The sequence below is a fragment of the Dendrobates tinctorius genome, unplaced genomic scaffold (assembly GCF_039654945.1).
Source record: "Dendrobates tinctorius isolate UK_male_01 unplaced genomic scaffold, ASM3965494v1 ptg000295l, whole genome shotgun sequence".
In the NCBI taxonomy this organism is placed as follows: Eukaryota; Metazoa; Chordata; class Amphibia; order Anura; family Dendrobatidae; genus Dendrobates; species Dendrobates tinctorius.
Genome location: NW_027361962.1, coordinates 1,563,380 through 1,800,838, shown reverse-complemented (window position 1 = coordinate 1,800,838; position 237,459 = coordinate 1,563,380). Strand labels below are relative to the sequence as shown.

The window sequence follows — 237,459 nt, the reverse complement described above, 5'->3', positions numbered from 1 at the left end:
ATCTTCACCATAGCGTATAGCATCAAGAACACAATCTGTCAAAGGACACATTCAGACATCTGTACAAATCGATCCAAGATCAGATGGCAATGCATGGACTGGCCAAGGTTCTCGTGATCTGAGCATAAGGCCGGCGTCACACTAGCGATGAATACGGACGAGAGCTATGTGATACAACATCGCATAGCACTCAGACCAGTATTCATCCATGGGGCAGCTCCTATCACCGTTTTTTTCCTCGGCCGTATTGTACGTGCGAGTGAAATTGGAGCACGCTGCGATTGTCACCGACACTCGGCGCACTCGCACCCATATATGTGTATGGGTGCGAGTGACAGCGCACATCACTCTGATATCATCCAAGTGCTGGGCGATATATGCCGACGCTGGCAATGGAGGAAAAGGAGAAATTAGTTTCTCTGCTTCCTCCGCAGCTGTGCTCCGATCCGCTCAAACACAAGGATGTCAGCACTATCACACGCACATACAAGAACAACACAGAATCCAGGACAAGGGTCATTAATGGCAATGGTAGGCCTGGCACACGGCCGGACTGGGACAAAAATGCAGCCCTGCCACACAAATCCCACCAGTCCACAAACTATAGCACTCATCAGCCCCGATCAGTGAATTTTTGCTATACTTTGTCGTCCCCTCATCACTCTCTTATAGGAGTTATTTGAAAAGCCACATGTGAATGGCACCACAGTGTGTATGATTGACCACAGCTCCATTTACATGGGCCCCTTCTCTTCAAAGCTACGTTTCCCAGGATCATGGGGGTCCCAGCGGTCAGATCCACAACAAACAGAAAGTCATCCCCTATCCCCACATAATGCTCCATACAGTATTATGTGCCCCATATATTACTTCATACAGTATAATGGGCACCAAATATTACTTCATACAGTATAATGGGCCCCATATATTACTTCATACAGTATAATGGGCCCCATATATTACTTCATACAGTATAATGGGCACCAAATATTACTTCATACAGTATAATGGGCCCCATATATTACTTCATACAGTATAATGGGCACCAAATATTACTTCATACAGTATAATGGGCCCCATATATTACTTCATACAGTATAATGGGCACCATATATTACATCATACAGTATAATGGGCACCATATATTACTTCATACAGTATAATGGATCCCGTATATTACTTCATACAGTATAATGGGCCACGTATATTACTTTATACAGTATAATGGGCGCCATATATTACTTCATACAGTATTATGGGCCCCATATATTACTTCATACAGTTTAATGGGCCCCAAATATTACTTCATACAGTATTATGGGCCCCATATATTACTGCATACAGTATAATGGAAACCACATATTACTTCATACAGTATAATGGGCACCATATATTACTTCATACAGTATAATGGGCCCCATATAGTTCTCCCCAAACCCCGCTACTCTGGTCTCCTCAGTGTATTCTGGTCCTCCACACTGCTTGGCACAGGGACATCATTAACTTTACCTATATAATTGTCCACTTGGACTGATAGTAATAATGATTTGCTTGTACCCTGTTGTCTGGGGCTGGCCCACTTTATGGGGGTGCTCAGGGCATATGATTATACACCAGCAAAGTATCAGAGGCTCAATGTGACCAGTGCCACCTAGTTTCCTACCCCTCTTATTCTACTTGTACTGTGGGCACATGACTGGTACAGAGGAAAAGAAAGAAAGAACAGAGAGAGAGAGAAAAGAAAACAGAGAGAGAATGAAAGAACAGAGAGAGAGAAAGAAAAAAAGAAAGGTTAGAGAGATTAAGAAACAGAGAGAGAAAGAAAGATTCTATAAAGATACTATAGCAGCCCCGCTTCCGCTGATAGGGAGAGGGTTAAATTAACCCTTCACGGTTGAGCCAGTGATGTCCAAATTATTCCACAGAGTGTTCCTAGCAACTCAAATGACCAAACGGAGACGTGTCTCTGTATGGGACGATACAAACTAATCGCTAACACGTTTATTGTGGTCACTTCTTTTATAACATTTTGTTTAATTATGCAAAGTTCTCAACTACCAATAGCATCATTTCACTTTATAAGCCAATAATATTGCAAGAAAACCGGAAACTGCATATATGTCCGTTTCCAAATAGCATATTCTTCAGAATTCTACACCCCCGGTTCCCTTATCTTGCACCTGATGGGAAGTCTAGTTTCATGACAGCCTGAACTTTTTCATCCTAATTACAAAAATTTATCTTACAGCAACAAAATTGGAGAAACGAAACCTTCAGAGAATGGAGAAAATGAAACTTCAGCTCTGATTTTAGTTTTAACCCTTCACACCACTGTAGTGCCCACTGAGCCTCCCGATGCAGGACATCCGCTCACATGGCAGGCATCCCCGAGTCCAAGGCGATCCTGCTGTCCGCGTTGTTGGAGGAGGACACGATGATGGATCTGAAGCATTCCCTGAAGTGCCTCCATGGTTCCATCACAATCTCCTCCCGAAATTACCTAATTTCCGGTCAGCTTCTAGCACGTCACTTCCGGGGGAACGTCACGTGCGAATTTTAAAGTGCTCCTCGGGGCTCCGCCATGTACTCCTGTGTCCGTGGGAAAAGTAAGCTCACAGCCGGGGCAGTGGGGCAAGCTCTCTCTCAAAATCGGGACTGTCCCGCTGGGAGGTATGAATGCTCCCCATCATACACCTTGTACACGTATGGCTCCACACACCATATACACACACTGTTCCGCTTTTAATGCCTCGTTCACACACGGCTCCGCTCTGTACACCTCGCGCACACACATGGCTCCACTCAAGACACACATGGCTACACTCCGTAAACCTTGTACACATGCGGCTCTGCTCCATACACCTTGTACACATGTGGCCACGCTCCGTAAACCTTGTACACACAAGGCTCCACTCCGTAAACCTTGGACACTTGCGGCTTTGCTCCACCTTGTACACATGCGGTTCCGCTCCGTACACCTTGCACACACGCGGCTCCACTCCATACACACCCGGCTTCGCTCCGTACACCTCGTACACACACGGCTCCGCTCCGTACACCTCATACACACAGCTCTGCTCCGTACACCTCATACACATGCGGCTTTGCTCCCTACAACTCGTACACGTGCGGCTCTGCTCCGTACACCTAGTACACGTGCGGCTCTGCTCCATACACCTCGTGCACATGCGGCTCTGCTCCGTACACCTCGTACACGTGTGGCTCTGCTCCGCACACCTCGTACATGTGCGGCTCTTCTCCGCTCACCTGCAGCTCTGCTCCATACACCTTGTACACGTGCGGCTCTGCTCCGTACACCTCGTACACGTGCGGCTCTGCTCCATACATGTGCAGCTCTGCTCCGTACCCATCTCTGCTCCGTACACCTCGTACACGAGCGGCTCCGCTCCATACACCTCGTACACATGTGGCTCCGCTCCGTACACCTTGCACATGCGCTGCTCCGCTCTGTACACCACGCACACGCGCTGCTCCGCTCCGTACACCTCGCACACGTGCGGCTCTGCTCCAAACACACACAGTTCCAATTCGTACACACACGACTCAGCTCCGTACACACACAGCTCTGCTCCGTACATGTCGCACACGCGCGGCTCCGCTCCGTGCACCTTGTACACACACGGCTCCGCTCCGAACACCTCGTACACACGCGGCTCCGCTCCTTACACCTCGTACACACACGGCTCCGCTCCTTACACCTCGCACACACAGAGCTCCGCTCCTTACACCTCGCACACACACAGCTCCGTACACCTCGTACACACACACAGCTCTGCCACATCCACCCTGTAAACTTCCTGCATCCAGCACAATGACAACCAGCACAGCAGAGTCCTGCATAAAACAAGGGCTAGGGCTGTGCGCACAGAACCTGTGATGAGGTCACAGAAGGGGAGGAGTCAGGGGTCACATGATCAGGAGGCCCTGACTCCTTCCCTCCTGTGACTTCATCAATTACAAGCCTCTTGCAGGACCGCAGCACCAGCGTGCAGAAGAGGCTAAATTGTAGGTGCTTTGGGTAGCGGAACGCTTAATGCTGCCCCCTGCTGCCTGCCGCTTGACAAGCTTGCTCAACTCGCCTCATTATAGCTGTGCCTCTGCATACAGTGCTGGAGGGGCCCCCTCTCTCCCGGGCCCCCGTTCAATGAACAGGCTGCACGGGCGGTAGGTCCGCCCCTGGTCGGGGGTCTGCACAGCGCCGAGCGTTATCTGTCAAGGGTCTGCACAGCGCCGAGCGCTATCTGTCAAGAGTCTGTACAGCACCGAGGGCTATCTGTCAAGGGTCTGTACAGCGCCGAGCGCCATCTGCCAGGGGTCTGCACAGCGCCGAGCGCTATCTGCCATGCGTCTGTACAGCGCTGAGCGCTGTCAGGGGTCTGCACAGCACTGAGCGCTATCTGTCAAGGGTCTATACAGCGCCGAGCGCTGTCAGGGCTCTGCACAGCACCGAGTGCTGTCAAGGGTCTGTACAGCGCCGAGCGCTGTCAGGGTTCTGCACAGCACTGAGCGCTATCTGTCAGGGGTCTGCACGGCGCCGAGTGCTCTCTGTCAGGGGTCTGCACGGCGCCGAGTGCTATCTGTCGGGGGTCTGCACGGCGCCAAGCGCTATCCGTCAGGAGTCTTTACAGCGTCGAGCGCTGTTGGGGGTCTGCACGGCGCCGAGCTTTATCTGTCGGGGGTCTGCACGGCGCCGAGCGCTGTCGGGGGTCTGCACAGCGCCGAGTGCTGTCAGGGGTCTGCATAGCGCCGAGCGCTATCTGTCATGGGTCTGCACAGCGCCGAGCACTATTTGTCGGAGGCCGATCCCACTAGGTGACCAATAAACCCAGGCAGATCCCTCCTTATTTCCTTGGATCCCTTCAGTTCTCTCGTCAGCAGCTCTGTATTTGCAGCTTCTGTTGCCCGAGGTGAGGAAGAGCAGAATCGTGATGACTCTAGTTAATGAGATCGCTGATAAGCTGCGGCGCTCCTGGGACATAGATTCTGGTCCATGAGGAAAATGGGCTTCTTGTATTTTACTCTGCACACAGGGGCATTCACAAGGGATGGGTCAGGAGTACATGAAGCCTGTAATGACCGGCAATTTTGTAGGTGCTCAGTACATTTATACATCGGACTCTCCCACCTCAGCATTTATATAGTGATTTGTTTTAACGGTTGCCAAAAACAATAAAAAAAAAAAAAAAAGCTGCCACAGGCTCTCCTGTTCTCACCAAAAATTATTCTCTCCACACACTTGGGTGGAGTGTAAGGTCCTGACGGAGAGTGCAGGGAAGTGTAAATCAAGCCGCCCTGGTTGTCCCATCTTTTGTTTTTGTGTGTATAATAAATATATATATATATATCTGTGAGGCGTCGAGTTTCCCCCACTGCACAGGGGGAATCTCAAGCCATGTCCTCTGTGGTCTCCCATTCCTCTCCAGCCGGAGGAGGCTGCTCAGCAGAGACGTCGGTCCCAGCGCCTTGCCCAGCCTAAAGCTAGGGTGGACCCCGGGCGGCGAACGCACCTTATACCATATCTTTTATTCGGTGCATTCCGCAAGCCCCTAACATATACCTGTAGGGTTAGTGGGGGGCGAGCTGGGGGGGGTGGTCCCTTTTCTTACCGCGCAGAGACGAGACAGAGACAAGATGGAGGCAGGTACTGGGTACAACAGGTCCAAGTTTATTTCTGCGCGCCGTCCGTCTGACGGCCCTCGCAACACATCACCATATCGCTCTCTCTCAGCCCTCCGCATCCAGAGCCGCTTCACGACACAGCACAGTACCCCTCTCATGGCCCTCTATATCCAGAGCCGCTTCACACACCGTGTTTCTCGCCGGGGACGTATATATACGTCCTGTCCTTTCTCCTTTCCTGACGTAGTTACAGCTTCCGACACTGTGGCTGCCCTAAGCCAAATCACCAACAGTCCGTTCACTGGTCAGACGTCGTACTCTACACGGTGTGCCTATTCCCTTTTAACTCGTCTCTGTTGCGGTGTACCTGTCAGGACCACCCCCCTGTTGTTCTCTCTCATCAGTCCCCCTGTTCTGGATTCACCTCACAGCGCACAGACTGTAGCAGTCCTCCTGTCACTGGAGCTCCCCCTGGGGACTGGAACCTTCTGGAAGCCTCCCTCAGTATTTATAGCTAACCCGGTTCCTTGAAACTGTCACTCCGCCCCCCATGACCAACGGTTTCTAAAGCCCTAAGCTGATGTCAAGTCCTTTGCTCACACTCCTACCTGCCATCTAATTGTCAACCCAAGGTACTGCACGTCCACTACACTTTCCTAGCTGTTTCCCCACTGTACTAACTGACATCTACCTACACTGTGCAAACCTTTCCTTCTTCACTCTGACTAGTCCGTCCGTCCGGTCACCTTCCCTACACTCTCCCTTCCTTTGTTCATTGTCATCCTCGACAATCGTCATTCCTGCCATCACCGTTCTGAAGCTACACCTACACTCTGTTGTCGGACCAGCTGTTGAGCCAAACCCACTATCTGCGGGGGCCGAACCATACTGGGAGCACTATGCTCTGAGCAGCCTACTGCTACTCACCAGCGCGCACGCCACATGACGTCTTTAAAATTGGGCTAGGTACACCCATATTCTCTCTATGGCGTGTACCTTCCCCTACTGTCACCTTCCACTATTCGGTACGCCATGATCGAGGTCTCTTACCTTCCAGATCATTACCAGCGCCCGCCTTCCTCCTTCAGGGGTGTCCATGGTGTTGGGGACCTGACCTAGGACGGCTGTCTTCCTCGCGTCTTCCAACTCATTTTCCTTTCTTTCAATAACATGTCATGGTCGGCGTCCCGGTCTCCCAGACCTCCTCAACTCTTAGATCCCTACCAGATCTCACACTTTCCTTTGGTCCCGCAGACCTTCCCTTACCCGGACCTGTTGCATTTTACTTTGGCATATTATACATTAAACAACTATATAATAGCACAAGTACCCATTTTTATATTTTTTTTTCATTTTCTTTTGCTTCTAAAACCAACATATAACAAAAAAAAAAAAACATTGTAAGTCTTCTTTCTCCCCCCTTCCTTGGACCTGAACACTCCTCCACTTCTCCGTATCCCCGTTCTGTCAAGTTTCAAATCAGCAAATAACATCCTGTAAGAGGAACATACTAAAAACAAACTCAGCACATCAAACATTTTTTTTTTTAAACTAGAACTGTTCTCCAGAACCTGCACTACAGTGCACCGAACTCTCGACAGTCTACTTCACTACGCAGTGGCTAGTAGTGAGGGACCCCACAGCCGTGGAGCCCCCAGGGATACTGAGGGTGTCCATTCAAGTCCTCTTCTTTTCCATGCCGGCCTCTCCTTGAGTGTGGAGCAGGTTCCACACTTCCTGCTCCCCGGCCTTCTTCTTCCTGATCACCTCCGCTACCCACACGGAGGGAATAGCACGGGCCCTGGAGTCCGGTGGGCGGGACTCCACTGAAAAAGACCGCAAGACAGAAACGGCCGAAGATTTCTGCGGCCCAGCCGCCGCTGGGGTCAGGTGGCAAATGGGGACAACCGGGTCCTTGGGGGCTGGAATCACAGGGCCCACTAAGTCGGCCGCAGCCGACCCCAGCACCGGCATAACCGCAGCCTCAGGACAGACCGCATCCACTGCTTCCAACGGAGCCGGAGTAACGGCCGATTTCAACGATGCAGCTGCTATTAGCAGGGAAAGCGCAGCAGCGTCTTCTTTGGGTGAGCTCTGCACTCGTGACTCCGGGCGGGGTAATTCGGGGACATGAGCGGGGGCCTCGCTCAGTTCTGCATACACCACAGGGCCCGATGTAACTAGACCTTCCGGTGCGCAGGGGGCCGCCTGCGGAGGCACTGGTGGTGCCGGGGGTACTCTCACCTTCCCCGGCACTGCGGCCTCCATCACATCAACACGCGGCTTCCCCCGCAGCCTCCGTCCCTCGCTCCACTGTCCTGCGGGCCTTTCCCCCAGACTCGGGGGCTCCGCTGAGAAGTCCTCTGCTGGTATTGGTGGTGGCCGCTCTCGCTGACTCTGCTCAGGCTCCGCTCCCCAGCTCAGCATCCCGCTACCTGCCCGTGGTCCTGAGGGCGACTTCTGGCACAGCTCCATCTCCCGCCGCCATTGCCACTCTAGGCGGCCGATGCCCCGACACCCGCAGCGTCTCATACCGTCCGTTGGGCAGCACTCGAATGGCATCAGACAGCCGCAGCCAAGTTTTTCTTCTGTGCCACTCCCTCTGTGAGGTGGGGTGTCGGCAGGCCTCTCCACCCACCTGTCAGGGTCCAATATATGGAAGCGTCGATCTCCAGGCACATACTGCTTCCTTTTGGGGTACGTTGGAGGGGGTCCCAGTCCATTCTGAACAACTGCAAACACCCGGACCTCTCCTCTGCGCTGAAGCAACACCGCCATACTGCACAGTACCTGGTACTGCCCCGGATCCTCTGCTGGCCACACATATCCGCCACAGCGCTCCCCATTTGTATTCCACAGGTAGGTAATTTGTAATCCACAGGTAATTGTAATCCAAACAGAGTAGTCCAAGTCCTTTTCCATTCTTTGAGGCAGGTCTGCCGCAGAAGATGATGTATTAGCGGCGGCGATCCTGCCGACTACGCCAAATGTAGGGTTAGTGGGGGGCGAGCTGGGGGGGGTGGTCCCTCTTCTTACCGCGCAGAGACGAGACAGAGACAAGATGGAGGCAGGTACTGGGTACAACAGTTCCAAGTTTATTTCTGCGCGCCGTCCGTCTGACGGCCCTCGCAACACATCGCCATATCGCTCTCTCTCGGTCCTCCGCATCCAGAGCCGCTTCACGACACAGCACAGTACCCCTCTCATGGCCCTCTATATCCAGAGCCGCTTCACACACCGTGTTTCTCGCTGGGGACGTATATATACGTCCTGTCCTTTCTCCTTTCCTGACGTAGTTACAGCTTCCGACACTGTGGCTGCCCTAAGCCAAATCACCAACAGTCCGTTCACTGGTCAGACGTCGTACTCTACACGGTGTGCCTATTCCCTTTTAACTCGTCTCTGTTGCGGTGTACCTGTCAGGACCACCCCCCTGTTGTTCTCTCTCCTCAGTCCCCCTGGTCTGGATTCACCTCACAGCGCACAGACTGTAGCAGTCCTCCTGTCACTGGAGCTCCCCCTGGGGACTGGAACCTTCTGGAAGCCTCCCTCAGTATTTATAGCTAACCCGGTTCCTTGAAACTGTCACTCCGCCCCCCATGACCAACGGTTTCTAAAGCCCTAAGCTGATGTCAAGTCCTTTGCTCACACTCCTCCCTGCCATCTAATGGTCAACCCAAGGTACTGCACATCCACTACACTTTCCTAGCTGTTTCCCCACTGTACTAACTGACACCTACCTACACTGTGCAAACCTTTCCTTCTTCACTCTGACTAGTCCATCCGTCCGGTCACCTTCCCTACATACCTACTTAAACTTTTTTCATTATTGATATTTATTGTATGTATTCTATATTACTGTATCTTGTATTTCTATTATTTTTCAACGTCTATGTATATGTGACGCTGACAAGCCGCGAGGTTGGGTAGCTAAGAGGTCTATGTTCAGATACCAAGAGGGCTCGTCATAAATGGGGCAAAGGCGTAGTCAGGTCAAAGTCCGAGATCAGAATTCTGGGAAGGTATCGGAAGGTAGCGGATCAAGACAAAAGAGCAAAGCAAACGATTGCTTAAAGGCAAGATCCCAGGAAGGACAACAATGATTAAATACAGGAACACAAGAGTACAGGGCAAGCGCACACCACTTGAGCTAATCTACAACTGCCACTATTTGGAGGCAGAGAGCCAGTTAAATAGCCAGGTAATGACTCAAATAGCAGACACATGGAGGAAGCCTCGGCATGTCCCAACCCTGACGGGAGGGCTGAACTTTCACTCAACACACTGACTGCTCAGCACATCCCAGCCTCCGATTCGACAACTGAGCTGTCCATCACCATTCTGACAGCTCAGCACGCTCGTCCTAGATTGGACTGCTGAACTGTTAGGGCCCCATCACACATAGCGATCTCGCTAGCGAGATCGCTGCTGAGTCACAAGTTTTGTGACGCAACAGTGATCTCACCAGCAAAATTGCTGTGTGTGACACTTACCAGCGACCAGTCCCCCTGCCGGTATCGCTGATCGCTCTTGGAAAGCCCTGGACATTTCTTTGATCGCTGGTCTCCCGCCTCTCACTCGCAGTGATGCGTGAGGGCCAGCGGGAGACCAGCTGGTAACTAAGGTAAACGCAGGGTTTCTAAGCACCGTGTGGTGCCCAAGAAACCCTCTGTGTACCTTAGTTACCAGCGCGCTGATGCAGGGAGCTGGTAACTAAGGTACACATCAGGTTTCTAAGTGACGCACGTCCCTTAGAAACCCGATGTGTACCTTAGTTACCAGCTCCCTGCATCAGCGTGCTGGTAACTAAAGTACACAGCGATGCCGCGCGCTCGGCGACGCTGGTGCTGATCGCTGGTGAAGCTGCCTGTGTGACAGCTCACCAGCGATCACATATTGACTCACCAGCAATCCTGATACGTTGATATCGTTGTCGGGATCGCTCGTGAGTCGCTATGTGTGACGGTACCCTTACTCTCTGCTTCCAAACACACTAATAGGTGGAATCGAGACAGTACGTTTCTCTCTTGGTATTTCCCCCCACCCACTTTTTCCTTTCTCCTTTACACTGTTACGTTTTGTCATATATATCGTTTTACATTTTTTTATTTGTCCTACACAACACTGCCATATTTCCTTATCCCTCCCCCTTTTTTCCCTTCCCATCTTTCTTCATTGACAATAACTCCCCTGCCCCCACTTTAGTTTCACTTTGAGCATAATATTATTGGCAATGTGCCACTTGACTCCCATGGAACACATAGTGCCTTGGGAAAGTATTTAGCCCCCTGGAACTTTTCAACCTTTTCCCACATATCATGCTTCAAACAAAGATACCAAATGTAAATTTTTGGTGAAGAATCAACAAGTGGGACACAATTGTGAAGTTGAAGAAACTTATTGGTTAGTTTAAATTTTTGTGGAAATTCAAAAACTGAGAAGTGGGGCGTGCAATATTATTCGGCCCCTTTACTTTCAGTGCAGCAAACTCGCTCCAGAAGTTCATTGTGGATCTCTGAATGATCCAATGTTGTCCTAAATGACTAATGATGAAAAATATAATCCACCTGTGTGTAATCAAGTCTCCGTGTAAATGCACCTGCTCTGTGATAGTCTCAGGGTTCTGTTTGATGCACAGAGAGCATCATGAAGACCAAGGAACACAACAGACAGGTCCGTGATACTGTTATGGAGAAGTTTAAAGCCGGATTTGGATACAGAATGATTTCCAAAACTTTAAACATCCAAAGGAGAACTGTGCAAGCGATCATATTGAAATGGAAGGAGTATCATACCACTGCAAATCTACCAAGACCCGGCCGTCCCTCTAAACTTTCATCTCAAACAAGGAGAAGACTGATCAGAGATGCAGCCAAGAGGCCCATGATCACTCTGGATGAACTGCAGAGATCTACAGCTGAGATGGGACAGTCTGTCCATAGGACAACAATCAGTCGTACACTGCACAAATCTGGCCTTTATGAAAGAGTGGCAAGAAGAAAGTCATTTCTCAAAGATATCCATAAAAAGTGTAGTTTAAAGTTTGCAACAAGCCACCTGGGAGACACAACAAACATGTGGAAGAAGGTCGCCTGTGGATCACGATTCCACCCGCAGCTGATGCGGGCACTTGTCAGCTGTATATATCAGCTGACATGTGCCCAGAAAGGTGCGGGCTCAGGCTGGAGCCCGCACCAAACCGGGGGAGTCTGACATCGGCGCACAATTACACCCGATGTCGGAAAGGGGTTCATTGCACATCAAAAGTAGGATGTTAGTAACTGCCAACAACACAATGAGAACTGAGGCAGACCAATAATAACCTTCCATGTGTTTTGAAACACAGGACCAGGGCCGTCATCAGGGCATTAATATCCTTACTGCTGTATGGGACCCGGAGAGGAAAAGCAAATTGTGGGGCCAGAACTGAGTGAGACACACTGGCAGCATGTCTCACTTACTTCAGGACCACCCTCTTTTGCTTCTGCTTACTAGGCCAGTTCATTATTCAACTGAACATGCATCCGAGGATGCATGTTCAATAAAATAAAATATAAAATGTATTGCCGTGCAGGAAGCCACCGGCTTCCTGCCCCGCAATAGTTACCGTTGCCAGCCAGAGGCTAACAGCTGACATCTGCGCCACATATGAAGGAGGACCACAGCCAGGTAAGGAGAACCTTTATGTTTGCTTTTTATTCCTAAAGGGCCCCAACACGGGGGACAGTGACAGATATATGAAGCCAGGATGGAGTACATATGGGGCCAGGATAGGGGACATTATAACTGTATGGGCTAACAAGAGGATATTATTACTATTGTGATTTATTTTATTTTTGAGGACACTGTTGGGAATGTGCTCTGGAAGTCATGCTCTAGATAACTGTTATTTTCTGCAGAGACAAGTCCTGGCTGCAAAAAGTGATGGTGGAATGCGCTGGATGAAGAAAAGCAAAGATGAAGAACTTCAACTAGAATCACTGATGAGTCAGTGTGTTATCTGTACACTGACAGTATACACTAAACTATGTACAGAGCGCCTGTGTATAACGGTACCCCTGACTCTCCTTAACTTGGGGGCACACATAATGGTAGTGAGGCCCAAGTCTCCGACCTGTCCCTGTCTCCTGTTCAGCCCTGAGCTAAACCCCCACCCCCCTCCCCAGGAGGTGAGACTGGGACAAAGTGTACCGCACCAAATAACACACAAGGGAAGATACAACAGACACCTAAGGGTAAAATAAACTAAAAAACAAAAAACTTAGCTTCTCTCTGCCGCTAATGCTCCGAGCAGCAGAGTAAGGCACAGAACAAGGGGATAGCTGGAGCTCCACTGCAGCACAGCCTGCTCCTGAGTCCAGCTTGGTTGGTCTCCAAATGAATAATATCACCAACAGTGAGTGCAGCACCTAATGACCCTTTATAGGAAGGAGGGAGTGGTCACACCCGCTGACTGACTAACATGTAGTAACATCAGCGGCCACCGGGGAGGAAAAACCCAGCAGCAGACTCACTAAACTTGTAGTAACACCAGCGGCCACTGGGGGGAAAAAACCCATATTAACCCCCGAGGACCAGAAAGGAAAAAGGTTTATATACGAGAGTCCAGACTCTGACACAGATTCAAAAATGGACGGTGACAGTACCCCTCCTTCAATGAGGGGCCTCTGGACCCTCAACAACGCACCTCTACAGAAAAGCACCTACGGTGAGGACGCCTAGGTCCACCAGAGTTCACCTCAGCGACCACCTGTCTCTCTGGTTCATGGGAAACGTGGGCTGATGGAGGTGGCAACGTATGCTCCGGAGGCGCCATGAATCTCTAGAGCGCCGACCTGGGGAATGAGTTGTGTATGGCCATTACTGGGGGCAACTCCAGCTGGTAAGTCCCCGGGCCGGGAATGGCCGACACCCGATACGGCCTGATCACCCGAGAACTCCAGACCCCTGCAGCACACTTCCACCGGATGTTTTTGGTGGACACCCATACGTACGCATTCACACACAGGTCCGGAACTGAATGTTTTTTGCCACGCACACGTTTGCCACAAGATGGTGAACTCTTCACAGAACCGACAACAGAGGCGTCACCCTGTGTCATCACACTCACACTCCCATAATGCTCAGAAGGAGTCACCACCCTCCTCTGACCCCTCCTCCCAAGAGGACTCCGACACCCAGGGTTAGCATGTGGTGAGGGTAGAGACTTGCCCCTACTCCCTGGCAGCACCTCTGGTGCCCCCACTGGAGTAGAAGGGGATCGTTGTAGAATGACGGCAGAGACAGTAGCCCCCAGGCAGCAGCCCTCACACGACTGACCCCAGCCGACTACTTCCCTAGACCGCCAATCTATTACAGGGTTGTGTTTTTCCAACCACGGGAGGCCTAAAACGATAGGTACTGGCATTCCCTCCAAGACGTAGCATGACAGGGACTTCTCATGAGGAGTCCCTATATGCAGATGTATGTTATCCACGACTTGGGTCAACCTTCCCTGGCTAAGTAGGACAGAGTCAATGGCCTGGACGCTTAGGGGCTTGGCTAACGTCCTACACCTCAGGCCATGGGTCCGGACAAAGTGAGCATCGACCAGACTGACCCCTGCTCCACTGTCCACAAGCACCGGTAGACCCTCAGTCTCCCCGCCAAGCACCACCTCCACAGGCAGGTTACACTGAGGGGAAGAAATGGAGGAAATATACACTCCCTGGTAGCCTCCCTCCACACGACCAGCGGGACACGGCTTCTTAGCTGGTACAGAAGATTTGGCGTGCATTGGGCAGACTCCGATGAAATGACCAGTCTGCCCACAGTAAAAACATGCCCCCCCACCACGGCAAACTGCAGGTAACACCGTTTGGGCTCCTCCCACCTGCATGGGTTTATTCGTCAGCACTGGTGTGTCCTCCATAGCAAGGACTACAGGGGGCACATTTGGTGTATGCCTCTCCCTGAGGGGTCTATCCACCCAGATGGCAAGTGACGTGGTGGCCTCCAACGACCCGGGGGCGGCGTACTGCACCAGAGTATCCTGCAACTTTGGGGACAGACCCTGCACAAAATGACTCCTAAGGGCAGGGTCATTCCACTGTGTGTCAGTGGCCCACTTCCTAAACGCTGAGCAGTACACCTCAGCAGGCCGGCCACCCTGCTTGATCTTACGGAGTCGAGTTTCCGCCAGGGAGAAGCCATCAGGATGTCCATACACCAGCGCCAATGCCGCAAAAAACTCGTCCACTGATCGTAAAGATGGTGAATCGACCGGCAGCGAGAAGGCCCAGGATTGGGGATCACCCTTAAGAACGGACATAATGATTCCCACCCGTTGTTCCTCACTCCCTGATGAACGAGGATGGAGCCTGAAGTATAACTTACAGGCCTCCTGAAAAACCAAAAACTTATCTCTCCCTCCAGAAAACCTGTCAGGGAGAGATATGTTGGGCTCTGGTTGAGCCTGCACCTGTACCAAGGCCCCAAACCCCACCAACTGCTGCAGCTGCTGCACCACCTCACCGTGCAGCACCCTAAGTTCATCAGTGAGGGACTGAAGCAGTGTGGCAAAGGTCAGCATTTGGGCCATGGCTCACCAGAAAAAAAAAAAGTGTAGGTTGGTGATAATGTCATGGGGCAGTTGCGAGGAAACAGGAGACGTGGAACCAGGGCCCCTGAACTGCCTCTCAGGCTAAAGGGGGTGCCCTGACTCTCTTTAACTTGGGGGTACACTTAATGGTAGTGAGGCCAAGTCACTGACCTGTCCCTGTCTCCTGTTCAGCCCTGAGCTAAACCCCCACCCCCCTCCCCAGGAGGTGAGACAGGGACAAAGTGTACCGCACCAAATAACACATAAGGGAAGATACGACAGACACCTAAGGGTAAAATAATCTAAAAAACAAAACTTAGCTTCTCTCTGCCGCTAATGCTCCGAGCAGCAGAGTAAGGCACCAGAACAAGGGGATAGCTGGAGCTCCACTGCAACACAGCCTGCTACTGAGACCAACTTGGTTGGTCTCCAAATTAATAATATCACCAACAGTGAGTGCTGCACCTGATGACCCTTTATAGGAAGAAGGGAGTGGTCACACCTGCTGACTAACGTGTAGTAACACCAGCGGCCACCGGGGGGGAAAACCCATATTAACCCCCCGATGACCAGAAAGGAAAAAGGTTTATATACAATAGTCCAGACTCTGACACAGATCCAAAAATTGATCGTGACACCTGGGCTCAGATTAAACCTTGGTTACAGACCAGCTTACCGTAGCACAAGGACTCCTGGCAGGACAGAGGCCCTGGATAGCCAGATCAAACCAATAACCTTTAACCCCTTTCTGACATCTGACGTACTATCCCGTCCAGGGAACCCGGGCCCCTATGACCGGGGACGGGATAGTATGTCATCGGAGGAGATCCTCCGCATACCAGGCATTCCAGTCCAGCAGTCTTGGACCCCACTCTCTGAGTGCTTGTCAGCTACCAGCATACACAGGGGCACTACCTCGCTCTCCACACTGCGGTTTCTCCGCTTGTCAGGCAATCTAGCCCAGCACCTCTCCCAAGTCCATGTAAGTGCTCCTTTATTTATCATTATTATACGTGGTTCAGCCCATATCTAGGCACTGAGACGCAGCACTGATTATACATGTCAGCATGCCTAGATCTATAGGTGCAAACACATAAAGAATTGCACTGGCAGCATATTTGCATGTCATTTGCACATTTATATCAATTTCAGCAGATCTGTACTACTCATATCATATCTTCAATACAGAGATTTCTATCCCAGGATCACCAGTTTGTTCCATCTAATATTTGCTCTGGTGTAATGTAACATATCCTATTATTTTCCCTATCTTATTTTTGAAGTCAGCGCAGTGAATTTATATCTTTTGATACATAAGTTTTATAAAATGCCCTAAAATAATGAAAACATGCTGCTAAACTTTTAACCCAACAAAATACACTGCTCAAAAAGATAAAGAGAACACTTAAACAGAATTTAACTCTAAATCAAACTTCTGTGAAATCAAACTGTCCACTTAGGAAGCAACACTGATTGACAATCAATTTCACATGCTGTTGTGCAAATGGAATAGACAACAGATGGAAATTATTGGCAATTATCAAGACACCCCCAATAAAGGAGTGGTTCTGCAGGTGGGGACCACAGACCACATCTCAGTACCAATGCTTTCTGGCTGATGTTTTGGTCACTTTTGAATGTTGATTGTGCTTTCACACTTGTGGTATCACGAGACGGACTCCACAACCCACACACGTGGCTCAGGTAGTGCAGCTCATTCAAGATGGCACATCAATGCGAGCTCTGGCAAGGTGGTTTGCTGTGTCTGTCAGCGTAGTGTCCAGAGGCTGGAGGCGCTACCAGGAGACAGGCCAGTGCACCAGGAGATGTGGAGGAGGCCGTAGGAGGGCAACAACAAAGCAGCAGGACCGCTACCTCTGCCTTTGTGCAAGGAGGAACAGGAGGAGCACTGCCAGAGACCTGCAAAATGACCACCAGCAGGCCACAAATGTGTATGTCTCTGCACAAACGATTAGAAACCGACTCCAAGAGGATGGTCTGAGGACCCTACGTCCACAGATGGGGGTTGTGCGCCCAACACCATGCAGGACGCTTGGCATTTGCCACAGAACACCAGGATTGGCAAATTCGCCACAGGCGCCCTGTTGTTGTGAATTTGCTTTCTGGTCTACCTCTGATTACTACTGAAGATAGTGGAGCTGGTCATAGTGAAAGAGGGGTTGTGAGTTCTCTTTCTGGGTTCCCTCTGGTGGTTACTGGAGGTAATGGAGCTGATCTGATTAACAGAGGCTTGCCACCTGATAATGAGGATGACGATTGGAGATCTGGGGTTTCTGTTGTGAGTTCATTTTCCCCTTCACCATTGAGGTCTGATGAACTCCCTCTTCTGGTGAAGGAAGGTGGTGAGGCTAATTACCAAGCACCTGAGCAGGATGATGATGACTGGGTGACTGGAATTGCTGACTGGATATAAGGCAGCCGACGCCCTTCTGCCTTGCTGGTGTTTTCTCAGAGGGATTCTAGGAGACCAGTCTGATTCCTGCTTCTCAAAAGCTAAGTTTTCTGCTCTGCTTTTTGCATTTGTGTTTTGGTTTTGTTTTGCCTTGTTTTTCTGGATTTCTGCCATCCCCTGCTGGGGTGAGCTGAATTCCTTTTTGCTCTGTCTTCAGAAAATACCTGAGTACTGATATAGTCTTTTTGAAGCCTAGCGTCTTCAGGGCTTTTTTCCCTATCAGTCTGTTTGCTCTTGTTTTGATAGGGTTTTTGGCGGATTGCAGACAGCAGCTTTTTTATCCTGTCCTATTTAGTTAGCTTGGGCCCCATCATTTGCTCAGCCTATCTTTCTATCTGTCTGAGTGTTTCTTCATCTTGCTTCACCGTCATTATATGTTGGGGTCTGCTCTGGGGCAGTTTAGACTTCCCTTTCTGTCTTTAGGCTATTTAGCTCTCCGGCTGTGATCGAGGGGTCTAGGGCACCGTAGGAACCCCCCACGGCTACTGCTAGTTGTTGTTGATAGGTTCAGGGGTCTGCAATCCGATAGCTGCCAACTTCTATGGTTTTCTGGAGTTAGCTAGTATTTCTGTTTTTGCCTCCTACGGTGACTCATTCATAACAGGTTTCAGACTGGATTTAAGACAGCCGACTCCCTCTATCCCTGCTGGTGATTTTTTCCTGCCTCCTGAGGTCTTAGTTTCCAGCTCAGTACCTGCATGCTCAGCTAAGTGTTCTTTTCCTATTCTGTTCAAATTTGATCTGGTTTTGTCTATTTCAGTTTTGTGTGGGTCAGGCAGCTGCGGCTGGGGCTGTGCTGAATCACCTTCCATATGTTACTGCTTGTGCCAGTTTGTTTTTGTTCATTATTAGATTGGCCTCTTTTTGCTCTGCTTTCAGAATATACCAGAGTGCTGATATAGTGGGCGAAGTCGTGCGACTTCAGTATTTTTTGCATCAGACGTGTTGGCTTTTTTTTGTGGGTTTTTTTGCGTGAGTGCAGACAGTGTCTTTCCTTTCCTGTCTAGTCAGTGTGGGCCCCATCATTTGCTCAGTCTATTTTCCTACCTGCATTTGTGTTTTCATCTTGTCTCACCGACAATATATGTTTGGGGGCTATCTATTCCTTTGGGGTCTGCTGTGGGGCACTTTAGATTTCCCCTTTCTTGCTTTAGGCTGTTAGCTCTCTGGCTGTGCCGAGGCATCCAGGATCATCGTAGGCACACTCCACGGCTACTGCTAGTTGTGTGGATAGGATCAGGGGTCTGCAATCCGCTTAGTTACCAACCTCTCTGGTTTTCTGTGGCTTTGCTTGGGCTTGCTCTCCTCCTCGGTGACCCAATCATAACACCCTGTGCTCTTCACAGATAAAAGCAGGTTCACACTGAGCACATGTGACAGACGTGACAGTCTGGAGACACCGTGGAGAGCGATCTGCTTCCTGCAAAATCCTTCAGCATGACCGGTTTGGCAGTGGGACAGTAATGGTGTGGGGTGGCATTTCTTTGGAGGGCCGCACAGCCCTCCATGTGCTCGCCAAAGGTAGCCTGACTGCCATTAGGTACCGAGATGAGATCCTCAGACCCCTTGTGAGACCATATGCTGGTGCGGTTGGCCCTGGGTTCCTCCTAATGCAGGACAATGTCAGACCTCATGTGGCTGCAGTGTGTCAGTAGTTCCTGCAAGATGAAGGCACTGAAGCTATGGACTGACCCGTCCATTCCCCAGACCTGAATCCGATTGAGCACATCTGGGACATCGTGTCTCGCTCCATCCACCATCATATTGCACCACAGACTGTCCAGGGAGTTGGCGGATGCTTTAGTCTAGGTCTGGGAGGAGATCCCTCAGGACACCATCCGCCGCCTCATCAGGAGCATGCCCAGGCATTGTACAGTAGGGAAGTCATACAGGCACGTGGAGGCCACACACAATACTGAGCATATTTTCCTTGTCATGAGGCATTTCCTCTGAAGTTGGATCAGTCTGTAATTTGATTTTCCACTTTGATTTTGAGTATCATTCCAAATCCAGACCTCCATGGGATATTCATTTTGATTTACATTGACAACTGTTATGTTTTATTGTTCTGAACACATTCCACTATGCAATGAATAAAAATGTGCAACTGGACTATCTCATTCAGAGATATCTAGGATGTGGTATTTTAGTGTTCCCTTTATTTTTGAGGAGTGTATAACATTTGACAACATTATAAAAAAGAAAGTAAATGTTACTTATTTAATTTTTGGGTAGCATAACTATTTGGTTTATGGGTGTAAACAAAGTTTGAATATCGCAAATTTTTCTTTTTTTATTAAAATGTTTACATTTTAATAAAAGAAAAATATATTGATTTCAATGTATACAATAACTAACATAAAATACAAAGTGTCAGGAACAAAAAAAAAAAACTCTCGGGTAACTGAGATAAGATGAAAAAATCCATTGTTATTACCACAAAAAAGACTTGAAAAATTGGGCTTGGTTGCTAAAAGGTTTAAATGGCTTAGACCCAATGTGACTTCTGATGTCTAACAACATGTGATTTCTTAGTAAAACATTTCCCACATTCAAAACATGAAAATGGCTTCTCTCCTGTGTGAATACGCTCATGTGTAATAAGATTAGATTTCCTATAAAAACGTTTTCCACATACTGAACATGAAAATTTCTTCTCTCCCGTGTGATATATCTCATGTGTAACAAGAGTTGATTTTTCTGTAAAACATTCCCCACATTCTGAACATGAATATGGCTTCTCTCCTGTGTGACGTCTCACATGTGCAACAAGACTTGATTTCTGAGAAAAACATTTCCCACATTCTGAACATGAGAATGGTTTCTCTCCTGTGTGATTTCTCTGATGTACAACAAGAGTTGATTTATCTGTAAAACATTTTCCACATTCCGAACATGAATATGGCTTCTCTCCTGTGTGATGTCTCTCGTGTGCAAGAAGATTTGTTTTCTGAGAAAAACATTTCCCACATTCTGAACATGAGAATGGCTTCTCTCCTGTGTGAATTTTCTTATGTGCAACAAGACTTGATTTGTTAGTAAAACATTTCCCACATTCTGAGCATGAATACGGCTTCTCTCCTGTGTGATTTCTCTGATGTACAATAAGAGTTGATTTTTCTGTAAAGCATTTCCCACATTCTGAACATGAGAATGGCTTCTCTCCTGTGTGAATTCTCTCATGCGCAACAAGACTTGATTTCTTAGTAAAACATTTCCCACATTCTGAGCACGAAATTGCCTTCTTTCTTGTGGACACGCTTTTATTTTCCACACTTTTCTTTCCCCTAACAGTCTGTGATGAATTAGGAGATAGTTCTTGGCTAGGAAGGGCTGAGGGTATATCTGAGATGTCGCCATGCTCTTCATATGTTTCTTGTTTGAAGCTATCATCTTCTGCTTTAATATACGAAGCTATCAGATGTCCTTCGGAGCTGCTATTATACTCATCTGCAGAGAATAAAAGTGATTTTCATTTTTGAACAAAACCTTAAAAATCATATTCGCATAAATACAAAAATGAGTTTAAGTAGTAAAAACTTTCATACATTTTCTAAGGTATGTAGTAACGCTTTATCATTAACTGACTAAAGTGTCATTTACATAACGTGATGATTGTACAAAGAATCAATTGTACCAATGATCCTTCCCGATCCATCAAACGTCAAAGAATAAAACATTTGTCAATGATCACATATTTCACTATAATATTATATAGCTGTCGGCAGCACATCCATTGTGTACATAGAAAGTGTTCTGCAATAATAAAACTGCACGAGAATAGAAGCAAACCATTGTTGCTCCATCACAATGAAAGCTAATAAGCCCCAATCAACTTCCTATATCATTAGCGATATTCTCCTTGCAGCCGCTCACTTTCCGTCTTGAGGGGAAATAGACGGTGGTAGCCGTCATCTCTCTCTGGGCAGTGACTGTTACAGCTCCCTGGACTGCCTCAAAGCGGCTACAGAGAAAATAAAACTTCATTTTCTACCAGTAGCCGCTCTTCCAGTAAAAAATCCTAACATGGTTGAAATACTATTTACCTGTATATTACTACATTTTTACATAGGCAGATAATGGCCTGTAACGAGCACGGATGGATCATATGGGAATATCTCTCTCTCCATAGAGAACAGATGAACGATTGGAAAATATTCCATAAACTGCATACCTCAGTGTGTGCTATGGAACTTTTTTCTATTGCTCAGTGACTACAAATAGCTAGCACCTCAACTTTCGTGTGACAGAGCCCAGGACAAACTCATATTGTACCACTCGTCTCATGGAAAATGCTCAGGAGTCAGTGCAAACAGATGGAGTACATCTCACATGCTGAAAGCTACATGCACAGCACAGAGCGGAGGAGCCGTATGGTCGTGCATTAGAAAGTCATGGCAATGGCGCAAATATAAGGCTGGATAAGCCCAGATATTATTCTGCTTTCTCTTATAATCTATTCCTGGCTTTAATTATGAGGCAATTATCTTAAAATGGGTATGTTAGAAGGTCTGGTGAATGAGGAGAATGTGACTCTCCTCTTATTTCGTGGTGACTCCTCATCAAGACGGTTACCTGTAAGATCTTCCTCTTTGCACCGCCACTCATCTCCCCGCACATCGCTTTCTCTTTTCTCCATTATGGATTATTCGTCAAACTTTTCCCTGTACTTCAAAACTGTGAAAATAATAATATATAATAAAGTCACAGACAGAAGGAAAACTCACACGGAATGTTCTAGATAAACGCTTTTACTACAAGCTCGTGTGGCCCGAGCCGCCAACTGATGCCGACATCACCACCTCCTATATCACCAGTGCCGCCCTCAGAGTCAGTATAGCGGTGCCTAGTGATAGAAGCCGGGGTCGCTGGAGCAGGGTCCAGTGATTTCCTTTATTATTTTGTCTTCACATTTCGGATGCCCTGACATTTTTATTTTCCATTATAGAAGAACTGTTTTGCTTGGAAATTTTGCATTTTTGGGGAAGATATTTTTAGTGGGATCGGTAGCAAATTTTCTTTTTATGGTGTTCACTTGTGATATAAATGTAATGTCTTTTATTTACATGCAGCTCAATATGGTCTAAACCAGTTTTTCCTAAATTCTAGTTCTCACGGCCCACACGGGTCATGTTTTCAGGATTTCCATAGTACTGCACAGGAGAGAGGATTCCTGATGCCTTGATGATACTTCCACCATCTGTGCAATACTAAGGAAATGCTGAAAACATGAGCCGTGTGGACTGGTGTTGGGGAAATACTGGTCTAAACTAAAGAGATAGGTAGATGAACATGTTCTCTCTGCCCGTACTACTCTCTTATATGCAAGGCCATTGTCATGACCGCACTCGCTGATGCTGGTTATCATAATGTGTGGATGTGACCTGGGGTATCCAATACAAGACCACCGAGTCTGTCTAATAGCATTACAACTCTATAAAACAGTGCAGTTATAGGCTCCAAGGGAGGCACAATGCAGATGGGCATGTATGAAGGAATGAAGAGGAGACGAAGAAGTATAGATAAATAAAAAGAAAAGTAATAGTCATAGGTGAATGATACTAGTAACAAGGAGCAAGTATATAGTGATGCCAGCTATAATCAGTTCTATTTAGACAAATATCTGCATAACTAATCATATGGTAAATACACTGCTCAAAAAAATAAAGGGAACACTTAAACAACAGAATATAACTCCAAGTAAACCAAACTTCTGTGAAATCAAACTGTCCACTTAGGAAGCAACGCTGTGTTAGGGCTGGTGTAACGCACCAAATTATAAAGTAGTAGTAGGTGCGTTCGCAGCCCAGGGTATACCGTGCAGAGGTGGTACGCTGCTGCTAGAAAATGGCGGAAGAATAGAGCGGCGTGAAAACAGTCACACGTGGGTTACGTCACCCAGTGTGAACAGGAGCGGACTCTGTTAATTCACAGAGCCGCACAACCGCTAAACGTGGATGCCGGAGCCTGTTTAGCTCACAGAGCCCGGCCAAGAGCTCACAGCAAGCGGCCACAGAACTCTACCCCCAAGGACACGGGGTTAGAGTCCCTCTAGGCCCACTGAGCGCACGGTGTCGCTGCCACGAACGCTGCTATAGACGCTGGCTACGGAGTGTGGAGCACGTGCACTGAGGTGTGCCGAGTCACTGATGATGGCTAATGCCTGACTCAGACTCTGACCTACCTACACCTAAGCCTGGGTGCTAGCAGGCTAGGCTGCACAACACATGCGTACCAAGGGTAGGGGTTTCAGAATGAGTCAGTCACAAGAGACATTCATACGTGCATTCATCACTCACTCCTTATAGTCCGAATATACAGTCTATCCTAGCGCATGGGCGAGCGGCCATGCAAACCTTTTATAGCCGCAAGCATCCAGGACCTTCCTGGCTTCTCGGATGGGCCAATCCGAACAGGAGCAGGACCTGAGCATGTGACCTTCGATCTCCAATGGGAGATCACTCCACGGGCATGCTCAGTGGCCCGACATGGGGACTTAGTCCCTGGAGAATCTTGCTGCTGAGCAGCATGTATTGCCATAGCTGTGCCAGAGGTGGCAGCAGCAAGCAAACCCACGGTGCTGGTCTGGGCAGAGCTCCGGGACCGACGAGTTTGCTGAGCAACCTCCTCTGCGGCTGCAGAGGAATGGGAGACCGTCGGAAGTAAGGCTCGGGATTCCCGCTGTGCAGCGACAGGAACCCAACGCCTAACACACTGACAATCAATCTCACATGCTGTTGTGCAAATGGAATAGACAACAGATGGAAATTATTGGCAATTATCCAGACACCCTTAATAAAGCAGTGGTTCTGCAGGTGAGGACCACATCTCCGTACCAATGCTTTCTGGCTGATGTTTTGGTCACTTTTGAATTTTGGTTGTGCTTTCACACTCATGGTAGCATGAGACGGACTCTACAACTCACATAAGTGGCTCAGGTAGTGCAGTTCATCCAGGATGGCACATCAATGCGAGCTGTGGCAAGGTTTGCGGTGTCTGTCAGCGTACTGTCCAAAGGCTGGTGGCGCTACCAGGAGACAGGCCAGTACACCAGGAGACGTGGAGGTGGCCGTAGGAGGGCAACAACCCAGCAGCAGGATCGCTACCTCTGCCTTTGTGCAAGGAGGCACAGGAGGACCACTGCCAAAGCCCTGCAAAATGACCTCCAGTAGGCCACAAATGTACATGTGCCTGCACAAACGGTTAGAAACTGACTCCATGAGGATGGTCTGAGGGCCAGAAGTCCAGATGGGGGTTGTGCTCACAGCCCAACACCGTGCAGGACGCTTGGCATTTTCCACAGAACACCAGGAATGGCCAATTTGCCACTGGCGCCCTCTGCTCTTCAAAGATGAAAGCAGGTTCACACTGAGCACATGTGACAGACGTGACAGAGTCTGGAGATGCCATGGAGAGCAATCTGCTGCCTGCAACATCCTTCAGCATTACCGGGTTGGCAGTGGGTCAGTAATAGTGTGGGGTGGCATTTCTTTGGAGGGCCGCACAGCCAGAGGTAGCCTGGCTGCCATTAGGTACCGAGATGAGATCCCCAGACCTTTTGTGAGACCATATGCTGGTGCGGTTGGCCCTGGGTTCCCAATGCAGGACAATGCCAGACCTCATGTGGCTGGAGTGTGTCAGCAGTTCCTGCAAGATGAAGGCATTGAAGCCAAGGACTGGCCCGCCCGTTCCCCAGACCTGAATCCGATTGAGCACATCTGGGACATCATGTCTCGCTCCATCCACCAACGTCACGTTGCACCACAGACTGTCCAGAAGTTGGCAGAAGCTTTAGTCCAGGTTTGGGAGGAGATCGCTCAGGAGACTGCTGCCTCATCAGGAGCATGCCCAGGTTGTAGGGAGGTCATACAGGCATGTTGAGGCATTTGCACTGAAGTTGGATCAGTCTGTAATTTGATTTTCCACTTTGATTTTGACTATCTTTCCAAGCCCAGACCTCAATGGGATATTAATTTTGATTTACATTGATCATTTTTATCTTTTCTTGTTCTCAACACATGTCACTGTGTAATGAATAAAGATTTGCAACTGCGATATTGCATTCAGTGATACCTACAATGTGGAAACTTAGTGTTCCCTTGATTTTTTTGAGCAGTGTAGTTGCAAATCAGATTATGATTGTCTATAAAATGATGGTGGTCTCACGTTGGAAGCTCTAGTGGATGGTGAGATATGGAGCCTGAAAGTCAAAGTTTTACAACATTGTTACCCTTTTGCTCATCACTTATATAAAAGGGTGACTGGAATCACACAGCAGAGAAAAGCACCCAAAATAAAATTTAATTTAAGCTATCTGCTCGGCCAACCTGACACGTGTTTCACACAACTTGATTCTTCAGGGGTTGGTATATACAATGAATGCATGTCCTTTTATACTGCTAAACAAATAGAATTAAAACTTACATCATAAAATTGCTCCATAAAAAAAGGGTCCAAGATGGTGCTGGATGCCAGGAGGTGGGTCTACTGATGGTCACGTGTACATCAGGTCAGCAGTCATGTGGTCACCAGTTGAATGACTAGTGAGAGGAAGGGGCGTGAATGAGGAGTCCGGTCACATGTGAAGTCGGGATGCAGGGTAATGCTGAAGACACTGCCAAGCGCATCACACCGGTACACAAAAAAGGTCTACAGTCTTAAATAATACCAGCAGAGGGCGCTATATTAGTAAAATAATGAACCAAAGCGCAAGCCAGACAAACAATGATAAACCCACAAAGGGTGATGAAAAGGAGTGGAAAAAAATTATTGAATGGATGAAAGAAAGGGAAATGTGAGCAAAAGCATAGTAAGGAAAAATAAAAAATAAAAAAAAAATAATAAAAAGAAAAGGGGTATTAAAAATGTATAGCTAAATAGGTAAAAAGAAGAATATAGGTAGGTCCAAATAAAGAGTGGCAAAACAATACAGAAAATACATATACAGCTCTTATGTAGTTCTGCATAAAAGGTGTGACTACATATACAATATACATACACACATACATAGAAGGAAAGTCACAAACAGACAAGCCCACGGAGATAATCAAGGGAAAGGAGGATAACCGCTACATTCAGTCAGTCTACGGGGTGTCGGGTGTTGAGTTTGACAATCCACATAAGTTTCTACCAAATTTAGCCCACAATATTTTGCCATAATTTCCATTGTAAAATAATATCTCCCTATTTTGTACCAAGACCCTAAATTATCCAGCATAGCTAATTATATGGATATACGTTTTGTGGCTAAAAGAGCACCAGCTATAGGCTCTGTATCTCTCAGCCTTTTTTTGGAAGGTACCAATCAATCTAGTGATACACGGCTTACATGTAAGTTTTTTTTGTTTGTCGTCCTTCAAGATGTTTCATGAGAACATGCGCATAAAAAGTACAAGCTTTTTTCCATATATCATGGGTCAGAGTTACAACATAAAAAGCTTCATGAACTGCAATCCTGCGGGAGTTGTCTGTGTGACTCCATGTATGACATGAAGGTAAGACACGATATCAGTAATGTGTTATCTGTAGTGTTGAGCGATACCGTCCGATACTTAAAAGTATCGGATCGGATGGTATCGGCCGATCTAAAAAAAATATCGGGTATCGCTGATTCCGATACCGGAAGTCCCATACAAGTCTATGGGACTTCCGGTATCGGAATAAGGAAAACCCTATTTTTGCCTTGTACAGCCTCTCTGGGGTCTGCACGGGCCTTTCGGGGGGCTGTGCCGGCCTGCCGGGGGGGGGGGTCTGTGCAGGCTCCGGTGGTCTGTGCCGGCCTGCCGGGGGGCTGTGCAGGCTCCGGGGGGCTGTGCCGGCCTGCGCCGGCCTGCCGGTGGTCTGTGCAGGCTCCGGTGGTCAGTGCAGGCATCGTCCGATGGGACTAAAAGTCCCATCGGGCGATGCCTGCTACCATGACAGTGATTGACACATTAGCCAATGATGGGACAGTAGTAGTCCCATCATCCGGCTAATGTGTTGAATGTAAAAAAAAAAAAAAAAAATTACATGCTACATACATACAACATACATTCTACATGCATGCTACATACATACTACATATATACTACATGCATGCAACATACATACAGTCATGGCCAAAAGTATTGACACCCCTGCAATTCTGTCAGATAATATTCAGTTTCTTCCTGAAAATGATTGCAAACACAAATTCTTTGGTATTATTATCTTCATTTAATTTGTCTTAAATGAAAAAACACAAAAGAGAATGAAGCAAAAAGCAAAACATTGATCATTTCACACAAAACTCCAAAAATGGGCCGGACAAAAGTATTGGCACCCTCAGCCTAATACTTGGTTGCACAACCTTTAGCCAAAATAACTGCGACCAACCGCTTCCGGTAACCATCAATGAGTTTCTTACAATGCTCTGCTGGAATTTTAGACCATTCTTCTTTGGCAAACTACTCCAGGTCCCTGATATTTGAAGGGTGCCTTCTCCAAACTGCCATTTTTAGATCTCTCCACAGGTGTTCTATGGGATTCAGGTCTGGACTCATTGCTGGCCACCTTAGAAGTCTCCAGTGCTTTCTCTCAAACCATTTTCTAGTGCTTTTTGAAGTGTGTTTTGGGTTATTGTCCTGCTGGAACACCCATGACCTCTGAGGGAGACTCAGCTTTCTCACACTGAGCCCTAAATTATGCTGCAAAATTTGTTGGTAGTCTCCTGTCTTCATAACGCCATGCACACGGTCAAGCAGTCCAGTGCCAGAGGCAGCAAAGCAACCCCAAAACATCAGGGAACCTCCACCATGTTTGACTGTAGGGACCGTGTACTTTTCTTTGAATGCCTCTTTTTTCTCCTGTAAACTCTATGTTGATGCTTTTGCCCTAAAAGCTTTACTTTTGTCTCATCTGACCAGAGAACATTCTTCCAAAATGTTTTAGGCTTTTTCAGGTAAGTTTTGGCAAACTCCAGCCTGGCTTTTTTATGTCTCGGGGTAAGAAGTGGAGTCTTCCTGGGTCTCCTACCATACAGTCCCTTTTAATTCAGATGCCGACGGATAGTACGGGTTGACACCGTTGTACCCTCGGACTGCAGGGCAGCTTGAACTTGTTTGGATGTTAGTGGAGGTTCTTTATCCAACATCCGCACAATCTTGCGTTGAAATCTCTTGTCAATTTTTCTTTTCCGGCCACATCTAGGGAGGTTAGCCACAGTGCCTTGGGCTTTAAACTTCTTGATGACACTGTGCACGGTAGACACAGGAACATTCAGGTCTTTGGAGATGGACTTGTAGCCTTGAGATTGCTCATGCTTCCTCACAATTTGGTTTCTCAAGTCCTCAGACAGTTCTTTGGTCTTCTTTCTTTTCTCCATGCTCAATGTGGTACACACAAGGACACAGGACAGAGGTTGAGTCAACTTTAATCCATGTCAACTGGCTGCAAGTGTGATTTAGTTATTGCCAACACCTGTTAGGTGCCACAGGTAAGTTATAGGTGCTGTTAATTACACAAATTAGAGAAGCATCACATGATTTTTCGAACAGTGCCAATACTTTTGTCCACCCTATTTTTTATGTTTGGTGTGGAATAATATCCAATTTGGCTTTAGGACAATTCTTTTTGTGTTTTTTCATTTAAGACAAATTAAATGAAGATAATAATAGCAAAGAATTTGTGTTTGCAATCATTTTCAGGAAGAAACTGAGTATTATCTGACAGAATTGCAGAGGTGTCAATACTTTTGGCCATGACTGTACAACATATATACAGTCATATGTAAAAGTTTGGGCAGCCCTATTAATGTTAACCTTTTTTCTTTATAACAATTTTGGTTTTTGCAACAGCTATTTCAGTTTCATATATCTAATAACTGATGGACTCAGTTATATTTCTGGATTCAAATGAGGTTTATTGTACTAACAGAAAATGTGCAATCTGCATTTAAACAAAATTTGACCGGTGCAAAAGTATGGGCACCCTTATCATTTTCTTGATTTGAACACTCCTAACTACTTTTTACTGACTTCCTGAAGCACTAAATTGGTTTTGTAACCTCATTGAGCTTTGAACTTCATAGCCAGGTGTATCAAACCATGAGAAAAGGTATTTAAAGTGGCCACTTGCAAGTAATTCTCCTATTTGATTCTCCCATGAAGAGTGGCATCATGGGCTCCTCAAAACAACTCTCAAATGATCTGAAAACAAAGATTATTCAACATAGCTTTTCAGGGGAAGGATACAAAAAGTTGTCTCAGAGATTTAACCTGTCAGTTTCCACTGTGAGGAACATAGTAAGGAAATGGAAGAACACAGGTACAGTTCTTGTTAAGCCCAGAAGTGGCAGGCCAAGAAAAATATCAGAAAGGCAGAGAAGAAGAATGGTGAGAACAGTCAAGGACAATCCACAGACCACCTCCAAAGACCTGCAGCATCATCTGGCTGCAGATGGTGTCACTGTGCATCGGTCAACAATACAGCGCACTTTGCACAAGGAGAAGCTGTATGGGAGAGTGATGCGAAAGAAGCAGTTTCTGCAAGCACGCCACAAACAGAGTCGCCTGAGGTATGCAAAAGCACATTTGCACAAGCCAGTTACATTTTGGAAGAAGGTCCTGTGGACTGATGAAACAAAGATTGAGTTGTTTGGTCATACAAAAAGGCGTTATGCATGCGCTGTATTGTTGACCGATGCACAGTGACACCATCTGCAGCAAGATGATGCTGCAGGTCTTTGGAGGTGGTCTGTGGATTGTCCTTGACTGTTCTCACCATTCTTCTTCTCTGCCTTTCGGATATTTTTCTTGGCCTGCCACTTCTGGGCTTAACAAGAACTGTACCTGTGTTCTTCCATTTCCTTACTATGTTCCTCACAGTGGAAACTGACAGGTTAAATCTCTGAGACAACTTTTTGTATCCTTCCCCTGAAAAGCTATGTTGAATAATCTTTGTTTTCAGATCATTTGAGAGTTGTTTTGAGGAGCCCATGATGCCACTCTTCATAGGACAATCAAATAGGAGAACTACTTGCAAGTGGCCACTTTAAATACCTTTTCTCATGATTTGATACACCTGGCTATGAAGTTCAAAGCTCAATGAGGTTACAAAACCAATTTAGTGCTTCAGGAAGTCAGTAAAAAGTAGTTAGGAGTGTTCAAATCAAGAAAATGATAAGGGTGCCCATACTTTTGCACCGGTCAAATTTTGTTTAAATGCAGATTGCACATTTTCTGTTAGCACAATAAACCTCATTTGAATCCAGAAATATAACTGAGTCCATCAGTTATTAGATATATGAAACTGAAATAGCTGTTGCAAAAACCAAAATTGTTATAAAGAAAAAAGGTTAACATTAATAGGGGTGCCCAAACTTTTACATATGACTGTACTACATGCATGCAACATGCATACAACATATATACTACATGCATGCAACATGCATACTACATGCATGCAACATGCATACTACATATATACTACATGTAACATACATACTACATATATACTACATGCAACATGCATACTACATACATGCTACATACATACTACATATATACTACATGCATGCAACATATATACTACATGCATGCAACATACATACTACATGCTACATACACACTACATGCTACATACATGCAACATACATACTACATACATGCTACATACATGCAACATACATACTACATACATACCACATGCATGCAACATGCATACTACATATATACTGCATATATACTACATGCATGCAACATACATATATAATACATACAATACATACAGTGGGGCAAAAAAGTATTTAGTCAGTCAGCAATAGTGCAAGTTCCACCACTTAAAAAGATGAGAGGCGTCTGTAATTTACATCATAGGTAGACCTCAACTATGGGAGACAAACTGAGAAAAAAAAATCCAGAAAATCACATTGTCTGTTGTTTTTTCATTTTATTTGCATATTATGGTGGAAAATAAGTATTTGGTCAGAAACAAAATTTCATCTCAATACTTTGTGATATATCCTTTGTTGGCAATGACAGAGGTCAAACGTTTTCTGTAAGGCTGTGTGCACACGCTGCGGATTTTGCTGCGGTTCCGCAGCGGTTTTGGCCGCTGCGGACCCGCAGCAGTTTCTGCTGCGGTGTACAGTACAATGATTCCCTATGGGAATCAAAAACCGCAGTGCAGACGGTGCGGAATTTTCCGCGCGGATTATCTGCGGTTTTCAATCCGCAGAAAGAATTGACATGTCAATTCTTTCTGCGGATTCTCCTGCGGTTTGCCATCTCCTCCATTGAGGAGATGAAAAACCGCAGGGCAAAACCGCAGAGCAATCCGCAGGTCTTTTGACCTGCGGATTGTACAAAATCCGCGCGGATGAATCCGCACCTTTTCCGCAGCGTGTGCACACAGCCTAAGTCTTCACAAGGTTGCCACACACTGTTGTTGGTATGTTGGCCCATTCCTCCATGCAGATCTCCTCTAGAGCAGTGATGTTTTTGGCTTTTCGCTTGGCAACACAGACTTTCAACTCCCTCCAAAGGTTTTCTATAGGGTTGAGATCTGGAGACTGGCTAGGCCACTCCAGGACCTTGAAATGCTTCTTACGAAGCCACTCCTTCGTTGCCCTGGCGGTGTGCTTTGGATCATTGTCATGTTGAAAGACCCAGCCACGTTTCATCTGCAATGCCCTTGCTGATGGAAGGAGGTTTGCACTCAAAATCTCACGATACATGGCCCCATTCATTCTTTCATGTACCCGGATCAGTCGTCCTGGCCCCTTTGCAGAGAAACAGCCCCAAAGCATGATGTTTCCACCACCATGCTTTACAGTAGGTATGGTGTTTGATGGATGCAACTCAGTATTCTTTTTCCTCCAAACACGACAAGTTGTGTTTCTACCAAACAGTTCCAGTTTGGTTTCATCAGACCATAGGACATTCTCCCAAAACTCCTCTGGATCATCCAAATGCTCTCTAGCAAACTTCAGACGGGCCCGGACATGTACAGGCTTAAGCAGTGGGACACGTCTGGCACTGCAGGATCTGAGTCCATGGTGGCGTAGTGTGTTACTTATGGTAGGCCTTGTTACATTGGTCCCAGCTCTCTGCAGTTCATTCACTAGGTCCCCCAGCGTGGTTCTGGGATTTTTGCTCACCGTTCTTGTGATCATTCTGACCCCACGGGGTGGGATTTTGCGTGGAGCACCAGATCGAGGGAGATTATCAGTGGTCTTGTATGTCTTCCATTTTCTAATTATTGCTCCCACAGTTGATTTCTTCACTCCAAGCTGGTTGGCTATTGCAGATTCAGTCTTCCCAGCCTGGTGCAGGGCTACAATTTTGTTTCTGGTGTCCTTTGACAGCTCTTTGGTCTTCACCATAGTGGAGTTTGGAGTCAGACTGTTTGAGGGTGTGCACAGGTGTCTTTTTATACTGATAACAAGTTTAAACAGGTGCCATTACTACAGGTAATGAGTGGAGGAAAGAGGAGACTCTTAAAGAAGAAGTTACAGGTCTGTGAGAGCCAGAAATCTTGTTTGCTTGTTTCTGACCAAATACTTATTTTCCACCATAATATGCAAATAAAATGAAAAAACAACAGACAATGTGATTTTCTGGATTTTTTTTTCTCAGTTTGTCTCCCATAGTTGAGGTCTACCTATGATGTAAATTACAGACGCCTCTCATCTTTTTAAGTGGTGGAACTTGCACTATTGCTGACTGACTAAATACTTTTTTGCCCCACTGTACATATAGACATACAGTACATATAACATAGAGTACATACTCACCGTCACTTGTCACTTTGATCCCCGAAGCCATTGTCACCTGAGGGATAAATATCAAAATAAAAAAACACCAATATACTTACCCCAATCCGCAGAAGTCCACGAGGGTCCCACGTCCATCTTGCGTGGAGAACAGCAGCATCAGCTGATGCTACCGTTCTCTACCAGCTCCAGGAATACAATGACGGAAGGTAGGTATCCTTCCGCACTGTATTCCTCCACCACTGTAAAAAAAAAAAAGTCCCTAGTCTCACTTTATGCCATTGCTGCGTGGGAATTTCCCACGCAGCAATGGCATAAAGTGAGACTAGGGACTCTTTTTTTTTTAAAGTGGTGGAGGAATACAGTGCGGAAGGATACCTACCTTCCGTCATTGTATTCCTGGAGCTGGTAGAGAACGGTAGCATCAGCTGATGCTGCTGTTCTCCACGCAAGATGGACGTGGGACCCTCGTGGACTTCTGCGGATTGGGGTAAGTATATTGGTGTTTTTTTATTTTGATATTTATCCCTCAGGTGACAATGGCTTCGGGGATCAAAGTGACAAGTGACGGTGAGTATGTACTCTATGTTATATGTACTGTATGTCTATATGTATGTATTGTATGTAGTATATATGTATGTTGCATGCATGTAGTATATATGCAGTATGCATGTTGCATGCATGTGGTATGTATGTAGTATATATGTAGTATATATGTAGTATATATGTAGTATGCATGTAGCATGTAATTTTTTATTTTTTTTTACATTCAACACTTTACCTGGATGATGGGACTACTACTGTCCCATCATTGGCTAATGTGTCAATCACTGTCATGGTAGCAGGCATCGCCCGATGGGACTTGTAGTCCCATCGGACGATGCCTGCACAGACCACCGGAGCCTGCACAGACCACCGGCAGGCCGGCACAGACCACCGGAGCCTGCACAGACCACCGGCAGGTCGGCACAGCCCCCCGGCAGGCTGGCACAGACCACTGGAGCCTGCACAGCCCCCCGGCAGGCCGGCACAGACCCCCGGACAGTCGGCACAGCCCCCCCCGAAGGCCCGAACTGACGGCGCATCATAATGCGCACAGACAGCGCATCATGATGACGTCATTTCGGCAGCCAATCAGAGCCACAAAAGTGGCTCATTGCATTTTGGACTTCCGATTCCGGTATCCGATACGAAAAAAGTATCGGTACTCGGTATCGGAATTCCGATACGGCAAATATCGGCTGATACCCGATACTTGTGGTATCGGAAAGCTCAACACTAGTTATCTGTGATTACAGGGTGCGGATTCTGTGTTTATCCTCAGGGGCGGCAGAATCTGGCGGTTTCCCCCATCGGCTGCTGACCAGACGGCGTCTTCTACCTACACTGTGTAATGATGGTATTCTCAGTAACACTTCTACCATGATGGCGGTTTTGTAGCTGAAGCGCACAGGTTTCTTCTCATGATGGAGACACCGACATTTTTAAAAAATGCAGAAATAAATATGAAGTTTTAACTCCACAACTTGTGTCACCTCTGGAGGAGGATTCACTCCCTGCTGATTGTTGGTGAGAGGACGCTCCTGGCTCTTATTGGGCCAATTAATACAGACAATGTAGATATCACCTGCAGTCCCATGTAACACCAGAGACACTGATTATACACAGCAACAGGATAAAACCTGAGTGCAAAGAGACGGTAAACATGTTGGAAAAAACTGCTGCTCACATAATTCTGCATCGTGCGATCAAAAACCATTAATGTAATAGATGTGATATCACAGAGCACAATCCCACCGACATTCAGAGATTTACCTCCTGTCTCTCTCTCTAAGGCCTCTTTCAGACATCCGGTGTCAGGGGTCCGGCGGCCTGCGGCGAATAGCCGGGCCGCCGGATCCGGCCTGCAGTGGTGACACCGGATGTACATGCGGCCCCTGATGCGGCTTGGAGGACATTTAAAGGAGCCGCAGCACCGGGGGTCGAGAGAGCCAGCCAGAGAGAGATCGGGAGGCGAGAGAGCAGCCAGAGAGACAGCGGGGGACAAGAGAGCAGCCGAAGAGACAGTGGGGGACGAGAGAGCAGCCGAAGAGAGAGAGCGGGGGACGAGAGAGCAGCCAGAGAGACAGCGGGGGACGAGAGAGCAGCCAGAGAGACAGAGGGGGACGAGAGAGCCAGCCAAAGAAAGGTATGGAGCGTATGGAGAGAGAGAGAGAGAGAGAGATGCGCGCCGGGCACTTGTGCCCGGGCATGCGCAGTTGAAAAAGCCGGTCCGGCGCTGCAAAAAAACGTTGCAGCCAACGTTTTTTGCAGACGCCGGACGGCGCATGTTTGCCGTATCCGGCAAAACCCGGAGGCGCCGCATGTCCATCCGGCATGATGCGGCGATCATTATATTCTATGTGAAAAAACCGGATCCAATTCCGGATCCGGTTTACACAAATTTCGCCGCATCATGCCGGATTTAAAAAAACGGATGTGTGAAAGTAGCCTTACCTCATCTCTCTCGTCTTCCGTCTCTCTTGTTCCTTCTTCCTGGCTGCCTCTGGCCCCGCCCCTCCTTGTAGCCCCGCCCCTACCATGTGACCGCCGCAGGCTGATATCTGTGAGGCTGTAGAGGGGAGGGAGCAGCTGTGAGGGTCCTGTCTCCACTGCTGACTGCAGGCTGTGGGGATTCCTGCTACACTGCGTCACGACTGCAGCACCGAGCGCCATCTGTCAGGTGTCTGCACAGCGCCGAGCGCTATCTGTCAGGGGTCTGCACAGTGCCGAGCGCTATCTGTCAGGTGTCTGCACAGCGCCGAGCGCTATCTGTCAGGGGGTCTGCACAGCACCGAGCGCTATCTGTCAGGGGGTCTGCACAGCACCGAGCGCTATCTGTCAGGGGGTCTGCACAGCACCGAGCGCTATCTGTCAGAGGTCTGCACGGCGCCGAGCGCTATCTGTCAGGGGTCTGCACAGCGCCGAGCGCTATCTGTCAGGTGTCTGCACAGCGCCGAGCGCTATCTGTCAGTGGGTCTGCACAGCGCCGAGCGCTATCTGTCAGAGGTCTGCACGGCGCCGAGCGCTATCTGTCAGGGGGTCTGCACAGCGCCGAGCGCTATCTGTCAGGTGTCTGCACAGCGCCGAGCGCTATCTGTCAGGTGGTCTGCACAGCGCCGAGCGCTATCTGTCAGAGGGTCTGCACAGCGCCGAGCGCTATCTGTCAGGGGGTCTGCACAGCGCCGAGCGCTATCTGTCAGAGGTCTGCACGGCGCCGAGCGCTATCTGTCAGAGGTCTGCACGGCGCCGAGCGCTATCTGTCAGGGGTCTGCACGGCGCCGAGCGCTATCTGTCAGGGGGTCTGCACGGCGCCGAGCGCTATCTGTCAGGGGGTCTGCACAGCGCCGAGCGCTATCTGTCAGGGGGTCTGCACAGCGCCGAGCGCTATCTGTCAGGGGGTCTGCACAGCGCCGAGCGCTATCTGTCAGGTGTCTGCACAGCGCCGAGCGCTATCTGTCAGGTGTCTGCACAGCGCCGAGCGCTATCTGTCAGAGGGTCTGCACAGCGCCGAGCGCTATCTGTCAGGGGGTCTGCACAGCGCCGAGCGCTATCTGTCAGGTGTCTGCACAGCGCCGAGCGCTATCTGTCAGGGGGTCTGCACGGCGCCGAGCGCTATCTGTCAGGGGGTCTGCACAGCGCCGAGCGCTATCTGTCAGGGGGTCTGCACGGCGCCGAGCGCTATCTGTCAGGGGGTCTGTACAGCACCAAGCGCTATCTGTCGGGGGTCTGCACGGCACCAAGCGCTATATGTCGGGTCTACACAGCGCCGAGCGCTATCTGTCGGGGGTCTGCATGGCGCTGTGTGCCATCTGTCAGGGGTCTGTACAGCACCGAGCGCCATCTGTCGGGGGTCTGCACGGCACCGTCCCACTAGGTGACCAATAACCCCAGGCAGATCCTTCCTTATTACCTTGGATCAGTTCTCTCTTGTCAACAGCTCCATATTTGCAGCTTCTGTTGCCTGAGGTGAGAGAGAGCAGAATTGTGATGACTGTAGTCGTTGAGAGATTGCTGATAAGCTGCGGCGCTCCTGGGACATAGATGCCGGTCCATGAGGAAAATGGGCTTCTAGTATTTTACTCTGCACACAGGGGCATTCACAAGGGATGGGTCAGGAGTAGATGAATCCTGTAACAACCGGCAATTTTGTAGGTGCTCAGTACATTTAGGCTAAGTGCACACGTTACGGAATTCCATTCCGCGGGAAAACCGCATTTTAAATTCCTGCTATTTTCCCGCGGAAAAGCTAGCGATTGGCAAGCATAATTAGCTTGCAGAATGCTAGCGTTTTCCAAGCAATCTGTAGCATCGCTTGGAGAACTGATTGACACGTTGGTCACACTCGTCAAACATAACGGTGGGGCAGGATCTGGGGCCTTCGCACCACGCAGGCGCGGTAGCCTTATGTCAGTTCCTGGGCAGCGTGCACTGTGCATGCCCGAGAGCTGTTGGCACAGCGCAGGCGCCGGCATGTAACAGCAACACAGGAGGAGGCTGCGCACAGATGCAAGAGGGGTAAGATGGATGGCTGGGAGGCGGCTGATTTAGGGGGAGACACCAGACCTCTGAGACTCAATAAAGGTATGGGAGCAATTTATAAAAGTCAATATTTCAGTGTTACTAGGGATCAGAAACATAAGAGTCACATTCACAGAATGCAGCCTGAGTGCTGCCGAAGGTGGCTCTTTTACTTAAAAACGCCCTGGGGGGGTGATAAGTTCCCTTTAATTTATTTCAGTTCTTCAATACAAAAAGTGAAACCCATATTATATAGAATAAGGAAATGGTTGCACTCAATTGCATCAAGGCATATGAAGTATGTGAAATACGAATAGCATAATGGCTTTTGTAATCTAGAAATAACATATGAGATACTTAGCACAAAATTTGGCCAAAAGATGTGAGCCCATTCACCAACGACAAGGTGATCTCATTGAACGGTCCCTATTCTAACTGCCTAGTGTGAACTAACCTCTGGCTAATAACATGGTAAAGCCTGTATTTATAGGAATATAGGAACCAAAATGTGATTGGATGTAATTAAAATCACAGCTTGATGAAGGGCGGAGTGCTCAATCAGAAAGCTAACATAGAAATGACAGAAAAAACTGACGGCACATCTAGAACTAGTCTGAATAGGTGTATACCAAAAAACAGCTTAACCTGTCATTCATATTATATAGAGTCATTACAGAGTGATCTATTTCAAGTGTTTATTTCTGTTAATGTTGATGATTATGGCTTACAGCCAATGAAAACCCAAAAGTTATTATCTCAGTAAAATAGAATAAATAACAAAAAACACCCACAAAGGCTTCCAAATCATTTAAAAAGGTCCCTTAGTCTGTTTCAGTAGCTCCACAATCATGGGGAAGACTGCTGACTTGTCAGATGTCCAGAAGGAAGTCATTGACACACTCCACAAGGAGGGTAAGCCACAAAAGGTCATTGCTAAATAGGCTGGCTGTTCAGAGAGTGCTGTATCCAAGCATATTAATGGAAAGTTGAGTGGAAGGAAAAAGTGTGGTAGAAAAAGGTGCACAAGCAACCGGGATAACTGCAGCCTTGAAAGGATTGTTAAGAAAAGTCCATTCAAAAATATGGGGGAGATTCACAATGAGTGGACTGCTGCTGGAGTCATTGCTTCACACCACACACAGAAGTATCCAGGACATGGGCTACAAGTGTCGCATTCCTTGTGTCAGCCACTCATGACCAATGGACAACGCCAGAAGCGTCTTACCTGGGCCAAGGAGAAAAAGAACGGGACTGTTGCTCAGTGGTCCAAGGTGTTGTTTTCAGATTAATGTAAATGTTGCATTTCATTTGGAAATCAAGGTCCCAGAGTCTGGAGGAAGAGTGGAGAGGCCACAATCCAAGCTGCAGGAGGTCTAGTGTGAAGTTTCCGCAATCAGTGATGGTTTGGGCGCCATGTCATCTGCTGGTGTAGGTCAACTGTGTTTTATCAAGACGAAAGTCAGTGCAGCCGTGTACCAGGACATTTGAGAGCACTTCATGCTTCTCCAGCAGGACTTGGCACCTGTCTACAATGCCAAAAGTACCAATACCTGGTTTACAAACAACAGTATCACTGTGCTTAATTGGCCAGAAAACTCGCCTGACCTTAACCCAATAGAGAATCTATGGGGTATTGTCAATAGGAAGATGAGAGACACCAGACCCAACAATGCAGACGAGCTGAAAGTGGCTATCAAAGCAACCTGGGCTTCCATATCACCTCAGCAGTGCCACAGGCTGATCGCCTCCATGCCACGCCGCATTGATGCAGTAATTGATGCAAAAGGAGCCCCGGCCAAGTACTGAGTGCATTTACTGAACATACATTTCAGTAGGCCAACATTTCAGATTTTAAAATAATTTTTCAAGCTGGTGTTATAAAGTATTCTAATTTACTGAGATAACGACATTTGGGTTTTCATTGGCTGTAAGCCATAATCATCAACATTAAACCCTTTACCCCCAATGGTGGTTTGCACGTTCATGACTGGGCCAATTTTTACAATTCTGACCACTGTCCCTTTATGAGGTAATAACTCTGGAACGCTTCCATGGATCCCGGTGATTCTGACATTGTTTTCTCGTTACATATTATACTTCATGTTAGTGGTAAAATTTCATTCATATAAGTTGCATTTATTTGTGAAAAAAATGAAAATTTGGCAAAAATTTTGAAAACTTCGCAATTTTTCAACTTGGAATTTTTATGCCCTTAAATCACAGAGATTTTGCACACAAAAAACGTAAAAAAAAAATAACATTTCCTGCATGTTTACTTTACATCAGCACAATTTGGGAACCAAAATTAAAAGTTCACCAGCGACTTCTCATTTTTTACAACACCATTTTTTTAGGGACCACATCACATTTGAAAAAGTTACTTTGGGGTCTATATGATAGAAAATACCCAAAAGTGACACCATACTAAAAACTGCACCCCTCAAGGTGCTCAAAACCACATTCAAGAAGTTTATTAACCCTTCAGGTGCTTCACAGGAATTTTTTGAATGTTTAAAATGAACAATTAACTTTTTTTTCACAAAAAAATTACTTCAGGACCAATTTCTTTTTATTTTGCCAAGGGTAACAGGAGAAATTGGACTGCAAAAGTTATTGTGCAATTTGTCCTGAGTACGCTGATACCTGATATGAGGGGGGGAACCACTGTTTCGGCGCATGGCAGAGCTCTGAAGGGAAGGAGCGCCATTTGACTTTTTCAACGCAAAATTGGCTGGAATTCAGATCGGACACCATGTCACGTTTGGAGAGCCCCTGATGTGCCTAAACAGTGGAAACCCCCCACAAATGACACCATTTTGGAAACTAGACCCCCTAAGGAACTTATCTAGATGTGTGGTGAGAACTTTGAACCCCCAAGGGCTTCACAGAAGTTTATCACGTACAGCCGTAAAATTAAAAAATCATATTTTGTCCACAAACATGATCTTTTCACCCCCAATTTTTATTTTCCCAAGGGTAACAGGACCCCAAAAGTTATTGTGCAATTTGTCTGAGTACGCTGATACCCCACGTGTCCACAGCCGATAGAGTAACCACAGACAACAGGTCTCTGGGATAACAGCTGCTTTCCTTCAGCAGAACAGAGAGAAATAACATGGAGTAATGGTAACAGTTCACGTGGGGAATCCACGGCCAATACATTTCAGGATTGGATTTGGGTCGCCCCCGTCCCAGGGCTGTGGGGTACTCGGTACCGGGCCGGTGTCAGGGGGATGTGTCACAGCAGCGGTGACCCGGTCCGTGGCCCTGGGCGCCCAATATCAATGGCGGTGGTATAGTTAAAGGTAGAATAGTTTGTGACGCCACCCGTGGTGTTTGGCAAGTATGGTGTTAGGCCACCGCTGCATGCAGATCCGCTGGGACTGATGGTGTGGTGCAGCAGAGATGGTAAAGCTCCCCACAGGCGGAGCTGTAGTCCCAGGGCAGTGTAGGTGCAATGGATGAGGAGAGGCGCAGGATGGGGTAGATGTTGCTACCCAGGTGTAGCGGTGCGGGAATAACTGGAGGACACAGGGTGTGCGGTTCCAAGGCTTTACTCGCTGTTTGCAGTTCACACACACGCCTGCCTCCGTACTGTGTTCTTCAAGTCAGGGCTCCAGCCAACATCCAGGACAGGTAGGGATCTCCCTTCCACACTCCGCCAATATGTTCCTTCACTGAACGACTCCTCAATGCACCTTAAGGTGCGAAGCACTCCAGTACTTAGTTACCCTGGAATGCCTCTCTCTAGGTGTTCCTAGTCTTTACTTGTATGACAGACAGCTGTAGCCTGCTTCGGGGACTCCTCACTACGTCCCGGCTCTCTACTCGATTGCTGTTGTGCCCCAAGTCTATGATGGGAGTAAGGCGTGAGCGGCTCCCTACTCCTCCGGTGTCTGTTGCCGGACCTAAAGTTCCAATCAACCTCGGGGACCGGGCCCCGGCCTTTGCGCTCTGGACTGGAAGGGTTCTCTCTCTTTCTCAACCTGCTTCCCACCATCCTCTTCTCCTTCGTTCCGATCTCTTCTATCTCTCTTATGGAATCTGTAGTCTCCAGTCTACGTCTCTCTCTCTCTTCTCTGAGAAGCTCGTTCCACTAAGACCAGTCCTCAGCCTCTCCTGGCTGACTGTCTTCCTTCGCCTTGAGCTCCTCTCAGGCTGACCTGCTGTCAGCCTGCTCTCTCTCTGGTCTCTCCCAGACTAACCTGAAATCCTACACTTTCCCACTCTTTTATAGCTAACTCCACCCGCCTCCCCAGCACCTCTTGTGTTACGAAGCCAGGGACCACCAAAGGCACTCTATGACCGTTCCAGCCTAAAGCATGGATGGGTCCCTGCTGAACTATCTTGTGTGTGGGGTGCAGGTGTGGAATGTGGTCAGGAGTTCCCACCTTACCTGGATGGTGGGGCACTACACCTTAGGAGAAGGTGCAGTACCTCTGTGGCGACTGAAGCCTCAGGGGCGCCACAGATTCTGACACAGAATTGAGGTTCTGGAGCTTTAAGAACCTGTATTAGTTAGAATCAGTACTTGCAGGCAGGCTTGGTCTGACCTGGTGGGGTACTGGGAATTCCCCCGGTGGGCCCTCCCCTTGGCTGTGGGAAGGAGCCAGCCAGAGGGGGAGAAGTAAAATAAAAAAAAAGGGTGCGGGCCCTTTAAAAAAGCAGGGGCGCGCGCACGCAGAGTTCATTACCTGAACCGCTGCGGCGCACGTCCCGATTGATAGTGGCATGTGTGTGCCCAGCGTACGACGTCAGTTTCATGCGTCGGGCACACACATCCACAGCTGGCCTCTGCTATGTCGGCGGCCATTTTGCAGTGAGTGCGCCGGCCGCTGACCTGCAGAGGAGGAGGGCAGGTAAGAGTGAAAGATTTTTTTTTTCTTCTCTCGGGAGGGGAGGGCCTGGAAGGATGCCCATAACGGGGGGGGGGCTGGAAGGATGCCCATAACGGGGGGGCCCTGGAAGGATGCACATAACGGGGGGGGCGTGGATGGATGCACATAACGGGGGGGGGCCTGGATGGATGCACATAACGGGGGGCCTAGATGGATGCCCATACAGGGGATGGGGGGCCTGGATGGGTGCCCATAAAGGGGGGGGGCCTGGATGGATGCCCATACAGAGGATGTGGGGCTGGATGGATGCCCATACAGGGGGGGGCCTGGATGGATGCCCATACTGGGGATGGGGGCTGGATGTATGCCCATACAGAAAATGGGGGGCTGGATGGATGCCCATACAGGGGGGGCCTGGATGGATGCCCATACTGGGGATGGGGGGGCTGGATGGATGCACATACAGGGGATGGGGGGGGGCCTGGATGGATGCCCATACAGGGGGGGGCCTGGATGGATGCCCATACAGGGGGGGGCCTGGATGGATGCCCATACAGGGGGGGGCCTGGATGGATGCCCATACAGGGGATGGGGGGCTGGATGGATGCCCATACAGGGGATGGGGGGCTGGATGGATGCCCATACAGGGGATGGGGGGCTGGATGGATGCCCATACAGGGGATGGGGGGCTGGATGGATGCCCATACAGGGGATGGGGGGCTGGATGGATGCACATACAGGGGGGCCTGGATGGATGCCCATACAGGGAAGGGGGGGCCTGGATGGATGCCCATACAGGGGAATGGGGGACTGGATGGATGCCCATACAGGGGGGGCCTGGATGGATGCCCATACAGGGGATGGGGGGCTGGATAGATGCACATACAGGGGAGGGGGGGCCTGGATGGATGCCCATACAGGGGAATGGGGGGCTGGATGGATGCCCATACAGGGGGGGCCTGGATGGATGCCCATGCAGGGGATGGGGGGCCTGGATGGATGCCCATGCAGGGGAGGGGGGTCTGGATGGATGCCCATGCAGGGGATGGGGGGCCTGGATGGATGCCCATGCAGGGGAGGGGGGTCTGGATGGATGCCCATACAGGGGAGGGGGGGTCTGGATGGATGCCCATGCAGGGGAGGGGGGTCTGGATGGATGCACATACAGGGGAGGGGGTCTGGATGGGTGCACATACAGGGGAGGGGGGCCTGGATGCAGGCACATACAGGGGAGGGGGGAGCCCTGGATGGATACAGAGGGGCCAGAATGGATGATTGTACGGGGGGGCCAGGATGGATACACGTACGGGAGGGAGGTAGGATGGATACACATGGGGGCCGGGGGTAGGAAAAGGGGCCAGGATGGATATACACAGGGGGGAGGGGCAGGACAAGGGGCCTGTATGGATACCCATTCGGGGGGGGCAGGATGGATACATGTGGGGGCCCAGATCGATACATATGGGGGGCCAGGATAGATACAGTACAGACCAAAAGTTTGGACACACCTCATTCAAAGAGTTTTCTTTATTTTCATGACTTTGAAAATTGTAGATTCACTCTGAAGGCATCAAAACTATGAATTAACACATGGAATTATATAATTAACAAAAAAGTGTGAAACAACTGAAAATACTGTATGTCTTATATTCTAGGTTCTTCAAAGTAGACACCTTTTGCTTTGATTACTGCTCTGCACACTCTTGGCATTCTCTTGATGAGCTTCAAGAGGTTGTAACCAGAAATGGTCTTCCAACAGTCTTGAAGGAGTTCCCAGAGATGCTTAGCACTTGTTGGCCCTTTTGCCTTCACTCTGTGGTCCAGCTCACCCCAAACCATCTTGATTGGGTTCAGGTCTGGTGACTGTGGAGGCCAGGTCATCTGGCATAGCACCCCATCACTCTCCTTCTTGGTCAAATAGCACTTACACAGCCTGGAGGTGTGTTTGGGGTCATTGTCCTGTTGAAAAATAAGTGATGGTCAAACTAAACGCAAACCGGATGGAATAGCATGCCACTGCAAGATGCTGTGGTAGCCATGCTGGTTCAGTATGCCTTCAATTTTGAATAAATCCCCAACAGTGTCACCAGAGAATGAATGGAGCTGCGGTCAGATATCCCACCTGCCGCTCCATTTTAAAATGGGGATAAGTTCTATCAACAATAAAACTTTTTCATTCTTCCGTTCGGTGCAGTTTCTAATGGTTCAACCTAAGTGATCACCTATCCTGTGGAGCCCATGGATCGGTGATAACTTGTTCTAACCAAAGAACCCCATTAATGTAAACTACTGTAATTATACATCCCATTTGTAGTGGCGCACAGTAGATGTACAGGAGTCGCCTGTGTTTTACAGCTGATGCTCCACTATAATGGGGATAGCGACTGACAGATATTTGTATATAGTTGTAGGGTGGGCCCTTGGGAGTCCATTCCCCTGGTGGGCCCCAGACACCCCAGTCCGACTCTGCTTGCAGGTAATTATAAGAAGCTCAAAGTTCCTTGGTGGCATATAGGCAGAAGTGGGAATATATGGCAATATTTACAGACCTGTAATCCCGTTTTCATTTTCTCACCTGGTCACAGTACGTGCAGAAATATACTTGAAGTAAAAAAACGAATAATTTGCGGTGAGGCGGGGGACCCTCAATTTCCTCAACATGCGGAGCAATAGGTTCTTCTGTACACATTTAGTGCGACCTAATGCTGAAGAAACACGCCCATGCCTTTAATCGGACAGCAGGGATCCAGGGTTTGAAAAATGTTAAAAGTCTTCAGCCATCTTGGCTGTAGAAGTCAGAGGAAGATCCAAGGCATTAGGCCTGGCTGTAAGTCTTGAGATGAAGAGAAGGATGAACCTCAAGGCTTGGAGCCTGGACGGGGTCAAGAGACCCCTCACATGAGGTCTGCTCTGGGTCACATCTTGAACCAGACTCCAGGGAACTTTCCAGATCTCTGTCTTGTCTCCACAGAGACCGGAGGTAGCTCCTCCCATTGAACCTTGGTGACAGGGTCACTGATCAATAGAATAACTCTAAATTCTTGTGTCAGACTTCACATTGTGAGAATAATATAAATCATGAATATATGAGATTAGTGAGTAATGGATTCATTTAAACCATATAACAGTAAAAGGATAACTTAGGGGTGAGTTGAGGTGTACAAAAGCTACTCACGGTCCAGGGTTACTTAAAGGGACATACTCAGTCTGGACCGGGTCACTACACTATCTGGCGGGTCTGCACAGCGCCGAGCGCTATCTGTCGGAGGTCAGCGCTATTTCTTGGGGATCTGCCCAGCGCCAAGCGCTGTCAGGGGTCCGCCTTCTTATTGAGGAATTGGTTTTATTTTAAACCCTACGTTGAGACTATGGGGGGGGGTTAAGGTGTTGGGTTTTTTCCTTGTTATTTTTGCAACGCTATCTCCTCCTCTGGAATCAAAATTGCTGGATGAATCATCAACAATCTGAAATACACAGACGATACAACATTGATAGCAACAATATACATCATATAAAGCAGGGGTCCCAACCTGTAGCTCGGGAGCCACATGTGACTCATGGTCCCATGAATTGTGGCTCGCGGCTGCCTGCCAGCTTGGTGCATTAGGTCCAGGTCTAGCAAACAGGTATGAAGAGAACATCTCAAAATGGTGAATTTTGTGAGAAGCCCTGCACAGAAGTGCAGATCTGGATGCACATTTACTGGTCTTAGGGGTTTAGAGATGTTTTAGGTATGGTACACTGGAGGATGGTACTACCTGTTAGAGGAGGTGCTCAAAGCTGGATGTGACAGCGTGTTGGGAGTCTTTGATGGGAGAATATTGAATGGGGGTATTGTGGGAACCTTTGGATCTCAGTGTACTGCTTCAGAGTAATTTCTATGGAAAAGCTTTTGTGGCGCGAATGAGGGTCCAGTCACCACAGAGATGCTACACCTCACCCAGAGGTGTGGTATCCCACAACCAGGTAAGGTGGAGACACCCGACCACATTCCATCCCACATCCCACACAACATAGTAGTGTAGCAGAGCACCCTTTGTGGTCCCTGCTTGGAACACGAAGAGTGCTGGGAGGTGGGCGTAGCTTAGTTTGAGAGCGGGAGGATAGGAAGTAAGGTTAACATTCCCTCAGAGGGAGGGAAGGAGAAGGACGTGTCTGGAGCAGCTCTTGAGATTAGAGGCTGCTGGACGGATTGGATTATAAGAAAGCTCCCATAAAGGAAAGGTGGTTCTTCTGAGACACGGCTGGAGCATACTCCCCATGGGTCTCTTGTCCATGCTGACTGTCGTCAGGTGGAGGAAGAAACTGGTCGCAAAGGGTCACGGCCCCTAGCCTAGTGAGCGTACTTCAGGGCGCTACTAGCAAGCCGATAGCTGTGGTTACTTTATGGACCATAGCCCCTACCACAGTTATTCCGATTGGAAAGGCAGCTACATAGGATCACAGAAACGGAAGGGCGTTGTCTGACAGGATTCGCAGCTTCTGGCCTGGAACGATATTTGTGAAGTGCTGGAAAAGAAGGAAAGTGGAAAGCAGTATATTGTGTGGAGACGGCCAAGAGAGGTACATACTGACAGGGAGTGCTGGAAGGGTGTACTTCATCTTAGCTGGAAGTTGTCTGGACCCCTCACCTGGAGAACGCAGCATTGAAGCAGGCATCTGTGCATACCAGAATTGTAAGTAAAGTCCTTGGAACTACATGCCTCTGTGTCATCTACCTTCTCTCTGCGCCTCTCACTCACCACTTCTAAATCCTCCACTCCACACTGCCTCACCAACTACAGACTCCTCTCAACTGCCCTGGGACTACAGTTCTGCCTGTGGAGAGCTTCACCAACTCTGCTGCATCATAACATCTGTCCCAGAGAGCAACACTGCAGCGCTGGTCACCACTGACCAGAAACCACAGGTGGCGTCACAAATTCATACAAACTCCTCATCTAATTACACCCATTTTACATGACCGCCTGGGGCCACGGACCGGGTCACCGCCACTGTGACACATCCCTTTAAGACGACCAGCCCGGTACCGAGTATCCCACGGCCCCTGGGGCGCGTCACTTTGGTTATCATTATTCCTATAATGGGGGCTTTGGTTGACACTACTTTGAAGGGGGTGGGAGCTGAATGTGGCTCGTGACCCTCTCTCTAAGCGAATGTGGCTCTCATGATCAGGAAGGTCGGGGACTACTGATATAAAGAGATGTACACGAAGAACCTAATATCCCCCCCCCAAAAAAAAAAATTACATTTTTCAATCATCATAATACAAAAAAAATAGTGTTCAATAAAAGACAGGCATAAAAAGTGGGAAACCACAAGGGGGGTGGAAGAAGGCTATACACCGAAACATACGTTGGGTTTTGCTTTGGCTCCACGTCTCATAATGCGTAAAAACATGCCCTATACTATGTATGAATGCTCAGCTGATGAGTTTCACATGATGTTTTTTTTATCTTATGCCATGCTACATTATAAGGCTATGCCTGTTGCTTTAATTATTAGCCAATTATAGAAGGATTTCCTCTTTGTGGGGTCTCTATATATACTTCATAGTTGAGTTAATTATCTTAGCTAACTTTATCTGCATTTTTTTGCTTGTGTCTCTCATCTGTGTGACTGTGGCGCCACCTTGTGGTTTCCCAGTTTTTAAATTTGTCTTTTATTGAACACTGTTTTTTGTATTATGATGATTAAAAATATGTAATGTTGGAATATTTGGCTCTTAATGTACATCTTTGTATATGGTCTATATTTCCATATGTACTGAACTCATTATTTTGTCCATTTGGGTCTGGCACTCTGGGTTATATTATACAGTCATATGTTAAAGTTTGGGCACCCCTATTAATATTAACCTTTTTTCTTTATAACAATTTTGGTTTTTGCAACAGCTATTTCAGTTTCATATATCTAATAACTGATGGACTTAGTTATATTTCTGGATTCAAATGAGGTTTATTGTACTAACAGAAAATGTGCAGTCTGCATTTTAACAAAATTTGACATATGACTGTATACTAGCTGAAGAGCCCGGCGCTGCACGGGCATAGTATCTAACTGTGGTTAGTTATAGCAAATTATAATTATCCTCCATCCCATAGTCCCATGCCCATATACCCATCATACATATCCACGATCCCATAGTCGAGTGCCCATATACCCATCACACATCCTCCATCCCATAGTCCCATGCGCATATACCCATCATAGATATTCTCCATCCCATAGTCCCATGCCCATATACCCATCACACATCCTCCATCCCATAGTCCCATGCCCATATACTCATCATACATCCTCCATCCCATAGTCCCATGCCCATATACCCATCACACATCCTCCATCCCATAGTCCCATGTCCATATACCCATCACACATCCTTCATCCCATAGTCCCATGCCCATATACCCATCACACATCCTTCATCTCATAGTCCCATGCCCATATACCCATCATACATATCCTCCATCCCATAGTCCCATGCCCATATACCCATCACACATCCTTCATCTCATAGTCCCGTGCCCATATACCCATCATACATATCCTCCATCCCATAGTCCAGTGCTCATATACCCATTATGACATCATCATCACCATGGCAACCATTATGACATAACCGTCACCATTGCAACCTATGATGAATCAGCGTCGCCATGGCAACCATTGTGACATCATAATGAGGGGCCGGGCTTGACACGCACACACTTTTCCCCCATTATGAAGAAAGGGGCAAAACTGGTGAATTGGAATGCGCGGGGTTAAAATTTCACCTCACAACATAGCCTATGACGCTCTCGGGGTCCAGACGTGTGACTGTGCCAAATTTTGTGGCTGTAGCTGCGACGGTGCGGATGTCTATCTCGGACACACACACACATACACACACACACACATACACACACTTGAGCTTTCTATATTAGATGTATGATTGTGCTGTGCTTGTGGACATATCTGCTGATTGATGGCAACAAGAGTAGATGGAATGAAAGGCTTATTATATTGTCCAGATGGAAAGCTCTAACACGGGACTGCTACTCCACTAGTGATGAGTAGTGTTGAGCTTTCCGATACCGAGTACCGATACTTTTTTCGTATCAGGTACCGGAATCGGAAGTCCAAAATGCAATGAGCCACTTTTGTGGCTCTGATTGGCTGCCGAAATGACGTCATCATGACGCGCTGTCTGTGCGCATCATGATGCTCCGTCAGTTTGGGCCTTTGGGGGGGGCTGTGCAGGCTCCGGTGGTCTGTGCCGGCCTGCCGGGGGTCTGTGCCGGCCTGCCGGTGGTCTGTGCAGGCTCCGGGGGTCTGTGCCGGCCTGCCGGGGGGGCTGTGCCGGCCTGCCGGTGGTCTGTGCAGGCTCCGGGGGGCTGTGCCGGCCTGCCGGTGGTCTGTGCAGGCTCCGGTGGTCTGTGCCGGCCTGCCGGGGGGCTGTGCAGGCTCCGGGGGGCTGTGCTGGCCTGCCGGTGGTCTGTGCAGGCTCCGGGGGTCTGTGCAGGCATCGTCCGATGGGACTACAAGTCCCATCGGGCGATGCCTGCTACCATGACAGTGATTGACACATTAGCCAATGATGGGACAGTAGTAGTCCCATCATCCGGCTAATGTGTTGAATGTGAAAAAGAAAAAAAAATTTTTTACATGCTACATACATGCTACCTACAGGCTACATACATACAACATGCATACTACATATATACTACATGTAACATACTACATGCAACATACATACTACATACATGCTACATACATACACACTACATGCTACATATATGCAACATACATACTACATACATACTACATATATACCACATGCATGCAACATGCATACTACATATATACTGCATATATACTACATGCATGCAACATACATATATACTACATACAATACATACATATAGACATACAGTACATATAACATAGAGTACATACTCACCGTCACTTGTCACTTTGATCCCCGAAGCCATTGTCCCCTTGAGGAATAAATATCAAAATAAAAAAACACCAATATACTTACCCCGATCCGCAGAAGTCCACGAGGGTCCCACGTCCATCTTGCGTGGAGAACAGCAGCATCAGCTGATGCTACCGTTCTCTACCAGCTCCAGGAATACAATGACGGAAGGTAGGTATCCTTCCGCACTGTATTCCTCCACCACTGTAAAAAAAAAAAAGTCCCTAGTCTCACTTTATGCCATTGCTGCGTGGGAAATGGACGTGGGACCCTCGTGGACTTCTGCGGATCGGGGTAAGTATATTGGTGTTTTTTTATTTTGATATTTATTCCTCAAGGGGACAATGGCTTCGGGGATCAAAGTGACAAGTGACGGTGAGTATGTACTCTGTTATATGTACTGTATGTCTATATGTATGTATTGTATGTAGTATATATGTATGTTGCATGCATGTAGTATATATGTAGTATGCATGTTGCATGCATGTGGTATATATGTAGTATGTATGTAGCATGTATGTAGTATGTAGTATGTATGTTGCATGTATGTAGTGTGTATGTATGTAGTATGTATGTTGCATGTAGTGTGTATGTAGCATGTAGTATATATGTAGTATGTATGTTACATGTAGTATATATAGTATATATGTAGTATGCATGTAGTATATATGTAGTATGCATGTTGCATGCATGTAGTATATATGTTGTATGTATGTTGCATGCATGTAGTATATATGTATTATGTATGTAGTATGTATGTAGCATGTATGTAGTATGTATGTAGCATGTAGTATATATGTAGTATGTATGTTACATGTAGTATATATGTAGTATGCATGTTGCATGCATGTAGTATATATGTTGTATGTATGTTTCATGCATGTAGTTTATATGTATTATGTATGTAGTATGTATGTAGCATGTATGTAGTATGTATGTTGCATGTATGTAGCATGTAGTATATATGTAGTATGTATGTTACATGCAGTATATATAGTATATATGTAGTATGCATGTTGCATGCATGTAGTATATATGTTGTATGAATGTTGCATGCATGTAGTGTATATGTATTATGTATGTAGTATGTATGTTGCATGTATGTAGTATGTATGTTGCATGTATGTAGCATGTAGTATATATGTAGTATGTATGTTACATGCAGTATATATAGTATATATGTAGTATGCATGTTGCATGCATGTAGTATATATGTTGTATGAATGTGGCATGCATGTAGTGTATATGTATTATGTATGTAGTATGTATGTTGCATGTATGTAGTATGTATGTTGCATGTATGTAGCATGTAGTATATATGTAGTATGTATGTTACATGCAGTATATATAGTATATATGTAGTATGCATGTTGCATGCATGTAGTATATATGTTGTATGAATGTTGCATGCATGTAGTATATATGTATTATGTATGTAGTATGTATGTTGCATGTATGTAGCATGTAGTATATATGTAAGTATGTTACATGTAGTATATATGTAGTATGCATGTTGCATGCATGTAGTATATATGTTGTATGTATGTTGCATGCATGTAGTATATATATTATGTATGTAGTATGTAGCATGTATGTAGTATATATGTAGTATGTATGTTACATGTAGTATATATAGTATATATGTAGTATGCATGTTGCATGCATGTAGTATATATGTTGTATGTATGTTGCATGTAGTATATATATTATGTATGTAGCATGTATGTAGCATGTAGTATATATGTAGTATGTATGTTACATGTAGTATATGTAGTATGCATGTTGTATATATGTTGTATGTATGTTGCATGCATGTAGTATATATGTATTATGTATGTAGTATGTAGCATGTATGTAGCATGCATGTAGTATATATGTAGTATGTATGTTACATGTAGTATGCATGTTGTATGTATGTAGCATGTAATTTTTTATTTTTTTTTACATTCAACACATTAGCCGGATAATGGGACTACTACTGTCCCATCATTGGCTAATGTGTCAATCACTGTCATGGTAGCAGGCATCGCCCGATGGGACTTGTAGTCCCATCGGACGATGCCTGCACAGACCCCCGGAGCCTGCACAGACCACCGGCAGGCCGGCACAGCCCCCCGGCAGGCCTGCACAGACCACCGGAGCCTGCACAGACCACCGGCAGGCCTGCACAGACCACCGGAGCCTGCACAGACCCCCCGGCAGGCTGGCACAGCCCCCCGAAAGGCCCGTACAGACCCCAGAGAGGCTGTACAAGGCAAAAATAGGGTTTTTCTTATTCCGATACGGAAGTCCCATAGTCTTGAATGGGACTTCCGGTATCGGAATCGGCGATACCCGATATTTTTTTTAGATCGGCCGATACCATCCGATACGATACTTTTAAGTATCGGACGGTATCGCTCAACACTAGTGATGAGTGAACGTGCTTGGATAACTTGTTATCGGAGTATGCTCAGATGTTATCCGAGTCCCTGCAGCTGCGTGTTTTGTGACTGTTAGACAGTTCCTGTATGTGTTACAGCTGTCTAACAGCTGCAAAACATGGAGCCATAGGGACTCAAACATATTATCCGAGCATGACAGGATACTCGGAAAACACCTGAGGATGCTTGGATAACACTTTATCCGCTCACGTTCACTCATCACTATACTCAACACAAAGAACGTACAAAGATATTGACTACTGCCCGGTGTGACCGGGACACATTTCAGATGGACGGTGACGAACTGGAAGCTGTAAAAGACTACAACCTGCTCGGATCAATGATCACTCAAGATGTAGTAACGTCACCAGAAGTCACTAGGAGAATAACTATGGGCAAAGCAACAATGAAGTCACTGGGGGAATGGCTATGTATCTGAGGAGAGAGGACGCGTCCTGAGAGAGCTCCTCTAATCCTGTGATCATCCTGCACAAAAGACCCCCTTTACCAAGATATATTTCCAGCTTCAGGACCCTCTGGACTCTGGGAAGTGTTTGGGCTCCTGCAGGAGAGTGCTGTGAAGCTCCAGTGAGCTGGAAGCTGAGGAAACCCGGGTGGACGATGGGGCCTGTGTGAGGCGGCCATCTTCTAAGGCACGCGCTCTGACAGGAGGAGACGCAGCTCCAGCCCTCATCCCTGCAGCACTGCCCACTAGAGTCACTGATGAGTCAGTGTGTTACCTGTACACTGACACTATACACTAAACTACGTACAGTGCTCCTGGGAATAATGGCACGTATGGTAATATTAGTATTGTGGGGCTTTTGTTATTATCTGTATTGTAGTAATCAGTCACTATGTGGCGGTAATATGTGGTCTGGTCATGATGTGGCGAATTCAGGGCTGTGGAGTCGGAGTTGGAGTCAGTATAAAATGGACCGACTCCGACTCCTAAAATCTAATAAATAAAGCTCAATGTGGGTGTGTGTATGTCCGGGATAGGCATCCGCACCGTCACAGCTACAGCCACAAAATTTGGCACAGTCACATGTCTGGACCCCAAGAGCGTCATAGGCTATGTTGTGAGGTGAAATTTTAGCCCCGCGCGTTCCAATTCACCAAACAATTTTGCCCCTATCTACATAATGGAGAAAAAGTGTGTGTATCAAGCCCCGCCCCTCATTATGATGTCATAATGGTTGCCATGGCGATGCTAATGTCATAATAGGTTGCAATGGCGAAGATGCTGTCACAATGGTTGCCATGGTGACGATGTCTTAATAGGTTGCAATGGTGACGGTTATGTCATAACGGTTGCCATGGTGATAATGATGCCATAATGGGTATATGGGCACGGGACTATGGGATGGAGGATGTGTGATGGGTGTATGGGCACTGGACTATGAGATGAAGGATGTGTGATGGGTATATGGGCACTCGACAATGGGATTGCGAATATGTATGATGGGTATATGGGCACTTGATTGTGGGATGGTGGATATGTATGATGGGTATATGGGCATGGGACTATGGGATGGAGGATATGTATGATGGGCATATGGGCACTTGATTGTGGGATGGTGGATATGTATGATGGGTATATGGGCATGGGACTATGGGATGGAGGATATGTATGATGGGTATATGGGCACTTGATTGTGGGATGGTGGATATGTATGATGGGTATATGGGCACTTGATTGTGGGATGGTGGATATGTATGATGGGTATATGGGCATGGGACTATGGGATGGAGGATATGTATGATGGGTATATGGGCACTTGATTGTGGGATGGTGGATATGTATGATGGGTATATGGGCATGGGACTATGGGATGGAGGATATGTATGATGGGTATATGGGCACTTGACTGTGGGATGGAGGAAATATATGATGGGTATATGGGTACGGGCCTATGGGATGGTGGATATGTATGATGGGTATATGGGCATGGGACTATGGGATGGAGAATATGTATGATGGATATATGGGCACTTGATTGTGGGATGGTGGATATGTATGATGGGTATATGGGCATGGGACTATGGGATGGAGGATAATTATAATTTTCTATAACTAACCACAGTTAGTTACTATGCCCGGGCAGCGCCGGGCTCTTCAGCTAGTATAAAATAAATTGGGTACAAGTTCAATGCAGTTTGTGGGGAAATTTTTTTTCATAAGAACTTGGGAAAGTTATGAAATGTCCTATAAATGTCTGTCCTATTTCTGATCTAAGGTCTAGACTTTTAGCTGAGATGAACCTGAGCTGCAGTTTATATTCATGATAAGTAGTGAAGCTCCTCCTCTACAGATTAGGGGAAAAAATAACAAACACGCAGGGAAGGAAAGCTTGCATTCATCTCAGAACTTCTGGAGTGAACAGGAAACCAGGATTCAGGTAAGTACTTCTTAAAGCATATCTAAACTTTCAATAAACTGTGCATAAATCAGTAGTCCAGTATATGTTGTCTCTATATGCTTGATGATTTAGTTTGTTTTTGCTCCTCGCTCATGTTTGGAGAAATTAGCTGCTCTGATGATTTACCGTATTTTGCGGATTATAAGACTCTCTGGATTATAAGACACACCCCAAATTTTGAGGCGAAAAATAGAAAAAAACATTTTTTAATAAAATGGTGGTGCTTATAATCCGTGCATCTAATTGCTTACCTGGAGTGGTGGCTGCGGTAAAGCAAATTCTCAGGGTCACTGCTGGAGGAGGCAAGAGTGGAGCGTTACTGCAGGCTGGGATGAGGGGGTGTTCGGTGCTGTGGGCATTCAGTGCTGCGGGGGCTCTGCTTACATTTTTGTGAAAGGCCCTTGCCCCCGCAGTTGCATGGTTTCCTATGCTGTGGACTCCGGGAAAATGGCTGCCGGGGGCGATGCATGCGCAGATGAAAATCTCAGCACCAAGACCTCGGGAGATGAGATCTCAGCACTGAAAGTGTAAAAGTAATTTTTTAAAAAATCCTAAATTAAAAAAAAACATTCCCTAATAGTCTTTTTTCTGTAAATAAAAAAAACTATAAAAGTACACATATATAGTATCACTGCATCCGTAACGACCCACCCTATAAAATTGTCCCACTAGTTAACCCCTTTAGGAAACCCCTTAAAAGAAAACAAAGCAAAAAACAATGCTTTATCATCATACCGCCGATCAAAAAGTGCAATAATGCGCGATCAAAAAGACGAATATAAATAAACATGGTACCGTTGAAAACGTCATCTTGTCCCGCAAAAAACGCGCCACCTTACAGCATCATCAGCAAAAAAATGAAAAAGTTATAGCTCGTAGAATAAAGCAATGCAAAAATAATTATTTTTTATATAAAATTGTTTTTATTGTATAAAAGCGCCAAAACATATAAAAATGACATAAATGAGGTATCGCAGTAATCGTACTGACCCAAAGAATAAAACCCCTTTATCAATTTTACCACATGCAGAACGGTGTAAACTCCCCCCAAACGAAATTCATGAAATGCTGATTTTTGTTCATTCTGCATCCCAAACATCGGAATAAAAAGTTATCAAAAAATGTCACTTGCCCGAAAATGATACCAATAAAAATGTCAACTCTTCCCGCAAAAAATAAGACCGCACATGACTCTTTGGGTCAAAATATGGAAAAATTATAGCTCAAAATGTGGTGATGCAAAAACTATTTTTACAATAAAAAGTGTCTTTTAGCGTGCGACAGGTGCCAAACATAAAAACCGCCATAAATAGAAAATCAAACCCCCCGTTATCACCCCCTTAGATAGGGAAAAATAATAAATTAAAAAAAAATCTATTTATTTCCATTTTCCCATTAGGGTTAGGTCTAGGATTAGGGTTAGGGCTGAGATTAGGGTTAGGGGTGTGTTGGGGAGTTTCCACTGTTTGGGCACATCAGGTGCTCTCCAAATGCAACATGGAGTCTGATCTGATTTTCTGCCAATTCTGAGGTGAAAAAGTCAATTGGTGCTCCTTCCCTTCCAAGCTCTGCCATGTGCCCAAACAGTGGTTTACCCCCACATATGGGGTATCAGCTTACTCAGGACAAATTTTACAACTTTAGGGGTCCAATTTCTCCTGTTGCCCTTGGGAAAATAAAAAAATTGGGGACTAAAAGATCATGTTTGTGGAAAAAATATGATTTTCTCATTTTCACGCCTGAGCGTTATAAACTTCTGTGAAGCACTTGGGGGTTCAAAGTGCTCACCACACATCTAGATAAGTTCCTTGGGGGGTCTAGTTTCCACTGCTCAGGCACATCAGGGGCTCTCTAAACGCGATATGGCGCCCGATGTCAATTCCAGCCATTTTTGTGTCAAACGGCGCGCCTTCCGAGCTCTGCCATGCGCCCAAACAGTGGTTTACCCTCACATATAGGGTATCAGCGTACTCATGACAAATTGAACAATAACTTTTGGGGTCCTGTTACCCTTGTAAAAATAAAAATTGGGGGTGAAAAAATCATTTTTGTGGAAAAAAAATGATTTTTTAATTGCACGGCTGTACATTATAAACTTCTGTGAAGCCCTTTGTGGTTCAAAGTTCTCACCAAATATCTAGATAAGGTCCTTGGGGGGTCTAGTTTCCAAAATGGGGTCACTTGTGGGGGGTTTCCACTCTTTAGACACATCAGGGGCTCCAAATGTGACACGGCGTCCGATCTCAATTCCAGCCAATTTTGTGTTGAAAAAGTCAAACGGCACTCTTTCCCTTCTGAGCTCTGCAATGCGTCAAAACAGTGGTACCCCCACCTATCAGGTATCAGCGTACTCAAGACAAATTGCACAATAACTTTTGTAGTCCAATTTCTCCTATTACCCTTGGTAAAATAAAAAAAATTGGACCTGAATTAATTATTTTGTGAAAAAAAGTTAAATGTTCATTTTTTTTTTAAACATTCAAAAAATTTCTGTGAAGCATCTGAAAGGTTAATAAACTTCTTGAATGTGGCTTTGAGTACCTTCAGGGGTGCAGTTTTTAGAATGGTTTCACTTTTGGGTATTTTCTATCATATAGACCCCTCAAAGTGACTTCAAATGTGATGTGATCCCTAAAAAAATGGTGTTATTAAAATGAGAAATCGCTGGTCAACTTTTAACCCTTATAACTTCCTAACAAAAAAAAATTTGGTTCCAAAATTGTGCTGATGTAAAGTAAACATGTGGGAACTGTTAATTATTAAGTTTTTTGTGTGCCACATCTCTGTGATTTAAGGGCATAAAATTCAAAGTTGGAAAATTGCAAAATTTTCGCAAAATTTCCATTTTTTTCACAAATAAACGCAAGTTATATGAATGAAATTTTACCACTAACATGAAGTACAAGATGTCATGAGAAAACAATGTCAAAATTACCGGGATCCATGGAAGCGTTCCAGAGTTATGATGTCATAAAGGGACAGTGGTCAGAATTGTAAAAATTGGCCCGGTCATTAACGTGCAAACCACCCTTGGGGGTAAAGGGGTTAAACATGAGCTATGTATGAGGGAGTCGGAGTCGTGAAGTCAGAGTCGAAGCTGGAGTCAGAGCCATGGAAATTGAGGAGTCGGAGTTGTGGCTTACCGACTCCACAGCCCTGGTGGCGACATTTATCTCCTGTGTGGTATCATTCAGTCACTATATGGTCTTAATATGTGATTTTGTCATGGTGTGACGGTATTTGTCTCTTGTATATGGTAGTTTTGTTCATTTTAAAATATGTATGTGACACATTTCCTTAAATAAAAATATACCCAAAAAGAGTATTGGATATTTTAAGAAATTTTTAGTAGGTTAGAGTAAAAGTAGGGCTCTGGCAAAAGAGTCTCCTTGTGGTGGCAGCTTAAAAAAATCTTTTGGCCAAAACAAAGGCTGATGGCCATGTACACTCACTGGCCACTTTATTAGGTACACCTGTCCAACTGTGTGTTAAGACTTAATTTCTAATCAGCCAATCACATGGTGGCAACTCAGTGCATTTAGGCATGTAGACATGGTCAAGACAATCTCCTGCAGTTCAAACCGAGCATCAGTATGGGGAAGAAAGGTGATTTGAGTGCCTTTGAACGTGGCATGATTGTTGGTGCCAGAAGGGCTGGTCTGAGAATTTCAGAAACTGCTGATCTACTGGGATTTTCACGCACAACCATCTCTAGGGTTTACAGAGAATGGTCCCAAAAAGAAAAAAAAAACAAGGAGCAGCAGTTCTGTGGCCGGAAATGCCATGTTGATGCCAGAGGTCAGAGGAGAATGGGCAGACTGGTTCGAGCTGATAGAAAGGCAACAGTGACTCAAATTGCCACCCGTTACAACCAAGGTAGGCAGAAGAGCATCTCTGAACGCACAGTGCGTCGAACTTTGAGGCAGATGGGCTACAGCAGCAGAAGACCACACTGGGTACCACTCCTCTCAGCTAAGAACAGGAAACTGAGGCTACAATTTGCACAAGCTCATCGAAATTGGACAGTAGAAGATTGGAAAAACGTTGCCTGGTCTGATGAGTCTCGATTTCTGCTGCGACATTCGGATGGTAGGGTCAGAATTTGGCGTAAACAACATGAAAGCATGGATCCATCCTGCCTTGTATCAACGGTTCAGGCTGGTGGTGGTGGTGTCATGGTGTGGGGAATTTTTTCTGGGCACTCTTTGGGCCCCTTGGTACCAATTGAGCATCGTTGCAACGCCACAGCCTACCTGAGTATTGTTGCTGACCATGTCCATCCCTTTATGACCACAATGTACCCAACATCTGATGGCTACTTTCAGCAGGATAATGCGCCATGTCATAAAGCTCGAATCATCTCAGATTGGTTTCTTGAACATGACAATGAGTTTACTGTACTCAAATGGCCTCCTCAGTCACCAGATCTCAATCCAATAGAGCATCTTTGGGATGTGGTGGAACGGGAGATTCGCATCAGGGATGTGCAGCCGACAAATCTGCGCCGTGTGATGCCATCATGTCAATATGGTCCAAAATCTCTGAGGAATGCTTCCAGCACCTTGTTGAATCTCTGCCACGAAGAATTGAGGCAGTTCTGAAGGCAAAAGGGGGTCCAACCCCTTACTAGCATGGTGTACCTAATAAAGTGGCCAGTGAGTGTATATGATATGGTGTTCTAAAGAAACTGTTAATGAGTGATTGGTGAGGACGTGGTGCAGAAGTGGGTTTTCGAAGAATGGGCAATGGGACTGCCGAGGAGGAGCTAGAGTGAAACCTGGGTGGAATCTCAAGGTGCCGAAAAATGTTGCCTTTATGGGCCCCTGAAATTTCTGGTGGCTGTCCTGCACAGTGCTGTTCTTTCCCCGGTCATCCTGGGCTCAGATTAAACCTTGGTTACAGGCCAGCTAGCTGTAGCACAAGGGCTCCTGGCAAGACAGAGGTCCTGGATTGCTGGACGATCAAACCAATAAACTTTAATATATGGGTAAATGGGCACAGCATTGGGTGCTTATACATTACATACAAGGGAGCTTACGGATGTCTATTCTGAATCATTAGATCTCTAGCTCTTAAATAAAGGGCTGGACACTATGAAACTAAGGAAATAAATAAAAATAAAATATGCAGTCTGGCAGATTCCATCCCCTGCCATTACCAATGCTGGGTTCATCATCAGACCACCTGATAGAGAAGCGTGGATCATCACTCTTGTAGTGCCAATGTTAATGACACAGAGAGTTTGGAGTGCCAAAAATGGCCTAAACCAACACAGTCAGCGTTCGTTCCATATACGTATATAGGAAGAAAATCATTAACTGATTTGTTATATCAGCAGCTGGCTCCTAACACAGAACCTTGGTAAAAATTGGTAAGAACCCTTCCCCACAAGATAGACTCCCGGTCTGCAGTATGTCATGTTATAGGATGAACTCAATAGATAGATGTCTCCCTTAAACTATAACTACAAAAGAGTCCTGATTCTAGCACTTAAAGGCCAAGTCTGAAAACTTCCGACTAGATAGAATATGGACAGTAGGTTAATTGAGACTCCTGTTCCGAAACAAAAGAAATACTAGGCCAATCCGAGCATAGCTGCTCCTCTGGCTAAACCAAGTTGCAAATGAAGCTGGGACTGAGTTCTGAGACACAACGACTCTCTAACCGGAGTCGAGGCTAGAAACACAAAGTGTGAAGTGCAGGGCCGGCAATACGAGGTACGATGCCCGAGGTCAAAGGCATTAAGCCAGAGGCACGAAGTCAGAAGCACAAAGGCATGAAACTACAAGGCATGAGGGGTGCAGAGGTGCTATGAGACACAGGAGCTAAGAGGCACCATGTGATGCTGAGGCACCCATGAGGCCCAGAGGTCCTGTGATCCACAATGAGACCCTGAGACGCTATGAGGCCCAGAAGCGCTATAAAACAGAGAGGCACTATGAGTTCCAGAGGCACTATCAAGCAAAGACTAGGGTCACGCTTGTGAGACTAGACTCACTTACATTTAAGAGAGCAATCTATCTGAATTCGGGATAAACCTCCACTGTGAGTGGTACATTTCAATTTTCCGATTAGCCCCACCTGAAGGAGCCAATTTAATGAGCTGCAGCTGGAGGGCAGTCATCAGAGATAATGTGCTGTATTAACCCCAGGTGTCCTCCTATGGATGGAACAGTAATGCTGCATTATTGCAGATGTGCACAGGCTGGCTGTTGGTGGAGGGACCTCTACCAAGAGAGGTGTTGGCCTCAAACTGCTTGTCAATAGAAGAGAAGGCCGAAACCAACCAATTCTCCTGAGTCTATCCTTTGACAATAAACAGGATAACATATTTTCAATCTAGGACCAACCTCTCATGTGATATTCCCTTGTCGGGACAACAAAAATACTGGAAGGTGGAGGGGAGTGGGGCCCTTTAACCTGTTCCATCAGAGGTCAAGGAAGGACAACCTCTTGGTGTGCTGTCCAAAGAGATGTACTAGAAAATAAGTTTTGTAAATTGCTCAGAAATAATGAAAACTGCTATACTTTTAACCCTTCTGACAAAATAAAAGGACATTTGAAGAATTATGGTGACATTATAAAACAGAAGGTAAATGTTATTTATTAAATTTTTGGGTATTATAACTATTTGGTTTAAGGGTGTAAACGTTTGATCATTTCAAATTTTTCATATTTTTTGCATTTTTTTTAATTTTAATAAATAAAAACAAAATATATTGATTTAAATTTATTACTAAATTAGAATATAAAGTATCAAGAACTAGAAAAACCTCTCAGGCAACTGAGATAAGTTTAAAAATTCCATCGTTATTACCACAATAAAGATTTGAAAAATTGGGCTTGGTTACTAAAAGATTAAAATGGCTTAGTCCCAGTGTGACTTCTCTTCTGATGTATAACAACATTGTGTTTGTTAGTAAAACATTTCTCACATTCGAAACATGAAAATGGCTTCTCTCCTGTGTGAATTTGCTCATGTCTAGTAAGATGACATTTCTTATAAAAACGTTTTCCACATACTGAACATGAAAATTTCCTCTCTCTTGTGTGACAAAACTCATGTGTAACAAGAATTGATTTATCTGCAAAACATTTCCCACATTCTAAACATGAAAATGGCTTGTCTTCTGTGTGATGTCTCTCATGTGCAACAAGACTTGATTTGTTGGAAAAACATTTCCCACATTCTGAACATGAAAATGGCTTCTCTCCGGTGTGAATTATCTGATGTTTAATAAGATGAGGTTTCTGTGAAAAATGTTTGTGACATTCTGAACATGAATACGGCTTCTCTCCTGTGTGATTTCTCTGATGTACAACAAGTTGTGATTTGCCGGCAAAACATTTTCCACATTCTGAACATGAAAATGGCTTCTCTCCTGTGTGATGTCTCTCATGGTCAAGAAGATTTGATTTCTGAGAAAAACATTTTCCACATTCTGAACATGAAAACGGCTTTTCTCCTGTGTGAATTCTCTGATGTACAACAAGTTGTGATTTGTCAGAAAAATATTTTCCACATTCTGAACATGAATATGGCTTCTCTCCTGTGTGATGTCTCTCATGTCTAACAAGAAGAAATTTATGAGAAAAACATGTACCACATTCTGAACATGAAAATGGCTTCTCTCCTGTGTGATGTCTCTCATGTATAACAAGAATTGATTTTTGAGAAAAACATTTACCACATTCTGAACATGAATACGGCTTCTCTCCTGTGTGAATTCTCTCATGTGCAACAAGATGTGATTTATCTGCAAAACATTTTCCACATTCTGAACATGAAAATGGCTTCTCTCCAGTGTGAATTCTCTCATGGTCAAGAAGATTTGATTTATGAGAAAAACATTTACCACATTCTGAACATGAATACGGCTTCTCTCCTGTGTGAATTCTTTCATGTGCTACAAGACTTGATTTCCTAGTAAAACATTTGCCACATTCTGAACATGAAAATGGCTTCTCTCCTGTGTGATGTCTCTCATGTCTAACAAGATGAAATTTATGAGAAAAACATGTACCACATTCTGAACATGAAAATGGCTTCTCTCCTGTGTGATGTCTCTCATGTCTAACAAGAAGTGATTTATGAGAAAAACATTTCCCACATTCTGAACATGAAAATGCCTTCTCTCCTGTGTGAATTTTCTCATGTGCAACAAGTTGTGATTTATCTGCAAAACATTTCCCACATTCTGAACATGAAAATGGCATCACTCCTGTGTGAATTTTCTCATGTCTAATAAGATGAGGTTTCCGAGAAAAACATTTCCCACATTCTGAACATGAAAATGGCTTTTCTCCTGTGTGAATTCTCTGATGTGGAAAAAGTTGTGATTTGTTAGCAAAACATTTTCCACATTCTGAACATGAAAATGGTTTTTCTCCTGTGTGAATTATCTGATGTGCAACAAGTTGTGATTTGTTAGCAAAACATTTCCCACATTCTGAACATGAAAATGGCTTCTCTCCTGTGTGAATTCTCTGATGTGGAAAAAGTTGTGATTTGTTAGCAAAACATTTTCCACATTCTGAACATGAAAATGGCTTTTCTCCTGTGTGAATTATCTGATGTGCAACAAGTTGTGATTTGTTAGCAAAACATTTTCCACATTCTGAACATGAAAATGGCTTTTCTCCTGTGTGAATTCTCTCGTGTGCAACAAGTTGTGATTTTCTAGCAAAACATTTCCCACATTCTGAACATGAAAATGGCTTCTCTCCTGTGTGAATTCTCTCGTGTGCAACAAGTTGTGATTTGCTAGCAAAACATTTGCCACATTCTGAACATGAAATTGGCTTCTTTCTTGTGGACGCGCTTTTATTTTCCACACTTTTATTTTGCCTAACAGTCTGTGATGAATTAGGAGATAATTCTTTGCTAGGAAGGGCTGAGGGTATATCTGAGATGTCGCCATGCTCTTCATATGTTTCTTGTTTGAAGCTATCGTCTTCTACTTTAATATACGAAGATATCAGATGTCCTTCGAAGCTGCTATTATACTCATCTGCAGAGAATAAAAGTGATTTGATGTTTGAACAAAACCTTAAAAATCATATTTATCTAAATACAAAAATTAAAAAAAAATGTTAAAACTTTCGTACATTTTCTAAGGTATGTAGTAAGGCTTTATCATTAAGTGACTGAAGTGTCATTTACATGATGTGAGGATTGCACAAAGAATCAATTGTACTAATTTTCCTTCCTGATCATTGCCGAGTGCAAAGATCAAACGTCAAAGAATAAACCATTTGTCAATGATCGCCTATTTCATTATATTATATAGTTGTCAGCAGCACATCCATTGTGTACATAGAAAATGTTCTACAATAAAAATGCATGAGAACGGAAACAAACCATCATTGCTGCATCACAATGAAAGCTAATAAGCCCCAATCAACTTCCTATATCATTATTATTATTATAGCGCTATTTATTCCATGGTGCTTTACATGTGAAAAGGGGTATACACAATAAAAAACAAGTAAAATAAACTGACAAGCCATGACTGGTACAGGAGGAGAGAGGACCCTGCCCGCGAGCGCTCACAACCTACAAGGGAATCCATTATGTTCTCCTTGCAGCCGCTCGCTTTCCGTCTTCAGGGAATGTAGACGGTTGTAGCCGTCATCTCTCTCCCTTTACTGCTTCAATGACTGGAAGAAAGCGGCAACAGAGAAAATATAACTTCATATTCTCCCAGTAGCCGCTCTTCCAATAAAAAAAACGAACATGATTTAAATACTATTTACCTGCAGATTACCAATATACACTCACTGGCCACTTTATTAGGTACACCTGTCCAACTGTGTGTTAAGACTTAATTTCTAATCAGCCAATCACATGGCGGCAACTCAGTGCATTTAGGCATGTAGACATGGTCAAGACAATCTCCTGCAGTTCAAACCGAGCATCAGTATGGGGAAGAAAGGTGATTTGAGTGCCTTTGAACGTGGCATGATTGTTGGTGCCAGAAGGGCTGGTCTGAGTATTTCAGAAACTGCTGATCTACTGGGATTTTCACGCACAACCATCTCTAGGGTTTACAGAGAATGGTCCCAAAAAGAAAAAAAATCCAGTGAGCGGCAGTTCTGTGGCCGGAAATGCCTTGTTGATGCCAGAGGTCAGAGGAGAATGGGCAGACTGGTTCGAGCTGATAGAAAGGCAACAGTGACTCAAATTGCCACCCGTTACAACCAAGGTAGGCAGAAGAGCATCTCTGAACGCACAGTGCGTCGAACTTTGAGGCAGATGGGCTACAGCAGCAGAAGACCACACTGGGTACCACTCCTCTCAGCTAAGAACAGGAAACTGAGGCTACAATTTGCACAAGCTCATCGAAATTGGACAGTAGAAGATTGGAAAAACGTTGCCTGGTCTGATGAGTCTCGATTTCTGCTGCGACATTCGGATGGTAGGGTCAGAATTTGGCGTAAACAACATGAAAGCATGGATCCATCCTGCCTTGTATCAACGGTTCAGGCTGGTGGTGGTGGTGTCATGGTGTGGGGAATTTTTTCTGGGCACTCTTTGGGCCCCTTGGTACCAATTGAGCATCATTGCAACGCCACAGCCTACCTGAGTATTGTTGCTGACCATGTCCATCCCTTTATGACCACAATGTACCCAACATCTGATGGCTACTTTCAGCAGGATAATGCGCCATGTCATAAAGCTCGAATCATCTCAGATTGATTTCTTGAACATGACAATGAGTTCACTGTACTCAAATGGCCTCCTCAGTCACCAGATCTCAATCCAATAGAGCATCTTTGGGATGTGGTGGAACGGGAGATTCGCATCAGGGATGTGCAGCCGACAAATCTGCGCCAACTGTGTGATGCCATCATGTCAATATGGTCCAAAATCTCTGAGGAATGCTTCCAGCACCTTGTTGAATCTCTGTCACGAAGAATTGAGGCAGTTCTGAAGGCAAAAGGGGGTCCAACCCCTTACTAGCATGGTGTACCTAATAAAGTGGCCAGTGAGTGTATGTTTACAAAGGCAGATAATGGCCTGTAACAAGCACTTATGGATCATGTGGGAGCATTTTTCTTTTCTGTCTCTATAATGAACAGATGAACACCTGGTCGATCTTTCAACTCTACAGAGAATTCGAGAGAGACATCAGACAGTAGACTCAGGTATAATTGTGTTTCTATACTAACATCACTAATTACTTGTCTGTGGCCTGGACTGTTCTTGAATAATGAAAAATATTCCATATATTGCATACCTCGGTGTGTGACGTGAAACTTTTTTATATTGCTCAGTAACTACCTCAAGTTGATCACTAGCACCCCAATTTTCATGTGACAGAGCCCAGGACACGCTCATCCTGTACCACTCATCTCAGGGGAAATGCTCAGGAGTCAGTGCTATCAGGCGGAGTACATCTCACATGCTCCATGACAGCTACGTGCACAGCGTAGAGGAGCCGTATGGTCGTGCATTAGGAAGTCATGGCAATGGCACAAATATAAGGCTGGATAAGCCAAGGCATTATTTTGCTTTCTCTTATAATCTACTCATGACTGTACACACGTGGTCAAAATTGTTGGTACCCCTCGTTTAATGACAGAAAAACCCACAATGGTCACAGAAATAGCTAGAATCTGACAAAAGTAACAATAAATAAAAAATCTATGAAAATGAACAGTTAGACATTGCTTTTCAACCATGCTTCCAATGAATTTAAAAAAAAAAAATAACACTCATGAAATAGGCCTGGACAGAAATGATGGTACCCCTGAAAATAATGTGACAAAAGGATCATGTTAAATCACGGTGTGTCTACTAATTAGCATTACAGGTGTCTACACTCTTGGAATCAGTGAGTGGCCTGTATAGAGGCTACAGATACTCACTGTGCTGTTTGGTGACAAGGTGTGTATCACACTCAACATGGACCAGAGAAAGCGAAGGAAAGAGTTGTCTCAGGAGATTGGAAAGAAAATTATAGACAAACATGTTAAAGGTAAAAGTTATAAGACTATCTCCAAGCAGCTTGATGTCCTGTGACTACAGTTGCACATATTATTCAGAAATATAAGATCTATGGGACTGTAGCCAACCTCCCTGGACGTGGCGCAGGAGGAAAATTGATGGCAAATCAAATAGACGGATAATACGATTGTAACAAAAGAGCCCAGAAAAACTTCTAAACAGATTAACTGTGAACTTCAAGTTCAGGGAACATCAGTGTCAGATCGCACCATCCGTCGTTGTATGAGCCAAAGTGGACTTCATGGGAGACTACCAAGGAGGACAGCATTGTTGAAAAAAATAGAATTAGTCTTACCGGTAATTCGGTTTCTAGGAACCTTCCACGACAGCAGTATCTACCCGCCCTAATAGGGGACAGGAAATGTACAAGAGGTTAAATAACCCTCCCCTTCCTTTTACCTCCAGTGTTTTTTCTGTACACGCTAGCATGTATAGTTACCACCAAGGTGCAGGAATCACCCGGTAGGACATCAGGTAGGGAGGGAAATTAGTGCTGTCGTGTAAGGTTCCTAGAAACCGAATTACCGGTAAGACTAATTCTATTTTCTCTAGTCACCTTCCACGACAGCAGTATCGGAGAAATACCAACAATTAATTTCTTAGGGAGGGACAACAGCCTGCAGAACACGTCTGCCAAACGTTAAATCCCTGTTGAAATTTAGTCTATAGTGCCTGGTGAATGTGTGGACAGACGACCAGGTGGTGGCTCTGCATATCTGCTCTGTAGATGCGTCCCCTCTTCCTGCCCACGAAGTTGCTACGGAACGGGTAGAGTGTGCTTTTAATGATGTAGGAGGGGAAACGTTCTGCGACGAGTAGGCGAGGCTGATCGCTTGCTTGATCCAATTGGCGATTGTATTTTTTGCCGCCTTTTTGCCTCTATTTCGGCCTGAAATCTGAACGAATAGGTTCTGATCAATTCTCCAACTTTCCGTCTGCTGTAGGTAGAAGAGGACTACTCTGTGTACATCGAGGGTATGGAACCCTTCTTCTTTCGCATTGGAGGGATTTGGACAGAAGGAGGGTAATACGATGTCCTGGCTCCTATGAAAGTTCGAGGCTACCTTCGGCATAAAGGAGCGGTCTAATCTTAGGATGATGCTATCTTCCATGATGGTTAAGTATGGCTCCTGTATCAAAAGGGCCTGTAGCTCTCCTGTGCGTCTTGCAGTAGTGATTGCCACCAGGAACACTGATTTTAGTGTCAAGTGTTATAATAATTGTAATAAAGTCCTTTCTTTTATGTGCGTGTATATGTATATATATATGTATGTATCTATATACATGTGTATGTGTGTGAGTATATATATATATATATATATATATATACACACACACACAGTATATACATGATTGTATGTATTCCATTATTATGCTTAGACTGAAACTCTTTTCAGCTGATGTAATACATGGGTGTAATGCATAGGTTGCAAACCTTATCTAATGTACAAAAATAAAAGTCATACCTTTACTTCTCTGGTAACGTAGATAAGGATTACTAACAGCTAAGAATAATGTAGGAACTATTTTACAAACGAAGTATGTTTCAACACCCTCCTCTTTTATTATTTAACTCTAAGAATATGTATTGAGGCAGACAGAGGACGGCCCACATCTAGTGTGGCTGTCATTCTCTCTCTCCATGCCGGCATGACCAAATAAAGAAACATCTTACTTATTCAGGTCTGGACGATTTCTAATTGGAACATAAAAATCCCTGACATTTTGCGCATTGGCCAGGAATCCAACACCTTTCCCTCACTGGTGAGTACTGTAAATCGTGCACGGGGGAGTCTGGAACTCCTTAAGTAAGTCCTCCGCCTTGACATTAGGCGTCAACAGGGGCATTATCAGTTATCCCGGACTGAGGGAAAGTGACGGATTTCGTATAGTCTAAGGATCTCTGGGAATCGTCTGTATCTGAATACAGGTAAGAACATTTTATAATTTTCATTATATTCGGTAACCTTGTTAATCCAGTATGAATGTTATTCTTAGAATTGAATGGGAACTGTGATTGTGGACTTTTCCAATTGGGGTTTGTGAGAGGCTCCTGTAAGTTGGAAGTTGTTTACATGCAATTGGGGTTGTAAAACTCCTGTAAGTTGCTAAGCTCCATAGGAATGGGGTTTGTTAGTTCTTGTAAGATATTCTGTAGAATGGGTACAAAGCCAGTGTGAGAAGGCTACTGTGGAATAAAAAACTCCGTGTGCACGTTAAATTGATCTAGATGGGAGACTCGAGGGAGATTCTTGTCGGATTACGGAATCCGCTGGATTAACCTAAAATAGAACCCAGTATAAGATGAATTTTTGCTGGTATTCTGTCTTGTCTTCTGTACTTTGTTGAATGTTGTTTTCTGTTAAGTGTGCTGTTTTGTCTGTCTTTTAAAATTACATAGAACTAAAACGCCATAAATATACAGTATGTTTTATGTTACACATGAGACTCCTTGAATGTTATCTTGAGTGAATGTATGAGGATTTAAATATAAAATCCTGAATGTAAATAAGGGGAGTCCAGTAGGCGTGGTTAGCAGTCATCTGTGGACTGGAGACAAATCATAGGTTATTATAGTGGTATAAATCACCTAGGTACATGTCACCTGATCCCCAAAGAGAATATTCTATGTTGATATGTTATATGTTTTTCTTTTAATAACACAGAGTGACTGAACCCTCCTCGTTTCACTGAGAGTCTGCGCCTGTGGTGCTCTGAATACCTGATATTAAGAACGGGAACGTCTCTGTATATAAAGAGGCGGTGTCATTAGACTTTATCTCAGCACTTCAGGCCTAGGAGTACGAGGGAACTTTAATAATCTCTTGTCTTATATGTCTCTGTGTATGTCCAGTCCCTAACTGTGCAAGCTGTTGTACGTTGTCAAAAGTCCTTGTGAGTATATGTATCTGTCATATCAGTGACCATAGCCCTTGGGGACTTTCATGTTTGTTACACTGTGTTGTCACAGTCGTCCCTTACAGGCCTTCATTGGATGGAGGCGGCACGATATAGAGATACTGTCATGGCTCCAGGCTCTGCTTTTTCCCCTGCGCGCTCTGGCCGGCATGCTCCTGCTTCTCGGCACGTCCCTGCGCCCGGCCTCCGGCTCCCCCAACGTCAGGCACCCAGCGCGCAGCCTCCTGGGTAGTCTGACGTGCTGGCCCCGCCCCCAACATGGCGGCGCCCACCGCTATTTATGCTCAGCGTCTCCTCAGGTAAGACGCCTGGTTATCGTATGCGGTGATGCCTGTCTTGTGCGGCGATCACCGTGTCCTCAGGCCCCTTCTCTTTATCTCTGTCTGCACTGCCCTTTTTACCTCTGTGCTCCTCGCCCTGGTCCTCTGTCTTTTGCCTCGGTACTCTGCCCTCCGTGCTTCCCTGAGTCTTCCTGCCTCGCTACCCTGTACCTGCCGCCTTCTCTCCCACTCCGTTCCCTTCCTGCCGTTAGTCTTCCCTTTTTTGCCGTGTACTTCATTGTACTTTTTATTGCAGCCTCCAGTCCTTGACTTCCCCCTGGCTCTCCAGTCCGGTGTCTTGTTAGGTATCCGTGTGTCTCGGTGTCCAACTAGTCTGATACGCCTGTGCCTCCCCACCTGTCTACTACACCCTGTCGCCCCTTTGGTTCCGGCTGTCGCGGTTCTACCCCCTGGGGGTCTGTCCCTAACACTCCCTGTATAGGGGGTGGTCCTCACCTGGCCACTCGCCTCTACTGCACAAGTAACATCGTAACAGTATAACCAGGCCATGGACCCCGCTGGAGCCACGGCTGCTCAAAAAGAGTTAGTTTTTCTTCGGGAGAACCAGACGCGCATGATGTCCTTCATGAAAACTATGGACTCGCGTCTCTCCGCCCTCCAGTCTTCTGACCCTGGTAATGCCGCCCAGTTGGCTGGCTTACAACAGGAATTGGCTCAGCAGCGAGACACCCAGTCACACATCCTCAGCTACATGGCTTTGGTGGATGGTCGGTTGCTCACTCTGCACTCGGCCGCATCTGCTCCTGCCGCGAGTTCCCATCCTCCTCCGCAGTTAGCCAAGCCACCCCGGTTTAACGGTGACCCCAAATCATGTCGGGTTTTATAAATCAGTGCCGTCTCCATTTTGAACTGCTGCCCCAGCAATACCCTACAGACCGAGCCAAAGTGGCCTTCATCATTTCCCATCTAGAGGGGGATGCCTTGGCTTGGGTCAATCCTCTCTGGGAGCGTGATGACCCGGTAGTCACTCAGCTTTCCGTTTTTCTTGATACCTTTCGTCGGGTTTTTGATTAACCGGGCCGTTTAACCTCCACCACTGAGGCTTTGTTTAATTTATGCCAAGGTTCTCTAACTGTGGGCCAGTACGCTATACAGTTTAGGACCCTCTCCTCCGACTTAGGTTGGAATAACAAGGCCTTGGTGGGCGCCTTTTGGTGAGGCCTTTCAAGCCATATAAAGGATGAGCTCGCTGGCCGCGACACCCCAACAATTCTAGAGGATTTGATCTCTTTAGCCACTCGAATTGATCTCCGGTTTCAAGAGCGGGCCAGGGAGAGAAGGGTCTCTCGTCCATTTTCTTCTGTCCGCAGGCCACCCAGTCCTCGTCCCAGGAGCTTCCCTTCATCTCCGGCGCCAGAACCTATGCAGGTGGACCGCATAAAGCTCTCTGACCAGTGTCGTAAGGAGAGGAGCCTCCATGGTCAGTGTTTCTACTGCGGTAGCGGTTCCCATCTCATCCGAACTTGTCCAGAGCGTCCGGAAAACTTCTCCGCCTAGGCCAGGAAAGAGAGGCCTCCCTAGGTGTATGTGATACCTCTCCCTCTCACTTTGTCCTCTTGCATGTTGGTGGGAAGCGGGCCTCCCTGGTGGCCTATGTGGACTCGGGTGCCTAAGGCTAGAAGAGGTTAATAGACTTTCTGTTCCCATGAGGGCCTTGCAAAAACCACAAGTTCTTGCTTCCGTAGATGGTCGACCTCTGCTAGAGACTGTTACTCTAGTTACTCATGAAGTAGAGTTGCAGGTAGGGGCGCTGCACAAGGAGAAAATTACGTTTTATGTCTTAGCAGGAATTTCTCATCCTATCCTGCTAGGTCTTCCTTGGCTGCGGCTCCACGAGCCCACCTTAGTTTGGCATAGCGGCAACGTTTTGCACTGGGGGGGGGGGAGAGTCTTGTCAGACTCGGTGTCTGCTGTCGGTGCGTCCCGTAGGGATCCCCCGTCCTTCTCTTGTTCCCCCTGGATTGCCGTCGGTGTACCATGATTTTTTGGATGTTTTTGACAAGAAAGAGGCTGAGACTCTTCCTCCGCACCGTCCCTATGACTGCCTCATTGAGCTCGTTCCTGGTACCACCCCGCCTCGTGGAAGGATTTATTGTTATGAATGAGTCACCGGAGGAGGAAAAAACAAAAATGCAAGCTAAGTCCAGAAAACCGGAGAGGTTGGTAGCTAGCGGATTGCAGACCCCTGATCCTATTCACAACAACTAACAGTAGCCGTGGAGCGTGCCTACGGTGGTCCTAGACGCCTCGTCACAGCCGGAGAGCTAAATAAGCCTAAAGAAAGAAAGGGGAAATCTAAACTGCCCCAGAGCAGACCCCAAAGCAATAGACAGCCCCCAACATGTATTGACGGTGAAAAAAGATGAAAACACAAACACAGACAGAAAGACAGGCAGAGCAAACGATGGGGCCCAACTAACTAGATAGGACAGGACAGAAAAGATGCTGGCTGCAATCCACAAAAACCCTACCAAAAATGTCCCAACACGTCTGATAGGAAAAACGGCCCTGAAGTCACTAGACTTCAAAATCCCTATATCAGCACTCCGATATATTCTGAAGACAGAGCAAAAGAGATTAAACCGATCAGGGACAAAATGGAAATTCAGCAAAGCCCCAGCCGGGGCTGGCTGAACACAAAACTAAGTAAATCAGACAAAATCCCACTAGAACAATAACAGAGCAAAACTTAGCTTTAGAAGACAGGAACTGAACTGGAGGCCATAGCTCAGAGCAGAGAAATCACCAGCAACCCTACAAGGCATCGGCTGCCTTATATCCACTCAGAGATTCCTGATGTCCAATCGAAATCCACCTGTTCAGTTGACAGGTCTCTCCCATCCAAATCAGTTTCACCACCTTCTTTCATCAGCAGAGGGATTTCATCGGACATCAAAGGTGAACGAGAAAATGAGCTCACAACGGTACCTCCCCCTTGAGAAGGGGTCACCGAACCCTCATTCACGCCACCAGGCCGATCAGGATGGGCCCGATGAAAAGCACGAACCAATCTTTCAGCATGAATATCAGATGCAGAGACCCAAGAATTATCCTCCTGGCCATAACCCTTCCACTTAACCAAATACTGGAGTCTCCGTCTAGCCAGACGAGAATCCAGTATCTTCTCAACCTCATATTCCACATTACCTTCAACCATTACAGGGTCAGGAGGTGCCACCACAGGAACTACTGGCTCAACAAACCTCTCCAACAGAGACTTATGAAACACGTTATGGATCTTAAATGTAACAGGAAGAGCCAATCGAAAAGAGACCGGATTAAGAATCTCCAAAATCTTGTAAGGTCCAATAAATCTAGGTTTAAACTTTGGAGAAGCCACCTTCATAGAGATATTCTTTGATGACAACCAAACCATATCACCCACCTTAAACCGGGGACCAATGGTCCTATGCCGGTTGGAAAACCGCTGGGCCTTTTCCTGGGAGAGAGACAACTTATCCACCACTTGGTCCCAAATCTGGTGCATTCTCTCCACCACCGTGTCAACACCTGGGCAGGCAGAAGACTCCACCTGCCCTGAAGAGAATCAAGGATGAAACCCAAAGTTACAGAAAAAGGGTGACATCAAAGTGGCAGAACTAGCTCTATTATTTAAAGCAAATTCGGCCAAGGGCAAAAATGAGACCCAATCATCCTGATCAGCAGAGATAAAACATCTCAAATAAGACTCCAAAGTCTGGTTTGTTCTCTCCGTCTGCCCATTGGTCTGAGGGTGAAACGCAGAGGAGAAGGACAACTGAATTCCCAGCTTGGAACAAAAAGTCCTCCAAAATCTAGAGACAAACTGAACTCCTCTGTCCGATACAATGTTCTCAGGAATCCCATGCAAGCGAACCACCTGTTGCAAAAACAAGGGCACCAACTCTGAGGAAAATGGCAACTTAGGGAGTGGTACAAGATGGACCATCTTAGAGAATCTATCACAAATCACCCAGATAACAGTCATTCTCTGAGAGACAGGCAGATCAGAAATAAAATCCATTGAAATATGGGTCCATGGCCTCCTGGGCACCGGCAAAGGCATCAACAACCCACTAGAGCGAGAACAAGGTTTAGACTGGGAGCAAGTCCCACAGGACTGCACAAAATTCCTGACATCACGAGATAAGGCGGGCCACTAAAAAGACCGACTCACCAAATCTCTAGTACCAAAAATACCTGGATGACCAGCCAATGTGGAGCAATGAACTTCAGACATTACTCTCTTCCTCCACTGGTCAGGAACATACAATTTTCCAATGGGACAACGCTCAGGTTTGTCCTCCTGAAACTCTTCCAGAGCACGTCTCAAATCGGGCGAGATGGCAGAAAGAACTACCCCCTCACCTAGGATAGTAGCAGGCTTGGTCACAATAGGAGAATCAGCAAAGAAACTCCTAGAGAGGGCGTCTGCCTTGACATTCTTAGTGCCCAGAAGAAAAGAGACCACAAAATCAAAACGTGTGAAATACAAGGCCCACCTAGCCTGTCTAGGATTCAAGCATTTGGCCGACTCAAGGTAAATCAAATTCTTGTGGTCAGTGAGGACCACGACTTGATGTCTAGCTCCCTCCAACCAATGTCTCCACTCCTCAAATGCCCATTTCATGGCTAACAGTTCCCGATTCCCCACATCATAGTTGCGTTCAGATGGGGAGAACTTTCGGGAAAAGAAAGCACAGGGATTCATTTTAGATGTTACCGGATCTTTTTGGGACAAAACAGCTCCTGCACCAATCTCTGAAGCGTCCACCTCTACCTGAAATGGAAGTGAGACATCAGGTTGCCGCAAAACCGGAGCAGAAGTGAACTTCCGCTTCAGCTCCTGAAAGGAAGAAACAGCCTCTGGAGACCAATTCAGCACATCAGCACCCTTCTTAGTCAAATCAGTCAATGGTTTGGCAATACCAGAAAAAATAGCTATAAATTTACGATAAAAATTAGCAAAACCCAAAAACTTCTGGAGGGCCTTCAAAGAAGTGTGCTGAACCCAATCATAAATGGCCTGTACCTTGGCCGGGTCCATTTCAATAGTTGAGGGAGACAAAATAAATTCCAAAAATGAAATCCTCTGTACACCAAAAAGGCATTTTGATCCCTTAACATACAGGGAATTCTCCCTCAAAATCCGGAACACAGTCCGAACATGTTCCACATGAGAGTCCCAATCCCTGGAAAAGATCAAAATATCATCCAGAAAGATGATCAAAAATGTATCCACAAAGTCCCGGAAAATATCATTCATGAAGCACTGGAAGGCAGAAGGGGCATTAGTGAGCCCAAAAGGCATCACCAGGTACTCAAAATGTCCCTCCGGAGTATTAAACGCCGTCTTCCATTCATCCCCATGCTTAATGCAAATAAGATTATACGCCCCCCCTGAGGTCAAGCTTGGTAAACCAGCAAGCACCTTTAACTCTGGAGAATAGATCAGAAATCAGGGGTAACGGATACTGATATTTAACAGTAATTTTGTTGAGGGCACGATAGTCAATACAAGGCCTTAATGAACCATCTTTCTTGGCCATGAAAAAAAAAACAGCACCCAAGGGTGAAGAGGATGGTCTAATATGACCCTTCTCCAACGACTCCTTAATATAAGATCGCATAGCCTCGTGCTCGGGTACAGATAAATTGAAAAGTCGACCCTTGTGAAATTTACACCCAGGGCTCAGCTCAATTGCACAGTCCTAACTCCTATGAGGAGGCAAAGACACAGACTTATTCTCACTAAATACATCATAAAAATCAGCCAAATAGTCAGGAACATCATGCGACTGGGGAGAGGTGGAGAAAACAGGAGCATCACTAAGAGCACACCGACAACCCCAACTCACCACAGACACAGATTTCCAATCCAAAACTGGATTATGGATTTGCAACCAGGGAAACCCCAGAACAATGGTATCATGCAAATTATGCAACACCAAAAATCTGCAATTTTCTTGATGGTCTGGGGCGACCCGCATTACCACCTGGGTCCAAAACTGAGGTTTATTCTTCGCCAAAGGAGTAGCATCAATACCCCTCAAAGGGATAGGCATCCGCAGAGGTGTCATAGGAAACCCACAACGTTTAGCAAAATCCAAGTCCATCAGGTTCAGAGCCGCTCCTGAATCCACAAAAGCCTTAGCGGAAAATGTGGACAGGGAACAGATCAGAGTAATTGCCAGAAGAAACTTAGGTTGTACACCACCAACAGCAAATGTGTGTGCAAAACGTTTCTCTCGTTTAGGGCAGGCAGAAATAATATGAGAGGCATCTCCACAGAAAAAACACAGCTTATTACGCCTTCTGAACTCCTGACGTTGCGCCCTAGACAAAACTCTATCACATTGATAGGTTCAGACATTTGTTCAACAGGTGGCAACATTTCTCGTGTAATTTTACGTTCACGTAAACGCTGATCAACCTGAATGGCTAATGACATAGAATCGTCAAGACCAGAGGGAACAGGAAATCCCACCATAGTATCTTTTACGGTTTCTGACAAACCCTTCCGAAAGAGAGCTGCCAATGCACCATCATTCCAGGTAGTAAGGACCGCCCACTTTTGGAATTTTTGACAGTACAATTCTGCAGAATCCTGACCCTGGCTCAATGCCAACAGGGCTTTTTCAGCTTGATCAATAGCATTAGGTTCATCATACAACAACCCCAAGGCTTGAAAAAATGTGTCCACATTAGTTAGAATAGGATCATCAGGTGTCAAAGAAAATGCCCAATCCTGGGGATCACCGCGCAGCACAGAGATGACAATTTTAACCTGCTGCACAGAGCTCCCCGATTAGTTAGGCTTCAAGGCAAGAAATAATTTACAATTATTCTTAAAATTCAAAAATTTAGACCGATCCCCAAAAAACACATCAGGAGTAGGGATCTTTGGTTCAGCAGCATGTGAATGAGCAAGATAGGGGGAAATTCTCTGCACTTCAGCAGTGAGCTGCTCCACACGATCAGACAATTGCTTAATCTCCATTAAGAAAAAATTCCTCCTACGGCCCCAGAGAAAAAAATATACATAAATAAATTCTGACACTTTTTTTTTTTTTTACAATTCTTTCCTGCTATTGTGTACCCTAGAATCTGCGGTATGGCTAGTGATTCTGTTATGAATGAGTCACCGGAGGAGGAAAAAACAAAAATGCAAGCTAAGTCCAGAAAACCGGAGAGGTTGGTAGCTAGCGGATTGCAGACCCCTGATCCTATTCACAACAACTAACAGTAGCCGTGGAGTGTGCCTACGGTGGTCCTAGATGCCTCGTCACAGCCGGAGAGCTAAATAAGCCTAAAGAAAGAAAGGGGAAATCTAAACTGCCCCAGAGCAGACCCCAAACCAATAGACAGCCCCCAACGTGTATTGTCAGTGAAAAAAGATGAAAACACAAACACAGACAGAAAGACAGGCAGAGCAAATGATGGGGCCCAACTAACTAGATAGGACAGGACAGAAAAGATGCTGGCTGCAATCCGCAAAAACCCTACCAAAAATGTCCCAACACGTCTGTGATACAAATGGGATATGCATGAGTGAGAGACTGGTATAGATAGGCATCCAGTCAATAAGGTAGTGATTGCAGTACATTGAAACATCCATTTGGATACTATGGATTGTGACCGGAATCTGAACTTTTCCTACCATGAGGAGAGCACACACTCAGGAATGTGAAAAGCAACCACCTGCTCAGGCATTGTTGTGGGAGTTGGAAGGGAGGAATGTGAGAACCAAACCAACTGAGATAAAGGAGGAATGTGAAAAAGAAACAAGTTACTGCGCATGTCAGTGCGTGATCATTCCAATTAATATTATAAAAAGTACTGACCTCCTCAGCGGGTGGGGACTTTCCAGACGATTCAAGTGGACGCACTTAGTCTGTGATGCTGACCGAGGAAAACCCCTTCCCGCTGATCGAGGTCCCCCGATGCCAAGGGTGATGCTACAATAACTCGGTAATTATTATTGATGCTGAAATCTTTCTTGTCATAACTGTCATTTTTTTAAAATCTTGAGACTATTCATGTGCTATGTAAAACAAAATGATTGCTTGCTGAAATAAAAGATTGTCAATAATCTTTGCCTGGTTGGGATGCCAGTGAGCGCTACGTAAGTTAAGGTAAATAACCTAATTTGGGAGAAAATTTAGCAAGACATAAATTGGCGTAGTCGGCAGGATTTTTCAAATTTCAGGCTTTTGAGTAAAAAGATTTTTGTAGTTGTAACTAGGAAGGTTTTTGGTATGTTCTATAGTCTGGAGAAGTGATAATTGTAAAGTTGTGATAGGTTGCGTCTATTTGGCAGAAAGCCAATTTTGGAAAATCCTAAATAACTTTTTGCCTGAATATAATTTTGAAATTCTATTTTTGTCAAAATACGGAATATTAGTTAAGGTTTCTTTGTGCAAAAAATCAGCATTTGGCATTTTGCCAAATTTTTGTTACAATGTTCAGGCGAAGTAATAAAGAAAAGTTGAGGAAAAACCGGAGGTTCCTGGCTGGACCGAAGCTCTGTATGATATAATAGCGCATGAATTGGGGAGTAGTGGACTTGCAGAGGCATAGGATAATAAGCTCAAGGGCTCAGAGCCCCATGATGTTGTTAGTGTACTCAAGTGGATCCCTGCAAAGGCAGGTGATGCAGTTAACCCCTCGATATTGTTAAGTTGCTCGAGGGTGTCCCTGCAAAGGCAGGTGATGCAGTTAACCCCTCGATGTTGTTAAGTTACTCGAGGGTGTCCCTGCAAAGGCAGGTGATGCAGTTAACCCCTCGATGTTGTTAAGTTACTCGAGGGTGTCCCTGCAAAGGCAGGTGATGCAGTTAACCCACTGATGTTGTGGATGTACTCAGGGGTGTCCCTGCTAAGGCAGGTGATGTAGTGTCTTTAGGACGGCGCATGTGGATTCTGCTCAGTGCTTACCGTGTTATGCATGACCGGAAGATTAACATGCAGGAGAAATGCTCTCAGTTAAAACAAAAGATAACAGAAGTAGGAGGGCAGAAAGTGGTGTTAGAATGTAACACCTGGTTGTAAAAAGACAAGTGAGAACATTATCAGAATGTAGCTGGAAAAAAAAACTGCAGTAAAAGTTCCTGGAATACTGGAAAAGAAAATGGAAAAGCAGTCAATATGAACTATATGCTGTTTTCCTAGCAATAGCTTTTGAAAAAAGGAGACAATGTCATGTTTTCACTGACTCATGGTCAGTGGCAAATGGTTTAGCAACATGGATGATGGGATGGAAAAAGCATAATTGGATGATTCATGGTAAAGAAATTTGGGGTAGGGAAGTGTGGCAATATTTGGAGGAAATGGTGCAAGAGACACCTACCACTGTCTTTCATGTTGATGCTCATATGCCAATTGACTCACTTGAATGTTTGTTTAACTCTGAAGCAGATAAAGCAGCTGCTATTCGACAAAATACTACTGAGATTGATGCTGGAGAAAAAGAAGCATGGCTGCAAGGTACAGCCGTTTGGGCTCATCAGAAAAGCGGACATCTTGGAGAAAAAGCCACTTACAGGTGGGCCCAGGAGAGAGGTGTGCCTCTGACACTTGACATAATAAAACAAACTATACAACATTGCCCAATATGTCAACATTCACAAAAACGAGAGGTACCACACACCGTAATGGGACACATAGGCAGAGGCCAGTTACCTGCTCAGATATGGCAAATGGATTTCATTGGCCCTTTGTCAGAGAGTAGGGGGTGTAAGTATGTCTGTACTGCGGTAGATACATATTCAGGACTGATGGTGGGCTTTCCGTTTAAAGCAGCCACCCAATGGAGCACAGAGCGGACCTTAGAGATAATAACACAGTATTATGGGGTCCCCTTACAAATTCAAACTGATAATGGATCTCATTTCACTGGAGATGCCATTAAAAAAATATGCTCAGGACAATAATATACAATGGGTATATCATATACCTTACTATCCACAAGCAGCAGGTTTGGTGGAAAGAATGAATGGATTATTAAAATCCACATTGAGAAAACTTAATCAATCTGATACACAGTATGGACAATGGAGAGACAATTTGAGTGATGCTTTACAGATAATTAACAACAGGCCTATCACAGACTCTATGACTCCTCTCATGAGGATGCTTACACCCAATCTCACCATACATGAGGCACACCTGATAAGGTCCGTCATATGGTGGAAAACTGATCAAGAAGCACGAATACCGGAACGAGCAACTCCACATTCAGCAGGTTTGGATTTGAGTGCATTGGAAACTGTTGTGATCCCACAGGGGAAAGTAAAACCAATAGCTACAGGATTGGGGTGTCAGATTCCAAAGGACAACTATGGACAGATAGCCACTAGGTCTAGTTTGGCATTAAAGGGGGCCATGGTGGTGGGAGGAGTCATAGATGCAGATTATCAAGGAGAAATCAAAGTATTAATGATAAATTTTGGGAATGAGCCTCTAATTTTGGAGAAAGGACAGCGTATTGCGCAAATGCTTTTGATTCCAATAAATTTGTCAGATGTGCAAGAGGGAACAGCCCCTTCAGAATTAACGATCAGAGGCTCAAAAGGTTTTGGCTCTTCTAACATCACTAATGTGGGAGCCAAAATCTGGGTTCAAAATACCCAAGGACCGCCTTCAGAGGCTGAAGTGATAGCAATAGGCAAAGACCATACCCTGTTAATTATGAGGCCAGGAGTGGAAAAATGGGAATATATCCCACAAGAAAAATGTTATTTGAGAGAATAATGTTGATTATTGATTTTATAGATTCCAAATCTTCAAATATGGTTAAGTGGAATCCTTGGGCTCGCGTGTTTGGACAGCATCGGTGCCTGGACTCCTGGAATCTGTCTGACTACAAAATTCAGGAAGGAGTACGTTCCGAGGCCAGGAGATTGGAAGGAATACAACCGAACCACCCCGAATGAAAATGCCGGATGTGGAGGTTGGGGAAAACTCACCACTCAAGTGATTTTTGACGTTAATCTCACCATAACTGCAAAATATCCCCGACCGTGGTATTATAATGGGACTAAGTCTACTATATACTTAGCTGATAGTAAGGACACTTTGAATATTCAAGCTGAAGATCATATTATTTGTTGGACGACTGAACAATTAACCTTTGATCAGTCGATATGGGATAATTATAGTTCAAAAGGGGAGAATAAAACTGAGTTCACTTTTACTTTAAACAAAACTATGATTATATTTTGTGGTAATGCCACCAGTCGTCAGATGGTAGCGATGACAGGACAGAAATATCCGCCTTGTAATAATCACACGGGAACCTATAACGGAACAGGACTATGCTGTGGGATACCTAGTTTATCATGTGTATCATGGAGAAGGATACTCCGGGTGTATCTGATGTCACAGACTAAAGCTGATCCAGGACAGATGAAGAAGATTCCCACATCATGTGTAAAAACAGGAACTCAATCGCAGAAGACTGTTGTTGCAGCCAAAATAATCTTCCCACCTACTCCTGCATGTCATTATAGGGGTAAAAGGGCATGGTATGATACAGTATTGGGAGGAGTCAGGGCTGTGACTGGGACTTTGAACTCATTTGATATTGAAACTTTGGCAAATAAAATGCATAATGCCGGAAAAGATATCCAAGATGCTTTGACTATACAAGGTAGATGGATGCCTACTATTTGGCGTCCTTGGAAGCAGGCATTACAAATGGATACTTTTCTTTTACAAATGAAAAATGTTTCAGATACCTTAAATTTAGAAATTAATACTAATGTTAGCATAATAGTTAACTGGACAATATATACGCTGCAAGCTATATATCAAATTCAGCAGAAAAATAATATGCAAACTCAACTTATGACCGGGAATGAGTTAGTCTGGAGGACCGTATTTAAAAATACAATCCCCAAGGTTTCCTGGTTAAGAATAGAAGCTCCTAAGATGGTTTGCAACGACACTTTGTGTTCAGGACTATTGATTGTTTATAATGTAACCAATCAACAAGTAATGTGTAGATTTGTAGTGATGCCATTATTATTAGGTATTCCTGGACAACAGTGGTTATGGATGCCCAAGTTTAATGGGTTATATATTGATAAAAATAATCGTACTCATGATTTAAGTTTATGTGAGGATACTTTAGAGGGGAAAATTTGCAGGTTACAATCAGCCGTATATGAACCATGTTTGTTACAAAATACTATGAATGTATGTGAATTCATCATTTTGCCAACCTCATATAGAATGTTGATTGAAATAGCCACACGAGAGGTATGTGTAATAACGGATGTTCCAATAATCTCTGGAATGATAGTACCTTATGTGGGATGCCTAAGAAATGTAACCGCACTACAATGGGAAAATCGAACTTTTCTGTTAAGCTCAGATGTAACAACTGCTGCCACTATTGAGTGGGAACCAACAACATTAGAAATCAATAATTGGGAGGTAAATTTAACGAAATTGAAACATATAATTGAACAATCAGAAGAAGGAAAATATATGATTACTCAATTAAATAGAACTATATAAATGCATGTGATAAGCACCACTATTATAGCAGATAAGATTGTAAAAATGGGATTGATTATTGCTGATGCTACCTCTCATCATTGGTATGATATTTTTCTAGGGTATTCTCCCTCAGCTACCAAATTATTGAATTGGCTGATTCATCCCGTGTTGGTGATGGCTATTGTAGTGATTCTATTATCCATATGGAATTGCTATATAGCTTATAAAATGTGTTGCAAGAAACCACAAGTGCTCATGGTGTCCTATAAAGATGGTGTTTAAAAGACTGCAATCAAGGACCGATTGTGATACAAATGGGATATGCATGAGTGAGAGACTGGTATAGATAGGCATCCAGTCAATAAGGTAGTGATTGCAGTACATTGAAACATCCATTTGGATACTATGGATTGTGACCGGAATCTGAACTTTTCCTACCATGAGGAGAGCACACACTCAGGAATGTGAAAAGCAACCACCTGCTCAGGCATTGTTGTGGGAGTTGGAAGGGAGGAATGTGAGAACCAAACCAACTGAGATAAAGGAGGAATGTGAAAAAGAAACAAGTTACTGCGCATGTCAGTGCGTGATCATTCCAATTAATATTATAAAAAGTACTGACCTCCTCAGCGGGTGGGGACTTTCCAGACGATTCAAGTGGACGCACTTAGTCTGTGATGCTGACCGAGGAAAACCCCTTCCCGCTGATCGAGGTCCCCCGATGCGAAAGGTGATGCTACAATAACTCGGTAATTATTATTGATGCTGAAATCTTTCATGTCATAACTGTCATTTTTTTAAAATCTTGAGACTATTCATGTGCTATGTAAAACAAAATGATTGCTTGCTGAAATAAAAGATTGTCAATAATCTTTGCCTGGTTGGGATGCCAGTGAGCGCTACGTAAGTTAAGGTAAATAACCTAATTTGGGAGAAAATTTAGCAAGACAACGTCTGATAGGAAAAACGGCCCTGAAGTCACTAGACTTCAAAATCCCTATATCAGCACTCCGATATATTCTGAAGACAGAGCAAAAGAGATTAAACCGATCAGGGACAAAATGGAAATTCAGCAAAGCCCCAGCCGGGGCTGGCTGAACACAAAACTAAGTAAATCAGACAAAATCTCATGGAACAATAACAGAGCAAAACTTAGCTTTAGAAGACAGGAACTGAACTGGAGGCCATAGCTCAGAGCAGAGAAATCACCAGCAACCCTACAGGGCGTCGGCTGCCTTATATCCACTCAGATTCCTGATGTCCAATCGCAATCCACCTGTTCAGGTGACAGGTCTCTCCCATCCAAATCAGTTTCACCACCTCCTTTCACCAGCAGAGGGAGTTCATCGGACATCAAAGGTGAACGAGAAAATGAGCTCACAACAATTTATCCTCTCCCCGGCAGAGACCCACGCCATGTCTGAATACATCCAAGACAACTTGGCTAGAGGCTTCATTCGGAAGTCTTCGTCCCCTGCTGGAGCGGGCTTTTTTTTCGTAAAGAAGAAAGATGGATCCCTGCACCCGTGCATCGACTATCGTGGCTTGAATCAAATCACGGTGAAGAATAAATATCCACTACCACTCATCTCTGAGCTTTTTGATCGCTTGAAGGGGGCACGTGTGTTTACTAAGCTGGATCTACGAGGAGCCTATAATCTGGTTCGCATACGCTCCGGGGACGAGTGGAAGACTGCGTTTAACACGCGAGATGGACACTACGAGTATTTGGTTATGCCCTTTGGGCTATGCAACGCACCTGCCGTATTCCAGGAACTCGTTAATGATGTCTTTTGAGATCTCCTCTACTCCTGTGTCGTAGTCTACCTGGACGACATCTTAGTCTTCTCCCCCCGATCTGGCTACCCATCGTCGAGACGTTCGCCAAGTTCTTCTACGTCTCAGAGAGAACCACCTTTTTGCCAAGTTAGAGAAATGTCTCTTTGAGCGAACTTCGCTGCCTTTTCTTGGTTACATCGTCTCGAACTCGGGATTAGAGATGGATCCTGAGAAAGTCTCGGCAGTTCTCAATTGGCCACGTCCCCTCAGAGTTAAGGCAATTCAGCGGTTTTTGGGTTTTGCCAATTGTTACAGGCAATTTATCCCTTATTTCTCTTCTTTGACAAAACCCATCTCAGCTCTTGTCCGCAAAGGAGCCGATCCCAATCACTGGCCCTCTGATGCGGAGGTTACCTTCAAAGCCCTGAAGCAAGAATTCGCTAAGTCTCCTGTACTCCATCGCCCGGATGCCAGCAGGCCATTCATCCTCGAGGTTGACGCATCATCAGTGGGAGCTGGAGCAGTTCTTCTGCAGAAATCATCCTCGGGCCACACTCTCACCTGCGGATTCTTTTCTAAGGCTTTCTCCGCTCCCGAACGTAATTATGCTGTTGGAGATAGAGAACTCCTGGCCATAAAGATGGCTCTTGAGGAATGGCACCATCTTCTCGAAGGTGCTCTCCATCCGTTCATCATTTTCACGGATCACAAGAATTTGGCCTACCTTCAATCCGCCCAGAGGCTCAACCCACGTCAAGCCAGATGGTCACTGTTTTTCGAAAGATTTGACTTTGAACTCCACTTCAGACCCGGGGAGAAGAACATCAAGGCAGATGCTCTTTCACGGTCATTCCTGTCTGTCGACAAGGAGGAGGGTCCAATCCATCTCATCGACACTACCAAGATCCTTACCGTGGCTCCATTAAGCCTGGTCTCCCCACCATCTGGTAAGACCTTTGTTCGGAGTTTAGACAGATTAAAAGTTCTACGCTGGAGTCACTCTTCTAAATTCTCCGGACATGCTGGAGTTAAAAAGACTCTCGCTTGTCTCCCGCCATTACTGGTGGCCTTCGCTTTGCAAGGATGTCCAAGATTTCATCGCCTCCTGTCCGTTTTGCGCCCGGAACAAGGTTCCTCGACATTCTCCTGTGGGACTCCTGCATCCGTTACCAGTACCGGCCAACCCGTGGACTCATATTGCCATGGATTTCGTCACTGATTTGCCTCCCTCTTCTAGATGCACGGTGATATTGGTGGTCGTGGATCGATTTTCCAAAATGGCTCATTTCATTGCTCTGCCTGGTCTGCCTACCGCTCTTGAGTTAGCGAAGATCTTTCTGCTTCACGTTTTTCGCCTCCATGGTTTTCCTCTGCATATTGTCTCAGATCGAGGGGTCCAGTTTACCTCCCGTTTTTGGCGAGCTCTCTGCGGATTACTGGATATAGGGTTGGATTTCTCCTCAGCCTATCACCCTCAGTCGAGTGGTCAAGTCGAGAGAGTCAAACAGGTGCTAACATCTTACCTTCGGCATTTTTCCAACGCTCATCAGGACGACTGGGTCTCTCTTCTTCCTTGGGCGGAATTCGCCTACAACAATCATCCAAGTGAAGCTTCCTCCAAATCTCCATTTTGTGGTTTTTGTTCAACACCCCGGCATTCCTCTTCCCATATCCCCCACCTCGGGTGTGCCGGCAGCGGATTCCTTGTCAGTGGACTTCTCTCAGATTTGGAGGGAGACCAAAGTGGCTCTTTAGAGTGCCAGTCTCAGAATGAAGCGGTATGCCGACAAGAGACGGCTAGACGCTCCCCCGTATCGCCCTGGGGATAAGGTTTGGTTAGCTTCTCAGCATATCAGGTTGAAAATTCCCTCCTACAAGTTAGGTCCACGTTACATTGGTCCCTTTGAGGTCTTGAGTCGCATCAATGACGTGGCCTACAAGTTGAGATTACCTGCCTCACTAAAGATTCCCAACACTTTCCATGTATCTCTCCTTAAACCAGCTGTGTTTAACCACTTCCATTCTGCACCTTCTCAAATCTCCCAATCATGTAGCCCAGATAACACCTTTGAGGTACGGGATATTTTGGCTATGAAGACTGTTAAAGGAAAGACTCTGCTTTTGATTGATTGGAAGGGTTTCGGCCCCGAGGAAAGATCATGGGAACCCCAGGAGAATATTAATGCTCCCCGCATTATGAGACGGTTCCTCTCCAACGTTAGGAGGAGGGGGCATAAAGGGGGGGCTACTGTCATGGCTCCAGGCTCTGCTTTTTCCCCTGCACGCTCTGGCTTGTGCACTCCTGATTCTCGGCGCGTCCCTGCTCCCGGTCTCCGGTTCCCCCGACGTCAGGCACCCAGCGCGCAGCCTCCTGGGTAGTCTGACGCGCTGGCCCCGCCCCCAATATGGCGGCGCCCACTGCTATTTATGCTCAGCGTCTCCTCAGGTAAGACGCCTGGTTATCGTATGCGGTGACGCCTGTCTTGTGCGGCGATCACCGTGTCCTCAGGCCTCTTCTCTTTATCTCTGTCTGCACTGCCCTTTTTACCCCAGTGCTCCTCGCTCTGGTCCTCTGTCTTTTGCATCAGTACTCTGCCCTCCGTGCTTCCCTGAGTCTTTCTGCCTCGCTACCCTGTCCCTGCCGCCTTCTCTCCCACTCCGTTCCCTTCCTCCCGTTAGTCTTCCCTTTTTTGCCGTTTACTTCATTGCACTTCTTTTTATTGCAGCCTCCAGTCCTTGTCTTCCACCTGGCCCTCCAGTCCGGTGTCTTGTTAGGTATCCGTGTGTCTCGGTGTCCAACTAGTCTGATACGCCTGTGCCTCCTCACCTGTCTACTACCCCCTGTCGCCCCTTTGGTTCCGGCTGTCGCAGTTCTACCCCCTGGGGGTCTGTCCCTAATGCTCCCTGTATAGGGGGCGGTCCTCACCTGGGCACTCGCCCTTGGGGGCTCTAGAGCCGTGACCCAGAGGGTCCACTCTCGGGTATATCTGTCTTTCCTCTACTGCACAAGTAACATCGTAACAGATACAAGCTTGTAAATACCTAGGACATAGTGTAATCAGTGAGGATTATTTAGATCCTGGATATTAGTAACAGTAATTGAATTGTTGCTATTGATTTCTTATCTTCTTGTTGACTTATGAATGTCACTGATATTTGTCAAACTTCCTATAAGTGGGTAGAAATCCATTGTGCTCCAGAGTTTATATTGTGTATAGTCCTTATTTTATTGTTTGTCTTTTTCTTGTGTATAAAAATTTTACGTAACATTCTTATGGGACTTTGTCCCATATAGATATATATTTTAAGACCTTGTCCTCATTGTAAGGCAGAATTGTTATTGACCATTTCATCTGAAGGCTGGAAAGTTATTAAGATTGTACCAAGAAGGTATCTTTAGAATGAAACTGGATATGGTCCTTTTTCATCAGGTACCCAGAGAGAACAGTCTTCAGATCAAATGTGCAATGTGTCCTTATTGGTAACTTATAGGCCTAACTCTTATATATTATAACAAATAGAAAGTAAAAATTGTATATCCCTGTCAATGTCTTTTTAGTTTTGAAAAAACTAGGAGAAGGCACCACCCAGAGCAAACAGTCCTGAGGTGGGGAGATAAACTGTGAGCATGAGGATTGTTGTGGAATGTGTTTGTGGTTTTGAGATAAGAAGGGGCCACTAAAAGAGCTGAGGGTGTCCTTTGACAGATGGATTGTATTTGATGATAAACTTAGTTTCATAAAATGTGAAAATTTGGTACAAGAAATGTGTAATGAGAGGAAATATTTAATTTGGCTAAAGTAGAAATACATTTATAAAACACTGTATTTCCAGAAGTAACCGTCCTTGTGGGAAGCCATGAGGTCACTTTTCTTGTTCATTCAGGAGCCACTAGAACCTTAGTACATCCAGAAGAGATACCTACTATTGGACTGTCTGCTGCCTGCATAGTGGTAAAAGGAGCAAGTGGTAAGACACAGAGAACCATTGTCTACGCCTGTGGAGACACTGGGCCCTCAGCACAGGTAAAAGTGCAGTTGCACAAATTATATTATCAACTGTGTCGGAGGGATATGATGCAAGCCCTGAGCCTGGGAATAATGCCTACTGCTGCAGGACTATAGGTGAAATCCATGGCTGAGACAATGGTGCTCCAGGAGTATAGGGAATACAGTTTAGATCTAAAAACTGCAGGACCATCCTTTATTACCGAGTCCTTCATCAAGGAAGCAATAGATAACGGTATACAAATGTAGATGTTCACACACCAGAAGAACTACACTGCACCATGTACTACAGGTATTTTAGGGGTCCTGATGTAAAATATGAGAATTTTCATGCTCTAGATTGTTCTTTGCACACCATATACTGGTATTATAAAGGGAACTGTGTTGCCAGTTGTAAACTGTCAGAACAAATTAAATTGTTGTTTTTGCTTTTTAGAGGCACCGTGCCACATATTTCCCTCTCCAGATGTAAAGGTAGATCATGGAAATTCCTTGGTGATTTTGTTAGTGTAAGGAAAGTAACAATGGGAGGTTTTCGGTGATGGCTTATTTTACAATGCCAGACTGCAGGCATGTTCACAAGTACTAACGTGGAACACCATTTCTAAACCCAGTGTCCACCTGCAGCGAGGCAGGGGAACGAGTGAGAATTGCTGATCCTCTCCCAGAATCAGAGTTAGAGGAAGAATTGACCACATACCCAGGATCTTTGTGGTCCTCATGACCTGCAGATGTGGGATTGATGAAAGGGGTGATTATACCCTGTCCAGCTCTCCTTGTAACACAAACTTGCTTTCAGTAGGGAGGGCGCCCCCATCTGTAAATGAGGCTGTGATTCCAAGAGCCCCCACAGTACCAGACCCCATACTCTGCTGAATGACTGGAGGCCGGAAAATAAGGTCTTTACAGTGATAGATATCAGTAATGTCTTCTTCAGCATCCTGGTACATCCAGATAGCCAGGTTTGGTTTGTATTCACATATAAGTGGAGCAGGTATACAGTCACCGGAATCCCACAAGGGTACTGTGAATTACCTACTATTGTTTTCCAGGTAAAATCGGCTAACCTAGCTCAATGTGAGACACCAGAAGGTAGCCAGATGCTCTTATATGTGGATGACGTGCTATTGGCATTTAAAAAAACAAACAAAAAAAAAAAATTGGTAACCAAAGGGGTTATTTTTAAAGATGACCTATATGTATAAACTGCCCAGTGACCTCCTAAGATATGTCACAGTATTGACCCATGGCATAAGCTATGTCTCAACAGGAGGGATGGTAGAGATCATATCTTACATATTTTTGATGTATGGCTTTACTAACTATTAAATTTTTTTGTTTAATCTGCATTATTTGTGAGAAAAATAATTCCTAAGGGAACCTGAGACCAAAGAGAGGACAATGTCCTCACCCTGAATACTTATTCCAACACCTTTGTATGGATTTTATTGAACAAGTGTGAGGGAAAAAGTGCGGCCTTGTTATTATGGATGCTTTCAGCAGGTGGATTGAAGCTGTCCACCCTGATGCATTAATGGTACCGAAGGCCCTTCTAAAGGAAGTCATACCCAGATTTGGGGTTCGAGAAAATATATAGTAAACTAAGTAATGTCATTATTATATAAAACATTGTCAATTGAGTTGGGAAACCACTGTGCCTGTCATCCTCAGTCAGCCGGACTGGTTGAGAGACACAGTGGGATCTTGAAAAATAGGTTGACAAAGACCATGCAGGAAACAGGAAAAAAATTGGTTGCACTGTCTCCTATTGGTTGTACTAAATATGTATGTCACACGGACATCTGTAGTGCTGACAGCCTTTGAAATCCTATACGGGAGATCTTTTTTCTAACTCAGCTAAAATCCTTTAGAAGGATAGATGAGGAAGTTGATTGTACTGTACATTAGCAGAATATATTGCTAAGATATTAACTCACAAAGAAGTCTCTACTCGTAGTTTTGTTCCAGGAAACCCACTAACAAAACCTGAGATCGTGAAACCTGCAGACTGGGTCCTTGTGAAGGTGATAAAGAAGAAACACCAGCACCATCCTAAGTGGGAAGGACCTTACCAAGTCCTGTAGACTTCTCCTACTGCGGTCAAGATTGCTGAGCGCAGCTCCTGGATCCATCTCTCACACTGTAAACTTGTCAGACAGGTAGGGACAGAGTAGGATCTGACTTGCTTGTCAAAGTCCAGCTACAAAGGGAGGTTTTCCATAAGGGAAAGCTTGTCTCAAACTGGTGAAGTCTCCCATTCATCCCCCTACCCGGACAAGACGGTCTGATCTAGGATGTGTACATCAGGGTTAGTCACATGTATATTCTTTGTGACCATAGTGATGGGAGATTGGAGGGTAATAGACCCAGCAGGAGAGGAAAGTCCAGGGTGGTAGAATGGTTTCAGATTTGAGACTTTAAATCTTACTTTTGAAATTGGGCAGGAGGCTACCATGTTAGTGGATTTCTGTCTGTTGTATAAATGATGCAGAGATAGGGAACAAGCTGTGAAACTAGCAGAGTCTGATAAGTATGTTTGTGTTATGAGCTAACATGAGTTATGAGTTATGTTATGAGCTCTAATAGCAGAGGGGATGTGTGTGTGTGACTGGCGTAAAGCAGCATGGACAATTGTAGCCCGAGACTATAAGTATAAGCTTTATGGCTACATAGATTTAAAGCCTGATTCTCCATTAGGAAAAAGGAAATCCCCTTACACAAATAAGAATAATTGTAATCAGCTACTGAGAACTTTTAAAAAACCCTAAGATAAGGGATCAAAGAGCTGATATGTCAGGAACAGACCCAATAGGACATTTCTACATAGAAGTTCAGAATAATAGCATACATAGACCCAAGGAAGATATGCCAGAGAGAACCATAACAGAGCCCATAGGGTTCATAGTTAGATTGTCTAACCTAACTTATGAAGATAAACTAGCTCTAGAGAGAGGCTGTGAGAAGAATGAATGGTTAGAATGGCTTAAATACATTGCAAAAAGCTTAAAAAATTAAGTTATATAGTAAAACTTATGTCTGCTCAGAAAGGGAAGGAAAATGTAAAAATGTTACCATTTTTATATCCCCCACTTGAGAAACCGGATATCCACCACAGGTAATTGCTAATCCTGGTAACTATACTTGTTTTAGTCTTCCAGGGCATGGGCACGACTTCGGAGAGCTCCAAGGCAACTCTTGTAGAGAATGGATCATTGTCTCCCACAGGGCCAAGTACTCAGCCATATGGTCAAACCACACTACCCTGAGAGCGGATGTATGGTGGTTATGCGGTGATAAAAAGATAAGAGCCAGACTACCACATGGTTCCCGAAGGGATTGTGCGGTGGTCCAGCTAATCATGCCTTTCCACCTGTTGTCAACAGGGATATGGCCAAAGGTACGTAGTGGAAGAGACAGAAGCGTAAAACTCCACAAGGATCCTTCCATTCTAGTATCTACAGAGATGACATTGGAGTTCCCAGGGGAGTGACCAACGAGTACAAGGCTGGGAACCAGGTAGCAGCCGGGTGGGAATCCATAATTTGGTGGGTGATTATAAAAATGAATGTAGATTGGATAAATTACTTATACTATAACCAGCAGAGAAGTGTTAATTATACCGGAGATGCAGTTAAAGGGATAGCTGAGCAATTAGGACCAACTTCTCTCATGGCTTGGTAGAATAGGATGGCATTAGACAAGCTCTTAGCAGAAAAGGGAGGTGTATATAAAATGTTTGGAGGATTTTGTTGCACCCTTTATCCCCAATACAGATTCTGTTGGGAGTATCTCCAAAGCGCTTGATGGACTGACTGCCCTGTCTAATGAATTAGCAGAGAACTCTGGAAATGACGACATATTTACTTCCTGGACTGAAGGATGGTTTGAGAAATGGTCCAGATTATTCACTTCTGGGTTGACATCTCTTACCATCGTGGCCGGAGTGCTGATTGTTTATGGATGCTGTGCTATTCTATGCATTAGAGGACTTGTTCAAAGACTGATTGACTCTGCCATAACAAAAACTATGCATCAAGGAATGGAGACCTTGGAATCCAACGAAAGAATGAAAATTTTGGGACTTAATAATAAATATACTGAACATATTACTCTCCCTCTATATTATATAAAGATCTTCTGTGAAATCTGACAAATAGAAATCTGTCCCCGATGTGTACAGACAGATGATTTTATTACAAGATGAGGGAATGTTATAATAATTGTAATAAAGTACTTTCTTTTATGTGCGTGTATATATATATATATATATATATATATATATATATGTATCTATATATCTATATACATGTGTATGTGTGTGAGTATTATATATATATATATATATATACACACATATACATACACTAGCTGAAGAGCCCGGCGCTGCCCGGGCATAGTAACTAACTGTGGTTAGTTATAGCAAATTATAATTATCCTCCATCCCATAGTCCCGTGCCCATATACCCATCATACATATCCACGATCCCATAGGCGCGTGCCCATATACCCATCATACATATCCTCCATCTCATAGTCGAGTGCTCATATACCCATCACACATCCTCCATCCCATAGTCCCATGCCCATATACCCATCATACATATTCTCCATCCCATAGTCCCATGCCCATATACCCATCATACATATTCGCCATCCCATAGTCGAGTGCCCATATACCCATCATACATCATCTCATAGTCCCATGCCCATATACCCATCATACATATTCGCCATCCCATAGTCGAGTGCCCATATACCCATCATACATCATCTCATAGTCCCGTGCCCATATACCCATCATACATATCCGCCATCTCATAGTCCCGTGCCCATATACCCGTCATACATCTCCTCCATCCCATAGTCCCGTGCCCATATACCCATCACACATCCTCCATCCCATAGTCCCGTGCCCATATACATATCCGCCATCCCATAGTCCCGTGCCCATATACCAGTCATACATATCCTCCATCCCATAGTCCAGTGCCCATATACCCATCACACAGCCTCCATCCCATAGTCCCGTGCCCATATACATATCAGCCATCCCATAGTCCCGTGCCCATATACCCGTCATACATATCCTCCATCCCATAGTCCCGTGCCCATATACATATCTTCCAACCCATAGTCCCGTGCCCATATACCTGTCATACATATCCTCCAACCCATAGTCCCATGCCCATATACCTTTCATACATATCCTCCATCCCATTGTCTGGTGCCCATATACTCATCACACATCCTCCATTTCATAGTCAACCATTATGACATCATAATGAGCGGCCGCAGGGCTTGCAACCTTTGATGACAGAGTCGCCATGGCAACCATTGTGACATCATAATGAGGGGCGGGGCTTGGCGCGCACACACTGCTTTCCCAGTATGCAAATAGGGGCATTGTGACATCACAATGAGGGGCGGGGCTTGATGCGCACACACTTTTTCCCCCAGTATGTAGATAGGGGCAAAATTGTTTGGTGAATTGGAACGCGCGGGGTTAGAACTTCGCCTCCCAACATAGCTTAGGACGCTCTCGGGGTCCAGACGCGTGACTGTGCCAAATTTTGTGGCTGTAGCTGCGACGGTGCGGATGCCTATCCCGGACATACAAACATACACACACACACACACACACATACTTTGAGCTTTATATAGTAGATTATATACAGTGGGGCAAAAAAGTATTTAGTCAATCAGCAATAGTGCAAGTTCCACCACTTAAAAAGATGAGAGGCGTCTGTAATTTACATCATAGGTAGACCTCAACTATGGGAGACAAACTGAGAATAAAAAATCCAGAAAATCACATTGTCTGTTTTTTTTTCATTTTATTTGCATATTATGGTGGAAAATAAGTATTTGGTCAGAAACAAGCAAACAAGATTTCTGGCTCTCACAGACCTGTAACTTCTTTAAGAGTCTCCTCTTTCCTCCACTCATTACCTGTAGTAATGGCACCTGTTTAAACTTGTTATCAGTATAAAAAGACACCTGTGCACACCCTCAAACAGTCTGACTCCAAACTCCACTATGGTGAAGACCAAAGAGCTGTCAAAGGACACCAGAAACAAAATTGTAGCCCTGCACCAGGCTGGGAAGACTGAATCTGCAATAGCCAACCAGCTTGGAGTGAAGAAATCAACTGTGGGAGAAATAATTAGAAAATGGAAGACATACAAGACCACTGATAATCTCCCTCGATCTGGTGCTCCACGCAAAATCCCACCCCGTGGGGTCAGAATGATCACAAGAACGGTGAGCAAAAATCCCAGAACCACGCGGGGGGACCTAGTGAATGAACTGCAGAGAGCTGGGACCAATGTAACAAGGCCTACCATAAGTAACACACTACGCCACCATGGACTCAGATCCTGCAATGCCAGACGTGTCCCACTGCTTAAGCCTGTACATGTCCGGGCCCGTCTGAAGTTTGCTAGAGAGCATTTGGACGATCCAGAGGAGTTTTGGGAGAATGTCCTATGGTCTGATGAAACCAAACTGGAACTGTTTGGTAGAAACACAACTTGTCGTGTTTGGAGGAAAAAGAATACTGAGTTGCATCCATCAAACACCATACCTACTGTAAAGCATGGTGGTGGAAACATCATGCTTTGGGGCTGTTTCTCTGCAAAGGGGCCAGGACGACTGATCCAGGTACATGAAAGAATGAATGGGGCCATGTATCGTGAGATTTTGAGTGCAAACCTCCTTCCATCAGCAAGGGCATTGAAGATGAAACGTGGCTGGGTCTTTCAACATGACAATGATCCAAAGCACACCGCCAGGGCAACGAAGGAGTGGCTTCGTAAGAAGCATTTCAAGGTCCTGGAGTGGCCTAGCCAGTCTCCAGATCTCAACCCTATAGAAAACCTTTGGAGGGAGTTGAAAGTCCGTGTTGCCAAGCGAAAAGCCAAAAACATCACTGCTCTAGAGGAGATCTGCATGGAGGAATGGGCCAACATACCAACAACAGTGTGTGGCAACCTTGTGAAGACTTACAGAAAACGTTTGACCTCTGTCATTGCCAACAAAGGATATATCACAAAGTATTGAGATGAAATTTTGTTTCTGACCAAATACTTATTTTCCACCATAATATGCAAATAAAATGAAAAAAAAAAACAGGCAATGTGATTTTCTGGATTTTTTTTTCTCAGTTTGTCTCCCATAGTTGAGGTCTACCTATGATGTAAATTACAGACGCCTCTCATCTTTTTAAGTGGTGGAACTTGCACTATTGCTGACTGACTAAATACTTTTTTGCCCCACTGTGTGTGTGTATATATATATATATATACACACACACACACACTATATACATGATTGTATGTATTCCATTATTATGCTTAGACAAACTCTTTTCAGCTGATGTAATACATGGGTGTAATGCTTAGGTTGCAAACTTTATCTAACGTACAAAAATAAAAGTCATAGTATCATAGAATCGTAGAGTTGGAAGGGACCCCCTGGGCCATCTGGTCCAACCCCCTGCTCAAAGCAGGATTCGCTAAATCATCCCAGTCAGATGTCTGTCCAGCCTCTGTTTGAAGACTTCCATTGAAGGAGAACTCACCACTTCTCGTGGCAGCTTGTTCCACTCATTGATCACTCTAAAGTCATACCTTTACTTCTCTGGTAACGTAGATAAGGATTACTAACAGCTAAGCATAATGTAGGAACTATTTTGCAAACGAAGTATGTTTCAACACCCTCCTCTTTTATTATTTAACTCTAAGAATATGTATTGAGGCAGACAGAGGACGGCCCACACCTAGTGTGGCTGTCATTCTCTCTCTCCATGCCGGCATGACCAAATAAAGAAACATCTTACTTATTCAGGTCTGGACGATTTGTAATTGGAACATAAAAATCCCTGACATCAAGTTTTTCAACGTCGTGGAAGCCAGAGGTTCAAACGGTTTGGTTGTCAAGCTTTTGAGAACCAGGTTCAAGTCCCAGGGGGGAATCTGGCTACGGAGTCTGGGACGGATCCTAGACGCCGAGGTCATGAACCGATTAATCCATCGATGGCTCGCCAAGTCCTGATCGAACAATGAGCTAAGGGCTGACACTTGTACCTTTAAGGTACTGGGTGTGAGGCCCAGATCTAGGCCATCCTGGAGGAACTCTAAGATCTGTGCAATCTTGGGACAGAAGGGATCCGGAAGATTTGGGGAGCACCAGGACGAGAACTTCGTCCAAACTTTCCCATAAATGGCGTTAGTCACTGGTTTTCTACTTCTTTGTAGGGTTTGGATCACCTTGTCGGATAAGCCCTTAGCTGTTAGAATTCCGGCTTCAGTAGCCAGGCCGCCAGGTTCAGTTTGTGCGGATCTGGGTGCAGTAGAGGGCCCTGGCGAAGGAGATCGTCTCTCTGGGGCAGGAGTATTTGACCATCCTGGGCCATGTCTTTCAGGGCTCCGTACCAGCTCCTCCCCGGCCACAAGGGAGCTATCAAGATTGTAGTGACTCGTTCTGCCTGTACCTTCTGTAGTGTACTTGCTATCATGGGCATTGGAGGGAAGGCGTAGGCTAGGTTGAAGTGCCACGGGTGGGAGAAGGCATCTACTTTCCATGCTCCGTTGGTGGGGCTGAGGGAGAAATATGTTTCCCACCTTCGCATTCTGACCACTGGCGAACAGGTCCACCTCGGGATATCCCCATCTTGAGACCAGCGATGAAAATACTGACTGATCCAGGCTCCATTCCCCGGGATGAACGTCCCTCCTGCTGAGGAAGTCCGCTTCCACATTGTCCACTGCTCTTAGATGCACTGCTGATATGGACAGTAGGTGTTTTCTGCCCAGGAGAAAATCCTCGCAGCCACCCGCTTTAGGTTGAAGAATTTTGTGCCTCCCTGGTGGCGGATGTAAGACACCGTCGTCATATTGTCTGAGTACACGCGTACATGATGGTTTTGGACGAGGGCCACTGCTGCCTTTAGTGCCTCTTCTAATGCTATTAGCTCTCTCGTATTTGAGGAGCTGGAACTGACTTCTGGCTCCCATAACCCCTGGAAGTGTGATTTTTCCACTGTCGCACCCCAGCCTCGCTGACTGGCATCCGTTGTGATGATCTTCAGGGGTAGCTGATCCCAGCCGACCCCCCGCTGAAGGTTCTGGCGGTTCAGCCACCATAGAAGGGAGGCTTTCACGTGATCGGGCAGAGGAGTTTTTCTGGTCAATATATTTTGGTGCCTTCTTGAACACTGAAGAACATAGGACTGCAGGGCCCGAGTATGGGCTTGGGCCCAGGAGACCGCTTGGATACATGCTGTCAGTGATCCCAGCATGGACATTGAGTCTCAGGGTCAGTGCCCTTTGGTCCCTGAATGTGGAAATCCTCTGGACCAGGTCGAGTTGTCGTTCCCTGGGTTAAAAGGATTTCCTCTCTCCTGAGTCCAGGAGAACCCCCAGGAACTTTTTCCTCGTTGAGGGATGAAGGTTTGACTTCTCTAGGTTGGGGATCCAACCCAAGGATTTCAGAATCTGTAGACATTTGTCTACATCCTGGTTCAGGAGAGGCCCGGATGGAGCTGCTATTAGAAGGTCGTCCAGAAATGGGACGATACAGATCCCCTGTTGGCGAATGAAGATTATTGCCTCCGCCATCACCTTGGTAAACACCCGAGGTGCTGATGATACCCCAAACGGCAGGACGTTGAATTGGTCGTTTCTGACCTGGGACCCCTGAGATACCACAAAACTGAGGAATCTTCTGTGGTCTGGATGGATAGGGACGTGATAATAAGCGTCCCTTAGGTCTATTGTAGTCATCACCCAATTCTGTCCTATAAGAGGGATTGCAGTCCTGACCGACTCCATCTTGAACCGCCTGTATTTTACCACTTCGTTCAACGGTTTTAAGTTTATAATGACCCCTGTGTTTCCCTGAGGGTTTTACCACTACGAAGAGGCGAGAGTAGTGGCCTTTGCCTATTTCTCGCTGTGGAACCGGGGACATTGCTCTTGCTTGTAGGAGTGTCTTTATATCTGACAGCAAGGATCTTTGGGGGTGCCTCTGCAGGTGTTAGGAATCTGGTTTCCACCATGCAACAATCCAGATCCTCACATTTGTCTCCAGAGGCTAAGTCCTTCTTCCCAGCTTCTAAGCATGCCCATGGGACGAGCTCCCATTGGAGTTCAGGAGTCAGGTGCTCAGGTCCTGCTCCCGATTCCATTGGTTCTGCTCAGGGCTCTGGAGATTTCCGGCAGGTCCCGTACACTATAAAAAGTGCGCATGGCCGTTCCGTCATGCGCTAGTATTTCATACTTGCTGCTGTGTGTTTGGTGATGGATGCTTGGACTGGTGACTGACTCATTAAATATCCCCCTCCTTGGTTATTACGTCTGTGTGAGTGTATGAGATTCAGCCAGTAGCAGCGCTAGCGCCAGCATGCTCAAGCCTCACCTTTTGCAGCAGCTAAGCGTCCTGCATTGCGCCAGCGTCCCTGCAGCGCCTTGCCAGTGGCTCTGTTCACGGCGCGCTGCGGTTGCAGCCTCCCGGGTGTTCGCAGTTGCGACACCTCGTACCTTATTTTTACGGTAGGTCTAGAGGGGATAGTCCTGGTGTTTAAGACTATTTCTATGACCTTTAATACCGTGTCCACATCGCTGAAGTCTGTGACCCTATACAGACTCAGCGGTATTTATGTTTTTGTTGGCAGCTCTGTGCATATAACAGAGTCTGCTTTAGTGCACTGGGTGCAGCTAAAACCCTGTGCACATTACCGCCTATGTGCCCTGCCTCTTTTAGCAGCGGTTACTCCATCTACTGCACGGTGGACCCTGAGCGGTGAACGTACTTTAATTTTATTTAGTGCGTTCCACCGCTCATAACAGCAGGGAGGTTATTCTCAGGCATTGAGTAGGAGGACTCTCGAATTCCAATCTCAGTCCATCGCGAATAGTGCGAAGAACCCACTGGTTTGATGTTATGGACTGCCATTGCTCTATGAAACTCGAGAGTCGGCCCCCGACCGGAATACCGTCATTGCTTCTCTGTGGGGTTTTGTTGTTGCTGGGACTGGGAGGCCAGAATATTTCTGCCTCTTCCTCCCTTCGGATAGCTCCACCTGCCCGTTTTACCCTTCACTTTGAACTCTCTCTGGGAGGGCTGGTCGCGGGGGGAACGAAAAAACCGTCTTCTAGGTTTCCGCTGTTCTGGTAGCGACTTTTTATCTGTGGCCTTCTCCAGGATATCATCCAGGGCTAGGCCAAATACGTACTTCCCCTGGAAGGGAATCGCACAGAGCTTTGACTTTGACGTGATGTCTCCTCCCCACGATTTCAGCCACAGTGTCCTTCTGGCTGAGTTGGAGAGGACTGCTGATTTCGCTGCTACCCAAATGGACTCCGCAGAGGCGTCGCCTAGAAATCCTGTTGCTTTTTGCAATAGCGGTAGGGAATCAAGGATCTCTTCTCTGGAGGTTCCTTGAGAGAGCTGTTCCTCCAGTGTACGCAGCCAGCGAAATAAGGACCTCGCTACACACGTAGAGGCTATATTAGCCTTGAGCAGGGTTGTGGAGGCATCCCATGATTTCCTAAGTAGGCTTTCTGTTTTACGATCCATAGGGTCCTTGAGTTGAGACGAGTCTTCGAAGGGAAGAGCCGTCCTTTTCGTCACCCTGGATACCAGCACGTCTACTTTGGGGATCTCCCATAGGGAGCAATCCCCCTCCAAAGGAAATCTGTTCCTCATGTCTGATGGGGTAGTGAGCCTTTTTTCAGGAAGGGCCCATTCTTGCATAACTAAATTTCGGATGTTCTCATGGATGGGAAATTCCTTCTGGTCTTTGGGTTTCAATCCCCCAAACATTTCATCCTGGACTGAGTATTCCACCTCCGTCTCCTCTAATCCCATGGTGCCCCTTACCATGCTAACTAAGTCCCCCATGTCTTCCGATGAAAAGTAATATTTTTTGTTATCGGGCCTGGGGGTAGAAGTGGAACTCTCGTTTCCCCATGCGTCCTCTGAGTCAGAGGCATCAATTTCGCCCGAGTCTGAGTCCGACTCTGCCGGGGGCGCTTTCCTTTTCCTAGTAGGAGGGGGTTGTGGTGTCAGGGTCTGGGCACTCGTCATCATAGAAGATTGCATGTCTTGCTTGATGAGGGATTTTATACTGTCCAGAAGGGAGGGTTGTTCTGCGCGGACTACTTCATCCATGCAGGGCTGACATAGTTTTTTCCTGTATGTCGAGGAGAGTTTGGTACCGCACACGCACTTGCGGCTTGGTTTCTTCATGGGGTCAGGGGCCTTGTCTCCCTAAAATAGAGAGAGAAGGCATACTAAGTCACCTTGCCATTTGGACAGAATAAAGGGGGACCGGTCCTGCTACTTACAGTAGGACGGTGCACACTGGGCTCCGCAGAAGCAGAACGAGAGGGCTTATCACCGTCCATGGTCAGTTTGTCAGTCACTAGTGCAGAAATGGCCTTACCTGGACGCCCTCTGCCAGGGTCTTAAGTAGCCGAGGCTCCACAGCGTTTTCGGTGCTCCTCCTCCCCTGGTCCACAGGTGGGGGAAATCATGATTACCCCTCCTTACGGCTACTTCCCAGCCGTCTGTGGTCATCCTGGAGATGCCACCCCGCCTCCTCGAACTCCCAGCCACTGCCCGGTGCCACCCCTGTATCCCCTGAGCCCACCATCAGTTCCCATCATTCAGGTAAATGGGCAGGTGGGCAGATGAACAGGCGGCGAGTGGACCGCGTCAGGTGGGTGGGGAGCGTCAGGCGAGTGGACAACGTCAGGCGGGTGGGCAGCGTTGCGACTCTCACCTTCCCAGAGGCGCCGCTCGCTTTCCCTGGAGGCCTCCATGTTTCCCGCCCCAAAACCGGAAGTACGGCGCTGCGTCACTTCCGGTGTGAGGATGCGCCGCCGTCGTGGGGAGGACGCCGGAGAGCTCCAAGAGGACCCTGGCTGCACGTCACCGCCTTGCTTAACCCCGCGGAGGGGGCGCAGGAAAGGCGGGCACGGGGTCCCGAGTCGCGCCAGCAGGCGGAGACGGGAGCGGCCAGATCCAGGAGGGAGGAAGCGAAGTCCTCGACCATCGGCCGCCCGGCCCAGGTAAGAGATGGGGTGCTCCGGTAGCCGGCCACGGCAGCACCATCGGACCTCTCATGCCCCCATAGGGGACAGGAAAAACACTGGAGGTAATAGGAAGGGGAGGGTTATTTAACCTCTTGTGCATTTCCTGTCCCCTATTAGGGCGGGGAGACATCCTCCGATACTGCTGTCGTGGAAGGTGACTAGAGAAAAAAAAATCATAAAAAGCCAGACTGTAATTTGCCAAACGATATGTTGACAAGCCACAAAGCTTCTGGGAGAATATCCTAAGGACAGATGAGACAAAAATTGAACTTTTTGGCAAGGCATTGATAAGCTCTATGTTCACAGATGGAAAAATTAAGCATTTGAAGAAAATTACACTGTTCCTACTGTGAAACATGGAGGAGGCTCAGTTATGTTCAGGAGCTACTTTGCTGCATCTGGCACAGGGTGTCTAGAATCTGTGCAGGGTACAATGAAATTTCAAGACTATGAAGGGATTCTAGAGAGAAATGTGCTGTCCACTGTCAGAAAGCTTGGTCTCAGTCGCAGGTCATGGGTCTTGCAACAGGATAATGACCCAAAACACACAATTAAAACCACCCACATATGGCTAAGAGGAAAATATTGGACTATTCTGTAGTGGCCTTCTATGAGCCCAGACCTAAAATCCATTGAGCATCTTTGGAAAGAGCTGAAACATGCCGTCTGGAAAAGCAACCTTCAAACATGAGACAATTGAGCAGTTTGCTCTTGAGGAGTGGGCCAAAATACCTGTCGAGAAGTGCAGAAGTCTCATTGACAGTTACAGGAATTGTTTGATTGCAGTGATTGCCTCAAAAGTTGTGCAACAAAATATTAAGCTAAGGGTACCATCATTTCTGTCCAGGCCTATTTCATGGTGTTTTATTTATTTTTTTTAATTCTGTGGAAGCATGGATGAAAAGCAATGTCTGACTTTCATTTGTTCATTTTCATAGATTTTTTATTAATACTTTTGTCAGATTCAAGTTATTTCTGTAACCATTGTGGGTTTTTCTGTCACTAAACAATGGGTACCAACAATTTTGACCACGTGTGTAACTATGAGGCAATTGTCTCAAAAAGAGCATGTTTGACGCTCTGCCCAGCTTATTATATCTAATAGGTCCGGTGAATGAGGAGAATGTGACTCTCCTCTTATTTATTTCATGGTGACTCCTCATCAGGACGGTTACCTGTAAGAACTTCCTCTTTGCACCGCCACTCATCTCTCCGCACATCACTTTCTCCTTTCTCCATTATGGTTTGTGGATTATTCATCAGATTTTTGCCTGGATTTCAAAACTGTGAAAATAATAATAATAATATATAATAAAGTCACAGATGGAAGGAAAACTCATGGAATGTTCTAGATGGATGCTTTTACAACAAGCTTGTGAGCCGCTAACCGACGCCGACATCACCACCTCCTATATCACCAGTGTCGCCCTCAGAGTCGGTATAGCGGTGCCTAGTGATAGAAGCCGGGGTCGCTCGAGCAGGGTCCAGTGATTTCCTTCATTATTTTGTCTTCACATTTTGGATGCCCTGACATTTTTATTTTCCATCATAGAAGAATTGCTTTGCTTGGAAATTTTGCATTTTTGGGGTACATGTATTTTTAGTGGGATCAGAAGCAATTTTGCAATTTTGTTTTTATGGTGTTCACATGAGACATAAATGTAATTTTTTTTATATTTACATGCAGCTCAATATGGTCTAAACCAGTGTTTCCTAAATTCCAGTCCTCATGTTCCCCCACAAGTTATGTTTTCAGTATTTCCATAGTGTTGCACAGGTGAGAGAATTACTGATGACTTGATGATACTTCCACTACTTGTGCAATACTAAGGAAATCCTAGAAACATGACCTGTGGGAGCCGTGTGGACTGGAGTTTGGGAAACAATGGTATCAACTAAAGAGATAGGTAGATGAACATCTGCCCGTACTACTCTCTTATATGCAAGGCCATTGTCATGACTGCACTCGCTGATGCTGGCATAATGTGTGTATGTGACCGGAGTTATCCAATACATGACCACCTAGTCTGTCTAATATCATTACAACTCTATAGTGTAACTCCCGCTCACAAATAACCACCCAAAGCTGCCACCACTAAGGCAGTTATCGTTAACTGATAAGTGATACAAAATATAGTCCCAAATATAAGCAAATTTCACATGAAGCATATCATACAGACCCTCACTTGAGAAGCATGACTAAGGCCACCTCACAGTGGCTGATTGGTTAGCACTATTGCTATGCAGCGCTGGGGTCCTGGGATAAATCCCACCAAGAACAACATCAGCAACAAGTCTGTACGTTTTCGCCGTGTTTGCGTGGGTTTCCACCAGGTTCTCTGGCTTCATGTTATATTTTGAAGTAGTCGATGGAAAGGCTGCCTTGTCACGTACTGGCTATCGAGCAATCTGGAGTGAGGGCGGTATGTATATCACCAGTCCCAGGCTCTTAAAACTGGAAAAATTTGTGGATATCACCCGTGCTGCTGTACAAATCACGGGCCACACGATTAGAAGGTAGAATTGATGGTTTATTCACGCAACACGTTTCGAAGTCAATAGGACTTCTTCAGATGCTATAGCATTGATTTCGAAAACGCATTGAGTGAATAAACCATCAATTCTACCTTCTAATCGAGTGGACCGTGATTTGTACAGCAGCTCGAGTGATATCCACAAATTTTTCCAGTTTTAACACTGTAACTTGGTCACTGGCTTGACCAGTGGATCTGCAGCAGCTGCTGACTCTGATGAGTTTCCATGCTCTAATACAAAGATACATCAGGTGAGTGCAATCTGATTGTATACCCTGTCATCATTGGATAAAACCCTATTTGCGCTTTTCTCTCCTACGGTATTCCTTATTGCTGTCTTAGGCTGGGAATACACACATAAACCTCCGATCCGTCACTGCCAGGGTTCCCCAATAACACCAGGATGTTACGCTGCCACCAGTTCCTCGTTTATTACAAGAAAGGTCCATTAATAAAGGCTATTTTGGGTCAGAAACCAACCAAAGATAGCGGGAATTTGAACGGAGTATGTGTCGGTTCGATCATAGAGCAAAAAGAATGAAACTAGTAAATTGATAAGTTTACTCCAGAAAATATCGGCAGTGTTTACAAACATACAAAAGATATTCCAAAAATAGATAAAATACAATATGTACAACAGTAAGAAAATAAAAAGGGATTAAAATATGAAACTTAATCTCTCTCAGTCACAGGTATGACGTGTCGATAAAGGGGAAGAGAGAATCCCACAGAAAAGATTCAGTCCAAAGCATGTTGTCTAGCTGTCTCTCTGGCATCTGAACACCTCCCAAAATTTGCATTTAAGTTTAATGCTTTGCCCACAAACCTAGAGACTCCTCCCTTGCTGACCTCACTGGTGGGCTGAGTTCAAGGACGTACAGCCCTTTTGAAAAAATTATCAAAACCTCCTGTTTTCCATATCTTGGGCTGGGAGGCTCACAGGGCGACGATAGGGGCATTATATTGTCCCCTGCGAATTTACCATTCTTTTGAGACCAAACGTCATATCCGCATGTTACTGGGGGGCAGAAACTCATTTCCTAGGTTCCTGATGGCCCTAAAGGCCGCAAAACGTTGCCATGCATAGCCCTGCGTGCCCAGCTCTTGGAAATCCAATTTTCACGTTTCTAGGATTGCTGGAAGTTATAAAATTAGACTTTGATTATTTTGGGATAAGAACAAAGCAATTCTTGGCAGGGAAAACACTCAGTCCTTGCTAGAGCTGGCAGGCCATGATCTCACATTACACAAAGACCAGTTACCTGAAGGGAGGGGGAGAGATATCCAAGATGATTGTCTATAAAATGATGTTAGTCTCACATTGGAAGCGGTAGTGGATGGTGAGATATGGAGCCCGAAAGTCAAATGATCAAAATATTGTTACCCTTTTGGTCATCACTTATATAAAAGGGTGACTGGAATCAAACACAGCAGAGAAAAGCACCCAAAATAAAATTTAATTTAAGCTATCTGCTCAGCCAACCTGACACGTGTTTCACACAACATGCTTCATCAGGGGTTGGCATATAAATTGAATGCATGTCCTTTTATACTGCTAAACCATAGAATCATAGAATCATAGAATCGTAGAGTTGGAAGGGACCTCCTGGGCCATCTGGTCCAACCCCCTGCTCAAAGCAGGATTCGCTAAATCATCCCAGTCAGATGTCTGTCCAGCCTCTGTTTGAAGACTTCCATTGAAGGAGAACTCACCACTTCTCGTGGCAGCCTGTTCCACTCATTGATCACTCTAACTGTCAAAAAGTTTTTTCTAATATCTAATCTGTGTCTCTTCCCATTCAGTTTCATCCCATTGCTTCTAGTCTTTCCTTGTGCAAATGAGAATAAAGTTGATCCTTCTACAATGTGACAGCCCTTTAGATATTTGTAGACAGCTATTAAGTCTCCTCTCAGTCTTCTCTTTTGCAAACTAAACATTCCCAAATCCTGCAACCTTTCCTCATAAGACAGGGTTTGCAGACCGGTCACCATTCTGGTCGCTCTTTTCTGAACTTGCTCCAGTTTGTTGTCTTTTTTAAAATGTGGTGCCCAAAACTGGACACAATATTCCAGATGAGGTCTGACCAAAGAGGAGTAGAGGGAAATAATGACTTCACGTGATCTAGACTGTATGCTTCTGTTAATACATCCTAGAATTGCATTTGCCTTTTTTGCTGCTGCATCACACTGTTGACTCATATTCAGTCTGTGATCTATTAGTATACCCAAGTCTTTTTCACATGTGCTGTCACTTAGCCCTATTCCTCCCATTCTATATATGCTTTTTTCATTTTTATTGCCCAGATGTAGTACTTTGCATTTCTCCCTGTTAAAAACCATTCTGTTAGTTGCTGCCCACTTCTCCAGTTTATTTAAATCTTTTTGAATCCTCTCTCTCTCTTCTCTAGTATTAGCTATCCCTCCTAGCTTTGTGTCATCAGCAAATTTAATCAGTTTACCCTCAATTCCTTCATCTAAATCATTGATAAAGATGTTGAACAATACAGGGCCCAGGACAGAGCCCTGTGGTACCCCACTTGAGACATTCTTCCAACTGGATGTGCAGCCATTTACGACCACTCTTTGGGTCCGATCACTAAGCCAGTTATGAATCCACCTAACAGTTGCCTTGTCCATTCCATACTTAGTCATTTTTTCAATAAGGATTGTATGAGAGACTTTGTCAAATGCTTTGCTGAAGTCAAGATATACTATATCTACAGCATTTCCTTGATCCACCCAATCAGTGATACCGTCATAGAAGGAAATTAAGTTAGTCTGACATGACTTATTAGTTAGAAACCCATGCTGACTCTGTTTAATCACTTCATTCTTATCCAGGTATTGACATACATGTTGTTTAATAATTTGTTCAAAGATCTTTCCTGGTATAGAAGTCAGACTCACCGGCCTATAGTTGCCTGGGTCCACCTTCTTCCCCTTTTTGAAGATAGGAACAACATTTGCTCTTCTCCAGTCTTCTGGCACTTCTCCTGTTCTCCAAGAATTTTCAAAGATTATGGAGAGGGGTTCAAAAATTTCTTCTGCTATCTCCTTCAGTACTCTGGGGTGTAATTCATCTGGACCTGGATACTTGAATTCAATTAGGTTAGCTAAGTGTTTCCTCACTATCTTTCTGTTTATAGATATCCTGGATTCTTCTATTCCCTTAATAGGACAGTGAATAACAGTTGATGTTGCATTTCCTTTCTGAGAGAAAACAGATGCAAAATAGGAATTTAAAAGTTCAGCCTTCTCAACATCCTGTCTTACCATTTCATCATTTTCATCCTGTAAAAATCCTATAGCATCTTTGACTTTTCTTTTACTTTTGACATATCCCCAAAATCCTTTATTATTGCTTTTGACATCTCTTGCAAGCCTCAGTTCATTTTCAGCTTTAGATAATCTGATTTGTGCCCTGCAGGTTCTGCAGACAGCATTATATTCTTCTTTAGATATGCCTCCCTCTTTCCATTTTATAAACATTTTTTTCTTCCTTTTTAGCATGTGCTTAAGTTCTGTGTTCATCCATCCTGGTTTCCTTAAATGCTTCCTATTCTTCCCTCTTTTCGGAATTGTTAACAACTGTGCTTTGAGAATTTCATTTTTCAAGATTTCCCATCCTTCCTGGACATTTTTGTCTTTAAGGATATTCAGCCATTGGATCCCTCCAATTCTCTTTCTGAATCCCTTAAAATCTGCCTTTCTGAAATCTAACCTTGACGTCTGAGTCTTCACAGGTCTTCCACCTCTAGTAATCCAAAATTCTAAAATAGCATGGTCGCTAGGATTACAACTTATATCACAAAATTGCTTCATAGAAAAGGGTCCAAGATGGTGCTGGATGCCAGGAGGTGGGTCTACTGGTGGTCACATGTGTACATCAGGTCAGCAGTCATGTGGTCACCAGCTGAATGGCTAGTGAGAGGAAGGGGCGTGAATGAGGTGTCTGGTCACATGTGAAGTCAATGTCACGCTGTTCAGTCTGTATCTGCTTGTCAGAGTAACAGTCATGTGATCAACGGATGCAGGGTAATGCTGATGTCACTGCATAAATTATCGGAGAGAAGGCACGGACCAGCACAGTGACGCCCAGCCAGAGTGTCATGTGACAGACCCAGCGCATCACACCAATATATTAAAAATGGACCACAAATAATACCAGCAGAGGGCGTTATATTAGTAAAATAATGAAGCAAAGTGCAAGACAGACAAACAATGATAAACCCACAAAGGGTGATGAAAAGGAGTGGAAAAAATACTTGAATGGACGAAAGAAAGGAAGTGTGAACAAAAGCATAGTAAGGAAAAATAAATAAAAATGAATATAAATATAAAAATAATAAAGACAAATTAAATATGAAAAAATAAAAAGAAGAAAAGGGGCATTAAATAAACTTGATAGATAAACAGGTAAAAAGAATATGAGCAAGAACAGATATGTATTGAAATGATAAAAAATAAAACAAACAAGGAAAATTATACGTGTGTGACAAAAGTGCAAAACACCAAGCTCTGGCCCAGTCCCAACGGCGGGTTGAGGACTCAGTTCAGGGGGTAATTTCCGCAGGCTTCCAGCAGGTGGGGAATAGAGATGTCATTTTAGTCCCACCCGAATCCCTGGTTAAATTGCCAGATACGTTTTCTGGTAACAAAGATGATTTCAGGGCATTTAAGGAGGGCTGTAAGCTCTTTTTCTCTTTGAGACCCCGCTCTTCTGGGGATGAGAAACAGAGGGTGGGGGTGGTGATGTCCCTGCTTAGGTGGTCCCCACAAGCCTGGGCATTTTCGCTTTCCTCTTCTTCCCCTGAGAGAATGTCTGTGGATGCGTTTTTTGAAACCTTAGGGCTTATTTATGATGAGCCTGATAGAGTGCGGTTGGCTAAGGACAAGGTGATGAGTGTCTGTCAGGTGGAGCACTAGGCCGAATGGTTCTGTACTGAATTCAGACGTTGGGCAGCCGAGATTTCCTGGAGTGATGCCGTCCTTCGGGGGCTGTTCCACAGAGGCCTGTGTAAACGTCTGAAGGATGCTTTGGCACTCAGTCCTCCGCCTGACTCCCTGGAGGATGCCATGACCCAAGTGGTTCGCAGGCTGCGGGCTAGAGGCGTTATGCAATGGGAAACACCATTATTCTTCAGTGGAGATGAGACCCGGACTCTTCCTATGGCTATGTAGGTGAGCGCTGTCACCTGTGAGGAAAAAGAAAGACGCCGCCGGGAAAAGCAGTTGTGCTTCAATTGTGGGGAATCTGGACACTGGAAGAAGGACTGCCCCTCCTGTCCGTCATCCTCCAAGATGGTAGGAAGCGACTAGGTCTGGGTAGCAGTCGAGGAGGCTACCCAGACCTTCAGGTACAATTTTCCTCATGTGCAAAAATGTTGCTGCAGGTGGAACTGGAACTTGGTTATGGTTCAGACTACTGCTTTTGTTGACTGCGGTTCTGCTGTGAACCTGATTGATACCAAGGTTATGACTCTTAATAAGATAGTGACAGTCAGGCTTCAGGATCCTGTTAAACTTGTGGCAATTCACTCGTCTCCTCTTACCCAAGACGGTATCTGTTGCAGGTCTGAACTTTTTTCTCTAAAAGTGGGTTCCACTCATGTGGAAAAACTAAGTTGTCTTGTGCTAGATAACTTGCCTGCAGGACTGGTACTAGGGATGCCTTGGCTTCAACGCCATAGTCCTACCATTGATTGGGTTACAGGGGAAGTCACTCAATGGGGATGCAATGATAAATGTGGTAACCTGGGACATCTTGTTAACGCTGTTAAATCCGTTTCTGTGTCGTCTGTCGGTCTGGAAGGCATTCTGTAGTACCTGAAGGATTTCGAAGATGTTTTTTCCGAAAGTGAGGCTGAGGCGCTGCCACCACATAGACCCTACGATTGTGCCATTGATTTAGTACCCGGAGCCAAGTTACCTAAGGCTCGATTGTTCAATTTGTCTGGGCCTGAGCGCCAAGCCATGAAGGAGTACATAGCTGAGAGTCTCCGCAAAGGGCATATCAGGCCTTCTGTGTCACCTGTGGCAGCAGGATTCTTCTTTGTGAAGAAAAAAGATGGTGGTTTGCGGCCGTGCCTCGACTTTCGGGAACTGAACAAGGTAACGGTTAGGAACACTTACCCGCTTCCCCTCATCCCAGACTTATGTAACCAGTTAGCTGGGGCCCAATGGTCCTCCAAGATAGATCTGCAGGGGGCCTACAATCTGATAAGGGTTCGGGAAGGGAACGAGTGGAAAACTGCATTCCTCACATCAGAAGGACTCTTTGAGAACCTGGTAATGCCGTTTGGGTCAACATCAATGTTGTGTTTTCTGACCTGATAGGCCGTTTTGTTATTATTTATTTGGATGACATTTTGGTGTATTCCCCGGACAGCCAATCTCACTTGCAACATCTAAAGACAGTTCTCCAGAGACTCAGGAAGAACCAATTGTTCGCTAAATTGGAAAAATGTTCGTTTTTTGTACAGGAACTGTCTTTTTTGGGGTTGTGTCCTGTGAGGGGTTTTGCATGGATCCTAAGAAGGTGCTGGCGATCGCTGACTGGGTTCAGCATTTCAAGGGGCTCCAGCGCTTCTTAGGATTTGCGAACTATTATCGAAGATTCATTAAAGGTTTCTCACAAGTGGTTAAACCACTCACGGATCTTACCCAGAAGGGCGCTGATGTAAAAAATTGGTCTGTACTCGCTAAGGAATCTTTCTCAGCGATTAACAAATGTTTCATGTCTGCCCCGGTGTTGGTACAACCTGACCCGTCCAAACCATTCATTGTGGAGGTGGATGCTTCTGAAGAGGGGGTGGGGGCTGTGCTGTCCCAGGGTCCGGCCACTCTTACCAATCTCAAACCCTGTGCCTTCTTCTCCAAGAAGTTCTCTTCAGCTGAGAAAAACTATGATGTAGGCAATAGGGAACTTCTTGCGGTCAAGCTGGCGTTTGAGGAATGGAGGCACTTTTTGGAAGGGGCGGCTCACCCTATCACGGTTGTCACGGATCACAAAAATTTGGCATACCTTGCATCTGCTAAGAGGCTTACTCCTAGACAGGCCCGTTGGTCACTTTTTTTCACGATTTCAGTTCTCCATTACTTTTCGACCGGGGTCCAAAAATGTTAAAGCGGATGCCCTGTCCAGAAGTTTTGATCCAGGGTCTCCCCCTGAGCCGCCGTCCTCCATTCTTCCCCCAGGGGTGGTAGTGGCGGGGGTCTCAACTGAGTTGGAACAAGAAATTCTAAGGGCTCAGGCACCCAGGCCAGGGGATAAACTGTTTGTTCCAGATTCTTTGCGGCCTAAACTTCTACAGGACTTTCATGAGTCTAGGCTGAGTGCTCATCCAGGTATCATGGCCACTAGAGAGGCAGTAGCCAGGGGTTTTTGGTTTTTCTTCATTAAGGTCTGATGTCAAGGAATTTGTTTCTGCTTGTGGCATGTGTGCCCGTTCCAAAAGCTCACATAACCGACCGGCTGGGGAACTCATACCTCTACAGGTTCCTGATAGGCCATGGACTCACCTTTCCATGGATTTTATTACCGGCCTTCCACCTTCCAGGGGCAATACCGTGATCTGGCTGGTGGTGGATAGGTTTTCTAAACAGGCCCATTTCATTCCCTTGGCAGCATTACCCTCAGCAGAAACATTGTCAAGGTTGTTTATGCAGCATGTGGTCCTATTGCATGGGATACCCCTGAATGTTGTGTCTGACAGAGGTGTGCAGTTTGTGGTCAAATTTTGGAGGGCGTTCTGTATGAAATTGGGCATCTCACTCTCTTTCTCGTCGGCATATCACCCGGAGAGTAATGGTCAGACGGAACGCACCAATCAGTCCCTGGAACAAATTCTCAGGTGTCTGACCTCCGCCAGACAGGAGGATTAGTGTGATGCGTTACTGTTGGCTGAATTCGCTTTTAACAACCGGGTGAGTCAGTCCACCAACATGTCCCAATTCCTGATTAACTATGGGTTTAATCCGCATTTTGGGGAATTTTCACGGGTGGATTCCGGTTGTCCAGGGGCAGAGGGGTCCGTTCAACGGTTAAAAAAACCTCTGGGCTGAAGTCCGGCGTAATATTTCTCGAGCCCAGGGGAGATAAATATTTTGCTGACAAAAGAGAGCCTCGGGAGACATGTTTCAGGTGGGAGAGAAGGTTTGGCTCTCCACACAGGTACCATCAGCTAAGTTGGGACCAAAGTTCATTGGTCCGTACGAGATTATGGAGATAGTCAACCCAGTGGCATATAGGTTGCGTCTCCCCGCCTCCTTAAAAATATCCAATGTGTTCCATAAATCTCTGTTGAAACCCGCAGGGTCTGTCAAAGAGGACTCTGAGTCTGTTGTTCCTCCAGTGCTGGTGGAGGGTCAATTGGAGTATGAGGTCGGACATATTGTGGACTCTCGGCCGGTGCTCCGCTCTTTGCAGTACCTGGTCCACTGGAAGGGATATGGACCAGAGGAGCGCTCATGGGTCCCTGCTCGCTCGGTACATGCAGATCGCCTGGTTCGGGCTTTCCATGCCAAGTACCCGGGGAAGCCTGGGGGTCCAGAGGCCCCCCGTTGAGAGGGGGGTACTGTCATGATCCCAGTGCAGGTTTTTGAGCTGCACACCTGGGGTTAATGTCTGGAGCTCGGTGCAGGTTTTGACCTGCACACCTGGGGTTAATTATTGTGGCCTTTCTGGTTCTGGGAGAGCTTCTTAAACCCCTGGGAAGCTTCAATCCCTGCCAGTTATACTTTTGCCTTTGGCCTAGTGTGCTTACCCCTGTGTGCCTGTTTGTTGCTATAGCTTGTTTATATGGTTCTGACCTGGTTCTGTTTCCCGTTGCGAGTTTGCCTGTTGATTCTGTACTGCGTTATTATCTCTGTGTAAGACTCATTGCCTGTGACCTGACTACTCTCTGTTCGCCCCTCTTGTCCCTTGCAGCTATCTCTGTGTGTGACTCATTGGCTACGTCCTGACTATTCTCCCTGTCTATGCTCCCTGGTAACTTTGTCTCGCAGTTACCCTGCTAGTTCTCTTGCAGCTCCTAGCTCTGTGGAGTTTACGCCACGCCCCTAGCAGTCACGTGCTTCAGGTCCTGCGGCTCTGAAGTACACATCTACTCGGCTGCTGCCCGCTCCACAGGTATCTTTGAGCACAGTTCGCTTTACTCAGGACATGCGCACTGGCTCAGTGAGCAAGTTCAGTGCGGTGTTCCTGACAACTTTTGTTCCCAAATTGGTAAAAGCAATTCCTGACACGTTCTTTAAAGTATCTTGACTTCTGATCTACTAAAGCTATCAACTTTTGTTTCAGTGTAGATAGTTGAGCAAGAGTATTGGTGTCTAGGTCACGTTAGTGCTGCTTTTCTAGTTTTTGGATTGATTTGAAAATTCGACTATCTCTGCTGCTCCAGCTTTTTTAAGGTGCGCCCCATGAGAAATGAGTACACCTCTCAAAACACTCTTCAAAGTTTCCCATTTGATAGAAGGAGATGTGGGATCCGCCTCATGATCTGCCTTATAATTAACTACTGTTTACTCTAATTCAGACTTGCAGATGGGTCCTGCAAGAGATTCTCATTTAGGTGCCAGGAGAAGCATGATTTCTCTGAACTTTTTTGTCCGATTGAAAAGTATATAGGTGCATGGTCTGACCATAATATTGACCCCATGGCAGCCTCCACTGGCCAATCTAATAGATTATGTGATATGAAGAAATAGTCAATTCTGCTATAAATACTCGTATTATGAATATGTGAAAAAAAACTAAAATCTTTGGAATCAGGAAGGAGGACCCTTCACACTTCCACCAGCTTCAAGCTAAATATCTGCTTTCTTATGTGTTTAATGGAAGCTGGTGGGTAAGAGGACTTACCGGAAGAGACATCCACTGTCGGATTCATGGGCATGTTGAAGTCTCTCCCGAGGATCACAGGAGAGGAGCCAGCGAACTCACCAAGACGTCTCCTACATTCTGCACCAAATTTCTGCTGTCCTTGGTTAGGAAAGCACACATTAGCTATTACAAATCTGTGGGATACCCAAGAGATTAATAAAAAGATAAATCTGCCCTCTGTATCAATTATTGAGTCTAAAGCCCCCGTCTCACATAGCGAGATCGCTAGTGAGATCGCTGTTGCGTCGCAATTTTGTGACGCAACAGCGATCTCGCTACGTGTGACACATAGCAGCGATCGGGCCCCTGCTGCGATGTTGCTGATCGTGCTCAAATGTCCCGGGCCATTTTTTGATCGCTGGCCAGCACGCATCGCTGTGCTTGACAGGGACAATGACCAACGACCTCAATACCATAGGTCTGAGAGACAGGGTCCCAACGACTGTTGTATCATTCCAGATAGTTGCTGTGTCACTGGTGAGATCTGACTGTTTGATATCTTACCAGTGACCTTGTAGCGACGCACCAGCGATCACTACTAGGTCATATTGTTGTCGGGATCACTGGTGCATCGCCAAGTGTGACGGTACCCTAATACCTCAGGCATAAAATATTTGTGAAAAGCTATCAAGACCCTTTTGACTTGGAATATGGATTTGGACCATGGAACCATTTAGGATAGTATTTTGAGGTACACCTAGAAATCGCTCCAGATTTAAAATGCATCTCCTCCAGTAACAATACCGAGACTTGTTCTTTGTGATTAGAAAAAAGTGTCTGCCTTCCTTTTTTCAGGAACATTAAGACCTTTTGCATTAAAGAAACAAAATTTAATTCTATCCATGGTCTAGATATAATAAATTTTATTTTTATAGCGCCGACAAATTCCGCAGCACTTTACATTTCAGAGGGGATTTGTACAGACAATAGACATTACAGCATAACAATAATCACATACAGTAGATTATAACAAATACCAAGAGGAATGAGGGCCCTGCTCGCAAGCTTACAGTCTATGAGGAAAGAGGTAGACACGAAAGGTGGGTGGTAACAGTTGCCCTGATTGTATGGACCAGCCATAATGTTAAGTGTGTAACAGTACGGACACAGAGGGCTAATGGATGCATAAAGCATGTGGGAACATGATGCGGGAAATCTGGTTATGGTAAAACTTTTGGCTGTGCCACACAGGGATAGATTAGGTTAATGTGTTGAGGCGGTAGGCCAGTCTGAATAAATGTGTTTTCAGGGCACGCTTAAAATTGTGGGGATTGGGGACTAATCATATTGACCTCGGAAGTGTATTCCAAAGAATTGGCGCGGCACGTGTAAAGTCTTGGAGACGGGAGTGGGAGGTTCTGACTATTGAGGATACTAACCTCAGGTCATCAGCAGAACGGAGGGCGCAGGTAGGGTGGTAAACTGAAACAAGGGAGGAGATGTAGGGTGGTGCTGAGCCATGGAGGGCTTTGTGGGTGAGGGTAATAAGTTTATACTGAATTCTGGAGTGGATGGGTAGCCAGTGTAATGACTGGCACAAGGTAGAGGCATCGGTGTAACGATTGGTGAGGAATATGATCCTGGCTGCAGCATTCAAGACAGATTGGAGAGGGGAGAGTTTGGTAAGAGGGAGACCGATTAGAAGAGAGTTACAATAGTCGAGGCGAGAATGAATAAGAGAAACAGTAAGAGTTTTTGCAGAGTCAAAAAGTAAGAAAAGGTTGAATTCTAGAAATGTTTTTGAGGTGCAGATAACAAGAGCGAGCCAGTGATCGAATGTGGGGGGCAAAGGAAAGCTCAGAATCAAGTATGACCCCAAGACAGCGGGCCTGTTGCTGGGGAGTAATAGTGGAGCCACACACAGAAATAGCAATGTCGGGTATAGGTACATTAGTAGAGGGAGGAAACACCAGGAGTTCAGTTTTTGACAGGTTCAGTTTCAGATATAGTGAGGACATGATATTAGACACAGCGTTTAGACAATCGCCGGTGTTTTCTAGAAAGGCTGGCGTGATGTCAGGAGAAGAAGCGTATAATTGGGTGTCATCAGCATAGAGATGGTACTGGAAACCAAATCTACTGATTGTTTGACCAATAGGGGCAGTGTACAAGGAGAAGAGGAGGGGGCCTAGAACCGATCCTTGGGGGACCCCAACAGTAAGGGGAAGATGATAGGAGGAGGAACCGGCAAAAGATACAGTAAAGGAGCGGTCAGAGAGATAGGAGGAGAACCATAGATATCTTCCAATGCCCACTACCACTACCCCCAATTGTCTGCCTGTAAGTGGAAACCGCGAGTTGAAGATAATTAATTAGTGAGAAATAAGATGTGAAGGGAAAAGTGGGGAAGAGGGAAAAGAGAAAAAGTAGCAAGAGAAAAGTATATGTAGTTATGGTGGAGCAAATGCTCCACATGCTGAATAACATTGGTGCTGACATTGGTACACTACTACCTATTCACCACTCAAGGAGGAAGGAAGCCCAAACTAGGCGGAAGAAGACCCGCCCCAAAATCCTCCATTCAAGTGATAAATCTTTATGACAGAATCATATACTCATTGTCTAGAACTTAACCCAATAATGTCAATTTTAGTGTGCTAGAGAGATCACCACTCAGGCAAGGACAATAACACTATTTTGACAAATTAAGAATAGAAAAAAATTCAGTTCATCACATGGATACATGACCCTCCCACTCCCCATAAATTCAACAGGGCTTGACAAGGTATACAGTACAGACCAAAAGTTTGGACATACCTTCTCATTCAAAGAGTTTTCTTTATTTTCATGACTATGAAAATTGTAGATTCACTCTGAAGGCATCAAAACTATGAATTAACACATGTGGAATTATATAATTAACAAAAAAGTGTGAAACAACTGAAAATATGTCTTATATTCTAGGTTCTTCAAAGTAGCCACCTTTTGCTTTGATTACTGCTTTGCACACTCTTGGCATTCTCTTGATGAGCTTCAAGAGGTAGTCACCGGAAATGGTTTTCACTTCACAGGTGTGCCCTGTCAGGTTCACTAACTGGGATTTCTTGCCTTATAAATGAGGTTGGGACCATCAGATGTGTTGTGCAGAAGTCTGGTGGATACACAGGTGATAGTCCTAATGAATAGACTGTTAGAATTTGTATTATGGCAAGAAAAAAGCAGCTAAGTAAAGAAAAACGAGTGGCCATCATTACTTTATAGGAAATGAAGGTCAGTCAGTCTGAAAAATTGGGAAAACTTTGAAAGAGTCCCCAAGTGCAGTGGCAAAAACCATCAAGCGCTACAAAGAAACTGGCTCACATGAGGACCGCCCCAGGAAAAGAAGACCAAGAGTCACCTCTGCTGCGGAGGATAAGTTCATCCTAGTCACCAGCCTCAGAAATCGCAGGTTAACAGCAGCTCAGATTAGAGACCAGGTCAATGCTACACAGAGTTCTAGCAGCAGACACATCTCTATAACAACTGTTAAGAGGAGACTTTGTGCAGCAGGCCTTCATGGTAAAATAGCTGCTAGGAAACCACTGCTAAGGACAGGCAACAAGCAGAAGAGACTTGTTTGGGCTAAAAAACACAATGAATTGACATTAGACCAGTGGAAATCTTAGCTTTGGTCTGATGAGTCCAAATTTGAGATTTTTGGTTCCAACCACCGTCTTTGTGCGACACAGAAAAGGTGAACGGATGAAACATACATGCCTGGTTCCCACCGTGAAGCATGGAGGAGGAGGTGTGATGGTGTGGGGGGGGCTTTGCTGATGACACTGTTGGGGATTTATTCAAAATTGAAGGCATACTGAACCAGCATGGCTACCACAGCATCTTGCAGCGGCATGCTATTCCATTCGGTTTGCATTTAGTTGGACCATCATTTATTTTTCAACAGGACAATGACCCCAAAAACACACCTCTAGTCTGTGTAAGGGCTATTTGAACAAGAAGGAGAGTGATGAGGTGCTACGCCAGATGACCTGGCCTCCACAGTCACCAGACCTGAACCCAATCGAGATGGTTTGGGGTGAGCTGGACCGCAGAGTGAAGGCAAAAGCGCCATCAATTGCTAAGCATCTCTGGGAACTCCTTCAAAACTGTTGGAAGACCATTTCCGGTGACTACTTCTTGAAGCTCATCAAGAGAATGCCAAGAGTGTGCAAAGCAGTAATCAAAGCAAAAGGTGGCTACTTTGAAGAACCTAGAATATAAGACATATTTTCAGTTGTTTCACACTTTTTTGTTAATTATATTATTCCACGTGTTAATTCATAGTTTTGATGCCTTCAGAGTGAATCTACAATTTACATAGTCATGAAAATAAAGAAAACTCTTTGAATCAAAGGTGTGTCCAAACTTTTGGTCTGTACTGTATATGTGGCACCCCAGGAGTCCGGATGGCACAGCGGCATTGCCTCCCTCACAGGGGGCAATGTCATGCCTGGAAGCAATGAGAGGTCTCCTGACCAGATAGAACAAGTGTTGGATGCTGGTGCTAACTGCAGACCAAAAGGGGCGGAGCTTAAGGGAGTGACAGTTAGTGGGAGGAGTTAGTGCTGAGGTAAGGAGTGCGGCATAAGAAAGCCCAATTGTGAGGAACCTACAATTAAAGAAATGGAGAAAATATATACATTACTACATGCTAAAGGATGCACACATTACATATACAGTAGATCACCAGAACAGTTGGTAAGTAAGAAGCTAGGCTTACACTACATATACACACGTAACACGGCTATGTAATGTGTAATAAGACATCATAGTATTCTTACTTAGACCATAGATTTGGGAAACATTAAGAATGTCACTCAGCAAAAAAGGGGTCACCAAGTAAGATAATTATTTAGAAAACGAATCATCTACATACATTCTGTAGCTGAGGAATACATACCGTAACGTAAGGAGAAGGCGCTCCTCAGCAGAGATACATTTGCGCATCCTGGTGTCCTGGAAGGTGATCCCTGGGCGCAATGTCTCCAACAAAACATCAAAGGTAGAAACGGTCATCCGACAATAGAGGAAAAACTTGTCGGGATGTGTCCTCAGAGCTGCATAAAGCCTGTGAAAATGGCCTTTATTGAGGCGTTATCTCAAATGCGGATGCACCCACATTCGTCTCCTCCTCGGATCCACAATCACTGGGTATGGCTGGCCAAAGTGGTGGGACAAAACCCAGTTGTACAGAACACGGTCAGTTGGGGTGAACTGAAGTGTGTCTAACATGTTTGCAAACCACCAAGACACCAACACAAGCACAGCAACAAAATGGCCAGATTGGAGGCTGGCACCTGGTGGAGAGGCAATAAATAGCATTGCTCATGATGTTTTAAATTATGTGCAGGCTTCAAAACCGATAAATGTCAATTCATCTCTTGGTATCACAGACTTGGCCCTATCTTGGTTTGTGTCATACCTAACAGACCGGACATTCAGCGTCTCCCACTCACACACCACCTCCTCACCTCGCCCCCTATCCGTCGGAGTCCCGTAAGGTTCAGTCCTAGGGCCCCTGCTCTTCTCTATTTACACCTTCAGCCTCGGACAGCTCATAGAATCTCATGGCTTTCAGTATCAACCCTATGCTGATGACACACAGATCTACATCTCTGGACCAGATATCACCTCCCTACTAAACAGAATCCCTCAATGTCTGTCCACTATTTCATCCATCTTCTCCGCTAGTTTTCTAAAACTTAATATGGACAAAACAGAATTCATTATCTTTCCCCCTCTCACGTGACCCCCCCAACGGACCTATCCATTAAATTAAACGGCTGCCCACTCTCTCCAGTCCCACAAGCTCGCTGCCTCGGGGTTATCCTTGACACTGATCTCTCTAGCCACATATCCAAGCCCTTTCCACTTCCTGCTGACTTCAACTCAAAAATATTTCACGGATCCATACATTCCTCAACCAAGAATCTGCAAAAACCCTACTACATGCCCTCATCATCTCCCGCCTTGACTACCGCAACCTCCTGCTCTGTGGCCTCCCCTCTAACACTCTTGCACCCCTCCAATCTATTCTAAACTTTGCTGCATGACTAATCCACCTGTCCCCTCGCTATTCCCCGGCCTCTCCCCTCTGTCAATCCCTGCACTGGCTCCCCATTACCCAAAGACTCCAGTTGAAAACCCTAACCATGACATACAAAGCCATCCACAACCTGAGTCCTCCATACATCTGTGACCTCGTCTCCCGTTACTTACCTGCACGCAACCTCCTATCCTCACAAGATCTCCTTCTGTACTCCTCTTATCTCCTCTTCCCACAATCGCATACAAGATTTCTCCCGCGCATCCCCCCTACTCTGGAACTCTCTACCACAACATACCAGACTCTCACCTACCATCGAAACCTTCAAAAGGAACCTGAAGACCGACCTCTTCCGACAAGCCTACAACCTGCAGTAACCACCGATCCACCAAACCGCTGCACGACCAGCTCTACCCTCGCCTACTGTATCCTCACCCATCCCTTGTAGATTGTGAGCCCTCGTGGGCAGGGTCCTCTCTCTGCCTGGACCAGCTGTGACTTGTATTGTTTAAGATTACTGTACTTGTATGTATTATGTATACCCCTCCTCACATGTAAAGCGCCATGGAATAAATGGCGCTATAATAATAAATAATAATTTTGCAAGGTTGCGAGAAAAAAACGCCAGTCAGATCACATACGGATGCTTACATGGGCAAAATACACGGCGACACCCTGACAACGGATTGTACGGATCACGATTTAGGGACTATTTCTGCGTATTACGGCCATAAAATACGGACCGTATTTTTATACGTTGTGTGTGACTCCAGCTGAAGAAGAACTATCTCGGGGCATGGTCTGCGATATTGTGGACCTTGTATTTCTGGTCTGAGTAGAATTTAGGAAGCGTTTCATATTCCCTGAAGATGAGTCTTTATGTGGAATTACGTTTTGTTCTGTGATCCACCTGGATTTGCCCATAGGTGACTGTGATTAATAGAAGCTCATGGAGGATCTCGAGGGTGCCCCAAAAGTGAGATAATTATCCCATTAGACCCCGCCCCCTCACCAGCAAGCCCCCTCCAAATTGTAAAATCAATTGTTAGATTGATGGGGACGTGAGTCAAACCTTATGAACCCTTTCACAAGAGATCTTGTAAGGAAAAATAAAATGAGTTTCTTGACCTGCTGCTGTTGTAAGTTTCACCACTAGGTGGCACCAGAGTCACAATAATGGCTGAGGTTTAGGCCTCTTTCACACATCAGGTTTTCGCCGTCAGGCGCGATCCGGCTCTTTTGACAAAAACCGGATGCCGGCGAAATGCAATGCCGGATCCGGTTTCCCCCCCCCCATTGACTTGCATTTGCGCCGGATCGCGCCGGATGGCCATGCGTTTCTTCCGGTTTTCGCCGAATCCGGCAATGTGTCGCAATCCGGCGTCTGGAAAAAACGGCTACTGTAACGTTTTTTGTCTCCGGCGAAAAAGCCGGACACGCCGGATCCAGCCCGTCCGGCTTTTGCACACAATGAAAGTCTATGAGCGCCGCAATGCGCCGGATCCGGCAAAAGCCGGATCCGTTTTTTTAGGTCTGAGCATTCTCAGTAGCTCTGCCCACATCACACATATATAAAAGCATGACAGTGGGACCCTCAGCCACGCCCAACATGCCACCAAGGACAGCAACCAGGCGCAGGAGACCACTGCAGCACCATCACCACCCCAAATGGAGCAGCAAAGCGACCATGCTGAACAACGGGAGGGGAGTCCAGCAGCAGATGAGAGACGGTAATTATCAAATCCCCCATTCCTCAAAACTAGGGCCATGGAATATCAAGATATTCATTGCCCCTTTGTTTCTCTTTATTCAACAGCCGCCCAAGAGATGCAGCAGCAGCAGCAATGGCAGCAGCACCACCCACAGCCATGGAGTCTGGCCAGCAACATGACAGCACATCTTCTTCTGGGAGCCCTCCCTCGCATCGTCAGCGTTTGACGGTAAGTTTTTATTTCCAAAATCCATCACCTCTGTAATATATGTCTATTCATGGCCTTTTATTTCAAAACAGGAATCACAAGCTGAAGAGGAGCTCCCAGAAGAAGGAAGGGGTGGACAGACACCTGGAGTGGGCTCACAATTGGTAAGTTTTTTTGCATCAAACGCAGAAACACAACATCACACTACACACAACACATAGAAAACAATGTTCTGCAGACCTCACACAGCAAACAAATGCCTACATCCAAAGACATAACATTTTTTGTTTTCTTCTCTAGTCTTCCCAATCTGGTGCTCGGCCAAGAGGTCCTCGCAGTGCCTCCCAGGGTCGTCGGCGACAGCAACGCGGCGGTCACCAGCGTGTAAGTATAATATTTAAGTTTTAAATTTTGGTACACTTTTTAATTCATGTCTTAAAGTGTGGTGACTAATTTTGCTATTTTTCTCTTTTACTCTAACAGCCTTCACAGCGTGCTCCCGACTCAGACGGTGAGGATGGAGGGACTGATGTGGACCAGCTAATCGATCTCGTCAGAGAAAGGGAGCCGCTCTGGAATATGGCTGACCGCCGCCATGCTGACCTGATCGTTACCCGACGACTCTGGGAGGAAATCTGTTCTCTCCTTGTGGACCGCTGGGAGGACCTCGATGCTCGGGCCCAGATTAAAGAGCGTAAGTATATACAGTACCAGTTGCTTGATGTAAGCCAGTGTTTCCCGAACTCCAGTCCTCGTGGTCCCCACGGATCATGTGTTCAGGATTTCTATTTACTATGGAAATCCTGAAAACATGACCCCTGAGGACTGGAGTTTGGGAAACACTGATGTTGTATACTAACCACTTTGTCCTTTCTTGTTTCAGGGGAGAGAATTGTGAAGCGGTGGCGGTCTGTGAGGGATCGTTTCAAAAAGGAGTTCAATAAAGAGATGCAGGCCCCGAGTGGATCTGGAGGACGCAGGAGCAAGTACAAGTACGCAGAAGCCCTGTCGTTCCTCCGGGATACAATGGTCACCAGAAGGTAAATATTACACACCACATGTGAAAAAAAAAATGTTTAGATGTACCATTTTTTTTTTCAGCCAGGGCCATACCATGTCACTATTTACTTGTTTTTTTTTCTCTTTATTCCACAGCACGGTGAGCAGCACTCGGGAGCCTGCACGATTGGACCCTTCTGAGGCGATCCCTGAGGAGACCGGCACCGAGGGACACTTCGACCGCCCCGGTACATCTGCACCTTCCCACACATTCGACCCATCTGTCCCATCCACCAGCACAGGAGCATCGTGGCCGCCTACATTACATGAAGCTGCTGGTGAGGAGATCGCTTTCCCTTTACCCCACCCTTCTGCCCCTGCCACCTCTAGTACACCTGCGGGTACTTGGGCGGCAGCGGCAGAGGGGTCAGGAAAAGACTTATGCGCCAGAGTTCTTGCATCTGAATGCATCTTTCCAGAACTGTCTAAAAGTCTTGTCAGAGCAAATCTCCGCAGGCTTTCAGCAGATCAACTCCAGCATTCTGGAGGTGAAGACTCTTCTGCAAACCATGCATTCAGAAGCAAGATCTTCGCCAAACCACACCTTTTTCAAGTCTGTTGTGGAGCGCATGGAAACGCTCTCTCCTACCCAGCAGATGCATGTAATGCATTCATGCCACGGTGCTCTCCAGCACGTTACCTCCCAACCTCCTCCTCCCACCACAGTAGTTCCTCCACCTGCACCCCCTCCAGCCACTTTCCATCCTCCCCCTCCTATTACGTACCAGCAACCTCCCCAGTACCAGCAACCTCCCCAGTACCAGCAACCTCCCCAGTACCAGCAACCTCCCCAGTACCAGCAACCTCCCCCGTACCAAACTCCTTCCCCATACAACTTGCCATCAACATCATCTGCTCCTACAGTCCCTGCCCAACCCTCCACTCCACCGCCCACCACCGCTTCTGCCTCCCACATGTCCACCCATTCTGTAGCTTTTTCCACACCTTCACCTCTAACTGTTCCTTCCCCACCACGATCCCAGTCCTCTCTCCACACTCCCAGTGTCGAAGTGTCCCGCAGCCCCTCCAGCAGTATTCCCACCCCACACTACACCGAGTTATGTTTTTTTTGTAATAAAAATGCCCATTTGGTTGGTTTCAAACATTTATTAAAAAAGTTTTTTTTAACTTTAAAAACATTTTACAAAAAAAAAAATATTTTAAATAAAAGTTAAATTATCGTTTACACTGGTTGTCTGTCATTTCTTTCTGCGGCGAAATATGTTTAAAAAAAAGGTTAAATAATTTCAAAGGTCAAAAGGTATTCAAAACCTGGTATATAACTGTGGGTAAATTTTAGCTTTTTGCCACAGTTGTGTTCCTGGTTGTGTTTGAAGCAAAGTATTTCACCTAAAAAGTTGTGTTTATTGTTGGTGATTTCCTAACAATGTACACAACTTTTGTTAAAAGGTGAAATACTTTGCATAAAACACAACCAGGTACACACCTGTGGCCTAAAGGTAAAAATAGTAAGACCATGACAAGATAGCCAACTTTGGTTGGCAAAGGTATATACTGTTGGTACAGAAGGCACACAAGTAAGGCACAAATCTTTCACACTGTCATCCTGCCAGTGTACTCTGCCTTGAGGTGACAAAGTATATTGCAAAATTGTCCCTCATTACTGAAACCGTCACAGAACTTCTAGTGGTAATGTCATGGTAATCTTGCAAGGTGGTTTCTTCAGAGGTGTCCTCAATGGAAATGGGTTCCTTGCAGATAACAAAATTGTGGAGTACCACGCAAGCTTTGATCACCTCGTCCACAGTTTCTGTCTTGAGGTTGATCGCAGTCAATAGGACCCACCATTTGGCTGTCAGAATACCAAAGGTACATTCAACCATTCTTCTTGCTCTTGTGAGGCGGTAATTAAAAATGCGTTTTGTTCTTGACAATCCTCTGCTACCGTACGCTTTCAAAAGGTGTTCTGACAGCTGGAAGGCTTCATCCCCTACACAGACAAATGGCATAGGTGGACCAGATGTTTGCGGCAGCGGTCTAGGGGATGGGAACTGGAAGGTGTTTCCATACAGTTTACGCCCCATGGCAGACAGTTTGAAAACTTGAGAGTCATTGGAGCGGCCATAGGCCCCAATATCAACAGCAATAAATTTGTATTCCGCGTCAGCGATGGCCATGAGGACAATTGAAAAATATTTCTTGTAATTGAAATATTCCGATCCCGATCCGGCTGGCTTTACAATGCGGATGTTTCCTGTCCACAGCGCCCAAGCAGTTCGGAAACTGACATATCTGTTGAAACTTTTCTGAAATTTCAAGACACCTCTCTGTTGTGGGCTCTGGTAAAAACTCTTCAGCTAAGGAGTCCCACAGTGCACGGCATGTGTACTTCACTATTCCAGATATGGTGGAAATCCCGAGTCTGTACTGGAAATGCAGTGACGAAAGGGATTCTCCAGTTGCAAGAAATCTGTGGGGAATTAAAAAACAATCAATTAGTTTAAAATCACAGCATTACATACCAAAACTCAGCTATAACACTTGGAGATACAAACTACCACCAACAAGATTGCAGTGAAAGTGTGCTCTGATGCGAGCATATCCAATAAATGTAGCTTACCTTAAAGTCACCATCAGACGCTCTGCGGGTGAAACAGAGAAGCGGCAATAGGTGTCCGATTTTCTTATGAGGTGTGCAATGCGCTCCACCAAGTAATCAAAATTCTCCATTTTCATCCGAACATATCCAAAAAAATTTATCCGGGTTTCGTCTAAGGTCCATGCAGAGTGTAGAATAGACCCCACGCGTCATTCTCTTGGCTGTGATGGGGTGGATCCACAAACGTCGTCTACGATGCCTGATACGCTGCTGTCTCGCTCTCTCCTTCTCCAGAACAATCACCCTCAAACGATTCGCCTCCGCTGTAAAATCCGCCAAATTCTTCAAAATATTTCCAATCACAACATCCATCTTCGCCAGTAACTTGCTCTTCTCTCCAACCTGCACTTTCTCCTCTACAACCTGTCAAAGAAGGGCTGTAGGAACATGCTATATATAGTTTTTCAGTAGCCAATCCCGTTCGGAAGGCCACAAGGGGCGATTTTAAAAACCGGATCCGGCGTAATCCGTCGAAAAACGGATCGAAAACCGGATGAACCGGATGAGACGGATCCGGTTTTGGCTGTCAAGCGCAAGACGGATCCGGCAGAAAAACGGATCAGTCACATCCGGTTTTACAAAACATTTGCCGAATCCGGCGCTCCGGCACGACGCCGGAACGCGCCTGACGCCGAAAACCTGATGTGTGAAAGTAGCCTTACGGAGATTAAGCAACAAGTCCCTATTGATCTCCAGATCTCCGTATTTTTGTTATAGAAGTAACAGTTGACTCCCCAGCTTTATATGGTATATTATGTTTCAAAAGATTTGAGCCTTGTACTCAATGGTAGAGTGGCTAAAGTGTTGTTATACCTCTCAGACAGGAGCGGCTCCAAACTATAACAAATGGCCCACTTACCTGTGAGGATAATCTCCTCTTCAGAACCTGTGCCTCCCAAGATGGCGCCGACACTCCCCGGCAGGAAAACCCTAAGGCCGGAGCGCCCTAATGGCTGCCTGCAACTCCGCGCTCCACCTGACACCGCCGCCACCAGGGCCACACCAGACTCTGATCCCGACAAGCCCCCCCTCCAACACAGGGCACAGGCAGGTGTGTTATTAAGGCCACGGCGTGTGTCAGAGCTGAGGTGAGGCGCGGGCACAGCTCTCTCCTACCTTCACCCAGAGGCCTCCGGGCACCGGCTGCTAAGATGGGCGTATACGTCCTTGATACAGACTCGTTCCGTGCATGCTATCTTTCATAAAATATTTCATTACAAGTAAAAGCAAACAGATGTTCTCGCGTGAAACCTAAAAGTCCAAACAATTAACCTTAGTTAATTTTACTACAATAAAAGCTTGTAAGTCTTTATTTATATCATCTGCTCATTCCCAGCACCGCCACCCACATTATCCTCCCTTGGTAAACACAACAATTTGGCGTCAACACCTTGTGCCGTATAGCTATTCACTCCACAGTGGCCTAAATACAGGCAGATACAAAACATGTCAGAATCCCCCTTTTATATAGTAGAAAGAGACCCGCAGACTTCCCTGAATCCTCTATCGAAACTCATTTTTTTCTCATTAATGTGCACTCTGCACCCCATCTTGACTGAAAAAAAACAGAAATGTAGAAATTTTTGCAAATTTATTTAAAAAGAAAAACTGAAATCTCACATGGTCATAAGTATTCAGCCCCTTTGCTCAGTATTGAGTAGACGCAACTTTTGAGCTAGTACGGCCATGAGTCTTCTTCGGAATGATGCAACAAGTTTTTCACCCCTGGTTTTGGGGATCCTCTGCCATTCTTCCTTGCAGATCCTCTCCAGTTCCGTCAGGTTGGATGGTGAACATTGGTGGACAGCCACTGTCAGGTCTCTCCAGAGATGCTCAATGTGGTTTAGGTCAGGTCTTGGGCTGGGCCAGTCAAGAATGGTCACAGAGTTGTTCTGAAGCCACTCCTTTCTTATTTTAGCTGTGTGCTTAGGGTCACTGTCTTGTTGGAAGGTGAACCTTCGGCCAAGTCTGAGGTCTAGAGCACTCTGGAAGAGGTTTTCATCCAGGATGTCTCTGTACTTGGCCGCATTCATGTTTCCTACAATGGCAACCAGTCGTCCTGTCCCTGCAGCTGAAAAATAGCCCCATAGCATGATGCTGCCACCACCATTTTTCACTGTTGGGATTGTATTGGGCAGGTGATGAGCAGTGCCTGGTTTTCTTCACACATACTGCTTAGAATAATCACCAAAAAGTTCCATTTTCATCTCATCAGACCAGAGAATCTTATTTCTCATAGTCTGTGAGTCCTTCATGTGTTTTTTTTTTAGCAAACTCTATGCAGGCTTTCTTATGTCTGGCAATGAGCAGAGGCTTCTCTGCCATAAAGGCCCGACTGGTGGAGGGCTGCAGTGATAGTTGACTTTGTGGAACTTTCTCCCATCTCTCTACTGTATCTGTGGAGCTCAGCCACAGTGATCTTGAGGTTCTTCTTTACCTCTCTCATCAAGGCTCTTCTCAAACGATTTCCCAGTTTGGCTGAATGGCCAGGTTTAGGAAGACTTCTGGTGGTCCCAAACGTCTTCCATTTAAGGATTATGGAGGCCACTGTGCTCTTAGCAACCTTGAGTACTGCAGAAATTCTTTTGTAACCTTGGCCAGATCTGTGCCTTGCCACAATTCTGCCTCTGAGCTCCTTGGCCAGTTCCTTTGACCTCACGATTCTCATTTGGTCCGACATGCACTGTGAGCTGTGAGGTTTTATATAGACAGGTGTGCGCCTTTATAAATCAAGTCCTATCGGTTAAATTAAACACAGCTAGACTCCTATGAAGGAGTAGAGCCATGTCAATGAGGATCACAAGGAAATGGACAGCATGTGAATTAAATGAGTGTCTGAGCAAAGGGGCTGAATACTTATGACCGTGTGAGATTTCAGTTTTTCTTTTTTAATAAATTTGGAAAAATTTCTACATTTCTGTTTTTTTCAGTCAAGATGGGGTGCAGAGTGTACATTAATGAGAAAAAAATGAACTTTTTTTGAATTTACCAAATGGCTGCAATGAAACAAAGAGGGAAAAATTTAAAGGGGTCTGAATACTTTCCGTACCCACTGTACATACATACATAGAATGAAAGTCACAAACAGACAAGCCCACTGAGATAATCACGTGAAAGGAGGATAACTGTTACGTTCAGTCAGTCTATCGAGTGTTGAGTTTGAAAATCCACATAGTTTCTACCAACACATGGGCCATGCACACAGCGAACAAGTCTGTAGGACAGTGCTCACACCGCCAAAAGACTGAAACACAGAAAAACACAGTAAAACCAACGTATAAAAATACTCTGTTGTAAAGAAGTAATAGTAAACAGCAAGTGCTAGTAAAAAAAAAAAATGATAAAAAAAAGGTATTTGGTTGATACGCTTTTTGCAAAAGATGTATACTAAGCCGCTCTACCAAACGTTAAGGTAACACATATCAGAGCAGTCCCTAACTGATTTATTTAAAAACCTGATCATGTGTATAGTACCTATATGAGCAGGATTCAGACAGGTAATGTCCGATGTGGACACACTGCAGAGGACGCCCTTTAAGTGCATGGTCCATGGGTTGCCCTCCCAGGGCTGTGGGGTACTCGGTACCGGGCCGGTGTCAGGGGGATGTGCTGCGGTGGCGGTGACCCGGTCCGTGGCCCTGGGCTCCCAATGTCAATGGTGATTTATGAGAGAGTTTATATGGATAGTTCGTGACGCCACCTGTGGTGTTCGGCAAATATGATGTTAGGCCGACGCTGCATGCAGATCCTCTGGGACTGATGGTGTGTGCAGCATAGATGGTAAAGCTCCCCACATGTGAAGCTGTAGTCCCAGGGCAGTGTAGATCAAGTAATGGCGGGGAGGCGTAGATGGTGTAGGTACAGGTACTCAGATGTAGCGGTGCGGAATAACTGGAGGACACCAGGGCGTGCGGTTCCAAAGCTTTACTCACTGCTTGCAGTTCACACACATGCCGGCCTCCGCGCTGTGTTCTCCAGGTCAGGGCTCCAGCCAACCTCCGGGCAAGATAGGCTACTCCTTCCCACACTCCGCCAACATGTACCTTCCTGAACGACTCCTCCAGGGCGCCTTTAGGTGCGAAGCACTCCAGTACTTAGTTACCCTGGAATGCCTCTCTCTAGGTATTCCTAGTCTCTACTTGTATGACAGACAGTTGTAGCCTGCTTCGGGGAACTCTAGCTCCAGAGTCCCGGCTCACTAATAAGGTGCTGTTGTGTCCCAAGTCTGTGATGGGAGCAAGGCGTTAGCGGCTCACTACTCCACCGGTGTCTGTTGCTGGACATAAAGATCCGATCAACCTCGGGGACCGGGCCCCGGCCTTTGCGCTCTGGACTGGAAGGGTTATCTATCTTTCTTCAACCAGCTTTCCACCGTCCTTCTATTCTCCTTCGTTCCGATCTCTTCTCTCTCTCTTACGGAATGTCAGGTTATCAATCTCTTTCTATGTCTGTCCCGTGCCAGCAGCCCAGATCACTGGGACCTGCTGCAGCACGTCCTTCAGACACCCATCTTCCTTTCTCTCCTCCTCTCTTCTCTCTGGGACTCACCCCAGACTCCACTCTCTCTTCCTGACTTTCCCCTTCTTTTGTATCAACTTACTCCACCCACCTCGTGTTACGAAGTGGGGTTCCACGAGGGGTGCCCTGCTACCCTCAGCCTGGAGCTGTTAGGTGGCCCCACTGAACTATCCTGTGTGTGGAATGCAGGTGTTGGAGTGTGATCAGGATTTCCCACCTTACCAGGATGGTGGGGCACTACACCTTAGGAGAAGGTGCAGTACCTCTGTGGCGACTGAAGCCTCAGGGGCGCCACATCCACATTACACATTTTTTGCAAAAACCGTATCATCCGAATACCATTATTATCATTTTTTACTAGCACTTGCTGTTTACTGCTACTTCTTTACAATAGAGTATTTTTATACATTTGTTTTACTGTGTTTTTCTGTGTTTCACAGTTTCCACCAAATTTAGCCACAATATTTTACCATAATTTCCATTGCAAAATAATATCTCCCTATTTTGTACCAAGACCCTAAATTATCCAGCATAGCTAATTATACAGATATACGTTTTGTGGCTAAAAGAGCACCAGCTATAGGCTCTGTATCTCTCAGCCTTTTTTGGAAGGGTACTAATCAATCTACTGATACACGGCTTACATGTAAGTTTTTTTTGTATGTGGTCCTTCAAGATGTGTTTCATGTGAACATACGCATAAAAAGTACAAGCTTTTTTCCATATATCATGGGTAAGAGTTATAACATAAAAAGCTTCATGAACTGCAATCCTGCGGGAGTTGTCTATGTGATTGCATGTATGACATGCCCAGCACAATATGTGGGCTGCACTGTGACTACAGGGGCACATAAGAATCCTGACTCCGGAGACACGTCAGGCGCACTGAGCTCTACAGCCGCTCATATATTTGTGGTCTCCAATTATTATTTGCATGTACAGTCATGGCCAAAAGTTTTGAGAATGACACAAATATTAATTTTTACAAAGTCTACTGCTTCATTTTTTCTAATGGCAATTTGCATATACTCCAGAATGTTATAAAGAGTGATCAGCTTAACAGCAATTACTTGCAAAGTCAATATTTGCCTAGAAAATGAACTTTATCCCCCAAAACACATTTCATCATTGCAGCCCTGCCTTAAAAGGACCAGCTAACATCGTTTCAGTGATTGCTCCATTAACACAGGTGTGGGTGTTGATGAGGACAGGGCTGGAGATCAATCTGTCATGATTAAGTAAGAATGACACCACTGGACACTTTAAAAGGAGGCTGGTGCTTGGCATCATTGTTTCTCTTCTGTTAACCATGGTTATCTCTAAACAAACACGTGCAGTCATCATTGCACTGCACAAAAATGGCCTAACAGGGAAGAGTATCGCAGCTAGAAAGATTGCACCTCAGTCAACAATCTATCGCATCATCAAGAACTTCAAGGAGAGAGGTTCCCTTGTTGCCAAAGGCTCCAGGGCGCCCAAGAAAGACCAGAAAGCGCCAGGACCGTCTCTTAAAAGTGTTTCAGCTGCGGGAATCGGGCTACCAGCAGTGCAGAGCTTGCTCAGGAATGGCAGCAGGCAGGTGTGAGTGCATCTGCACGCACTGTGAGGCGGAGACTCTTGGAGCAAGGCCTGGTCTCAAGGAGGGCAGCAAAGAAGCCACTTCTCTCCAGAAAAAACATCATGGACAGACTGATATTCTGCAAGAGGTACAGGGAGTGGACTGCTGAGGACTGGGGTAAAGTCATTTTCTCTGATGAATCCCCTTTTCGATTGTTTGGGACATCTGGAAAACGGCTTATTCGGAGAAGACCAGGTGAGCGCTACCACCAGTCTTGTCTCATGCCATCTGTCAAGAATCCTGAAACCATTCATGTGTGGGGTGGCTTCTCAGCCAAGGGAATGGGCTCTCTCTCAGTCTTGCCTAAAAACACAGCCATGAACAAAGAATGGTACCAGAATGTCCTCCAAGAGCAACTTCTCCCAACCGTCCAAGAGCAGTTTGGCGATCAACAATGCCTTTTTCAACATGATGGAGCACCTTGCCATAAAGCAAAGGTGATAACTAAATGGCTCAGGGAACAAAACAGAGATTTTGGGACCATGGCCTGGAAACTCCCCAGATCTTAATCCCATTGAGAACTTGTGGTCAATCATCAAGAGACGCGTGGACAAACAAAAACCTTCAAATTCAGACAAAATAAAAGCATTGATTTTGCAAGAATGGACTGCTGTCAGGATTTGATCCAGAAGTTGATTGAGAGCATGCCAGGGAGAATTGCTGAGGTCCTGAAGAAGAAGGGTCAACACTGCAAATATTGACTTGCTGAATTAACTCATTCTAACTGTCAATATAATCTTTTGTTACTCATAATATGATTGCAATTATATTTCTGTATGTGATAAAAACATCTGACAAACACACATAAAAACCAGAGGCCAGCAGATCATGTGAAAATATAATATTTGTGTCATTCTCTATACTTTTGGCCGTGACTGTACATAAAGGCAACAGTAAACAACTTTTGGACCCTATGGCGGCTCAGTAATTTGCACTATTGCTTTGCAGCACTTGTGCCCTGGGTTTAAATCCCACCAAGGACAACATCTGCAAGGAGTTTGTATGTTCTCCCCGTGTTGCGTGGGTTTCCTCTGGGTTCTCCCAACTTCATGTCACATTCTGAAGACATACTGATAGGGAATGTAGATTGTGAGGCCCAATGGGGACAGTACCGACAATGTCTGTAAAGCAATGTGGAATAGCGCTATATAAGGGAGTAAAATAAACGCTAAGTGAAAAATAGCTAAAAACATATAAAAAAAAAAAAACCAGTACAAGGAAGTCATACAAGGTTAAGAACCAGACAAAAGGAAAAATTAACAGTGCAGTTATAGGCCCCAAGGGAGGCACAATGCAGATGGGCATGTATGAAGGAATGAGGAGGAGACGAAGAAGTATAGATAAATAAAAAGAAAAGTAATAGTCATAGGTGAATGATACTAGTAATAATAAGGAGCAAGTATATAGTGATGCCAGCTATAATCAGTTCTATTTAGACAAGTATCTGCATAACTAATCATATGGTAAATACACTGCTCAAAAAAATAAAGGGAACACTTAAACAACAGAATATAACTCCAAGTAAGGCTGTGTGCCCACGATGCTATTTTTAAGAGGTTTTGCCGCGACTTTCGGAGCGAAAACGGTTAAAAATCTTGTGCACGACGCCCCCCATGCATTCCTATGGCATTCCGCACATGCTGTGCTAATGCTGCGCTTTTTTCCGCGGCGGAACCGCAGCGCGGAAAAAAAAAATCGCAGCATGCTCATTCTTTTGTGCGGAATCGCAAAGAATTGCCAAGATTCCGCACCCATAGGAATGCATGAGAATCGCTTACTTCCGGCATGTGGCTATGCCCACCATGCGGGAAGTTAAGCGTCTCATGTGCGGTTGGTACCCACGGTGTGGAGGAGAGGAGACTGTCCTCCAGGCCCTGGGTACCATACCCCTGTAAAAAAAAAGAATAAAAAAAAAAAAAAAAAATCGGGGTATATTTACCTTCCGACGTCCTGCGCTGCCATCCCGGGCCACAGCGTTCCCAGTAATGCCTTGCGGCAAGGTCCTGTGATGACGTGGTCTCGCGAGATCGCTATAGTAACGCGAGACCAATGTCATCACAGGTCTCGCAAGGCATCGCTGGGAACTCTGAGGCCCGGGATGGCAGCGCGGGACGTCGGAAGGTAAATATACCCCGATTTTTTATTTTTTTTAGCATTTTTAACATTCTATCTCTTACTATTGATGCCGCATAGGCAGCCTCAATAGTAAAAAGCTGCTCACACTTGTCAAACACTGTTTGATGAGTGTGACCAACCTGTCAATCACTTTCCAAGTGATGCTTCAAATCGCTTGGAAAGTGCTTGAGAAAATCGCGGCGAAATCACGCAGAAAAAAAATCGTGCTATTTCTGGGAAGGAGTCCGGTTTTCACTGTGCGTTTTAAAACGCTACGTGGGCACATAGCCTAAATCAAACTTCTGTGAAATCAAACTGTCCACTTCAGAACCAACACTGTGTTAGGGCTGGCGGAACACACACCAAATTATAAATTAGTAGTAGGTGCGTTCGCAGCCCGGGGTCTACCGTGCAGAGGTGGTACACTGCTGCTAGAAAATGGCGGAAGAATAGAGCGGCGTGAAAACAGTCACACGTGGGTTACGTCACCCAGTGTGAACAGGAGCGGACTCTTAATTCACAGAGCCGCACAACCGCTAAACGTGGATGCCGGAGCCTGTGTAGCGCACAGAGCCCGGCCAAGAGCGCACAGCAAGCGGCCACAGAACTCTACCCCCAAGGACACGGGGTTAGAGTCCCTCTAGGCCCACTGAGTGCGCGGCGTCGCTGCCACGAACGCCGCTATAGACGCTGGCTACGGAGTGTGGAGCACGTGCACTGAGGCGTGCCGAGTCACTGATGATGGCTAATGCCTGACTTAGACTCTGACCTACCTACACCTAAGCCTGGGCGCTAGCAGGCTAGGCTGCACAACACATGCGTACCAAGGGTAGAGGTTTCATAATGAGTCAGTCACCAGAGACATTCATACGTGCATTCATCACTCACTCCTTATAGTCCTATAATACAGTCTATCCTAGCGTGTGGGCAAGCGGCCATAAGAACCTTTTTTGGCCGCTAGCATCCGGGACCTTCCTGGCTTCTCGGATGGGCCAATCCAAACAGGAGCAGGACCTGAGCATGTGACCTTCGATCTCCAATGGGAGATCACTCCACGGGCATGCTCAGTGGCCCGACATGGGGACTTAGTCCGTGGAGAATCTCGCTGTTGAGCAGCATGTATAGCCATAGCTGTGCCAGAGGTGGCAGCAGCAAGCAAACCCACGGTGCTGGTCTGGGCAGAGCGCTGGGACCGACGAGTTTGCTGAGCAACCTCCTCTGCGGCTGCAGAGGAATGGGAGACCGTCGGAAGTAAGGCTCGGGATTCCCGCTGTGCAGCGACAGGAACCTGACGGCTAACACACTGACAATCAATCTCACATGCTGTTGTGCAAATGGAATAGACAACAGATGGAAATTATTGGCAATTATCAAGACACCCTCAATAAAGGAGTGGTTCTGCAGGTGGGGACCACAGACCACATCTCAGTACCAATGCTTTCTGGCTGATGTTTTGGTCACTTTTGAATTTTGGTTGTGCCTTCACACTCTTGGTAGCATGAGATGGACTCTACAACCCACATAAGTGGCTCAGGTAGTGCAGCTCATCCAGGATGGCACATCAATGCGAGCTGTGGCAAGAAGGTTTGCGGTGTCTGTCAGTGTAGTGTCCAAAGGCTGGTGCCGCTACCAGGAGACAGGCCAGTACACCAGGAGACGTGGAGGTGGCCGTAGGAGGGCAACAACCCAGCAGCAGGATCGCTACCTCTGCCTTTGTGCAAGGAGGCACAGGAGGACCACTGCCAAAGCCCTGCAATATGACCTCCAGTAGGCCACAAATGTACATGCGCCTTCACAAACGGTTAGAAACCGACTCCATGAGGATGGTCTGAGGGCCAGAAGTCCAGATGGGGGTTGTGCTCACAGCCCAGCACCGTGCAGGACGCTTGGCATTTGCCACAGAACACCAGGATTGGCAAATTCGCCACTGGCGCCCTGTGCTCTTCAAAGACGAAAGCAGGTTCACACTGAGCACATGTGACAGAGTCTGGAGATGCCATGGAGAGCGATCTGCTGCCTGCAACATCCTTCAGCATGACTGGTTTGGCAGTGGGTCAGTAATAGTGTGGGGTGGCATTTCTTTGGAGGGCCGCACATCCAGAGGTAGCCTGGCTGCCATTAGGTACCGAGATGAGATCCTCAGACCTTTTGTGAGACCATATGCTGGTGCGGTTGGCCCTGGGTTCCTCCTAATGCAGGACAATGCCAGACCTCATGTGGCTGGAGTGTGTCAGCAGTTCCTGCAAGATGAAGGGATTGAAGCCAAGGACTGGCCCGCCCGTTCCCCAGACCTGAATCCGATTAAGCACATCTGGGACATCATAGCTCGCTCCATCCACCAACGTCACGTTGCACCACAGACTGTCCAGAAGTTGGCAGAAGCTTTAGTCCAGGTTTGGGAGGAGATCGCTCAGGAGACTGCTGCCTCATCAGGAGCATGCCCAGGTTGTAGGGAGGTCATACAGGCATGTTGAGGCATTTCCTCTGAAGTTGGATCAGTCTGTAATTTGATTTTACACTTTGATTTTGACTATCTTTCCAAGCCCAGATCTCAATGGGATATTAATTTTGATTTACATTGATCATTTTTATCTTTTCTTGTTCTCAACACATGTCACTGTGTAATGAATAAAGATTTGCAACTGCGATATTGCATTCAGTGATACCTACAATGTGGTATCTTAGTGTTCCCTTTATTTTTTTGAGCAGTGTAGTTGCAAATCAGATTATTATTGTCTATAAAATGATGGTGGTCTCACGTTGGAAGCTCTAGTGGATGGTGAGATATGGAGCCAGAAAGTCAAAGTTTTACAACATTGTTACCCTTTTGCTCATCACTTATATAAAAGGGTGACTGGAATCACACAGCAGAGAAAAGCACCCAAAATAAAATTTAATTTAAGCTATCTGCTCGGCCAACCTGACACGTGTTTCACACAACTTGATTCATATATACAATGAATGCATGTCCTTTTATACTGCTAAACCAATAGAATTAAAACTTACATCATAAAATTGCTCCATAAAAAAAGGGTCCAAGATGGTGCTGGATGCCAGGAGGTGGCTCTACTGATGGTCACGTGTACATCAGGTCAGCAGTCATGTGGTCACCAGTTGAATGACTAGTGAGAGGAAGGGGCGTGAATGAGGAGTCCGGTCATATGTGAAGTCGGGATGCAGGGTAATGCTGAAGACACTGTGACAGACCAAGCGCATCACACCGGTACACAAAAAAATAGTCTACAGTCTTAAACAATACCAGCAGAGGGCGCTATATTAGTAAAATAATGAACCAAAGCGCAAGCCAGACAAACAATGATAAACCCACAAAGGGTGATGAAAAGGAGTGGAAAAAAATTATTGAATGGATGAAAGAAAGGGAAATGTGAGCAAAAGCGTAGTAAGGAAAAATAAATAAAAAATAAAAGAAAAAATAATAAAAAGAAAAGGGGTATTAAAAATGTATAGCTAAATAGGTAAAAAGAAGAATATAGGTAGGTCCAAATAAAGAGTGGCAAAACAATACAGAAAATACATATACAGCTCTTATGTAGTTCTGCATAAAAGGTGTGACTACATATACAATATACATACATAGAAGGAAAGTCACAAACAGACAAGCCCACGGAGATAATCACGGGAAAGGAGGATAACCGCTACATTCAGTCAGTCTACGGGGTGTCGGGTGTTGAGTTTGACAATCCACATAAGTTTCTACCAAATTTAGCCCACAATATTTTGCCATAATTTCCATTGTAAAATAATATCTCCCTATTTTGTACCAAGACCCTAAATTATCCAGCATAGCTAATTATACGGATATACGTTTTGTGGTAAAAGAGCACCAGCTATAGGCTCTGTATCTCTCAGCCTTTTTTTTGGAAGGTACCAATCAATCTAGTGATACACGGCTTACATGTAAGTATTTTTTGCATGTGGTCCCCTCAAGATGTTTCATGAGAACATGCGCATAAAAAGTACAAGCTTTTTTTCCATATATCATGGGTCAGAGTTACAACATAAAAAGCTTCATGAACTGCAATCCTGCGGGAGTTGTCTGTGTGACTCCATGTATGACATGAAGGTAAGACACGATATCAGTAATGTGTTATCTGTAGTGTTGAGCGATACCGTCCGATACTTAAAAGTATCGGATGGTATCGGCCGATCTAAAAAAGATATCGGGTATCGCCGATTCCGATACCGGAAGTCCCATTCAAGTCTATGGGACTTCCGGTATCGGAATAAGGAAAACCCTATTTTTGCCTTGTACAGCCTCTCTGGGGTCTGTACGGGCCTTTCGGGGGGCTGTGCCGGCCTGCCAGGGGGGGGTCTGTGCAGGCTCCGGTGGTCTGTGCCGGCCTGCCGGGGGGCTGTGCCGGCCTGCCGGTGGTCTGTGCAGGCTCCGGGGGGGCTGTGCCGGCCTGCCGGTGGTCTGTGCCGGCTCCGGTGGTCTGTGCAGGCATCGTCCGATGGGACTACAAGTCCCATCGGGCGATGCCTGCTACCATGACAATGATTGACACATTAGCCAATGATGGGACAGTAGTAGTCCCATCATCCGGCTAATGTGTTGAATGTAAAAAAAAAAAAAAAAAAAAAAATTACATTCTACATACATGCTACATACATACAACATACATTCTACATGCATGCTACATACATACTACATGCATGCAACATACATACTACATGTAACATACATACTACATGTAACATACATACTACATGCATGCAACATACATACTACATGCATGCAACATGCATACTACATATATACTACATGTAACATACATACTACATGCAACATACATACTACACACAGTGGGGCAAAAAAGTATTTAGTCAGTCAGGAATAGTGCAAGTTCCACCACTTAAAAAGATGAGAGGCGTCTGTAATTTACATCATAGGTAGACCTCAACTATGGGAGACAAACTGAGAAAAAAAAATCCAGAAAATCACATTGTCTGTTGTTTTTTCATTTTATTTGCATATTATGGTGGAAAATAAGTATTTGGTCAGAAACAAAATTTTCATCTCAATACTTTGTGATATATCCCTTGTTGGCAATGACAGAGGTCAAACGTTTTCTGTAAGTCTTCACAAGGTTGCCACACACTGTTGTTGGTATGTTGGCCCATTCCTCCATGCAGATCTCCTCTAGAGCAGTGATGTTTTTGGCTTTTCGCTTGGCAACACGGACTTTCAACTCCCTCCAAAGGTTTTCTATAGGGTTGAGATCTGGAGACTGGCTAGGCCACTCCAGGACCTTGAAATGCTTCTTACGAAGCCACTCCTTCGTTGCCCTGGTGGTGTGCTTTGGATCATTGTCATGTTGAAAGACCCAGCCATGTTTCATATTCAATGCCCTTGCTGATGGAAGGAGGTTTGCACTCAAAATCTCACGATACAATGCCCCATTCATTCTTTCATGTACCCGGATCAGTCGTCCTGGCCCCTTTGCAGAGAAACAGCCCCAAAGCATGATGTTTCCACCACCATGCTTTACAGTAGGTATGGTGTTTGATGGATGCAACTCAGTATTCTTTTTCCTCCAAACACGACAAGTTGTGTTTCTACCAAACAGTTCCAGTTTGGTTTCATCAGACCATAGGACATTCTCCCAAAACTCCTCTGGATCATCCAAATGCTCTCTAGCAAACTTCAGACGGGCCCGGACATGTACAGGCTTAAGCAGTGGGACACGTCTGGCACTGCAGGATCTGAGTTCATGGTGGCGTAGTGTGTTACCTATGGTAGGCCTTGTTACATTGGTCCCAGCTCTCTGCAGTTCATTCACTAGGTCCCCCCGCGTGGTTCTGGGATATTTGCTCACCGTTCTTGTGATCATTCTGACCCCACGGGGTGGGATTTTGCGTGGAGCACCAGATCGAGGGAGATTATCAGTGGTCTTGTATGTCTTCCATTTTCTAATTATTGCTCCCACAGTTGATTTCTTCACTCCAAGCTGGTTGGCTATTGCAGATTCAGTCTTCCCAGCCTGGTGCAGGGCTACAATTTTGTTTCTGGTGTCCTTTGACAGCTCTTTGGTCTTCACCATAGTGGAGTTTGGAGTCAGACTGTTTGAGGGTGTGCACAGGTGTCTTTTTATACTGATAACAAGTTTAAACAGGTGCCATTACTACAGGTAATGAGTGGAGGAAAGAGGAGACTCTTAAAGAAGAAGTTACAGGTCTGTGAGAGCCACAAATCTTGTTTGCTTGTTTCTGACCAAATACTTATTTTCCACCATAATATGCAAATAAAATGAAAAAACAACAGACAATGTGATTTTCTGGATTTTTTTTTCTCAGTTTGTCTCCCATAGTTGAGGTCTACCTATGATGTAAACTACAGACGCCTCTCATCTTTTTAAGTGGTGGAACTTGCACTATTGCTGACTGACTAAATACTTTTTTGCCCCACTGTACATATAGACATACAGTACATATAACATAGAGTACATACTCACCGTCACTTGTCACTTTGATCCCCGAAGCCATTGTCACCTGAGGGATAAATATCAAAATAAAAAAACACCAATATACTTACCCCAATCCGCAGAAGTCCACGAGGGTCCCACGTCCATCTTGCGTGGAGAACAGCAGCATCATCTGATGCTACCGTTCTCTACCAGCTCCAGGAATACAATGACGGAAGGTAGGTATCCTTCCGCACTGTATTCCTCCACCACTTTAAAATAAAAAAAAGTCCCTAGTCTCACTTTATGCCATTGCTGCGTGGGAAGTTATCTGTGATTACAGGGTGCGGATTCTGTGTTTATCCTCAGGGGCGGCAGAATCTGGCGGTTTCCCCCATCGGCTGCTGACCAGACGGCGTCTTCTACCTACACTGTGTAATGATGGTATTCTCAGTAACACTTCTGCCATGATGGCGGTTTTGTAGCTGAAGCGCACAGGTTTCTTCTCATGATGGAGACACCGACATTTTTAAAAAAATGCAGAAATAAATATGAAGTTTTAACTCCACAACTTGTGTCACCTCTGGAGGAGGATTCACTCCCTGCTGATTGTTGGTGAGAGGACGCTCCTGGCTCTTATTGGGCCAATTATAATACAGACAATGTAGATATCACCTGCAGTCCCATGTAACACCACAGACAGTGATTATACACAGCAACAGGATAAAACCTGAGTGCAAAGAGACGGTCAACATGTTGGAAAAAACTGCTGCTCACATAATTCTGCATCGTGCGGTCAAAAACCATTAATGTAATAGATGTGATATCACAGAGCACAATCCCACCGACATTCAGAGATTTACCTCCTGTCTCTCGTCTTCCGTCTCTCTTGTTCCTTCTTCCTGTAGTGATGGGTACTAGCTCCCGAAGGAGCCGGCTCTTTATAGTGAATCATATGAGCCGGCTCCTGGCAGGGAGCCAATTGAAATTTAAACGGCTCTTTGCCAGTTCACGTTCCACAGTCAGTCCCCTCTTGCCCCGCCCCTCCCGGCAGTAGTCTCTCTGATCTTATCCAGGAGACTGAGAAAGAATGCATGCTCCTCCTGCTGCCCACATAGCACTGACTCACAGCCCCGCCGCCCTCCAATCTGTGACAAGCATTCCTTGCCCTCTTGTGATTGTTTGTGTTCCTGGCAGCCTGCCCTACCCTGGATGGATGTGTTGTGGACGGATACAGAGTGTAACAAACAGTAGTGCATGCAGATTGAGGTGCGTGTAATCAAATCAAATCCTCCCAATTTTGCAACCATATTGGTGGCGGTGAGGAACTTGGGTATTAATTTCCTCACAGACTATTTTTAAAATACCCACAAATAAATAAAGAGGGAGGTTGATCGCCTGCAGAGAGAAGAGGAGTGCACGGACAGTGGATAACAAGACGAGTGACAGCCGCAAACCAAGTAGGATTTGGTCGCATTTTGATTACATCGACAACACAAAAACAGAATGTAAAATTTGTAAGATAAAATTGTCATACCGAGCAGGGTCTACCACCAGCCTTCACAGACATATTAGAAATGTACATCCAACAGTGCAGATTGAGGAACATGAAAGCACCACTGCAACTACTGGAACTGCTGCTGCAGCGTCTGCAACCACCTCTGAGGCATCAGCTAGACCACGACCTGCAACAACCCAGAGATCTATACTCCAATTTATGCCAGATAAAGTCATGACCCCAGCAAGAAATTATCAGGTTTAAAGGGGTAGGCTCAATTCTTACCTTTCCCGGCTCCAGCGCTGCATTTTCTCTTCTGCCCCTGCCTCAGGGGGCGGGGCCGGAGATGCGACAGGCAGTTCTGTGCGCACGCATGACATGCGCACAGAACTCCGTGATTGGCCTCCGGGGACCGATCGCACAGCTCCGTGCTGTCACCGCCCGACCCACAACGGCACAAATTCCTTATCTAAATCCGCCTGGATGCAGATGCGACATGTGACGCTGCAGTTTTGCTGCAGACTGTTTGCAGCAGACAGCCCACAGCGAACTTGCCAAGTGTGAAGGTAGCTTTAAAATGTGGCACTGATAATTAGGATCTTGTTGCTATTTTGCATGTTCATTTTGTGTTTGTTAAAGTTTTTACAGCAAATAATATAAAATCTGGTTATTCTGGAAACTAATCTGTTTTATGTCATAAATTGGCACATGTGTAGATTTTTACTAAAAGGTATACAATCATGGGTTAACACATACCAGAATTTGGCTTCAAATTTAAAGCCAAAGGTAATAGGAAATGAAGAGCCGTTTTCGGAGCCAAAAGAGCCGGCTCTTTTTGGTGTGCCGATCCAAAAGAGCCGGCTCACCAAAAAAATAATCGCATTTTACCCATCACTATCTTCCTGGCTGCCTCTGGCCCCGCCCCTCCCTGTAGCCCCGCCCCTACCATGTGACCCCCGCAGGCTGATAGCTGTGAGGCTGTAGAGGGGAGGGAGCAGCAGCTGTGAGGGTCCTGTCTCCACTGCTGACTGCAGGCTGTGGGGATTCCTGCTACACTACGTCACGACTGCAGCTCCGAGCGCCATCTGTCAGGTGTCTGCACGGCGCCGAGCGCTATCTGTCAGGGGTCTGCACGGCACCGAGCGCTATCTGTCAGGGGTCTGCACGGCACCGAGCGCTATCTGTCAGGATTCTGCACAGCGCCGAGCGCTATCTGTCAGGGGTCTGCACAGCGCCGAGCGCTATCTGTCAGGGGTCTGCACAGCGCCGAGCGCTATCTGTCAGGGGTCAGCACAGCGCCGAGCGCTATCTGTCAGGGGTCTGCACAGCGCCGAGCGCTATCTGTCAGGGGTCAGCACAGCGCCGAGCGCTATCTGTCAGGGGTCAGCACAGCACCGAGCGCTATCTGTCAGGGGTCAGCACAGCGCCGAGCGCTATCTGTCAGGGGTCAGCACAGCGCCGAGCGCTATCTGTCAGGTGTCTGCACAGCGCCGAGCGCTATCTGTCAGGGGTCTGCACAGCGCCGAGCGCTATCTGTCAGGGTTCTGCACAGCGCCGAGCGCTATCTGTCAGTGGTCTGCACAGCGCCGAGCGCTATCTGTCAGAGGTCAGCACAGCGCCGAGCGCTATCTGTCAGGGGTCAGCACAGCGCCGAGCGCTATCTGTCAGGGGTCAGCACAGCGCCGAGCGCTGTCAGGGGTCAGCACAGCGCCGAGCGCTGTCAGGGGTCAGCACAGTGCCGAGCGCTATCTGTCAGGGGTCAGCACAGCGCCGAGCGCTATCTGTCAGGGTTCTGCACAGCGCCGAGCGCTATCTGTCAGGGTTCTGCACAGCGCCGAGCGCTATCTGTCAGGGGTCTGCACAGCGCCGAGCGCTATCTGTCAGGAGTCGGCACAGCGCCGAGCGCTATCTGTCAGGGGTCAGCACAGCGCCGAGCGCTATCTGTCAGGGGTCAGCACAGCGCCGAGCGCTATCTGTCAGAGGTCTGCACAGCGCCGAGCGCTATCTGTCAGGGGTCAGCACAGCGCCGAGCGCTATCTGTCAGGGGTCAGCACAGCGCCGAGCGCTATCTGTCAGGGGTCAGCACAGCGCCGAGCGCTATCTGTCAGGGGTCAGCACAGCGCCGAGCGCTATCTGTCAGGGGTCAGCACAGCGCCGAGCGCTATCTGTCAGGGGTCAGCACAGCGCCGAGCGCTATCTGTCAAGTGTCTGCACAGCGCCGAGCGCTATCTGTCAGGGTTCTGCACAGCGCCGAGCGCTATCTGTCGGGGTTCTGCACAGCGCCGAGCGCTATCTGTCAGGGTTCTGCACAGCGCCGAGCGCTATCTGTCAGAGGTCAGCACAGCGCCGAGCGCTATCTGTCAGGGGTCAGCACAGCGCCGAGCGCTATCTGTCAGGGGTCAGCACAGCGCCGAGCGCTATCTGTCAGGGTTCTGCACAGCGCCGAGCGCTATCTGTCAGGGTTCTGCACAGCGCCGAGCGCTATCTGTCAGGTGTCTGCACAGCGCCGAGCGCTATCTGTCAGGGGTCTGCACAGCGCCGAGCGCTATCTGTCAGGGTTCTGCACAGCGCCGAGCGCTATCTGTCAGTGGTCTGCACAGCGCCGAGCGCTATCTGTCAGAGGTCAGCACAGCGCCGAGCGCTATCTGTCAGGGGTCAGCACAGCGCCGAGCGCTATCTGTCAGGGGTCAGCACAGCGCCGAGCGCTGTCAGGGGTCAGCACAGCGCCGAGCGCTGTCAGGGGTCAGCACAGCGCCGAGCGCTATCTGTCAGGGGTCAGCACAGCGCCGAGCGCTATCTGTCAGGGTTCTGCACAGCGCCGAGCGCTATCTGTCAGGGTTCTGCACAGCGCCGAGCGCTATCTGTCAGGGGTCTGCACAGCGCCGAGCGCTATCTGTCAGGAGTCGGCACAGCGCCGAGCGCTATCTGTCAGGGGTCAGCACAGCGCCGAGCGCTATCTGTCAGGGGTCAGCACAGCGCCGAGCGCTATCTGTCAGAGGTCTGCACAGCGCCGAGCGCTATCTGTCAGGGGTCAGCACAGCGCCGAGCGCTATCTGTCAGGGGTCAGCACAGCGCCGAGCGCTATCTGTCAGGGGTCAGCACAGCGCCGAGCGCTATCTGTCAGGGGTCAGCACAGCGCCGAGCGCTATCTGTCAAGTGTCTGCACAGCGCCGAGCGCTATCTGTCAGGGTTCTGCACAGCGCCGAGCGCTATCTGTCAGGGTTCTGCACAGCGCCGAGCGCTATCTGTCAGGGTTCTGCACAGCGCCGAGCGCTATCTGTCAGTGGTCTGCACAGCGCCGAGCGCTATCTGTCAGGGGTCAGCACAGCGCCGAGCGCTATCTGTCAGGGGTCAGCACAGCGCCGAGCGCTATCTGTCAGGGGTCAGCACAGCGCCGAGCGCTATCTGTCAGGGTTCTGCACAGCGCCGAGCGCTATCTGTCAGGGTTCTGCACAGCGCCGAGCGCTATCTGTCAGGGTTCTGCACAGCGCCGAGCGCTATCTGTCAGGGTTCTGCACAGCGCCGAGCGCTATCTGTCAGGGTTCTGCACAGCGCCGAGCGCTATCTGTCAGGGTTCTGCACAGCGCCGAGCGCTATCTGTCAGGGTTCTGCACAGCGCCGAGCGCTATCTGTCAGGGTTCTGCACAGCGCCGAGCGCTATCTGTCAGGGTTCTGCACAGCGCCGAGCGCTATCTGTCAGGGTTCTGCACAGCGCCGAGCGCTATCTGTCAGGGTTCTGCACAGCGCCGAGCGCTATCTGTCAGGGTTCTGCACAGCGCCGAGCGCTATCTGTCAGGGTTCTGCACAGCGCCGAGCGCTATCTGTCAGGGTTCTGCACAGCGCCGAGCGCTATCTGTCAGGGTTCTGCACAGCGCCGAGCGCTATCTGTCAGGGTTCTGCACAGCGCCGAGCGCTATCTGTCAGGGTTCTGCACAGCGCCGAGCGCTATCTGTCAGGGTTCTGCACAGCGCCGAGCGCTATCTGTCAGGGTTCTGCACAGCGCCGAGCGCTATCTGTCAGGGTTCTGCACAGCGCCGAGCGCTATCTGTCAGGGTTCTGCACAGCGCCGAGCGCTATCTGTCAGGGTCTGCACAGCGCCGAGCGCTATCTGTCAGGGGTCTGCACAGCGCCGAGCGCTATCTGTCAGGGGTCTGCACAGCGCCGAGCGCTATCTGTCAGGGGTCAGCACAGCGCCGAGCGCTATCTGTCAGAGGTCAGCACAGCGCCGAGCGCTATCTGTCAGGTGTCTGCACAGCGCCGAGCGCTATCTGTCAGGTGTCTGCACAGCGCCGAGCGCTATCTGTCAGGTGTCTGCACAGCGCCGAGCGCTATCTGTCAGGTGTCTGCACAGCGCCGAGCGCTATCTGTCAGGTGTCTGCACAGCGCCGAGCGCTATCTGTCAGGTGTCTGCACAGCGCCGAGCGCTATCTGTCAGGTGTCTGCACAGCGCCGAGCGCTATCTGTCGGGTGTCTGCACAGCGCCGAGCGCTATCTGTCGGGTGTCTGCACAGCTCCGAGCGCTATCTGTCGGGTGTCTGCACAGCTCCGAGCGCTATCTGTCAGGGTTCTGCACAGTGCCGAGCGCTATCTGTCAGGCATCTGCACAGCGCCGAGCGCTATCTGTCAGGGGTCTGCACAGCTCCGAGCGCTATCTGTCAGGGGTCTGCACAGCTCCGAGCGCTATCTGTCAGGGGTCTGCACAGCTCCGAGCGCTATCTGTCAGGGGTCTGCACAGCTCCGAGCGCTATCTGTCAGGGGTCTGCACAGCTCCGAGCGCTATCTGTCAGGGGTCTGCACAGCTCCGAGCGCTATCTGTCAATATATGATCTATATTTCCATATGTACTGAACTCATTATTTCGTCCATTTGGGTCTGGCACTCTGGGTTATATTATATACTAGCTGAAGAGCCCGGCGCTGCACGGGCATAGTAACTAACTGTGGTTAGTTATAGCAAATTATAATTATCCTCCATCCCATAGTCCCATGCCCATATACCCATCATACATATCCACGATCCCATAGGCCCGTGCCCATATACCCATCATGCATATCCTCCATCCCATAGTCGAGTGCCCATATACCCATCACACATCCTCCATCCCATAGTCCCATGCCCATATACCCATCACACATCCTCCGTCCCATAGTCCCATGCCCATATACCCGTCACACATCCTCCATCCCATAGTCCCATGCCCATATACCCATCATAGATATTCTCCATCCCATAGTCCCGTGCCCATATACCCATCACACATCCTCCATCCCATAGTCCCATGCCCATATACCCATCATACATCCTCCATCCCATAGTCGCATGCCCATGTACCCATCACACATCCTCCATCCCATAGTCCCATGTCCATATACCCATCATACATATCCTCCATCCCATAGTCCCATGCCCATATACCCATCAAACATCCTCCATCCCATAGTCCCATGCCCATATACCCATCATAGATATTCTCCATCCCATAGTCCCATGCCCATATACCCATCACACATCCTCCATCCCATAGTCCCATGCCCATATACCCATCATACATCCTCCATCCCATAGTCCCATGCCCATATACCCATCACACATCCTCCATCCCATAGTCCCATGCCCATATACCCATCACACATTCTCCATCCCATAGTCCCATGCCCATATACCCATCATACATATCCTCCATCCCATAGTCCAGTGCTCATATACCCATTATGACATCATCATCACCATGGCAACCATTATGACATAACCGTCACCATTGCAACCTATGATGAATCAGCGTCGCCATGGCAACCATTGTGACATCATAATGAGGGGCCGGGCTTGACACGCACACACTTTTCCCCCATTATGAAGAAAGGGGCAAAACTGTTTGGTGAATTGGAATGCGCGGGGTTAAAATTTCACCTTACAACATAGCCTAGGACGCTCTCGGGGTCCAGACGTGTGACTGTGCCAAATTTTGTGGCTGTAGCTGCGACGGTGCGGATGTCTATCTCGGACATACACACACACATACACACACTTGAGCTTTCTATATTAGATGTATGATTGTGCTGTGCTTGTGGACATATCTGCTGATTGATGGCAACAAGAGTAGATGGAATGAAAGGCTTATTGTATTGTCCAGATGGAAAGCTCTAACACGGGACTGCTACTCCACTAGTGATGAGTGAACGTGCTTGGATAACTTGTTATCGGTGTATGCTCAGATGTTATCCGAGTCCCTGCAGCTGCGTGTTTTGTGGCTGTTAGACAGCTGTAACACATACAGGAACTGTCTAACAGCCGCAAAACATGGAGCCATAGGGACTCAAACATATTATCCGAGCATGACAGGATACTCGGAAAACACCTGAGGATGCTTGGATAACACTTTATCCGCTCACGTTCACTCATCACTATACTCAACACAAAGAACGTACAAAGATATTGACTACTGCCCGGTGTGACCGGGACACATTTCAGATGGACGGTGACGAACTGGAAGCTGTAAAAGACTACAACCTGCTCGGATCAATGATCACTCAAGATGTAGTAACGTCACCAGAAGTCACTAGGAGAATAACTATGGGCAAAGCAACAATGAAGTCACTGGGGGAATGGCTATGTATCTGAGGAGAGAGGACGCGTCCTGAGAGAGCTCCTCTAATCCTGTGATCATCCTGCACAAAAGACCCCCTTTACCAAGATATATTTCCAGCTTCAGGACCCTCTGGACTCTGGGAAGTCTTTGGGCTCCTGCAGGAGAGTGCTGTGAAGCTCCAGTGAGCTGGAAGCTGAGGAGACCCGGGTGGACGATGGGGCCTGTGTGAGGCGGCCATCTTCTAAGGCACGCGCTCTGACAGGAGGAGACGCAGCTCCAGCCCTCATCCCTGCAGCACTGCCCACTAGAGTCACTGATGAGTCAGTGTGTTACCTGTACACTGACACTATACACTAAACTACGTACAGTGCTCCTGTGTATAATGGCACGTATGGTAATATTAGTATTGTGGGGCTTTTGTTATTATCTGTATTGTAGTAATCAGTCACTATGTGGCGGTAATATGTGGTCTGGTCATGATGTGGCGAATTCAGGGCTGTGGAGTCAGAGATGGAGTCAGTATAAAATGGACCGACTCCGACTCCTAAAATCTAATATATAAAGCTCAATGTGTATATGTATGTATGTATGTGTGTATGTGTGTGTATGTCCGGGATTGGCATCCACACCGTCACAGCTACAGCCACAAAATTTGGCACAGTGACATGTCTGGACCCCGAGAGCGTCCTAGGCTATGTTGTGAGGCGAAATTTTAGCCCCGCGCGTTCCAATTCACCAAACAATTTTGCCCCTATCTACATAATGGGGAAAAAGTGTGTGTATCAAGCCCCGCCCCTCATTATGATGTCATAATGGTTGCCATGGCGACGCTAATGTCATAATAGGTTGCAATGGCGAAGATGCTGTCACAATGGTTGCCATTGTGATGATGATGTCTTAATAGGTTGCAATGGTGACGGTTATGTGATAACGGTTGCCATGGTGATGATGATGCCATAATGGGTATATGGGCACGGGACTATGGGATGCAGGATGTGTGATGGGTGTATGGGCACTCGACTATGGGATTGCGAATATGTATGATGGGTATATGGGCACTTGACTGTGGGATGGAGGAAATATATGATGGGTATATGGGTACGGGCCTATGGGATGGTGGATATGTATGATGGGTATATGGGCATGGGACTATGGGATGGAGAATATGTATGATGGATATATGGGCACTTGATTGTGGGATGGTGGATATGTATGATGGGTATATGGGCATGGGACTATGGGATGGAGAATATGTATGATGGGTATATGGGCACTTGATTGTGGGATGGTGGATATGTATGATGGGTATATGGGCACCGGACTATGGGATGGAGGATATGTATGATGGGTATATGGGCATGGGACTATGGGATGGAGAATATGTATGATGGGTATATGGGCACTTGATTGTGGGATGGTGGATATGTATGATGGGTATATGGGCATGGGACTATGGGATGGAGGATAATTATAATTTGCTATAACTAACCACAGTTAGTTACTATGCCCGGGCAGCGCCGGGCTCTTCAGCTAGTATATAATAAATTGGGTATAGTAGTTCAAGCAGTTTGTGGGGAAATTTTTTTTCATAAGAACTTGGGAAAGTTACGAAATGTCCTATAAATGTCTGTCCTATTCCTGATCTAAGGTCTAGACTTTTAGCTGAGATGAACCTGAGCTGCAGTTTATGCTCATGATAAGTAGTAAAGCTCCTCCTCTACAGATTAGGGGAAAAAATAACAAACACGTAGGGAAGGAAAGCTTGCATTCATCTCAGAACTTCTGGAGTGAACAGGAAACCAGGATTCAGGTAAGTACTTCTTAAAGCATATCTAAACTTTCAATAAACTATGCGTAAATCAGTAGTCCAGTATATGTTGTCTCTATATGCTTGATGATTTAGTTTGTTTTTGCTCCTCGCTCATGTTTGGAGAAATTAGCTGCTCTGATGATTTACCGTATTTTGCGGATTATAAGACTCTCTGGATTATAAGACACACCCCAAATTTTGAGGAGAAAAATAGAAAAAACATTTCTTAATAAAATGGTGCTTATAATCCCTGCATCCAATTGCTTACCTGGAGTGGTGGCTGCGGTAAAGCAAGTTCCCAGGGTCACTGCTGGAGGAGGCAAGAGTGGAGCGTTACTGCAGGCTGGGATGAGGGGGTGTTCGGTGCTGTGGGCATTCGGTGCTGCGGGGGCTCTGCTTACATTTTTGTGAAAGGCCCTTGCCCCCGCAGTTGCATGGTTTCCTATGCTGTGGACTCCGGGAAAATGGCTGCCGGGGGCAATGCATGCGCAGATGGAAATCTCAGCACCAAGACCTCGGGAGATGAGATCTCAGCACTGAAAGTGTAAAAGTAATTTTTAAAAAAATCCTAAATTAAAAAAAAAATATTCCCTAATAAAGTCTTTTTTCTGTAAATAAAAAAAACTATAAAAGTACACATATATAGTATCACTGCATCCGTAACGACCCACCCTATAAAATTGTCCCACTAGTTAACCCCTTTAGGAAACCCCTTAAAAAAAAAACAAAGCAAAAAACAATGCTTTATCATCATACCGCCGATCAAAAAGTGCAATAATGCGCAATCAAAAAGACGAATATAAATAAACATGGTACCGTTGAAAACGTCATCTTGTCCCGCAAAAAATGCGCCGCCATACAGCATCATCAGCAAAAAATGAAAAGTTATAGCTCATAGAATAAAGCGATGCAAAAATAATTATTTTTTATATAAAATTGTTTTTATTGTATAAAAGCGCCAAAACATATAAAAATGACATAAATGAGGTATCGCAGTAATCGTACTGACCCAAAGAATAAAACCCCTTTATCAATTTTACCACATGTGGAACGGTGTAAACGCCCCCCAAACGAAATTCATGAAATGCTGGTTTTTGTTCATTCTGCATCCCAAACATCGGAATAAAAAGTGATCAAAAAATGTCACTTGCCGAAAATGATACCAATAAAAATGTCAACTCTTCCCGCAAAAAATAAGACCGCACATGACTCTTTGGGTCAAAATATGGAAAAATTATAGCTCTCAAAATGTGGTGATGCAAAAATTATTTTTACAATAAAAAGTGTCTTTTAGCGTGCGACAGGTGCCAAACATAAAAACCCACCATAAATAGAAAATCAAACCCCCCGTTAGCACCCCTTTAGTTAGGGAAAAATAATAAATTTAAAAAAAAATCTATTTATTTCCATTTTCCCATTAGGGTTAGGTCTAGGATTAGGGTTAGGGCTGAGATTAGGGTTAGGGGTGTGTTGGGGTTAGGGTTGGAGTTAGAATTGGGGAGTTTTCACTGTTTGGGCACATCAGGTGCTCTCCAAATGCAACATGGAGTCTGATCTGAATTTCAGCCAATTCTGAGGTGAAAAAGTCAATTGGTGCTCCTTCCCTTCCAAGCTCTGCCATGTGCCCAAACAGTGGTTTACCCCCACATATGGGGTATCAGCTTACTCAGGACAAATTGTACAACTTTAGGGGTCCAATTTCTCCTGTTTCCCTTGGGAAAATAAAAAAATTGGGGACTAAAAGATCATGTTTGTGGAAAAAATATGAATTTCTCATTTTCACGCCTGAGCGTTATAAACTTCTGTGAAGCACTTGGGGGTTCAAAGTGCTCACCACACATCTAGATAAGTTCCTTGGGGGGTCTAGTTTCCACTGGGGGGTTTAGTTTCCACTGCTCAGGCACATCAGGGGCTCTCTAAACGCGATATGGCGCCCGATGTCCATTCCAGCCATTTTTGTGTCAAGCGGCGCGCCTTCCGAGCTCTGCCATGTGCCCAAACAGTGGTTTACCCTCACATATAGGGTATCAGCGTACTCATGACAAATTGAACAATAACTTTTGGGGTCCTGTTACCCTTGTAAAAATAAAAATTGGGGGTGAAAAAAATCATTTTTGTGGAAAAAAATGATTTTTTAATTGTACGGCTGTACATTATAAACTTCTGTGAAGCCCTTGGTGGTACAAAGTTCTCACCAAATATCTAGATAAGGTCCTTGGGGGGGTTTAGTTTCCAAAATGGGGGTCACTTGTGGGGGGTTTCCACTCTTTAGGCACATCAGGGGCTCTCCAAATGTGACACGGCGTCCGATCTCAATTCCAGCCAATTTTGTGTTGAAAAAGTCAAACGGCACTCCTTCCCTTCTGAGCTCTGCCATGCGCCAAAACAGTGATCCCCCCACCTATCAGGTATCAGCGTACTCAAGACAAATTGCACAATAACTTTTGTAGTCCAATTTCTCCTATTACCCTTGGTAAAATAAAAATAATTGGACCTGAATTAATTATTTTGTGAAAAAAGTTAAATGTTCATTTTTTTTTAAACATTCAAAAAATTTCTGTGAAGCACCTGAAAGGTTAATAAACTTCTTGAATGTGGCTTTGAGTACCTTCAGGGGTGCAGTTTTTAGAATGGTTTCACTTTTGGGTATTTTCTATCATATAGACCCCTCAAAGTGACTTCAAATGTGATGTGGTCCCTAAAAAAATGGTGTTATTAAAATGAAAAATCGCTGGTCAACTTTTAACCCTTATAACTTCCTAACAAAAAAAATGTTGGTTCCAAAATTGTGCTGATGTAAAGTAAACATGTGGGAACTGTTACTTATTAAGTTTTTTGTGTGCCACATCTCTGTGATTTAAGGGCATAAAATTCAAAGTTGGAAAATTGCTAAATTTTCAAAATTTTCGCCAACTTTCCATTTTTTTCACAAATAAACGCAAGCTATATGAATGAAATTTTACCACTAACATGAAGTACAAGATGTCATGAGAAAACAATGTCAGAATCACCGGGATCCATTTAAGCGTTCCAGAGTTATGACCTCATAAAGGGTCAGTGGTCAGAATTGTAAAAATTGGCCCGGTCATTAACGTGCAAACCACCCTTGGGGTAAAGTGGTTAAACATGAGCAATGTATGAGGGAGTCAGAGTCGTGAAGTCAGAGTCGAAGCTGGAGTCAGAGCCATGGAAATTGAGGAGTCGGAGTTGTGGCTTACCGACTCCACAGCCCTGGTGGCGACATTTATCTCCTGTGTGGTATCATTCAGTCACTATATGGTCTTAATATGTGATTTTGTCATGGTGTGACGGTATTTATCTCTTGTATATGGTAGTTTTGTTCATTTTAAAATATGTATGTGACACATTTCCTTAAATAAAAATATACCCAAAAAGAGTATTGGATATTTTAAGAAATTTTTAGTAGGTTAGAGTAAAAGTAGGGCTCTGGCAAAAGAGTCTCCTTGTGGTGGCAGCTTAAAAAAATCTTTTGGCCAAAACAAAGGCTGATGGCCATGTATATGATATGGTGTTCTAAAGAAACTGTTAATGAGTGATTGGTGAGGACGTGGTGCAGAAGTGGGTTTTCGAAGAATGGGCAATGGGACTACCGAGGAGGAGCTAGAGTGAAACCTGGGTGGAATCTCAAGGTGCCAAAAAATGTTGCCTTTATGGGCCCCTGAAATTTCTGGTGGCTGTTCTGCACAGTGCTGTTCTTTCCCCGGTCATCCTGGGCTCAGATTAAACCTTGGTTACAGGCCAGCTAGCCGTATCACAAGGACTCCTGGCAAGACAGAGGTCCTGGATTGCTGGACGATCAAACCAATAAACTTTAATATATGGATAAATGGGCACAGCATTGGGTGCTTATACATTACATACAAGGGAGCTTACGGATGTCTATTCTGAATCATTAGATCTCTAGCTCTTAAATAAAGGGCTGGACACTATGAAACTAAGGAAATAAATAAAAATAAAATATGCAGTCTGGCAGATTCCATCCCCTGCCATTACCAATGCTGGGTTCATCATCAGACCACCTGATAGAGAAGCGTGGATCATCACTCTTGTAGTGCCAATGTTAATGACACAGAGAGTTTGGAGTGCCAAAAATGGCCTAAACCAACACAGTCAGCGTTCGTTCCATATACGTATATAGGAAGAAAATCATTAACTGATTTGTTATATCAGCAGCTGGCTCCTAACACAGAACCTTGGTAAAAATTGGTAAGAACCCTTCCCCACAAGATAGACTCCCGGTCTGTAGTATGTCATGTTATAGGATGAACTCAATAGATAGATGTCTCCCTTAAACTATAACTACAAAAGAGTCCTGATTCTAGCACTTAAAGGCCAAGTCTGAAAACTTCCGACTAGATAGAATATGGACAGTAGGTTAATTGAGACTCCTGTTCCGAAACAAAAGAAATACTAGGCCAATCCGAGCATAGCTGCTCCTCTGGCTAAACCAAGTTGCAAATGAAGCTGGGACTGAGTTCTGAGACACAAGGACTCTCTAACCGGAGTCGAGGCTAGAAACACAAAGTGTGAAGTGCAAGGCCGGCAATACGAGGTACGATGCCCGAGGTCAAAGGCATTAAGCCAGAGGCACGAAGTCAGAAGCACAAAGGCACGAAACTACAAGGCATGAGGGGTGCAGAGGTGCTATGAGACACAGGAGCTAAGAGGCACCATGTGATGCTGAGGCACCCATGAGGCCCAGAGGTCCTGTGATCCACAATGAGACCCTGAGACGCTATGAGGCCCAGAAGCGCTATAAAACAGAGAGGCACTATGAGTTCCAGAGGCACTATCAAGCAAAGACTAGGGTCACGCTTGTGAGACTAGACTCACTTACATTTAAGAGAGCAATCTATCTGAATTCGGGATAAACCTCCACTGTGAGTGGTACATTTCAATTGTCCGATTAGCCCCACCTGAAGGAGCCAATTTAATGAGCTGCAGCTGGAGGGCAGTCATCAGAGATAATGTGCTGTATTAACCCCAGGTGTCCTCCTATGGATGGAGCAGTAATGCTGCATTATTGCAGATGTGCACAGGCTGGCTGTTGGTGGAGGGACCTCTACCAAGAGAGGTGTTGGCCTCAAACTGCTTGTCAATAGAAGAGAAGGCCGAAACCAACCAATTCTCCTGAGTCTATCCTTTGACAATAAACAGGATAACATATTTTCAATCTAGGACCAACCTCTCATGTGATATTCCCTTGTCGGGACAACAAAAATACTGGAAGGTGGAGGGGAGTGGGGCCCTTTAACCTGTTCCATCAGAGGTCAAGGAAGGACAACCTCTTGGTGTGCTGTCCAAAGAGATGTACTAGAAAATAAGTTTTGTAAATTGCTCAGAAATAATGAAAACTGCTATACTTTTAACCCTTCTGACAAAATAAAAGGACATTTGAAGAATTATGGTGACATTATAAAACAGAAGGTAAATGTTATTTATTAAATTTTTGGGTATTATAACTATTTGGTTTAAGGGTGTAAACGTTTGATCATTGCAAATTTTTCATATTTTTTGCATTTTTTTAATTTTAATAAATAAAAACAAAATATATTGATTTAAATGTATTACTAAATTAGAATATAAAGTATCAAGAACTAGAAAAACCTCTCAGGCAACTGAGATAAGTTTAAAAATTCCATCGTTATTACCACAATAAAGATTTGAAAAATTGGGCTTGGTTACTAAAAGATTAAAATGGCTTAGTCCCAGTGTGACTTCTCTTCTGATGTATAACAACATTGTGTTTGTTAGTAAAACATTTCTCACATTCGAAACATGAAAATGGCTTCTCTCCTGTGTGAATTTGCTCATGTCTAGTAAGATGACATTTCTTATAAAAACGTTTTCCACATACTGAACATGAAAATTTCCTCTCTCTTGTGTGACAAAACTCATGTGTAACAAGAATTGATTTATCTGCAAAACATTTCCCACATTCTAAACATGAAAATGGCTTGTCTTCTGTGTGATGTCTCTCATGTGCAACAAGACTTGATTTGTTGGAAAAACATTTCCCACATTCTGAACATGAAAATGGCTTCTCTCCGGTGTGAATTATCTGATGTTTAATAAGATGAGGTTTCTGTGAAAAATGTTTGTGACATTCTGAACATGAATACGGCTTCTCTCCTGTGTGATTTCTCTGATGTACAACAAGTTGTGATTTGCCGGCAAAACATTTTCCACATTCTGAACATGAAAATGGCTTCTCTCCTGTGTGATGTCTCTCATGGTCAAGAAGATTTGATTTCTGAGAAAAACATTTTCCACATTCTGAACATGAAAACGGCTTTTCTCCTGTGTGAATTCTCTGATGTACAACAAGTTGTGATTTGTCAGAAAAATATTTTCCACATTCTGAACATGAATATGGCTTCTCTCCTGTGTGATGTCTCTCATGTCTAACAAGAAGAAATTTATGAGAAAAACATGTACCACATTCTGAACATGAAAATGGCTTCTCTCCTGTGTGATGTCTCTCATGTATAACAAGAATTGATTTTTGAGAAAAACATTTACCACATTCTGAACATGAATACGGCTTCTCTCCTGTGTGAATTCTCTCATGTGCAACAAGATGTGATTTATCTGCAAAACATTTTCCACATTCTGAACATGAAAATGGCTTCTCTCCAGTGTGAATTCTCTCATGGTCAAGAAGATTTGATTTATGAGAAAAACATTTACCACATTCTGAACATGAATACGGCTTCTCTCCTGTGTGAATTCTCTCATGTGCTATAAGACTTGATTTCCTAGTAAAACATTTGCCACATTCTGAACATGAAAATGGCTTCTCTCCTGTGTGATGTCTCTCATGTCTAACAAGAAGTGATTTATGAGAAAAACATTTCCCACATTCTGAACATGAAAATGCCTTCTCTCCTGTGTGAATTTTCTCATGTGCAACAAGTTGTGATTTATCTGCAAAACATTTCCCACATTCTGAACATGAAAATGGCATCACTCCTGTGTGAATTTTCTCATGTCTAATAAGATGAGGTTTCCGAGAAAAACATTTCCCACATTCTGAACATGAAAATGGTTTTTCTCCTGTGTGAATTATCTGATGTGCAACAAGTTGTGATTTGTTAGCAAAACATTTCCCACATTCTGAACATGAAAATGGCTTCTCTCCTGTGTGAATTCTCTGATGTGGAAAAAGTTGTGATTTGTTAGCAAAACATTTTCCACATTCTGAACATGAAAATGGCTTTTCTCCTGTGTGAATTCTCTCGTGTGCAACAAGTTGTGATTTTCTAGCAAAACATTTCCCACATTCTGAACATGAAAATGGCTTCTCTCCTGTGTGAATTCTCTCGTGTGCAACAAGTTGTGATTTGCTAGCAAAACATTTGCCACATTCTGAACATGAGAATGGCTTCTTTCTTGTGGACGCGCTTTTATTTTCCACACTTTTATTTTGCCTAACAGTCTGTGATGAATTAGGAGATAATTCTTTGCTAGGAAGGGCTGAGGGTATATCTGAGATGTCGCCATGCTCTTCATATGTTTCTTGTTTGAGGCTATCGTCTTCTACTTTAATATACGAAGATATCAGATGTCCTTCGAAGCTGCTATTATACTCATCTGCAGAGAATAAAAGTGATTTGATGTTTGAACAAAACCTTAAAAATCATATTTATCTAAATACAAAAATTAAAAATTTAAGAAAAATGTTAAAACTTTCGTACATTTTCTAAGGTATGTAGTAACGCTTTATCATTAAGTGAATGAAGTGTCATTTACATGATGTGAGGATTGCACAAAGAATCAATTGTACTAATTTTCCTTCCCGATCATTGCCGAGTGCAAAGATCAAACGTCAAAGAATAAACCATTTGTCAATGATCGCATATTTCATTATATTATATAGTTGTCAGCAGCGCATCCATTGTATACATAGAAAATGTTCTACAATAAAAATGCATGATAACGGAAACAAACCATCGTTGCTGCATCACAATGAAGGCTAATAAGCCCCAATCAACTTCCTATATCATTATTATTATTATAGCGCTATTTATTCCATGGTGCTTTACATGTGAAAAGGGGTATACACAATAAAAAACAAGTAAAATAAACTGACAAGCCATGACTGGTACAGGAGGAGAGAGGACCCTGCCCGCGAGCGCTCACAACCTACAAGGGAATCCATTATATTCTCCTTGCAGCCGCTCGCTTTCCGTCTTCAGGGAATGTAGACGGTTGTAGCCGTCATCTCTCTCCCTTTACTGCTTCAATGACTGGAAGAAAGCGGCAACAGAGAAAATATAACTTCATATTCTCCCAGTAGCGGCTCTTCCAATAAAAAAAACGAACATGATTTAAATACTATTTACCTGCAGATTACCAATATATGTTTACAAAGGCAGATAATGGCCTGTAACAAGCACTGATGGATCATGTGGGAGCATTTTTCTTTTCTGTCTCTATAATGAACAGATGAACACCTGGTCGATCTTTCAACTCTACAGAGAATTCGAGAGAGACATCAGACAGTAGACTCAGGTATAATTGTGTTTCTATACTAACATCACTAATTACTTGTCTGTGGCCTGGACTGTTCTTGAATAATGAAAAATATTCCATATATTGCATACCTCGGTGTGTGACGTGAAACTTTTTTATATTGCTCAGTAACTACCTCAAGTTGATCACTAGCACCCCAATTTTCATGTGACAGAGCCCAGGACACACTCATCCTGTACCACTCATCTCAGGGGAAATGCTCAGGAGTCAGTGCTATCAGGCGGAGTACATCTCACATGCTCCATGACAGCTACGTGCACAGCGTAGAGGAGCCGTATGGTCGTGCATTAGGAAGTCATGGCAATGGCACAAATATAAGGCTGGATAAGCCCAGGCATTATTTTGCTTTCTCTTATAATCTACTCATGACTGTACACACGTGGTCAAAATTGTTGGTACCCCTCGTTTAATGACAGAAAAACCCACAATGGTCACAGAAATAGCTAGAATCTGACAAAAGTAACAATAAATAAAAAATCTATGAAAATGAACAGTTAGACATTGCTTTTCAACCATGCTTCCAATGAATTTAAAAAAAAAAATAACACTCATGAAATAGGCCTGGACAGAAATGATGGTACCCCTGAAAATAATGTGACAAAGGATCATGTTAAATCACGGTGTGTCCACTAATTAGCATTACAGGTGTCTACACTCTTGGAATCAGTGAGTGGCCTGTATAGAGGCTACAGATACTCACTGTGCTGTTTGGTGACAAGGTGTGTATCACACTCAACATGGACCAGAGAAAGCGAAGGAAAGAGTTGTCTCAGGAGATTGGAAAGAAAATTATAGACAAACATGTTAAAGGTAAAAGTTATAAGACTATCTCCAAGCAGCTTGATGTCCTGTGACTACAGTTGCACATATTATTCAGAAATATAAGATCTATGGGACTGTAGCCAACCTCCCTGGACGTGGCGCAGGAGGAAAATTGATGGCAAATCAAATAGACGGATAATACGATTGTAACAAAAGAGCCCAGAAAAACTTCTAAACAGATTAACTGTGAACTTCAAGTTCAGGGAACATCAGTGTCAGATCGCACCATCCGTCGTTGTATGAGCCAAAGTGGACTTCATGGGAGACGACCAAGGAGGACAGCATTGTTGAAAAAAATAGAATTAGTCTTACCGGTAATTCGGTTTCTAGGAACCTTCCACGACAGCAGTATCTACCCGCCCTAATAGGGGACGGGAAATGTACAAGAGGTTAAATAACCCTCCCCTTCCTTTTACCTCCAGTGTTTTTTCTGTACACGCTAGCATGTATAGTTACCACCAAGGTGCAGGAATCACCTGGTAGGACATCAGGTAGGGAGGGAAATTAGTGCTGTCGTGTAACGTTCCTAGAAACCGAATTACCGGTAAGACTAATTCTATTTTCTCTAGTCACCTTCCACGACAGCAGTATCGGAGAAATACCAGCAACTAATTTCTTAGGGAGGGACAACAGCCTGCAGAACACGTCTGCCAAACGTTAAATCCCTGTTGAAATTTAGTCTATAGTGCCTGGTGAATGTGTGGACAGACGACCAGGTGGTGGCTCTGCATATCTGCTCTGTAGATGCGTCCCCTCTTCCTGCCCACGAAGTTGCTACGGAACGGGTAGAGTGTGCTTTTAATGATGTAGGAGGGGAAACGTTCTGCGACGAGTAGGCGAGGCTGATCGCTTGCTTGATCCAATTGGCGATTGTATTTTTTGCCGCCTTTTTGCCTCTATTTCGGCCTGAAATCTGAACGAATAGGTTCTGATCAATTCTCCAACTTTCCGTCTGCTGTAGGTAGAAGAGGACTACTCTGCGTACATCGAGGGTATGGAACCCTTCTTCTTTCGCATTGGAGGGATTTGGACAGAAGGAGGGTAATACGATGTCCTGGCTCCTATGAAAGTTCGAGGCTACCTTCGGCATAAAGGAGCGGTCTAATCTTAGGATGATGCTATCTTCCATGATGGTTAAGTATGGCTCCTGTATCAAAAGGGCCTGTAGCTCTCCTATGCGTCTTGCAGTAGTGATTGCCAACAGGAACACTGATTTTAGTGTCAAGTGTTATAATAATTGTAATAAAGTCCTTTCTTTTATGTGCGTGTATATGTATATATATATGTATGTATCTATATACATGTGTATGTGTGTGAGTATATATATATATATATATATACACACACACAGTATATACATGATTGTATGTATTCCATTATTATGCTTAGACTGAAACTCTTTTCAGCTGATGTAATACATGGGTGTAATGCTTAGGTTGCAAACCTTATCTAATGTACAAAAATAAAAGTCATACCTTTACTTCTCTGGTAACGTAGATAAGGATTACTAAAAGCAAAGCATAATGTAGGAACTATTTTACAAACGAAGTATGTTTCAACACCCTCCTCTTTTATTATTTAACTCTAAGAATATGTATTGAGGCAGACAGAGGACGGCCCACATCTAGTGTGGCTGTCATTCTCTCTCTCCATGCCGGCATGACCAAATAAAGAAACATCTTACTTATTCAGGTCTGGACGATTTCTAATTGGAACATAAAAATCCCTGACATTTTGCGCATTGGCCAGGAATCCAACACCTTTCCCTCACTGGTGAGTACTGTAAATCGTGCACGGGGGAGTCTGGAACTCCTTAAGTAAGTCCTCCGCCTTGACATTAGGCGTCAACAGGGGCATTATCAGTTATCCCGGACTGAGGGAAAGTGACGGATTTCGTATAGTCTAAGGATCTCTGGGAATCGTCTGTATCTGAATACAGGTAAGAACATTTTATAATTTTCATTATATTCGGTAACCTTGTTAATCCAGTATGAATGTTATTCTTAGAATTGAATGGGAACTGTGATTGTGGACTTTTCCAATTGGGGTTTGTGAGAGGCTCCTGTAAGTTGGAAGTTGTTTACATGCAATTGGGGTTGTAAAACTCCTGTAAGTTGCTAAGCTCCATAGGAATGGGGTTTGTTAGTTCTTGTAAGATATTCTGTAGAATGGGTACAAAGCCAGTGTGAGAAGGCTACTGTGGAATAAAAAACTCCGTGTGCACGTTAAATTGATCTAGATGGGAGACTCGAGGGAGATTCTTGTCAGATTACGGAATCCGCTGGATTAACCTAAAATAGAACCCAGTATAAGATGAATTTTTGCTGGTATTCTGTCTTGTCTTCTGTACTTTGTTGAATGTTGTTTTCTGTTAAGTGTGCTGTTTTGTCTGTCTTTTAAAATTACATAGAACTAAAACGCCATAAATATACAGTATGTTTTATGTTACACATGAGACTCCTTGAATGTTATCTTGAGTGAATGTATGAGGATTTAAATATAAAATCCTGAATGTAAATAAGGGGAGTCCAGTAGGCGTGGTTAGCAGTCATCTGTGGACTGGAGACAAATCATAGGTTATTATAGTGGTATAAATCACCTAGGTACATGTCACCTGATCCCCAAAGAGAATATTCTATGTTGATATGTTATATGTTTTTCTTTTAATAACACAGAGTGACTGAACCCTCCTCGTTTCACTGAGAGTCTGCGCCTGTGGTGCTCTGAATACCTGATATTAAGAACGGGAACGTCTCTGTATATAAAGAGGCGGTGTCATTAGACTTTATCTCAGCACTTCAGGCCTAGGAGTACGAGGGAACTTTAATAATCTCTTGTCTTATATGTCTCTGTGTATGTCCAGTCCCTAACTGTGCAAGCTGTTGTACGTTGTCAAAAGTCCTTGTGAGTATATGTATCTGTCATATCAGTGACCATAGCCCTTGGGGACTTTCATGTTTGTTACACTGTGTTGTCACAGTCGTCCCTTACAGGCCTTCATTGGATGGAGGCGGCACGATATAGAGATACTGTCATGGCTCCAGGCTCTGCTTTTTCCCCTGCGCGCTCTGGCCGGCATGCTCCTGCTTCTCGGCACGTCCCTGCGCCCGGCCTCCGGCTCCCCCAACGTCAGGCACCCAGCGCGCAGCCTCCTGGGTAGTCTGACGTGCTGGCCCCGCCCCCAACATATCGGCGCCCACCGCTATTTATGCTCAGCGTCTCCTCAGGTAAGACGCCTGGTTATCGTATGCGGTGATGCCTGTCTTGTGCGGCGATCACCGTGTCCTCAGGCCCCTTCTCTTTATCTCTGTCTGCACTGCCCTTTTTACCTCTGTGCTCCTCGCCCTGGTCCTCTGTCTTTTGCCTCGGTACTCTGCCCTCCGTGCTTCCCTGAGTCTTCCTGCCTCGCTACCCTGTACCTGCCGCCTTCTCTCCCACTCCGTTCCCTTCCTGCCGTTAGTCTTCCCTTTTTTGCCGTGTACTTCATTGTACTTCTTTTTATTGCAGCCTCCAGTCCTTGACTTCCCCCTGGCTCTCCAGTCCGGTGTCTTGTTAGGTATCCGTGTGTCTCGGTGTCCAACTAGTCTGATACGCCTGTGCCTCCCCACCTGTCTACTACACCCTGTCGCCCCTTTGGTTCCGGCTGTCGCGGTTCTACCCCCTGGGGGTCTGTCCCTAACACTCCCTGTATAGGGGGCGGTCCTCACCTGGCCACTCGCCTCTACTGCACAAGTAACATCGTAACAGTATAACCAGGTCATGGACCCCGCTGGAGCCACGGCTGCTCAAAAAGAGTTAGTTTTTCTTCGGGAGAACCAGACGCGCATGATGTCCTTCATGAAAACTATGGACTCGCGTCTCTCCGCCCTCCAGTCTTCTGACCCTGGTAATGCCGCCCAGTTGGCTGGCTTACAACAGGAATTGGCTCAGCAGCGAGACACCCAGTCACACATCCTCAGCTACATGGCTTTGGTGGATGGTCGGTTGCTCACTCTGCACTCGGCCGCATCTGCTCCTGCCGCGAGTTCCCATCCTCCTCCGCAGTTAGCCAAGCCACCCCGGTTTAACGGTGACCCCAAATCATGTCGGGGTTTTATAAATCAGTGCCGTCTCCATTTTGAACTGCTGCCCCAGCAATACCCTACAGACCGAGCCAAAGTGGCCTTCATCATTTCCCATCTAGAGGGGGATGCCTTGGCTTGGGTCAATCCTCTCTGGGAGCGTGATGACCCGGTAGTCACTCAGCTTTCCGTTTTTCTTGATACTTTTCGTCGGGTTTTTGATTAATCGGGCCGTTTAACCTCCACCACTGAGGCTTTGTTTAATTTATGCCAAGGTTCTCTAACTGTGGGCCAGTACGCTATACAGTTTAGGACCCTCTCCTCCGACTTAGGTTGGAATAACAAGGCCTTGGTGGGCGCCTTTTGGTGAGGCCTTTCGAGCCATATACAGGATGAGCTCGCTGGCCGCGACACCCCAACAATTCTAGAGGATTTGATCTCTTTAGCCACTCGAATTGATCTCTGGTTTCAAGAGCGGGCCAGGGAGAGAAGGGTCTCTCGTCCATTTTCTTCTGTCCGCAGGCCACCCAGTCCTCGTCCCAGGAGCTTCCCTTCATCTCCGGCGCCAGAATCTATGCAGGTGGACCGCATAAAGCTCTCTGACCAGTGTCGTAAGGAGAGGAGCCTCCATGGTCAGTGTTTCTACTGCGGTAGCGGTTCCCATCTCATCCGAACTTGTCCAGAGCGTCCGGAAAACTTCTCCGCCTAGGCCAGGTAAGAGAGGCCTCCCTAGGTGTATGTGATACCTCTCCCTCTCACTTTGTCCTCTTGCATGTTGGTGGGAAGCGAGCCTCCCTGGTGGCCTATGTGGACTCGGGTGCCTAAGGCTAGAAGAGGTTAATAGACTTTCTGTTCCCATGAGGGCCTTGCAAAAACCACAAGTTCTTGCTTCCGTAGATGGTCGACCTCTGCTAGAGACTGTTACTCTAGTTACTCATGAAGTAGAGTTGCAGGTAGGGGCGCTGCACAAGGAGAAAATTATGTTTTATGTCTTAGCAGGAATTTCTCATCCTATCCTGCTAGGTCTTCCTTGGCTGCGGCTCCACGAGCCCACCTTAGTTTGGCATAGCGGCAACGTTTTGCACTGGGGGGGAGTCTTGTCAGACTCGGTGTCTGCTGTCGGTGCGTCCCGTAGGGATCCCCCGTCCTTCTCTTGTTCCCCCTGGATTGCCGTCGGTGTACCATGATTTTTTGGATGTTTTTGACAAGAAAGAGGCTGAGACTCTTCCTCCGCACCGTCCCTATGACTGCCTCATTGAGCTCGTTCCTGGTACCACCCCGCCTCGTGGAAGGATTTATTGTTATGAATGAGTCACCGGAGGAGGAGGAAAAAACAAAAATGCAAGCTAAGTCCAGAAAACCGGAGAGGTTGGTAGCTAGCGGATTGCAGACCCCTGATCCTATTCACAACAACTAACAGTAGCCGTGGAGTGTGCCTACGGTGGTCCTAGACGCCTCGTCACAGCCGGAGAGCTAAATAAGCCTAAAGAAAGAAAGGGGAAATCTAAACTGCCCCAGAGCAGACCCCAAAGCAATAGACAGCCCCCAACATGTATTGACGGTGAAAAAAGATGAAAACACAAACACAGACAGAAAGACAGGCAGAGCAAACGATGGGGCCCAACTAACTAGATAGGACAGGACAGAAAAGATGCTGGCTGCAATCCGCAAAAACCCTACCAAAAATGTCCCAACACGTCTGATAGGAAAAACGGCCCTGAAGTCACTAGACTTCAAAATCCCTATATCAGCACTCCGATATATTCTGAAGACAGAGCAAAAGAGATTAAACCGATCAGGGACAAAATGGAAATTCAGCAAAGCCCCAGCCGGGGCTGGCTGAACACAAAACTAAGTAAATCAGACAAAATCTCATGGAACAATAACAGAGCAAAACTTAGCTTTAGAAGACAGGAACTGAACTGGAGGCCATAGCTCAGAGCAGAGAAATCACCAGCAACCCTACAAGGCATCGGCTGCCTTATATCCACTCAGAGATTCCTGATGTCCAATCGAAATCCACCTGTTCAGTTGACAGGTCTCTCCCATCCAAATCAGTTTCACCACCTTCTTTCATCAGCAGAGGGATTTCATCGGACATCAAAGGTGAACGAGAAAATGAGCTCACAACAGTACCTCCCCCTTGAGAAGGGGTCACCGAACCCTCATCCACGCCACCAGGCCGATCAGGATGGGCCCGATGAAAAGCACGAACCAATCTTTCAGCATGAATATCAGATGCAGAGACCCAAGAATTATCCTCCTGGCCATAACCCTTCCACTTAACCAAATACTGGAGTCTCCGTCTAGCCAGACGAGAATCCAGTATCTTCTCAACCTCATATTCCACATTACCTTCAACCATTACAGGGTCAGGAGGTGCCACCACAGGAACTACTGGCTCAACAAACCTCTCCAACAGAGACTTATGAAACACGTTATGGATCTTAAATGTAACAGGAAGAGCCAATCGAACAGAGACCGGATTAAGAATCTCCAAAATCTTGTAAGGTCCAATAAATCTAGGTTTAAACTTTGGAGAAGCCACCTTCCTAGAGATATTCTTTGATGACAACCAAACCATATCACCCACCTTAAACCGGGGACCAATGGTCCTATGCCGGTTGGAAAACCGCTGGGCCTTTTCCTGGGAGAGAGACAACTTATCCACCACTTGGTCCCAAATCTGGTGCATTCTCTCCACCACCGTGTCAACACCTGGGCAGGCAGAAGACTCCACCTGCCCTGAAGAGAATCGAGGATGAAACCCAAAGTTACAGAAAAAGGGTGACATCAAAGTGGCAGAACTAGCTCTATTATTTAAAGCAAATTCGGCCAAGGGCAAAAATGAGACCCAATCATCCTGATCAGCAGAGATAAAACATCTCAAATAAGACTCCAAAGTCTGGTTTGTTCTCTCCGTCTGCCCATTGGTCTGAGGGTGAAACGCAGAGGAGAAGGACAACTGAATTCCCAGCTTGGAACAAAAAGTCCTCCAAAATCTAGAGACAAACTGAACTCCTCTGTCCGATACAATGTTCTCAGGAATCCCATGCAAGCGAACCACCTGTTGCAAAAACAAGGGCACCAACTCTGAGGAAAATGGCAACTTAGGGAGTGGTACAAGATGGACCATCTTAGAGAATCTATCACAAATCACCCAGATAACAGTCATTCTCTGAGAGACAGGCAGATCAGAAATAAAATCCATTGAAATATGGGTCCATGGCCTCCTGGGCACCGGCAAAGGCATCAACAACCCACTAGAGCGAGAACAAGGTTTAGACTGGGAGCAAGTCCCACAGGACTGCACAAAATTCCTGACATCACGAGATAAGGTGGGCCACTAAAAAGACCGACTCACCAAATCTCTAGTACCAAAAATACCTGGATGACCAGCCAATGTGGAGCAATGAACTTCAGACATCACTCTCTTCCTCCACTGGTCAGGAACATACAATTTTCCAATGGGACAACGCTCAGGTTTGTCCTCCTGAAACTCTTCCAGAGCACGTCTCAAATCGGGCGAGATGGCAGAAAGAACTACCCCCTCACCTAGGATAGTAGCAGGCTTGGTCACAATAGGAGAATCAGCAAAGAAACTCCTAGAGAGGGCGTCTGCCTTGACATTCTTAGTGCCCGGAAGAAAAGAGACCACAAAATCAAAACGTGTGAAATACAAGGCCCACCTAGCCTGTCTAGGATTCAAGCATTTGGCCGACTCAAGGTAAATCAAATTCTTGTGGTCAGTGAGGACCACGACTTGATGTCTAGCTCCCTCCAACCAATGTCTCCACTCCTCAAATGCCCATTTCATGGCTAACAGTTCCCGATTCCCCACATCATAGTTGCGTTCAGATGGGGAGAACTTTCGGGAAAAGAAAGCACAGGGATTCATTTTAGATGTTACCGGATCTTTTTGGGACAAAACAGCTCCTGCACCAATCTCTGAAGCGTCCACCTCTACCTGAAACGGAAGTGAGACATCAGGTTGCCGCAAAACCGGAGCAGAAGTGAACTTCCGCTTCAGCTCCTGAAGGGAAGAAACAGCCTCTGGAGACCAATTCAGCACATCAGCACCCTTCTTAGTCAAATCAGTCAATGGTTTGGTAATACCAGAAAAAATAGCTATAAATTTACGATAAAAATTAGCAAAACCCAAAAACTTCTGGAGGGCCTTCAAAGAAGTGTTCTGAACCCAATCATAAATGGCCTGTACCTTGGCCGGGTCCATTTCAATAGTTGAGGGAGACAAAATAAATTCCAAAAATGAAATCCTCTGTACACCGAAAAGGCATTTTGATCCCTTAACATACAGGGAATTCTCCCTCAAAATCCGGAACACAGTCCGAACATGTTCCACATGAGAGTCCCAATCCCTGGAAAAGATCAAAATATCATCCAGAAAGATGATCAAAAATGTATCCACAAAGTCCCGGAAAATATCATTCATGAAGCACTGGAAGGCAGAAGGGGCATTAGTGAGCCCAAAAGGCATCACCAGGTACTCAAAATGTCCCTCCGGAGTATTAAACGCTGTCTTCCATTCATCCCCATGCTTAATGCAAATAAGATTATACGCCCCCCCTGAGGTCAAGCTTGGTAAACCAGCAAGCACCTTTAACTCTGGAGAATAGATCAGAAATCAGGGGTAACGGATACTGATATTTAACAGTAATTTTGTTGAGGGCACGATAGTCAATACAAGGCCTTAATGAACCATCTTTCTTGGCCATGAAAAAAAAACCAGCACCCAAGGGTGAAGAGGATGGTCTAATATGACCCTTCTCCAACGACTCCTTAATATAAGATCGCATAGCCTCGTGCTCGGGTACAGATAAATTGAAAAGTCGACCCTTGGGAAATTTACACCCAGGGCTCAGCTCAATTGCACAGTCCTAACTCCTATGAGGAGGCAAAGACACAGACTTATTCTCACTAAATACATCATAAAAATCAGCCAAATAGTCAGGAACATCATGCGACTGGGGAGAGGTGGAGAAAACAGGAGCATCACTAAGAGCACACCGACAACCCCAACTCACCACAGACACAGATTTCCAATCCAAAACTGGATTATGGATTTGCAACCAGGGAAACCCCAGAACAATGGTATCATGCAAATTATGCAACACCAAAAATCTGCAATTTTCTTGATGGTCTGGGGTGACCCGCATTACCACCTGGGTCCAAAACTGAGGTTTATTCTTCGCCAAAGGAGTAGCATCAATACCCCTCAAAGGGATAGGCGTCCGCAGAGGTGTCATAGGAAACCCACAACGTTTAGCAAAATCCAAGTCCATCAGGTTCAGAGCCGCTCCTGAATCCACAAAAGCCTTAGCGGAAAATGTGGACAGGGAGCAGATCAGAGTAATTGCCAGAAGAAACTTAGGTTGTACACCACCAACAGCAAATGTGTGTGCAAAACGTTTCTCTCGTTTAGGGCAGGCAGAAATAATATGAGAGGCATCTCCACAGAAAAAACACAGCTTATTACGCCTTCTGAACTCCTGACGTTGCGCCCTAGACAAAACTCTATCACATTGATAGGTTCAGACATTTGTTCAACAGGTGGCAACATTTCTCGTGTAATTTTACGTTCACGTAAACGCTGATCAACCTGAATGGCTAATGACATAGAATCGTCAAGACCAGAGGGAACAGGAAATCCCACCATAGTATCTTTTACGGTTTCTGACAAACCCTTCCGAAAGAGAGCTGCCAATGCACCATCATTCCAGGTAGTAAGGACCGCCCACTTTTGGAATTTTTGACAGTACAATTCTGCAGAATCCTGACCCTGGCTCAATGCCAACAGGGCTTTTTCAGCTTGATCAATAGCATTAGGTTCATCATACAACAACCCCAAGGCTTGAAAAAATGTGTCCACATTAGTTAGAATAGGATCATCAGGTGTCAAAGAAAACGCCCAATCCTGGGGATCACCGTGCAGCACAGAGATGACAATTTTAACCTGCTGCACAGAGCTCCCCGATTAGTTAGGCTTCAAGGCAAGAAATAATTTACAATTATTCTTAAAATTCAAAAATTTAGACCGATCCCCAAAAAACACATCAGGAGTAGGGATCTTTGGTTCAGCAGCATGTGAATGAGCAAGATAGGGGGAAATTCCCTGCACTTCAGCAGTGAGCTGCTCCACACGATCAGACAATTGCTTAATCTCCATTAAGAAAAAATTCCTCCTACGGCCCCAGAGAAAAAAATATACATAAATAAATTCTGACACTTTTTTTTTTTTTACAATTCTTTCCTGCTATTGAGTACCCTAGAATCTGCGGTATGGCTGGTGATTCTGTTATGAATGAGTCACCGGAGGAGGAAAAAACAAAAATGCAAGCTAAGTCCAGAAAACCGGAGAGGTTGGTAGCTAGCGGATTGCAGACCCCTGATCCTATTCACAACAACTAACAGTAGCCGTGGAGCGTGCCTACGGTGGTCCTAGATGCCTCGTCACAGCCGGAGAGCTAAATAAGCCTAAAGAAAGAAAGGGGAAATCTAAACTGCCCCAGAGCAGACCCCAAACCAATAGACAGCCCCCAACGTGTATTGTCAGTGAAAAAAGATGAAAACACAAACACAGACAGAAAGACAGGCAGAGCAAATGATGGGGCCCAACTAACTAGATAGGACAGGACAGAAAAGATGCTGGCTGCAATCCGCAAAAACCCTACCAAAAATGTCCCAACACGTCTGTGATACAAATGGGATATGCATGAGTGAGAGACTGGTATAGATAGGCATCCAGTCAATAAGGTAGTGATTGCAGTACATTGAAACATCCATTTGGATACTATGGATTGTGACCGGAATCTGAACTTTTCCTACCTTGAGGAGAGCACACACTCAGGAATGTGAAAAGCAACCACCTGCTCAGGCATTGTTGTGGGAGTTGGAAGGGAGGAATGTGAGAACCAAACCAACTGAGATAAAGGAGGAATGTGAAAAAGAAACAAGTTACTGCGCATGTCAGTGCGTGATCATTCCAATTAATATTATAAAAAGTACTGACCTCCTCAGCGGGTGGGGACTTTCCAGACGATTCAAGTGGACGCACTTAGTCTGTGATGCTGACCGAGGAAAACCCCTTCCCGCTGATCGAGGTCCCCCGATGCGAAAGGTGATGCTACAATAACTCGGTAATTATTATTGATGCTGAAATCTTTCTTGTCATAACTGTCATTTTTTTAAAATCTTGAGACTATTCATGTGCTATGTAAAACAAAATGATTGCTTGCTGAAATAAAAGATTGTCAATAATCTTTGCCTGGTTGGGATGCCAGTGAGCGCTACGTAAGTTAAGGTAAATAACCTAATTTGGGAGAAAATTTAGCAAGACATAAATTGGCGTAGTCGGCAGGATTTTTCAAATTTCAGGCTTTTGAGTAAAAAGATTTTTGTAGTTGTAACTAGGAAGGTTTTTGGTATGTTCTATAGTCTGGAGAAGTGATAATTGTAAAGTTGTGATAGGTTGCGTCTATTTGGCAGAAAGCCAATTTTGGAAAATCCTAAATAACTTTTTGCCTGAATATAATTTTGAAATTCTATTTTTGTCAAAATACGGAATATTAGTTAAGGTTTCTTTGTGCAAAAAATCAGCATTTGGCATTTTGCCAAATTTTTGTTACAATGTTCAGGCGAAGTAATAAAGAAAAGTTGAGGAAAAACCGGAGGTTCCTGGCTGGACCGAAGCTCTGTATGATATAATAGCGCATGAATTGGGGAGTAGTGGACTTGCAGAGGCATAGGATAATAAGCTCAAGGGCTCAGAGCCCCATGATGTTGTTAGTGTACTCATGGGGATCCCTGCAAAGGCAGGTGATGCAGTTAACCCCTCGATATTGTTAAGTTGCTCGAGGGTGTCCCTGCAAAGGCAGGTGATGCAGTTAACCCCTCGATGTTGTTAAGTTACTCGAGGGTGTCCCTGCAAAGGCAGGTGATGCAGTTAACCCCTCGATGTTGTTAAGTTACTCTAGGGTGTCCCTGCAAAGGCAGGTGATGCAGTTAACCCACTGATGTTGTGGATGTACTCAGGGGTGTCCCTGCTAAGGCAGGTGATGTAGTGTCTTTAGGACGGCGCATGTGGATTCTGCTCAGTGCTTACCGTGTTATGCATGACCGGAAGATTAACATGCAGGAGAAATGCTCTCAGTTAAAACAAAAGATAACAGAAGTAGGAGGGCAGAAAGTGGTGTTAGAATGTAACACCTGGTTGTAAAAAGACAAGTGAGAACATTATCAGAATGTAGCTGGAAAAAAAAACTGCAGTAAAAGTTCCTGGAATACTGGAAAAGAAAATGGAAAAGCAGTCAATATGAACTATATGCTGTTTTCCTAGCAATAGCTTTTGAAAAAAGGAGACAATGTCATGTTTTCACTGACTCATGGTCAGTGGCAAATGGTTTAGCAACATGGATGATGGGATGGAAAAAGCATAATTGGATGATTCATGGTAAAGAAATTTGGGGTAGGGAAGTGTGGCAATATTTGGAGGAAATGGTGCAAGAGACACCTACCACTGTCTTTCATGTTGATGCTCATATGCCAATTGACTCACTTGAACGTTTGTTTAACTCTGAAGCAGATAAAGCAGCTGCTATTCGACAAAATACTACTGAGATTGATGCTGGAGAAAAAGAAGCATGGCTGCAAGGTACAGCCGTTTGGGCTCATCAGAAAAGCGGACATCTTGGAGAAAAAGCCACTTACAGGTGGGCCCAGGAGAGAGGTGTGCCTCTGACACTTGACATAATAAAACAAACTATACAACATTGCCCAATATGTCAACATTCACAAAAACGAGAGGTACCACAAACCGTAATGGGACACATAGGCAGAGGCCAGTTACCTGCTCAGATATGGCAAATGGATTTCATCGGCCCTTTGTCAGAGAGTAGGGGGTGTAAGTATGTCTGTACTGCGGTAGATACATATTCAGGACTGATGGTGGGCTTTCCGTGTAAAGCAGCCACCCAATGGAGCACAGAGCGGACCTTAGAGATAATAACACAGTATTATGGGGTCCCCTTACAAATTCAAACTGATAATGGATCTCATTTCACTGGAGATGCCATTAAAAAATATGCTCAGGACAATAATATACAATGGGTATATCATATACCTTACTATCCACAAGCAGCAGGTTTGGTGGAAAGAATGAATGGATTATTAAAATCCACATTGAGAAAACTTAATCAATCTGATACACAGTATGGACAATGGAGAGACAATTTGAGTGAGGCTTTCCAGATAATTAACAACAGGCCTATCACAGACTCTATGACTCCTCTCATGAGGATGCTTACACCCAATCTCACCATACATGAGGCACACCTGATAAGGTCCGTCATATGGTGGAAAACTGATCAAGAAGCACGAATACCGGAACGAGCAACTCCACATTCAGCAGGTTTGGATTTGAGTGCATTGGAAACTGTTGTGATCCCACAGGGGAAAGTAAAACCAATAGCTACAGGATTGGGGTGTCAGATTCCAAAGGACCACTATGGACAGATAGCCACTAGGTCTAGTTTGGCATTAAAGGGGGCCATGGTGGTGGGAGGAGTCATAGATGCAGATTATCAAGGAGAAATCAAAGTATTAATGATAAATTTGGGGAATGAGCCTCTAATTTTGGAGAAAGGACAGCGTATTGCGCAAATGCTTTTGATTCCAATAAATTTGTCAGATGTGCAAGAGGGAACAGCCCCTTCAGAATTAACGATCAGAGGCTCAAAAGGTTTTGGCTCTTCTAACATCACTAATGTGGGAGCCAAAATCTGGGTTCAAAATACCCAAGGACCGCCTTCAGAGGCTGAAGTGATAGCAATAGGCAAAGACCATACCCTGTTAATTATGAGGCCAGGAGTGGAAAAATGGGAATATATCCCACAAGAAAAATGTTATTTGAGAGAATAATGTTGATTATTGATTTTATAGATTCCAAATCTTCAAATATGGTTAAGTGGAATCCTTGGGCTCGCGTGTTTGGACAGCATCGGTGCCTGGACTCCTGGAATCTGTCTGACTACAAAATTCAGGAAGGAGTACGTTCCGAGGCCAGGAGATTGGAAGGAATACAACCGAACCACCCCGAATGAAAATGCCGGATGTGGAGGTTGGGGAAAACTCACCACTCAAGTGATTTTTGACGTTAATCTCACCATAACTGCAAAATATCCCCGACCGTGGTATTATAATGGGACTAAGTCTACTATATACTTAGCTGATAGTAAGGACACTTTGAATATTCAAGCTGAAGATCATATTATTTGTTGGACGACTGAACAATTAACCTTTGATCAGTCGATATGGGATAATTATAGTTCAAAAGGGGAGAATAAAACTGAGTTCACTTTTACTTTAAACAAAACTATGATTATATTTTGTGGTAATGCCACCAGTCGTCAGATGGTAGCGATGACAGGACAGAAATATCCGCCTTGTAATAATCACACGGGAACCTATAACGGAACAGGACTATGCTGTGGGATACCTAGTTTATCATGTGTATCATGGAGAAGGATACTCCGGGTGTATCTGATGTCACAGACTAAAGCTGATCCAGGACAGATGAAGAAGATTCCCACATCATGTGTAAAAACAGGAACTCAATCGCAGAAGACTGTTGTTGCAGCCAAAATAATCTTCCCACCTACTCCTGCATGTCATTATAGGGGTAAAAGGGCATGGTATGATACAGTATTGGGAGGAGTCAGGGCTGTGACTGGGACTTTGAACTCATTTGATATTGAAACTTTGGCAAATAAAATGCATAATGCCGGAAAAGATATCCAAGATGCTTTGACTATACAAGGTAGATGGATGCCTACTATTTGGCGTCCTTGGAAGCAGGCATTACAAATGGATACTTTTCTTTTACAAATGAAAAATGTTTCAGATACCTTAAATTTAGAAATTAATACTAATGTTAGCATAATAGTTAACTGGACAATATATACGCTGCAAGCTATATATCAAATTCAGCAGAAAAATAATATGCAAACTCAACTTATGACCGGGAATGAGTTAGTCTGGAGGACCGTATTTAAAAATACAATCCCCAAGGTTTCCTGGTTAAGAATAGAAGCTCCTAAGATGGTTTGCAACGACACTTTGTGTTCAGGACTATTGATTGTTTATAATGTAACCAATCAACAAGTAATGTGTAGATTTGTAGTGATGCCATTATTATTAGGTATTCCTGGACAACAGTGGTTATGGATGCCCAAGTTTAATGGGTTATATATTGATAAAAATAATCGTACTCATGATTTAAGTTTATGTGAGGATACTTTAGAGGGGAAAATTTGCAGGTTACAATCAGCCGTATATGAACCATGTTTGTTACAAAATACTATGAATGTATGTGAATTCATCATTTTGCCAACCTCATATAGAATGTTGATTGAAATAGCCACACGAGAGGTATGTGTAATAACGGATGTTCCAATAATCTCTGGAATGATAGTACCTTATGTGGGATGCCTAAGAAATGTAACCGCACTACAATGGGAAAATCGAACTTTTCTGTTAAGCTCAGATGTAACAACTGCTGCCACTATTGAGTGGGAACCAACAACATTAGAAATCAATAATTGGGAGGTAAATTTAACGAAATTGAAACATATAATTGAACAATCAGAAGAAGGAAAATATATGATTACTCAATTAAATAGAACTATATAAATGCATGTGATAAGCACCACTATTATAGCAGATAAGATTGTAAAAATGGGATCGATTATTGCTGATGCTACCTCTCATCATTGGTATGATATTTTTCTAGGGTATTCTCCCTCAGCTACCAAATTATTGAATTGGCTGATTCATCCCGTGTTGGTGATGGCTATTGTAGTGATTCTATTATCCATATGGAATTGCTATATAGCTTATAAAATGTGTTGCAAGAAACCACAAGTGCTCATGGTGTCCTATAAAGATGGTGTTTAAAAGACTGCAATCAAGGACCGATTGTGATACAAATGGGATATGCATGAGTGAGAGACTGGTATAGATAGGCATCCAGTCAATAAGGTAGTGATTGCAGTACATTGAAACATCCATTTGGATACTATGGATTGTGACCGGAATCTGAACTTTTCCTACCATGAGGAGAGCACACACTCAGGAATGTGAAAAGCAACCACCTGCTCAGGCATTGTTGTGGGAGTTGGAAGGGAGGAATGTGAGAACCAAACCAACTGAGATAAAGGAGGAATGTGAAAAAGAAACAAGTTACTGCGCATGTCAGTGCGTGATCATTCCAATTAATATTATAAAAAGTACTGACCTCCTCAGCGGGTGGGGACTTTCCAGACGATTCAAGTGGACGCACTTAGTCTGTGATGCTGACCGAGGAAAACCCCTTCCCGCTGATCGAGGTCCCCCGATGCGAAAGGTGATGCTACAATAACTCGGTAATTATTATTGATGCTGAAATCTTTCATGTCATAACTGTCATTTTTTTAAAATCTTGAGACTATTCATGTGCTATGTAAAACAAAATGATTGCTTGCTGAAATAAAAGATTGTCAATAATCTTTGCCTGGTTGGGATGCCAGTGAGCGCTACGTAAGTTAAGGTAAATAACCTAATTTGGGAGAAAATTTAGCAAGACAACGTCTGATAGGAAAAACGGCCCTGAAGTCACTAGACTTCAAAATCCCTATATCAGCACTCCGATATATTCTGAAGACAGAGCAAAAGAGATTAAACCGATCAGGGACAAAATGGAAATTCAGCAAAGCCCCAGCCGGGGCTGGCTGAACACAAAACTAAGTAAATCAGACAAAATCTCATGGAACAATAACAGAGCAAAACTTAGCTTTAGAAGACAGGAACTGAACTGGAGGCCATAGCTCAGAGCAGAGAAATCACCAGCAACCCTACAGGGCGTCGGCTGCCTTATATCCACTCAGATTCCTGATGTCCAATCGCAATCCACCTGTTCAGGTGACAGGTCTCTCCCATCCAAATCAGTTTCACCACCTCCTTTCACCAGCAGAGGGAGTTCATCGGACATCAAAGGTGAACGAGAAAATGAGCTCACAACAATTTATCCTCTCCCCGGCAGAGACCCACGCCATGTCTGAATACATCCAAGACAACTTGGCTAGAGGCTTCATTCGGAAGTCTTCGTCCCCTGCTGGAGCGGGCTTTTTTTTCGTAAAGAAGAAAGATGGATCCCTGCACCCGTGCATCGACTATCGTGGCTTGAATCAAATCACGGTGAAGAATAAATATCCACTACCACTCATCTCTGAGCTTTTTGATCGCTTGAAGGGGGCACGTGTGTTTACTAAGCTGGATCTACGAGGAGCCTATAATCTGGTTCGCATACGCTCCGGGGACGAGTGGAAGACTGCGTTTAACACGCGAGATGGACACTACGAGTATTTGGTTATGCCCTTTGGGCTATGCAACGCACCTGCCGTATTCCAGGAACTCGTTAATGATGTCTTTTGAGATCTCCTCTACTCCTGTGTCGTAGTCTACCTGGACGACATCTTAGTCTTCTCCCCCCGATCTGGCTACCCATCGTCGAGACGTTCGCCAAGTTCTTCTACGTCTCAGAGAGAACCACCTTTTTGCCAAGTTAGAGAAATGTCTCTTTGAGCGAACTTCGCTGCCTTTTCTTGGTTACATCGTCTCGAACTCGGGATTAGAGATGGATCCTGAGAAAGTCTCGGCAGTTCTCAATTGGCCACGTCCCCTCAGAGTTAAGGCAATTCAGCGGTTTTTGGGTTTTGCCAATTGTTACAGGCAATTTATCCCTTATTTCTCTTCTTTGACAAAACCCATCTCAGCTCTTGTCCGCAAAGGAGCCGATCCCAATCACTGGCCCTCTGATGCGGAGGTTACCTTCAAAGCCCTGAAGCAAGAATTCGCTAAGTCTCCTGTACTCCATCGCCCGGATGCCAGCAGGCCATTCATCCTCGAGGTTGACGCATCATCAGTGGGAGCTGGAGCAGTTCTTCTGCAGAAATCATCCTCGGGCCACACTCTCACCTGCGGATTCTTTTCTAAGGCTTTCTCCGCTCCCGAACGTAATTATGCTGTTGGAGATAGAGAACTCCTGGCCATAAAGATGGCTCTTGAGGAATGGCACCATCTTCTCGAAGGTGCCCTCCATCCGTTCATCATTTTCACGGATCACAAGAATTTGGCCTACCTTCAATCCGCCCAGAGGCTCAACCCACGTCAAGCCAGATGGTCACTGTTTTTCGAAAGATTTGACTTTGAACTCCACTTCAGACCCGGGGAGAAGAACATCAAGGCAGATGCTCTTTCACGGTCATTCCTGTCTGTCGACAAGGAGGAGGGTCCAATCCATCTCATCGACACTACCAAGATCCTTACCGTGGCTCCATTAAGCCTGGTCTCCCCACCATCTGGTAAGACCTTTGTTCGGAGTTTAGACAGATTAAAAGTTCTACGCTGGAGTCACTCTTCTAAATTCTCCGGACATGCTGGAGTTAAAAAGACTCTCGCTTGTCTCCCGCCATTACTGGTGGCCTTCGCTTTGCAAGGATGTCCAAGATTTCATCGCCTCCTGTCCGTTTTGCGCCCGGAACAAGGTTCCTCGACATTCTCCTGTGGGACTCCTGCATCCGTTACCAGTACCGGCCAACCCGTGGACTCATATTGCCATGGATTTCGTCACTGATTTGCCTCCCTCTTCTAGATGCACGGTGATATTGGTGGTCGTGGATCGATTTTCCAAAATGGCTCATTTCATTGCTCTGCCTGGTCTGCCTACCGCTCTTGAGTTAGCGAAGATCTTTCTGCTTCACGTTTTTCGCCTCCATGGTTTTCCTCTGCATATTGTCTCAGATCGAGGGGTCCAGTTTACCTCCCGTTTTTGGCGAGCTCTCTGCGGATTACTGGATATAGGGTTGGATTTCTCCTCAGCCTATCACCCTCAGTCGAGTGGTCAAGTCGAGAGAGTCAAACAGGTGCTAACATCTTACCTTCGGCATTTTTCCAACGCTCATCAGGACGACTGGGTCTCTCTTCTTCCTTGGGCGGAATTCGCCTACAACAATCATCCAAGTGAAGCTTCCTCCAAATCTCCATTTTGTGGTTTTTGTTCAACACCCCGGCATTCCTCTTCCCATATCCCCCACCTCGGGTGTGCCGGCAGCGGATTCCTTGTCAGTGGACTTCTCTCAGATTTGGAGGGAGACCAAAGTGGCTCTTTAGAGTGCCAGTCTCAGAATGAAGCGGTATGCCGACAAGAGACGGCTAGACGCTCCCCCGTATCGCCCTGGGGATAAGGTTTGGTTAGCTTCTCAGCATATCAGGTTGAAAATTCCCTCCTACAAGTTAGGTCCACGTTACATTGGTCCCTTTGAGGTCTTGAGTCGCATCAATGACGTGGCCTACAAGTTGAGATTACCTGCCTCACTAAAGATTCCTAACACTTTCCATGTATCTCTCCTTAAACCAGCTGTGTTTAACCACTTCCCTTCTGCACCTTCTCAAATCTCCCAATCATGTAGCCCAGATAACACCTTTGAGGTACGGGATATTTTGGCTATGAAGACTGTTAAAGGAAAGACTCTGCTTTTGATTGATTGGAAGGGTTTCGGCCCCGAGGAAAGATCATGGGAACCCCAGGAGAATATTAATGCTCCCCGCATTATGAGACGGTTCCTCTCCAACGTTAGGAGGAGGGGGCATAAAGGGGGGGCTACTGTCATGGCTCCAGGCTCTGCTTTTTCCCCTGCACGCTCTGGCTTGTGCACTCCTGATTCTCGGCGCGTCCCTGCTCCCGGTCTCCGGTTCCCCCGACGTCAGGCACCCAGCGCGCAGCCTCCTGGGTAGTCTGACGCGCTGGCCCCGCCCCCAATATGGCGGCGCCCACTGCTATTTATGCTCAGCGTCTCCTCAGGTAAGACGCCTGGTTATCGTATGCGGTGACGCCTGTCTTGTGCGGCGATCACCGTGTCCTCAGGCCTCTTCTCTTTATCTCTGTCTGCACTGCCCTTTTTACCCCAGTGCTCCTCGCTCTGGTCCTCTGTCTTTTGCGTCGGTACTCTGCCCTCCGTGCTTCCCTGAGTCTTTCTGCCTCGCTACCCTGTCCCTGCCGCCTTCTCTCCCACTCCGTTCCCTTCCTCCCGTTAGTCTTCCCTTTTTTGCCGTTTACTTCATTGTACTTCTGTTTATTGCAGCCTCCAGTCCTTGTCTTCCACCTGGCCCTCCAGTCCGGTGTCTTGTTAGGTATCCGTGTGTCTCGGTGTCCAACTAGTCTGATACGCCTGTGCCTCCTCACCTGTCTACTACCCCCTGTCGCCCCTTTGGTTCCGGCTGTCGCAGTTCTACCCCCTGGGGGTCTGTCCCTAATGCTCCCTGTATAGGGGGCGGTCCTCACCTGGGCACTCACCCTTGGGGGCTCTAGAGCCGTGACCCAGAGGGTCCACTCTCGGGTATATCTGTTTTTCCTCTACTGCACAAGTAACATCGTAACAGATACAAGCTTGTAAATACCTAGGACATAGTGTAATCAGTGAGGATTATTTAGATCCTGGATATTAGTAACAGTAATTGAATTGTTGCTATTGATTTCTTATCTTCTTGTTGACTTATGAATGTCACTGATATTTGTCAAACTTCCTATAAGTGGGTAGAAATCCATTGTGCTCCAGAGTTTATATTGTGTATAGTCCTTATTTTATTGTTTGTCTTTTTCTTGTGTATAAAAATTTTACGTAACATTCTTATGGGACTTTGTCCCATATAGATATATATTTTAAGACCTTGTCCTCATTGTAAGGCAGAATTGTTATTGACCATTTCATCTGAAGGCTGGAAAGTTATTAAGATTGTACCAAGAAGGTATCTTTTGAATGAAACTGGATATGGTCCTTTTTCATCAGGTACCCAGAGAGAACAGTCTTCAGATCAAATGTGCAATGTGTCCTTATTGGTAACTTATAGGCCTAACTCTTATATATTATAACAAATAGAAAGTAAAAATTGTATATCCCTGTCAATGTCTTTTTAGTTTTGAAAAAACTAGGAGAAGGCACCACCCAGAGCAAACAGTCCTGAGGTGGGGAGATAAACTGTGAGCATGAGGATTGTTGTGGAATGTGTTTGTGGTTTTGAGATAAGAAGGGGCCACTAAAAGAGCTGAGGGTGTCCTTTGACAGATGGATTGTATTTGATGATAAACTTAGTTTCATAAAATGTGAAAATTTGGTACAAGAAATGTGTAATGAGAGGAAATATTTAATTTGGCTAAAGTAGAAATACATTTATAAAACACTGTATTTCCAGAAGTAACCGTCCTTGTGGGAAGCCATGAGGTCACTTTTCTTGTTCATTCAGGAGCCACTAGAACCTTAGTACATCCAGAAGAGATACCTACTATTGGACTGTCTGCTGCCTGCATAGTGGTAAAAGGAGCAAGTGGTAAGACACAGAGAACCATTGTCTACGCCTGTGGAGACACTGGGCCCTCAGCACAGGTAAAAGTGCAGTTGCACAAATTATATTATCAACTGTGTCGGAGGGATATGATGCAAGCCCTGAGCCTGGGAATAATGCCTACTGCTGCAGGACTATAGGTGAAATCCATGGCTGAGACAATGGTGCTCCAGGAGTATAGGGAATACAGTTTAGATCTAAAAACTGCAGGACCATCCTTTATTACCGAGTCCTTCATCAAGGAAGCAATAGATAATGGTATACAAATGTAGATGTTCACACACCAGAAGAACTACACTGCACCATGTACTACAGGTATTTTAGGGGTCCTGATGTAAAATATGAGAATTTTCATGCTCTAGATTGTTCTTTGCACACCATATACTGGTATTATAAAGGGAACTGTGTTGCCAGTTGTAAACTGTCAGAACAAATTAAATTGTTGTTTTTGCTTTTTAGAGGCACCGTGCCACATATTTCCCTCTCCAGATGTAAAGGTAGATCATGGAAATTCCTTGGTGATTTTGTTAGTGTAAGGAAAGTAACAATGGGAGGTTTTCGGTGATGGCTTATTTTACAATGCCAGACTGCAGGCATGTTCACAAGTACTAACGTGGAACACCATTTCTAAACCCAGTGTCCACCTGCAGCGAGGCAGGGGAACGAGTGAGAATTGCTGATCCTCTCCCAGAATCAGAGTTAGGGGAAGAATTGACCACATACCCAGGATCTTTGTGGTCCTCATGACCTGCAGATGTGGGATTGATGAAAGGGGTGATTATACCCTGTCCAGCTCTCCTTGTAACACAAACTTGCTTTCAGTAGGGAGGGCGCCCCCATCTGTAAATGAGGCTGTGATTCCAAGAGCCCCCACAGTACCAGACCCCATACTCTGCTGAATGACTGGAGGCCGGAAAATAAGGTCTTTACAGTGATAGATATCAGTAATGTCTTCTTCAGCATCCTGGTACATCCAGATAGCCAGGTTTGGTTTGTATTCACATATAAGTGGAGCAGGTATACAGTCACCGGAATCCCACAAGGGTACTGTGAATTACCTACTATTGTTTTCCAGGTAAAATCGGCTAACCTAGCTCAATGTGAGACACCAGAAGGTAGCCAGATGCTCTTATATGTGGATGACGTGCTATTGGCATTTAAAAAAACAAACAAAAAAAAAAAATTGGTAACCAAAGGGGTTATTTTTAAAGATGACCTATATGTATAAACTGCCCAGTGACCTCCTAAGATATGTCACAGTATTGACCCATGGCATAAGCTATGTCTCAACAGGAGGGATGGTAGAGATCATATCTTACATATTTTTGATGTATGGCTTTACTAACTATTAAAATTTTTTGTTTAATCTGCATTATTTGTGAGAAAAATAATTCCTAAGGGAACCTGAGACCAAAGAGAGGACAATGTCCTCACCCTGAATACTTATTCCAACACCTTTGTATGGATTTTATTGAACAAGTGTGAGGGAAAAAGTGCGGCCTTGTTATTATGGATGCTTTCAGCAGGTGGATTGAAGCTGTCCACCCTGATGCATTAATGGTACCGAAGGCCCTTCTAAAGGAAGTCATACCCAGATTTGGGGTTCGAGAAAATATATAGTAAACTAAGTAATGTCATTATTATATAAAACATTGTCAATTGAGTTGGGAAACCACCGTGCCTGTCATCCTCAGTCAGCCGGACTGGTTGAGAGACACAGTGGGATCTTGAAAAATAGGTTGACAAAGACCATGCAGGAAACAGGAAAAAAATTGGTTGCACTGTCTCCTATTGGTTGTACTAAATATGTATGTCACACGGACATCTGTAGTGCTGACAGCCTTTGAAATCCTATACGGGAGATCTTTTTTCTAACTCAGCTAAAATCCTTTAGAAGGATAGATGAGGAAGTTGATTGTACTGTACATTAGCAGAATATATTGCTAAGATATTAACTCACAAAGAAGTCTCTACTCGTAGTTTTGTTCCAGGAAACCCACTAACAAAACCTGAGATCGTGAAACCTGCAGACTGGGTCCTTGTGAAGGTGATAAAGAAGAAACACCAGCACCATCCTAAGTGGGAAGGACCTTACCAAGTCCTGTAGACTTCTCCTACTGCGGTCAAGATTGCTGAGCGCAGCTCCTGGATCCATCTCTCACACTGTAAACTTGTCAGACAGGTAGGGACAGAGTAGGATCTGACTTGCTTGTCAAAGTCCAGCTACAAAGGGAGGTTTTCCATAAGGGAAAGCTTGTCTCAAACTGGTGAAGTCTCCCATTCATCCCCCTACCCGGACAAGACGGTCTGATCTAGGATGTGTACATCAGGGTTAGTCACATGTATATTCTTCGTGACCATAGTGATGGGAGATTGGAGGGTAATAGACCCAGCAGGAGAGGAAAGTCCAGGGTGGTAGAATGGTTTCAGATTTGAGACTTTAAATCTTACTTTTGAAATTGGGCAGGAGGCTACCATGTTAGTGGATTTCTGTCTGTTGTATAAATGATGCAGAGATAGGGAACAAGCTGTGAAGCTAGCAGAGTCTGATAAGTATGTTTGTGTTATGAGCTAACATGAGTTATGAGTTATGTTATGAGCTCTAATAGCAGAGGGGATGTGTGTGTGTGACTGGCGTAAAGCAGCATGGACAATTGTAGCCCGAGACTATAAGTATAAGCTTTATGGCTACATAGATTTAAAGCCTGATTCTCCATTAGGAAAAAGGAGATCCCCTTACACAAATAAGAATAATTGTAATCAGCTACTGAGAACTTTTAAAAAACCCTAAGATAAGGGATCAAAGAGCTGATATGTCAGGAACAGACCCAATAGGACATTTCTACATAGAAGTTCAGAATAATAGCATACATAGACCCAAGGAAGATATGCCAGAGAGAACCATAACAGAGCCCATAGGGTTCATAGTTAGATTGTCTAACCTAACTTATGAAGATAAACTAGCTCTAGAGAGAGGCTGTGAGAAGAATGAATGGTTAGAATGGCTTAAATACATTGCAAAAAGCTTAAAAAATTAAGTTATATAGTAAAACTTATGTCTGCTCAGAAAGGGAAGGAAAATGTAAAAATGTTACCATTTTTATATCCCCCACTTGAGAAACCGGATATCCACCACAGGTAATTGCTAATCCTGGTAACTATACTTGTTTTAGTCTTCCAGGGCATGGGCACGACTTCGGAGAGCTCCAAGGCAACTCTTGTAGAGAATGGATCATTGTCTCCCACAGGGCCAAGTACTCAGCCATATGGTCAAACCACACTACCCTGAGAGCGGATGTATGGTGGTTATGCGGTGATAAAAAGATAAGAGCCAGACTACCACATGGTTCCCGAAGGGATTGTGCGGTGGTCCAGCTAATCATGCCTTTCCACCTGTTGTCAACAGGGATATGGCCAAAGGTACGTAGTGGAAGAGACAGAAGCGTAAAACTCCACAAGGATCCTTCCATTCTAGTATCTACAGAGATGACATTAGAGTTCCCAGGGGAGTGACCAACGAGTACAAGGCTGGGAACCAGGTAGCAGCCGGGTGGGAATCCATAATTTGGTGGGTGATTATAAAAATGAATGTAGATTGGATAAATTACTTATACTATAACCAGCAGAGAAGTGTTAATTATACCGGAGATGCAGTTAAAGGGATAGCTGAGCAATTAGGACCAACTTCTCTCATGGCTTGGTAGAATAGGATGGCATTAGACAAGCTCTTAGCAGAAAAGGGAGGTGTATATAAAATGTTTGGAGGATTTTGTTGCACCCTTTATCCCCAATACAGATTCTGTTGGGAGTATCTCCAAAGCGCTTGATGGACTGACTGCCCTGTCTAATGAATTAGCAGAGAACTCTGGAAATGACGACATATTTACTTCCTGGACTGAAGGATGGTTTGAGAAATAGTCCAGATTATTCACTTCTGGGTTGACATCTCTTACCATCGTGGCCGGAGTGCTGATTGTTTATGGATGCTGTGCTATTCTATGCATTAGAGGACTTGTTCAAAGACTGATTGACTCTGCTATAACAAAAACTATGCATCAAGGAATGGAGACATTGGAATCCAACGAAAGAATGAAAATTTTGGGACTTAATAATAAATATACTGAACATATTACTCTCCCTCTATATTATATAAAGATCTTCTGTGAAATCTGACAAATAGAAATCTGTCCCCGATGTGTACAGACAGATGATTTTATTACAAGATGAGGGAATGTTATAATAATTGTAATAAAGTACTTTCTTTTATGTGCGTGTATATATATATATATATATATATATATATATATGTATATATATATGTATGTATCTATATATCTATATACATGTGTATGTGTGTGAGTATTATATATATATATATATATATATATATATATATATATATATATATGTACACACATATACATACACTAGCTGAAGAGCCCGGCGCTGCCCGGGCATAGTAACTAACTGTGGTTAGTTATAGCAAATTATAATTATCCTCCATCCCATAGTCCCGTGCCCATATACCCATCATACATATCCACGATCCCATAGGCGCGTGCCCATATACCCATCATACATATCCTCCATCTCATAGTCGAGTGCTCATATACCCATCACACATCCTCCATCCCATAGTCCCATGCCCATATACCCATCATACATATTCTCCATCCCATAGTCCCATGCCCATATACCCATCATACATATTCGCCATCCCATAGTCGAGTGCCCATATACCCATCATACATCATCTCATAGTCCCATGCACATATACCCATCATACATATTCGCCATCCCATAGTCGAGTGCTCATATACCCATCATACATATTCGCCATCCCATAGTCGAGTGCCCATATACCCATCATACATCATCTCATAGTCCCGTGCCCATATACCCATCATACATATCCGCCATCTCATAGTCCCGTGCCCATATACCCGTCATACATATCCTCCATCCCATAGTCCCGTGCCCATATACCCATCACACATCCTCCATCCCATAGTCCCGTGCCCATATACATATCCGCCATCCCATAGTCCCGTGCCCATATACCAGTCATACATATCCTCCATCCCATAGTCCAGTGCCCATATACCCATCACACAGCCTCCATCCCATAGTCCCGTGCCCATATACATATCAGTCATCCCATAGTCCCGTGCCCATATACCCGTCATACAAATCCTCCATCCCATAGTCCCGTGCCCATATACATATCCGCCATCCCTTAGTCCCGTGCCCATATACCAGTCATACATATCCTCCATCCCATAGTCCAGTGCCCATATACCCATCACACAGCCTCCATCCCATAGTCCCGTGCCCATATACATATCAGCCATCCCATAGTCCCGTGCCCATATACCCGTCATACATATCCTCCATCCCATAGTCCCGTGCCCATATACATATCCTCCAACCCATAGTCCCGTGCCCATATACCTGTCATACATATCCTCCAACCCATAGTCCCATGCCCATATACCTTTCATACATATCCTCCATCCCATTGTCTGGTGCCCATATACTCATCACACATCCTCCATTTCATAGTCAACCATTATGACATCATAATGAGCGGCGGCAGGGCTTGCAACCTTTGATGACATCAGAGTCGCCATGGCAACCATTGTGACATCATAATGAGGGGCGGGGCTTGGCGCGCACACACTTCTTCCCCAGTATGCAAATAGGGGTATTGTGACATCACAATGAGGGGCGGGGCTTGATGCGCACACACTTTTTCCCCCAGTATGTAGATAGGGGCAAAATTGTTTGGTGAATTGGAACGCGCGGGGTTAAAACTTCGCCTCCCAACATAGCTTAGGACGCTCTCGGGGTCCAGACGCGTGACTGTGCCAAATTTTGTGGCTGTAGCTGCGACGGTGCGGATGCCTATCCCGGACATACAAACATACACACACACACACACATACTTTGAGCTTTATATAGTAGATTATATACAGTGGGGCAAAAAAGTATTTAGTCAGTCAGCAATAGTGCAAGTTCCACCACCTAAAAAGATGAGAGGCATCTGTAATTTACATCATAGGTAGACCTCAACTATGGGAGACAAACTGAGAAAAAAAAAATCCAGAAAATCACATTGTCTGTTTTTTTTTCATTTTATTTGCATATTATGGTAGAAAATAAGTATTTGGTCAGAAACAAGCAAACAAGATTTCTGGCTCTCACAGACCTGTAACTTCTTCTTTAAGAGTCTCCTCTTTCCTCCACTCATTACCTGTAGTAATGGCACCTGTTTAAACTTGTTATCAGTATAAAAAGACACCTGTGCACACCCTCAAACAGTCTGACTCCAAACTCCACTATGGTGAAGACCAAAGAGCTGTCAAAGGACACCAGAAACAAAATTGTAGCCCTGCACCAGGCTGGGAAGACTGAATCTGCAATAGCCAACCAGCTTGGAGTGAAGAAATCAACTGTGGGAGAAATAATTAGAAAATGGAAGACATACAAGACCACTGATAATCTCCCTCGATCTGGTGCTCCACGCAAAATCCCACCCCGTGGGGTCAGAATGATCACAAGAACGGCGAGCAAAAATCCCAGAACCACGCGGGGGGACCTAGTGAATGAACTGCAGAGAGCTGGGACCAATGTAACAAGGCCTACCATAAGTAACACACTACGCCACCATGGACTCAGATCCTGCAGTGCCAGACGTGTCCCACTGCTTAAGCCTGTACATGTCCGGGCCCGTCTGAAGTTTGCTAGAGAGCATTTGGACGATCCAGAGGAGTTTTGGGAGAATGTCCTATGGTCTGATGAAACCAAACTGGAACTGTTTGGTAGAAACACAACTTGTCGTGTTTGGAGGAAAAAGAATACTGAGTTGCATCCATCAAACACCATACCTACTGTAAAGCATGGTGGTGGAAACATCATGCTTTGGGGCTGTTTCTCTGCAAAGGGGCCAGGACGACTGATCCGGGTACATGAAAGAATGAATGGGGCCATGTATCGTGAGATTTTGAGTGCAAACCTCCTTCCATCAGCAAGGGCATTGAAGATGAAACGTGGCTGGGTCTTTCAACATGACAATGATCCAAAGCACACCGCCAGGGCAACGAAGGAGTGGCTTCGTAAGAAGCATTTCAAGGTCCTGGAGTGGCCTAGCCAGTCTCCAGATCTCAACCCTATAGAAAACCTTTGGAGGGAGTTGAAAGTCCGTGTTGCCAAGCGAAAAGCCAAAAACATCACTGCTCTAGAGGAGATCTGCATGGAGGAATGGGCCAACATACCAACAACAGTGTGTGGCAACCTTGTGAAGACTTACAGAAAACGTTTGACCTCTGTCATTGCCAACAAAGGATATATCACAAAGTATTGAGATGAAATTTTGTTTCTGACCAAATACTTATTTTCCACCATAATATGCAAATAAAATGAAAAAAAAAACAGACAATGTGATTTTCTGGATTTTTTTTTCTCAGTTTGTCTCCCATAGTTGAGGTCTACCTATGATGTAAATTACAGACGCCTCTCATCTTTTTAAGTGGTGGAACTTGCACTATTGCTGACTGACTAAATACTTTTTTGCCCCACTGTGTGTGTATATATATATATATATATATATATATATATATACACACACATTATATATATATATATATATACACACACACACACAGTATATACATGATTGTATGTATTCCATTATTATGCTTAGACAAACTCTTTTCAGCTGATGTAATACATGGGTGTAATGCTTAGGTTGCAAACTTTATCTAACGTACAAAAATAAAAGTCATAGTATCATAGAATCGTAGAGTTGGAAGGGACCCCCTGGGCCATCTGGTCCAACCCCCTGCTCAAAGCAGGATTCGCTAAATCATCCCAGTCAGATGTCTGTCCAGCCTCTGTTTGAAGACTTCCATTGAAGGAGAACTCACCACTTCTCGTGGCAGCTTGTTCCACTCATTGATCACTCTAAAGTCATACCTTTACTTCTCTGGTAACGTAGATAAGGATTACTAACAGCTAAGCATAATGTAGGAACTATTTTGCAAGCGAAGTATGTTTCAACACCCTCCTCTTTTATTATTTAACTCTAAGAATATGTATTGAGGCAGACAGAGGACGGCCCACACCTAGTGTGGCTGTCATTCTCTCTCTCCATGCCGGCATGACCAAATAAAGAAACATCTTACTTATTCAGGTCAGGACAATTTAGAATTGGAACATAAAAATCCCTGACATCAAGTTTTTCAACATCGTGGAAGCCAGAGGTTCAAACGGTTTGGTTGTCAAGCTTTTGAGAACCAGGTTCAAGTCCCAGGGGGGAATCTGGCTACGGAGTCTGGGACGGATCCTAGACGCCGAGGTCATGAACCGATTAATCCATCGATGGCTCGCCAAGTCCTGATCGAACAATGAGCTAAGGGCTGACACTTGTACCTTTAAGGTACTGGGTGTGTGGCCCAGATCTAGGCCATCCTGGAGGAACTCTAAGATCTGTGCAATCTTGGGACAGAAGGGATCCGGAAGATTTGGGGAGCACCAGGACGAGAATTTCTTCCAAACTTTCCCATAAATGGCGTTAGTCACTGGTTTTCTACTTCTTTGTAGGGTTTGGATCACCTTGTCGGATAAGCCCTTAGCTTTTAGAATTCCGGCTTCAGTAGCCAGGCCGCCAGGTTCAGTTTGTGCGGATCTGGGTGCAGTAGAGGGCCCTGGCGAAGGAGATCGTCTCTCTGGGGCAGGAGTATTTGACCATCCTGGGCCATGTCTTTCAGGGCTCCGTACCAGCTCCACCCCGGCCACAAGGGAGCTATCAAGATTGTAGTGACTCGTTCTGCCTGTACCTTCTGTAGTGTCCTTGCTATCATGGGCATTGGAGGGAAGGCGTAGGCTAGGTTGAAGTGCCACGGGTGGGAGAAGGCATCTACTTTCCATGCTCCGTTGGTGGGGCTGAGGGAGAAATATGTTTCCCACCTTCGCATTCTGACCACTGGCGAACAGGTCCACCTCGGGATATCCCCATCTTGAGACCAGCGATGAAAATACTGACTGATCCAGGCTCCATTCCCCGGGATGAACGTCCCTCCTGTTGAGGAAGTCCGCTTCCACATTGTCCACTGCCCTTAGATGCACTGCTGATATGGACAGTAGGTGTTTTTCTGCCCAGGAGAAAATCCTCGCAGCCACCCGCTTTAGGTTGAAGAATTTTGTGCCTCCCTGGTGGCGGATGTAAGACACCGTCGTCATATTGTCTGAGACCACGCGTACATGATGGTTTTGGACGAGGGCCACTGCTGCCTTTAGTGCCTCTTCTAATGCTATTAGCTCTCTCGTATTTGAGGAGCTGGAACTGACTTCTGGGTCCCATAACCCCTGGAAGTGTGATTTTTCCACTGTCACGCCCCAGCCTCGCTGACTGGCATCCGTGGTGATGATCTTCAGGGGTAGCTGATCCCAGCCGACCCCCCGCTGAAGGTTCTGGTGGTTCAGCCACAACAGAAGGGAGGCTTTCACGTGTCCGGGCAGAGGAGTTTTTCTGGTCAATATATATTGGTGCCTTCTTGAACACTGAAGAACATAGGACTGCAGGGCCCGAGTATGGGCTTGGGCCCAGGAGACAGCTTGGATACATGCTGTCAGTGATCCCAGCATGGACAATGAGTCTCTCAGGGTCAGTGCCCTTTGGTCCCTGAATGTGGAAATCCTCTGGACCAGGTTGAGTTGTTGTTCCCTGGGTAAAAAGGATGTCCTCTCTCCTGAGTCCAGGAGAACCCCCAGGAACTTTTTTCTTGTTGAGGGATGAAGGTTTGACTTCTCTAGGTTGGGGATCCAACCCAAGGATTTCAGAATCTGTAGACATTTGTCTACATCCTGGTTCAGGCGAGGCCCAGATGGAGCTGCTATTAGAAGGTCGTTCAGATATGGGACGATACAGATCCCCTGTTGGCGAATGAAGATTATTGCCTCCGCCATCACCTTGGTAAACACCCGAGGGGCTGATGATACCCCAAACGGCAGGACGTTGAATTGGTAGTGTCTGACCTGGGACCCCTGAGATACCGCAAACCTGAGGAATCTTCTGTGGTCTGAATGGATCGGGACGTGATAATAAGCGTCTCTTAGGTCTATTGTAGCCATCACCCAATGCTGTCCTATAAGAGGAATTGCAGTCCTGACCGACTCCATCTTGAACCGCCTGTATTTTACCACTTGGTTCAACGGTTTTAAGTGTATAATGACCCTGTGTTTCCCTGAGGGTTTTACCACTACGAAGAGGCGAGAGTAGTGGCCTTTGCCTATTTCTCGTTGTGGAACCGGGGACATTGCTCTTGCTTGTAGGAGTGTCTTTATATCTGACAGCAAGGATATTTGGAGGTGCCTCTGCAGGTGTTAGCAATCTGGTTTCCACCATGCCTATGCAGCAATCCAGATCCTCACATTTGTCTCCACAGGCTAAGTCCTTCTTCCCAGCTTCTGAGCATGCCCACCGGACGCGCTCCCATTGGAGTTCAGGAGTCAGGTGCTCAGGTCCTGCTCCTGATTCCATTGGTTCTGCTCAGAGCTCTGGAGATTTCCGGCAGGTCCCGTACGCTATAAAAAGTGCGCATGGCCGTTCCGCCATGCGCTAGTATTTCATACTTGCTGCTGTGTGTTTGGTGATGGATGCTTGGACTGGTGACTGACTCATTAAATATCCCCCTCCTTGGTTATTACGTCTGTGTGAGTGTATGAGACTCAGCCAGTAGCAGCGCTAGCGCCAGCTCAAGTCTCACCTTTTGCAGCAGCTAAGCGTCCTGCTTTGCGCCAGCATCCTTGCAGCGCCTTGCCAGTGGCTGTTCACGCCGCATTGCGGTTGCAGCCTTCCCGGGTGTTCGCAGTTGCGACACCTCGTACCTTATTTTTACGGTAGGTCTAGAGGGGATAGTCCTGGTGTTTAAGGCTATTTCTGTGACCTTTAATACCGTGTCCACATCGCTGAAGTCTGTGACGCTATACAGACTCAGCGGTATTTATGTTTTTGTTGGCAGCTTTGTGCATATAACAGAGTCTGCTTTAGTGCACTGGGTGCAGCTAAAACCCTGTGCACATTACCGCCTGAGTGCCCTGCCTCTTTTAGCAGCGGTTACTCCATCTACCGCACGGTGGACCCCGAGCGATGAACACACATTATTTTAATTTTATTTAGTGCGTTCCACCGCTCATAACATAATACTAGCGCCAGGGTCTGGCTGGAGATGGCAGATCAGCAGCAATTGTTGCAATGCGTGCGACAGCTCGAGACTCGCTTGGCTACCCTTGAGAGGGCCCTCGCAGCTTCGCAGGCAACAGATGCTGCTGTTCAGGCACTCACAGACGCGGTAGGGTGTATGTCCATGTCCGCCCTTGCGCCGACAGTTACCCGCCTCCCGTTACCCGAAAAATATTCTGGGGATGGCTCCTCCTGTAGGGGATTTATCAGCCAGTGCTCGATCCACCTGGAACTGCTGGCTGTGCAATTCCCTACGGAGCGGGCCAAGGTGGCCTTCATTATATCCCTACTGTTGGGCAAGGCGCTGGAATGGGCTGCGCCGCTATGGGAACGTGGTGACTCCGAGATTCGGACCGCTGCCAACTTGCTAACTGCCATCAAGCAAGTATTTCTCGATCCGTGGGTCACGCACGACACGTCTCTGCAATTACTCGCCCTTGCTCAGGGGTCACTCTCGGTTAGCCAGTATGCCGTTCGTTTTCGGACACTGGCGTCTGAGTTGGAATGGTCCAACAAGGCCCTTATCCCCGTTTTTTGGTGAGGTCTAGCAGAGCACGTGAAGGATGCTCTCTCCACTAGAGATCCCCACCAGCTGGGAGGAGTTGATTTCCGTTTCCTCACGTATCGACCTCCGTTTTTCGGAGCGTGGTATGGAGCGGGCTCACTCCAAGCGAAGAGCTGTTTCAGCTCCTAAAGTTTTTGAACCTCTTGAGCTGTCAGAGCCGGAGGTCCTACCCCCTGAGCCCATGGAGGTGTCTCGTACCAATTTTAATATGGACTCAGACCAGGAATCCGTTTGCGGTTGTCACCACGTATGTGCGGTTTCTCCGGAAGCCAGCCCCCCGCAATGGTCGGAGTCTGAACCGGCTGTCGAGACCTTTGCCCCTCCTCATCTTAGGGCTCAGGTACTCGCCTGGGCGCATGCGTCCAATATGTCTCACCATCGAGGCTACATGCAAGTCTCAAAGCTCTTGGCCGGAGTGTATTGGTGGCCCCATAGGGCTCGGGACATCAAAAAATGTATCTAGGCCTGTACCTCTTGTGCTTAGGACACCCTTCCTAGGCGGAGACCGGTGACGGTCGCCGATTCACGGCGGTGCTCTGCTACAGCGCCCGCTCCCGTCATTTCTCAGGTTTCCCTTCTGAAACATGGTGACCTTGACCCCACCAATGCCATCCAAGTGTCCCAGTTCACGGTAACACCTACCAGGACACTAAGCTCACCTTTGGACAAGTTTGAGCCCTATGCCACTGTTGGGCACAGGCTGGTGGATCGGAGGTCTCAGGGAGGAGGGGGCCCTAGGAGGGGGGTAATGCTAGGAATCTGGTTTCCACCATGCCTATGCAGCAATCCAGATCCTCACATTTGTCTCCAGAGGCTAAGTCCTTCTTCCCAGCTTCTGAGCATGCCCACAGGACGCGCTCCCATTGGAGTTCAGGAGTCAGGTGCTCAGGTCCTGCTCCTGATTCCATTGGTTCTGCTCAGAGCTCTGGAGATTTCCGGCAGGTATCGTACGCTATAAAAAGTGCGCATGGCCGTTCCGCCATGCGCTAGTATTTCATACTTGCTGCTGTGTGCTTGGTGATGGATGCTTGGACTGGTGACTGACTCATTAAATATCCCCTTCCTTGGTTATTACGTCTGTGTGAGTGTATGAGATTCAGCCAGTAGCAGCGCTAGTGCCTGCGCTCTCAAGCCTCACCTTTTGCAGCAGCTAAGCATTCTGCATTGGGCCAGCATCCTTGCAGCGCCTTGCCAGCGACTCTGTTCACGCCACGCTGCGGTTGCAGCCTCCCGGGTGTTCGCAGTTGCGACACCTCGCACCTTATTTTTACGGTAGGTCTAGAGGGTATAGTCCTGGTGTTTAAGGCTATTTCTGTGACCTTTAATACCGTGCCCACATCGCTGAAGTCTGTAACCCTATACAGACTGAGCGGTATTTATGTTTTTGTTGGCAGCTCTGTGCAGCGGTTACTCCATCTACCGCACGGTGGACCCCGAGCGGTGAACGCACTTTATTTTAATTTTATTTAGTGCATTCCACTGCTCATAACAGCAGGGAGGTTATTCTCAGGCATTGAGGGGGAGGACTCTCGAATTCCAATCTCAGTCCATCGCGAATAGTGCGAAGAACCCACTGGTTTGATGTTATGGACTGCCATTGCTCTATGAAACTCGAGAGTCGGCCCCCGACCGGAATACCGTCATTGCTTCTCTGTGGGGTTTTGTTGTTGCTGGGACTGGGAGGCCAGAATATTTCTGCCTCTTCCTCCCTTCGGATAGCTCCACCTGCCCGTTTTACCCTTCCCTTTGAACTCTCTCTGGGAGGGCTGGTCACGGGGGGAACGAAAAAAACGTCTTCTAGGTTTCCGTTGTTCCGGTAGTGACTTCTTTTTATCCGTAGCCTTCTCCAGGATATCATCCAGGGCTGGGCCAAATATGTACTTCCCCTGGAAGGGAATCGCACAGAGCTTTGACTTTGACGTGATGTCTCCTCCCCTCGATTTCAGCCACAGTGTCCTTCTGGCTGAGTTGGAGAGGACTGCTGATTTCGCTGCTACCCGAAAGGACTCCGCAGAGGCGTCGGCTAGAAATCATGTTGCTTTTTGCGGTAGGGAATCAAGGATCTCTTCTCTGGAGGTTCCTTGAGAGAGGTGGTCCTCCAGTGTACGCAGCCAGCGAAATAAGGACCTTGTTACACATGTAGAGGCTATATTAGCCTTGAGCAGGGTTGTGGAGGCATCCCATGATTTCCTAAGCAGGCTTTCTGTTTTACGATCCATAGGGTCCTTGAGTTGAGACGAGTCTTCGAAGGGAAGAGCCGTCTTTTTCGTCACTCTGGATACCTGCACGTCTACTTTGGGGATCTCCCGTAGGGAGCAATCCCCCTCCAAAGGAAATCTGTTCCTCATGTCTGATGGGGTAGTGAGCCTTTTTTCAGGAAGGGCCCATTCTTGCATAACTAAATTTCGGATGTTCTCATGGATGGGAAATCCCTTCTGATCTTTGGGTTTCAATCCCCCAAACATTTCATCCTGGACTGAGTATTCCACCTCCGTCTCCTCTAATCCCAAGGTGCCCCTTACCATGCTAACTAAGTCCCCCATGTCTTCCGATGAAAAGTAATATTTTTTGTTATCGGGCCTGGGGGTAGAAGTGGAACTCTCGTTTCCCCATGCGTCCTCTGAGTCAGAGGCATCAATTTCGCCCGAGTCTGAGTCCGACTCTGACGGGGGCGCTTTCCTTTTCCTAGTAAGAGGGGGTTGTGGTGTCGGGGTCTGGGCACTCGTCATCATAGAAGATTGCATGTCTTGCTTGATGAGGGATTTTATACTGTCCAGAAGGGAGGGTTGTTCTGCACAGATTACTTCATCCATGCAGGGCTGACATAGTTTTTTCCTGTATGTCGAGGAGAGTTTGGTACCGCACACGCACTTGCGGCTTGGTTTCTTCATGGGGTCAGGGGCCTTGTCTCCCTAAAATAGAGAGAGAAGGCATACTAAGTCACCTCGCCATTTGGACAGAATAAAGGGGGACAGGTCCTGCTACTTACAGTAGGAGGGTGCACACTGGGCTCTGCAGAAGCAGAACGAGAGGGCTTATCACCGTCCATGGTCAGTTTGTCACAGTCACTAGTGCAGAAATGACCTTACCTGGATGCCCTCTGCCAGGGTCTTAAGTAGCCGAGGCTCCACAGCGTTTCGGTGCTCCTCCTCAGGTGGGGGAAATCATGATTACCCCTCCTTACGGCTACTTCCCAGCCGTCCGTAGTCATCCTGGAGACTCCACCCCGCCACCTCGAACTCCCAGCCACTGCCCGGTGCCGCCCCTGTATCCCATGAGCCCACCATCAGTGCCCTTCATTCAGGTAAATGGGCGGGTGGGCGGGTGGGCGGGTGAACAGGCGGCGAGTGGGCGGGTGGACCGCGTCAGGTGGGTGGGCAGCGTCAGGCGGGTGGACAGCATCAGGCGGGTGGACAGCGTCAGGCGGGTGGACAGAGTTGTGACTCTCACCTTCCCAGTGGCGCCGCTCACGTTCCCTGGAGGCCGCCATTTTGCCCGCCCCAAAACCGGAAGTACGGCGCTGTGTCACTTCCGGTGCGCGGATGCGCCGCCGTCATGGGGAGGAGGACGCCGGGGAGCTCCAAGAGGACCCCAGCTGCACGTCACCGCCTTGCTTTACCCCGTGGAGGGGGCGCAGGAAAGGCGGGCATGGGGTCCCGAGTCGCGCCAGCAGGCGGAGATGGGAGCGGCCAGATCCAGGAGGGAGGAAGCGAAGTCCCTGACCATCGGCCGCCCGGCCCAAGTAAGAGATGGGGTGCTCCGGTAGCCGGCCACGGCAGCACCATCGAACCTCTCATGCCCCCATAGGGGACAGGAAAAACACTGGAGGTAATAGGAAGGGGAGGGTTATTTAACCTCTTGTGCATTTCCTGTCCCCTATTAGGGCGGGGTGACATCCTCCGATTCTGCTGTCGTGGAAGGTGACTAGAGAAAAAAATCATAAAAATCCAGACTGTAATTTGCCAAACGATATGTTGACAAGCCACAAAGCTTCTGGGAGAATATCCTAAGGACAGATGAGACAAAAATTGAACTTTTTGGCAAGGCATTGATCAGCTCTATGTTCACAGATGGAAAAATTAAGCATTTGAAGAAAATTACACTGTTCCTACTGTGAAACATGGAGCTACTTTGCTGCATCTGGCACAGGGTGTCTAGAATCTGTGCAGGGTACAATGAAATTTCAAGACTATGAAGGGATTCTAGAGAAAAATGTGCTGTCCAGTGTCAGAAAGCTTGGTCTCAGTCGCAGGTCATGGGTCTTGCAACAGGATAATGACCCAAAACACACAGTTAAAACCACTCACAAATGGCTAAGAGGAAAATATTGGACTTTTCTGTAATGGCCTTCTATGAGCCCAGACCTAAAATCTATTGAGCATCTTTGGAAAGAGCTGAAATATGCCGTCTGGAAAGGCAACCTACAAACACGAGACAACTGGAGCAGTTTGCTCTTGAGGAGTGGGCCAAAATACCTGTCGAGAAGTGCAGAAGTCTCATTGACAGTTACATGAATTGTTTGATTGCAGTGATTGCCTCAAAAGTTGTGCAACAAAATATTAAGCTAAGGGTACCATCATTTCTGTCCAGGCCTATTTCATGAGTTTTATTTATTTTTTTTAATTCTGTGGAAGCATGGATGAAAAGCAATGTCTGACTTTCATTTGTTCATTTTCATAGATTTTTTATTTATAATTACTTTTGTCAGATTCAAGTTATTTCTGTAACCATTGTGGGTTTTTCTGTCACTAAACAATGGGTACCAACAATTTTGACCACGTGTGTAACTATGAGGCAATTGTCTCAAAAAGAGCATGTTTGACGCTCTGCCCAGCTTATTATATCAAATAGGTCCGGTGAATGAGGAGAATGTGACTCTCCTCTTATTTATTTCGTGGTGACTCCTCATCAGGACGGTTACCTGTATGATCTTTCTCTTTGCACCGCCACTCATCTCCCCACACATCCCTTTCTCCTTTATCCATTATGGTTTGTGGATTATTCATCAGATTTTTGACTGGATTTCAAAACTGTGAAAAAAATAATATATAATAAAGTCACAGACGGAAGGAAAACTCATGTGGAATGTTCTAGATGGATGCTTTTACAACAAGCTTGTGAGCCGCTAACCGACGCCGACATCACCCCCTCCTATATCACCAGTGTCGCCCTCAGAGTCGGTATAGCGGTGCCTAGTGATAGAAGCCGGGGTCGCTCGAGCAGGGTCCAGTTATTTCCTTCATTATTTTGTCTTCACATTTTGGATGCCCTGAAATTTTTAGTTTCCATCATAGAAGATTTGTTTTGCTTGGAAATTTTGCATTTTTGGGGTACATTATTTTTAGTGGAATCAGAAGCAATTTTGCAATTTTGTTTTTATGGTGTTCACATGAGACATAAATGTAATTTTTTTTATATTTACATGCAGCTCAATATGGTCTAAACCAGTGTTTCCTAAATTCCAGTCCTCATGTTCCCCCACGAGTTATGTTTTCAGTATTTCCATAGTGTTGCACAGGTGAGAGAATTACTGATGACTTGATGATACTTCCACTACTTGTGCAATACTAAGGAAATCCTAAAAACATGACCCGTGGGGGCTGTGAAGACTGGAGTTTGGGAAACAATGGTATCAACTAAAGAGATAGGTAGATAAACATGTTCTATCTGCCCGTACTACTCTCTTATATGCAAGGCCATTGTCATGACTGCACTCGCTGATGCTGGCATAATGTGTGTATGTGACCGGAGTTATCCAATACATGACCACCTAGTCTGTCTAATAGCATTACAACTCTATAATGTGTAACTGAAGCTCACGAATAACCACCCAAAGCTGCCACCACTAAGGCAGTTACCGATAACTGATAAGTGATACAAATATAGTCCCAAATATAAGCAAATTTCACATGCAGCATATCATACAGACCCTCACTTGAGAAGCATGACTAAGACCACCTCATGGTGGCTGATTGGTTAGCACTATTGCTATGCAGCGCTGGGGTCCTGGGATAAATCCCACCAAGAACAACATCAGCAACAAGTCTGTACGTTCTCACCGTGTTTGCGTGGGTTTCCACCAGGTTCTCTGGCTTCATGTTATATTTCGAAGTAGTCAATGGAAAGGCTGCCTTGTCACGTACTGGCTATCGAGCAATCTGGAGTGAGGGCGGTATGTATATCACCAATCCCAGGCTCTTAAAACTGGAAAAATTTGTGGATATCACCCGTGCTGCTGTACAAATCACGGGCCACACGATTAGAAGGTAGAATTGATGGTTTATTCACGCAACATGTTTCGAAGTCAATAGGACTTCTTCAGATGCTATAGCATTGAGTTCGAAAACGCATTGAGTGAATAAACCATCAATTCTACCTTCTAATCGAGTGGATCTTGATTTGTACAGCAGCGCGAGTGATATCCACAAATTTTTCCAGTTTTAACACTGTAACTTGGTCACTGGCTTGACCAGTGGATCTGCAGCAGCTGCTGACTCTGATGAGTTTCCATGCTCTAATACAAAGATACATCAGGTGAGTGCAATCTGATTGTATACCCTGTCCTCTCCATCGGATAAAACCCTATTTGCGCTTTTCTCTCCTACGGTATTCCTTATTGCTGTCTTAGGCTGGGAATACACACATAAACCTCCGATCCGTCACTGCCAGGGCTCCCCAATAACACCAAGACGTTACGCTGCCACCAGTTCCTCATTTATTACAAGCAAGGTCCATTAATAAAGGCTATTTTGTGTCAGAAACCAACCAAAGATAGTGGGAATTTGAACGGAGTATGTGTTGGTTCGATCATAGAGCAAAAAGAACGAAACTAGTAAATTGATAAGTTTACTCCAGAAAATATCGGCAGTGTTTACAAACATACAAAAGATATTCCAAAAAGAGATAAAATACAATATGTACAACAGTAAGAAAATAAAAAGGGATTAAAATATGAAACGTAATCTCTCTCAGTCAAAGGTATGATGTGTCGATAAAGGGGAAGAGAGAATCCCACAGAAAAGATTCAGTCCAAAGCATGTTGTCTGTCTCTCCGGAATCTGAACACCTCCCAAAATGTGCATTTAAGTTTTATGCTTTGTCCACAAACCTAGAGACTCCTCCCTTGCTGACCTCACTGGTGGGCTGAGTTCAAGGACGTACAGCCCTTTTGAAAAAATTATCAAAACCTCCTGTTTTCCATATCTTGGGCTGGGAGGCTCACAGGGCGACGATAGGGGCATTATATTGTCCCCTGCGAATTTACCATTCTTTTGAGACCAAACGTCATATCCGCATGTTACTGGGGGGCAGAAACTCATTTCCCAGGTTCCTGATGGCCCTAAAGGCCGCAAAACGTTGCCATGCATAGCCCTGCGTGCCCAGCTCCTGGGAATCCAATTTTCACGTTTCTAGGATTGCTGGAAGTTATAAAATTAGACTTTGATTATTTTGGGATAAGAACAAAGCAATTCTTGGCAGGGAAAACACTCAGTCCTTGCTAGAGCTGGCAGACCATGATCTCACATTACACAAAGACCAGTTACCTGAAGGGAGGGGGAGAGAGATATCCAAGATGATTGTCTATAAAATGATGTTAGTCTCACATTGGAAGTGGTAGTGGATGGTGAGATATGGAGCCCGAAAGTCAAATGATCAAAATATTGTTACCCTTTTGCTCATCACTTATATAAAAGGGTGACTGGAATCAAACACAGCAGAGAAAAGCACCCAAAATAAAATTTAATTTAAGCTATCTGCTCGGCCAACCTGACATGTTTCACCCAAAATGATTCATCAGGGGTTGGCATATACATTGAATGCATGTCCTTTTATACATAGTTAAACCAATAGGATTACAACTTATATCATAAAATTGCTTCATTAAAAAGGGTCCAAGATGGTGCTGGATGCCAGGAGGTGGGTCTACTGGTGGTCACATGTGTACATCAGGTCAGCAGTCATGTGGTCACCAGCTGAATGGCTAGTGAGAGGAAGGGGCGTGAATGAGGAGTCCGGTCACATGTGAAGTCAATGTCACGCCGTTCAGTCTGTATCTGCTTGTCGTAGTGACAGTCATGTGATCAACGGATGCAGGGTAATGCTGATGACACTGCATAAATTATCGGAGAGAAGGCACGGACCAGCACAGTGACACCCAGCCAGAGTGTCATGTGACAGTCCAAGCGCATCACACAGGTATATTAAAAATGGACTACAAATAATACCAGCAGAGGGCGTTATATTAGTAAAATAATGAAGCAAAGTACAAGACAGACAAACAATGATAAACCCACAAAGGGTGATGAAAAGGAGTGGAAAAAATACTTGAATGGATGAAAGAAAGGAAGTGTGAACAAAAGCATAGTAAGGAAAAATAAATAAAAATGAATATAAATATAAAAATAATAAAGACAAATTAAATATGAAAAAATAAAAAGAAAAGGGGTATTAAATAAACTTGATAGATAAACAGGTAAAAAGAATATGAGCAAGAACAAATAAAGAGGAATATGTATTGAAATGATAAAAAATAAAACAAACAAGGAAAATTATACGTGTGTGACAAAAGTGCAAAACAATACAGAAAAAATATATACAGCTCTTATATAGTCCCGCATTAAAGGTGTGAATACATATACAATATACAGTGGGTACGGAAAGTATTCAGACCCCTTTAAATTTTTCACTCTGTTATATTGCCGCAATTTGGTAAATTCAAAAAAGTTCATTTTTTCTCATTAATGTGCAAATTAGAAAAGAAAAACTGACATATCACATGGTCATAAGTATTCAGACCCTTTGCTCAGTATTGAGTAGAGGCACCTTTTGAGCTAGTACAGCCAAGAGTCTTCATAGACGACCAAATCTATGTAAGTCTGAGATAATATTTGGAAGACTTAGGGTATGTGCACACATAGTTTTTTGTCTCTGCGGATTTTGTAGTGAAAACCGCAGGTAAATCTGCAGGACAAAGACCTGCTGTTTATCTGCGGTTTATCTGCAGTTTTGCACCTCATAATGGATGAGGAGTAAAACTGCAGCGTTTCTGCACCAAACAATTGACATGCTGCGTTTTGAAAACCGCAGCAAAACCGTGCGGAAAAAAAGCGCAGCATGTGCACAGCTTTTTTTTATTTCCATAGGAAATAAAGGTACTGTACAACGCAGCAGAATCTGCTGCGCTTCTGCAGAGCCAAAAATGCTGCGGAAATGCAGCAGAAACAGCAAAGTGTGCACATACCCTGAAGAGTCTGTGCACATGTTGCGGATTCTGCTGCGGATCCGCAGCGGATTTGGCCCTGCAGATCCGCAGCAGACTCTCCTCCGTAGTACAGTACCATTCTATCCTATGTAAAAACACTGTGCTCATACTGCAGATAAATCCGCAGCAGAAACGCAGTCAATTCTTTGTGCGGATTCTGCAGCATTTTACACCTGCTCCATTATAGGAATCCGCAGGTGAAATCCGCAGAAAATCTGCAGAAAATCCGCAAGAAATCTGCACTAAATCCGCAGGTAAAACGCAGGTCATTTTACCTGTGGATTTAGCAAAATCCACCTCACAATCTACAACGTGTGCACATACCCTTATACTTGGGGAAGAAATATATAAAAGATCATCATCTGCAAAAAGTGCCAGCTTATGTTCTTCTGATTGGAATTTTAGACCCCTAATGGAGGGATTATTCCTTATCGCGGTTGCTAGATGCTCCATTGTAAGTATGTAAAGCAAGGATGAGAGAGGGCAACCTTGCTTCATGCCGTTCCGAATCCAAAATGTGTTTGAGTGCACCATTGACTTTCACTTGGGGACTAGGAGACGAGTACAGAGCAGAAATTCTATGGCGCACAATTTCCTTTAATCAATTTCCTTCCAATGTTTGAAATATAGATTCCCAGTGCACCCTGTTGAAAGCTTTCTCCACGTCAATCTACAGAATGCACATGGGCTCCCCCCGTTTGGCCGCCCTATCAATCAAGGAGATAGTCCGAATGGTATTATCCCTGCCTTCTCGTACCGGCACAGATCCCACTTGATCTTGATTTATCAGACCTGGTAATAAGGGGCATAATCTTTTTGCTATCATTTTTGCATATATTTTAATATCTAGATTTATCAAAGAAATTGGACGATAACTGCTACATGTAGAGGGATCTTTACCTGGTTTGGGGAGTATAGCAATATGACTGAGAAGGAAAAGAACCTCCCGATGAAATAAAGTTGCACATATTTAAAAATATTAGACTTAATAAAGTTGAAAATTGTTTGTAAAATCCTGCGGAATAACCATCTGGTCCTGGGCTCTTTTCCATTTTCATTTCATTCATAGTCTCAGAGACTTCCTGTAATGAAAAGTCCATTTCCAACTCCGACAACTTGTCCTCTGATATTGTAGGTAGTTTGGTCTGTTGCAAGTATGACTTTATTTTATCGCGGAGCCGCTGAATAGGCATATCCTTATGATGACCACCTATATTATACAATTCTTAGTAATAGTCACCAAAGCAGGAGAGAATGTCTCTCGTGCTGAGAACCTTCTTCCCTTCCTTGCTTGTAATATAGGGAATGTAAGTATAAGGTGTGCACGGGTTAATAGCTTTTGCCAATAATCTCCACTTTTGTCATGATCCCAGTACAGGTTTTTGAGCTGCACACCTGGGGTTAATGTCTGGAGCTCGGTGCAGGTTTTGACCTGCACACCAGGGGTTAATGATTGTGGCCTCTTTCTGGTTCTGGGAGAGCTTCTTAAACCCCTGGGACGCTCCAATCCCTGCCAGTTATACTTTTGCCTTTGGCCTAGTGTGCTGACCCCCGTGTGCCTGTTTGTTGCTATAGCTTGTTTCTATGGTTCTGACCCGATTCTGTTTCCCGTTGTGAGTTTGCCTGTTGATTCTGTACTGCGTTATTATCTGTGTATGACTCATTGCCTGTGGCCTGACTACTCTCTGCTCGCCCCTCTTGTATCTTGCAGCTATCTCTGTGTGTGACTCATTGGCTACGTCCTGACTATTCTCCCTGTCTATGCCCCTTGGTAACTTTGTCTCGCAGTTACCCTGCTAGGAGTTATCTTGCTGCTCCTAGCTCTGTGGAGTTTAGGCCACGCCCCTAGCAGTCACGTGCTTCAGGTCCTGCGGCTCTGAAGTGCGCATCTACTCGGCTGCTGCCCGCTCCACAGGTATCTTTGAGCACAGTTCGCTTCACTCAGGACACGCGCACTGGCTCAGTGAGCAAGTTTAGTGCGGTGTTCCTGACATTATAACTGGCTTACAATTTTTTTTTTCTTTCCTCACTTCTGCAGTATGGACCCAATGTGTGCTTTATCTGAGCAGGTGAAATGCTTGACTCAGTCACTGCAGAAGCTTAGTTTGGAACACCAAGCTCTGGCCCAGTCCCAACGGCAGGTTGCGGACTCGGTTCAGGGGGTGCTTTCCGCAGGCTTCCAGCAGGTGGGGTGTTGTGAGTTCATTTTCCCCTTCGTCACTGAGGTCTGGTGAACTCCCTATTCTGGTGAAGGAAGGTAATGAGCCTGATTATCAGGCACCTGAGCCTGATGAGGATGACTGGCTGAGTGGAGTCACGGACTGGATATAAGGCTGCCGACGCCCTTCTGCCCTGCGGGTGATTTCTCTGTGGACTTCTATGACACCAGTCAGATTCCTGCTCCTCTAAGCTAAGTTTTTCTGCTTTGCCTGTTTGCATTAGTGTTTAGTTTTTGTTTTCCTTGCTTTTCTGGATTCTGCCATTCCCTGCTGGGGTGAGCTGAATTTCCTTTTGCCTGTAGCTTTGTCTTCAGAATATTCCTGAGTACTGACATAGCTTTTTTGAAGCCTAGCGTCTTCAGGGCCTTTTTCACTGTCAGTCTGTTGGCTCTTATTTTCATAGGATTTTTCATGGATTGCAGACAGCAGCCTTCCTGTCCTTTTCTATTCAGCTAGATTGGGCCCCGTCTTTGCTCAGTCTATCTTTCTGCCTGTGTTAGTGTTTTCATCTTGCTTCACCGTCATTATATGTTGGGGGCTGCCTATTGCTTTGGGGTCTGCTCTGGGGCAGTTTAGTTTTCCCCTTTCTTTCTTTAGGCCTAGTTATTTCTCCGGCTGTGATCGAGGGGTCTAGGGCATCGTAGGAACCCCCCACGGCTACTGCTAGTTGTGTTGATAGGTTCAGGGGTCTGCAATCCGATAGCTGCCAACTTCTCTGGTTTTCTGGACTTAGCTAGCATTTCTGTTTTTGCCTCCCACGGTGACTCAATCATAACAGAATCACCCGCCATACCGCAGATCCTAGGGTACTCAATAGCAGGAAAGAATTGTGTTTAAAAAAAAAAAAAAAAAAAGGTGTGTGTATATTCTTTCCTCTATATCTCTGAGGCCGTAGGGGGATTTTTTTTTTTCTCTCAATGGAGATAAAGCAATTGTCTGATCGTGTGGAGCAGCTCGCTGCGGAAGTGCGGGGAATTTCCGCCTACCTTGCTCGTTCGCATGCTGTTGAACCAAAGATCCCTACACCTGATGTATTTTTTGGGGATCGATCTAAATTTTTGAGTTTCAAAAATAATTGTAAATTATTTTTTGCCTTGAAGCCTAACTCGTCAGGGAGCTCCGCGCAGCAGGTTAAAATTGTCATCTCTTTGCTGCGTGGCGATCCCCAGGATTGGGCGTTTTCTTTGAAACCAGATGATCCTATTCTGACTAATGTGAACGCATTCTTTCAAGCTTTGGGGTTGTTGTATGACGAACCTAATGCTATTGATCAGGCTGAAAAGACCCTGTTGGCATTGAACCAGGGTCGAGATTCTGCAGAGTTGTACTGTCAAAAGTTCCGAAAGTGGGCGGTCCTTACTACCTGGAATGATAATGCCTTGGCTGCTCTCTTTCGGAAGGGTTTGTCAGAAGCCGTAAAAGATACTATGGTGGGATTTCCTGTTCCCTCTGGTCTGGACGATTCTATGTCATTAGCCATTCAGGTTGATCGGCATTTACGTGAACGCAGGATTGCACGAGAGGTGTTGCCACCGGTTGAACAGACGTCTGAACCTATGCAATGTGATAGAGTTTTGTCTAAGGCGCAACGTCAGGAGTTCAGAAGGCGTAATAAGCTGTGTTTTTTCTGTGGAGATGCCTCGTATATTATTTCTGTTTGTCCTAAACGAGAGAAATGCTTTGTACACACGTTTTCTGTTGGTGGTGTTCAACCTAAGTTTCTTCTGGCAATTACTCTGATCTGCTCCCTGTCCACATTTTCCGCCAAGGCTTTTGTGGATTCAGGAGCAGCGCTAAACCTAATGGACTTGGATTTTGCTAAACGTTGTGGATTTCCGATGACACCTCTGCAGACGCCTATCCCTTTGAGGGGGATTGATGCTACTCCTTTGGCTAAAAATAAACCTCAGTTTTGGACCCAGGTGGTCATGCGGGTCGCCCCAGACCATCAAGAAAATTGCAGATTTTTGGTGTTGCATGGTCTGCATGATGCCGTTGTTCTGGGGTTTCCCTGGTTGCAAATTCATAATCCAGTTTTGGATTGGAAATCTGTGTCTGTGGTGAGTTGGGGTTGTCGGTGTACCTTTAGTGAGGCTCCGGTTTTTTCCACCTCTCCTCAGTCACATGATGTTCCTGACTATTTGGCGTACTTTTATGATGTATTTAGTGAGAATGAGTCTGCGTCCTTGCCTCCTCATAGGAGTTATGACTGTGCAATTGAACTAAGCCCGGGGTGTAAATTTCCCAAGGGTCGGCTCTTCAATTTATCTGTACCCGAGCACGAGGCTATGCGGTCCTATATTAAGGAGGCGTTGGAGAAGGGTCATATTAGACCATCCTCTTCACCCTTAGGTGCCGGTTTTTTTTTTGTGGCCAAAAAGGATGGTTCTTTAAGGCCTTGTATTGATTATCGTGCCCTCAATAAAATTACTATTAAATATCAGTATCCGTTACCCCTGATTTCGGATCTATTCTCTAGAGTTAGAGGTGCTTGCTGGTTTAGCAAGCTTGACCTCAGAGGTGCGTATAATCTTATCCGCATTAAGCAGGGGGATGAATGGAAGACGGCGTTTAATTCTCCGGAGGGACATTTTGAGTACCTGGTGATGCCTTTTGGGCTCACTAATGCCCCTTCTGTCTTCCAGTGCTTCATGAACGATATTTTCCGAGACTTTGTCGATAAATTTTTGATTATCTATCTGGATGATATTTTGATCTTCTCCAAGGATTGGGATTCTCATGTGGAACATATTCGGACTGTGTTCCGGATCTTGAGGGAGAATTCCCTGTATGTCAAAGGATCGAAATGCCTTTTTGGAGTACAGAGGATTTCATTTTTGGGATTTATTTTGTCTCCGTCAACTATTGAAATGGACCCGGCCAAGGTACAGGCCATTTATGATTGGGTTCAGCCCACTTCTTTGAAGGCCCTCCAGAAGTTTTTGGGTTTTGCTAATTTTTATCGGAAATTTATAGCAAAATTTTCTAGTATTGCCAAGCCATTGACTGATCTGACTAAGAAGGGTGCTGATGTGTTGAATTGGTCTCCGGAGGCTGTTGCTTCCTTTCAGGAGCTGAAGCGAAGATTTACCTCCGCCCCAGTTTTGCGGCAACCTGATGTCTCACTCCCGTTCCAGGTAGAGGTGGATGCTTCTGAGATTGGTGCAGGAGCTGTTTTGTCCCAAAAGGATCCTGTAACAGCTAAAATGAATCCCTGTGCTTTCTTTTCCCGAAAGTTCTCTCCGTCTGAACGTAACTATGATGTGGGGAATCGGGATCTGTTGGCCATGAAATGGGCATTTGAGGAGTGGAGACATTGGTTGGAGGGAGCTAAACATCAAGTTGTGGTCCTCGCTGACCACAAGAATTTGATTTACCTAGAGTCGGCTAAACGCTTGAACCCTAGACAGGCTAGGTGGGCCTTGTTTTTTACATGTTTTGATTTTGTGGTCTCTTTTCTTCCTGGAACTAAGAATGTCAAGGCAGACGCCCTCTCTAGGAGTTTCTTTGCTGATTCTCCTGTGGTGACCAAGCCTGCTACCATCTTAGGCGAAGGGGTAGTTCTTTCTGCCATCTCGCCCGATTTGAGACTTGCTTTGCAAGAGTTCCAGGAGGACAAACCTGAGCGTTGTCCCAGTGGAAAGTTGTATGTTCCTGACCAGTGGAAGAAGAGAGTGATGTCTGAAGTTCATTGCTCTGCATTGGCTGGTCATCCAGGTATTTTTGGTACCAGAGATCTGGTGAGTCGCTCTTTTTGGTGGCCCACCTTGTCTCATGATGTCAGGAATTTTGTGCAGTCCTGTGGGACTTGCTCCCGGTCTAAATCTTGTTCTCGCTCTAGTGGGTTGTTGATGCCTTTGCCTGTCCCCAAGAGGCCATGGACCCATATTTCTATGGATTTCATCTCTGATATGCCGGTCTCTCAAAGAATGACTGTTATTTGGGTGATTTGTGATAGGTTCTCGAAGATGGTTCATCTTGTACCACTCCCTAAGTTGCCATCTTCCTCTGAGTTGGTGCCCCTGTTTTTGCAACAGGTGGTTCGCTTGCACGGGATTCCTGAGAACATTGTGTCTGACAGAGGAGTTCAGTTTGTGTCTAGATTTTGGAGGACTTTCTGTTCCAAGCTGGGAATTCAGTTGTCCTTCTCCTCTGCTTTTCACCCTCAGACCAATGGGCAGACAGAGAGAACAAACCAGACCTTGGAGTCATATTTGAGATGTTTTATTTCCGCTGATCAGGATGATTGGGTTTCATTTTTGCCCTTGGCCGAATTTGCTTTAAGTAATAGAGCTAGTTCTGCCACTTTGATGTCACCTTTTTTTTGTAACTTTGGGTTTCATCCTTGATTTTCTTCAGGGCAGGTGGAGCCTTCTGCCTGCCCAGGTGTTGACACTGTGGTGGAGAGAATGCACCAGATCTGGGACCAAGTGGTGGATAAGTTATCTCTCTCCCAGGAAAAGGCCCAGCGGTTTTCCAATCGACATAGGACCATTGGTCCCCAGTTTAAGATTGGTGATATGGTGTGGTTATCAGCAAAAATTATTGCTATGAAGGTGGCTTCTCCTAAGTTTAAGCCTAGATTTATTGGACCTTACAAGATTTTGGAGATTATTAATCCGGTCTCTTTCCGTTTGGCTCTTCCTGTCACATTTAAAATCCATAATGTGTTCCATAAGTCCTTGTTGAAGAGGTTTGTTGAACCAGTTGTTCCTGGGGTGGCACCTCCGGACCCTGTATTGGTTGAAGGTAACATGGAATATGAGGTAGAGAAAATACTGGATTCCCGTATGGCTAGACGGAGACTCCAGTATTTGGTTAAGTGGAAGGGTTATGGTCAGGAGGATAATTCCTGGGTCTCTGCCTCTGATATTCATGCCAAAAGATTGGTGCGTGCCTTTCATCGGGCTCACCCTGATCTCCCTGGTGGCGTGGTTGAGGGTTCGGTGACCCCTCCTCAAGGGGGAGGTACTGTTGTGAGTTCATTTTCCCCTTCGTCACTGAGGTCTGGTGAACTCCCTATTCTGGTGAAGGAAGGTAATGAGCCTGATTATCAGGCACCTGAGCCTGATGAGGATGACTGGCTGAGTGGAGTCACGGACTGGATATAAGGCTGCCGATGCCCTTCTGCCCTGCGGGTGATTTCTCTGTGGACTTCTATGACACCAGTCTGATTCCTGCTCCTCTAAGCTAAGTTTTTCTGCTTTGCCTGTTTGCATTAGTGTTTAGTTTTTGTTTTCCTTGCTTTTCTGGATTCTGCCATTCCCTGCTGGGGTGAGCTGAATTTCCTTTTGCCTGTAGCTCTGTCTTCAGAATATTCCTGAGTACTGACATAGCTTTTTTGAAGCCTAGCGTCTTCAGGGCCTTTTTCACTGTCAGTCTGTTGGCTCTTATTTTCATAGAATTTTTCACGGATTGCAGACAGCAGCCTTCCTGTCCTTTTCTATTCAGCTAGATTGGGCCCCGTCTTTGCTCAGTCTATCTTTCTGCCTGTGTTAGTGTTTTCATCTTGCTTCACCGTCATTATATGTTGGGGGCTGCCTATTGCTTTGGGGTCTGCACTGGGGCAGTTTAGTTTTCCCCTTTCTTTCTTTAGGCCTAGTTATTTCTCCGGCTGTGATCGAGTGGTCTAGGGCATCGTAGGAACCCCCCACGGCTACTGCTAGTTGTGTTGATAGGTTCAGGGGTCTGCAATCCAATAGCTGCCAACTTCTCTGGTTTTCTGGACTTAGCTAGCATTTCTGTTTTTGCCTCCCACGGTGACTCAATCATAACAGGGGGGAATGGAGATGTCATTTTAGTTCCACCCGAATCCCCGGTTAAATTGCCAGATACGTTTTCTGGTAACAAAGATGATTTCAGGGCATTTAAGGAGGGCTGTAAGCTCTTTTTCTCTTTGAGACCCCGCTCCTCTGGGGATGAGAAACAGAGGGTGGGGTTGGTGATGTCCCTGCTTAGGGGGTCCCCACAAGCTTGGGCATTTTCGCTTTCCTCTTCTGCCCCTGAGAGAAAGTCTGTGGATGCGTTTTTTGAAGCCTTAGGGCTTATTTATGATGAGCCTGATAGAGTGCGGTTGGCTGAGGACAAGGTGATGAGTGTCTGTCAGGGGGAGCACTCGGCCGAATGGTTCTGTAATGAATTCAGACGTTGGGCAGCTGAGATTTCCTGGAGTGATGCCGCCCTTCGGGGGCTGTCTACAGAGGCCTGTGTGAACGTCTGAAGGATGCTTTGGCACTCCATCCTCCGCCTGACTCCCTGGAGGATGCCATGACCCAAGTGGTTCGCATGGATCACAGGCTGCGGGCTAGAGGCATTATGCAACAGGAAACACCTCTATTTTTCAGTGGAGATGAGATCCGGACTCTTCCTATGGCTATGGAGGTGAGCGCTGTCACCTGTGAGGAAAAAGAAAGAAGACATCGCCGGGAAAAGCAGTTGTGCTTCTAATGTGGGGAATCTGGACACTGGAAGAAGGTCTGCCCCTCCTGTCCGTCATCCTCCAAGATGGCGGAAAATGACTAGGTCTGGCTAGTAGTTGAGGAGGCTACCCTGACCATCGGGTACAATTTTCCTCATGTGCAAAAATGGTGCTGCAGGTGGAACTGGAACTTGGTTATGGTCCTGTTCAGACTACTGCTTTTGTTGACTACGGTTCGGCTGTGAACCTGATTGATACCAAGGTTATGACTCTTAATAAGATAGGGACAGTCAGGCTTCAGGATCCTGTTAAATTTGTGGCAATTGACTCGTCTCCTCTTACCCAAGACGGTATCTTTTCCGTTTGTGTTTCCTCCGTTTTTTGTTCTTTTTTAGGTATTATGCGCAGATTTATTTTTACTGCACTATTAAATTCATTGTTCTTTAGAGATATGTCTTTTTATTTTTTATTCTGTTTTTTAATTATGTTTAGAGAACGATATTAGGTATATTCCAGTCCTTTCCATCAGGACGCAGGAGGAGGGTTACTTTGCTAGCTACCGAGGGTATTTATAGGCGCTGCCTTGGCAGCTTAGGCACCCTGATGAAGAAGGCAGTTTGCACCTTCGAAACGCGTTGGTTTGCTTTTTGGCCTGCACACTGCCCTGTACAGGCTGTGACGTCACACGCCCAGGTACTTTCGGGCAGCTGTTCCTAAGTGGGTTTCTAGGGACGCCACTGGCCGGGGCTTTCCCTTCCCACTACTTTCATCTCCTGCCCTCCCCTGTGCCTGTGCAAACGCTTCTTATTTTGGCAGCACGCCGTTTGTGCACGGACTTCCTAGCACATTATCACCCTGCATTGTGCTCCCGTCACCTCTGCTGGTATGCAACTCCTGTTGTTTTTGTAATTTATGTCCCTGTACATTCCAGGACATGCTCAGCCTTTTTTTCCACAGCGGCGGTGCTTGTACAAATCAGCACTGATATTACATCTGTGGGATTCACCTTTTGCAGCTTTCATTATCATCATCATCATCATCGTTTCTCTGGTGAGTGCATGCCTGTTCCCTTGAGGACGAGTATTTAGGCTATGTGCACACGTTGCGGATTCCGCTGTGGTTTTTTCTGCGCGGAAACGCAGGTAAAACCGCAGGTAAAGTGACCTGCAGTTTTGCTGCATTTTGGCCTGCGGTTTTGCCCTGCGGTTTCACACCTCTACTATGTTAAAGGTGTGAAACTGCAGCAGAATCCGCAGAAATAATTGACATGCTGCGGAAAAAAAACCGCAGCAAAACCACGCGGAAAAAACCGCAGCGTGAGCACTGGGGTTTTGAAAACCCATAGGCTAACATGATAAAGTACCATGTCTGCGGAACTGCTGCGGTTCCGCAGGGCCAAAACCGCAGCGGAACCGCAGCAAAAACCGCAGCGTGTGCACATAGCCTTAATGATTACTGTTTTATGTGCAACTATCCATTGCATTTGGAGCTTGCACTTTTGTTGAACTGGTGTATGTTTACTTGGGGGGTGCCTTTGACTATCATTTGTTTACTTTTGTAGCCTCGATTTAACCCTTTTAGCGCAGGTCTTCCTGTTTATTTTTCAAGACGGTATCTGTTGCAGGTCTGAACTTTTTTCTCTAAGGCTGTGTTCACACACAGCGTTTTTTTAGCGGTTTTTACCGTGGTTTTCACTATAAAACCACTATAAAACAGCTAAAAATAAGCTGCACAGTCTTTTCTATGCATTTTGCACTTTTTGTGCACATTGATGCATTTTTTACCGCGAAAAAAACGCATCGTGGTAAAAAACGCAGCATGCACATTAATTTTGCGGATTTTTCCGCGGTTTTGGCTTCTTCCATTCGTTTAGAACCCGCTGCGGTAAAAAACGCATCAAAAATGCATCAAAACCGCGCAAAAAACGCCGTGGAAAAATAGGTGTGGTTTCTGGGAAGGGATTCAGTTTTTTGTGCAGAAATTTTCCGCTACGTGTGCACTTAGCCTTAAAGTGGGTTCCACTCATGTGGAAAAACTAAGTTGTCTTGTGCTAGATAACTTGCCTGCAGGACTGGTACTGGGAATGCCTTGGCTTCAACGCCATAATCCTACCATTGATTGGGTTACAGGGGAAATCACTCAATGGGGATGCAATGATAAATGCAGTAACCTGCAGGGCTGTGGAGTGGTAAGCCAAACCTGCGACTCCGACGCCTCAATTTCCCCTACACCGACTCCAACTCAGTCTCCACGACTCCGACTCCCACATATATTGCTTATATTTAAGTGAAAAATTTATTGTAGTACAATGTAAACATCAGACATTTAATCATTTCTATGATCCAATAATCAAGATATTTAGAACATAATATCTATTTATTGGAATACAACTTTAGAACACAAAAAACTAATAAATTGTAAATATGTAATACACTGTATAATATCGATTACATACATACGGTACAGACCAAAGTTTGGACACACCTTCTCATTCAAAGATTTTTCTTTATTTTCATGACTATGAAAATTGTAGATTCACTCTGAAGGCATCAAAACTATGAAGTAACACATGTGGAATTATATAATTAACAAAAAAGGGTGAAACAACTGAAAGTATGTCTTATATTCTAGGTCTTATCTGTCCTTCTCATGTCTTATATTCTAGGTTCTTCAAAGTAGCCACCTTTTGCTTTGATCACTGCTTTGCACACTCTTGGCATTCTCTTGATGAGCTTCAAGAGGTAGTCACTGGAAATGGTCTTCCAACAGTCTTGAAGGAGTTCCCAGAGATGCTTAGCACTTGTTGGCCCTTTTGCCTTCACTCTGCGGTCCAGCTCACCCCAAACCATCTCAAAGGGTTCAGGTCTGGTGACTGTGGAGGCCAGGTCATCTGGCGTAGCACCCCATCACTCTCCTTCTTGGTGAAATAGCCCTTACACAGCCTGGAGGTGTGTTTGAGGTCATTGTCCTGTTGAAAAATAAATGATGGTCCAACTAAACACAAACCGGATGGAATAGCATGCCGCTGCAAGATGCTGTGGTAGCCATGCTGGTTCAGTATGCCTTCAATTTTGAATAAATCCCCAACAGTGTCACCAGCAAAGCACCCCCACACCATCACACCTCCTCCTCCATGCTTCATGGTGGGAACCAGGCATGTAGAGTCCATCCGTTCACCTTTTCTGCGTCGCACAAAGACATGGTGGTTGGAACCAAAGATCTCAGATTTGGACTCATCAGACCAAAGCACAGATTTCCACTGGTCTAATGTCCATTCCTTGTGTTCTTTAGCCCAAACAAGTCTCTTCTGCTTGTTGCCTGTCCTTAGCAGTGGTTTCCTAGCAGCTATTTTACCATGAAGGCCTGCTGCACAAAGTCTCCTCTTAACAGTTATTGTAGAGATGTGTCTGCTGCTAGAACTGTGTGGCATTGACCTGGTCTCTAATCTGAGCTGCTGTTAACCTGCGATTTCTGAGGCTGGTGACTCAGATGAACTTATCCTCCGCAGCAGAGGTGACTCTTGGTCTTCCTTTCCTGGAATGGTCCTCATGTGAGCCAGTTTCTTTGTAGCGCTTGATGGTTTTTGACAATGCACTTGGGGATACTTTCAAAGTTTTCTCAATTTTTCAGACTGACTGACCTTCATTTCTTAAAGTAATGATGGCCACTCGTTTTTCTTTACTTAGCTGCTTTTTTCTTGCCATAATACAAATTCTAACAGTCTATTTAGTAGGACTATCAGCTGTGAATCCACCAGGCTTCTGCACAACACAACTGATGGTCCCAACCCCATTTATAAGGCAAGAAATCCCAGTTAGTAAACCTGACAGGGCACACCTGTGAAGTGAAAACCATTTCCGGTGACTACATCTTGAAGCTCATCAAGAGAATACCAAGAGTGTGCAAAGCAGAAATCAAAGCAAAAGGTGGCTACTTTGAACAACCTAGAATATAAGACATTTTCAGTTGTTTCACACTTTTTTGTTAATTATATAATTCCACATGTGTTAATTCATAATTTTGATGCCTTCAGAGTGAATCTACAATTTTCATAGTCATGAAAATAAAGAAAATGCTTTGATTGAAAAGGTGTGTCCAAACTTTTGGTCTGTACTGTGTATATATATATATATATACACACTCACTGGCCACTTTATTAGGTACACCATGCTAGTAACGGGTTGGACCCCCTTTTGCCTTCAGAACTGCCTCAATTCTTCGTGGCAGAGATTCAACAAGGTGCTGGAAGCATTCCTCAGAGATGTTGGACCATATTGACATGATGGCATCACACAGTTGGCGCAGATTTGTCGGCTGCACATCCCTGATGCGAATCTCCCGTTCCACCACATCCCAAAGATGCTCTATTGGATTGAGATCTGGTGACTGAGGAGGCCATTTGAGTACAGTAAACTCATTGTCATGTTCAAGAAACCAATCTGAGATGATTCGAGCTTTATGACATGGCGCATTATCCTGCTGAAAGTAGCCATCAGATGTTGGGTACATTGTGGTCATAAAGGGATGGACATGGTCAGCAACAATACTCAGGTAGGCTGTGGCGTTGCAACGATGCTCAATTGGTACCAAGGGGCCCAAAGAGTGCCAAGAAAAAATTCCCCACACCATGACACCACCACCACCAGCCTGAACCGTTGATACAAGGCAGGATGGATCCATGCTTTCATGTTGTTTACGCCAAATTCTGACCCTACCATTTGAATGTCGCAGCAGAAATCGAGACTCATCAGACCAGGCAACGTTTTTCCAATCTTCTACTGTCCAATTTCGATGAGCTTGTGCAAATTGTAGCCTCAGTTTCCTGTTCTTAGCTGAGAGGAGTGGTACCCGGTGTGGTCTTCTGCTGCTGTAGCCCATCTGCCTCAAAGTTCGACGCACTGTGCGTTCAGAGATGCTCTTCTGCCTACCTTGGTTGTAACGGGTGGCAATTTGAGTCACTGTTGCCTTTCTATCAGCTCGAACCAGTCTGCCCATTCTCCTCTGACCTCTGGCATCAACAAGGCATTTCCGGCCACAGAACTGCTGCTCACTGGATTTTTTTTCTTTTTCGGACCATTCTCTGTAAACCCTAGAGATGGTTGTGCGTGAAAATCCCAGTAGATCAGCAGTTTCTGAAATACTCAGACCAGCCCTTCTGGCACCAACAATCATGCCACGTTCAAAGGCACTCAAATCACCTTTCTTCCCCATACTGATGCTCGGTTTGAACTGCAGGAGATTGTCTTGACCATGTCTACATGCCTAAATGCACTGAGTTGCCGCCATGTGATTGGCAGATTAGAAATTAAGTCTTAACACACAGTTGGACAGGTGTACCTAATAAAGTGGCCAGTGAGTGTATATATATATATATATATACACACACACACACACACATACTATGACTTATCTCGGCTAAGATAAAGCCTAGATCCTCAGGCTACATTCACACTATGGGCGTAGCCAGGATCAAACCTGGGGGGGCAGAACCTGATACTGTTCCGCAGAATTTCATACTGCACACCTGAGCTGCTGCAGAACCTCATACTTCACAACCCTACACTTGAAAATAAAGCCTGCACCTTAAGATGTGGTGAATGCAGTCTATTTATTCCAACTATCAATTGATGTTGATGTGTTACTGAAGACGAGCTATGCCTGTCCTGGGCGTCCTTTTGGGCAGCTATGAGGTGTACCTGACTGGTGCTAAAAAAAAGGAGTGTTAGTCTGTGTGCTCTCCGGCTTTCATTCTTTTTGGTACAGATATGATATGGATAGACAGATATGGATAAATGGATAGATAGAGCAGATTTCTAATCTGCTTTTGCTATTGAAAACATCTATGAGCTCAAAAACCTTTCAGGTGATGCGGTTTTCTAAAAAGCTGATCTACTTTTGCAACTGAAAAACATAACCTCAAAAAACACAGGAAAAACGCTGTGTGTGAATGTAGCCTTAGATCAGGAATAGAACAGTCATTTATAGGACATTTCATAACTTTCCCAAATTCCTATGAAAAAATATTCAGCACATTCTGCATTGAACTACGGTACCCAATTTATTATATATTTTAGGAGTCGGAGTCGGTCCATTTTATACCGACTCCAACTCCGACTCCACGACTCCGACTCCACAGCCCTGGTAACCTGGGACATCTTGTTAATGCTGTTAAATCCGTGTCTGTGTCGTCTGTCAGTCTGGAAGGTATTCCGGAGTACCTGAAGGATTTCGAAGATGTTTTTTCCGAAAGTGAGGCTGAGGCGCTGCCACCACATAGACCCTACGATTGTGCCATTGATTTAGTACCCGGAGCCAAGTTACCTAAGGCTCGATTGTTCAATTTGTCTGGGCCTGAGTGCCAAGCCATGAAGGAGTACACTGATAGGGAAACCATGATTCTATGGGGTCCCTTCATTCACTCTTAGGGTCTCACACTCCATACTTCTATGATATTAGCTGACAGAGAAGAAATCAACTCTCACCTAATCCTGTTATTCTCGCCTCTCACCTCTGTAACACTTATGATTCATGTTAAGGGCCTGTCACACTAAGCGATATCGCTAGCAATATCGCTATAGCGTCACTGGTTTTTATGATGTTATAGCGATATTAATAGCGATATCGCTATGTCTGATACTTACCTCCGACCGCTCCCCCCGCTGGTTATCGCTGATCGCGCGAGAACGTCCTGGACCGTTTCTCGTCGTCAGCTTCCTGCTGGGCTTCCTGCTGTGGAGACGAGCGATGCATTGACGCGGGCGGGTGGATGTCAGGATCGCCTCGTCTGACAGGTAAGTAGCGACCCCCGACCCCTGCGATGTCGCTGGTGAGATCTGCCTGTGTGGCAGCTCACTTGCGACCACTTAGCGATGCACCAGCGATCCTGACCGCGTCATATCGCTGGTGCATCTCTAAGTGTGACAGTACCTTAACTGAAGAATATATCACAAGTTCCACGTAGGCCTAATGAGTACACAGTCTTAGAAATAGATGAAGGGGCTATGAACCCTTAGTAAGACAGGTTAATGAGGGTAATGTTAGGGTATTGTATAACCAACACCTGTTTTCACCTTTTTCTGGAAATTCCCGAATGTATCTAATAATTAACAGCCGAATACAATCTGATTGGTTTCTGAATATGATTGGTTGAAACCATTTATGCTTACTGTTGAATAATCAATTGTCCAATGGAATATGATGATGTAATGCAACCGCCTACTCAAATGAGTATATAAGCTTGACCTAATTAAAACTGGCCAGGCGTAGCGTGGCATCTTGCAGATACATAACCTGTCTCTGTGTTGATCTGTCACCTTGCCCTGGCAACATGCTATCAATCTGGCTACCATCCGGTATATCTAAAGATCTCCCATTGAGAGATAAGGATCAAATCTCAGACTCTTCATCTGGCGTTCCATTGGGCGGGCTGGTCTCAACCAGAAGACACCTGGCATCCGAGATCCGGCAACCGCAGACTGAGGCCAAGAGGACACACAGACCAAAATCACCGGTGAAGGTAAGAGCCATTGTTTCTTACAATTCTCTGTGTCTCCTCTTGCCGCATACTCTGCAGCCGGGCCCCGGGAACAAGTATAGCCGTCTTCTTATATGACCGGTTGTTTAGCAAAGAACCATAGAATATCCTTGTGATACATTAACGGTATACTGGATTGGAGGTGTGAATGTGTATGTATATATGGAGAATGAGACTCCCTGAATGAATTGAATAACTGTATGCATGTAATAAGGATTGTGACATAAAATCCTGAATGTATAAGGGAGTCCGTTAGGTATGCTGGTCACTTGGTACCAGAAATAGAGTGGAGGAACACTAGGAAGTCAAACACATAGTCACACCTGAATGAATGAGATAAGCTGAAACCAATATATTTTGCTATTGTTGCGGAGCTACGCAGAAAGACTGGATTACACGTAGTCGGGCTTGTCCTGTCCGTGATTTCTGGTGGCCTATGGTTTTGCAACAACTTAGCTAATATCTTGGGGAAGCTGCAACTGTGTGGGTTATGCATGATCGCACCCTCCATGATATAGGACTGTCCAATTTCTGCCTTGCCTCATATGGGACTAGAAGATTATGAGAAAATTTGGGTTATATTAGTCTGCCTATGGTTAGTTGGATTTGCTTTCTGGTTGATATATAGAATTGCTGAATATACTAGGATTAACTACAGAGAAGTGCCATCTCATACTGAGCACATAAAGATTTAGTGGCAGGTGACCGGGTGGGGTCACGTTGGCCAAACCACTAAATAAGTAAACTTCTTTATCAGGTTCCTACGGGTCTGATACCTATCAACTGGGAAAGTGGGGAGGCAGTTGATAGGAACTGAAGGAGTTAAATTGAGTTCTGTCTATGTTGTATTTTCTTGTTTAGACTCATCTTACCTGTTCCCTTGAGAACTAAAACCAGATAACAGATGAATTCCTGTTTTTCAGCCTATGTGGCTTCCTCTGTCTTGTTGAAACCAGTTGTGAAATTGTTTTATACTACGCATGTCTGTAAATGTTTAACTTCTTTGCTATAAAGAATGGAAACCTAACTGATAAGCCAGAGGCGTCTCAGCAGGCTTCCCGAGTTGTACTATACAGCGTATGTCTGTGTTATTCTTCTCGACGGAGCAATCAATTAGAGACATATGGTGTCTCACACCCAAGAACATCGGTCCTTCAGGTGAAAGAGGTAATCTGAGGGATCCCGACACAGTTTAGGACACGCAAGTTCAGACACTGAGCAGAAACCCCTTATAACAACGGCACGCAAGCCTATGTATCGAATTAGCGAAGTGAAGTCGGCATAGGTCAAGGAATTGCAAGCAAAGTGATAGAGAAGTTGGGAAGTGGGCACAAAATAGCAGCACGTATTAAGAGAATAGTGAGTAACAACCAGAGAAAGAGGCAGACAGAGAGATCAGGCAAAAATGGGAAATGCAGAAAGTTCAGAGCATCAGGAGGGTTGCAAGGCATGTGAGATAGTTGAGAAAAGAAAAGGAAAGTTTGCTGTAAAAGATGCAAGGAAGTTGTTAAAAGGTTTAGGAATGGAGGGTGATCCACTGGATTACTCTCTCTGGGAGACAGCTCTAGCAACTAGCAGGGGATGGATTGCCGATAATGACTTAATAAAACAAGCAAAGGCTTGGGCATAGGTAGCAAAGGAAATTAAGAGAGAAGGTTGTTGGATTAAGGAAGAAACCCCGAAAGGAGTGAGGTATGCAAGGAAAATGAAAACGCCTCCACCTTATCAGGCCCATCCTATGGCAGGACCAGAGGGATGGACTTGTGTGTGGACAGCAAAACCCCGACTGGCGTGAACAATGTTCTGCTTGCGGGAGACCAAGATCCAATAAGGGCAAAGGGATATACCCAGTCCTGCAGGGTCAGACTCAGTATCAGGTCCCTGGATACAACAACATGGTGGTAAAACCGGAAGACAGTATGTTGCTTACAATGGAAGAAGAGGACTATCAAACCATGGACACGACTGGTATCGCAGCAGCTGCAACATCTACCCCCGCACGACCGACTATACAGACAACTACTGTATCTCATTACAGACCATGGAGTCCAAAGGACCAAATGACGTTAATCAAAGACGCCCCAGACCCATTTGACTTGCCAATGGCCTTTTATAGATGGATGGTAGGATTAAACAACACCTACACCTGCACATGGATGGACTTAGAGTCCCTCCTGAGGTGGAAAATTGGGGATGCACGAATGGAGTTAGTATTAGAGGATATAAATAGAGCTGGAAGCTCATACAGTGCAGAACATAGACTGGGGACACAGTACGTAAGGACTATAGAGTCAGGGATGCATTTCCTGAAAGGTCTGCATGCATGGTGTCGAGGGAAGGTGGGGGAATCCACTATCTCCCTTTTGGATGTGCTACAGGGTCCTAAGGAGACAGTAGACCAGTTCTGGGGGAACTTGAAGTTGAGATATGCAGATCTGGGCTATGACAGCATGGGAGAAGCAGGAAGGAAACTTTTCCATGGAGCTTTTATGGCGGGGCTTAGGTCACAGCTCAGACAGAGGGTGCAGGCAGCTAAGCCTGACTGGAGGACATGCCTCATAGAAGACTTAGTGCGTGTGGCAAAAGGTGTTGAGTTAGACCAGAGAATGAAGCCAGCACAGATACAGTATGCATCTAATGACACCCAGACAGGTCAGAAAACTACCACAGCCAGAAATTACCGCAGACAGATTGAATGTTATAATTGCGGTAAGATGGGCCACATTAGCCGACAGTGCAGATCAGCCAGGAAAGAGAATCAGGCCAGGACGGACGTCCCGACCCAAGACCCACAATAGGAAATAGGCAACCCCGTAGCCATCTACCCCCTCAGGACACCATCATGTTTAAAAACAGGTCCACAAGGGGTAATCTCAGTATCTCTCCCAGATGGTAAGAAAATCCCATTCCTGGTGGATACGGGGGCAGCCAAAACTGTTATTCGCCAGGAACATGTAAAACCATCTGACATATCCAACGAAACCATTTACACTCAAGGGTTTGAGGGACTGATACAGGAATGTAAAATGACGAAACCATTGCCCCTTCAACTGGCTGACCACACATGCCTAACTAAGCTGCTAGTTAGTGACAAAACACCTGTAAACTTACTTGGTTCTGATGTACTGCAAGCGATTCAGGCACACATCTTGTATGAATTTGACGGGACTGTGAAATTGAAGGCTGAGTCTCTGAACACGCCCTGTGCAGCGTTCTAGCCTGCATGTATTTCTCTGACTCCCCCGCCCTTTCAGAAGAGAATAGGGAATTAGCGCAGATCCCAGACTCGCTATGGTCAAAGTCTAAAACTGACATCGGGCACATGCCAGTCTCTCCTGTAATGATTAACCTGAAATCAGGAGAGAGACCACCGCAATTAAAACAGTATCCATTGAGCACAGCTCAAGAGGAGGCTATAGGCAAAAACATTACAGAACTAATTGCTTCTGGGGCAATCAAATTCACAAAATCTATAGCGAACACCCCCTTGTTCCCAGTGAAAAAGAAAGGCAGGAAAGAGGAGCCAGTTACTTACAGGATGGTTCATGATCTTAGAGCCATAAATGCTGTCACAGAATTACTGACACCAGTAGTTCCAAATCCGCACATGATTTTGTCACAGATACCTTCAACAGCTGCCTACTTCAGTATGTTGATAACGTACTCCTTTATGCCCTAAACAGAGATGTATGCTGCGAAGCTACAATCTCATTGCTTCTACGTCTTGCTGCCAAAGGGTGTAAAGCATCCAGAGAAAAGTTACAGTTTTGTCAGCCAAAAGTTGTGTGTTTCTCGGACATTGCATATCACAGGGTGCACGCCACTTGACAGAGAGCAGGAAAAAGGCGATTGAAGTGTTAAAACCACCTACAGGGGTTCAACATCTACGTACCTTCCTGGGGCTGGCATCATATTGTAGGCCTTGGATTCGCTCTGCATCCATTCTCATGCAGCCACTCTATGATTGTCTGCCCTCTCAACCTTTCAAACTTGATCAGGAAGCACTAGACGGTTTCTACTCACTCAAACTAGCAATCGTCTCTGCCCCAGCTCTGGGCACCCCAGACTATGCCAAACTTTTCTTCCTGTACTGCACAGAAATGCAAGGACATGCTGCAGGGGTCCTAGCCCAAAAACATGGTCAGCAGAACAGGCCTGTGGCATACTACTCAGCCCGCCTGGACCCTATAGCGAGAGGAGCACCATCTTGTGTCCAAGCAGTAACAGCTGTCACACTCCTTCTTGACAAAGCATCAGAGATCATACTGGACTACTCTGTAACCATCTACACTCTACATGACTTACACAGCATTCTTAACAAAGTTCAACCCAAGCACATTTCTGTAGCCAGACATCTGAGACTGCAGTGTGCACTTCTCATGCCTCCCAATGTCTCTCTGAAACGATGTACAACTTTGAATCCAGCCACTCTCATTCTCATTAATGTGGAGGATTCAAAAAGTGGGGGAGAAGGACAAGGCAAACCACTGCTTTTGCAGAATTTGACTGAAGAGGAGCTTTTTGATGTATATCATGAACATGATTGTATGGCCCTTATGGCCCAAGAGACAGCAGGTTTTTCACATGTTTCTGATGTACCCCTCGCTAATCCAGATGTTGAGCTTTTCATAGATGGATCTCGAAGCATCGGTGAAGACGGACGGTTCTACACTGGATATGCAGTGGTAACAGCATGAGGTAGTAAAAGCAGAACCACTCCCTCCTCATATGTCTGCGCAAGAGGCGGAGTTGACGGCACTCATTGAAGCGCTTAAAGGGGCTGACGGTAGACGCTGCAACATTTACACAGACTCAAGGTATGGTTTCGGGGTGGCCATGACTATGGTCCTATATGGAGGGCAAGAGACTTTCTTACATCAACAGGCACTCCTGTTAAACATGGACACCTCATCAAACAACTGATGGAAGCGTTGCTGCTGCCCAAAGAGGTTGCCATAGTTAAGGTAAAGGCACATACAAAGCTTAATACCACCGAAGCAAGAGGAAACGACAAAGCGGATCGAACTGCCAAGGAAGCAGCCAGAAGACCCAGACACAATGAGACCCCTGAGGCACCTCCACTGGTTATGGTAAGCACTGAGTGTGACCACTTCGACTTGAGTATCTTGCAGGCTCTGACTCGGCAGACAACCGGGGAAGAGAAACAGGTCTGGTCGAAAGCTGGAGCACGTGACCATGAAGGTTTGTGGATGGTGGGACAGCGGGTGTGTCTGCCAAGATCCTTGTACCCCGTCATGGCTCAAGCAGCCCATGGACCGACGCACCTTTCTAAAAATGCTATGTGTTTGGTGGATAAGCAATGGATCGCTCCAGGTTTTACAACAGTAGCTACTAGGTTCACACAGGCATGTCTGACATGCGCACAACACAACCCAGGAGGTGTAGTGAAAGTACCACAGAAACACATACCTAAGCCCCTCTACCTGTTTCAACGACTGCAGATTGACTTCATACAGTTACCCCCAGTAGAAACGCATGGATATGTGCTCATGTGTGTTGACCTCTTCTCAGGGTGGCCAGAAGCATTCCCGATGCCGAAAGCCACTGCAAGGGCTACTGCAAAGAAGCTGATGTCAGAAGTTTTCTGTAGGTTCGGACTACCTGAAACCATAGAGTCCGATAGAGGTACCCACTTCACTGGAGAGGTAATGCAGCATGTTATGCAAATGTTGGGGGTCACACAAGCATTCCACACACCCTACAGACCCCAAGCAAGTGGTAAGGTTGAGCGGCTGAATGGGACACTTAAGTTAAAGATTCAAAAAGCAAGTGAGGAATTGGGGAAACCTTGGACAGAATGTTTACCCCTAGCTTTGTTCTCCATTAGGTACACACCTAATAGAAAGACAAAACTCTCCCCCTTTGAAGTTTTGTTTGGGTCAGCGCCAAGGTTAGGCCTATACTTCCCACAGACACTGCAGCTACAGTGTGACAATCTCACTAGCTATGTCCAGAGCCTTCAAAAGAGGCTCTCGCTTGTGCATAAACAAGTCTTTGATTCTATTCCAGACCCAGAGAATCAAGAAGGAACCCATTCTCTCCAACCAGGAGACTGGGTGGTGGTCAAGAGACATACACGGAAACCACTGGAGCCAAGGTTCGACGGCCCGTTCCAAGTTCTCCTCACTACCTCTACATCAGTGAAGCTTGAAGGAAAACCCACTTGGATTCATGCCAGCCACTGCAAGGCCCTGGAACGGAAGAATGATGATCTTGTTCCTGTTGCTGATAACAGCCTTGCTCCAAGAGGCACATATGCAGAGAAATCAAAATGACATTTTAAAAACTGCAGCTCCTTTTAGATCTGATTTTAAGAAACATGTGTTCTGGATGAATTTCATTTACTATAATCAACAGAGGTTTATAAATTATACTAGAGATGCGCTAAGGGGAATAATAGATCAAGGTAGGCCCGACACCTTCTACTAACACAATAAAATATGTGAATACTCCCCCAAGAACTGACAAGGTTGAGAATGACATATGATCTCTCAACCCACTCCAGGGAATTTGGTGAAGAAAATAATAAGCCCAACACTGGCGCTTAGGCCTTTGAAGTACCTGGATGAAGGAGGGTGAGAGAATCATATCTGTTCTCAAAAGGGGGGACTGATAGGGAAACCATGATTCTATGGGGTCCCTTCATTCACTATTAGTGTCTCACACTCCATACTTCTATGATATTAGCTGATAGAGAAGAAATCAACTCTCACCTAATCCTGTTATTCTCACCTCTCACCTCTATAACACTTATGATTCATGTAACTGAAGGATATATCACGAGTTCCACGTAGGCCTAATGAGTAGAGTTGAGCGACTTTGCCTTTTTTTGGGTCGAGTCGGGTTTCATGAAACCCGACTTTCGCAAAAGTCGGGTCGAACGAAATCGGCCGATTTTTGTGAAAAGTCGAAGGCCGACTGAAACACGAAGCGCAATGCAAGTCAATGGGGAAGCAAAGTCGGCAGGGAATGGAGGCCAGGAAACACACCTACAGTGCCCTTTTGAATGCCAAAAACATCAAATCTTATTACTGAAGCTTTTCAACCTTAATTTACTTCATAATACTAGTTACACACTGAAAAATGGGGGTTATTTGGCTAAATTTGTGGGGGGGTAGGGCTGGCTCCAGGTTTTCATGTGCTCTAGGCCAAAGAGCGCCCCTTTAACACATACCACAACTCATGATGCTCCGATACGGCAGAGAAATAGCAGTATAGTACAATGAAAAATACTTCACTTCTTACATCTCATGACTGATATCCATTTTAAATTCTCCAATAGCTCCAAAAACGGCCAGTATCTTACTCCATACAGTATTATGGCCATCGCATAGTGCGCTATACAGAGTAATGAGGCCCATATATTTCACCATACAGAATCATTGGTCCCATATAATGTTTGAAACAGTATATGATGAGCTCCACATAATGCTACAGTATATGTTGGTCCCCATGGATGAAGCTGCACTGTCTTATGGGCCCAAATAACGCTCTATATATAATGGGCCCCATTTCTAATGTTCTAGTGTATAATGGGCCCTGTAAATGCTGCTCCAGTGTCTGATGTCCACCTTCGGAATGCTCCAGTGTATGGTGGGCCCCATATATCATTCACCAGAGTATAGTGCTCCCCAAAAATTGCTGTCCCAACATTGAAAACAATTAAATAAGTCTCCTCAAATAAGTCTCCTCGCTAGGCAATCCCTGTACTAGTCTGGGCGTACAGACGTGATGTCATTGCGCTCTCTGATCAGAATATCACTGTCAGGAAACGCGGAAGACATCATGGCGGTGGAGCAGGGAGAGGTAAGTATTTCAACTTTGCAAGTGCTGTGATCCAGAGCAAGCAGGGGGGGCCCACTCGACACTGTGACACATCCCAGGGAGACACCGTCCCGGTACCGATTAACCCCACTGCCCTGCCTGGCCACCCACACTCCATGTCAGATTCATCTTGGAGTGGGGAATTCACGATTTGACTTGATAACCCAGGCATGGTATGATAGAAAGAGCTACATGGACTAATGTGAAGTGTGGCCTGCTGCATCATTCACTTTGGGTGGGGGTGCAGGAGACAAGGAAAAGGGTTCTTCCTGACCAGGAGCAAGCACTTGACGACTCAGTGCTTGCATGTTTTGAAACTTCAGAAGAGGAGGGCATATTTTCTGGAGTCTGTTTCGGCAATGTAAGCCAAAACCAGTTCCTCATGCTCCGGCTTTAAAAACGGTTAACCTACTCCCAGAAAAGGTAGCCTTCCAGGCAGTCCGTAGACATACCATGATGCAGGCTCAACACCTCCTGCCTTAGCTGCTATTGTGCTTTTGCCACTACCAGCAGATGCACCACCACCATCAGCACCAGCTGGCCCCCCCACGCCCACGTCCGTGGCCTCTTCCACCAAACTTCCAAATTTAGCACAAAATAGACACAAAATAACATCAAATATATGGTACTGTATCAGAAATGTACAGCTCTATTCAGTCAAAGGATAATTGTCAATCTCCATATATATTCCATCAGTCACACAGAGACACTCCCAGGCTCAGTATGGATTAGACAAGAATATAAAAAGTAGACAAAGTGTACAGTATCATTAGATAGCAGGTATATATAGCATAGTTTGAACATTAACAATGTATGTCTATATATCATGAGTGTGTTGAGAAACCCCGCTAGTGTTTTGGTTCGTCGCACAGGAGGCAAGTTCGTCGAATGTTCGTCGAACCACACTGAAAACAATGGCAGACAAACACATACTAACACATAGAAAACAATTACAAAACACCTTAAAAGGTGTCTCAAAGCTGACAAAATGCTCAGAAGCCAAAAATAACATATGGAAAAGGGCAACTACATTTACAAAAGAGGTGGAGGAGACACAGATCTAGGCTTGTCATGCCCTTATGAAGTCAAGAAAGTCTGGACTAAAAATGTAAAACCCAAAAAAACAAAATCTGAAAACGAACACGATCATATACCGTTGTACTTCCCACCAATAAATTATGGCAACTGGCGATCGGGCGGCGTTATTCCCATGAACCTCCAAACAGTGTCCATGAAGCCAAAGTGTTTGCTTTCCGGGGGCAGTATGATTGCAAAGCTGAACCTTAAAGGAATGTCCAAAAGGGCACCACCAGGAGTGGAGCCTGCGGCTTAATTGGACTCCACCCGGGAAACCACAACCATGCCACCTCAAAAAAAGATGCACACATTGAAAGCTTTGTCGATTGTGTGTGTGTGGTGTGGTATGTCCATTTGTAGTTGTGCTAGCAATTTGTCAGCTTTATTCCGTTAACGAACGAGACTCCGGCATGCCCCTGCGTTACACGTAAAGCTTACTAGAGGGATACGCGAGGCTCTGGCATGCGCAATCGAGCAATAACAGGGCTATCATGGCCTTCCATGTCCGGGGCTACATGTGCGCTACACTGAAAGGACCAGCTTTTGTCGCTTACAGATGCAGATAACCCGCTGAACACCGTTAGTGATGGGGATCTGGGATTCCAATAATTTGCCGTGAACGATGATTTCCCAGTAAGTGCAGGTCAACAGCAATTCCTGATTTCGGCCTAACCGCCATTCCAGAAAAAATGCAAAACATTACGTGTCCAAACCACAGGTGCTGTAGCTTGCTTAACAGCTCTGCAGCCATTCTCAGGCCCAGTATGGATTCTACAAGATTCGAGAAAGTTGATAAAGGGTACACTTTCACCGGATAACACGTATATATGTTGCATACTTTACACATTAAAAACCTATGTGTATCGATCAGGAGGCAGGCTCAGACGGTCTCAGGCCCAGTATGGATTAGACCAGATTGTACAAAGTTGAGATAGGGTACATTATCACTGGATAGCAGGTATATAGAGCATAGTTTACACATTTAAAATCTCCGTGTTCTCTGCATGGATTACACAACAATCTAAAAACTAGAAAAAAGGAAATGTATTTGAAGCGTACACCATGAAACACTTTTGGTGGTATTTTTAAATCTTCATTTATATTTCTGTCTCATTAAGACAGCCCAGACTCTCTGCAATAGGAAATTAGATGCATACAATTATTTATCTAAAGTCTAGTGATTGCAGAAATCTACGAATTACTATTCACAGAAACAACTTCCGTCACAATTCTCAGAGGCGATGCTGACCCTCAATTAATTAGTGTGTGGACACAGCAAAAACCTTTCTTTGTGAAGAAAGTGTTGCTGTATCGCAGTACCGTTGATCCCATCGCCGTTACTCATATCCATATAATTTTGATCACAGGGAGAGATGTAAACATGGTGCTCACTGCCTATCATGATCTGTCACGTAACTTTGGAGTGCAAAACACAGAAGCCACAGGCCGTAGGCGATTCAATTGGATTGGCATGAGAGGGAGGGCACAATTAAAAATGTGCGGTGGAATGTCACACGTCTGTGGGTAGGAAAACTGTTAAAGCTGATGAGAAACCACCACTGCATCTCATTGTGAGTCGACGTCCATAAGAAATGGAAGCCATTGATCATCTGAAGCTGGATCTCGGCCAGCGGGACAGGGCATAGCTACGTCTTAACCATCATCTTCTATCAGTTCACCAAATTTGAAGTGCCAGTCCCAGTGATGGATTTGACAGCCCAGACTACACAGCGGAGGAGCAGGGAGAGGTAAACATTGCAAATGCTGGGGCCCTGCCCAAGCAAGGGGGGCCGTCTCGTGGGCGTCGGCACTGGCACTGGGTCCCTCATAGTACGGCGGTGTGTCTGACGGCGGGTGTGCACCACCACCGTCAGAGACACTTGATTGCACTATGAGGGACCCTGTGCCAGTGCCCGCGCCCACGATTCGGCCCACCCACCTGTCCAGAGCAATGGCACTCGCACGGTTGTGTGCGCTTGGTGGTGACCCCGGCCATTGGGGGGAGGAGGCTGCCCAGTTAGGGAGGTTTACAAAATGCCATATGTTGATGTGGGACATTCACCTGCTGCTAAAGGCGAAATTGGTCAAGTCCCAGGAACAGGCGGACCAAAGAAAACAATTTTTCTGGCAACCTATGTGTCATCAGGGTAAGGTGGGACAAAATCCTTGGAAACCCATGCATGGTTCATTTTAATGAAGGTTATTTCATCAACATTTTGGGTCGACAGACTGTCCTTTATTCTGTCAGTATTGATCCAGCAGCACTGAAGACTCTTTCCGATAACACACTTGCAGCTGGGCATGCGAGCTCCTGTAAGGCATATTGTGCCAATTCAGGCCAGGTGTCCAGTTTAGCTGCCCAATAGTCAAATGGGAATGACCTGTGAGGGAGAACATCAATATGGGAGGAAAAGTAGTTTGTAACCATACTTGACAAGTGCTGTCTCCTGTCAGTTTCAGTCGATGCAGTATTACCAGTCGTGTGAGCGGGACTTGAAAAATCAGTCCACAACATGGTCATGAAACCCCTGACTCCAACGCCACTTCTGATGTGTCCACCACCAACACCGCTTCCAAGTTGCCCCCGGCCCCTACGGCTCGTGTGAGAACCATCACCGCTGCTGTGTGCTGGGAATGCATCAACCAACCGGTTTACCAGAGTAGCTTGTTTGTTAGCCAATATTAGGTCAAGGTTCTCCTGTGGCATGATGTTTTGGAATTTGCCTTTATAGCTTGGATCCAGGATGCTGGCCAACCAGTAGTCATCATCGTTCATCATTTTGGCAATGCGGGGGTCCCTTTTTAGGATTTGCAAGGCATAATCTGACATGTGGGCCAATGTTCCCGGTGTCAATGATGCACTGCGAGTGCTGGGTGGAGGACCACTTTCTGGCAAATCCACATCCCTCCAGTCACGCACAAACCCTGTACCAGACCTTGCAAAGCCAACATTTTCTCTTGCCCCACGAGAAGCATCCTCCTCCCCTAAATAATCATCCTCATCATCATCCTCCTCCTCTTCTTCCTCCACCTTGTCCACGACAGTACCCTGACCAGACAATGGCTGACTGTCATCAAGGCTTCCCTCCTCCTCTTTCTCCTCATCAACCTGGGCTGCAGACGCCTGCTCCTTGATGTGCATCAAAGTTTGCATGATCAGACGCATAAGTGGGATGCTCATGCTTATGATGGCATCGTCTGCGCTTACCAGCAGTGTGCATTCCTCAAAACACTGAAGGACTTTACAGAGGTCTTTCAGCTTTGACCACTGCACACCTGTCAACTCCATGTCTGCCCTCAAAGTGCCTGCCTGTGTATCCTCCCACAAATGCATTACGGCCTGCCTTTGTTCGCACAGCCGCTCAACCATGTGCAGGGTGGAGTTCCACCTTGTTGCAACGTCGATAATTAGGCGGTGCTTGGGAAGGTGGTGCAATTGCTGCAGCTTCTGCATATGAGGAGTGTACCGGCGACCGGCGGATGATGTGCGAGCACAGTCTTCGAACCTTAAGGAGCAGGCCTGTTAAATCCGGATAATTAGTGAGGAAGCACTGCACCACCAGGTTCAAGGTGTGAGCGAAGCAAGGTATGTGTCTGAGTTTTGAAAGGGCTATGGCTGCCACAAAATTCCGGCCGTTATCACTAACTACCTTGCCTGCCTCAAGATGTAGACTGCTCAGCCATGACTCAGTTTGTCGCTGAAAGTAGTCGGCCAGTACCTCTGCGGTGTGTCTGTCGCCCAAACACATCATCTGCAACACAGCCTGCTGATGCTTTCCACTAGCTGATCGATAGGGGGACACCTCGATTGCAACACTGTCAACTGCGGATGCAGTGCTCGTGCGACTGCGCTCTGTGGACCAGCTTTCGCTTCTGGAGGAGGAGGGTCGAATGCCTACAGCCAACTGTTTCCTATACCGTGGGCTAGGCAGCACTGTGCCACCACCGCTGTCCCCTGTAGACCCTGCATCCACCACATTAACCCAGTGCGCAGTGATGGACACGTAACGGCCCTGGCCATGCCTACTGGACCATGCATCAGTTGTGAGGTGCATCTTTCCACTCACTGACAGCTTGAGTGCATGGACAATGCGGTCTTTCACATGAAGGTGGAGGGCTGGGATGGCTTTGTGAGAAAAGAAGTGGCGACTGGGTAGTTCATAGCGTGGAAATGCGTAGGCCATTAGTTCACGGAAAGCTGCGCTTTCAACCAACCGATAGGGCATCATCTCTAACGAGATTAGTTTGGCAATGTGGGTGTTCAAAGCCAGTGTACGCGGATGAGAGGATGAGTACTTTTTTGTCCTACTCATAGTCTCTGGTAGGGTGAGCTGGACTTGAGAGCTGGATATGGTGGAAGTAGCGGTGGACATGGCGGACTGAGAGAGGGTTGATGATGGTGATGGAGTTGGTGTTCTTTCTGATGGCCTAGATTCAGTCTTTCGTTGCAATAACAGTGTGATTCCCTGAATGATTTGCCCTTGCGACGACAACTCAACATTTGCTGCTGGTGGTGTGCTAACCGGTGGACTTACAGTGGGGGAAACAATGTTGCATTGCTGACTACCTTCTTTGGGAGCAGTAGCACATGTGGTACGTTAGTTTTGGTAGTCCATCCATGCTTGCAAGTGCATGGTGGTTAAATGTCTTAGCATGCAACTGGTATTCAAATTTCTGAGATTTTTCCCTCGGCTAAAGGTCTTTGCGCACTTCTTACAGATTACCTTTGCCTGATCATTAGGATTTTGTTCAAAAAAGTGCCACACTGCACTCTTCCTACTAGGGAAGACAGTCTGAGGCCTTGCACGCTGTTCTTTTTTGACCGTCTGGCCAAGCTGTCCTGCAATTTTTTGGGTTTTTGTAACCCATTTTCGGACTGCGCCGGGCCTGCCAGATAACAACTGTTGCGATGTCGATGCCCGCTGCGGATGCTCCTCCTCCTCTTCTGAGCTATTGGCAGCGGCACTCTCTATCCCCAATGGATGCCAATCTGGGTCAATAACTGGGTCATCCATCACCTCCTCTTCAATGTCATGTGCACCTTCCTCTGTGTCACCGTGTATGGTGGTATAGTATGCGGGAGGGGGCAACTGAGTTTCATTAGGGTCAGATTCTGGCTCAGTACACTGCAAGGACAATGTAGTGCTCTGAGTGAATGTACCAGCAGATAAATCTAGCAGTGGCTGTGCATCAGTGCACTCCATGTCAGATTCATCTTGGCCTGGGTAATTCACGATTTGACTTGATAACCCAGGCATGGTATGTGAAAACAGCTCCATGGAGTAATCTGTAGTGTGGCCTGCCGCATCCTTCAATTTTGGTAAGGGTGAAGGACACAAGTAAAGGTGTGGTTCATGACCATGAGCCTCCAATTACGACTCAGTGCTTTTATTTTTTAAAACTTCAGAAGAGGAGGCGATAGAGCTGGAGGCTGAGTCAGCAATGTAAGCCAAAACTTGTTCTTGAAGCTCCGGCTTTAGAAGCGGTTTACCTACTCCCAGAAAAGGGAGCCTTCGAGGCCTTGTGGAGCCAGACGATGACGCAGCCTCAACACCTCCAGTATTAGGTGCTATTTTGCTTTTGCCACTACCAGCAGATCCACCACCAACACCATCATTACCAGCTGCCAACCCCCTCCCACTTCCACGGACTCTTCCACCACACTTCCTCATTTTTTGGAAAAATTTACCCAAATTTACACCAACTCTCTGGTACTGTAAAACAAGGTACAAGGTGTATATAGTACTGAGGAGAATTGGAATGTCTCTACACTTCAGGACACTGTGGGATTCAGTCAGGCCCTGTTTATTTAACACAGCAATATGACAGGCAGATTCTCTATGCTGTTAGAAAGGTGTATAGAGGACTGTGGAGAATTGGAATGTCTCTACACTTCAGGACACTGTGGGATTCAGTCAGGTCCTGTTTATTTAACACCGCAATATGACAGGCAGATTCTCTATGCTGTTAGAAAGGTGTATAGAGGACTGTGGAGAATTGGAATGTCTCTACACTTCAGGACACTGTGGGATTCAGTCAGGTCCTGTTTATTTAACACCGCAATATGACAGGCAGATTCTCTATGCTGTTAGAAGGGTGTATAGAGGGCTGTGTAGAATTGGAATGTCTATACACTTCAGGACACTGTGGGATTCTGTCAGGCCCTGTTTATTTAACACCGCAATAATTGCAGGCAGATTATCTATGCTGTTAGAAAGGTGTATAGAGGACTGTGGAGAATTGGAATGTCTCTACACTTCAGGACACTGTGGGATTCAGTCAGGCCCTGTTTATTTAACACCGCAATGTGACCGGCAGAAATTGCCTAGTGTATGACAAACTACAAGGTGTATATAGAATTGGGCAGAACTGGAATCTCCCTACAGTGTAGGTCTGTAAGAACGGAACAACTCCTCGACTTATCCTTTCAGAGTCACACACAGATAGCTTCACTGTGGCCATGATAACAGCCGTTACACGGTACTGAGAGAGGAGCGTGCACGTACACTGCTGTCCAGTGTATGTAAAATTGTTAAGCTAGGTGTTTTAGTATACGGACTGACACACGCTGTCTCTCTATAGTTTTGAATGTAATCAAACAGCAAATATACTAAACTGTTTGAAAACCAGACAAAACTATAAGGTGGAGGTCTGTAAGAACGGAACAACTCCTTGGCTTATCCTTACAGAGTCACACACAGATAGCTTCACTGTGGCCGTGATAACAGCCGTTACACGGTACTGAGAGAGGAGCGTACACCACTGTACGGTGTGCGACAAATGAATGCTCAGTAACTCACAAGGATAAAACAATAAAATCTGGATTGCTTTGAAAAAAGCAGTTTGCTCAGCAGCGGGCACACAGCAATGCAGCTACCAGGTAGCCTTAAAAGGCAGCCTAATAACCAACAGAGCTGATGCACCAAAATATAGCCTCCCCTTGCACTGCACAGTAACTGGTGTGTTGTACAGGCAAAATCGCTAGAAGCAGAATCAGTTTTTGGTATCTTCTTCCCTGCCTAACACTCTCCCTACAGAATCAGCAGCAGCTCTCCCTATTCTGAGATCAGCATGAGTAACATGGCGGTCGGCGTCCCTGCCTTTTTATACCCCATGTGACGCCCCACAAAGCAAGCCAATCACTTGCATGCCCTTCTCCAAGATGGTGGTGACCGCTGCCTATGCCTTCACGTTGCCCACAGTGTCCGTTCTTCCTGATTGGCTGCAAAAAGGGCTCTCAAGCATCTTTTGAAACGCGACTTTTACGCTAAAGTCGCCGACCTCGTGGTCGACCTCACGCTAAGGTCGGGTTTCGTTTCGTGAAACCCGACTTTGGCGAAAGTCGACGACTTTTCAATTTTTTCGACCCGTTTCGCTCAACTCTACTAATGAGTACATAGTCTTTGAAATAGATGACTCACTATAGATAAAGGGGCTATGAACCCTTAGTAAGACAGGTTAATGAGGGTAATGTTAGGGTATTGTATAACCAACACCTGTTTTCACCTTTTTCTGGAAATTCCCGTATGTATCTAATAATTAACAGCCGAATACAATCTGATTGGTTTCTGAATATGATTGGTTGAAACCATTTATGCTTACTGTTGAATAATCAATTGTCCAATGGAATATGATGATGTAATGTAACCGCCTACTCAAATGAGTATATAAGCTTGACCTAATTAAAATTGGACAGGCGTAGCGTGGCATCTTGCAGATACATAACCTGTCTCTGTGTTGATCTGTCACCTTGCCCGGACAACACGCTATCAATCTGGCTACCATCCGGTATATCTAAAGATCTCCCGTTGAGAGATAAGGATCAAATCTCAGACTCTTCAACATAGCTGAGAGTCTCCACAAAGGGCATATCAGGCCTTCTGTGTCACCTGTGGCAGCAGGATTCTTCTTTGTGAAGAAAAAAGATGGTGGTTTGCGGCCGTGCCTCGACTTTCGGGAACTGAACAAGATAACGGTTAGGAACACTTACCCGCTTCCCCTCATCCCAGACTTATTTAACCAGTTAGCTGGGGCCCAATGGTTCTCCAAGTTAGATATGCGGGGGGCCTACAATCTGATAAGGGTTCGGGAAGGGGACGAGTGGAAAACTGCATTCCTCACATCAGAAGGACTCTTTGAGAACCTGGTAATGCTGTTTGGGTTAACTAATGCACCCGTTATTTTCCAGAATTTCATCAATGTTGTGTTTTCTGACCTGATAGGCCGTTTTGTTATTATTTATTTGGATGACATTTTGGTGTATTCCCCGGACAGCCAATCTCACTTGCAACATCTAAAGACAGTTCTCCAGAGAATCAGGGAGAACCAATTGTTCGCTAAATTGGAAAAATGTTCGTTTTTTGTACAGGAACTGTCTTTCTTGGGGTTGATTATGTCCTGTGAGGGGTTTCGTATGGATCCTAAGAAGGTGCTGGCGATCGCTGACTGGGTTCAGCCTCGAGATCTCAAGGGGCTCCAGCGCTTCTTAGGATTTGCGAACTATTATCGAAGATTCATTAAAGGTTTCTCACAAGTGGTTAAACCACTCACGGATCTTACCCAGAAGGGCGCTGATGTAAAAAATTGGTCTGTACTCGCTAAGGAATCTTTCTCAGTGATTAAGAAATATTTCATGTCTGCCCCAGTGTTGGTACAACCTGACCCGTCCAAACCATTCATTGTGGAGGTGGATGCTTCTGAAGTGGGGGTGGGGGCTGTGCTGTCCCAGGGTCCGGCCACCCTTACCAATCTCAAACCCTGTGCCTTCTCCAAGAAGTTCTCTTCAGCTGAGAAAAACTATGATGTAGGCAATAGGGAACTTCTTGCGGTCAAGCTGGCGTTTGAGGAATTGAGGCACTTTTTGGAAGGGGCGGCTCACCCTATCACGGTTGTCACGGATCACAAAAATTTGGCATACCATGCATCTGCTAAGAGGCTTACTCCTAGACAAGCCCGTTGGTCAGTTTTTTTTTCACGATTTCAGTTCTCCATTACTTTTTGACCGGGGTCCAAAAATGTTAAAGCGGATGCCCTGTCCAGAAGTTTTGATCCAGTGTCTCCCCCTGAGCCGCCGTCCTCCATTCTTCCCCCAGGGGTGGTAGTGGCGGGTGTCTCAACTGAGTTGGAACAAGAAATTCTAAGGGCTCAGGCCCTAGCTCCGGCAACCAGGCCAGGGGATAAACTGTTTGTTCCAGATTCTTTGCGGCCTAGACTTCTGCAGGAGTTTCATAAGTCTAGGCTGAGTGCTCATCCAGGTATCACGGCCACTAGAGAGGCAGTAGCCAGGGGTTTTTGGTGGCCTTCATTAAGGTCCGATGTCAAGGAATTTGTTTCTGCTTGTGGCATGTGTGCCCGTTCCAAAAGCTCGCATAACAGACCGGCTGGGGAACTCATACCTTTACCGATTCCTGATAGGCCATGGACTCACCTTTCCATGGATTTTATTACCAGCCTTCCACCTTCCAGGGGCAATACCATGATCTGGGTGGTGGTGGATAGGTTTTCTAAACAGGCCCATTTCATTCCCTTGGCAGCATTA

The 237,459-nt window shown here is 45.7% G+C and overlaps 2 protein-coding genes across 6 annotated transcripts; both read right to left on the bottom strand.

Annotated features, from left to right (window-relative positions):
* Nucleotides 1–19,966: 19,966 nt before the first annotated feature.
* Nucleotides 19,967–141,967, bottom strand: LOC141073036 (uncharacterized). Of its 5 annotated transcripts, XM_073560346.1 has the most exons (5): nt 141,839–141,967; nt 103,438–103,546; nt 62,572–64,638; nt 52,958–52,963; nt 19,967–20,918 (listed from the first exon to the last, which is right to left on the bottom strand). In XM_073560346.1, the coding sequence occupies exons 2-5, from the start codon at nt 103,520–103,522 to the stop codon at nt 20,182–20,184; spliced, it is 2,895 nt and encodes a 964-aa protein (XP_073416447.1). In that variant the 5' UTR covers nt 103,523–103,546; nt 141,839–141,967; the 3' UTR covers nt 19,967–20,181. The 5 variants fall into 5 exon arrangements, with proteins under 5 accessions (XP_073416447.1, XP_073416446.1, XP_073416445.1 ...); XM_073560345.1 differs by lacking the exons at nt 19,967–20,918; nt 52,958–52,963; nt 141,839–141,967 and adding an exon at nt 137,560–139,148 and having other exon boundaries at nt 62,345–64,638; XM_073560344.1 differs by lacking the exons at nt 19,967–20,918; nt 52,958–52,963; nt 141,839–141,967 and adding an exon at nt 135,499–135,559 and having other exon boundaries at nt 62,345–64,638.
* A 14,346-nt stretch (nt 141,968–156,313) lies between these two features.
* LOC141073037 (uncharacterized) lies at nt 156,314–222,231 on the bottom strand. The gene is made up of 3 exons (XM_073560348.1): nt 222,111–222,231; nt 198,488–198,596; nt 156,314–158,483 (listed from the first exon to the last, which is right to left on the bottom strand). Exons 2-3 carry the CDS (start codon nt 198,570–198,572, stop codon nt 156,583–156,585), a joined length of 1,986 nt encoding a protein of 661 aa, XP_073416449.1. The 5' UTR covers nt 198,573–198,596; nt 222,111–222,231; the 3' UTR covers nt 156,314–156,582.
* Between the last annotated feature and the right edge of the window lie 15,228 nt (nt 222,232–237,459).

What these genes read in the sequence shown, in the direction of transcription:
- LOC141073036 (XM_073560346.1), bottom strand. Translation starts at nt 103,522, where the DNA reads ATGAATAATCCACAAACCATAATGGAGAAAGGAGAAAGTGATGTGCGG. An exon ending in CAAAGAGGAAGTTCTTACAG is followed by an intron (nt 64,639 to 103,437) that starts GTAACCGTCCTG and finishes TATTCTCTGCAG; the next exon opens with ATGAGTATAATAGCAGCTTC.
- LOC141073037 (XM_073560348.1), bottom strand. Translation starts at nt 198,572, where the DNA reads ATGAATAATCCACAAACCATAATGGATAAAGGAGAAAGGGATGTGTGG. An exon ending in CAAAGAGAAAGATCATACAG is followed by an intron (nt 158,484 to 198,487) that starts GTAACCGTCCTG and finishes TATTCTCTGCAG; the next exon opens with ATGAGTATAATAGCAGCTTC.